Source organism: Girardinichthys multiradiatus, chromosome 8 (genome assembly GCF_021462225.1).
Source record: "Girardinichthys multiradiatus isolate DD_20200921_A chromosome 8, DD_fGirMul_XY1, whole genome shotgun sequence".
Classification (NCBI taxonomy): domain Eukaryota; kingdom Metazoa; phylum Chordata; class Actinopteri; order Cyprinodontiformes; family Goodeidae; genus Girardinichthys; species Girardinichthys multiradiatus.
This window is the reverse complement of record NC_061801.1, coordinates 25741676-25994803: the sequence shown is the minus strand read 5'-3', so window position 1 is coordinate 25994803 and position 253128 is coordinate 25741676. Positions and strand designations below refer to the sequence as shown.

Below are 253128 nucleotides of genomic sequence, written 5' to 3'. Positions count from 1 at the left end.
GGTCAGGTAGGAAGGTAGGTGGAGATAAATACAGGGTAATTTTGGACAAAAAAAACTGTTAGAGACAGCAAAAGACTTGAAACCAGAGCAGTAGTTTACATTAGTTACAATTGAGATTTGAAGTTCAGTGGGAATGGAAACTCTTTGTTGGCACTGAACATAATTTTATTTTTAAGAATTAATCTTAATGTGTCTCCCTTGTATTTGGACCTCCAACACCCCTAAGATCCGCTTCGCTTATCTGCTCAGAAACATATAACTCGGCCTCTGCAGTTTCCAGTATTTCCAGGAAACCCTCTCCCACACAACCACCCCCTCTCCTCATCCCCAGAGCCTCTTCTTCATCAGTGTATTCTTGAAAACCTGGAATCCACATGCATCTCACTGGCAATCTTCTATAAGGTCATAATTAGTGATTTCACAGCGAAGAGGGGGGGAAATGGAGTCTGTGTGGGGATATGTGATATCTTAGTTTCTATTTGTTGGCAGACTGCTGACCCACAGCTCTTTTGCTGATGAAGTGGAGTCATTTGCAAGAGGCAAATCAAATCCCAGCACTGCTGGTATAACTCCAGATGTATAATGCATAGGTTGGGAAACTTTATTTTTCCTTGCTCTTAATTTTACTGTGTGTGGAAAACCAGGAAATTCTTTCTAGCATCTACAACAGACCATGGTCGCTGCTTAACCACAGCAACTTGTTACAAGGATTTCACAGCTTCTCACAACAAAATGTGATTCAAAGACCACGACTTTCAGTCGTATTAAATTATGTTTGCTCACAATATCACCTGAAGGTAACTTCAGCATACTTTATCTTTAAACAAAAGCTAGCTTCTGAGAAACATTATTCGTTATTGATTTTAAATCATGATTTAATTTGGCAGAAGAGAACAGAAAAGGAAAATTTAACCACAAATGTCTCCATTGAGAAAAAGTAAAGCATGCAACAAATTATGTTGGATGTTTATGACAAGGAGTCAGAGAAAGTTAAATATTATAAAGGTGCTGCAAGCTTTTTCTCCCCCCCCCCAAAAATATTAAAAATATTATACACACTTGTTTACGCATACTGCACAGATAAAGGAATGTGCAAATGCCTCTCAGCATCTCAAATTTATTTTTACTTTCTTGGAGTCATAATATCTTAAAGTTGTCTTCATGAACAGCTAAGGCTTTCTGAAAGTCTTTCAAAGTGCTTATTTTGACTTTAGTTACTTCTTTATTCATTTCCAGATCCCAACCTGCCCTTTTTCAGAAAAATATAAATAATTCAACTTATTAGAGAACCAATCATATTGTAAATGGGATCTTTAGGAACTCTACCAGCAGTGGTACATAAGTTTGTTACTGCTTCTATAGTTTAAATAAAGGAGGTTACAAAAGAACACACAGTTCATAAAATTGTGTTTCAGCAACAAGTTAACTCCCAAAGGGCTATTGGCTGAAAAGCTGCAATAAAGTGTGATCAAAAAAGGTGGATGCATCTCAGGTCTTTTCAATTCTTTTTCAATTTTTTAAAGTAGACCCTTTCAGACAGTGCTTATCTGCTCTAGATACTTTTTTTCAGGTCTAACACTTTTTCTTGTTGTCCTGCACTTCTTTACTTTGCTCATTTTTTAAGCAGTCACTGCTGCCATGTCCTGGTACAAAGACTGAAAGAAAAGCTAGCAAAAACACAGCCAAAATCCATCCCACAAAAAAACTTCAAAAAACCTTCAAAAAGTACTGAGCAACCCAAGTCTGGGATGGAAAATGAAAAGTTTGCCATAACTAATCCAGCCTGTTCTCATGTGGTACTTAAACTGTACTTCCAAGATACTAATTCTTACAAAATTACACAGAGGTACAGTCGCATTCAATACATTATAATATGCGTTCCGATGAGGTGTTTTCGTCAGATTAAAAGTTTAAATTAACAACCTGTACACAGGTATACAACATACTTTTCATTGAGCCCACATTTCTGTATTAAAGCAAGTTTTTTTTATTGGTCTCATGTAATATTCTTAAATGTTGTGTTTTTATTAGCTGTACATGGAAAATTGTCATAATTAACAGAAAGAAAGCATTGACAACATCAGTCTGTGTGTAATATGTGTTTTACTTAGTGAGGTAATTTGCTGAAATTAATGAATTTTTCACTAATAATCTAATTTAATGAATGTGACTACATAAATGAAGACCAAACTGTATCGTGTGGTGATGTGTTAACCAACATACAACGTCTGAGGTAGCTACTTACAGGGTACTAATGGGGTACCTAAGGCCCAGGCATATTATTAGGAGTGTCATTCACTTTTTTAATGTTTTTTAAGATTAATACAGGTATTCTACAGCTACCCAGCAAGAATTCTGTAATCAATCTGGCAGGAACCCTCTACGTTTGTAATGTCGGTACTGCCACAGGAACCCTGAATGTACCCCATAGGTACATTTTCTGTATCTTCTAGCTACTCCTAGTACTCCTGTATCCCAGATGATTCCTGAAAATGCCAGACAGTTTAATGTAACGGTCCAAAAATTAGGGTGGTTTCAGACTTTTGCACAAATGTTTGCACAGAACTGCAGGCGTATAATAATTTTTTTCCTGTACATGAGCCTACGTGTTGAAAGTAGAACCAGTTGCTGCATTCCTACCATTTAGATGTTAATGTTCTTTCATTACATAAATATGAAGAAATGATAATAGCAGCAGTTAGGCATTTTTTGTTTATCTCAGACATTCATTGCTAACTTTTACACCTAGAAACTACCTAGCAGTTAAATGAGCATAATACTCTGAGGTTACACTGGAGGTGGTTGGTGTTAAAGGCTTTGCTCAGGGGCGCCTGACTGATAATGAGGGAGGAGCAGTCTCTGCTCTGTTAGTTTTATGCTTCATACTTTCATATCATCAAATGCTTTTAAAAAATTTTTATTTAACCTTTGTTTATATTTCCCATTTTTTTCCTTAATTTTAGTTTTATAGAGTAATGCTGGGAATATATGCCTAGGAGAACCCAAGTCTTCTATGCAGCAGTTAAAAGACAAAAGGCAAGAATAACTACTTTATAATCAGTGCTCTGGTTAGATTTTCTGCCAGAGAAAAGTAATTAAATCATGCTGTAATTTATAGCTAAGGCACTTGTATTGTTCTTGGAGGACAAAACGTCTCCCAGTCACGTCACGTTTCTTCTATGCTCGTGTAAATAATGCGGACAAATCAGAGGCAAGTGGAGCACCAGAACAAATCATCCCTGAGGACTGCTGAGTTGTTCCGGCTGTAAATTTTACATATGGATAATTAAAGATGAGGATAGAATTTCTGCAATCTAATAAAGTTTCATGTTCATTTAGGAAATCAAAAACTTTAAGGATGAAGAAAGAAACAAATAAGTTTAGAAGAATTTGCAGCCCTCGTAAAAATGATCTTTCCAGTGACAGAAACCTCGCAGTAATAAAAAGCTTCTGCTCTTTTGCGAATGTTTCCTGTTTTGTCTCACAGAAGTCTTTCACAGTTTAATATTTTTCCAGCATACTCCAACTACTCAGGATGTGCTTTATTTTGGCTGGCATGCATTTGTACTTCAGCTTTGAGGATGACTAACATAGTTTTATTCTGCATACCAAAGGTCTTCCAGAGAAAAACATTTGCTTCATGACCAAATCTGTGCTCTACCCTAAGACTCCAGACAGTCAGAAGAACCAGCTGCTCTGGGTCATTCATGTGTTTTTCTGGTAATTCATTGAACTTTTTCCATGTCGAGGCCCCTTTTTTAACTCTCTTTATGCCCTGTACTGCTCCTTCTCATGATTCACAGACACATCTGTAAGGGATTAGCCCGATTCTTCAGTCCACGTCACTGCTCCTGACTTTTTGTGCACAGAAATGAGCTTTAAGGAATTTGAATAAATCAGAGATGAAGGGAAAGAAGGAAAAACAGTCACTCTGTTAAAGACGTGAGAAAAGCAGAGAATCTTCCCTATGTCCATGTCAAAACATAAGTGTTTGGAGTCATTACTTAGTCAGCATAAACTTACACTGTCTTGCAAAACTATTCATACTATTACAACTTTTGCACAACTTGAAACTTCAATGTATTTTATTAGGATTTTCTATGTTATTCCAAAGTTATTGAGGATGGAATAGGAATAAATAGGAAACCAGTTTGAGGCTTAAAATGACTTGGGACTGGGGTGGAGGTTTACCTTCCAGCAGGAGAATGACCCTAAACATACAACCAGAGCTACAGTGAAAGAGTTTAAATCATACGTTTCTAGCTCCTGTCCTTGAGGACATCTAAGAGTTGTCCTGAAACTCTTAGATGTGTCTCTGCTTTACCACACCAAAATCAAATAAATAGGCTTTTAGCTGGGCTCTAGAGAGTTTTATTGTATGCTGAGAAGGCAAATGAGCAATTTGATTTAGGTCTGGTGGACCAAACACCTCTAAAGGTTGCAGGACACCAACCCTCGAGGACTGGAGTTTGACACCCCACGCAGATTAAACATATTCCTGTATTAGCATAGCCAAAGCCTAGTCAAAGTCCAGAACTAAATCTAATGGAGAATATATGACATGACAAAAAATCCTTGATTTCCCACCCATTTTACAATTATGACCAACTTTTATCACATGAATCCCAATAAAATACATTCAAGATTGTAGTTTTAACGTAAACACAATATAATTTTTGAATATGTCCTGTGTGGCAGATTAGCACTCAAAGTTGTTGTCTAAGTGCCAAAATGAAGCACAACAGATTTACTTTCACAAGTGGAGCATTACGGCTTTCTCTATAATGCTTCGCTTGATAAACATAAAAAAGACTTTATTAGAAATTGCTCTGGGATTATTTCAAATGCTATGGACATGGAGACTGTAACACAAGGGCAAAAAAAGAAAAAGGAAAGGGAGAGAGGTGGGGCAAATGTAAAAGGGAGAGAAGGAGATAAAAATAGAGGAAAGAAAGATAATACACTAGAAGTCTGCTTGTACTCCTGCAGGAAGAGAGTTAGAAGACAAAAACACACAGGGACAAACACAAAAGGCCCCACATTTGATGGAGGGCCTAAGATGATCCAGGAGACGGGCCAGCCCAAGACCCAATTTGACAGAAAAACAGGCACACACAGCCACAATCACATGTTCCCATCCTAATGCGTACACATTTAAACACTCACACTCACACCCAGCATAAAGACACACAAGAATGGATGTCATACACTCACTCGCACTCCGTATAAATACTCTTTACTCCCAGGTCCAGGTAGAGATACCCCAGAGGGCCAACCAGCCCCCAGACCCAGGAGGTGGTCCCCCTCGGGCAAATCACCCAAGCCATCAATCCAGACAAGGGCCAACACCGTCCAAAGCCAAACGGCCCAGACATCGACCCCCTGACCCTGGCCCCCAATGACCCGTCCCGATCCCGAGGATGTAACAGTCCCAACCCCCACGACCACAGGCACCGAAACCAGGAACCAAAATCAAAAAAATCCGAACGATTCTGAATGAATCGAAACACCAGCCCTTGCATCAATTAACACCTGAGACCCAATGCTCAGCCGAGCACCACCTCCTGGCCTCCAAACCCCTATTGGCCTACATGTGCGTGTCATGAAAATATTTAAGAGTGTTTAAGAGTGTTTAAGATGTACTATAAAATAATTTTTTCAAAGCATTGTACGACAATGATGTGAGGTAATTAGAGTCTCTTTAGGTTGCATTTTAAAAATTAGCCCAAAACAACAAGCTCAAACTTCAGTTGCTCTTTGGGAATAGGTACTTTCTGCAGTGTTTACCATGTTTTATATCTTTCAGCATTTATGGGTTAAAACTCCTTCAAAGTAAAACAGGACAACACACAACCCTGTAAACATACATGGCTAATCCAACTTCCTCTGATCTGCCTCACATGTGTTTTAAACTTTAGTCTCATGACATTCTGCTTCCTCTGTAAATTTATCCAGATTTATGCCCCCACATTACTTCTAGTAGCTAATTTTTCCTCAGTCCTTTCACATAAAAGTTTAAGTACAGCAAATGCTCTTTGACAAAATGGACAATTTAAATACTTTCTCCTGTGGTATGAATAATAAGTATCCATTACTGTTGGAGCACACAGGCTTGGGCTTGAGTAACACATAGAGACTCATATACACACAGTCTGGTGGACTACGTGGCAAACTGCACATGCACTGTGTTTTCTTCAACCAAAAAGCAGTAGGCGGAGCACTTAATGATGGCGCAGCCCAGCAAACTTTACATTGAGGGATTATTCTTCCTCCTGTTGATCCCACATCCACTGAGATGCATGCAGAGGTCTCAGACAATAATATAATAAAAAATAAAACAGTGCTTATAATTAATCATGCAAAAGAAAAAACTCTGGGTTTAGGTTTAGATTTAGATTAACCATAGCTCATATAGTCTGTTGGATTTCTAAAGTTATGTACCTCTTGGAGTAAAAAAAAAACCCCGCTAGAACACACCATCAACATCATCTGCTTTTTTTCTAATAAAAATACATCTGAGAACACTTGCCGTCATATTCATTAGACAGAGAGTGACATTAGAAAATATGTAGATCGCTATTTCTGGCTTGTTAAATACAGATTTTTCCAGCTACTGGTCTCCATAAACTCTTCTCTTTAGGCACCAAAACTCAGATCAGGGACACAGGTATCCCATTTTATTCTGATTTCCATGTCAAAATCAGATTATGTTTTTTCCTTGTTCGCTTTAACCTCCGCAGACCTCTCTTTTGTGCAACATTTGCATGTTTATTCCCATATTGAGCTCTGTTTACACTGAACACACCACTGTCTTCCTCTCTTTGCAAACACACGCAGTCCAGGGGTCTGGAAAGTGAAGGTTCACCCAGCCATCCAGGTGTGAGTCTCAGAGTGTGAGTTGGGCTGGGATAAAACTGTCTTATAAAGAAATTAGAGACAGTTAAAGACAAAAATAAGTATAACATTAGGTAGGTTTTCTTATCCTTATAAATAAAAGTTAGCATTTTGCAACTCTGCAGACATATTTCTTATTTATTAATCTTCCCTTTTCCGTCAAAGAATATAGAAATAGTTTGTGTTGGGTTGAAGGATTCATTGTGTAGCAGAAAGTCTAGGACAGCAGTGAGGACATAAGTGGTATTTGAAAATGTGGGAACATTCAAGTACTTTGTTTAAAGAGGAACACTGGCTCCCTCTGTTGGACACACTCTGTTGCCTTTTTCTTTTATTTAGTATCAATTTCTCAGTGCCAATTAAAGCAGGGATTCCCAAAGTGGGGGTTGCGAGACAAAAAGTGTGGCAAACAGAAATCAGCCTTTGTGCCATATCATATTGATCCTCCAGGGACATGGGAAGTTGTACATTACAAATGTTTGGGGTGCCAATGAGTGTGAAAGTTGAGATTATGTAAAAGGCTATTTTTCTCAACCGTTTTACCCCCAACTGAACAAATGTGCTCAAATTAAAGGGTGGATTTTTCTATAATTTTCAGCGTGAGATTATGCTGCTGCAAAATAAGATGACTTTGTTTTTGAAGTTTTTTTTTCACATAACTTTAAAAGACGTGCTAATAAATGTGGAGGCCACTTGACAATTAACATCTTTGAGTTCTGTTTTTAGACAGTTTGCAGCTCTTTTTACTTTTAAAAAGCATTATTTTTACTTTGCAATGAACCAGTAATAGACAGTCAGAAATAGAGTGATTGCTCAATTGCTTTATTGAATGCAACATTCAATCTAAAACAACAAAGTTGCAGTAAAACAAAAATATTGGCAGACAAAGCATAACACATTTTTAAGGTACAATTTATTAGTGCATAATATATTCATAATTTAATACTGGTTAATTCCATCGAAATCGGCCAAATGCTATTTTTAATTAATGTAAGCTGTAACAGAGTGAAACAGATTTGTTCAATTAAAACCCCTGCTTATTTAGATAAAAATAACAAAAATACCATATTCATACAGTGAAGAGTAAAATGAGGATACAGTTGTATGGTTTGTCTTTATCTGGTCTTCTGCTGCTGAAGTTAACTGATGTAAACAGATTTTAAAGCCCACAGGTCACTGTTTTTTTAAGCTGTCACTTTGGCCTGGAGAAGGTGTATTTGTGCCCTACAGTGAAGAACAAATGTCTTGAGAAAGAGATGCTGATGGCCAGCTTGAACATTTTCATTGTGGTCCCAACTTTGTGCTGCAATGGAAGAAGTGTTGAGCCAACAACTGAGGAACATAAACAGGCTTGTTGGAGTGCTGTGTTGGTTTTGTCTGTTGTTTACAACTGAAACAAATGAATCTCTCCGGGGATGGACTGTGTAAGGGAAAAACCCCCCCAAAAAAACAAAAACAGACTGCAGCTGTATTGCACTGATGTTTGAAGGTTGGTGGGCTTTTTAGGCTGTATGTTCTTATTGGATCTGAGGAGAAACATAAATTGTGTCAGAGAGAATGAAATGAGCAAAGTACTGTTAGCACATAATTATCCAAATTTGAACCCTTCCTGAAGAAAAAACAAATCAAGGCTAGCAAAGAAATTACAAATAAGCTGCTGTCTTAAATTAACAATTTAATGAGAAAATGAGATCAGTTACAAGATCGCATCAAAACAGGGGACTGGAAGGGTTTCTGATTAATACAGTTAACTTTTAAGTTACTCAGAATAAACTACCTCATTGGTCTCGACTTCCATGGAGTCTTGCAGATCCAGAGGGTCCTGGAGGTCCACAGGATCCTGAAGGTCTACAGGGTTCAGAGGGTCTAAGGGGTCCTGGAGATACTGAGGGTCCTGGGGGTCCAGAGGATCCAAATTGTTGAGTTCATCTGTTTGAGTTATGTCCTGTTTATCAAAAGGATATCATACAAAAATCAAACTAAGTCTTTCAGTCTTAAAATATTCCAGCTTTATTTTGACAAAAGAATTACACGATTTTAGTTATAAAGGTGACACTGACCTCTCTGTCACTGGATAGTGCTGTAACATCAAACAAAACAACACATTTTAAACACATGATTACAAACAAACACACCAAACACATCATGTAAAACTGTGCTGAGATAAAATAGATTGCTATCTCACCAAAGCCAGAGGGTGTCTCCCTCCATGCAGACAGATCCAGGCGACGCAGAGTGGAGCACTGTACCAGACGGGTTTTGGTGCTGAAAGCATCAGTGGGCACAGATGTGATGCCAGTGTTGTCACAGATGACTCTGGAGAGTGTAACAGCGGACAAAGCCTGCCTCTGCCTTTGTGTAAACACGCCGGGGCTCTCGTACCAAAGCCTGAAATTTTCCATAATTCGGATTAATGATTAAATTTAGGTAACCTAAACGTGGGTTCTCAATGACTCATACACTGATTTACTGACCTGTCACCCTGACGGATCTTCTGGAACTGAGTTGCAATAAGGCAGGCGAACAGAGGCCCTACACGGCCGCCAGGCACAAATGGCTCTGCGACGCCTCCAAGCCACACATCGATATTTTCGGGTGACCCATAGAGCTCCAGCATCTTACGAGCCAGGTCAGCATTCATCAAAACTTGAGCCAGCTCTGCCTGGTTGCGGGGCTGGGACAGACCACAGAACCTGCGCCATGCATTGTAGCCTGAAGTAGTAGTCAACACGAGGATGAGAAAATTAAGGAATATTAAGAAAAAAGTAACGTTTTTCCAATAAAATTATATATTAATTTATGTTATCGGTGCAATTCAACATAGGTCATTGATGTGCAGTAATATTTATGATGTCAATAATCAGTTCAGTTTAGTACAGACAGTAAATTAATACATAAAAAGTGGACAGCCTTCTCTTTATGACAAATAATCCCATTTGGGACCAGACGTCCCAGACGGTTTGTGTTGCTGAAAGCATCAGCGGGCTCAGATGTGATGCCCATTTAGGATTATTTGGGCACTAGCCGAAGTGTAAAATGTTAACAAAGGCAAATAGAAATGTTCGGTGCTTTTCAGTATGTAATGAAAAAAATATGGCTTTAGTTAGTTAGTTTTGCTGAGTAAGACTAATAAAGTTAATGACTTCAAAAAGGTGACTAAGGTTTTCCCATTTTCAATGAAAACTTGGTGGGTTATGGATAAGGCTGCTGTTCATATGAAATGATCCAAATCCAAATTCAAATCCATTTTATTTATGAATCACATTAAAAAAATACAATTTGTTTAACCAAAATTTAACCATCACTAAATTATATTGTTGAAGACATTTTGATTTGTCTGGTTATTGTTTAAAATAGTGGGCATATACTTAACAAGAAACATTTATTAAATTAAAAGACAGTGAAGAATTAGATCTTTGAGGATTGAGTCAGATTCCAGGTTTAGATTCCCGGCTAGAGGGTAGAATAAGTAAACCACGTACCAGGCAGGCCATGATCACGACCCCTCTGCATGTTCAGAGAACCCAGGTCCAGAGCCAGGTGCTGGACAAACTGGAACAACCTCTCCCTCAGAGCGTCCACCATCATGTGGTCCTGGGTGCCCAGTTTAGCAGGACGGCCTAACAGACCACGCAGCAGAGGGTCAACTCCACCTGGAGAGTGTTAAGAAAACAATTATGGTTTCATCCTAAAACACAATGACAGGATTGCTGACAATATCTCTGTGCTGCACACCCTCAAAGATGATTCTCCAGGGAGTGAAGAAAGCTCTGTACAGGGAGACACTGGGGAACTGAGGGTGCTCTTTGTAGTTTGCATCCAGTCGGAACAAAACTGGCTGGATTGCCAGGTGAGCGAAACGGTAAGCTGCCGTAGCAAAGACATTCGCGATGCTGGGGTCAACATTGCTGTTGTAGCCACGGTAAGGTCCGAGCAGTCTGCTCATCGTATCAGGACCCACAATGTGAGGCAGATAGTCCCTCAATACAAACAGCTGACATAAAAAAAAAAAAAACACAGCATATGAGTAAACAACACAGGGTTTGGGGAAAATGTGAATCCTCATTGACTCTTGGGTTCTATTACCTGGGTGTAAGCACCCATGATCTTACGGGCCTCTTGGTAGAGTGTCTCACTGTCCCATTGTGGGTTCAGCCTCTTCAGCTGACGAGCCAAACGGTTGTGTTCACGCATGAACAGGGTGTGGATGGATGTCAGGGCGATGTTCTCGTCCACGCGGGCATCACCTGCACAGAAATACAGCCACAGTTCATTTTCTGCTGACATTTTTCTTTTGGAAGCACCTTAGGAAGACATCATGAGCTGCAAATGACGCATATCTAGAATTTTTGGATAATGCGTTTAATTAATTTTAAACATTAGAGATGAATGGATCTTGAAATGTGCACTAGTGGGGTTTGCTTTATTCGGCAGTTTTAATTTTCTTGCTGAATGAGAAAAACGTTATAACTGATTTAGTAATATTAGTAAAAGTGCTAATGCTAAAGTCATACATCCTAGCAGGCTGAGCTTCTTAACCCTGAGGTAGTGGTTGCCAATAAACACCACATCAGATGTGGTTATCAGGAGGCATGTTTATTATCCCTTTTTTTTTTATTGGTTGTCAATAACGGTTTAAGTATTACCTCGTTTTTGTTTGTTTCATTAAAGTTTTATGCCTTAATTAATAATAAATTCAAATTTGTTTTCATGCTCCAGATGAGCAAATGATCATTAAAATTTGTTGGAATTTAAATTATTTAGTTGAGTGAGTGGATTTTAAAAATATTTTGAAATGTAACAAATTTTGTCTTTTAGCTGTCAAATTTACTAAATAAACTTACATTTCCTTTTAGAATGTCACAAACCTGCAATAAAACAGGGCACCTCCCTGGCATTGGTATCATTGGTGACTCTTCTGCGGGTGGCACACATTTGCACCTGCAGGGAGTGGAATGGCAACAGTTCACGACCGTTGTCCCTGAATTCAGTGTTGACGCGCAGCAGGCCATCATTGCTTGTGAGGTTGCGAAGGTTCAGAGCAAGCTTCTCATCAGAGCCATACACCTGCCCCAGATCCAGAAAGGCCGTCAGTGAATTGATCTGCTCCCTCTTGCTGGGTTCTCCACCGAAATTAAATGCAGAGTAACCCGTTCCGCAGGCAGGGGCAGATCTAAAGGCAGGGATGCAGGTGTCTGGGCGGGAGGGAATTCGGGGGTCTCCAGGGGGGATCTGATTGTATGAAAAGCATGAGTTTTGAGTAAATGAACAGAAGGGTGAAAGCAAAGTTTTACAATTTGGTTTGAATTTTGATACCAACCGGGATAGGAATGCATGGTTCACTGTGCTCGCAACTCTCATCGCAGTTCAGCCCGCTACTAAAGGAGCGTATGCTGGGCGAGAATGGCGTAAAGGTCAGGTCATGATCGTTCCACTGGCCAAACAAGGTCACCATGTGAGTGTACTCTGTGTCGTTGACAATGCCTGCGTCTGTTGTGCTCAGGATGTTGTTGGACACCTGTCGCACCTGAAAGGGTGGAGCAAGGTATTTAATTTTTAAACCTAAAACAAAGATTTGACTAAATGAATCAAGACTTTGGAAACTTAGGTGGTACCAGAGGGAGCAAGAAGTTGTTGAATTTGCGGTTTCTGTCCCATCCTTTTGGTTGGGAGATGCAGTCGTCGTACTCAGAGGGCAGCCAGCGGGTGAATGGGGTGTTAGAAGCTCCAAGGCGAGGGTTATTTCTACAAAACAGATGTAGAAGGTTCAAGTTTGGAAATGGTGCTTTTGAAATCCCACAGAAGTGAACACATCTTTTGTGGTGCATGGAGAAAGATGTTCATCTGCATTTCACAAGCAGCTCTCTAGAAAGTAAGTTCATCTAATCGGTCCAAAAAGGAACTTCTTAAAATAATGCTTTGCAGAAACAAACTCTACATTTAGTCATAGGAACAAGTTATTAAGATAGCCGATCAATTAGTATGGAAAACTGATGTTTTAAATTAAAGAAAATTTTTATTCCGGGTTAAAACGTACAGGTTGTTGCAGACACTGGTGGCTGTGCGATACTTGTTGATATTTGGTGTGGTGTGACATGATGGATTCCTCATTCGAGCCTCACATCCAGTTATCCTTGCAAGTTCTCTCATATCTTGGTCTGTGAGCAAATCTGAAAGAAACAGATCAAAGATCCATGTTTCCTGATAGATTTTAAATCACATCGGTAAACAGTACATACGAGACTCCTAACCAGAAAATGAAAGACTTAGCTGTGACTGTGTCTGACCTGTTGCGTTCAGGGAGCGCTTGTGCACACGATGTACTTTCTCCTGGACCAAACGGAGAGTCTGTGCCATGTAGTCAGCAGAACGCACAGCTGAACGAGTGTCACCACGGGGCTGCTTGAGAAGACGAAGAGCATCATGCGGCTTCACCTGGTCCCTGCGGACCCTTCTGAGGCTCCTGTAGGACAGAGGATGGCAATGTTTCTGAGTTGAACAAGAAATTCTGAGCTGTGCAGAAAAATACAGCTTCTCATTCTATATAATTAAGCATGATGAACTCACTCCTCTCTGGAGTACTTGTATGCGTCATCTACGATTTTTTTTGCTTCGTCAAAGCATTGCTGGAGAAAAGGACTGCCGAGTCTTTCCCCTGAAAAATAAGTTAAATAATTTCAATGTCATGTATTAAAAGAGCAAACGTGTAAAAAAAGCTGTCTTGTAAGAGATTTACCTGTAGGTTTAGAGTTGCCTGGCACCAGGCTAAGGCCCAGGATAAAAATAACAGAGAGAAGCATCTCTAAAAACAGAACATCCAAATAAAGTTAGTAGGTTAAAGAAATGCATCAAAATTAGAACCATTTTCTCTGTGGATTAAAATAAATCTTTCTACCTGTGTCTGTGATGGCTTCTGTGGCTTGTTAAGATGCTCTTTGAGATCTGGAGGTTGTGATGCTGTGTTTAACACTGTGGCCCTCCTTATATTCAGTGGATTATCCCAAGGCCTTGCCCCTTTTAGGGGATGAGCTGATGAGGCTACTGTCAGGAAATGCATTTCCTTCTTCCGTATCAATGTGTTGCACAAAACGCCGTTTTGAGCTGATCAGTTACAGCTTCTGGTCAACTGATAAGACTAATGATTTTATCTAGAAACCTATAAACAATAGCACAACAGGTGCTATTGTAACAGTAGGTCAGAAAGAGCTACAAACATACTAACACTAAGATCTGGGGATGAACACTTTAGATGATGAGAGATAATAGAGATTTGTTTATTTCAAATTATTTTCTCACAGCATTGATCATATAGCTGCAGTTGTATTATGGCATATTAAATTAGGACATAAATTCCACAAATGCCTGAAGAAATGAGTGGTGCACTAATAAAATAAACAGAATTCAACAAGTAAAAATTGTGTAACAGTTATTTCATTTGGGTAGATTATATTAAATGTTTCTGAGTGGAAATCATAAAAGTTTAACAACTAAAACGGACAAATAGATTTTTTAAAATTCCAGCCACTTTTAAAACTGTACTTATCTCAACTCATGTAAATTTGTTAAATTTTAACAAAGTAGTAAGATCATTTTGCTCGTATGGTTTTAGTTCTAATAAATTTAGACAATCTATTCTAACAAAGTCACAAACACAGCTAAGATGTGCCATTCATTGGCAACGACTGCTATAGGGTTAACAAGCTTTGGTTGCTTGTCAGTTTGAGTTTAGCATTTTTTTAATTCGCTTATCTATAAAACTGTATACTAACTTTTTATATTAATTCAAATGCAAGATAGCCGCAAGCAGCAAGTTTAGCATTAGCACTGTCGCTAAACTAGCTAAAGCAAAAATTCTGCTCGAATACACAGAAACTTCCTCAATCACACCTATTTTTTAGAGTTATTAACTTTGACTTTGTTGATATAGCCATTCATGATGCAACCCTTGTAAACGTATCAGCTTTATTTTTTTTATAACGCAACACACAAAGAATGAGAACAAAAATTGAATGAACCATCTTGAATCAGTTTCTAGCCTAAATGTTCATTTTAACATATTTGAATAATGTTTTAATTATGTTTTAATGCAATATAATTAATAACTTTGAAAATCCATTTTCACTGTGTAATTTGTTTCTGATGACCCTTATCCTACAGCTGCAATCACACCTTATGAACTTATATTACTAGATAAAAACCATAAGGCCCGAGGAAAAGAGGGACATTAGGTTTTGGAAAAAGCCTCTTTTTCTTTGCTTCAGTATAATTTACAAATGTTAGTGCAAAAGGTAGGCCTTCATTAGAACAACACAGAAACTACTAAAATAAACAATAAACAGCATAAACAGTTCAATTTTGATAAAATAAACATAAGAAATCCAAGTAATATTTAAACTCAAAGTATCCAAAATAGAGCTGCCTCGTGTTTTATTTAGCATTTTAACAAAACAAAAATCCTGTGCTGCATACAATAAAATGTGACTCACAGACATGAGTAAATAAAACTGCATTTGTGAGAGTTGTGTAATGAGGAAGACAGAAAATAGACTTACAGTCAAACATAATCTTACCTTGAAAAGCATTGTACGTGTGTTTTTTGGTTCAGGATGCCTTTACTGTGCATACAATAGCTTTCTCATGCTGATGTTGCCATTGCACACTATGACAACGTTTAAAACAAAACAAACCAAAGTCACCCAACCTTGGTTGCCATCGAGTTAAATGAATAATGCGGAAAAACACAGGTAAAATTGGTCTTTTGACTGCAGGTTTTGAATTTTAATATGATAACTTTGAGAAATACAAATCCAGGTGGACTTTTTGTGTAAGACAAAACAATGAGTCCAACAACCTAAAAGCATGATGGCTCTGAGAGCAAATAAAGCTGACTGTAATAATATTGTCAATGGCTCCAACCAGAAAAAAAACACAGTTTGACAAAGAAATTCTGGGCCAGAAGTACACCGATTGGAAAAAACATGGCTAAAGAAAGGACCACTGGGCTAGGAGTACTGTCTATGTAAAAAAAAGGGTACACAAAATGATTTGGCATTCATAACTTTGTCAGTGGATCTATCAAGGAATGAGACATGGTTAAACAAAGAAGCATAGAATCTAGAGTACTTTTTATATAAAAAAGACAGTACACAAAGTGGATGGCAGCAGCATCTCCATCAGAAAATACCTGTCTTGAAAAATAGGACCGCTAATGACATAAATACTGGGCCTGGAGTACAGACCTATTCGGTGAATTAGAATTTTAATTAAAAGTTAATTTATTTTAGTAACTAAATTTACTAATGACTGTACTTTCCACAGAAAAAAAAGAGTACAAAAAGTTATCTGGAAGCATCAGCTTTCTCAGTGGGTGTGAACAGCAGAGACACAGCTAAACATAGAAGCACTGAGCCAGCAGTACTATCTATGGAAAAAAAAGATATTATACAAAGTAGTTGGTGGCCCTAGCTCCAACAATAACGCTGTACAGAAAAATAACACAATTATCACAGTACTTTCTATGGCAAGAGATAAACAGTATACAAAACACAGAAATGAAAAAGTAAAAATAGTAGCCTAACAAATGTCTAAATCTCACTATAGTAACATTTTGGCCAACATGACCCAAATTGGATAAACACAATAAATGTCATCCTGCAACTGGAAATAAATGTTCAGACCAAGAAAAGTCACGTTTTCTGTAGAAAGGGTATATCTCTACGTCCTGACCTCAACCTTTAACACCTTTGGGATGAGTTAGAGCAGAGGCTGCAATTCTGGGTTCCTCATCTAACTATGAACACATTCTAAAACCTTGTGGACGATGTTTACAGAATAGTTAAAGTTGCTATTACTGGCAACGATGGGTCCATCGATGAATTGGACCTCATAGATTAAGAAAAGGATGTCATCAAAGTTCATGAACATGTAAAGGTAAACAGAGAAATGGCAATATAGCAATATAGTGTATGTTTTTCCTTAAAGATAACATTTTTAATCATGGGTTTTTTCTTTGTGCTTCTGTTAAGGAAGTGTAAACTATAGATATATAACAGTTTAACTGTAATAATTTAAAAACCTTTACCAGATAATATGATAGATGTTATTACTGTTAAATATATGGGCTAAACCTACAGCCTTTTACTGTATAGACCCATAAAGCAGGAACACTTGCTGCACGTCTTACAACCAGATGTAATAAAAAATCTCCTTAACTGTTGCAGATAAACTCAGTAAAAGTGACCGTGTGTGACAATATTCTTTTATCTAAGTCTAACATACATACTATCAGCTAACAGCAGGCCCATACTGTCTTCTTGGCAGAAAATGCCAGATATCAGAGACATTTAACGCTTTTGCAACATTCAGTGAAGAGTTGTTCCTGTGTCTTAACCCCTTTTTTTGAAGGAAATTATAAAAACAAAAAAGCAGAAACAGATGAGAGAAGCTGTTAGTCAACACAGTGTGACAAGAAATCACATTACAACACTTCAGGTGTTACAAAAATGGTAGATTTTTGTGTCAGGATGGGTACCAATCAGAAAAGTTCTGCTTTAAAAGTTATGCAACAATACAGCACACTGTAACAGCACAGAAACAAATAAACCCCACATTTCAAACATTACTTCAACAACGGTGCGTACTTTGATAAATGATTTGTGCATTTCCTCTTAACCGGGTAGAAGAGCTGGTTTGGGACAATGCATGACTCTATGCTGACAAGCATTTATTAGACTATGGAGGTGTTGTGCAGACCTCACCTTTTCTATGAAAATAATAAGGAAGCTTTGTCCTCAGCTGGGGAGACAGTAAGTCCACAACCTCTTCCATGAGACTTGTAAAAGGACTTCCCGACATGCAGAATTTCTTATCATTATGCTTCACTAACGGGCATTACATCAGTGTAATGTAAATGTTTAAACCACTTTGATCCTACTTGTGAATGCACATAAAGAAAGCAGGAAACAAATATGGAATTTTATGTCTGTGTCTTGTAAGTAGAAAGTTGTAGCATGATTAACTGCCAAACTGAAATTGGCAAAATGAATCAGCAATGAAAGGCATTATAAGTAACAAACTGTTATGAATAAATCAGACTAGAAAGCAAGCCTGTCTTGACCTTTAAAGAACACCTACACATTGCATGACATCACAGCAAGGGGAAAAATAACTGAGGTTAGACAACATGAGCCAAAGTTGTCAAAGACAAGGTTTCACTGCAAAAACTAGTGCACTGACGTTTCTCTGTAAAGCTGTTCACCTGCATCACAAATGAAGCCTTTTTATGCTGGTAAATTAGCAGAAAAAGAAGTAAGAAAGTTATTTCTGCATTAACTGAGTTGCTGAAGTGTTTAACCCTCTTTCTCCTAGGCATAGCTACTGGCTGAGATTCTACTGTGACTAACTGTATGTGCTCTCTTTCATACTCTAGACTTGAAAACTGGCTTAGAGCTTTTTTGCTTAGCTGTTGTTCTCCTAGATGAAGCCACTGAAGAAGGTACTATTGCCTTTAACGTTTTATTTTTCTCTCACATAGAAAGTATTCCTGAGTCAGTCGGTCCTTGCAGATGGCCGCTCACACTGAGTCTGGTTCTGCAGGAGGTTTTTCCTGTTAAAAGAGAGTTTTCCTCTCCACTGCCGCTACATGCATGCTCAGTATGAGGGATTGCTGCAAAGTCAGGGACACAATGCAAGCGACTGTCCACTGTCTCTACATCCTCATCCAGGAGGAATGAATGCTGCAAGTCACTGACTTGATGCAATCTGCTGGGTTTCCTTAGATAGAAAACTTTTTAACCAATTTGAATACTTGTATTCGTCGGCTTCAGAATTTTAATAATAAACTGAATATGACTGACCTGTTTGATAACTAGGATTAATTGGAATGTACTTGACTTGGAAACTGATTGATTTTAATATGAATGATTTGATTGTATTGACTTTGTAAAGTGCCTTGAGGTGACGTGTTGTGAACTGGCGCTATATAAATAAACAGAATTTAATTGAATTGTGCAAAACTAAGAAGTCAATCTAGGAAAAAATTATAATTTTTCAACACATGAGAAAGCATCAGATATTTAGAAGAATTATGTAAATCTCCCCCCCTCAAAATAAAAGGCTTACATGCCCAGGCAGAATTTCAGATTTTTTGGTCATGTATTCAGAGAATATGAATGATAAAACTAAAACTTATCAAAAGTTTATGACCTATTTCCTAATATTGTGTGCTGTGTAATATGTTAAAGGTGGGGTACCCTTTCACATTGACAACAGCTTGAAGTCTTTTTTTATACTCACGGATGAGGCACTTTATTTTCTCAGTTAGTAAAATGGCCCATTGCTCTTGAGAAAACGCTTCCAGTTCTTTTAAATCTTTAGATGGAGTTACCTATCCTGCATTTTTAAAATCCCCCTAAAGTTTATATTCAGTTCTGGAGACTGACATGAATATATCTGAACCTTCTCTTTTTAGTACTTTAACCAATGACAGGTCAACTTGACCTTGTGTTCTGGATTATTGTCCTACTGGAATGTCCAGGTCATTCCCATGCAAAGCTTGCAGGCTCATGAGTGCAAATTTTCCTCCAGTATTTTCGAATAACTTGCTGAATAGATCTTGTCATACATTTTGACTCCCTTTCCTGCTCCCTTATAGCTCTCACATCCCCAAAATATCATCCTCCATGTTTTAGAGTAAGAATGGTGTACATTTACTCTCAGGCCTTGCTATTTCCTCTTCAAATGAAGCAATGATGGTTGTTGTCATAAAGTTGCATTTTTGTATCATCACTCCTGATTTTGCATCTTGAAAAAGGTAAAAAAAAACTTTTTTTCTAGAGAATCCTTCAGTTAAAAAAATCACCCCCCAAAACCTTTGAAATTCTGCTAGAGTGTGCAAACCAAAGAGTTCAATTGTTTTCTAAGCCCTTACATGTTTGTTGCCACCCTGATGAAGATGTTGAAAAAGCCTCGAAATAATTTTCATACTAAGATTTTTTTTAAATACAAAATTTCATTTCAGCACATTTATTCAGTGGAGAATATAAATATTTTTAACAAAATCATTGGTGCCACAATTAGTGGCACACTTTCCAACTAAAGCAAGTCTTTTTAATTTATATTTACTTTATTAGGCTAATCAGTAAGTTTTGATTTAGGAACTTTGAATTAGTAATGTATGACTTACTTTAATGACAACAAAACATGTCATGCAAGTCAGACAGATGTCTGTTCCAGGAAATCGCTACAAAAAATAGCTACTCTGCTCATCTATATTTATAGACAAAGAAATAATGAGACTAATGAAAACGTTTGAAACAGCTGGATCTGTGACATTTTTCTCACCACCAAGTGGACACTGTCCAATATGATGTCATGTTCAGGTCTAAAGCTGAACTAAAAAAAAAGTAGCAGATCTCCAAAGAATAATCTTACAAGGCCTGAAAGAAAGCCTAAAACATTATTAATTAAGACCAGCCAAGAGATTCCAAGACAGTCTGGCTCCTTGAAGTGAAATATAAAGAAATGTACGCTGGTATCAAGCTTTGGTACAGTACTCTACATACAGTATATTGAATCTTACAATGGGCGAGGCCAATTCAAAGAAACTGAGAAATTACAAAAGAACAAACACAAAGGAGAAAAGACGAGTTGCAATATGCCATGTAATCCATTCTACTGTCTCTATTTTGACACCAGCAGCACTCAGAACAAAAAAGGTTCTGTTACCACCAGTCAACATCAAAAAATGGATTTGTGCTTCCTTCTCTGTCTTTGAGTTTTTTGTTTTCTCTGTGCTCAAAATAATCATTATTTTTATTCTGTGAAGTGATCATTTAAACAATACTTAATTACAGATACAAGAATGACATTTTTTTTTTACTTCTTTATTCTTTTACAGCACTATACACGTACATTTTAAATGACCTCCTGACCTTAATGATGCTGCGACCTTATTTTATTGGAATTCCCATCTTGGTCCGTCATAAAATACAGGTCACAAAGATAAGAGAAGAGATATCCAAACCAAACTAGGCTAGATTTACGGTGCATTGCAAGAGCATTCATATCTCTTGAGCTTCTTCACATTTTGTCACGTTACACCCACAAAAGAAAAATGCTAGATGTGTTTTGCAAATATTTTACAAATAAACGTCTGAAAAGTGCAGCATGCATTTGTATTCTGGACACCTGAGCTTTGAAGAATCATGTTTTTCTGAAATTACAGCTGCAACTCCTTGGGGGTTTGTCTCTACCAGCCTTGCACAAGATCAGTCAGACTGAATGGAGAGCATCTGTGAACAACCATTGATAAGTTTTGAAACAGATTCTCAATGTCATTTGGATCTAGACTTTGACTACACCATTTTAACATACAAACATGCTACGATTTAAACTATTCTCCAGTCCTGGCTACATGTTTAGAGCTGGAAACCTCCTCCCCAGTCTCAAACTTTTTAATGCCTCTATCAGGGTTTCTTCAATTTTCCCTGTATTTAGCATCATCTATGTTCCCATTAACGCTGGTTTGTTTTCATGTCCCTGGGAAAAGCTTCCCCACAGCATGATGCTGCTACTGTGTCATCATGGTGATGTACACTGCTTTATGCCACACAAAGTTTTGTGTGTTGACCAAAAAGTTCACTTATGGTTTCATCTGACAAGAGCAGGCGCTTCCACATGTTCACTGCGGTAAGCCAAAAGTAGTACCTCTGCCTTTCTTACTGCCATTTCCTCCATTAAAGCCAGATTCATAGAGGCCTGAGCTGTGGATCTCTGCAGCTCCTCTCGAGTTAACTGTAACTGCCAGCTTAGGCAGTTTGGTTGATTTGCAGTTGTGTCATACTCCTTCCATTTTGAGATGACTGAGCAGTGCTCTGTCAGATGCTCATGCCTGGTTTGTTCCTTGATCTTCATGGAGCAGTTTGTTCACTAATGTTCTCTAACTTCCGAGGCCTTTGCAGGACAGCTGTGTTTATACTGAGATTACAGTACACACAGGGGGACTATTGACTGAAAGGGGTTAGTTACAAAAGTGACTTATTTTATGAGGGGTTACAGTGGGGAGAACAAGTATTTGATATACTGCCAATTTTGAGGGTTTCCCCACTTGCAAAGCTTGTAGAAGTCTTTAATTTTTATCATAGTAATTTATCAAGTAATTAATTTGCATTTTGTTGTGATTATGAATATATTATTTTATACTTAATATTAATACTTTAATATTTATTAAATAATAATTCAGTCTGTTAAGGGTTGCCCAGTAAGGCGATGGTATTAGGACAAAATTGAAAGGGATGAGCCAAGCTCTGGCATTATTGAACAGCATAAACTCTGCACACACACAGAATGAATTCACACAATTTCTTAAAATACAAGAATTTATTAACAAAAATAAGTCAACTCAAAGTCAAACATATTTCAATCAAACTCTTTGCTACACTAGAACAATCCAACTAAACTACCAAGCAAAATGACAGAATAGGGAAGACTAATGGGCTATGTACAATATAAACAAGTTGATCAAAGATGGTTGAAAACATGACCGAAAGAGTGAAGCAACATTACCATGCAATATTATTTATGTTTGAGAACCAAGGATTATCTTGAAGAATCTGGAAATGAAGTTAAGTTAGTCTTGGAACTAACTTAGGCAATAATTGGTATAATCTTCTAATCTTCTCTGCTCAAACACCACCTCTTACGTGAACCGCTGAGGAGAAATTGTCCTGGGCGTTGTGACTGCTCCCTAAAGGATAGCTTGCAGCTAACCTCCGTAGCTGTGGGGTAGGGCGGCTCGTTCTGCTGGCCCGGCTGAACTGCACGTTACGGAAAACTGCTCCACTCGGCGTTGTAGAGACAGGATCTCTGCCAGGAACTCTCTGTAACACAGTTTGCTTCTGTAGGCCTCAGAAATAAAAGTCAAGCCATGCTTGTACCATAATTATCCCCATTCCCTGTTGGGATTATGATTATTGATTAATTAATATTTATCAATAATTATAATTAAAAATCCTAATTTGAGAAAATTAATTTCTTAACCAAAAATCCTCATTTATGAATCGAGACCAGAGATGTCTTCTGGTGTTAAATACTCAGTAATAATTGATAACTATTACCAGAGATGTCACTGTTTAATCAACCGTTTCTGCCAAAACGTGTGGAACTTTTTAACCTTATTTTGACTGACCAATCACTCTTGCACAAAATAAACGCAAAACGCCTTCTCTTTATCTACGTGAATCTTTGTTGAATCAACCGCCTGATCCACCCCGCTATTCCGATTCAATAATCTTCACCAAATCAAACATGCAAAGTTCTACACAAAAGGGTAAAATATCTAACTAAACGAAATAAAACAAAAACAGCTGTGGGTGTGTATGGGATCAAACCAGCAGTTATGGCAAAAGTGATAATATGACAAAGGGAATATGGTGTTGAACGAAGTTTTGGGAGCACAACCCGCCAGAAAGTGTAGCTCAGTGAGATGCAGGCAGTCATAAAACTTTCCCCCAGCAAGGTTGTAAACCCCGAGGACAAAGGGTAATAAAACTTTTGGCGGCAAGCCAGTAGGCAGTAAAGTTGAAGACAAAGAAAATGGTTGATTTTCACCATAAGATTATTATAGCAGTCCAGTTTCACAGCCCACCTGCGCGCAGGTGTTCGCACAGTAAAAGCACAATCTTGCGAGACTCGGCGGCCTCAGAAAACAACAGTAATCACGTTTCAAAAGAACAATACATGCACATACAATTCAGAACACAATAGACTATAAGTGGCGATTGTACATCGCACTAAATCTCCTCTACCCTGCCCATGCTATTCCTAATAAAGAAATAAAAATAAAAGGTGGATTTTACTTGTTGAAGTCTCCCTTCTGGGGCAGCGAGTGAGAGAGAAAAGGGAGGTGAAGAGTTTCTGCGCGTCCGCAGTTAAACTCCAAGAAAGTGGTCAATCTCCGTCTTTTGGCCTCCTTGACGAAAAGGAAAAAATATGATCTGACCGTCAGCAGTCGACTAGAACAAAACAAGGAGGGAAAGTTGCGTCTCCTTGAAACTCCATGGTTTTTGGTTACGTGTTAAGCTCACGTCTTCGATCGGCAAAGTGAAATTTCTGGCCTTCTTATTCCAGAAACCTCTTTCATGAATTTTTCGTTGGCCAATGAAGGAGAATAAATGAAGAATCCACGTGGGACCTCTTCTTCTCCAGAGAAAGATGCTTCAGATGTTGGTCCGGTATCCAACGTGAAAGCGCTTCTTTCAAACGTTCGCCTTCCTATATTACCTCCTGTGACGTCAGACCTGGGACGGCCCCGTCATATCAGCCGCGGTGGCCGCTGGGTTTTGTAGGACAGACTATCCTGCGGTACAAAATGGCCGATGACGTTGGAAAGACATAGTGGCGTCCAGCAACGTGCAAATGGTCCAATATTCAGCAAACAAGAGGTCCAACATCACAAATGAATACTGTTTACACAAAAGCAATTCATTCGTACTTAACTTAGTCCATATGATCGTGTGATCGTGTGACACTCTTGGATCCAGTTTGAAGAGTTATGTCTGTTTGGCAGCAAAGAGACATTAGTGCCTTTCCTGTCCGGATGGAAAGAGGTTCGTTTGTTGGAACGCGGGGTTTTTATTCAAACAGTGACGTCACAGGAAGTCTACTGTTACTCCTCCTGTTCCTGGCTGAGTTAGGAGTAAGTTACTGTGATTTATTTGGAAAATTCCAGAAAAGATCAAACTGGCCTTTAAATGTTGTAATCCATGGCTGGACCCAACAATTTTATCACATTAAATTACTATTAAATGCCATTGTTTCTAACCTCACAAAATCTGAAAAGGTGTGAATATTTTTGCAGGGCACTGTGTGTTTTGCAGTGTGCAATGACTTTTGAAAGCAGCATCTCATTTAAATTGTGAGGAACTGGCTCTTTATTTCTCTGATTTGTGTTAGCACTGACACTTTGTTAGTAAGTGTAGGGCTTGATAATGCTATGAAGAAAAGGAGGCATGCATCAGGTTTTAAATACTTAAGATTCATAGATTTGTTTTAGAGTTTTCTTGTGAGTTTTAAACAACAGCAGAGCCAGGATTGTACAGGTCCTTCTCAAAATATTAGCATATTGTGATAAAGTTCATTATTTTCCATAATGTCATGATGAAAATTTAACATTCATATATTTTAGATTCATTGCACACTAACTGAAATATTTCAGGTCTTTTATTGTCTTAATATGGATGATTTTGGCATACAGCTCATGAAAACCCAAAATTCCTATCTCACAAAATTAGCATATTTCATCCGACCAATAAAAGAAAAGTGTTTTTAATACAAAAAACATCAACCTTCAAATAATCATGTACAGTTATGCACTCAATACTTGGTCGGGAATCCTTTGGCAGAAATTACTGCTTCAATGCGGCGTGGCATGGAGGCAATCAGCCTGTGGCACTGCTGAGGTCTTATGGAGGCCCAGGATGCTTCGATAGCGGCCTTTAGCTCATCCAGAGTGTTGGGTCTTGAGTCTCTCAACGTTCTCTTCACAATATCCCACAGATTCTCTATGGGGTTCAGGTCAGGAGAGTTGGCAGGCCAATTGAGCACAGTGATACCATGGTCAGTAAACCATTTACCAGTGGTTTTGGCACTGTGAGCAGGTGCCAGGTCGTGCTGAAAAATGAAATCTTCATCTCCATAAAGCTTTTCAGCAGATGGAAGCATGAAGTGCTCCAAAATCTCCTGATAGCTAGCTGCATTGACCCTGCCCTTGATAAAACACAGTGGACCAACACCAGCAGCTGACACGGCACCCCAGCCCATCACTGACTGTGGGTACTTGACACTGGACTTCTGGCATTTTGGCATTTCCTTCTCCCCAGTCTTCCTCCAGACTCTGGCACCTTGATTTCTGAATGACATGCAGAATTTGCTTTCATCCGAAAAAAGTACTTTGGACCACTGAGCAACAGTCCAGTGCTGCTTCTCTGTAGCCCAGGTCAGGCGCTTCTGTCGCTGTTTCTGGTTCAAAAGTGGCTTGACCTGGGGAATGCGGCACCTGTAGCCCATTTCCTGCACACGCCTGTGCACGGTGGCTCTGGATGTTTCTACTCCAGACTCAGTCCACTGCTTCCGCAGGTCCCCCAAGGTCTGGAATCGGCCCTTCTCCACAATCTTCCTCAGGGTCCGGTCACCTCTTCTCATTGTGTAGCGTTTTCTGCCACACTTTTTCCTTCCCACTGAGGTGCCTTGATACAGCACTCTGGGAACAGCCTATTCGTTCAGAAATGTCTTTCTGTGTCTTACCCTCTTGCTTGAGGGTGTCAATAGTGGCCTTCTGGACAGCAGTCAGGTCGGCAGTCTTATCCACGATTGGGCTTTGAGTGATGAACCAGGCTGGGAGTTTTAAAGGCCTCAGGAATCTTTTGCAGGTGTTTAGAGTTAACTCGTTGATTCAGATGATTAGGTTCATAGCTCGTTTAGAGACCCTTTTAATGATATGCTAATTTGTGAGATAGGAATTTTGGGTTTTCATGAGCAGTATGCCAAAATCATCTGTATTAAGACAATAAAAGACCTGAAATATTTCAGTTAGTGTGCAATGAATATAAAATATATGAATGTTACATTTTAATCATGACATTATGGAAAATAATGAACTTTATCACAATATGCTAATATTTTGAGAAGGACCTGTATGAGGCTGTCAGTAGAATTTGTGTCATCCATGTTGGATCATTTTTGTGTTGTTCATTAACCACAACTAGTTTTATAGTTAACTAGGAAGCCAAAGGTTATTTCCTGACAGAATGTGGCTTGTTTGGCCTTGAAATGAGTCTCTTGATATTATTATTTAAATAAATAGACCTTGGGATAAAATATTTTAGGTGAAGGCTGTTAACATATGTGGTTGTTGGGTTGTCCTAGTTTCAGCTGTTTTGCATTTTAACCTTACAAATGGAAGGACTATTTCCATACCTAACAAATACCATGTAGAGTCATTATCAGCTAAAGTATTCCAAATATTTAAGGCTCAAGAGTTTTCTATGGCTAGTATTACTATCAGAGACTATCTAAGCTAATTTAAAAGTAGACTCATCCTTGATAATGTTTTCAGAGCTACAGTCATATTTGATTAATTATGTGTTCCAATGAGGCTCATTTTTTTAAAATAACCTTGGACAGGTATGAAATATACTTTCATTAAGCCCACATTTTTGTATTAAAAGTGTTTTTTTTATGTTAAATGTTGTGTTTCCTTTAGCTGTAAGCAGAAAATCATCATAATTAACAAAAATAAAAGCTTGAAAAAAATGTGTATTTAATTTATATAATGTGTTTCATTTGGTTAATTGAGTTACTGAAATAAATGTCCTTCTAAATAATGTTATAATTTACTAAATGGGTCTATATATTGTGTGTAAGAAGTCAAGGGGTCTTTAGGGCCCCCTGCTGGTCTAGTGACAGCTTGCAGTGTCTGTGATTGGCTCTTAACAGCAGTTTACACATTTTTGTTTACATGTTTAAAAACGTACAGGTGCATCGTGAGTAACAAACAGCTCATTACATCCTATACTTTCACGTTGCATCACATACTTTTATATTATATTATATTATATTGTATTTCTTAAGTGCTTAAGGAGAAGATAACTGGACTCCTTCCGTTGTGTTTTATGTATATTTTCTCATTTTGTCCTAAATTCTTCTCAGTTTAGACACACAATGAAAATTCACAAATCATACAGTAATATCTAATCAGTAACAGTTTGCGAGTAATAATTCAGGACAAAAATCAGCATTTGTCCTTTAAATAGAGAGATAGTTTAATGACAAGCTGATGTGTTTTATATCAGGGTTGTCTAATTAGGTTCTGGCATAATTTAATTTAAAAAGTAACTTATTTAAGAATGTATTAACGTTAGCCAATTTACAGCCTTGTTGAAAACTGTACAACAAGTAAAATGACACAGTTGGACAGGATGTGGAGCTTAGTAACACATGTTGCTCCAAGTTAGAACAAGAAATATGTGAATCTGTATGACCAAGGGACAAAACCAAGGGGTTGACACTCAAGTGAAAAATAATTTATGTGCAAGTAGTAAAAAGGAACTAAACTGCTTCAAATTGTCTAACGATTATAGAAAATTGTGAATTTTAATTTATCCAACAACAGTCATTTGAGGAAAAAAATGCAGGTGCATAAGAAAATCTAAACCCTCCTCATTGATTTAACTGCATGCAGAGGACCTTTTGGCAGCAACATCTTAAAGAAATTATCTTCTGTACAGTTATCAGTCTCCCGTATTGGTGTGAAGGAATTTTGTCCCACTCTTCTTTGCAATCTTCCTTTAAATCGCTTTGATTTGTTGCATTTTTATGTACAGGTCTAAAATTTGTTAAGGATTTGCTTGAAATACAAATTTTGCATGACTCGGTGTTTCTCAGTCTTCAGCTTTAAGACTGATACCACCACATTTGTTTGTAGAATACAAAAACAGAAATACAATAGAGTAACTGGGTTGTTCATTAATGGGTGCTGCGTAAAACATGTGCTGCAACTACAGAAGAGTCCTGCAGGCAGCGCTGGAATCATCACAGTTGGAAAAGATGAAATAAATCTGCAATAAGAGAAACGTGGTTTGGTGTACAGAGAAAATGCAGCAGTAAATGCAGAAAGCGTCTAGCCAAAAACAAACAAAAAAAAAAGAAAAGAGAGAACTGGGCTGTAAACTGAGTAGCTGGTAATATATTTGAACTGTAATTTGGCAGTTAAAGTATCAAAACATTTAATGCAGGAACACTATTTGTAAAATAGTATAATGCACAGCAATAAAATATGAACACAAAAAAACAACAGAAGCAAGAAAGGAAAAAAAAAAACAACTGAGCAGGTTAGGAGTATGCGGTTATCTTCTACGTTTCTACATTTTCAAACTTTACAACACACACCAATGTATTTTATTGGGATTTAATTAGACAGACCAACACCAAGAAGCGCATTATTGTAAAGCACCAAACCAAAACCAGCTGCTATCAAAACCCACCTAAGTCACATATATAATTTACTGTCTAAAAATACTCACACAAGCATAATGTAGCCTGAATGCCTCAGAGGTTTGTTAGAGAACATTAGAGAACAAACAGCTTCATGAAGACCAAGAAACACAGCAGACGGATCAGGGAGAAAGTTGTTGACAAGCTGAAAGCAGGAGTAGCTTATACAGGTCCTTCTCAAAATATTAGCATATTGTGATGAAGTTCATTATTTTCCATAATGTCATGATGAAAATTTAACATTCATATATTTTCGATTCATTGCACACTAACTGAAATATTTCAGGTCTTTTATTGTCTTAATACGGATGATTTTGGCATACAGCTCATGAAAACCCAAAATTCCTATCTCACAAAATTAGCATATTTCATCCGACCAATAAAAGAAAAGTGTTTTTAATACAAAAAACGTCAACCTTCAAATAATCATGTACAGTTATGCACTCAATACTTGGTCGGGAATCCTTTGGCAGAAATGACTGCTTCATTGCGGCGTGGCATGGAGGTAATCAGCCTGTGGCACTGCTGAGGTCTTATGGAGGCCCAGGATGCTTCGATAGCGGCCTTTAGCTCATCCAGAGTGTTGGGTCTTGAGTCTCTCAACGTTCTCTTCACAATATCCCACAGATTCTCTATGGGGTTCACGTCAGGAGAGTTGGCAGGCCAATTGAGCACAGTGATACCATGGTCAGTAAACCATTTACCAGTGGTTTTGGCACTGTGAGCAGGTGCCAGGTCGTGCTGAAAAACGAAATCTTCATCTCCATAAAGCTTTTCAGCAGATGGAAGCATGAAGTGCTCCAAAATCTCCTGATAGCTAGCTGCATTGACCCTGCCCTTGATAAAACACAGTGGACCAACACCAGCAGCTGACACGGCACCCCAGACCATCACTGACTGTGGGTACTTGACACTGGACTTCTGGCATTTTGGCTTTTCCTTCTACCCAGTCTTCCTCCAGACTCTGGCACCTTGATTTTCGAATGACATGCAGAATTTGCTTTCATCCGAAAAAAGTACTTTGGACCACTGAGCAACAGTCCAGTGCTGCTTCTCTGTAGCCCAGGTCAGGCGCTTCTGCCGCTGTTTCTGGTTCAAAAGTGGCTTGACCTGGGGAATGCAGCACCTGTAGCCCATTTCCTGCACACGCCTGTGCACGGTGGCTCTGGATGTTTCTACTCCAGACTCAGTCCACTGCTTCCGCAGGTCCCCCAAGGTCTGGAATCGGCCCTTCTCCACAATCTTCCTCAGGGTCCGGTCACCTCTTCTCGTTGTGCAGCGTTTTCTGCCACACTTCTTCCTTCCCACAGACTTCCCACTTAGGTGCCTTGAGACAGCACTCTGGGAACAGCCTATTCGTACAGAAATTTCTTTCTGTGTCTTACCCTCTTGCTTGAGGGTGTCAATAGTGGCCTTCTGGACAGCAGTCAGGTCGGCAGTCTTACCCATGATTGGGGTTTTGAGTGATGAACCAGGCTGGGAGTTTTAAAGGCCTCAGGAATCTTTTGCAGGTGTTTAGAGTTAACTTGTTGATTCAGATGATTAGGTTCATAGCTCGTTTAGAGACCCTTTTAATGATATGCTAATTTTGTGAGATAGGAATTTTGGCTTTTCATGAGCTGTATGCCAAAATCATCCGTATTAAGACAATAAAAGACCTGAAATATTTCAGTTAGTGTGCAATGAATCTAAAATATATGAATGTTAAATTTTCATCATGACATTATAGAAAATAATGAACTTTATCACAATAAGCTAATTTTTTGAGAAGGACCTGTAAAGCAATATTACAAGATTTGGAGCTTGGGATACAGCTCATCGTTTGAAAATGGAAAGGTAACTCTGGAGGTGCTGCAGAGATCCACAGCTCAGGTGGGAGAATTTGTCCAGAGAATGACTATTAGCTGTGCTCTCCACGAATATGGCCTTTTTAAAAAAGTTGCAAAATTGTTGAATTGCTGAAAGAAAGCAATAAGAAACACTACAGTCAGTCTTGAGCCATGTGGAGGACTAGGCAATCATGTGAAAAAAGGTGATTAGATGAGGCTTCATGCAAAATGCTACATGTGGTGGAAAAGTAACATCATGAACCCATTGTCACCACGATGAACCCATAAAGGGGCTTGGGTCAGTTGAAACCGATGTGGAATTGTGCAAAAGCAACCATGCACATCACCCTAAACAAATAATTCACAAATTAAAACATGGTGGCGGCAGCATCATGCTGTGGGGATTCCTTTACTACTGCAAAGATGCTCAAGCCGATGAGAGATGATGGAGAGGTGGGAGTAGCTAAATACATGAGAGAACTGTCCTTCCACCAGGACAGCAACTCTAAACCTACTTATTTTGATGTATTTGTTTATTAGGTTTATTTGATAGGGACAGACACACAATAACATAGACAAACTGAATAAAACAGCAGTCCCATGCCTGCATCATGGCATGGGACTGCTGTGACTGCTACAACCAGAGCTACCCTGGGATGGTTTAGATTAGATGTGTCAGAATGAACTAAACCTAAATCTAATTTAAGAATCTGTGGTAATACTCGAAAATCAGTTTAAAATACATTGAAAAGAGAATGAGCAAAAATTCCTGTCTCCAGACATAGAAAGCTGGTAAAGACATATACCTTAAAAGACTTGCTGGTGTAATTGCAGAAACGAGACCTTTCAGGTTTTTATTTAGGAAGTTATATATAAAACGTTGCACAATTTATTTGCCACAATCTGTGTTGGTTTATCATATAAAATCTCAATACAATTATAATGGTTTGTGGTTACAATGTGACAAAATGTGAAAAAGGTCAAGGGGGTATGAGTACTTTTGACAGGCATCATATTAACACTCTTTGTGAACAAATCACAAAAGTTGCTTTATAGAAGAAAAATGTCAAACTACGTCTCTAGCTGGTCTCTATTGGAAAAATTTGTTTAAGCTTCAGTCCTTTCACTGAACAGTTAGATAAAAGTTCAAAATTAAATAAATGGCATTTATGCAATCTGCAAATTTTACCTACAGTCACAGAAAATCACAGTTACACAAGTCAGTAACTCCACTAAATACTCTTTAATGCAGAACAGCTTTAAAATCACACTGACGTAGGGTTTATTTTTAGAGGGCTGAACAGTCTATTACTGTTTCGGTATGAAAAACAATGAACAATCTAATTTCCATCCATATAAGATACTAATTAAGACTATAAATCTTTCTAGTTGTGTTCTAAGACAGTAAACACGTTTGTTTTACATACAGTACAGATTCGATAGAGGAGAGGAAACAGAAGGTGAGAGATAAAGTTGCTTGAAAAACATTCAACACTACTACTGGGTGCACATCTATTTCATGTAAAACATGTTGAGCTTTTAGCTGCCTGGTGTGAGGAAGTGAAACCCCCACTTGGCTGTCCTAAAAAGACTTAACGAGTTATTTTTTTTTATCTGTTTCCGTTAGGTGGGAGTCACAGCAAGCAGGTGGATCACGTCAGATATAAAATCCACTCGCAGTTCCCTCAGACATGTGAGAAGGAAATAGCTTGAACAAAAAACCCAGAAGGCAGCCATGGCCACGCTGATATTACCTTTGATTCTCTTAGTTGGTCTCCAAGGCTATGGTAAGATGCTAAAAATAATGTCAATCTTTTTAAACAAATTGTACTTATATCATTCAATACTCAATACTACTCAATATCATTATTTGCAATGCAAAATTTTTTTCCCTGCAGCTCTGACTGCAACTTATGACATCAATGGCCTGGAAAGTCTTCCTGATGAAGTAAGTGATTGCAATTTTTTACAATTATATGAACATGGTTTTACATTTAAAGCCTAAATTAAAAATGCACAATTCAACTAGGATACTATGGCATAGAATAACAGAAATTATTCTGTATTTTATGAGCAGTTTTTACAATTAGTTCACAAATAAAACCTTACTGAACTAAAATGAACAAATACCAAAATTGTTTTGATTTCAAGAAGAGACAAATTCCTACATTAAATAAAAACTGTTTTGACTTTATCAACTTTCTTTTTGTATAAAAATGATCATAAATGGAATTATGACATTTCATCATTATTGTTGCTTTTATTGTATAATTGAAATCTAAAAGCTACTGAAATGCTTCTAAATGTGCTTTAAGAACCATGTCAAACACAAGACATTTCAATAAATCTATTTTTATTACGCAATATTTTATATCCAGACTGGGGACATTTGCCAGGACTGCACCCAAATATTCACACTCCTTGTTGACATGCTGTCCAATGCTGACTTACAGGTAAGGACAATGGCAGATTGTGGAGTAAACACATACCTGAGTATTCATATTGGACCACTGATAACACTATCAGTTCTGTTTAAGTCTACATTAGGAAGTCAGGACTGAAATACACAATGTTCTGCTATCGGCTGCTAACACTTGCGGTTGAACAGCTTGAATAAAAAACCTATTTGAAACACTGGTTTTGTTATCAACGAAAACACATTTTTCATATTCCTTGATGAAAAACGTCTCTGATCAGTCACGCACAAACTTAAACACAAACAATACTGTTCTTATCTGCTCTCATGAAAAGTTCCTTCCCATTTTTTCTAACAAAAGCAAACAAAATTTCTCAGGTCTTGGTCTTTGTTTCCTCATCTTGAACATCCGCTTTTTGTCTTTATTTTTACTGTCGAACCAAATTGCATGTTAGGTTAACTGGAGAATATATTGCCCTTAGTGGGTGCTTGAATAAACGTTGCTTATATCAACAACAAAAACTAAGGGAAATGATTATAGAAAGCAATTATCCCCCCCTACCCTGACAGCAGCCTTAAAGAATGCACCTAGCGTTATGTTTATCAGAGTGGAAAGTGATGCACTCTTTCTAGAGTCAAAAATTTTAATCATTCTATTTCAGAAAAAGATCATGGGAAGGATTGATGCTCTATGTGCGCATCTGCCTGGGCCAGCTGCCAAACTCTGCAAAGAAGAGGTGGACAAGATGCTCCCATTAGCCATCACCTTTGTTACTGGTGTTGTGGTAAGTTGGAGACCTGGGTCAGTCGTGTGTCTTTCAAAAACAAACACCTGACCTATAGATCAAAAATAGGATAAGCTATCCTCCACATTGTGCTCCCTCTGTTCTGCAGAAACCAGCAGAGATCTGCAAGTTGATTGGACTGTGTGGCTCTGGTGAAGAACGTGACAAGATGCTCAGCTACTTTGTTAACGAGGTTATTCAGGCTGCTGTGAGCAGTGGCAATGTCAGTAAACAAGTACTGTAAAAGTTTTGTATGAAAATATACTATCAGTATTTCTTTTACTACGAGGATTTATGTTTGTCTATCAGGGGGACCCTGCAACACACTGTTCCTTCTGTATTTTCCTCTTCAAGACTTTGGAAGAACTGCTGCCTAAAGAAAGGACTGAGGTGAGTCCTGTTTTTGATGGTGGAGAAACTGCAGCAGACACTTTAAAGGCCACTGGTACAGTGGTGACCACCTTCCGAGTCTGTTTTCTTACTCCCTGCTGCTCATCTGCAGGAAGTGGTGATCAAACTGCTGGAAGAGATTTGTCTCATCTTGCCAAGGACTTATCGCGACCAGTGCGAGGGTATTATTGGCAAGTTTAGCAAAACAGTGCTGGATGCAATCTTGGGTTATGCCACTCCTGAGGCCATCTGCGCCCTCATCCACCAGTGTAAAGGGCAGGAAGCAGTTGCAGGTCAGTCTGTTGTTCCGTGTTTTCTAGAAATGTACAGTACTCTGACAATCTACATTGCTGCAGGCTTAAATTGTAACTTGTTTTATTATTAAAAAAGCATTTATATATTCAAACCAAATAAAAATCTATAACAAGCCAGCTAAAAACTGCTCAGTAAGGGGAGATTTGTGAACATAATTTCACTAGAACATGAAGACAGTATGAGTAAGAAATAGAAAATAAGACCAGTAGGTATCCCCAGATGACTTAGTAAATCATATTTGCTGCTTTTTAAATAAAGGGATAAAATATTGAAACACATTTGAGGACAGTGATTTTAATCAACTCTTAACCCGATAAGAAAACTCAGAATTTCAAAAAATGATTAAATGCAAAAGGGGAAAATAAGATAAATACGGGGTTCTTTTTATACTTTTATGGTATATTTTGGGGCTTTGTTAAATCAATGTACAAAGTAAAAAAGATATTTCAGTCACTAAATTTATTAAAAGGCGTGAATCTGCTTTACATTCTGTAAATGTAACTTAACTAAATTCTTTTATAACCCTTATAGTTAGTGATCTTCACTAAGATTTTCCTTTAATTAGAATGAGCCCAATTAGAAAAATAAGATTTTAGAGGCCATTAAGCCAATACCATTTGGCCACAACTTGCAGTTGCATAGAGCAATAATTTTCAAAACTCATAAATATGCTCATGTACATAAAATATACATTCAGCTTGTTTTTTCTTTTGAATTCGCAGACCCATGCACATTGACTACATACAGATGCAGAGACGTCAGCACTGCCCTTAAATGTGGCGTGAGTAAACAATTGAAATGAAAGAACCTGTTTAGCTTATTGGGTGTTAATATATGTTCTGTCCTCTGTATGCAGACTGTGTTCTACTGTCAGAAATTTGCCTGGAAGTCACAGAGCTACAACACAATCTAAAATGTTAAGGTGGGTAAACTGATGACAGTCAGAAAAAGATGCAACAGAAATAAGCAATTAATTTTTTGTTCCTTTAACAGGGTGGGGAAGAACAGGCCATGCTCTGGAGAACAATCCCTCATCAAACTGCAAATATTTTTTCCTTGATAGCATTTTTCTATGATTTTGCATCCTATTGTATGATTTTGCTTGGTGGTTATACTGGCTGGACTGAGAGGAAAGGTAGATGAATTATCTGTGCTGGAAATGCAAAGGAAGGCTGCAAAGATATGAAATCTTCATATTCTAGTTACTCTGTGTACACAAGATAAACCATCATCCAGCTTATCAAGCTTTTAGGCTTCAATAGATTCTATCATGTTTTTGTTTTAATCATTTTTGATTTTACTGGAATAAAATTTTCCCAATGCTATGTAACATGTTCGAAATATTTTGTACTTTTCCCTTTCCCACAGGTTGAAATAATGTTTCTGAAAACAGTTGTAGTTCCAACATTAAGGCTTTTGTACCCGAAAGTAAATATGAATTCAAGTATGATAACTTGGGTGTTTGCTGAGAGAAGTGATAGTTAAACCTAGAATGGAAACTATTTTTGTCGTTATGTTTTGCTAGAGGAAGTGACCACTTTGACAGACTCAGTTCTGCTTTCATGTTCTCGCTGGTCTTTTTTTTATAAACGTTTGGTCACCACTTGAAAGAAGAACCTCAATGCACACTTGGAACAAACAAGTCAGACTCATGAGTTTTTAATTGAGGAAAATTCAGGTGAGAGAAGAAAGAGACAAGAAGGTAACAAATTGAATTTAGGTTCATTTGCAGCAAACGAGAAAAGGCACTTCTCATACATTTAGCAAACAAGGACAGACACTTCAGATGTAACAAAAAGCTGCAGACGATGTAAACGGGCTGGTTTCTCTGTACAACACCAACCAATTATTTGTCTGAGCTTCAGAAAGCAAATCTGCTGTAAAATAAATAATATCTGACCTCAAGCAAATCCATCAAATAACTGGAAAGACTCTAAAAATCCATGTGAGGTTTTCTTAGCACAGGCTTGGACCGTTTATTGTATCGAGGTATATCAGGTTTAAAAACTGCTCAAGATTTTCCCCTCATACAGTTTACAAAACCTTTTAAAGTTCCAGGGGTTTCTTCAGCTGTAAAGAGCAAAAAGTAACACAGCACTGTCCCTCCCAAACCTGTTGCTGTACACTGATGTAGGGTTTATTTTTGCCTTAAAAGGTCAAAAACACATGTCACATTATGCTGAATTATTTTGGCAGCAGTTGGGGTAATTGGGGCAACTGGATAATATTACCCATTTGTTCACTTTTTTGTGTAAATACTGAAACTGGGGTGCATCTATTCAATGTTATACTGTTGAGAATCTCATTATTGGTCCTAACTTCAGTATTTTTACAGTGACAGAGCACCACCTAGATGTATGATATAGACCAACGACAAGGATCTTAGTCACTGGAGATTTTAGGGCAATCAGGTGTTGAGTCGATATCTTTAGAGCATCTGGAACATTTAAACACTTTCCTACCATTAAGAGAAAAGAGGGGTAATCTGTGAAAATCCAGCAATTCCATGCATTCATTGGGGCGGAGAAGATTAGATTTTGTTTAGCAAACGTCCTTTAAAATTAAAGCTGAGAGTTCAGACATTCACCACCAAAGTCTGATCCACTTTTGGTACTTCTTAGCACCACCAACTGTTGAGAACATGGGGAGTAATACATTCAGTACACCAACAGGGTGCTGCTTGGTCCTCTCTGCACCTGATCTTCCTACATACCTGTGCACTCAACAGGACTGAGGGGAGCTCAAAAGCTGCGTCCCTGCTGATAACATTGACCGGTCCCGCAGCATAAATAATCTGTGCATTGAGCTGCTGTGGGACAGAGCCAGTAATTGGATCAGAGGGTGATGGAGGGCTTTTGCCTTCAGAAATACTGTGATCTTTGTGCCTTTATCTTTGTCAACACATTGAATGTAGTTTAGAACATCTTAATGACATTTAAACCTAGAAAATAAATATCTACAAAATACAGAAATCACTCTGCGGTCCAACATAACCATAAGGTGATTAGCAGCTTCTGACTTCTCTATAAAACGTCAGAAAGAATAATGGCATGAAGGAACTGCACACACAACTAAATACAAAACTATGTTGGCTGATTTTCATTTGCAACATTGAGGGTTGGGGAAAAGATAAAAAGGAACGTGACTTTTTACTGTGATAAAAGCAAAACAACATGGAAGAGCATGAAAGGGCTCGCTCCCTAATCTATACTGCAGTGAGATGTTGGATAACTATTAGCATTACCTGAAGTTGAAATCCACCTTTAAAAAAAAATCAATTTTTAATACAAAATGAGTAAAAATTATTTCGTTGCAAGGGAAATAATTGTAACTTTGCAAACAGTTTGACAAAGCCTATATAGTTTGATGGTACGATGCCAAACAAAAGTGAAGAAGAGGAGGAGGGAATGGGAAAAAAGGGACGAACAAAGATGTTTATCTGCAGGATGGGGAAGTGCAACAGAGAACAGGGTGTATCAGTATTTCAGATTCTTGGGCACCTCCCATGAGAACATGTCACGACCAAAGTGACCGTAGGAGGCCGTGCGCTGGTACAAGGGCTTCTTCAGGTCAAGGTCCCTTCGAGACAAACACAAGCAAATTATGAAAAATGAAATCTGCAAGATACAGAACAGCTTGATTGCATGTTTAATATTGAGAATATAGAGCCCATTGAGCTGAAAATTGTCCGATTCTGCTCAATAGTTGATTCTTTAGTGCATGTATGCAGCATTTAAAACCCTATTGAGGGAATAGACAGATTACTGGTATGCTGAGACATTTGCTTGACATTAACTGGAGCCATTATTTTTCTTGCTACTCACTGCGACACAAGGTCAAAGTAGGAACAAGCCACCTCCAACTTATCAGTTTAGGTAGAGCTTTCTTCATTCAATCCAGCATGCTTTTAATTCAAATGTGCTTTCGCTGTACTCACAAAATAACCACAATAATAACAATAAAGACTTCAGCGCATTAAAAAGTCCCCATGAATAATTAAATAAGATCCTGAGGCTGATCAATCAAGCAAGCAGGATTTTGATTTGCTGGTCTGGAAATCTTCCAGTCGGTTATCTTGACAAGACCTCTGTCTTTTCGACCCGATCTTGACCTCTGCAGTTCCTGTTACATGCCGTCTTACTCAATGGTATTGTAGAAATTGGAAACAGTTTCACGAGGTTTGGTGTTCTTCTTTCCTGAAGCATCTTTTAATACTAGAAGCTGCTCAGAGTTGAGCTACAATAATGACAGGGGGAAGATTTGGAGCGCCAAAGCTTAATGAATTGAGTTTTTTGACATTTTCTAGTAAAGCACTAAGAGCCAAAGTTTATATTTGTGGAATTTTTATCTTTTTACATGGAAAATTGCACCAAAAGATTAACTTTAGCTTAAAAAAATGTGAAAAAGGAAATGACCCACAATCTGGTTTTTATAGAGATCATCAACTTCTTGCTTAAAAGCATGAAGCTGATAATTTAACTGACATACAGTACAGACCAAAGGTTTGGACACACCTTCTCATTCAAAGAGTTTTCTTTATTTTCATGACTATGAATATTGTAGCTTCACACTGAAGGTATCAAAACTATGAATTAACACATGTGGAATTATATACTGAACAAAAAAGTGTGAAACAACTGAAAATATATCTTATATTCTAGGTTCTTCAAAGTAGCCACCTTTTGCTTTGATTACTGCTCCACACACTCTTGGCATTCTGTTGATGAGCTTCAAGAGGTAGTCACCTGAAATGGTTTTCACTTCACAGGTGTGCCCTGTCAGGTTTAATAAGTGGGATTTCAAGCCTTATAAATGGGGTTGGGACCATCAGTTGTGTTGTGCAGGAGGTGGATACAGTACACAGCTGATAGTCCTACTGAATAGAATGTTAGAATTTGTATTATGGCAAGAAAAAAGCAGCTAAGTAAAGAAAAACGAGTGGCCATCATTACTTTAAGAAATTAAGTTCAGTCAGTCCGAACAATTGGGAAAACTTTGAAAGTGTCCCCAAGTGCAGTTGCAAAAACCATCAAGTGCTACAAAGAAACTGACTCACATGAGGACCGCCCGAGGAAAGGAAGACCAAGAGTCACCTCTGCTGCAGACGATAAGTTCATCCGAGTCACCAGCCTCAGAAATTGCAGGTTAACAGCAGCTCAGATTAGAGAACAGGTCAATGCCACACAGAGTTCTAGCAGCAGACACATCTCTAGAACAACTGTTAAGAGGAGACTGTGTGAATCAGGCCTTCATGGTAAAATAGCTGCTAGGAAACCACTGCTGAGGACAGGCAACAAGCTGAAGAGACTTGTTTGGGCTAAAGAACACAAGGAATGGACATTAGACCAGTGGAAATCTGTGCTTTGGTCTGATGAGTCCAAGTTTGAGATCTTTGGTTCCAACCACCGTGTCTTTGTGCGGCGCAGAAGAGGTGAACAGATGGACTCTACATGCCTGGTTTCCACCGTGAAGCATGGAGGAGGAGGTGTGATGGTGTGGGGGTGCTTTGCTGGTGACACTGTTAGGGATTTATTCAAAATTGAAGGCATACTGAACCAGCATGGCTACCACAGCATCTTGCAGCGGCATGCTATTCCATCTGGTTTCCGTTAAGTTGGACCATCATTTATTTTTCTTTGGACTATCATTTATTTTTCAACTGGACAATGACCCCAAACACACCTCCAGGCTGTGTTAGGGCTATTTGACCAAGAAGGAGAGTGATGGGGTGCTGCGCCAGATGACCTGGCCTCCACAGTCACCGGACCTGAACCCAATCGAGATGGTTTGAGGTGAGCTGGACTGCAGAGTGAAGGCAAAAGGGCCAACAAGTGCTAAGCATCTCTGGGAACTCCTTCAAGACTGTTGGAAAACCATTTCAGGTGACTACCTCTTGAAGCTCATCAACAGAATGCCAAGAGTGTGTGGAGCAGTAATCAAAGCAAAAGGTGGCTACTTTGAAGAACCTAGAATATAAGACATATTTTCAGTTGTTTCACACTTTTTTGTTCAGTATATTAATTCCACATGTGTTAATTCATAGTTTTGATGCCTTCAGTGTGAAGCTACAATATTCATAGTCATGAAAATAAAGAAAACTCTTTGAATGAGAAGGTGTGTCCAAACCTTTGGTCTGTACTGTATTTTGAGAGGCTAAAGCAGATGTCCCAGTTTACCTCACAATAACTCCTGGACGCAGGTCAAAGTTCTTCGTCACGATGTCCAAGAGCTCTTTCTCACTCTTTTGAGAGGTCCCGTAATGGAAGATGGAAACAGACAGAGGATGGGATACTCCAATAGCATAGGAAACCTAAAACCGCAAATATTTTACAAGTTTATACATTTCTGATTAAATATTATAACTTTTCTGCTTCGTTCGTTCGTTTTTTTTCACTCGTAGCCATGCGAGGTGTTTTCTTACTTGGACCAAGACGCGTCTGCAGAGTCCAGCTTTAACGAGAGATTTGGCCACCCAACGAGCTGCGTATGCTGCAGAGCGATCAACCTTTGTGTAGTCCTTTCCAGAAAAAGCTCCACCTCCATGGGCTCCCCATCCACCATAGGTGTCCACAATGATCTTACGTCCGGTCAAACCAGCATCACTCTGTGGGGGGAAAATAAAATTTACACAACAAACTATTTTTTATTTTCTTTTTACTTGTTATTTGACTGAAGCATTGCAGCAATTGGTCTCTTAAACTGAACTATGTACAATTCACCATGTCACTAATCTGACCCAAGGAGTGCTAGAGCCGTAAACCTGAGATCTGACCTGTGGACCTCCAATGACAAAACGTCCGCTGGGCTGCAAGTGGTAGATGGTGTCGTCGTCGAGGTACCCAGGGGGAACCACGGCTTTCACCACCTGTTCCTTTAGACTGTGACGCATCTCGTCCAAGCTCACACATTCGTCGTGCTGCACAGAGATCACGATGGTGTGGACACGTAATGGCACCACGGCTCCTCGGTCCTGCCTGTACTGAACGGTCACCTGGATGGGAAAAAGACCAGAACTCTTCTGACTTTTGCTTCCGACATTTGCAGAAATAAAAGCTGGACAAAACCTGGTGGTGCGTAAAATGTTCCTGTAATTTATGAAGATAAAGAAGAATTTTAAAGTGTTCTAATGGGTTCAAGCTAAATCCTATTTAGTTAGAGCATCAATAACTTTGATTCAAATACCTAGATCAATACTTAAATAAATCATTGTATTTATTTGCATCGGGAGAATCTTAAAAGTGACAATAATAACAGAGGGACAAAATCTTAGACTGCAAAACATAACTTGTTTATCATGATGTACCTAAATTACAAGAAAAAAGCTTATCCAGAAACATTCAGTGACACTGATTAGTAAGAAACTCAAAATACACTTTTTTACCCAATAACAGATTGTTCAATAATAACATTTTAAATGGAAATCAGTTCTTGTCTCACCAAAAATACCCAAATTAAATTAGTTAACAGTGATCCTGTAATTACACACAAGCTCCTACATAAAATACTGTTTTTAAGACAGGAGAGGAGGCACATTAAATGTTATGAAGATACAAATTCTTTACTTTTAAATTAATAAAAAAGTGAAGGCATTTAGCTAAACTTTTAAAATTTTGTTTGGGATCACATCTTTATATTAAATAGACGTAAATAATGAAATGGTATTAAAAAAATCTCAACAACCTGTGTAATCCTACCTGCAGTTTATACACGGTGGAAAGGAAAAAAAATCTTAAATTCACAATAATTGCAGAAATGTGAACCTGAGCCTAACAGCCCCAAAGTAACCACTAGATGGCATCACAATGTGATGTTTCATGGTTTAATAGTGTAATTATCGTTACCATAAACAGTGTTTCCACTAAGATTTTGGTATTTGGGACTGTGTACCGACCTGCTTTATTTAAAGAGTTTTGGCCCATAAGAACTTCCATACAGGGGCAAAAACCACCATGTTGGATTTCTCTTTTCCTCTCCGCTTTGCGCTCTCAGCGTTAGACATTAAACCTGACAAAATTAACTTGACTGTTGGGTTACAGGTTGCACTGCATTATAAAGAGGTTTATAACAAGTATTTCAGGTTATTTGTTTTTCTTTTACAATAACTGATAAAGACACTGTTTATTATCAGTATGTTTCACAAATCATGAAATACTGCAATTGGATTCTGACTGGGCAACATAATAAGGGCTATCAGAGAGTTTTCTTTATTTGGGCTTTATGACTAATGTACAACACACATTTAAGATGATTGATGACTTGGACAAAAACTCTACTTATAATACCGCGAACCAAAGATAAAGGATGTTATTTATATATAAATCAATGTAAAAATTATTTAATATTCATGTTGTTTTAAGATAATAAAAACAAAGAATAAAGTCTGGATACTTAAACATTTTTAAAATACTCAAATGCTTATTTTTTATTTCCATAATTTCGTACATTTAAAAAATAATAAAGGTAACCAGCCAGTTCTTTACTCTGTAGGGTTGCGGGCTAACCCTGCTTGCCTAACCTGAGTTTTGGAGTCGGGTCGGACCCACGGCAGCGTTCCATCACGACGCAACTCGGCCATCTTCGCGTTGAGCTTGTGAGCCAAGACGATGGTGAGGGGCATGCACTCCTCAGTCTCATCGGTGGCATAGCCAAACATGAGACCCTGTCAGAGAAGCAGACACCAGTCCCAGGATGACTGAGGTCAAAACAAGCTGATGAGATTTGTCAGTCGGAATACAAACCTGATCACCGGCACCAACGTCCTCTTCTTTACGGTCGAGATAAACGCCCTGAGCAATGTCAGGAGACTGCTGCTCCAAAGCCACCAGCACATTGCAGGTCTTATAGTCAAAACCTGTAAAATAAAGTGACAAACTCTCATGAAGGAAGAAACATCTCACCTCTGAGCAGCCTACAAAGAACCTGGTTAAGAACTGTTGATTAAACTCATTTTTCAGGAGAAAGATGGCTGCAGATGGGGACAAAATTATCTTGAGTGGTTTTAGGGAGTTGAAAACAATACTTTGCCAGATAATAAGAAATTGATGTCTCTGTGATGTACATTTTTTTTAAATGTCAACCTTCTATCACATTTTTTATAAAAAAAAAAAGACAGTTTTCCTGACTTTAATTTCTGGATTTTTTGTTAGTGATAACATTACTGTGGACCTTTTTAAATAGTAGTCAGGTCTTGTTAAATGCAGATCCCTTAACAGTAAAACTGCTTCTGTAGCATCTTTACTAGATTAGATCCTTTATTAGACCTCTAAGAGTTCTGAATTTAGAAATAGAGAATCAGACCCAGTTTAAGAAACACAGGTACGGTTCAACCCAAATCAAAGCTGTCTAGAGAGTAAACAGGTTGAAAAATGACTTATTTTCAAGACAAAAGCCACAATACTGATTAAATATAAAAAATATAAATATTAAAATTAAAGTTTGATTTAGAAGATCAAACATAAAGCAAGGCCTGGGAGGAGTTCTGTGAGGCCATGGAGAAGGACTACCGGGTGGCCTCTAAGCGATTCTGGCAAACCGTCCGGCGCCTCAGGAGGGAGAAGCAGTGCTTCGCCAACACTGTTTACAGTGGAGGTGGGAGGCTGCTGACCTCAACTGGGGCATTATCAGGCAGTGGAAGGAGTACTTTGAGGATCTCCTCAATCCTGCCATCACGCATTCCCTGGTGGAAACAGAGGCTGGGGACTCGGGGTTGGACTCTTTCATCACCCAGGCTGAAGTCACCGAGGTGGTTAAAAAGCTCCGCGGTGGCAAGGCTTCGGAGGTGGATGAGATCCGCCCTGAGTACCTCAAGTCTCTGGATGTTGTAGGGCTGTCATGGTTGACTCACCTCTTCAACATTGCGTGGCGGTCGGGGACAGTGCCTCTGGACTGGCAGACTGGGGTGGTGGTCCCCCTTCATAAGAAGTGGACCGGAGGGTGTGTTCCAACTACAGGGGGATCACACTCCTCAGCCTCCCTGGTAAGGCCTACGCCAGGGTATTGGAGAGGAGAGTCCAGCCGATAGTCGAACCTCGGCTTCAGGAGGAGCAGTGTGGTTTTCGTCCCGGCCGTGGAACACTGGACCAGCTCTATACCCTCTACAGGGTGCTCTAGGGTTCATGGGAGTTTGCCCAACCGGTTCACGTGTGTTTTGTGGACCCAGAGAAAGCATTTGACTGTGTCCCTCATGATGCCCTGTGGGGGGTGCTCCAGGAGTATGGAATCGGGGGCCCTTTATTAGGGGCCATCCGGTCCCTGTACGAGCGGAGCAGGAGTTTGGTCCGCATTGCCGGCACTAAGTCGGACCTGTTCCCGGTGCATGTTGGACTCCGGCAGGGCTGCCCTTTGTCACCAGTCCTGTTCATAACTTTTATAGACAGGATTTCTAGGTGCAGCCAAGGGCCGGAGGGGGTCTGGTTTGGGGACCAGTGGATTTCGTCTTTTCTTTTGCAGATGACGTGGTCCTGCTGGCCCCCTCTAGCCAAGACCTACAGCATGCGCTGTGGCGGTTCGCAGCCGAGTGTGAAGCGGCTGGGATGAGGATCAGCTCCTCCAAGTCCGAGGCCATGGTTCTCGACCGGAAAAGGGTGGCTTGTCCTCTTCAGGTTGGAGGGGAGTTCCTGCCTCAAGTGGAGGAGTTTAAGTATCTCGGGGTCTTGTTCACGAGTGAGGGAAGAATGAAGCTGGAGATCGAGAGACGGATCGGTGCGGCTGCCTGTCCGTTGTGGTGAAAAGAGAGCTGAGCCGAAAAGTGAAGCTCTCGATTTACCGGTCGGTCTACGGTCCTACCCTCACCTATGGCCATGAACTTTGGGTCATGACCGAAAGAACGAGATCCCGGATACAAGCGGCTGAAATGAGCTTCCTCCGTAGGGTGGCCGGGCACTCCCTTAGAAATAGGGTGAGGAGCTCCGCCATCCGGGAAGGGCTCGCTGCTCCTCCACATCGAGAGGAACCAGTTGAGGTGGCTCGGGCATCTATATCGGATGCCTCCTGGACGCCTTCCTCGGGAGGTGTTCCAGGCACGTCCCACCGGGAGGAGGCCCAGGACACGCTGGAGGGACTATGTCTCTCGACTGGCCTGGGAACGCCTTGGGCTCCCCCCAGAGGAGCTGGAGGAGGTGTCTGGGGAGAGGGACGTCTGGGTGTCTCTGCTGAGTCTGCTACCCCCGCAACTTGTGAAAAAGTGCTGCATGAGGGACAGCCCTTAGATGCCTGTAGTTCTGTCTTTCATTATGCTGCAGACGATTTTAATTAAAGTCCGACTGTTCAGTGCAATATTGTGCAGAACTGCGCTGAACGAGTTAATGTTGCATTTTTGGGGCTGTAAAGCAGAGCTGGTCAAGGACAAACTCATCTCAATGGATCACTCCACCACAGCCCACCTTTGTTCTGAAGGATCCTACAGTCCAAAAACCTTCCCTCTAGAAATCCGCTTGTACATCTTGGTACAGCTGCATACAGACATGCCTTGGGGAAACAAATCAACTTAACCACTCATGGCAAAAAAAAAGTTAAATGCAGAAAACCAGTGTTTCTGTGAGCAATTAGAGTAGAGATCTGCAGCCACAGACTGTATAAATCTACTTACATGGATGTAAGGAGATTGTCTGGTATTTAATGTTCTACTTAGAGCATCAACAATTATTTTCAGGCATAGTTCAGATTGATATTGTAACATTATTACCATTCATAACATCTATCTTCCTGAGAAATCCTGAGCTCAATCAAAGAGGTCCCATTTAAAAAGCTAAAACTTTTTGTTTTACAGTATTCTCCCTCCAGACAGTGTGATTTTATTATTTTCTGTGGAAGACGGCGGTTAAACTATTTGTGCTGCCTTTAGCATGCTGAGCAATCAGCATCTTAAATTGATGAAGAAAAATCATTAATAAAAACATGTTAAAACGTATCACCTGAAATCTTGCACTACCACACATCACTCTGACACAGTTTGATCTTTGACTTGACAATGGATCAGTCCCATCCAAATCGGACCAAAATTAGCTTAGAAGTTGTCATTTACCATTTGTTGAGCCCATTGCCCACTTTGAGACTTCACTTTAAAGCAGCTGTCTTTGTTTATATTTGGAGAAAAGGACACCCAGTCCTAAATGTATGAAGCAGATTTAGGTCTCTTTTAAAAACAGCAGGCTGTGTAGTTCAGTGAAAGAAAGAGCTCTGCCTGTTTGGCTGGTGAGTAAATAAAAATCAATAAAACAAATCTATATTTGTTCACCAGAACCAGATATTCCAGGTTTAAATTGCCACATTTTAAAAGCTATAATGAAACAATCTCTTTACCACAAGACTCAACTGATTTCGAAATATAAACTAAGTAATTAACAGCATGGGACTTAATCTGAACCAAACAAGCAGCTTTCTTGCTCTATAAGTGTACCTTTGGAGGAGTCGTCATAGCCAATTTCCTTGATTGTCTCCCTGACAACCTTCTGATAGTCAACGCTGGCTCTGGAGGTGATCTCCCCAGCAAGCAGGATCATCCCTGTCTTAGCTACAGTCTCTGGGGACAAACAAAAAACATTTAGTGTAAGAGATAAATCTATTTGTGTGTGTAAACAACACCCTTACTCTACATCAGTAAGATATTGAAGATGTGCAGATATAGTTAGACAAAAAAAAAAAAGTAGGATAACAATGCTGATCAAATATTTCAGTGCTATTCAGATAAAAATGATGAGATGCTCAAAACCACAAACAGTAAACAATATGCACTTTATGCATCGGGCCCATTAAGGACCACCTTACTGAAACCTGAAAGCTTTTACCGCTTTCATCATCTGCATCCCTGGTGAATTCAGCTACAAGGCAAACAGTCATTTCATGGAACCAGAAAACAAACAAAGGGGACCTTCCACCTATAATTAGGTTTAGATATGATGGTTCAATATTTTTTAAGATGAAAATTATTTCTGAGTAATCATCCTAAGAAACATCTGAAAACCTCTCCCTGAATGAGAGCAGCACCAGGTTTGTTCTCAGCTGGTCTAAAAGCATGTTTGCACACTGCGGTTCTTTAAAGAACCACCTCCAAGGATCGATTTGATGTCCAAATACGTACCGCATGCTACTTTGGCATCGGGGTCTTGTCTCAGGTGAGCATCCAACACAGCGTCGCTGATCTGGTCACAAATCTTATCTGTGGAACAAGTGTTTTAGGAAAAATATGAGAAAATCTGTGGGAAACCGAAAGTTCTTGCTTTAATTATGTCGTCTGACAAACTATTACTGAATCAAACAATTTTAATTAAGCAGATCTTTTGAATTCTTTACATATTAAAAACAGATGAGTTTGATGTAAACATGAACCTTTCTCCGTGTGATAGGAGCATGTGCACACAAACCATCTTTGATTAAAAAACGAAACCTCAGCAATAAAAGTGTTGCAGCCATCGCAATTATCACATGTGGTCTTTTGTGACGCAGCAGTTCTTTATCAGAGTGTTTACCTTTAAATTTAGGAGGATGCACAGCTGACAATAGCTGTGTCCTTTCCGGTTTTTGACGATTTAATGCAATTTTCTACAGTCTAGTCATACTGTACAGCAGGGAAATGTAGTTATGTGACTCTGATAAATATCATCTGCCAGTAGAAAAGGTCCCCCAGGGTTATTTTTATTTGATCTGTCATATTTCATAAAAGCCAACTGGCCCAAACAAAGATCAGAACCACGATCAATGGAAATAAGGTTTAATGTAAAACTTTCAGAATATACAATTTAAAGTAAATTAAAAGCGAGAGTTGGGCTTTTATATGGTTATTTATCTCCGAAAGAATTAAACCTATTCGCGGTTGACAAGTACAAGGATACGAAATGGACCTAGGGATTAGTGAGTGGATGAACTGATCCAGAGTTGTTTCTGCTACAGCGTGAATCATCTCATCTCTAGGTCCATTTAGATGTGTGTGACATTAACCAATGCATTGTTAGTGAAACTGCAAACATTGCACCAAGGTCCAGGGTTTGTATTTGGTTGTAAATTTAAACTGACAGCATCCAAACACACCCCGATGTGTTACAGATAATTCTACCCAATATTCGTAAATAAAAAGTCTGCGTTGCAAATAAAAGGCATTGATTTTACTTATTTACACTCACAGATGGGCGAGTAGTCTGTCCAGTACTTAGAAGTAGTGGTAAGCCTATTATCCTTAGCAGCAGAGCTGGTGTATTGTGAAAGCGAGAAGCTGACAGGTGCAACCGACCCACAGCTTGCATTTACAAAATGATTATGTACAAAACTGTATATTTATGAATCTTTTAACGTTGCCTCTTTTTATAAACCTTCGCTGAAAGCCATTTCCTGATCAAACGCAGCAACATCTGTCAAACAGAGTAAAACAGAAAATATAAATTCGCATTCAGTTCCAGAATGGAGTTACTTTACTGCTGTCAGAACTACCTCTGAAAAACTCTAGTTTAAAATCTAAAATACTTGAAGTCAAATTTGAGCTAAATTTCTCAACCTTAAAAATAGATGCTTTAAAAAGCACACGGTGACTTGTGAAATCCTTATTTAGTTACACTTATGGTTTAAAAGCTTCAACGATTTCATGTCATACACTTCCTCCAGTCTGAAGCCTGTTTAGATGTCAAAGAATGGACTTAATCTCTGGCTGTATGGAGAACTGAGTTTAACACCGCTGCCTCTCCCCAACCTGTTGCTGTGCACTGTTGGTCAGATGGCTGAAAAAAGGGATACTGCACTCCACTACATTTAGAAGAAAGACAAACTACTTCTGTGAATACAGTTGGAAGCTAAAAGCAATTAACTAAAAAGCCAGCTAAAAACCTGCCTGCTATACTTACTTTATAAAGAGGGTAAAACTGAATGGTTTTTAATGCAATAAGCCTTAAAAACTACAGCTAAATTTGGTGGGTATTTATTTAAATTTTTTTGCTGTCATGTATGAGAATCAAAATAATAGAAAACGTATATTAATTATAACTGTAATAATCAACATTTTATTTTTTTGAGCAATACTTAGAACAATTCGTTAATACACAGCCAGGTATCTTCAGTCCAGGTACGGTTCTGTCGTAATTTGTGGGCTGCACAATATATCCCAAATTTATCATCATTACAATATTAGTGTGCATGGAATTAAGTACTTTTGGTCAATAATTAATGCTTTGAATAACTATAATAATTCAGCCTGTTGGGTGCATTTTTATGACAAATTAGAAAAATAAGGAAGTGTCATGTTTATCTTTGATATTGTCTTCCAAATATTGCACAATATTATCACAATCAGATGATTTCCAATAACGTTGCACTGTTATAAATGAGTATTTTTATACATATAATGAAAGGCTGAACAAATCAAACTGTACTTTTATGAATCTGTAATTAGGGTAAAAGGATCACTGGGCAACTAAACAATTTCAAACATTTATTGAAAAACATAAGATGTCCATAAAAATGATGAAGGTAGGCTTTAAAATTCAGACAACACGTGTCCAAACAGGAGTCACCAATATAACAGCATTTTCACAAGATGAAGAAGAAATGTCAAACATTATTTTCTGGTTGTATAAACAAAAGACATATTTGCACTTTTAAACAATGCTGCAATTGTGATTTGTACATCAACGTATTGACAGTTGAGAAAGTAATTGAAAATTAGTGTTTAATTTTAACTATTAATGTTTTATTACTTTTCATAATTTGTTGTTTAAATTGGTACTGAAAAAGATACAATCTTGACAGCGTCCCTTACTGCCGGTGTCCACCACTGGGTTCTGGGATTGCCGCCACGACAGGCACCGCAGACCTTACGGCCGCAGCTACGGGCAGCAGCATCGACAATAGATGCAGAGAACATGGTCCACTCGGACTCTATGTCTCCAACATCCCCCGGGATCTGGTCGAAGCTCTCCCGGAGGTGAGACTTGAATACATCCCTAGCCAAGGGGTCCGCCAGACGTTCCCAGCAGACCCTCACTATGCGCTTGGGCCTGCCAAGTCTGTCCGTCTTTCTCCTCTTCCAGCGGATCCAACTCACCACCGGGTGGTGATCAGTGGACAGCTCAGCCCCTCTCTTCACCCGAGTGTCCAAAACATGCGGCTGAAGGTCTGATGATACGACAACAAAGTCGATCATCGACCTCCTGCCTAGGGTGTCCTGGTGCCAAGTGCACTGATGGACACCCTTATGTTTGAACTTGGTTTTCATTATGGACAATCCGTGACTAGCACAGAAGTCCAATAACAAAACACCACTCTGATTCAGATCGGGGAGCCCATTCCTCCCGATCACGCCTCTCCAGGTGTCGCCGTCGTTTCCCACGTGGGCGTTGAAGTCCCCCAGCAGAATAATGGAGTCCCCAGGAGGGGCACTATCCAGCACCCCCGACAGGGACGCCAAGAAGGCCGGGTACTCCGCACTACCACTCGGCTCGTAGGCCGAAATGATAGTTAGAGACCTCTCCCCAACCCGAAGGCGCAGGAATACGACCCTCTCATCCACTGGGGTAAACCCCAACATGAGACAGCTGAGCTGGGGGGCAACAAGCAAACCCACACCAGCCCGCCGCCTCTCCCCGTGGGCCACTCCAGAGTAGAACAGAGTCCTACCCCTCTCAAGGAGATGGGTTCCAGAGCCCACGCTGTGCGTGGAGGCGAGCCCGACTATTTCTAGTCGATATCTCTCGACCTCCCACACAAGCTCAGGCTCCTTCCCCCCCAGCGAGGTGACATTCCACGTCCCTAGAGCCAGCCTAAGCATCCGGGGATCGGGCCGTTGAGGTCTCCACCTTCGTCCGCCACCCAATCCTCTTTGCACCGGTCCCTCACGGTTCCCCCTGCAGGTGGTGGGCCCACTGTTGTTGTAATTAAGCAAAATAACATGAAACACAGCTAGTTACTCTCCATTTGCTTTTAACTGGGGTATTTAGCAGCGAGCAGACAGACATTAAACGTAGCGCTGCTCGTTTTAAAGGCTGGCCGTTCACAAAAACCTCGAGCTCAGGGGGGAGAGAAGCAAAGCAAGAGCATTGAGGCTCCAGCATAGCAGAACAGTTCAGAAACTATTTGGAATGAGGGGCAAAAAGCTATATTTATAAATAGATTAAGTCGTGTTTTAGACTGCCTATTGGTAGCGGATCTGATCTTCTTTGTGTGCTCGTGGTTTATGCAGCCGTAACTGGTTCTGGATGACGGCTTCATAGCAGACAGCCGTTCTACCCTCTTCCCGGTACTGTGTACCGGCACAGGATCTTTTAGTGGTACGCAGTACCGGACCGTACCGGCTCACTTTCACCCCTGGTGATAATTATCAAAGCCATTCAATACAAAATGTGGTGATATATACTTTTCCCCATGTCGTGCAGCTCAAGGCAAAGCTACTGAGTCCTGGTCTGACTAATCTATATTTTATAGATGTTGCACATCATGGGGAAATCAAACCTCATAAAAAGCCATGAAACAACATTTTATTCATGTGCTAAAAACAGACTGTATGAAGAAAACATGATTGACAGGCACCACAAGTCCTGACATGTGTGCTGGCTTCAGCACTTAGCTGCATTCCTGCTACTGCACAATCTGGACTCTCAAATTAGTCTAAAAATACTGTCTCCCGACCGCAAAAATACAACTAATTGCTCTTAAATGAAGATGCATAGTGAGTGAAAACCGCTCCTGGAAGAAGTACAATCAGCTTTTTTTAGCTTAGCTTTTAGCCGGATGAAGGAATAAAGCTATCCACAAAGGCAGTCAGTTTTATCTTCCTAGTTTCCTGCTCCAACACATTTCTCTCACTTTTTTGTTTTATTTGTTAATTCTTGTTTACACTCTATTGCCAATTCAGACTTTTAATACATTTGTTGTGTTTAAAAGACAATTAGAAGTAAATAATAATCATGAGCAGACATGGTGACAACAAGCAGCCACATGACCTTGTTTGAGAAGCTAACGGGATGCTAGGCTAACTATCTGGGTCAGTACAATGGACGGCTCTCTGCACAGACTGGCCGTAGCTTGTTAAAACTTACCGGGGTGACCTTCTCCGACTGACTCGGAGGTGAAGAGGAAGCAATCTTCATCGTGAAGCGAGTCGCTGTAAAAACCGTTCAGATGGCCGTTCATTTTCAAACACAGTTAGCTAACGCGAGCTAGCAGCAGATTCCTGTTGTAGAGCTGGGGAAGCAGACTGTAAAACTAAAAAGCAGCCTCCTCCTGGGTTTTATACCGACACACCAACGCACAGTTACGGCTGCAGGCAGCTGAGTGGACGTTAGTGGAGCAGAGAGCTGTATTTACCGAACTCCCACAGTCCCCTGCTTCCAGCCAACAGAAGCAGAGCCCAGCTGGACCATGTGGTGCTGAGGGGCGTGTTCTGACTCCAGCAAAACAAATACAACCATGAGGAGAGAAGAGGCACTGGCTATGGCTGGCAGGGCGACTGGTTCTGATGATTGAAAAACTGTTTAATTTGTGGATTTTCTGCTGTGAAACAAATTAAAATTTTTAAAGCCACTAGAGGCTTGAGATATATAAAAACAGGCTTTTCTGTAGACAGTGGCGGTTCTAGATCAAATTTACCCGGGGGTCAATGTATTTTCATGAAACGAAAAAAAAAAATAAAATAGGGCAAAATTTCATCGTTTAATATATTAAGTGAGCCACAGAGCCACTTGTGGCTCTGGAGCTGCAGGTTGCAGACCCCTGATCTAGCAGTTGAAAACTGTGATCATATCTCAATATGGCTGAACTAAAAGTGGAACACCTTAAGTTTTATTCAATGTTCAAGTAAAACTGTAAAGGTGAAAAATAAAATTGGTCCAAGGGAGCAATCAGTTACAATTTCTGTGCCAGCACATATCATCATAAGACATTAATTTAGAATTATGTCTTCAGTACAGGGGCTAAGACCAGTTGTCCATGGGCACTGGCCTCTGTCTAGAACCGGCCATGTCTGTAGACATATTTGTTTAGAAGAGAATAAAGCAATGTTGCTCTAATTTAAAGGCACACTAATTATATACATGTAGTTTTAATATGTTTTAGCAACATTTGGCCTTTGTTCAATTTGTCCTCAGGTTTACTTTAAAGTGTACTATATAAGGTTTGGTGGTTTTTCTTATCAGGGAAATATGCACTAAACCTGTTTTAGCCCTCTTTACTCTTCGGTCTACACAGCAAACATGCTCAAAGGTATGTATTACAAAATAAAGAGCAAGGTGGTACACTGGGTTGTAAATACCTCTCCCAGTTTTACACATCTGGAGACTGAATTCATTCTCTAGTTTTTCTGCACAAAACAGCTCAAGATCAGCTAGACTGAATATGGAGCATTCCATTGTGGCTCTGATTGTATGTTTAGGGTTGTTTTCCTCCTGGAAGGGAAACCTCCTCCTCAGTCCCTCGACTTCTGGTGCCTCTAACAGGTTTTCTTCCAGGGTTCTCTTGTATTAGACTCTTTGTCATCTTCCCGTCTTGTGAATATTTTCCCAGTCCTTGTGAAAGAAATCTTACTTACCATCCCCGTGTTTCCCCATAGGTATGGTGTGCCCAGGCTGATATGCAGTGTTAGTTTTAGTCAGCACATAATTATTTGTATAAGTCAAAATGTTTCATTCTATTCTTATTTGACCAGAACACCTTCTACCAGGCATTTGCTGAGCCCCTCACATGGCTTGTGGCGACCTGCTAACAGTGCTAACTAATTATGACTTTCTTTTGGCCACTCCTTCATAAAATCCAGATTTGTGCTTCAACGATTGACAGATTCTCCCACCTGAGCCATGGGTCTGTTAGGAATAACCTTTATTAATATGACTCATAGCTGTTTTTCCCATTTATACCATAGTACTATAAAGTATAAGTTCTAATGTTTCCCTTTTGTTAGAATAGGATAAGAATGCTCATCGACACACATTACAACGATAAATGGCCGCCCACTTCTTTGAAAGTAAACACGCAGGGATATAGATGCGCATACCCGGGTAAGGTTTGTCGGGTCCTGACCATTCCATAAGAACGGTCAAAAGAGACTGCCGGGGGGACTGATACGAGTTTAAAAGGCCTCTCTAACCTTCTTAAAGAAAAAGGTTTAAAATCCGCCTGCTCCTTTTTATTATTTTTGAGTAAACAGCTGTATAAAGATAAAAGTGTAACATCAACTGGCCAGTGTGGATGTGCGAGAGTCGATAAGTGAGCTGACTGAAGTGACAGGGGACACATTAGACTGACAGACTTTGACTGCTACATCCTACATGCTAAGCTAACATGCTAAGCTAACAGACCCTAGCTCACTGAATAAACTCTACTGTGCATAAGCTTTGGTGTCTGAGAGATAACGAAATAAGCTCTCATGTGGACCAGGAAACGGTGCTGTACCACCTGGTTGGCCAGAGTGTGTGAACGTGTGTGAAGTGAGAGAATGACTGAGACATCACTAGAAAATGAGCTCCCTGCTTATTCTGTATGAGCAGACTTGTATGGAGGACCGATCCTGACAAAATTAAAAATAAAAGCAGAAATATATATATATTGGTTTTTCCTTTTCCTTAGACATGCGTTTTCATCAAGAAATTTATATATTTTCTTTTTCCTTTTCCTTACACATGCCTTTGTTCTTTTTACATTTCCTTGTCTCTCTTTTTCCTTTACCGTATTCATTTCTCCTTCATTATGCAAATGAGGAGGGCTGCCTTTTTCTCTCCAGCTCCTCTACTATTGGTCAATAAACAGGAAGGAGGAGGATCCATGGTGGACCACAGTGGCAAAAGCTGTGGGTAAACTGTGAAAAATAACACTTTCTGTGACACAAATGAACTTTTACAATGTTTTTAGTGCGGGAATATAACTGTGTAGACTGGGAGGAGATCCCTCAGGAGACCATCCGCCGTCTCATCTGAGCATGCCCAGGCGTTGTAGGGAGGTCATACAGGCACGTGGAGTCCACACACAATACTGAGCTTGACTTGTTTTAAAGACATTACATCAAAGTTGGATCAGCCTGTAGTGTGTTTTTCCACTTTAATTTTATGTGTGACTCCAAATCCAGGCCTCCATTGGTTAATATATTTGATTTCCATTGATTATTTTTGTGGGATTTTGTTGTCAGCATTTTCAACTTTGTACAGAACAAAGTATTCAATGAGAATATGGTGGCCAGTCTTCATTGATTGCACATTGCACCAGTAAGAGCAGAGTGTGAAGGTTCAATTAGCAGGGTAAGAGCACAGTTTTGCTCAAAATATTGAAATTCACACAACATTATGGGTGACATACCAGAGTTCAAAAGAGGACAAATTGTTGGTGCACGTCTTGCTGGCGCATCTGTGACCAAGACAGCAAGTCTTTGGGATGTATCAAGAGCCACGGTCTCCAGGGTAATGTCAGCATACCACCAAGAAGGATGAACCACATCCAACAGGATTAACTGTGGACGCAAGCGGAAGCTGTCTGAAAGGGATGTTCGGGTGCTAACCCGGATTGTATCCAAAAAACATAAAACCACGGCTGCCCAAATCACGGCAGAATTAAATGTGCACCTCAACTCTCCTGTTTCCACCAGAACTGTCCGTCGGGAGCTCCACAGGGTCAATATACACGGCCGGGCTGCTATAGCCAAACCTTTGGTCACTCATGCCAATGCCAAACGTCGGTTTCAATGGTGCAAGGAGCGCAAATCTTGGGCTGTGGACAATGTGAAACATGTATTGTTCTCTGATGAGTCCAACTTTACTGTTTTCAACAAACATCCGGGAGAGTTACGGTGTGGAGAAGCCCCAAAGAAGCGTACCACCCAGACTGTTGCATGCCCAGAGTGAAGTATGGGGGTGGATCAGTGATGGTTTGGGCTGCCATATCATGGCATTCCCTTGGCCCAATACTTGTGCTAGATGGGCGCGTAACTGCCAAGGACTACCGAACCATTCTTGAGGACCATGTGCATCCAATGGTTCAAACATTGTATCCTGAAGACGGTGCCGTGTATCAGGATGACAATGCACCAATACACACAGCAAGACTGGTGAAAGATTGGTTTGATGAACATGAAAGTGAAGTTGAACATCTCCCATGGCCTGCACAGTCACCAGATCTAAATATTATTGAGCCACTTTGGGGTGTTTTGGAGGAGCGAGTCAGGAAACGTTTTCCTCCACCAGTATCACGTAGTGACCTGGCCACTATCCTGCAAGAAGAATGGCTTAAAATACCTCTGACCACTGTGCAGGACTTGTATATGTCATTCCCAAGACGAATTGACGCTGTATTGGCCGCAAAAAGAGGCCTTACACCATACTAATAAATTATTGTGGTTTAAAACCAGGTGTTTCAATTTCATTGTCCAACCCCTGTATATACAGGTCCTTCTCAAAATATTAGCATATTGTGATAAAGTTCATTATTTTCCATAATGTCATGATGAAAATTTAAAATTCATATATTTTAGATTCATTCCACACTAACTGAAATATTTCAGGTCTTTTATTGTCTTATACGGATGATTGTGGCATACAGCTCATGAAAACCCAAAATTCCTATCTCACAAAATTTGCATATTTCATCCGACCAATAAAAAAAATTATTTTTAATACAAAAAACGTCAACCTTCAAATAATCATGTACAGTTATGCACTCAATACTTGGTCGGGAATCCTTTTGCAGAAATGACTGCTTCATTGCGGCGTGGCACGGAGGCACATCCAGAGTGTTGGGTCTTGAGTCTCTCAACGTTCTCTTCACAATATCCCACAGATTCTCTATGGGGTTCAGGTCAGGAGAGTTGGCAGGCCAATTGAGCACAGTGATACCATGGTCAGTAAACCATTTACCAGTGGTTTTGGCACTGTGAGCAGGTGCCAGGTCGTGCTGAAAAATGAAATCTTCATCTCCATAAAGCTTTTCAGCAGATGGAAGCATGAAGTGCTCCAAAATCTCCTGATAGCTAGCTGCATTGACCCTGCCCTTGATAAAACACAGTGGACCAACACCAGCAGCTGACACGGCACCCCAGACCATCACTGACTGTGGGTACTTGACACTGGACTTCTGGCATTTTGGCATTTCCTTCTCCCCAGTCTTCCTCCAGACTCTGGCACCTTGATTTCCGAATGACATGCAGAATTTGCTTTCATCCGAAAAAAGTACTTTGGACCACTGAGCAACAGTCCAGTGCTGCTTCTCTGTAGCCCAGGTCCGGCGCTTCTGCCGCTGTTTCTGGTTCAAAAGTGGCTTGACCTGGGGAATGCGGCACCTGTAGTCCATTTCCTGCACACGCCTGTGCACGGTGGCTCTGGATGTTTCTACTCCAGACTCAGTCCACTGCTTCCGCAGGTCTCCCAAGGTCTGGAATCGGCCCTTCTCCACAATCTTCCTCAGGGTCCGGTCACCTCTTCTCGTTGTGCAGCGTTTTCTGCCACACTTCTTCCTTCCCACAGACTTCCCACTTAGGTGCCTTGAGACAGCACTCTGGGAACAGCCTATTCGTTCAGAAATTTCTTTCTGTGTCTTACCCTCTTGCTTGAGGGTGTCAATAGTGGCCTTCTGGACAGCAGTCAGGTCGGCAGTCTTACCCATGATTGGGGTTTTGAGTGATGAACCAGGCTGGGAGTTTTAAAGGCCTCAGGAATCTTTTGCAGGTGTTTAGAGTTAACTCGTTGATTCAGATGATTAGGTTCATAGCTTGTTTAGAGACCCTTTTAATGATATGCTAATTTTGTGAGATAGGAATTTTGGGTTTTCATGAGCTGTATGCCAAAATCATCCGTATTAAGACAATAAAAGACCTGAAATATTTCAGTTAGTGTGCAATGAATCTAAAATATATGAATGTTAAATTTTCATCATGACATTATGGAAAATAATGAACTTTATCACAATATGCTCATATTTTGAGAAGGACCTGTAGATTTTTATCTTGTCTAAGTCAATCACTTTTAACACAAAATTTATTGTGTGTGGCAGAAAGTCTATTCACAGCTCGTTTTTTCCTCTGAAACATAATCCAACCATTTTATAACATGTTTGATTTATATATGTGCAGAATTTTATGATTTTAAACTTTATTTAGCAACTTTAGAGAACAGGTTTGCAAATTTGTCATTTGCACAAAGCTAAATGGCTTTAACTGAGTGGAGACATTATAAAAACTAAAAATCCATCCACTATTTGGCTTCTGAACAAGTCAAGTACTTTTTCATCAGGAGGCTGAAGTCCAAATAACATCACCAGATGTTGCTGCTAAAGAGGAGGTTATAGACCATCTTTGTAGTTTTTTTATTCTGGATGCATTGCTGTGCAAACATGCACAGAATTATTACACTATCAAGAGGGAGAATCCAATAAATTGGATTTTATTTGCACAATCAAACAACAGTCAGTCCTTGATGAAAAACAATAAGTGGCTGTCAGCATCCAGCTCTGAAGAGCAGAAGCCGTGTTCACAAAGCTGCTAAGAAGAATAAGAGCATTTCTTTGGGATACTGTTCACGTGTAAATTTAAAACTGAGGTGACACAATGCTCTGTTTGTAGATGTGGACACTGAAACTAAACTTGTGAATACAGACCAAGTCGTACAGTGCTAAAATCATCAGGTTTTGCACAGTAGAATGAATAAGTTAAGTGTACATTACTCAGACTCACACAGATACATCCTGTCTTAGCTGTGAACTATGATACCATCAATGCTGGTTCAGAGTCCTTATTTTGATACAAGACTGCTACCATGGATCCATATTGCTTTTAGTGATAGCTGGTCCTATCTCTCACCAGTTTTCTCAGACTTTGGTTTCACATTCAGCTTGGTTACATGATGCCTTCTGAACTAACACTTGGAAAGTCTGCTCACATTTTTCACTCAAAGATATACATACAGCACAGAGTTGTATGAGATGATGATAGATTCACTAACAGGAAACTGCAACGTGGAATGTTTGGAAACTACATTAGAGTCAATGAATGTGCAACTTCTCTCAGATTGCGTCAGATCAGACAATGATAGAGTGGATGTTTTCCTATTTTACCTCTTTATAGCCTTTCTCGTGTCTGTTTCAACTTGCTTCCCAATCTTTTTCACCCCTGTAGGGCTAACCTGAGCTGGACTGTGTTCACCTAAGATGGCTACAATCAGGGCCTCCGGCACAGTCACCCCACTGCCCGGAGACACTGGGCTGCGAGGGCTGAGGGGACTGATGGTGGGAGATGGCACAGTGTCAGGGGAGACCAGACGTTCCTTCTTAGCAGCAGAGCACGGTGAACGGCTTCGTGATTGGCTCTCTTTGGAGCGAGGGCACAGGCTGAGGCCTTGCAGGGTCGGGAGGGGGTTGGAAGAGAGCGCAGGGACAGCTGGGCTGCGACTACGGCGGTGACGATGATGCCGTTTGCCAGTTTTTGGGCTCGGACTGCGGGAGTTTGGAGCCAGCAGAACCATGGTGCTGTCATCTTCTGAGCTGATGTTGGAACTGTCGGAGCGACACACAGTGGGGCTGTGAACAGGCATCCTGATCTGTTGAGGTTGGGGGATTGAGGAGAAGGTTACTGTTAAAAGAAGGAATAGAGTGCCTTGTAAAGGTATTAATGTCCTTGAAAACTTTCACAATTTGTTACAACCACAAACCTATGGGAAGGTTTTTGGAATGTATGTAATACATTCAAAAAGCAGTGCTTAATTGTGAAGTGAAAGGAAAATGATCCATGCTTTTAAGGAAAACAATAAATTCTTTTTAACATTTTACCAAATAATGACAGTTATGTGTGGTGTTCAGCAACCTCAGGAACCACTATTAGCTACAACCACAAGTTTTTATGAGGTATCTCCAAGCTTTACTCATCTACAGACTAAATGATTTGTCACTTCTTCTTTGCAAAATAGCTCAAGCTCCATAATTTTGGTAGGATACCGTTTGCGAAAACAAACCAAAAACATCTTAAATGTTCTTTGTTCTTCTTCTACCTGCTGAATTTATATATAATTTCTATATATTTTCTCTTTATCTTTTTAACTCTCTCCATGTTTCTTATTTATCCATCTTTTTATCTCTTTACTATGTAGCTAAATTGGGGCCATAAAGTTAGTTCAAAAGAAAAACATTTGAACCTGAAAAATTATTTTGAACATTCCCCCCAAAAATGTGAAAACTGGAACAAACGTTTTGCAACTGAAAAAAAAAAAAAAACTGCTGTGAAACTGGAAAAAATAAATTCAAAACTACTTTTCAGATTCAAGTTTTTTTTTCGAACTTGCAGATTTTTTTTTCGGCTTCAAACTTTTGGCCCTGTTTTGGCGTGGGGGTCGGGGCCTCAGATCACGGGGTGAGGAAGCATGACTGACAGCTCAACACAGAGGCTGAACAACATATTCCCAGCTGTTGCATTAAGGGACCGTGGGAACTGGAATTATCTGTAATACATCATAGATATTCTGTATATATGTGATTGATTTTGAAAGATAACATGCCTCACCAATAGAAGCAAGTTACGTGAATACACGACGCGCATCTCAGAGGAGAAAATATGATCTTGACAGATTTGCACAGCATTTTAAGTCCGTGTTGGAGATTTCCCATGCTCTCAACATCTATAAAAAGAACCACCAGACTAAGCGGAAACCAGATGCAAAACGAGCCGGTATTTTCACAGCCAGGGGCAAACTGGCATACGGGTCAACCGGGGAAATCTCCGGTGGACCGCTGGCTTAGTGGGACGGTGGTTCGCTTCACCACAGTTTTATTTATAAATATATATATATATGTATATATATATATATATATATATATATATATATATATACATACATATATATATAAATCTCCGTTTGTGTCTGGCATCCAGCAGAGAGGTCCGCAGTGCATCTCTCTGCTATATATATATATATATATATGTGTGTGTGTGTGTGTGTGTGTGTGTAGGGACAAGGGTTAGTTTTTAATGGGCCGGTGGTTCACTTCAGCCTGTGAACCACCGGCCCACCGCCCTGCACAGACACAGGGCGAGCGCGACATCAAGTACGCAAGAGGCGACAGTTTGTGGGCGCTGAAATTTCTCTGGACCATTGTGCCCTAAACTATGCCATATCAACCTGTTAGGGATAACCTTTATTTATATGACTCATAGCTGTTTTTCCCATAATGATGTTAAGCATAAATTCTAATGTTTCCTTTTTGTTAGAAAAGAATGCTTATCGACACACATTACAAGGATAAATGGCCCAAGGTTTGTGATGAATGATCTGTGGCTGGGGCACTGGGTTTGATGGTGGAGCAGGCTGTAACTGGTTTGATTAGAATGCGGCAGCACACTTAGATTAAGGATGGACACCAGCTACTACACAACCTACCAGATAGACACCACAATGGTGACACATAGTCTACTGATAAACACTGAGGGAGGGCACATCCATTGCATTGGAGTGCCAGATATAAAACTACATGTGACCTTTTTTCGGTGCTCTTCGTGAGATGGTCCGAGACGGGAGCCTCAGCGCTGGTCTCTGTAATCATTCCTCTGCCTAATTTAGATTAAAGGAGCTGAAAGTTAGAAACTGTTTGAGAGTCGTTCCTTTAAGAGTCAGTGTTAGATAGAGTCTGATTGCCTCTGGGAACCAGGGACTGGAGAGACTCCCGAGAGGTCTGACCGCCAACAGGGTGCGGTAGCTCGGACAAACCTCTCCTCTGCTCCAGTCAGGCAGATCAGCTCTGCTGCACACTGGCGAACAGCTGATCTATAACACATAACATGAACTGCAGGGCGACCAGCTGAGCTGACAATGAAGAGCGGAGATCAGAAAAAAAGCCCAGGCTTAATTATGCAGGGGTATTCAGAAAATACCGGCTCGTTTTGCATCTGGTTTCATTCCCGCCGCTTAGCGATTTGTTTGCTCTATGTTGTGAGCATAGGAAATCTCCAACGTGAACTTAAAATGCTGTGAAAATCTGTCAAGATCATATTTTCTCCTCTGAGATGCACGTCGTGTATTCATGTAAACTGCTTCTATTGGTGAAACATGTTATCTTTCAAAACCAATCACATATATATAGAATATTGATGATGTATTACATATATTTCCAGTTCCCACGGTCCCTGAATGCAACAGCTGGGAATATGTTGTTCAGCCGCTGTGTTGAGCTGTCAGTCATGCTTCCTCACCCCGTGATCTGAGGCCAAAACAGGGCCAAAAGTTTGAAGCCGAAAAAAAAACCTGCAACTTTGAAAAAAAAACTTGAATCTGAAAAGCAGTTTCAAAATAATTTTTTCCAGTTTCACATCTTTGTTTTTTCAGTTGCAAAACTTTTTTTTCCAGTTTTCACATTTTTTGGGGAGATGTTCAGAATAATTTTTCAGGTTCAAATGTTTTTCTTTTGAACAAACTTTTATTTTTCAGGTTCAATTTTGTTTTGGTTTGAACAAACTTTATGGGCCCAATTTAGCTCCATACTTATCTGTATATTTGTACATATGTACCAGGAGTAGTAGAGTACAGTAGCGGAACTGCTGCCATCAAAGCAAAATTCTGCGCTTTTAAAAACCGCAGATATCTTAGATAATGTCTTTCCCAGTATCTTAAATTGCCTTAAGTCTGGTGGGAAATTTGGGTTAATTTCCAGCCTTGTTGGACCAAGTTTATTACATCTTTTTAATTATTGTGTAGATATGTCCAAATTTATCACTTTCTTGCAACCATTTCCTGGCTTATGAAAACCAGCATATATCTGCTTCACTTGAATGGCATGTTCTCTTGTCTGTCCCATTTTGAGGAGGGGCTTACAGAAATGGGCCTCATTTTAACATCATATTTGTACCAAAGGGTAACAGGAGGTTATGTATTACTAATTATAAGTGTTTAAACACTGATGAGCTTAAAAATGTGAAGCCTCAGCTATATTTATTTTAAAGTCATTTTGTGTGACAAGGGACTCTTTTATAGTAATTTAAAGTTGGCTTGCAAACTGCATTTATAGTAACAATATTTTCACATACCTTTATTAAATGTCATGAATTTATAATAATAAATGCAAATATATAATTTGCTTTGTTACCTGAACTGGTGAAGACAAACCAACGATACTGTTCATGATATTACTGAAGTAACCCAGGATGTATTTACAGTCATCTCTGGGCAAATCCTCTTCTGAGAATGTCACCTTTAAAAAGGACACCAGTCAGCTCTGAATTAACTTTGACGTTCATCTTAAATGATCTTTATGAGCTCCAGTCTTGAACAAACCTGTGTAGCATGTTCTCCTTTGGCCCAGACATACGCCTGATAATCCTTGTGATGCCTGAACCCCACCTGTTCAGTGAGAAATGTCTTGACAATGCTGGGAGGAAAGTGTCAGAATTTTATTTATGTATTACTTTATGACCTACTTTGTATATTGCCACCCAGTCCCACGAGCTACGTTGATATGTTGATGCAACAGTGAAACTGACTGTGGCGTCTGATGCTTTGCACCACTCCTTATTTACCTGCAGCTCCACCAAAGGAAGGTCCACCCTGAATGGGAACTATAAGACGGAAGTTAAAATAAATAAACAATAACAGGAAAAAAATGTTGTTCTAAAGGATAAAAATGAGATTTGACCTCACATGGAGTGAGAACAAAGAGGAAACAGGTTTGTGGTCACTGATGGTGAAGCCCATGTGACTTTGATATTTATGCTGTATCACTTTAGTGGCTCCACCCAACCATGAGGTCAGACCCCGCTGCAATGATGCATTGTGAGTAGGAACAGGGGAACCAGTGCGACGAAGGCGCCACAAGATGCGGTCTGTCCAGGCAGGTTTTCTCTTCTTAGTGCTGAAGCATTCAGAGCAGAGAGTGAGCCTACATTTAAAAGGCAGATATCATATTCTAAAGAGAAAACAATTAATATTGTACATAAATCCCAATCAGCCTTTCCTTTGGGTTTCAAAACAGATAGGTAATTTTAAAACACTCTTTTCTGAGGCAGAAAGAGCCACTGAAACAGGAAGAACCCCGGTATATGTAGGGAAATTGTTTTCCTAACAACAAAAAAACCCTTTTAATGGGAATATGTTGTATGGATGTGTAGCGACTTATTGGTGACCACTTTTGTGACAAAGACCTTCTATACAGGAAACAAGGGTGAGTTCTGTGGAAATAAACACAAATAGGAAGGACAGATGTCTAATCAGCCACCAAAAATGTTCTGGATTGGAAACACTTTTTTTGCAACAATTATGAAACAATTTAAATTTCACATTTAAGAAAAGCAACAACCCAATGGAGAGGGATGAGGACACAACATTGTTAATGCCAGTTCAAGTTGGCAGATGAGCATGCAAACCACCAAGGTGATTACAGCTGTTGTTTATATGCATAAAGTTAATCAGATAATTAAATAATTTACTGATAATTAGATGGAGCCACATATTTTTTTTTCTGTGTCTGAGCTAAATAAACGAGAGTACATTACACCCCATATTCCTTCTGACTATTTTAACTTACCTGCCAGCCACTAGATGTGTAGCATTAGCTTGAACAGATCTTTTAAGGTGGTGTAATAAAGAGTGTCCTTGGAAAAAATGTTTTGACAGCTACATTACCGTTGTGAAGTAAAATATGTACTGATTATGTGTAAAAAAGTGAGACTTGCACAATCGCCAAATGGCTCCCCAATATAAAGTTGTCTGGGAATGTTTAGAGAAATGGAACCGCTGACGGACGCCTATTGGCACCAGAGTAACAATGTTGGTCAGAATTGGAGGAAAAATTACAAGATCTACTTGAACGATGCCACAATTTAAGTGTTGAAAATAACAGGTTACGTCAAATGAGAAGTGTTTCGTTCCTCTGCTGAATTACCGGCAGGCTGGGCATAGCTCTTTTAAATCCTTCTGTAGGTTGCCAGTTTGTTAAGTCTCCAAGCTACTGCTCTCAGACATTTCTTCTGACTTCTTCCTCCTCACTGGATACATTTGCTTATATATCATCACATCATAAACTTAAAAGCAAGCAGGAGGCTTTGCCATCTCTGCTTTTGTCATGGATGGATATTCTGTTTTACACTTATGCCAAAGATATAACATCATCAGTCTTTGGCAACTTTTGACCGTGAGCTCGCTTGTTTACTTTCCTGCTTTTTAATATTGTTTTTATATATTTATAAACTATATAAAAAATTATGAAATACAAGCCCAAACACAACTGAAAAGGAAAAAAATTAGAAATGATAATATGTACCATTTTAAAAACTGTTAACAAGGGTTAGTTTGAGATGAAGATACACTATAACAGCAGACCTGGTGTCGTATGTGTGAGTCCCCACATCAAACTTATACGTAGGTGGAAACTTAAGTGGTCCCTCCATGAAGCCCTCCAAGATAGCCTCTGTGTTTTTAGCCATATTGAGCTGGAGATAAAATAAAAAAAGAAAGAACATCTGCATGAGTGAATTTCCTTTATTTAGAGCTATAGCTCCCTCTGCTGGCTGCAATCAAACAACAAACCGTCCAGAAGAATCCATGCTTCTGTTTTTAAATGATGAAGGTACCTCACCTGATCCCGCTCCCACAGAAGAGGCAGCTTGCTGCTTTCAATGGCACATTTCACCACATGGATGTCATAGTCTTCAATACGGAAATTTAGGTCCCCAAACCAAAACACGACGCTGCAAACACAAAAGAGAGGTTGCCATCTAGGTGTTAGTGGGAAATGCTGAAACACATTTATATGGTAGATCATAGTAGTGTATACATATTTACTGATTGCTATACTTTGTCTTTTTATTGTAAGATTTAGCTTTGTATGTTATATTTAGTTTTCTTTTTACTTAAGTGTTAGACATCTTAATTGGGACTTGAGTCTGAATTTCGTACCTTTACATGTAAATGTGAACCGGGTATGACAATAAAAATCCTTGAATCCTTGAATAATTATATATATTATAGTATAATTATGAAAGTCACTCCCAATTTGAAAACCATAAAAATCCATAACCCTGACACATTAGGCCCACTAATCTTAAAAATAAGCACTTTAAGTTGTGCAGGATTCCTGGTATCTTAGAAAGGAAGTTGCCTTTTATCTTTTTATTTGCTCAGTTTTTTTACCCTTTATTTTACCACAAAGTCCCTTAAGAACAAATCTCTTTACTGAGAGAGAAATGCCAAAAGGCACACCATTGTACAGTACACAAAATAAAATAAATAAAAATGTTACATACAATTAAAACGTCTTAAAAGTCATTTAAGTACAAAACCAGAGAAAAACTCACAGGAATAGAGCATACAATTAGCACATCATAAAATAATTGAAGAGATGTTTTAGAATAGCGATAACACTCTCCATTCAAGGGGTTTGTAAGTAGAGCTTTAAATTCATTCAAATATTAATTATTTGTTGTTTTTAGACTGTTATGTTTCACATCCTGAAACTTTGGCTAAATGGCAATTTATCAACTATTGATGGGTAAACTGCAGACAAGGAAAATGTAAGTAAGTTCCCTGAGTGTTACTACAGTATGTACTTGGTTAAATGTGTGTATTGCTCTGGGCAATCAGGCAGGGCCCCGTCATTTCTTTTTTAGGATTCATTACTTATGTTTCCATTATGCCACCCCGAACCTTTACTCCCCAGAGTTTAATTACCCTGAACCCTAAATCTCCCCTAGGCTGTTTGTTATGTGTGTAGCTACAGCTTGGAGGATGTAGGTACAGCTGCAAGATGACTGTGTTTAGGTGAGAGGGGAAAAAACCTGCCCTTGTAATCAAATGATTTTTAAAAATAACACTATAACCAAGGATTTATGGTACCTTCACTCTATAAAAACAGTCTTTTCTACAAAAAGTCAGTCCAAACTCCTTTTAAAGATGTTATTGAGTAGGTTTAAATGCTTTTCATGGGAGTAGACATCTGTGTTAACTGTATTTATGGCAAAAGAGAAAAACTGATCAGGATTAGAAACCGGTGTTACTGAGTAACGTCTAATAACGTCTAATTTTTCATAGCAATTACACTCTGAAACAAAGTTAAAATCCCTCCAAATTCAAAGGAAACATCTACTATCAACATACAGTATGTTTACCAAATTAAGCCAGACATTTTCAAAAAGACGAATACATACAGCAGCAGCCGCCTCATTTCTTTCAATATTAAAATCTCATAATGAGATGCAATACTAGAGGGATTTCTAGTTGTTTTTCGTAGTGTTTTGTAAAAAAAAAAAGCTTAAAAACATTAAAACATAAAGAGATTAAAAGCCTAGAATGTTAAGAATTACCACCCCTGTCTCTATGGATGGCCAAAAGCACAAATCTGTGATTCAAAATCTGTTATAGTTAAAGTTAACAGGAAATATGAGCTGTAGAGGATCTTGAAAATGTGTGGACTGCATTTGAAAGCTAATTTCTTGACAGGAAACTAACCAAATTAAATTAACTATACCAATTCTCCCTTGAAGAGAGGTTAAATATATGTTAAATATATATATTTAAGTCTGGATGCATAATTTTAGTCTATGTAAATTACTAAGAATCCACAATAAATTAATGCTTCTGGACCCAAAACAGTAATATTTTAGTCTCAATGAGCCTGCAAACTTCATCTTTGCATCTAGCATATCATATCATAGGCAAAATCACCCACTCATGGTCCAGTACACCAGTGGCAGTCCCCCCTTCAAACTGCTGCTGCTGAAGGATGCTCTCAAAGTCTTCCATCCGCTGCTCCAAGTTCCTCATATGAGCTGGCAGGTGACAGTTGAGAAAGCATACCGGGTGGCCGAACAACGTCATTCTTGCACTCACGCCACCTTTATTTCCCTTAAACATGACAAGAAAGTATATTTCAACAAATGCATAACTCAAAGCAATGAAGGACAACCATAGTACACCTGCCAGACCTGCGCTTGGGGACAAAGTGTTTTCTTTTTTTCTGACATTAAGCCACAGCATCAGAGAGTCAGACAGCCTGCTGCTGCACTGACCTCAAAGAGAAGGTGAATGCACCAGCAGCAGCAGCCAGTGGGGGATGCTGACATCAACATGCATGGGAAGGTCACACACTGACATATGCACCCACGCATGCATGCAGCTGCCAACAGGAGGAAGCACAGGCCCTACCTCTGTGTGCAACATTTCTGTAATCCAACTCTGACACTAACCCCAAACAAATTTGTGCGGGGTCACCTCAGTGTTCTTACCCAGTATCCCCCGAGTCCTGTCCGTGTACTCTGGGTCTGCACACCTCTGAGGAATGGAAGATGGCAGAATTTAGAAAAAACAAGCAGAAGCACTCCTTGCATCCGCTGGGACGCCACCTGAACAGATGAGAACGATGGAAAAATATTCAGTTAATCAAAATTTTACAATTAGAAAAAGAAGGATATGAAGAATGATAACTTACTAAAACATATCCAAAAGGACTCAGCGTGTCCATACAAAGCTCAATCCACTGGTCTGAAAAAAGAACATCTTTCAGCCTCTTGTTTATCATTGAGTTAACCTCCTGGAGTCTGGATAATGACAGAAGCAAGAAAATGTTACAAACAACCAAAACCAAACTTTAATAAAAAAGGACAGCGACTGTAAGGAGAGAGAACCACAGATGACTGAGTGGGCAACCACTGCTGTCGCTCTGGTGCTGCCAAGTCATCCAGAAATACTCGCTTACCCGATGATAAACATGTCAATGCTCCCATCTGAAACATTTGGTCCAAACAGAGATGTGATGTCATCCGGTGGGACAGCTGATCCCACGTTCCATGTGACGATGCACACCCTGACAAACAGACAAGAGCAGTGGAAACGCTGCATTAGGTTGGAGTTCTTTTGTGTAGGTTACAGTAAAATGGGATATGATCCGCAATGTCATCCTCAGAGGAAAAGCTTCCATCAGGGTTTCTTCATATGAAAAAAAGCATAAATAAGCACCTCAGTGAATCTCATTGATGACTAAGTATTAAAAGTGTATGTGTGTGTGTGAGTATCCACATAGCTGAGTACTAGCAGAGTCAGAAAAAAGGGATGGAGCTGAATATTATATGAAATTGAACAGATGGGTGGCTGAATAAGCTCCCACTTAAATGTCAAATTCAGCAAAAATAATTCTAAAGGTTTTACAAATGGTATTTCAATTGTTTTATCATTGAAACAGTGAAGAAATGATTAAAATCCCCATCAATAAAAACAAAAGTGGAATCATTTTTATTTCCTTCAGAAAAAGAACGACAGCCGATCCTGAGATATAAGCAACTTTTAGTTAGCTTGAAAACTAAATGCAGAAAATTGCTAAAGTAATCCCACCCTTTGTTTTAAAATGTTGTCAAGTGACAACCACTAACGTCAATGTATTGTATTGGGATTTCATGTGAGAGTCCTACACAAAGTAGTGTATAAATGTGAATTGATAGGAAAAAAAGGGTTTTCAAAATCTTTAGCAAATAAAAACCTGAAAAGTGTGCCATGAATTATATTCAGCCCCCTTTACTATTATACCCCTAAATAAAATCCAGCACAAGTTACAAAATGCATTCAGAAGTCACCTAATTAGCAAATAGAGTCTAGCTGTGTGTAATTTAATCTCAGTATAAATCCAGCTGTTCAGTGAAGGCCTCAGAGGTTTGTTAGAAATCATGAGAGCACAAACAGGATAATGAAGACCAAGGAACACAGCAGACAGATCAGGGTCCGGAAAGTTCTGGAGAATTTTAAAACAGGGTTGGGTTATAAAACAAGATCCCAAGCTGTAACTTACAGACCCTTTTCAGCCCATCTGAAAATTGAAAAAGTACTCTATAACTGGTGTTACCAAGACATGGCTGTCCACCTAAAATATGTTTTACACTTAAATAAATTTTGCCTTGACCCAAAAGACCTACATGACTCTTTAAAAAAAGGATAGCTTATGGCATTTTAAAAGTACCTAATGTATAAAATTTTATTTTTTGTTTTATGATTAAATAAATATCATTTTATTTGTATTTTAAGTTTTAGAACAAAGAAACTTCACAAAATGAAAATTAATACGCGTTTTTATAATTATGAAACTAGGGGAAAAGCTGGGTGAGGCTTAATGACCAAACAAATGACTACCATCAGTCTGTTGTGGAAATTATAAGGCAATTTTGCATGAAAATATACAAGAAAATAGTTAAAGGAGCTCTTTCTTTATCTTGTATTTAAAAACAAAAAAACCCTCTATATAATGTAAGTTATTTAAACCCCGGACCTAAACTAACAAGGGCTGGCAAAGGGAGCATAAATAAGATAACCTGCTGAGTCACCCTTGTAGCTCTGGAGGAGCTGCAGAGATCCACAGCACAAGTAGGGAAATCTATCGATAGGACAACTATTAGATGTGCGTGCACTGAGCAAATCTAGCCTTTATGGAAGGGTGGCAAGAAAAAAGACAATGTTGAAAGAAAGCCGTAAGAGGTCTCATTTGCAGTTCGCCACACGTCAAGTAGAAGACAGAGTAAACATGTGAAAGCTGGTGCTCTAATGAAATGAGTCCAAAATTAAAAATTTTAGCGAACATGGTAAAGAAACACTATGTGTGGCATGAAACCAACACAGCCACTCCCAAAGTGACACACAGTAGTGGCAGCATCATGCTCTGAGAATGCTTTTCTTCAGCAGGGAGTGGTCAGAGATGACAGGAAGCTGGATGGGGCTAAATACAGGGCAATCCTGGATGAAAACCTGTTAGTGGCTGCAGGCAACTGGAGGCTGGGGTGGAGGTTCACCTTCCAGCAGGACAACAACCCTGAACATACAGCCAGACCTATAGGGGCACTTCATTTGTTTATGAGCAACAGTTTGGGTGTGACACTGTCAGTTTCCTACGGCTCTCAGAGAAATTTGCAGCTGTGATTCATGTGACACGGAGGGCCACATTTCAGTTTTCTGCCAGCTGCTCTCTGCAGGACTGCACCTGCTGCAACCATCAGGAAGAACAGCAGAAATGACTCAACCTAAAAAGTATAAAAATCTCCACAACATGGTTTAGTTTGTCTCACCTGAAGTCATTATTCTCTCCTCCTGGCCTCTCAGACTGAGTCTGTCTCTTTGTTGAGGTCCCAGGTAAGGGGGTCTTCTGGGGTTGAGGGTTCAGACTGGGTTTGGGACTGAGGCTCGGGGTCAGGTTAGGACTAAGAGTTGGTTTTAGGTAAGGCTGAGGGCTCTGGGGGTATTTCAGAGGGAACGAGGGCTCTGACGAGGAATGCGGTAAGACGTTGGCACTCTGAGGACCCGGAATGCAAACAGGGATCAAATCTATATCCTTAGAGGACTCCAGTGGGACTTTGCTTGTCTTTGAAGCCGTTTTTGTTCCAAGAGCAGTCGGTCTGGGTCGACTTATGCTTGCCAGTTGTTGTGGAGTGGGCCTATCCTCCACTGACTGCATCCGGGCTTTCCCTTTTGTAGGCACCTGCGTGGGACCCAGTCCTGACTGTTTTTTGAGCACCTCTGGTGGAGTGAATAAATGTGGCCCCGGGACTGGAGGCTGTGAAGGTAAAGCTGGACTTGCTCTGATCACTGCACAAGGTCCAGGCAGCATGTTAGGACCACAAGGGTCTGTGCTGAGTTGTTTCTGTGGCAGGTGATCCATCAGCCTGCAAAGGGATGCAACATTCAAAATTCATAAAAGAGAACATCAGTCTTTAAGTCCCTACTGTTTAGTGTCTTGGAAAATTATTATAGTGGAATAAATGTTTTTTTTATAAATTTGTCTAGTTACAACCACAGACCTCATTGTATTTTATTGTGATTTTATATAAAAGACCAAAAGTAAAGCATCATCATCAAGTGGAAGTGGAACTTAAATGATGCATGGTTTTAAAATGTTTTTACAAAACTAAACCAGTGTGTTGTGCAGATGTATTCACTCCCCTTGGGTCAATAGAACCAACATTTGAGATATATTTCTTCCAGCATTATCCATCATAATTTATTCTTTGCAAAATAGCTCAACCTCAGTCAGACTGGATGAAGAGCATTTGAAAATGTTTTTCAAACCTTGGAGCAGATTCTCAACTCATGAATTCACTTTAATAGGCGCCATCCTATTGTAGCTCTGTCTTTTTATTTGGGGCCTAGATCATGAACCTCCACCCAATTCAGAAGTAATTTCCAGCCTCTAACATGTTTTTTTTCCATGACTGTTCTTTATTGAGCTCCAACCATCTTTGTTTCATCTCTGACCAGCTTCAATGTAGCTGCTGATGAAAAGCATCCCCACAGCATGATACTGCCACCACCTTAATGCATCATGGTGATAGTTTGTTCAGGAAGGTACGCAGTGTTCCTTTTCTACAACATAAAGTGTTTTGCTTGTTGGCCAAAAACTTTCATTTTGGTCTCATCTGACCACAGCCCCTTCTTCAAACTGCATTTTATCGCTAATTTTTTCACTTGACACATTGCCCCACCTGAGCGGTCAATCTCTGCAGCTCCTCCAGAGCTACTATGGGCCTATAGACTGCTTCCCTGATCAATGATCTCTTTGCCTATGCTGTCATTTTAGGTAGATGGCCGTGCCTTGGTAGGTTTGCAGTTGTGAGGTGCACTTTCCATTTTCAGATGATAGACTGATAAGAGCTACACGAGAAGCTTGGGATATTGTTTTATTCCTAATCCTGCTTTAAATGTCTCCAAAACTTTATCCCTGACCTGTCTACTGTGCTCCTTGGTCTCATGATGCTGTTTGTTCACGAACGTTCTCTAATGAAACCTCTGAGGCCTTCACAGAGCAGCTGGATTTATATATTAAATTACACACAGGAGGACAATTTGTTGGATGGTTACCATTTAAGGGTGTCAGCATAAAGGAGATTTAAGTAGCCAATGCATGTTTAAAATACATAGCAAGTTGTGACTATAACGTGGCAAAATGTGATGCTCAAGAGTTTAAGCAATTTGAAGAGTTTTGCAAGGAACATGCTTGTGTGGAAGAGAAATTTGATCATTTTATATTTTCATATCAGACCCACAATGGGTTGCTGGTCATATAAGTGCATAACTGTGCTGGGAAACTTAACTTAAGGCTTTCGGATTACGGTTAAATTCCCTGCCGATGTTCATTAACCCCTGACCCTGTTATAGATGGAGAGCATTATATTTCCAATTGCATAAATGCAAGGTGCATTAGTACAAATCTAGGATGCATAAGATGGGACAAACAGCTGTACTGCTGATAATAGTGCACATCAAAGGATGCCAGACAGGCTGCTGCAGGTCACAAGGAAGAGGATGGATTACATTAAAAGGAGGGCAGCAAATCTACCTCCATTTTACTGTCTGTGTGCCCAACACAGAAATCATACACCTCTGCTTTAATTATTTAGGATATGCAAACGTGTCTCTCTGTCTAACAGAAAACTCAGCTCTAACATTGCAGAATAAGTTAATGGTGATCAGACACATCCGAATTTACTTTCAAAGTCAAAACTTTCACAGCCTATTAGGTGGGCCTTATTTAATAATGCAACCCATGAGTCTGCAAGTCTGAAAAGCAGCTTTATGTATACAGATAATGGAAACATAAGAAAACATAAACTGTAACAGTAAACCGTGGCAAAAAATCAAGTCTTACCTCTCGTGTGTTTTTTTTTTTTAAGTCCAAGGTGAACCGCAAGGGTGATATCATAGAAAAACTGAACAGAATAACATTAGTCTCCCTTTTCTCCCATAACACACACCGATCACAGCTACCAGACTGTCACCAACAGCCAGGATCGATTAATGGATAGGAGGCAGCCTGCAGCAGGTCAGACCCGTCGGTTCCGTGGACAGCCGACGTCTCGTCACGGTGCAGTCAGGACAGAGAGCCGTCACGCGTCGTGCGTCCGGACCTTTGCATGTTGATTATTTGTGTTACACTAAAAACCACTGAGTACAGACTGCATCATCCCGATCCTTCATGCTGTCTGAGTGCAGCGCAGTCCTCCACCTCACCGACCCGGCTGCACCTCTCAATCCTCCCTCCCTCCCTCCCTCCACGGCTGCTGGGGGCGGTCAGAACAGAGCAGAGACATTTAAAGCTGCCAAACTAAAGCCGGGCAAAAATAACAGCGCATCTGTCCTGCGGGTGACGCATTTATCCGACAACTGTGCGTCACTGATTGGCAGCATTGGTCAACGTATCAATACGCTATGATAAATTGCTTCGGCTGAAGTGATATAAACTTTTATATACCAGGGTAAGTTAATGCATCTAACCGAACACTTTTGCTAATATTAATCTGCAATTAATATTTTGTTTTTTACCCCTGGTTGTGCTGCTCAGACACCTCACTGTTGGGAAAACCTTCAACTGTACTATAGTTCCTCAGCTTGTTACCAGTCATATTTACTGGAAAACAATAATCCCCAGACTGGAAACATTTTCCGAAATATGATGCGATGCAGCAGTTGTTTGCTAACAGTCATTGCTGATATATTTTCGTCCTGGCATTGTGTTCTCACTAAACTGCTAAAACTTGCTGTTATTGTTACATCCCTAATTAAATTCACTTTAATGTTTACATTTGTGAGGAAACATATATTCACTGCATATTGGCATCATGTTCAAACTACAAAGGCAACAAAACAATGTTATTTATTTTATTTTATTTTTTTACCTCAGCTACTTCTTTTCTTGGTGATAAAAAGTTAATTAATGCATTTTATCAATAGCCACTTCCAGTCTTAAATCTCCTGAGAACGCTTAAGGTTATCTTTCACAAAAAGGTTTTACATTTGGGTAAAGAATCACACAGGGTGTTTGAGTTTCTCTTATTCATGTTTTAAGTCCTTGAATGCAAAATATTTTTATGTCCAGATTCCCACAGCGCAAAGTCTGATTGTCATGACATAGTTATAGCAGGAATAAAAACCTCTTGTAGTTCCAATTTGTGGGGTGACATTATGAAAAGCTTTCATTATAAGTTGAACTACAAGAATATGCAAACATTTGTGATGTTTAATAACGATTCTTTACTCTTTATAACTGTTTAAAAAGTATTTAAATGAAGAACAAAGGGAGCAGAGGCAATGCTTTCATTTACGAGTTAAATTATTGATTAATGGGGAAGCAATTTTTGATTAAGACTTCCTTAATTAAAATTTTAATTTATTTAAATTTCGTTTTATTTTTAAAATAAAAACATCCATACATCACACCTAAAGGAGGCTTTTTAAGCTTGCACACCTCCCCCTTTGTTCTCCAAATATAACGATAGGCATTATGGTGAAATGCCTAATTTTTATTATCTTTAGACCACCCAAACACTTTGCTCTACCTTTAAAACTTTATAATGGCTGGACATGTCTTTCATAATTACATATAAAAACTGAACAGATGCATGTGTGGAAATTGTACCCAAGGATGAACAAGACTTATGGAGGTGCGGGATTCTTTTGCTGATATCTTGGCTGATTCTTTAGATTTTCCCACGATGTCACACAAAGAAACACAGCGTTTGAGGTGTCACCATAAAAATCCATCCAACTGTTGAATTTGAAGATCTGGCATTCAGCAAAAATAAATGATTTCTATAACCTTATTTAATGTAAGACAGTGACAAAAATTATTATGTTCCTTTTGTACAGTTTATGTAAAGGTTTGGTTTCAGCTGTAAAATGAACTGTAGAAAACCTCAGATTTGTTGGAGGTTTTAACATCTTAAACACGTTTTAATCGTCACCCTGAACAGATTCTATGATGCTGGAAGCCCAAAGATGGGGACAGTAGATTTGATAATAGGGACTGTGTTTTATTTCAATACCATAAGTCATTATTAATAGTGGGAAAGTAGATGAAGAACATAACAATTCAAGACATTTTGGGTAAAAAGCACAATTTCTATGTCAATATGTGTTAAATCTACATAAAGAAAATGATTTGGTAAGTATTTTAAACTGTATGCACAAGTCTTTTTAATAACTAACATTTGGACAATGGAGTCTACACATTTCATAACAAAATTCATAATCAAATATGTAATTTTTGTGGATCATTTATGCAGGAAAAAAAACCCACTTTAGATAATGAAATGGGTATTTATTTAACTGACTCACAGACTGCATCAGGTCCTGAACATCATCATCATCACAGAGGTCATGCTCATAGTCACAGTGGAAATAATGCAGATGTGTAATCTCAGAGGAATGAACAGTTCCTAAGCACCAGGTGTCCTCTTAAATCACACAGACAGCAAACTAATACCACCCATTAGTCTCTGTGCATTCACAGTGAAATGGTTCTGATCGAACAGTAAATATTTATCTGAAAACAATCACAAAGTCATCCTTTTCACCTCAGTTTCTGGCGGCGCATTCATCTGTGAAGGTCACAGTGACTCCCGGACTTTCAGAGATTCATGGGCGCTGCTTGGTTTTGACAAGGCCCTTCTCCACCAGACAGCGGTAAAATTCCTGGATGTATGTATACACACACTTCCAGTCGGGCTCCTTCATTCGGACCAAGTCGTCAGCATCCAGCAGAGGGGGACAGCCTGCCAGTCTCCTGAGGACCAGATATCAGAACATATAACTCAGACAATGTGCTCTCAGAAGACTAAATGTATTCTTGTTTCACTTTAAGAAATGAGATCTCACTCTGCGGTGCTGAACGCTAGCTCGAAGTTGTCCCTGGGCTTGTAGGGGTTCAGGGTGGAATATTCAAAGGCATCAGGGAAAAATCTGTGCACCAAGGCGCAGAAGGCTATGCCATCTTTCCAACTGGATGAAAAGTTCTGGATGTCTACCCCCTGTTTTAGTCCCACAAGAGAGAAACCAGTTTTCAGAAGCTGTGGCCAAATGGGCTTTAGGGACAGAGCTGTGCACAGTTAAGATGAGCGACAAATCACAGCAAAAGCTATCTGGTTGGAGATTTACCTCATATGGCTCTGTTTTGGCCCTGCACCAGTCCAGAAGCATTTGTTTGACATTTTTAGCATTGGGTGGTTCAGCAGAGAAACATTTCTGGGTTGAGACAGCAGCAGGACCGGTCCTGCAGAGGAGAGGAGACGAAAAACATGCATAAATTATCTCAGTGTCCAAGAAGTTAAAGAAGAAACGGCATATTTTCAGTTATGTTGCAAAAAAAAGTTCATGATTTAAATTTTTTGAGTTTTTTAACATTTTACTGATTCTATTCCCAAAACATAAAATTCTGATCCAAAAAATGTCACTCACCTGCCTGCTGTCCTGCTCATTGGAGTGGAGGATGATGGCTGACCTGCTGACTCTGAAAACACAACAGACAGATTTTAGTAATTATATAAAGGAGACAACAGGGACATCAAAGAGTCAGACTCACTGTTAGTCGATGGCTGCTGGTTCATGGATGCTCTTCCGATGCTCACAGCTCCACCTGTTCCTCCTTTATTCAAGTCCTGCCGTCTCACCCCACGCTCCTTTTCCCTTTTTTCTGATCAGAACAGTTGAACTTAGACAAGAGTGGTGTGCGTTTGTATTCAGATGCCTTTACTCTGATCATTTTAAATACAATCCTGTCTAACCAACTGCCTTTAAGACCTCAGAGATTTGTTAGAGAACAACAGCATAATCAGACCAAAGAACAAAGCAGACAGGTCCAAGATTAAGTTATGGAAATGTTTAAAGCAGGGTTAGGTTATAAAACAATATCCCATTCTCTTTACATTTGGGAAAGAGTATGGGACAGCTCCAAACCTAGCAAGACATGACCCTTCAACTAAACTAACAGGATGGCCAGAAAGAGCATTAATCAGAGACACAGCTAAGAGGCCCATGGTAACTCTGGAAGAGCTGCAGAGATCCCCAGATTCAGAGATAAATGGTCAGTATTAGTCATTCTCTCCACCAATTTTGGTTGTGCAAGAGTGGCAAGAGAAACACAATGCTGAAAGAAAGTCATAAGAAGTCCCATTTGCAGTTTGCCACAAGCCCAGTTGGGGACACTGCAAATATGTGGAAAAATGTGGTGGCAGCATCATGCTGTGGGCTTGAAAGGAAAGCTCGACAGAGTTAATGGGAATATGGATGGAGCTCTATACAGGACAGCCCTGGAAGAAAACCTGTTCGAGGCTGCAGAAGACTTGAGATTGGGGTGGAAGTTCACCTTCCAGTAGCACGACTCTGAAGCTACAGCCAGAGCTACAATAAAGTGGTTTAGATCAAAGCATTTTCATGTGATAGAATGGTCCAGTTAAAGTCCAGACCTGAATTAAGTTGGGATTCTGTGGCAAGACTTGCTGTTCACAGATACTCATGACACTTAAAGGTCTGTGAAATCAACTATTAACAGACATTCATCGTTCACTGAAGGCCACAAGCTGTTAGTCAAGGTGGTCTCCAAGTTCAACAAATGTCACTGAAGTCTCACCAGATCTTAGTCCCTCTCCATGCATCTCCGAAGTGGGTGAAGTTGTGCCAGAAAACATTTAGATTGCTGTTCATAGACACTCTTCATCCGATCTGACTGAGCTTGAGCTAAGTAAAAAAAATCTGCATCTAGGCTTGCAAAGCCAAAAGACCTGCTGCTGTTAACTGCAGCCAAGGGTGGTCCTACAAAGTACCGCCTCAAGTGGTTTACAAATAAGCACCGCCCTTTCTATCATGGTGGTATGATTTTTACCCCTCTTTTTCTTGAGTAGATCCCTCAGAGCAGCTCGAATCATCCGCCTCTCTTCAAAATCTGCTGCACTGTCCAGCTGCGGGGTAAAAACAGTCGCTAATGAGAATTTTAAGATATGCTTTCTCAAATTAAAACAAAGAAAACCAGGTGTCATCATTAGTTGACAAATAAGATAAAGTTCAAATTGCCTGAACTTGTATAGTGCTATCAAATCCCCAGAGACCCCAGAGCATTTAACACTACAATGCACCACTGAGCCTTCTGACCACCAGAACATGACTGAGATGGACAGAGCAGGGGGGTTTGTACCAACAACCCACTGGTTACAGGACGAACTCCTACCACCTGAGCCACAGCCACCCCTAATTAATCCCCCTTTTATACCAGAAACTCAGTATATGCACAATCACGGTGTCACTTTTTTATTGGCTCACCATCTTGTTGAGAATTTCTTCATCCTCAATAGAGGCCAGTTTTTCATGCGTCAGGGACGCTGATTCTTCATTTTTTGACTCCATGTCTTATAAGTGAATCTGAAAAACAACAGACAAAAAAGAAAACTAACACAAGATTTTTTTTATAGACAAGAATGAAAAACAAAGCTGAAGACATCTTTTTGTCATGTAAAGCAGAACAATCTGAAAGAACCTTATTTGCAAAAATGAAGATTTTTTTTGTTAGAAATGTTGCAGAGAGGGTAGGAAGCCCCGATTCATATTTAAATGAAATATATACAACAACTTCTAACTGGGCAGCTGTGTGACAAATTATTAGTCCAATTGACGTGCCTCTTATTGCATCAGAGCACAAATAAAGAGCCTTAAACATGTACAAATATAGTAAAGTAATAGAAGAAGCTGGTTTCTAAAACAATCTGATAGCAGCACTAAACAATCTGCTGAGATTCTGAGAAAATATCTTGTGCCTGATGTCACAAAAGGAAAAAAACCCAATATGGTAGCATGTGAAAAATGTAAAAATCAAACATGGAACCAGTCGGTTGACATCTGGTGCAACTCACCTGTTATCTAAATGCAAACCTGCCCCTATGGTGAGTTCTGGACCCAACACCTCTGTCTTGTTTTCCTTCTTCTCTGTTGAAGCTTATGTGAAGAGAACTGTAGAATATCACGGATTACATCTCAATGCTTCACAAGGATGCTTGTTCAGAGGGAGAGAGTTCAGATTGCTTATACAAACCTCCCAAAATAGGATGAAGGACTAGGAGGAGGAAACACACCCAATCCATCCATCTTTGTCACCTCCACATCAGTTTTTGCTCATCTTGTCACAGGATCCAGGATGATGTGATTCCAAAATTATGAATCTCTTCAGATCAGTGTTTCAATGTCTTAGCAGAAATGCTTTTTTATTACAATTTACCTTCAGAGTGCAGCAGCCGAATGGGAAATGAAGGGTTAACAGGGACAGAAAGTGAGGAGCACTGCCTTATTCAGGCAAAAGGCTGTACAGGAACTCTGTTTACAAAACTGGAGGAATCTTTAAGAGGACGGACAGAGCCCATATTTAGTGACAAATACAAACATGGTCCTCTGCTGGGAAACAGGCAAAATATTGCTAACATCATCAGAGATTATTTTTTTGTTTTAAATGTTTAGGGACATTAGGGGTTAGCAAATCTGAAAATAGGTAAACTGCTCCATCTAGTTGTAGCTGCTGGGAGATAATTTTTATTGAATGAAAGCATTGTTTTCCTGAAAATTAGAGGTTGGAAACCATGTCCATTTCACCTAGATTTATCAACAGTCCTAACACTGAAGCAGTCACATGGATTTCAGTCTTTATTATTCAAATTACGTGTACTGAGACTACAAAATGTTGTGTTAAAGCAGTTTAGATAATTCATGCGATGGGAAATCTCAACCAAAATATGTCAAATACAGCAATGCAATTCATGATAATCTTAGTATGCACTATATCAAGCAAATAATCTTTAGGCTTAGGTTGTGTGTTAACCAATAGTTACCTACTTGACTTTATATATTAATCAAACATTTCTATGTGTAACTGATACCCTTTTGTAAACCTTTTTCACATTTCTTCACGTTCCAACCACCAAGTCTGAGTATTTTTTAGGATTTTATGAGACATTAACAGAAGGTCGTGTACATCTGTGAGCTGGATGTGCTTGGTTTTCAATTTCTTCACAAATAAAAATCTGAAAAGTGTGGAGTACATTTTCATTCTGTTGTCCCCGAGTCAAACAGACCTCTGAATGTAGTTATAGCTGAGAGTTTTTTTGGGTGTATTTCCCCCAAAAACCGACAGCTATCTAAAGACTGAACTATATGCTTATTGTTCAAGCTCAGTCAGATTGGATGGGGAGCCTTTATGAGCAGCAGTTTTCAAGTCCAGCCACAGATTATTTATTGTATTTAACAGGAGACTTTGACTAGGTCATTCTTGAACATGAATGTACTGTGATCTAAATCTGGCTACGTTTAGGCACTTTGTGGTGATGTAGGGCAGCTTCTTCCCAAAAGTCACATCTTTTGCAGCACCCATGTTTTCTTCCAAAATCACCATGTTTTAGTTTCATCCATCTTGCAACCAACTGAAGAAAACCACCCAGAGTGGATGTTGGTGCCACCACCATGTGTCCCCATCAGTATAAAGGTTTACCATCATAACCAAACCAAAACTTCTGTAACTAAGTGAAAATTGTATTTACGTCAGCTTTGGAAAGAGCAACACCAAATTAGTGATGAGGGACTTGAGTTTCTTTATTCGTTGTTTCAGTCCAAATAATTTAATTCACTCTTCTTCCTCATCTGCAGGATTTCCAAATAAGGCATGAGGCAAAATGGTTCATTCTTGAAGCAGTCGAGTCTAAACCAGCCATAAAGAACTACAAAATACATAAATATAGTAAAATTATTATTTACATCCAACAGCCTTGAACTCAAAAACACATATGTACAAAGAAACCATAAGCTTTAAAGGCAACAACTCTGTACCTTGTCAGTGCAACACAAGCATCCCCCCCAGATCCATTTAACAACATTAATGAGAACATATATTGTCTTTGATATGTAAATTCAATAGATTTTGTGGAGAAAAGCAAAAATCTACCAGTGATATGCAATATTATGTTAAAGTTTTAAATATTATTGAATGAACATTGAGTTCTGCATGTCCTCTTAAACAGCTGAGGTATTCAATGTGAAACCAGTGGAAATGTGTTACATGCACAAAATCATTACATGTTCTGTATATCAAATAAATAAATAAAAGAAAAAACAAAAGCTTTCTTTGAACATTTTAAAGGTTCATAGAAGAAAAACAATGGTCCTACATTAATTTATACTCATTCTTTTTGTGTTTTAAATATGTGTGCAAATGGCACCCTGGCAATATAAAAATGTTTTTTTATTAGGCAAAACCTGATGAAAATCTGATGGCAAATCTTTATAAATATGAGTTATTTCATACGATTTAAAAAACTACGAGAAGTCGCCGACACAGCGTGTAAAACAAGATAAAGTAAATATTTGGCATTCCAAACATGCTGAATTGAAGGTGGGGTTATTATTTAGGATGCTTTTAGGAGCAGCAGCATGCAGTCTGGAAGTTTTTAAAAAAAAGGGGAGCATCCAAAAGAGACAACTGCAAATTAATTTTAACTGTATGTAGCTGTGTGACACTACAAAGCTCTTATGATAAAATCAATATTTTCTCACACAAATATCAAAATGATGTCAAACTCTAAAAAATGTCAGTGAAAAGAACAGAGCTAAAAAGAAGCTTCTTTTTCTTCACCTTTTCCACAGGAGGAGGAAAAAGCCAAAGTTGAGCAACACTCCTTGGAGAACTTGTGACACTAATTATGAAAGTACGCTGCAAGGAAGACAGCGTGCTGCTGGAAAAGATAGAAGTAATTGGACTAACCCAACAGAGACTTCTTGAAAACAGAATGTAGGCCTTCAAGTGGGGGAGTTACAGAAAGGTTTATAGCGGAGAAAAAACACAGAGCTCAGGCCTCTTCTTAAATATGTGCTTCAGTAGAGAAGAGGCGACTCATTGCACCAAAGTTTCAGCTCAACAACATCCGGTTCCTGCTTCACACAACAACAAAAAAGCTGCCATAAAACCCCAGTCCCTGTCAAGGTAAGAGTCAGGTAACAGTACCATAAATATAGCTTCCTAATACAAACTGAGCTTAATAAGATTTAGGGCAAAATGCTTCCAGAGTCCCTGCAAACCTTGATATCAGTGCAGAAGACCAACCGTTACGAAGAACACTGATTAGAGCCCTCTGGTGCTGAGAACGTTTTTCACAGTGGAGTAGTGTGAGAGCCAGAGTCAGTAACTTCAGAGGTATCGAACAGGTTAGTGTGCTCATGCATGCATATAGCCCTATAGGCTGGATGGGAGTGTTTTACAGATAAGGAATTGATTTGAACCTTTTCCATGAAGGATGATAGTATTGTTTCATGTGCAGACTCTAATTTTGTGACAAGAACATGTATGAGTTGGCACAAGGAGGAGGGAAAAAATGATCTACCACCCCATCAGTGGCGGTGACCACCTAAATGACACAATTAACCAGTAACCTTTTTACTTAAGTCTTTTCATACTTTCAGGTCAGTCCATTTTGTCCTCCTCTTTACCGTCCACTCTCTGTGGATGGTTTGCTCGATCCTCTGTAACCAAATCCTCTCCTGGCTCAGACTGAAAATCCAAATTGGTCCCTTCAAGCTTAGCCTTTCGCGAGTCCATGTAGCTGACAATGAACTCAGAGTTCTGATAAATAAGCATGCCGGACAGCGTCAGCACCACTCCAGCGCAGCTGAGTGCAGACATCTCGCTGCCAAACAGCAGCTGAGACAACAGCAGGTTGCCCACCACGTTCAGGTTGCCCAAGATGTGCAGGGTGACGGCAGAGGTGAGCGTGATGACGCAGCAGCTGGCCAGGTTGTACATGACCGAGCCCAGGCAGCTGAGCAGGATGAAGACCCACAAGTAGCGGTCGTAATGCAGCGGCGACTCCATCATTGCCCAGTTTTCTAAAGCCAGAGCAGCCACGGCCAGGATGCAGAAGCTGGGAATGGACATCAAGTAAAGCAGGAACACAGAGTTGATCTTCTCCTCCTGAAGCAAAATGCCTGAGAAAACAAAGAAATAAATCAAAACATTGTTTAATACCCACATATTTAATGGTCAGACATACACTATATTGTTCAAAGTGTCCTATTGTCTGACTTCACACACACACATATGAACTTGGGTGACATCCCCTTTTTAAAAGGGTTTAATATGATATGGGCCAACCCTTTGCAGCTATAACAGCTTAAACTCTTCACAGTGTGTTTATTGATGTTTTTGACGATTACTCTGAAAGTGCATTTCTGGGGTTTGACACCAACCTGGAACGAGAATACCTAGCTCACAGTCCTCTCTAACTAATGCAAAAAGTGTTTTGTATTAGTTAGAGTCAAGCTCCTCCACACCAAACTTGTTCATAAATGTCTGTAGGGAACTTTCTTTGTGAAGTCATGTTGGAACAGGACTGTTCCCACAAAGTCCAAAATGTCTTGTTATTCAAAAGGCATTAGGAGTTCCTTTTACTTTCACTAAGGGGGCTGAGCTCAACTCCTTAGGAAACAGCACCACACCATAATCCCATCTAATCCAAACTATACTGTAATCAAGAGAGTGCCGTTTTCCTGGAAACTGCCAAACCCAGACTGGTCCATTAGATTGCCAGACAAAGAGGGATGATTCCTCACTTGAGAGAAAAAACAACAACACAGCATCAGACTCTTTGGGTGACCTTGGCGATACATGGCTTGGATCCAGCTGCCTGACCATGGAAACTCTCTACATCACATGACGTTTGGAGGTCTGTAGTTATTGACTCTGCAGAAAGCTGAATATCTCTGAGCACTATGAGCCTCAGTATCCACCTACCCCATGCTGCAATTTTATGTGATAGGCCATCAGCCATATAGTGTACGCTGTAGACTTTTGGCAACATAGTGTACTTTGGTCCTTAGCAGGAACCAATGACAAGTTTTAAAACTATCACGGTGTTTTCTTAGCCTAGTCCTCAAGGCACAAAGACATATGCCTGCTTAAACATCTGACATACAAAATGGGATTTAATTGACATTAGCATTTCTGTAACATGCTGATATGTCCTGTTTTCTAGTACATTATGTGAGAGGATCACATTGATAGGGCAGTATCAAACAGAACATTATGATGCCTACACTGTCAGTAGAGAGCAATATGCTCATGACTGAACAATGTTGATGCAGTGAAAAGTTGCCTGATGACTAAAATCAGATGCTTTTCAGCTTGATCAACCTTAACTGGTAACTGACCGGTTAGAAACTCAAAAATCTGATCTTTTACCGTGGAAAGAAAGTGATGACAACCATGTTCCAAGTGGTAGTGTTTACTGCTGGAAAAATACGCAAAGATTTCTATTTTAAGCTTTGGTGAGGTGCCTGGAAAGAAAAAGTCAAGATGTAAAAAGCTACTAAAAAGGAAACTATTATTTTGTACATGTCGGGACATGTCTGCGTCTCATTAAGACAACTAGAGAGTGAGAGAGAGCAACTTTCAGCAGACAAAAGGAAGGTTCAACAGCAAAGGTTACTCTGTTTCATGCTTCTGAGCTTTCAAACTCAGACTGTCGAACACCTTGCTGGATTTGGAAATATTGACAACATTTTCAAAATCTCAGAGTTAAGGGAAAGATTTACCTTCTGTAGGACGTTAATAAAGCCTGCTTCTTCAGTAAAACTAGCTGTGCTAATCCATAATATATGATGCTAAAGGCAATTTAAAATGTCAACTTATCATTTTAATTATGTTTTAGACCAAAACACATGTGATGGCTTCGCATAGGCCCCTAATGTAAATAATTAACACTTAAGACAGTAAGGCCAAGAAAAAGCATTTTATATCAGAACAGGCTAAAATCTGGTCTGGCAGGTCAAAGCTAAAAAAAAAAAACAGATCGAAAAATGGCGACAATGTTCTGATCAGCGCCACCTTAGTTTGTTACGCTGGGCCATCATCATTGACTTATTGCCAAGACGACAAAATGAGCCTTGGTCTCTTCTTTATTCCACTTCCTTTTACTATTTGTTTGAAATTACTGAAAAAATAATAATAAATTAACCCAGAGCGGTTTTCCAGTCTCATTGCTGTTTTTCTGCCACATCTGATGTAAATGGATGAGCTACCTCCTCAAGTCAGGCGACATAATAACCAATCATTTAAACCTAATGCGTTAAAGCAGACAAACATCTAAAACAATGATCAGGATTAGGAAACACTGATCTACAGTTTAAAGTGTAACAAAAACTCTTTTTGTAACTCTAGATGATGAACCACATGTTGAAAAGCATCAAAACACATTTAGACTGTAGTATCAGGAACAAAACTTAATAATGTCCTCAGCACAGAGCAGAATACTATGATCAAGAAGAAGATCGTCAGAAACCAGCGTTGCCATGCCATCAAAGCCTGAAACTGGTCTGTGCACTTTAAAGTTACATAACCAAACAGTACACACAGTTAAAGTCCTGCATAATAATAATATACTTTGGGTCAAAAAGGTCATATACCTGAATGTCCCTGTCAATGTTTAGCAAACTTAAGATCAGCAAATTGTTTATGAAAACAGCCCATAAAAGAAACTCATTCTTGGTTGTGTCACCTACAGGTCTACTCTCATCTTCGTTTAGTTTGCGAGCTGTACGTTATTTACAGCGTTTAAACAGATTTATAAGAGATAACAGTCCTTCATGACATATTTATTCAATTATTACTTTTTTCTTGTCAGAGACTGTAGGTTTACTTCTGGTTCATGAATTAAAACCCTGACTTCCTGTGTCGTTTTGTTTTTCCTTAAAAGAAAAGCAAACTCTATCCAGCAAGTCCAAGTCCTGCAACAACTATTCTGCAACATTAATGATGGCAATGTGTTGTTTAGGTGACATGAATAACTGGTTACTGTGTTTTCATAGACAAATCATGAGGAACGGACTGATGAGTGATTCAAACAGGCAGGTTGATATCAGAAATATTGCAAGACATTATGCAAAGCTCCTCTTTGGAACCTATGTTTCTTACCTCTTAGTGTCATCGGGGACAAAGGCGCTTTTGTGTTCCTCTCCATCAGTGGGAACAACAACAAAAGCAGCGTTGAATCGTTCGGAAATTATTTCTGTTTCTGTCTGATTGTAGAACGATGTTTTTTTGTACATACTTTTCTCCCAACTTTAAATTTTTACTGGTGTGACGCTGTCAAAATTAAGCCAACGTTGCGGATTGCTGACAAGTTACAGCCGGACTGATCTCACTGAAAGCTTGCCTCTGGCTCACGTGCCATCGGAAATAATTTAATGGTTAAACAACAAGACGTACTCGACCTGAAGTGGGACAGAGAGACGGAATGCACCAAGGGGAAAGTGTTAGGCCCAGTGGGAGGATGAAAATAGCTACTCGAAACCTGAGACTCCATGTTAGAACATTTGATTTGCTGGACCGAGTTTATATACGCTGATGATCCAAATACGACAGTGGTACATTCCAGCACACTTACTTAACCTCACCTAATGAAGACAAGTACAGAGAAGCAGGGATATGATGTCCTTTTCCACACCAGGATCAAAACACACAGTGGGTTCCTCAGGTTTTAGTAACTTAAATCTTAAAACTTTTTAAACTGTTTTTCTTTTAGATTATTATTATTTCAGTTTACTAAATAAAAGCAAGGAAAATATTATTAAGTTGTCAAATCAGTAACTTGCATTTTTTTTTAAAATATGCAGTTGTAATCAGATATTACATTTGGATGGAAAAGGAGGAAGCTTGCAAGCCTGAGAATACCGTCCCAACTGTGAAGTACAGGGGTAGAAGGGATAGATAGATTGGTTTATCACAGAATAGATGGGATCATGTGGAAAGAACATTATGTATTATGTGGAAATATTGAAGCAATATGATATTGGTCAGGATGTTAAAGCTGGGTTCTTCTGGCTTCAACAACTTGTAGCCTAAGGACCACAAGGTGAAAAGTCGTGTGCCAGCAAGGCAGCCTCCAAACCTGACCCAGTTACACCAGTTCTGTCAGGATGAACAGAACAAAATTCCAGCAAACTAAAGCTTATTAAAGAAGATCTAAAACATTTGGCTCAAATCATACAACTTAAAAGGCAGTTCTATCAAATACTAAGAAAATGTGAACTTCTGAATCTGAAAAAAGTCATAAAACTATCTTTTTATAATTATTCTAGAATTTAATAAATAGAAATAATTGTAGTAAACCTAACTGACCTAAAACAGGTTTATTCTGATTTGATGTCAGATAGTGGGTTAAAAAAAAAGCTGCTTCCTTTTATATTTATGAATAATCATCTAGTTATAACTTAAGCCTAATCTCACTTTGTTTACCGAAGTCTTGATTTTAGATCCAAAAACAACCAACAATAAGCCAGCTTCAGGAGCAGAACCCTTTCAATGGTTTGAAGGAAGCTGGAATGGAGCAGACGATAAAATCCTAAACAAAAACAGAAAAAGTATAGCAGATAGATGTATTTAAGACCTTTTATGTCAGAAAAATTAGAATATTTAATGTGAGACTTTTGATTTAACAGTCCATTCATTCTAGAAACTAGATGATCTGACTTTGTGTTATGTAACAAAACACTGAGCCTCCATACGTGTTTTTAAACTCATGTCATCTTTGACAAGGACTACGTTACTGAGTGTAATGACATTAGAGCACATTAATCTACTGCAAACAAACATTTATCTGTGGTGTAATAAGGGCCCAGAAACCAGCAGCTTTAAATTAGCTGATGCAAGAAATGATTCAGTAAGCGGTCCGAACTTTGGATTACTGAACAAGAGTTAGTCGACATGAGTACTTTAGTACAAGGTACTTTAGTTCAAGTAATGTTTCTGCAAATAAACTGTTTTCCTCAAGAATTTTTCTTAGTTTGTGGGATTTTCTTGAATGGTGTTTGTCGAGCCGGACAGAAAACACAAAAACAATAAATTCAACTGTTGCCCTCAGATTGTAGAAGGTCACATTATACAAGATCAAAAAGCATTCATATAAACTGTTGGAAACACGAGATCAGGCTGTACGCAGACTCCGCTCACTCGCAGACAATGTTTATTTAATGTTCCCTAAGCAACCAGAAAGCATGCTAGTGTACCGCTCCACCTTAATGTTAGGGTGTGTCTGGACTGTGGAGTGATTCATCAACTTGTAAAAAGTTCCACAACCACAGACTGTTGTGGTTTCTAGAGAGAAGCTCTAAAATGGTCCCTAAAGTTATTGGTATGTCAAATATCAGTTGATAAAATCTAAATACCTTGAATGATTTGATGGGGTCAAAACTGGAATAAAACATGTTTAAACATGGTACTCACTCTGCTGAATAGACTTGACACCCCTCAACATAGTCGCTGCAAACACAAAGAAGCAGCCGGTCTGATCGAACTGGACTTCTCCCATAATGCTGAAGGACGCTCCCAGGCAGATGGGCATCATGGCCGTATATTTAATGATGTGGTGCTGCTTACCCAGGATCAGAGAGGAGATGGCCAGAGTAAAAAGCGGGGTGGTGGTATAGATCATTTGTGCAAACGACAGCTGTACATAGTTGAGACCAATGTTTCCAAAGGCGATGCTGGCACAGAAAGTCAGACTCAACAGGAACACTTTACACTTTGCGCTCGGGGTGAGATCCTGCTCAACGGCCCCTTTATGTCGGAGCACCCGCAGCTTGATCAGCCCATAGTCCACCACTATGGCTGTCAGCATGTGCAGTGCTGAAAGCAGCAGAGGGTACCTGAAGTTGTAAACTACAAAAATCCATTTGTTGAGGCTGGAGATGGTGGTTCCGGTCACCAGCCAAACAATGACGGCTGAGAGCAGGTGGAGCATCTCTGCAGGTGGCCTCCTCCGGCTTCTGTCTCGCAGAGTCGCCTCGCATTTTGAGAAGCCATCGGCGTTGATCATGTTCGTAGCATGGTCCTCTCTGTAAGGCAAACACATATTGAGCTCATTCTTCTCATCTCCAAAAAGAGGTGAATTTTCACACTGGAGATTCTATAAAAAGAACAAACTATTTCCTCTGAGATGCAGCTGGTTTCCCCACAGCAGCTAATCAGTCTTTGTTGTGTGATAGAGATGTGTTTTCAAGCATCTCCGGAGAACACGTGTTCCTGTTTTGCATGACAGCCGGGTTGTGTAACTCACCCTGTGTTTGTATGATGACATATGCTTCAGTGGCCAAACTGTGAAGGGGAAGGAGGAGGAGACAGAACTGTTTGGGAAGGGCTGAAAGCAATATGTACTACGGCAAGGCGGTTTGTCATATAAAGAGTGAGTCAGTCAGGCTCTTCACAGCATATATTCATAATTATGGGAAGAAACGTGTGCCATCAGAAACTGAATTTGAATTTCTCAGACTGAATATGTATTTGTGTCATTTGAAATGAAATGCATTAATTTGAAACTGAATTTATTGGTTTGAAACTGAATTTACTGGTTTGAAAACTGAATTTAATGGTCAGTCAGTCAGTCATTTTCTACCGCTTATTCCATAGTGGGTCGTGGGGGAGCTGGTGCCTATCTCCAGCAGTCTATGGGCAAGAGGCAGGGTACACCCTGGACAGGTCGCCAGTCCATCGCAGGGCAACACACAAACAACCATGCACACTGAATTTAATGGTTTGAAACTGAATTAATTTGCATTGAAAATGTATTTCGTTGTTTTGAAAATTCAGTTTGCCTACTTTCACTTTCAGTTCTAAAATTCAATTTCAGTTCAAAAATTCAGTTTTTGTGTCACACATCCGGGTCCTCGATAGCCACAGATTAATCAACACAGATTCATCGATTTACGTTTCACATCAGGTTAAACTTCCTTTACGGCATGTTGAGCTGGAGCAGTGTAGTGCAGCGGATGTCCATCACCAAGTCAAATGAGCATCTATAAGAAACGTCATGTAAACAAATGATGGTCCAACATTGACACTTATGCTACCTGTAGCTATTAGCTAAACATGCCAGATCAGCATGGTGCGGCCGGTGTTATGTCGGTTTGCGTATCCCTGCCTTTACTTCAGCGTAACTTATGTTGCCTAGCAACATGCGTGAAGCACAGAGCTGTGAAGCCGAACAAATGAAGCCCTGATGGTTTATTTTCTTGTTTTATAATCTTGTTCATTATTCAGCCATTTAAATTGTTAAAGTTTTGTGTTCATAGATAAAACAAAATGTATAAATCTATTTGTAAAAATGTAACAATTTAAACACTAACATGTTAACTTTAGGAACAACGTTTAAATCAGTTTATTTGTAGAGCATAAAAATAAAAACAAACATCAACATTAGATATCATCTGACTGAATTATATCTGTGTTTAACTTCCATCCATTCGGGAAACCCAGCAGGAGTTTGAAAACAACGTGCCGGGAGTCAGCTGTTCTCTCAGGGTTCATCGCACCTCAACCCCCCGGTCAGCTGTGCGCTGGCGAGGCGAGCCGGCTGTGAGTCCGGTGTCAGGGCAGCAGAAGCGGACGTCTCCGAACACGTCGGAGCATGTGTGGAATTAAGCGAAATCTTGATAAACCAAGCAGATATTTCAGGTTTACACAGCTACATTCAAGTCTAAAAACAAGTTCATTTTGTTTCACAGCAAGCGCAATATATCCAACTTTGTTCACAGCTTTTCCCTCTCCACCAGGCTTTGCTACTTCCGTTAGCACAATCTACTTTGACCCGCAATGAATCATGGGATAGGGTGGCCCACGAAGGATACACCGGACCCATCCTTCATATCTGTGGAAAAGAAAGACGCATTTATCGGCCCTATTTGGAGGAGCCTGCGAAGTTGTAGACGTCATTGCCTCACAATGACGTAATCGGCCAACAAATGCGTCCTTCAAAGAATGCTGCCCCTCAAATTGGACGCAGCAATAGTGAATGACATCCGTGAATCGGTGAATCTGTGTTTGATTAATCTGTGGCTTCAAGGACCCGGATGTGTGACACAAAAATCTGAATTTTAGAACTGAAAGTAAACGTAGTGAAACTGAATTTTCAGTTCAACAAAATACATTTCCAGGGCAAATTAATTCAGTTTTAAACCATTAAATTCAGTTTCAATTAAGTGAAATTCATTTTCAAACCAATGCATTTAATTTCAAATTACACAAATACAGATTCAGTCTGAGAAATTCAAATTCAGTTTCTGATGGCACAAGTTTCTTCCCATAATAATTCACTTCTCCCAATTTAAAATGAAAATTTTAGCAAATCAAAAATCACATTCTACACAAAAGTCAACATTTCAGATATCTTAGACTTAAATAAGTTTTAAATAAAAATGTATGATGTAATTGCTGATGTGATCCCGATCATTGTCCTGCTGCATAACCCAAATGTGCTTCAGCTGCAATTATGAACTGATGGCCAGACATTGTATGTCAGGATTTGCTTTTGATAAGACAGCAGGGTTCATGGTTTGACTGTGGTGTGTTAGTTTTACACCGGACGTAACTGGATGCACAGCTTCTACAAATGTTCACGTCAGTTGATTCAATCACTCCACAGAACATCTTAGTCTCAAGGATCAAAAAGATTATTATTATAATTGTTTTATAAATGTGAGACGGGCCTTTGTGTGTGTTTTTTTTTTCTGGATCAGCAATGGTTTTCCGCTTGGAACTCTCCCATGGATGATATTCTTTTGCCAAGTCTCTTTCTTATTGCTAAATAAGGAAAACTGGCCTTAACTGAGGCAAGTTAGGTTGACAGTGCTTTAGATGTTGTGATGGGTTCTTTTAAAACCTCTTGGATAACTTGTTGTTGACCTTTTAGATTAATATTGGTAGACCGGCCACTGTTCGGAAGGTCCTTGTCTTTATTTGAGTATTTGAGTTTAATTCTTTGTGTATCACGGACCATGTGTAGAAAACACTAAGCTCAAGGAGCAAAGATGTACAGTTTTTTTGTACTGTTTGAGTTCTTTCTTATTTTGACATAAGGGCAGGTTTAATCAGAATAGCTTTTTTCCCTTTATGAAACGAAATGCTCATTTAAAAAAAGCATTTCATATTACTCTCATACTGTCTACTACCAGTATGGGAGCTATTACTGATATTTTCACAAAACCTCACTAAAAAAAATTCAAACTATTACCTTAATGCTGTTTTAGTTGAGTCAACTTAAATTTGAGATTTATTGGTCCCTCGTTCTTATATTTATCTTTCTAACCAATACTAAGGTTTATGTGACTAGAAGGAATATTGTTACAGACGCTTGTGATTATATGTCACATCGACCTGCCATACCGATACCTTCTCCAAGAGGGAGACTCGACGTATTGTCTTGTCATGCAGTTATGGAGTGACAGAGACGAAACGCAGTATGATGCACTAAAAATAGTAATGCTGTAAACATTACAACAGATTAGATATTGAATGACTTAGCTGTTTTGAAAACCGCTACCTTGTTTATTGTCCTAAAGTTGAAATGAGCTAAGAGTTATATTTTTAACTACCCATTAGCTTTTAAAAGCAACTTACCTCAGTGTCTGATTCTCTTCCACCCAGTCAGATGATGTACTGGAGCTCGTTTGTTACTCCTGTCGGCGCAGTAGTTAAAAGTTATGTTATGGTTTCATTCACTGCGGCGAAGGCTTCCAGTCTCAACCGTTGCAGTAAAAAATCTGGGGCTACTTCGTCATAAAACATTAAAGCAGTAATGCTAACAGGCTAACTGACCTCTCCCCAGTCAGAACAGAGCTCTGACTTGACAAGTACAAACGTCTTGCGGTCATGTTAGCTAGTAACCCCTCCGGCCCCTGCGTTAGCCAACGGCAGGTGGTTCGCTTCAAAACATTAGCCGTTTCTCCGGCTTCACTTCCCGCGATGTTAACGCGCGTCTCGCGTGAACAGAAAACATTTTAGATCCGAATAAGAGGCTTTCTACCTTGTTCCTGGTTCACCGTCAGCATCTCCAAATCACCGTCATTCGGACACAGCGCTATCAGCCAACAAGCAGAAAGGGGACGCATTTCGGCGTCATCGGACGGTTTGTTTAAAGGGCAATGCTACTCTTTTTAACAGGGATGTGAAGAGCTTGAACAGGGGTCCACAATCTGCGGCTCCGGAGCCCCAAGTGGCTCTTTGGACCTTCCACGATTGCTCTTAAAAGCCTTGGGTAAAAATCATAAAAAAATAATGTGTTTAAGTTTAAATATTACAAATGCAAGTTTTGCATTTGCTAAAAAATGCTTTCTTGACAGTTGGACACTGTGCCTTATTTTTCACAAGTAACACCCCAAAGAAGAAAATGTTTCCATCCTATTTTAAATACAAGTGTAAAATTAAAGTTTTATGTTTTTCTTTTTTTAAACCTAATAATAGAAATCAAATTGTTCTTTAAAAATGACAACAGATTTCCTGTAGTAGATATTTATCAAAAAATAAGTGGTCTTTTTTTAATAGGTTGGGTAACATAAGTAGCTCTAAAGTTTAATTTAGCAGGATTGAGGGCAGAATGGCTCTTTGGATTGTTAAAGGTTGCAGACCCCTGAGCTAGAAACTCAAATCAGTGTGAACTACTGAGCCGTATTACTTTGCAAGTGACTTTCTGTGTGCATGTGAATACCAATGCATACTATTAAATTAATCTTTTTATCTTTCTTTTCTTTCTTGAAATTGTTTAAACAAAGATCATGCATTCACATAACTTCAAAATCCACAGAATAGTCTTTTTCCCTATTTATCACAACATATTTTGAAGCTGCAATGCACTGTGATTTTTACAACTATATCAAGGTGTGATGTAGAACGGAATGGTAAAACCTTGTGTTGTGTTAAAAACTTGTTAGATTCAATTCAGGTCTGTATCAATTTAATACTTTAATACTTAATCAATTTCATACTTAATACTTACCCCCATACAGGGGGTAAGTATTAAGTATTGAACAGATAATCAGTTTTTGAAGTAACTTTATTAGTAAAGGTGCAATTGATATGATATTTTCGCCAGATGTTGGGAACAACCCATCCGAAATGAAACCTTAGATGTTGATTAAAAAAAGGAATGAAAAAGGGAGTACTGAACATGCTTTCTGAAATTTATTTAATACTTTGTTAGTGATGACAGCTTCAAAACGGCTCCAGTATGGAAAACCTGGTATTATGCATTGCTCCTGTGTTATTTTGGTAACTTTTTCTACACAAACGGTCTTAATATCATGAAAGTTTTGTCGGCTTCTTCTATGAACGCTGAGCTTTAGGTCTTTCCAGAGATTTTCTACAACATTCAGGTCAGATGATCGGCGAGGTAATTCTAGCAGCTTTATTTTCTATTTAAAACCAACTGAGACTCTCCTTGGCTGTTCGTTTGGGATCATTCATTGCTGATACGTCCACCCTTGTTTCATCTTCATCATCCTGGTAGATGGTGGCAGGTTATTTTCAAGTCTGTCTCTGTACATTTTTTCATTCATCCTTTGTTCAACTACTGTATATGAAGCCTGCCAGTGTTGTATTTTGGAAAAACAGCCCCACACCATCATGTTCCCACCTCCAAACTTCAGTGATGTTGTTTGTGTGGTGTTATATGCAATGTATGTAATTTTCCAACATGGTGTGTTTTATGGCATCCAAAAAGTTTAATTTCGGGCTCTGTGACCATACTATATTCTTCTACTATTTCACAGTTTGTCTAAATGTTGCTTGGCAACCTTTAACACGCTTCAATATGCTTTTTCTTCAGCACTGGAGTCGTGTAGTGTGCATAAAGTCCGTGTTGGCTGAGTGCTTGACTTATTCTTCTCTATGGAACAGTTGTACCAGCTTTTTCCAGGTCTTTCTGAAGCTCTCCACAAGTGCTCCTCAGCTCTGTGACAACTCTTCTGATAATTCTTATTCCACTGTCTATAATCTTGCAAGAATCACCTGGTCCTGGCCGGTTTATGGTGTAATGATGTTCTTTCCATTTCCAGATAATGGCCTCAATAGTGCTCACTTAGAAATTCTTCTGCCACGAACACCATCAGTTTGTTTTCCACAATAAGGTCGCAAAGGTCAGAAAGCTCACTGGTTTAGCCCATCATGAGGCACCCTATGTGTAATGAGACTCCCTGATACCAGCTGATATTAATTTGCATCAACAGACAGGATTTCTTTCTGATTACTTATAGATTTCAGCTGGTATCATGACATTCTGTGCCTTTTTGCATCTCTTTCTTTATGCGTCTAATAGTTTTCCCTGTTGTCATTCACTTAGGTATATTACATCTAACCTAATGTATGGAGCACTTTGGTTTGATTTCTTTGCATGTGTGGACTAGATGGGTTCCTGCTGACATCTGGTGAAAAACTATTGTCAATTGCACCTTTAAAAAAATATTTTCTTAGAAAATGTACGATGTGTTCCATGTGAATTTCACCCACTGTATAATACATAGTGTAAAATAAGAGATAGAATAATGATTGCCAGTATCACAGGCATGTGCAAAGATAAATATACAATACCTATGGAAAATAAAAGTAATGTAATACTGTATATAAAACAGGGATAAAAATGTTGCCCAAGTATGAGTTTTCAAAAGATACTGGACAAAATTTAAAATGCCTAAAAAAATGCATTAATTATAAAAACTTAAAATAACATATTCCTATTAACAAAAAAAAAATCACATTTTGATGCTGTAAGAAACTGTAAGAAAAACAACAGAAACAACAAGGATTTGACTGAACCATATCACAGTTTCTTTTGTAGTATTTTATTTGATTTCGAAAATTTAAACTTTCTGAGGTAACTGGGCACAAAAGGTGAATTTACATCATCTTTCATTGCCAATCCACAAACATTAGAGAGGTTAGAACACTGCTCACTACAAAAGTGCATTTGCACTTTTAAACCATGCATAGTTACTGTGTGCACTGCAATGGAAACTTCCAGATTTTGCACCATGTTTCTGCAGATAAACAAGACCTTGTGCTTTTTTTTTAATAGGATTTTATATACTATTTAGAATAATATTACATACAGCATCTAATCCTCTTACATTCACAATTTAGCCTCTGCAACACCATTAGATGCATTCGGGTTCAACTACTCAAAACCAGAAGATAAAGAGTGATTGTATAAATATTCAAGTAATGTTAAACATTTTTATTACAGTGATGTAACAGATGAGCTTCTATTTCTACAGTATTGTTGCTAAATACAGGTCGAAACTGACCTGACAGCCACATATGTGAACCATGCCCCATTATGACACACAGTAAGGTCTAAATACACAAGCAAATATTGGCTAAGGAGGATATTTACTAGGGATGCCCATGTGCATGTTAGCAACTAATCCATCACTCATCTAAGGGAAATCTAAACTAGTTTGACCTAAGTGGTGCTTTTTTTGTACGTTAATAGCTGTTCAGATTACATTATTGCTGACATATAGCATCTTAAAGTAACAACAAGAACAGAAAAATAATATTTACATATACACAAATAATGATATACATATCTGTCATGGATATCTTAATTTCTTAAACTTAATATAGGGAAAATAGTTGTTTAACACATTGATGTCTTAAACTGACTTGTATTATCAAAATAAATTACCTGAATGTATTCCTTATAAGTCTGGAGAGAATAAATAACATCTATAATCTGTATAAAAAGTTTTTTGTTTCTATCTCATACTTTGTATTAATACTGGTTTGTTATATACTCTAATTAAGGCTAGAATTACCATTAACCACCAATAGAAGTTCTCATTGTGCACAATCCAGGAGGTTAAACTGATTTATGCATCAGAGAAACTCTTAAAATTGAGTTTTAACACATTTTCAGAAGAAAAGCAGACATGCGCCTTGAGTGTTCTCGAAGCATTTATATTGTTTATATTTTTTATAATCTTTAAAAGGAAATTGAGCATTTTTCATCACGGCTCTGCACATATATCTCCACAAAAGTTTTTTTTTTTACTTTGTTTGATTTAGAGATCGGAAATAACAATAACTTACTTCCAGTAGTTGCTTGCTTTTTGGATTTTCTGTTGCAGCCTGAGAACTTTATAAGTTGTATCATTCAGAAATTATGTTTGTTTATGCATCCATCTTCCTTTTTTTTTTACTGTTGATTGAGGAAAAAAATATGACACAAGAGGCCCATTCAGCCACATTTAATCATTTAAATCAGAACACGGAGATTCCAGCATCAAAGTGCTAGGAATACTAATGGATTTATGATTCAGGCCATGCTGTAAGTTTATCTCTTTTGTAAAATATTTCCGTAAAGAAGAAGAGATATAAAGGGAAAGACATGGACATGAAATGAAAAATCTGGAGAGTTTCTATGTCGATTTACAGTGGAGGAGGCAACAAAGAAGTAAACAATTGAACTAAATAGTTAGAAGGGTATTAAAAATAGTGGTGGATGGTAGGTGGAACATGAGTGCAATTACAGTGCTGAGAAAGAGTATTTGCCCTGTTTTTGCTTTTCTGCTATGCCTAAATATTTCAGATCAAACAAATTTGAAGTACAGAAAATGATGGTTTCACTTTTTAAGGGGAAAAAGCTATCCACACCAACAAAGACAATAATCTGCACCAGCTCTGAATGGTTCAAAAAACAAAATGAAGGTTTTGGAGTGACCTAGTCAAAGTCTGGACTTAAATGTGATTAGGATGCAGTGGCATGACCTTAAATGGGTTGTTGATGGTCAAAAACCGTCCAACGTGACTGAAGTAAAACAATTCAGCAGAGAAATGGGGGCTAAAATCCCTCTGCACCGATGAAAAAGGCTCATTGCCAGTCATTGAAAACGACTGATTGCAGTTGTTGCTGCCAAGGGTGGCGATTATTTTATCCCTCAGCACCAGATTCATTTGGAAAACATTTGCCTTAAGAAATGAAATCATCATTTGAGAACTACCTTTTGCATTTACTCAGATTTCACATCACCGTTTATCAGAAAGAATGACATATTATTCTTGCAGTTATCTGTTTTATGATGAAGTCAACACATCTAAATCCTATAGAGGACTTTAAACTGGATGGGGTGAAATGTGTTATTATCACCTTATGCTTCTAATATTACTTCTCAACAAGCCAAGAAGCAAATCCTACTATTTTCCAACCTGAAATTAGAACACTCTCACCGCGGTTGTGACGTGATTCCCAGCTCTGAGCTTCGACCTCGAAGACAGCTCTTAACACAGCGTATTTAATGAGCCACATTGACACTTTCAATTATTTTATGGTGCATTTTCACAAAGGAACCATTAAATCATTAAATAAATAAATGTATTATGACTTCTCCATTCAATTTTAACTGCTGAATTTCATGTTCAATATATACTTAGTAAATTATTGATGTAATAAAATAATTAGGGATACATTTAATATGATGCTTAAACAATAATTTAACCATTTACCTATTTAATAAATTAGGACCTAATGAAAAATCTTAAAAATGTAAATATAATCCAAACTGCAGAAGTAACCTCTTAAAGGGTCTTCTGGTGAAAAACAATGTCAGTTCCATCCTGCCTTGATTCATACTAGTCTATGAATTGTTGCGTTTGTTCCCACATAATGATGTTGCCACCCCAGTGCTTGAATGCAGAGATGGGATTTGTTAAATGGTGCTCAGTATTTGTTCTGCAAACACATTGTTGGGAATAGTGGCTCTTCACATCCTGTCTTATAAAATCAGACAATTATGCTCCTCTTCATCTTGATGCTTGATGCTTTTTTCAAATCCCCAGCAGACTGTCATGTTTCTTCAAATGTCGTTTTATGTTCAACGAGTCTATCAACTAAACTAATAGAGTGCAGCATTAATAGCAATTTATCTGTATATTATCTCGACAAAACAACTCATTCATAATTATATAGGCTTATTGATTATGGCTGACCTGTTCTCCCTGATTAATCTGTTTAACTGGGCAGCCAAATCTAGAAAGCTTAAACCCAACTGTGCTTTTTAGGACTTTAAATGCAAGATTTTTCTTGTAACTTTCTCCAGACTTCTTTCTTACAAATGTTGCCCTCTGTTAGGCTTGAGCTGTAAGACCTTAAAATGACAGAAGTGTGTCGTCTGTGGACTTACTGAAGACAGTTGCTGAAGTAGCCCAATAATCACTGATTGTGGTATGGATTACCTGAGCTCAGAGTTGTGGCTGTCAAAGGAAATGGTTGGAATATTTATATAAACTGTTTTTTGTCTGTAATTGTGGAGGATTATGTGTAGATTGAATAGGACAATAGTCTTTCCAATCAAATTCTAGTATAGTACAAATTAGGGACATTTCTGAACCACTCATACAGTTTGACTTCTTACTGGAATGATTAATGTATTGAATATTTATTTATTAACTATTAGATTATACCCCTGAATGGGTCAAAAATCATAATAGTCTTACCTAATAATCTTTAAACAACTCAGAAATGTCTGCAGTTAGACATTTCAGGGCTTTTAAATGTACAAAAGACCTGCAGTTTGTAGTGTCCAACATCTAAGATAAAAATACATAAATAGTGTGGCTTGAGTATTTCATGGACTCAGTGAAACTTCTTTAGTGCTAATCCGATCATACATCTGCTCTCTTGGGGTTTGCACTGATCTGTGTTTGGAGTGTGCTGGCTTAAAGTTGTTAAATTGACGGAGTACACCTTTAACAAAACAATGGACACAATTTCTCTCAATCAGCCATCCATGAAACGAGGTCCTTGTTTTTAGAGGCCACCCTTGTGCTGCAGGATACTATTTTTGCGATTCTGAAACATAGTGTGGTACAAATCAACGAAGAATATGAAGGATCAATAACACATGCTCTGCTGAGACAACTTTACAGCAGAGAAGGCTCTGTCCCTCACTTTCAAAGACTGATATCCTTACTACCTATCACTGACTAGAGAAGGACGGTCAGTGAGTAGCAGACACCCAGAGAGCTCTGCACCCAGGCTTGCCCATGAACACCCAGTTAGGTGTGTTTTAGTGCTGAAATTGGTTCTCTGTAAACTAAAGTTCTATCACACTCACAGACAGCCACACGGAACTTGAATTGTTCAGATATATAAGTTCTGCAGACCACTTAAGCATATACCAACTGAAGCCATGCATCCTGGTAGCACATCTGCAACAGAGATTGAACAAATATACACAGGAAGTAGAGGCTAGAGGTTTTGTGCTTTAAAAGCTGAGTGTAAACAGCTGTCTCACTCACTACCACCTCTTCATCTGAGCTCTCACCTCCAACAACTACTAGATTCCTAGAAGATCTCAGGGCAATGACTCCAGTCTTGTCTTTCTTTAGCTTCCCAGTAGCCGCCTCTGTACTTGTAGGACGCTTCTCCTGTGTTTTCATCTGTTCTCTTCTCAAACCACACTGGCTGGTAACCTTCGATGTCTTGCACTGAAAACAAAGAGTTGAACAAGATTAAGAAAAAGAAAATATAATGTTGTTCTTCCAATGTATAAATAACAATATTGGGATTTTTGTGATTGATCAACACAAAGTAATTGTGAAGTGGAAAGAAAATGATACATAGATTTTAAACTTTTTTTTTTAATCACTACAAATCTGTAATAAAAATCTGTAATTTGTAATCAGCCCCGGTGAGTCAATCATTTGTTCATCCACCTTTTGATGCAATTACAGCTGCATGTCTTTTGGGGAATGTCTCTTCCAACTTTGCACATTTAGAGCCCGAAATATTTGTCTATTCTTCTTTGCAAAACCACCCAAGCTCCGTCAGATTGGGTAGAGAGCCTCTCTTTTTGAATAATAAAAGTGCTACAGGCCATGTTCAAAGCTTTGGGATATTGTTTTATAACGTAACTTTAAACTTTCTCATGAAGATGTTTACAATGTTATGGTTTCGGGGGTTCAGGTACTCACCTTCCTCCAGGACCTGATTAGCTTGCACCTCCCTTCTTTTCCTCTCCAGTCTCTGACGTTCCTCAAGCCGCTGCTTCTCGATGTTTGCCTCGTCCCACAAGCCTGCCTCCATCAGCCGCTGGTCCGGTCGCAGACGGCTGTCGGTAGGTGCAACACCCTCCTCCGGCTCGTTTAAGGTCAGCGCCAGGGCGGAGAAATAGTGCATGTTCTCTGCATTGTCTCTGAGAAGAGATGAGAGAACTTTTCTGATGTGTACTTATGCAGTCAAGTAGAGGTGGTTAAGTGTTAGATTTCAGAAACATACGGAAGAGGATATTTTTTCCACAGCAGTTTGGGTTGAAGAGTCTGATAAACAGTTTTTTGTTTGCCTTCAGAGCCTCCACACCCCTGGCTGCTTTCCACTATTTTTGCACTTTCCATTTTGTCATCCCAGGTTCCTGACAGGATGTAATGGGCGGTGCCCTCTCCATCCTCCACTACCCCTGTCACCTAGAGAATGCAACGAAAGGAGCATAAGGTGAAGATTTCAGCTACACGAGGTTCCTAAAAAGTCTTAAACAGCTTGGAAAAAGAATAGAATTAAATAAATGCATTTTCTAGGTTTGGAGAGTTCTGGAATATTATAATTATAAATCATAATTCAGGAAAATAATTTCTTAACCAAAAATCATTACTTACGAATAGAAATCAGAGATGTTCCCCGGCTTTTGTGATTATGGGCTCTAAGCTCTTAATAATTACAGTTAGCAAATTTCTCATTAATAATTGTTAACAATTTAACAAAATGAAGGTGGGGGAACTTCAACCTTGTTTTGACAGATAAATCACTCTTGCACGAGATAAACACAAACGCTTCTCTTCATTATATATATGAAGATTTATTGAAGCCAAATAATTCTGATATACCATTATTCTGGTCCAAAAATCTTCACCTAACTAACAAGCTCTATCCTACGTAAAGGGGATAAAAATGACTAACAATAAAAAAATATATATATGCGCATTGAGTGTCTATGAAGATCAAACCAGCAGTTTAATGGACAAAATGTGCGATTTGGATTAACTTGGAAAGAGAAATCCTCCTTGGGTGCTGATGCATCTCGATTGCAGTGATCAGCTGGTAGACGGTGGGCTGTGCTGTTAGCCACGACCAGCCAAAGAGTCATAAAACTGAGGCGGGAACTTAGTGGAAAAAAAACCTCCAGCAATAAAACTGGAACAAAGGAGTGGTCAGGCGAGGCCCAGACAGCAGTTGCTTTGAATGGAAAAACTTTAAAAGTCCAACTTCTAACTCCTGGCTGATTTGGGATCAGCCGGACAAAAACACGCAGCACTTGCACAGCAAATCAAAACAGCTCACCATAAAACACTTCAATCTGTATTGCATGCAACAAGTTGATACCTTGGATTAACTATTGGTGATTCTGAATCACCTTAACTATGCCTCATCCTGCCCAGACCTCTAAATGGACCTATCCAATTTAATATAAAAAGGACGAAATTACTCTGACATTGATTTCTTCTCTCCACTAGTTGAGGATGGGCCAGGTCTGAAAAAAAAAAAACGAGGGGGGGAACACGCGTCCGTGATCAACTCAAAAAATGGTCAACTTCTCATTCGTCCGAAACAGGAAAAGAAAAAAAATATGAAGAACCGTTTAATGGACTGAATCACAAGGACGAAAACTCATCTCCTTGGAAATAAAACCTCTGTGAGTTTTGCACCTGCGCCGGGTGTCGGCAGGGTCTTCGATCGGTATATGAATCTTCTGACCTTCTTGTATCAGACAGATTTCCAGCTTTCAAGCTCTTCCGGGAATGGTCTTGTGGAGCAAAAAAAGTTTGCCTGCGAGCTTTTGTCTCTCCAGATATGCGCCTCCGTTGCGTCGTCCCGTGACACGCTGGAAATGGCAACGAAAGTTTATTTTCCGCAGGTTTTATAATCCCGGGTGATGTCAGAGCTGCGATGTCTGTTGAGCTGCGTATGTTGAACTGCGCAGCCTATTTGATCTGTCCGACCAAAATGGACAAGAGTAATACAACCTGACTTGAAAAATATGTAACCCTGATTAGATGCCATCTCTGCTCTGTTTCAAAACTGCTGGCTAGCTCAAGTTTAGCAACTGCTTGTCTGTAACTGAGCGGAAACGTGAAACTTACTTTTCGTGGAACTTCCCTGGAGAAGTAGCTGTATGGGGAGAATTTGAGACGGCAGGTGTCCTTTGTGGTGGTGTTCACAATGTCAATGTCCCCAGACTGTCAGCGGTGTCAGACATGAGGACAGTACGAAGAACAGATGGAACAGACATAAGTTGACTGCTCCTATTTTACCTCAGTTGTAGTTGTAGACTATAATTTATAAGGCTAAACCCACCTGATCGATCCAAAGTTTCCCTACAATGATGTTGTGCACTGTTGATGTCACTTTGCTCCACACATAATGGTTTCCACTTGAGTGGAACTGCAGGTGAATGTTACCTGAGGTGAAGACCAAAACACACAAACACCACTTGCCTGGATCATTTGTATTTTATAGATTCAGTTTGGCTAATGTTTATATTAATACAGCACCCTCCACAGTTATTGGTACCCTTGGAAAAGATGTGTAAAAAAAACTTAATATGAATTCAACTTTTATTGCAGTCAGTGAAAAAAGTAGGAAAGTAAATTTATTCATTGGAGAAATAAATTGCACAGAATTCTAAATCTTCTTTGTTTCTTTAAGAAATCTGTGACAGACTGCTGCTGTTAATATTTTGTACTACCCCCTTTGGCCACTAGGATAGCGCTCATTTCACAAGGTTGGGGTATACAGAGAGAGGGATCTTTGACCATTTCTTTTTGCACAACCTCTCTAGATAGTTCTGAGTCCCGTGTCTTCTCTTATGTTCTCGTCCCTTCAACTACGTCCAGGTTTTCCTGAGCATTTAGGTCTGGGGACTTTCTCTCTGGGGGCTAGTTTGGGGACTAAAATGGCCATTATGAAAGGTTGCTTTTATCTCTAAAGAGCAGTTGTTGCTGAAAGTTTCAATCTGGCCAATAAATCTGGAGAGTGCTGTTCTTATTTGCTGCTTACTGCTTCTTACCTAATGGCATTACAGAAATATATTTCCCACGAAACTTGCTATCAATAGTTATGTGCTGCCACAGAGTCCATCCACACTCTGACGCCACATGGTGGGCAGCAGCTGGTGGATGATGGCTGACCTGAGATTGAACGGTATAAGCTAGCATCAGTGAAAGCTATTAACTGCAGACCCATCCCATCATTTGAATGCTTAGATGGGTAAACTGATGTGTTTGTGTGCGGTGACGAAGCAGTACAATGGATGCTTATGTTTGTGTCTCGCCTGTTCAGAGATGGAGCGATAGCCGTACTCCTCCAGTCGGTCCAGCTCGTAAGTCTCCCCCAGCAGAGGGTTGAAGGGCTTGGCGGTTCGATGGACTGTGGTTGAGTAGGATGAGACAGAAAAGGCGGCCACAAGGCCCATCTGCTCCAGGGACGAGTCGCAGCGAGCAGCCCGGTCCAGCAGCTCGCTGTACTCCAAATCCTCCGTCAGACGCTGCAGCATCGACAGCGGCTCGTTGAAGTTTACCTGCAAGAAAACATGTCATTTCTATCTGGAGAGAAGAAATTCACCTCTACAATATTAAATACCAGCCCATTACCAATTCCTATGTGCACAAAATTGTTTTTTTTGATTTACAGGCATGGGAATCCTGGATAGGTCTTTTCCGATGCAGTTTTTCATGATGCTCCACAAGTTAAGGGAGTAGTTTGGTTTGTCAGGGATACGGCTGCGCCTTGTTCTTCGTAGCTGCATCTGATTTGTGCCTGAGGTGTCCTTTAAATAGCAAAAAAGTAAATAAATATTAACTGAGAACTATTCACACCACTTTGAATTCTTCCACATTTTGTCACGTTACAACCACCAACTACAATGTATTTTATTCAGATTTTATGTGACCGACCAACACAAAGTAGTGAATAACTTTGAAGAGCAAGAAGAATGATAGACTCTTTTCAAATTTCGCAAATAAAAATCTGAAAACCTTGTCATACATTTGTATTTAGCCCCCTTTACTGTGATACTCCTGAAAAAAAATATGTGCGGAGCTGCAGAGATCCAGAGCTTAGGAAGCAGAATCTGTTGACAGGACAAAGATTAGTTGTTCACTCTCTTATGGAAGTAGAAAGAAAGAAAAACATTGTCAAAAGAAAGCTATAAGACGTTCGGTTTACACATTGTGACAAGCCACAATGAAGACACATCAAACATGCTGAAGAAGGGGCTGTGGTCAAATTAGATCAATATTTATCTTTTTGGGCTGAATGCAAAATGCTATGTGTGGTGGAAAACTAACTGAGCACATCACCCTGAACACACCATCCCCACTGTAAAACATGGCAGTGGCAGCATCATGCTGTGGAAATGATTTTCTTCAGCTGGTCAGAGTTGATGGGAGGAAGGGCGTTTATGCTCGTAATGAGACAAAATGTGAACAAGTTCCAGGGGTATGAATACTTTTACAAAGCACTGTACACAATAAAATGAAGACAAACATGTTTGACATTCAGTGTTAATACTGTTTTGACTCACACTCTCATTGTGAGTCCAGTGATTAGGCACTCCTCCACTCATCATACTCTGGTTACTGCCCGAGCGCCTAAAACAAAGCAGTGGGTCAGATAATAACAGTTACCAGAGCTAGAGCCCAGCTTTGAGATCACTAAACGTGACGCCCCCTACTTGCGTTGGATATTGCCTGTGGCAGTCACAGTTATGAATGAAGGGCCGTCCTCCATGGCATCAAAGAACTCCGCTTCTTCATTTTCATCACTCGCGTCCCCCTCTTGAGGCCGCTCCACACCTGCAGGAGAAAGCATGGGACAGATTAGCTGAAGGAGTTTCATTTTCTAAGTGTTTTCAATTTATGTTACATAAAGGTTGTTTATTATTGTTACTATAAATGATTTCTTATGTGTTTTTGACTAAAGCAACTCAAAAACCAGAGTTCTAGGTTGTTATTTTTTAATATTGCCATTAAAATGTTAAAACATGAGCAATGTCAGAGTAAAATTACTTTGATATAACTGTTTATTGAATACAATTTGAAGCAATTCCTAGCAGGACTGGGTGTGCAACATTTGAAATATTAAGTAATAATGAGTTATTTAATCAAACAGTTGTGTGTAGCCTGGCAAGGGTCAGGGTCCTTATGTAGTCTGGAAAAGTCTGAAGCTTGATTTAAGTATTTTCCAGATCTGGGACAAAATAGAGTAGGAAAAATATGTATATTTCCAGATTCTATTAAGTGTTTAACTGTCTAAATGCTGAAAGTACCTACTCATCTATCTGTCCAAAGACATAAAAAATGATTTCACTACTTCCCGTTTCATTTGTTTTTGTCACATTTAAATGTCCGACATCATCTAACAACTTTTAATATTAGTCACAGATTTCCAGTTTTGAAATCATGATTTCATTAAGTAAAAACAACTATCCAAACCAATCTGGCACTAAATGGAAACGTTATTGACCACAGAGCATAAAACTGGGAAATATGAACTAAGCTGGGTTTATCTGTAAATTAAATTGTATGTAAATTGTACAGACAGGGAAAGCAATCAGCCAAGAGTAAAATAGTTTTAAGTGTAGCTTTCTTTGTACCAATTTAAACTGAAGTGATGGGTTTTTGCAAATGAAAAAACTCACTTTTTCTTCCAGGTTTTACAACTATGCTTACCTGTTAGGTCAAATACTTGAGCAAATGATTTATACAAACTGACTATAACTGGACAAATACTCCCTTAGGATCAAAGATTTCATGGTTTTTAAGTTAGACCACATTTTAAGTCTTAATTTGCCTGAAATTAGAGAAACATGGTATAATATACTGAAATGAAAGTCAAAAAAACAACATTCCACTTTTATTCTACAGTAACAAAGTATCCCTGTGTGTTTTCACTATTACGTTGCTATAGCTGCGTGTAATACCCCTTGGGTTGGGAGCTCTGGGTAACGTCACTTCCTGTTTTCGCTGTTGCACTGGGTGTGTGAAGCTCTCTCGTTTGATCTGATTTCTCTCTACTGTGATATCTCTTACTTGTTATAATACATAAGCACGTTAAAACACTTACTTTCTGTTGCTACTTTTAACGTTTGGGGACTCTCCGTGTTTACACGGTTTTTCTAGTAGTGGTAAGGGGTCGCTAGCTTAGCGTTAGCTCCACCATGGCTACCCGTTCTACTGTTTCTCTCTCTGAGTCTCCTCCTCTCTCCTGCTCTCTGTGTCAGATGTTCAGTTACTCCTCTGCCTCCTTTAGTGATAATGGGACGTGTAATAAATGTAGCATTTTTGTAGCTTTGGAGGCGATGGTGTCGGAATTGGAGGCCCGGCTCCGCGCTGTTGAAAAACCAGCAGATAGCCGAGGCCCCTTAGCCAGCGCGGAGCCACTGAGGGTAGCTCCCCGTAGCTGTCCTCCAGCAGAGCCCGCGCAGCCGGGGCCTCAGGCTGGCTGGGTGACGGTACATAGAAAGCATAGTCCTAGATCCCAGCCCACAGGTCACCACCAACCCGTCTGCGTTTCTAACAGACTTTCCCCGCTCAGCGACACACCCGCTGAGAAGCAGACTCTGGTAATTGGCAGCTCCATAGTCAGAAACGTGGCACCAGCGACCATAGTCAAATGTCTGCCGGGGGCCAGAACGGGCGACATCAAATCCTACCTGAAACTGCTGGCTATGGATAAGCGTAAATACAGTAAGATTGTTATTCACGCTGGCGGTAATGACACCTGGTTACGTCAATCGGAGGTCACCAAAGTTAGTGTTGCTTCGGTGTGTAAGTTTGCCAAAACAATGTCGGACTCCGTAATTTTCTCTGGTCCCCTCCCCGATCTGACCAGTGACGACATGTTTAGCCGCATGCTGTCATTCAACCGCTGGATGTCTAGGTGGTGTCCAGAAAATAATGTGGGCTACATTGATAACTGGCGAACATTTTGGGGAAAACATGGTCTGATCCGGAGAGACGGTATCCATCCCACTTTGGATGGAGCAGCTCTTCTTTCTAGGAATCTGGCCAAATTTATTAGTTCTCCAAAACTCTGACAACCCAGTGTTCAGACCAGGAAGCAGGGTCGTAGTTTAATACTCCTCTCTGCAGCTTCTGTACTGCTACCCACCCATTACCCTATTAAGACAGTGTCTCGCACACGACCAAAATCGAATAGATGAAAAAATAATCTAAAAGGAGGAAATCAGGAAAATCTAATAAAAATAAACACAACTCAGACCGAAAAGAAAAATAAAACAATTAAATGTGGCTTACTGAACATAAGATCTCTCTTCAAAGACACTGCTAGTTAGTGACCTGATTTGTGACAATCAGATTGATTTATTTTGCCTCACAGAAACCTGGCTGCAGCAAGAGGATTATGTTACTATAAATGAGTCAACTCCTACTAATTATTTTAATTTTCACATTCCTCGAATTACTGGGCGAGGAGGAGGAGTAGCAACCATCTTTCAGTCGGATTTATTGATTAGTCCCAGACCAATCAATAGCTACAACTCTTGAATATTTAATCCTTAGTTTTCCTCATCCAAATTGCTAAGCACTAAAACCACTCCTGTTTGTTGTTTTGTACCGTCCAGCAGGCCCTTACTCTCAATTTTTAGATCAGTTTTCAGACCTTTTATCTGATTCAGTGTTAAATACAGATAAAGTTATTATAGTGGGGGATTTTAACATTCATGTAGACGCTGAAAGTGATAGCCTAAATATAGCGTTTAATGCTATCTTAGACTCAATTGGCTTTGCTCAAAACATTAACAAACCTACCCACCTTTGTCTTCATTCTCTGGACCTTATGTTGACATTTGGCATTAAGTGTAAAGACATAACAATATTTTCTCATAATCCTGTCCTGTCTGACCATTTCTTAATAACCTTTGAGTTTAATTTAACCGAGTACTCCACACCTGAAAGAAAATTTCATTACAGTAGATCATTATCAGGCGATGCTGTAACAACCTTTAAAGAATCTGTTCCACTTTTAATTTCCTCATTATCACTGAAAAGCACAGTGGAGGGCAATAATTCTGTTTCTGCCCCTTCACAAATAGATTATTTTGTTCATAGTGTTTCTTCATCATTGCGTGATGCATTAGACAATGCAGCCCCATTGAAAAAGAAGGTAATCATTCATAGGAGGCTAGCTCCTTGGTTTAATTCCGAGCTGCATACTTTAAAGCACAATGTTAGAAAATTGGAGAGAAAATGGCGCTCTACACACCTAGAGGATTCCTACTTAATCTGGAAAAATAGCCTACTGTTGTATAAAAAGACACTTCACCAAGCTAGAACAGCTTATTTCTCATCATTAATAGAAGAGAACAAGAATAATCTTAGGTTTCTCTTTAGTACAGTTGCTAAACTTACACAGAGTCATAGCTCTGTTGAGCCATCCATTCCCTTAGCTCTTAGCAGTCATGACTTTATGGGATTCTTCTTAAATAAAATTGATTGTATTAAAAAGAAAATCTTTGACATACTCCCGAAGATGATTACTTCATCCTCAACAAGTGAGACAACATTGGAAATAACTGTAGAACCTGATTTGTGTTTGGACTGTTTTGATCCTGTGAAGCTTCCTGAGTTATCAGAAATATTAGCTTCATCTAAACCTTCAACTTGTATGTTAGACCCAATCCCAACCAAATTATTTAAGGAAGTGTTCCCTCTGATTACCAGCCCCATTTTAGATATGATTAATCTATCTTTAGTAAATGGATCAGAACCACAGGCTTTTAAGTTAGCTGTAATTAAATCTTTACTTAAGAAACCTTCGCTTGATCGAGATGACTTGAAAAATTACAGACCTATATCCAATCTTCCATTCTTATCTAAAATTCTTGAGAAAATAGTTGCTAATCAAATGTGTGAGCATTTACACAGCAATGACCTGTTTGAAGAGTTTCAGTCAGGCTTCAGAGCTCATCATAGCACTGAAACAGCTCTGCTGAAAGTCACTAATGATATTCTTATGGCCTCAGATAATGGACTTGTGTCTGTTCTGGTTCTGTTAGATCTCAGTGCTGCATTTGATACAGTCGACCATAATATTCTCTTAAAAAGGCTGGAATATGCTGTAGGGATCAGAGGAACAGTGCTAGGCTGGTTTAAATCTTATCTGTCTGACAGATTTCAGTTTGTTCATGTAAATGATAAATTATCTTTAAACTCCAGGGTTAATTGTGGAGTATCACAGGGTTCAGTACTTGGGCCAATTCTCTTTACTATATACAGGTCCTTCTCAAAAAATTAGCATATTGTGATAAAGTTAATTATTTTCCATAATGTCATGATGAAAATTTAACATTCATATATTTTAGATTTATTGCACACTAACTGAAATATTTCAGGTCTTTTATTGTCTTAATACGGATGATTTTGGCATACAGCTCATGAAAACCCAAAATTCCTATCTCACAAAATTAGCATATCATTAAAAGGGTCTCTAAACGAGCTATGAACCTAATCATCTGAATCAACGAGTTAACTCTAAACACCTGCAAAAGATTCCTGAGGCCTTTAAAACTCCCAGCCTGGTTCATCACTCAAAACCCCAATCATGGGTAAGACTGCGGACCTGACTGCTGTCCAGAAGGCCACTATTGACACCCTCAAGCAAGAGGGTAAGACACAGAAAGAAATTTCTGAACGAATAGGCTGTTCCCAGAGTGCTGTATCAAGGCACCTCAGTGGGAAGTCTGTGGGAAGGAAAAAGTGTGGCAGAAAATGCTGCACAACGAGAAGAGGTGACCGGACCCTGAGGAAGATTGTGGAGAAGGGCCGATTCCAGACCTTGGGGGACCTGCGGAAGCAGTGGACTGAGTCTGGAGTAGAAACATCCAGAGCCACCGTGCACAGGCGTGTGCAGGAAATGGGCTACAGGTGCCGCATTCCCCAGGTCAAGCCACTTTTGAACCAGAAACAGCGGCAGAAGCGCCTGACCTGGGCTACAGAGAAGCAGCACTGGACGGTTGCTCAGTGGTCCAAAGTACTTTTTTTGGATGAAAGCAAATTCTGCATGTCATTCGGAAATCAAGGTGCCAGAGTCTGGAGGAAGACTGGGGAGAAGGAAAAGCCAAAATGCCAGAAGTCCAGTGTCAAGTACCCACAGTCAGTGATGGTCTGGGGTGCCGTGTCAGCTGCTGGTGTTGGTCCACTGTGTTTTATCAAGGGCAGGGTCAATGCAGCTAGCTATCAGGAGATTTTGGAGCACTTTATGCTTCCATCTGCTGAAAAGCTTTATGGAGATGAAGATTTCATTTTTCAGCACAACCTGACACCTGCTCACAGTGCCAAAACCACTGGTAAATGGTTTACTGACCATGGTATCACTGTGCTCAATTGGCCTGCCAACTCTCCTGACCTGAACCTCATAGAGAATCTGTGGGATATTGTGAAGAGAACGTTGAGAGACTCAAGACCCAACACTCTGGATGAGCTAAAGGCTGCTATCGAAGCATCCTGGGCCTCCATAAGACCTCAGCAGTGCCACAGGCTGATTGCCTCCATGCCACGCCGCATTGAAGCAGTCATTTCTGCAAAAGGATTCCCGACCAAGTATTGAGTGCATAACTGTACATGATTATTGGAAGGTTGACGTTTTTTGTATTAAAAACACTTTTCTTTTATTGGTCGGATGAAATATGCTAATTTTGTGAGATAGGAATTTTGGGTTTTCATGAGCTGTATGCCACAATCATCCGTATTAAGACAATAAAAGACCTGAAATATTTCAGTTAGTGTGCAATGAATCTAAAATATATGAATGTTAAATTTTCATCATGACATTATGGAAAATAATGAACTTTATCACAATATGCTAATATTTTGAGAAGGACCTGTATATGCTTCCAATAGGTCAAATTATCAGGCAGCATAGGATACATTTTCACTGTTACACGGATGATACTCAGCTTTACTTATCCATGAATCCTGATGAACCCAACCAGTTAGATAGACTACAAGCATGTCTTGAAGACATAAAAACTTGGATGACTTTAAATTTTCTGCTTCTAAATTTAAACAAGACAGAAGTTATTGTCTTTGGACCGGAGTCTTTAAAAAAGAAACTGCTTAGTCAATCACTTAACCTGGATGGCATTAAATTGACCTCTGATAATAAAGTAAAAAACCTTGGTGTTACTTTTGACCAGGACATGTCATTTAAATCCCATATTAAACAGGTTTCTAGGGTTTCCTTCTTTCATCTCCGGAACATTGCCAACATTAGAAATATCCTATCCAGGAGTGACGCTGAAAAACTAGTCCATGCATTTGTTACTTCAAGGCTGGATTATTGTAATTCGTTACTATCAGGATGTCCACAAAATGCAGTTAAAAGCCTTCAGCTGATTAAAAATGCTGCAGCAAGAGTTCTGATGAAAATTAGAAAGAGATAATATTTCCCCTATTTTAACTTCCCTTCATTGGCTCCCTGTTAAATCCAGAATAGAATTTAAAATTCTCCTCCTCACATATAAAGCCCTTAATGATCTAGCTCCATCATACATCAGAGATCTGATTGTTCCATAGGTTCCTAACAGAGCACTTCGCTCTCAGACTGCAGGTTTCCTGGTGGTTCCTAGTGTCTCTAGAAGTAGAATGGGAGGCAGATCCTTTAGTTATCAGGCTCCTCTCCTGTGGAACCAGCTCCCAGCTTTAGTCCGTGAGGCAGACACCCTGTCTACTTTTAAGGCTAGGCTTAAAACTTTCCTTTTTGATAAAGCTTATAGTTAGAGTGGCTTAGTTTATCAGGGAGGGAGCCTTCCTCCCTCCCTGTTGGATGGAGTAAGGGGGAGTCAGGTTTAGCCTAAACCGGCTCAGTTATGGTTGAGGTGCAAACACATCCTCCATTTCTGCTACCTGTATGACCCCCTCTCTTTTCCAATGGTTTTAATCAGTCTGACAGAGAGAGGTATCCCAATCATTGTGGTTTTTAGTGTAACAATGACCATCAGTGGGACCCTTTGTGAGGTGCCTTGAGACGATATTGTTGTAAATAAGCGCCGTTTAACTAAATAATCTGAACTGAAACTATTTGTGTAGTTATGCTGCTATAGGCTTAGGCTGCTGGAGGACATAACGACCACTTTCACCCTCTTCACTACATTCTCACACTACTCTCCAATTTTGCATTATTTGCTGTTATTTCAGCTTTTAACTTTGTTCTCTCTTTTCTCTTCCTAGAAGCTACACCTGGCCTGTCTCTGTGTCTGCCTGTGACACCTTTCTGGAGAGGGGAATCGTCCGAGCTTCTGCTGGCAACAACTTAATGCTCACCCTCTACCGATGATCGACATAGCCCTGTCTATTTGTGTTTAACCCTTTCTCTCTCCTAGACATGGCAATTGACTGAGCTTAACTGTATCTAACTGTATGTGCTCTCTTTCAGACTCCAGCCTTGAAAACTGGCTCAGAGTTTATCTGTTCTTTCTTTCTAGATGAAACGACTAAAGGAGCTACATCCATTAACATTTACTTTTCCTTCCCATAGAAAGTACTCCTGGATCAGTGCTTCTTTGTTCTCTTTGTGTCTCTGTTCTTTCTCTCAAACCCCCAGTCGGTTGTGGCAGATGGCCGCTCACACTGAGCCTGGTTCTGCTGGAGGTTTCTTCCTGTTAAAAGGGAGTTTTTCCTCTCCACTGTCGCTACATGCATGCTCAGTATGAGGGATTGCTGCAAAGTCAACGCCAGTGACTGTCCACTGTCTCTACATGCTCATCTGGGAGGAGTGAATGCTACAAGTCACTGACTGGATGCAATCTGCTGGGTTTCCTTAGACAGAAAAACTTTTTATCCAATTTGAATAAATAACTGAATCTAACTGCACTGTTCAATGATTAGGATTAATTGGAATGTACAGGGGTTGGACAATGTAACTGAAACACCTGTCATTTTAATGTGGGAGGTTTCATGGCTAAATTGGACCAGCCTGGTAGCCAGTCTTCATTGATTGCACATTGCACCAGTAAGAGCAGAGTCTGAAGGTTCAATTAGCAGGTTAAGAGCACAGTTTTGCTCAAAATATTGAAATGCACACAACATTATGGGTGACATCCCAGAGTTCAAAAGAGGACAAATTGTTGGTGCACGTCTTGCTGATGCATCTGTGACCAAGACAGCAAGTCTTTGTGATGTATCAAGAGCCACGGTATCCAGGGTAATGTCAGCATACCACCAAGAAGGACGAACCACATCCAACAGGATTAACTGTGGACGCAAGAGGAAGCTGTCTGAAAGGGATGTTCGGGTGCTAACCCGGATTGTATCCAAAAAACATAAAACCACGGCTGCCCAAATCACGGCAGAATTAAATGTGCACCTCAACTCTCCTGTTTCCACCAGAACTGTCCGTCGGGAGCTCCACAGGGTCAATATACACGGCCGGGCTGCTATAGCCAAACCTTTGGTCACTCATGCCAATGCCAAACGTCGGTTTCAGTGGTGCAAGGAGCGCAAATCTTGGGCTGTGGACGATGTGAAACATGTATTGTTCTCTGATGAGTCCACCTTTACTGTTTTCCCCACATCCGGGAGAGTTACGGTGTGGAGAAGCCCCAAAGAAGCGTACCACCCAGACTGTGGCATGCCCAGAGTGAAGCATGGGGGTGGATCAGTGATGGTTTGGGCTGCCATATCATGGCATTCCCTTGGCCCAATACTTGTGCTAGATGGGCGCGTCACTGCCAAGGACTACCGAACCATTCTTGAGGACCATGTGCATCCAATGGTTCAAACATTGTATCCTGAAGGTGGTGCCGTGTATCAGGATGACAATGCACCAATACACAGAGCAAGACTGGTGAAAGATTGGTTTGATGAACATGAAAGTGAAGTTGAACATTTCCCATGTCCTGCACAGTCACCAGATCTAAATATTATTGAGCCACTTTGGGGTGTTTTGGAGGAGCGAGTCAGGAAACGTTTTCCTCCACCAGTATCACGTAGTGACCTGGCCACTATCCTGCAAGAAGAATGGCTTAAAATCCCTCTGACCACTGTGCAGGACTTGTATATGTCATTCCCAAGACGAATTGACGCTGTATTGGCCGCAAAAGGATGCCCTACACCATACTAATAAATTATTGTGGTCTCAAACCAGGTGTTTCAGTTTCATTGTCCAACCCCTGTATGTACCTGACTGTTGTGAAGTGCCTTGAGACAACATGTGTTGTGAATTGGCGCTATATAAATAAAACTGAATTAAATTGAATTAATAATGTTGATATAGTAAGAAAATAATGTAACATGTGTAATGAATTAGGACTCAGCATGTCCAGCTAGAATTGGCCAATTTCTTGTTCATTATTTACTCAGTCAATCTGGAAACTCCAAGAAATTATTTTTTGCCAACGAAAGACAAATTCACTGCATTTAGTTTGTCCTGATCTAAAACTGAACAAAAGTAATAACGAAATATATCAGAATCAGTCTGCTGCAATTATAACAAAACCAGGTATTGTATAGAAGATTGTGTTTTTTTACACTGATATAGTATTTCTTACGGTTCAACATTAAGTGTGCCAAAATCAACTTCTAAAAATCTATATTAATACCTTAAACCATCAAGTAAGGCAAAAAGGGTGTCCAGAGTTGTTAAATAAGAAGGAACGTAAGTTTTGTGTTTGCTGCTGCAAATTATAAGATATAATAGCTTTTTTTTAACAATTTGTCAAAAATAATGCCTATAATTTACTAGATATGATTGAATAAAGGAGATTAAATTCCCACACAGTTGATAATCCAGGTTTATATTATTAAGCTTCAGCTACAACACCTCCTCACACCTGTGAGATAATGTTTTTTAATCCATGCTGTTGCTGCAAACCTCTTGATTCATATTCTTGTAAAAAATATTATGTTGGATTAAATATTCGTTTACAAAAGTCCAATTTAATTCTTGGTTTTAACTACTGGATTTTGTTTGTTCTTCCATTTTAAATGAAGTATTAATTAATCTTTTAATTGGTTTTTAACAAATTTTTATTTTCTCAGATTTTAATTGTTTTATAATATTAGACTAGTTAAATGTAGATTAACTCTGCTACAACAAGCAAGAAAGTTAATTAATTCAAGATGACTTGAGTCATACAAATGCGTGAAAACTAGCAGCCATAACAGTGCCATCACAGATACTAGATTTGTCTGTATGTGGCACTGAGAGTTATGTCTCACCTGTATATGAGGTGGGATTCTCCCTCCAGGCTCTCTCCAGGCTGTTGTGCTGTTTGGCTAACTGTTCAATGGTCTCCTCCAGATGGTGGCGCTGTTCTCTCTCATAGTGCAGAGCCTTCTGCCACCGCCGGCTGTGAGATTCTGCCACATCCAAAAAGTCACGACAAACCTGAGGTGTGAACATAACATATCAAAGCACACTACAGGCACCGAGGCCTCACTACATTCCCTCATTAAGGGCAGTAATCGGTTTAGCCTTTACGCTGGCTTTATACCAGCAGAGATATGAGCTGAGTGAACTCACATTGATCATAGCATTGGAGGTGATGCGGAAGAGAGTGGCTCGCTCATTAACAGCTTTCACTTTGTCCGTGCCTTCCGTGGACCCACGCAGGTCTTCGAGCTCACTGAGGGAGCGCTGGAGGGCGGCGCCGTGCTTTCCGATCAGCTCATTACAGGTGCTCAGATCCTCCAACTTGGTGGCCAGAGACTTCAGTGCTCCTTGGGTGAGGGCACGGTCCTCCTGAGGCACAGGGGTTTCATCACCTGAGTCATCTTCACACAAAGAAACCAAGGTATCGGTTTAAAAACTGAGCAATTAGAAATATGTCTGAACAATCTGTGTGTTAATGATGATGAGATTCTACACTGGAGTAGACGGCACTGTCTACTCCAGTCAGAAAGATGTTTAAATTTAGAGTTAATGGGTAGCGGATGGGAAGGAATAATAACACTTCGCACCCTGATCTCTAAACAACCCATCTTCCACAAAATCAGAAAGCTGTGAATGAACACTGTTGCCTTGGAAACGTGGGCCTATGCAATCAGGAGGAAAGGCTATTTTTAGATGAAGAGGGAGAAAAAAGTATGACGCATCTACCCCTTTTCCTCCTCTCTTTCTGTCTCTCTTCCTCTAGCTGGCACGAGCCGAGCTGCGAGTCTTTAGTCCTTTCAGAGCGTTTCAAGGAGACGGGACTGATTACTAAGCATCACAAAGCATATTTACAATAAACAGTGCTTTCCTTGAACTTTTGAACATTTTGTCATGTTACAACCACAAACCTATTCTATTCGGATTATATCTGATAGATCAACATAAACACATCATTTTGAAGTAGAAGGAACGTTATGGTTTTCATGATTATTTACTAATAAAAATCTGATTAACTAACTAAAATCTAGTGAAACCAACTGGCTTTGGAAGTTACCTAATTAGTACACAAGACTCCACTTGTATTTTAATCCCAGTTTTAACTACAGCTCTCCAGGAAAAGCCTCGGAGGTGGGAAAAACAAGTTTACCAGTAAGCTAGTAAATGGCACTATGAAAGCCATTGTAACTCTGGAGGAGGTGCAGAGATCTACAGCTCAGGTGAGAGGATATGTCGACAAGAAAGCTATTAGTCTTGCCTCCACGAGTCTGGCCTTTATCGAAAAGTGCCAAGAAGAAAACCATTGAAGTCCCATATACTACTTGCCAAAAGCCATGTAGGGACAACAAATGTGGAAGAAGGTGCTGTGGTCAGATCACGGTAAAATTATCCTTCCTGGCCTTCATGCAAACTGCAATGTGTGGAGGAAAAGTAACGACATACATCACCAAAGCACACCGTCTCCACGGTGAAAAAAAAACGCTGGTGGCACCACCATGCTGTGGGGATGCTTTTCTTCGGCAGGGACGGGGATGGGAAGATGGCTGGAGCTAAATACAGTCCTGGAAGAAAACCTGTTAGAGGCTGCAAAAGACTTGAGACTGGGGTGGAGGTTTGCCTTCCAACAGGACACGAAACAAAAACGCACAGCTGGAGCTACAATAGGGTGGTTTAGATTAAAGCAGATTCATGTGCTACAATGGTCTAGTCAAACTCCAGATGAAAATCTAAAGGAGAATCTTTTGCAAAACTTGATGTTTACAGAGCCTCTTCATACAATCTGACTGACCTTGAGCTATTTTGCAGTGAATACAAATGCAGGCCATTGCTTTTAGATGATTTTATCTATAAAATTGTTGAAAAACCTTGATCCTTTCCCTTCCACTTTCCATTTATGCTAATTTGGGTTAGTCTGTCATATAAAATCCCAGTAAAATACGCTACATTTTGTGGTTGTTCAGTGGCAAAATGCTGAAAAGTTCAAAAGGTGCAAATACGTCTGCAAGGAATAACAGCTTGTCTTTGAAGTATACCTATAGCTGCTATAGTCAACTTAGTGCCGCTCCTGTTACTTAAAAATACAGAAATTTGGGCTTTCTCCAAAGTCAGTCAATCATTTTCTACCGCTTATTCCATAGTGGGTCGCAGGGGAGCTGGTGCCTATCTCCAGCAGTCTATGGGCGAAAGGCAGGGTACACCCTGGACAGGTCGCCAGTCCATCGCAGGGCAACACACAAACAACCATACACACACTCATTCATACACTTAAGGTCAATTTAGAGTGACCAATTAACCTAACTGGCATGTCTTTGGACTGTGGGAGGAAGCCGGAGTACCTGGTGAGAACCCACACATGCACGGGGAGAACATGCAAACTCCATGCAGAAAGACCCCCGGCCGGGAATCGAACCCAGGACCTTCTTGCTGCAAGGCAACAGTGCTACCAACTGCACCACCGTACTTTTCTTTGTTTCTGTAAAATATATATATTTTTTATTTTTTAGGATTCATTTAGCCTTGATATATTAACTGAATGCTGAAGCCTAAAATTGTGCATGTAATAACAGAATAAAAATGATACTAAAGACACCAGTGTATGATAGGTCCTGCATTTTAAATAATCCAGCTTGAAAACAGACACATCTGCCTCTGTAGGACGTGATGAAATGTTCCTAGGTTAAAACTTTCTCTGCTAAATGAAATAAATTCCAGAACCCACGAGCATGTAGCTTGGATGTAGGCCAGTATAGTATGGTCTATGAGTTCAAAAGCATGAAGACAAACTATTAATGGGTAAAGAAAATTAAAAAAAACAATCAGGGCAAACTGGATTGGTTAAAGTCCCTGGAGAAAAAGATTAAAAATGAGAGGCTGAAGTATACTTCAGGCTGTAATGGTTCCATGACCCACATATAGCAGATTTCTGCTGCTCAAGGTGGTACAAATTCAAGTTCTCCGAGGCTATCTGCCATCCAACATGTTCATATGGAGATGCAAAGCCATTAAGCCCATCCTGGAACGGTGATGGATGTGTAGGGGAATGACACAGAGGGCTGGTGAGTGCAGAAATTGGTTGTTTTTTCCACACTGGAGAGTCACAGGAGAGTCAGAGAGCAAATGGTGACTCATAGTCAAACCACAGAGTGGGAAGGGAGTCAGTCTGTGCATTTAAAGAGCACATAACAGCTACAACACACCTGTTTTTACAGATTCAAGAATGCAAAGCTCACGTGTGCATATCATGTGACAGATATCACACAGTTGGTGCCTCAGTGCTTCTGCAAACTCCACTTAATTACTGCTGTTCTGATCTGTTCAGCCAATTAATCTGCTCTGGGACAGAGCCTGGTGGCTGCTTATGAAAGGGTAATCTGTAATCACCTAACCAAAATGCACCGGGATTTGTGTCACTGCTTGCTGTACAGTTAAACTAAAGAGCAACGACTAAGCTTTTCACAATTGAAAACAGAGAAAACCAAAGCATATGGTGATTTCTGAACTCTCTATGACCTCCGGTATGACGCAAAACTGGGTTTGATCCTTTTAAATTCTTCTCACAAATTAGAGTCCAATCACTAATGCAAAAACAAAATCAGCAAGTGAAACATCGATTTGCATCTTGCAGGCACAACCCTCCTCTACAGCACTGAAGAGTGCTTACAGGCACCTCTTCAGGCATTGATTTGTATAACTGCTGCATTTAACACCCTACTTCTTTAACTAACTGTGTCATTTTGACACCTTTAAAGCTGGCTCTACATTTCAGTTGAACACACAATAGTAAAACTAAATAAACTCCACTATGAGACACTCTTGGGGAGATAACAGATACGCAAATTGATCCAGAAAAAGAAACATGCAAACCACAAATGATCTACCTGAAATCTTATTGTGCTGTAAATATTAGAGAAAAAAAACAGCTTACTTACAAGTCGACACTTATTGAAAAGGCTGCACTTGTGTCTGCCTATTGTCCTTAAGTGGAAAATATTTTAAATGAAAGCCTATCACACACGCCTATGTCTCTCCCTCTCGCTTTTTCCCTTTACCCCTCCTGCTACCAGAATGGGAGGAGGAGGAGGAGTCAGGAGAGGAAGGTCATTTCATTCAGCACTGACTGCCATCACACTGAAGGAGACAGGGAGGGAGGTGGTGGATGCAAATTTCTGCATGCTTTTATATTTATTTGTATTTCAAATAAAGAAAGGGGTGTTCAAGATTTACTGATTCTAATCCTATCCCCTCCATTCTCATATAACATATAATCATGTTTGTAGCAAAAAGTAATGTAGGAATTCTAATTTTATAGGAAATATCCTTTTTGCCTTTAAATAGCCTTGTCCCAACAGACAGCTTGGTAGCACTGCCCTCTGGTGACCTGTTCTTTAAATGACACTTCAAATTACAACATTTTTGCTTCGCTTCCTTAAGAGCCTGTTTTCTAGATCAGACAGTCTGCTTTAATACATGATTAAAAATAATAAATAAACATACATTTTTGAAATGACACTACTTTCATCACAATGTGTTGGTCTGATTTTATGGATAAGAAAAAGGAGAAAATATTAATCTTACCTGAGTGATGCATCAGAAGCGTGGCATTGGCCTTTGCTTGTTGCAGGGCCGACACCCATCTCTGACATTCCCCCTCAGATGTGGCCTTCAGGTGGTAGCTTCGGCCTTCACTGGTTAACACAAAGTGACAGGTGTCACCCACCTCGATGTGAGCTTTCGCCAGGGGAATAGTGCCCCGGCAAGTGTGCGCCATCTCTGCCTGAGTCCTGAAGCAAAACAAAACAAAAAAAAACCCAGACCCCGATATTAATAGAACTTGTGTCAAACAAGAACAAAAATCTGTGCTACTACTGCAAAACAAGCATGTTTTAAGACAATATGCCTATCTTTTTCACACCATTGATAGTACTACTAGCTCAGCAACTCTCTTTTAGCTGTGTTTCTCCCCTAAAGGGAACCACAAATGGAGCTATTGCTTCTATTAGCTCTGTTAACTCCGTTTTTTTGCCAATAAAAGAGACCCTTGTGGGTCATAGCAAATGTACAGTGGTTCTGCTGGAGTATTCTTCTTGTTAAAGGGAGCCATTCCTTCCCGCTGTCACCACACGCTTCCTTAGATGGATAACCTGTTACCAGCTGGCATTATATATCCAACTGACTTTGACAGTATTGTATTGCAAATACGATCAAAGAGGACCATATATATATATATATATATAATTGAATCTGAATATGTCAGTATGACTGGACAGTACTGGTATTAATTATAGATTAACCATATATTACATTAGAACTGTATATTAGTTGACATGCTTTGTCTTGTACAGTGCTTTGAGAAGTGATGCAATATAAACAAACTGAGCTGAATGTTTAAAAGCAACTGGATTCCAAAACTGATTTTTTTTATTTTTATATATAATTCAAAAAATACAGCAGCATTGCAGAGATGAAAGGTCAGTCATCCACTCAGCATGGAGAAACACTGGGTGGCAGAAACCGAACTTAAAGAAACATAAATCAGAATTTTGTTAAAAGAGGAAGATTGTGCTGTTTAAAAGTGAGCGCAATGGTTTTGTTTATTAACCATCAAAGCATTAAAATTTTAACAAGAGCCGCTGTTTTGGGAATTTAGATGTTACAATATACAGTTTAGGTCTAAAAAAAAACAAAACAGGAGAGAATAAAATGGATGGTAAGCAATAGCATAATCAATAAGCTATTTTGTGACATACACACAGCAATATATAGGGATGAACAATATTCACAAATTCATAATTAGCACAATATCACTGCACATAATATGCATATCGCAAAGACCTGCTTGGACCGCAATAAGTGCTGGCAAATTATTTAAGTATCATGCATTCACACACATGTTTATAATATATTTGATTAAATTTGTTGTTTAATGTAGCATTAAAAAGGTTTTTTAGAAGGTAGGGAGGAGGTAAAGAAACCAAAGCTAAGTTGTTTCAATTCCAAAGCAGCAGATTATACAATAAAACAATGTTTTTCAAATGGAAGTAATACATTATGTTTTATTTTTCAGTACCTGGATAGACTACTCAACGGAAAAAAATATGTGTTTATTTATAATATAAGTATGTATATCAGGCTTGATGATGGACAAGCAGACTTGACTAGACTAGATGTGTTTTTGAAACATGGGAACCCAATGGTGGCAGCCCCCTTTAAGTGACAATCTGGGACTCTAATTCCACCAGAAAGCAAAAAGTTTGATTTCACATTCTTTAAAAAAAAACGAATCACATCATCTTTACAAACATGATGCAAAGAAATCCATCTTCTGTTAGCTTTAAACTAACTGAATAAACCCCGCGTCGGGTGGAGCCCCAGCCGTTAAGACACCGTTACCTGTAGTAGGACAGCAGGCCGTTGCTGAGGACGAACCACCGCCGCTGGTAGCCCTTCAGGTAGTTGGTCCATTTGAAGAGCCAGCCCTTGTGGGTGTCCAGACACGGCAGGTGGAGCCCGGGGAGAGTCGGGGAGGGTAAGCTCTTCACCAGCTCGTTCATCTGTCCCCTCTCGGCTGTCCGCGTCCCTCCAGCGGGATGGACGGAGCAGTTACCGTGGAGTTGTAAACAGCTGTACCGTTAGCTAGCAGCGCACAGACAGACTGGACTCTGCTCTGTTAGCCTGCAGTTGTTTCTGTGTCCCTGAGAAGTGAAGCGGACTTTAAAAATGATCACGCAAGTATTTTTAGATATGAAGACATACGAAACCAGAAATACTGCACTGTAATGTAGTGATGGTAAAGCTTGTGAGCCTGAGAGAAAGGAGAACAGGATGACGTCCTTATTACAGGATTGTAGATTATGGATGCACATTTCCCCCTCTTTCTCTCCCTCTTTGTACGCGCGTTGGACATATTGCATTTTCTATCTACAAAATAGATGTACATCACATCTTTTTATTATTATTATTATTATTATTATTTTACAATTTAACATGTTAAAACAACAATTTTCCGTTTGTTAAATTGGAATTTTATGTGATAGACCTGCAAAAATTAGTGCGAGTGAAGAAGAAAAATGACATTCAGCTCTGATTGCTCTGATACGCCTAATTTAAATCCAGTGGAGCTAATTTCACAGATTTAGAAGTACTCGTACTCGTCGTCTTCCGCTTATCCGGGACCGGGTCGCGGGGGCAGCAGACTCAGCAGAGACGCTCAGACGTCCCTCTCTCCAGACACTTCCTCCAGTTCCTCCAAGGGGAGCCCAAGGCGTTCCCAGGCCAGCCGAGAGACATAGTCCCTCCAGCGTGTCCTGGGCCGTCCCCCGGGCCTCCTCCCGGTGGGATAATGTCCTCAGTCGAGGTCAGCAGTCTCCCGCCCCCACTATAAACAGTGTTGGCGAAGCACTGCTTCCCCCTCCTGAGGCGCCGGACGGTTTGCCAGAATCGCTTCGAGGCCAACCGGTAGTCCTTCTCCATGGCCTCACCGAACTCCTCCCAGGCCCGAGTTTTTGCCTCTGCCACAGCCCGGGCCGCAGCACGCTTGGCCTCACGGTACCCGTCAGCCGCCTCAGGAGTCCCACAAGCCAACCACAGCCGATAGGACTCCTTCTTCAGCTTGACAGCATCCCTTACTGCCGGTGTCCACCACCGGGTTCTGGGATTGCCGCCGCGACTGGCACCGCAGACCTTATGGCCGCAGCTACGGGCAGCAGCATCGACAATAGATGCGGAGAACATGGTCCACTCGGACTCTATATCTCCAACATCCCCCGGGATCTGGTCGAAGCTCTCCCAGAGGTGGGAGTTGAATACATCCCTGGCCGAGGGCTCCGCCAGGCGTTCCCAGCAGACCCTCACTATGCGCTTGGGCCTGCCGAGTCTGTCCGGCTTTCTCCTCCTCCAGCAGATCCAACTCATCACCAGATGGTGATCAGTGGACAGCTCAGCCCCTCTCTTCACCCGAGTGTCCAAAACATGCGGCCGAAGGTCTGATGATACGACAACAAAGTCGATCATCGACCTCCTGCCTAGGGTTTGAACATGGTGTTCGTTATGGACAATCCGTGACTAGCACAGAAGTCCAATAACAAAACACCACTCGGACTCAGATCGGGGAGGCCATTCCTCCCGATCACGCCTCTCCAGGTGTCACTGTCGTTCCCCACGTGGGCGTTGAAGTCTCCCAGCAGAATAATGGAGTCCCCGGGAGGGGCACTATCCAGCACCCCCGACAGGGACGCCAAGAAGGCCGGGTACTCTGCACTACCACTCGGCTCGTAGGCTGAAATGATAGTCAGAGACCTCTCCCCAACCCGAAGGCGTAGGGATACGACCCTCTCATCCACTGGGGTAAACCCCAACACGAGACGGCTGAGCTGGGGGGCAACAAGCAAACCCACACCAGACCGCCACCTCTCCCCGTTGGCCACTCCAGAGTAGAAATAGTCCAACCCCTCTCAAGGAGATGGGTTCCAGAGCCCGCGCTGTGCGTGGAGGCTAGCCCGACTATTTCTAGTCAATATCTCTCGACCTCCCGCACAAGCTCAGGCTCCTTCCCCCCCAGCGAGGTGACATTCCACGTCCCTAGAGCCAGCCTAAGCATCTGGGGATCGGGCCGCTGAGATCTCCACCTTCGTCCGCCACCCAATCCTCTTTGCACCGGTCCCTCACAGTTCCCCCTGCAGGTGGTGGGCCCACTGGGGGATGGCCTCGCGTCTCTTGTTCTGGCTTGGCCCGGCCATGTCCCGCAAGGAGCAACCCGGCCACCAGGCGCTCTCCGACGAGTCCCGACCCCAGGCCTGGCTCCAGGTTGGGACCCTGGCTCCGCCGTACCGGGCGACGTCACATGCCTCGATATTTTGTTCTTCATGAGGGATTCTTGAACCACTCTTTGTCTGACCCATCACCTAGAGCCTGTTTGCCATGGGAGACCCTACCAGGGGCATTTAGGCTCCAGACAACATAGCCTCTAGGATCATTTGAGCACTCAAACCCCTCCACCACGTTAAGGTGGCGGTTCAAGGAGGGGAGATTTAGAAGTGATGTGTCTAATTTACAGCTGTTGTGTGAAGGCCGCAGCATCATGAAGACAAGCATACATACCAGCTACTACAAACATACGAAAACATGGCTGTCCACGGTCCACCTTAACTGAGCAGCCAAGAGGCTGCTCATTTAAGGTGGACCATGCTAAGGTGGACCATGCTAAGTTTCATTCGCAGCTTGCTACAAGCCATGCATGGGAAACAACAAAGATGTTGAATAAGGTGCACTGCATGGCATGGTCAGATGGAACTGAAATTGTCATTTATGACCTACATCCCGGATACAAGCGGCAGAAATGAGCTTCCTCCGATGACCACTCCCTTAGCAACAGGGTGAGGAGTTTGTAGTAGAGCCGCTGCTCCTCCACATCGAGAGGAGCCAGTTGAGGTGGCTCGAGCATTTTTCACTTGGCAATAATGTTTTTTCTGATTCTGAGATAATGTGTAACATTTCAGTTTCTTTGCAAGGCACTGTAAAGGTCCTTTTTGTATGTCGACATCCCTTTCTACCATTCTTTTTTGACAGGATCAGTGCTGTTAAGATTAGTTCTCTGGGATGGTTGTTCTGTTCTGTTATCTTCCTTCAAGTGTTTTCCTGCTGCTATGTGCATAAATAAGAAAAAATTGTTTTCTCCGTTTATAATTCAATCTCTGAACACTGAATAAAATGCAACCCCAGATCATGACAAAGCCGCCACCATGTTTTACATATGGCACTTCTAGTATTTAAAGTATTAGTATTAGAAGCTTTTTGCAGTTATGTTTTAATTATTGTCTTACAATCAGCTCTAAAGGAGTCTGTTCTTTCTAAAAACAGTAAATGGTTCTCATTGGTTATGTGCAGTTTTATTCTTTATTAATTAGTAAGTCGCTGTCGAGTGTGTCAACAAACAAACATTCCCCTGAAATCGCCAGGTACATGATTGCGCTGGAATGGACTAACAATAATTTGAAAAATGCCGCTATCCAAAGAAAAGAATGAAAAGACAAAACAAATATTAGTCAAGACTAGTATGAGACATTGCATAAAGATTCTGTCTTATTTTAAGCTGAATATGTAGCCAGGTATTAGTTAATAAATTACTTATAGCAAACGCTGTAGCTCATATTGAATTGCACGTTGCGATTAGAACCACTAGAGGACAATGTTGCCAATGTAGAGGTTATTAGCCTACAGAAATGTGGCATCTTGGTCCTAAAGATCTATTGCCAGGAATGGACATAAAGGGCAGCGAAAATACTATCGACATAGTCAACCAAATATTGTGTCCTTGGCAAATGAGATATTGCTCACACTAAATCTATGATTATGGTTTGAATACTGTTCAGCTCTAACATATAATATACAAACACTCTACGTGGGTCTGGTGTGAAACAGGATCAATATATGGAAAAGCCTCATATACCCCGTGTTAAGTACGTTAGAGGATCTGTGAAGCTAAGGGCCTATATCCCTGTACAAAGTAATAACAGCAGAATTGGCAATATATGTAGCCCCAATAATTATTAAAAAAAAACTATTTTCTCCTAAATTAAATGCTGGATGAGAGATTTTGTGTAAGATAATGCTGCTGCTACCATGTGATGGATTGGCGACCTGTCAAGGGTATACTCCGCCTCTCATTCAAGAGATATGCACCAGCCTCTCACTTCTATGAAAACCAACATCTCTGTGTCAATAAAATCAAAATAAATGTTTTTTCACTTGCCTTTGTCAAAACCTTTATTTGACACATCAGAATGGTAAAATATTACTCTTATACAGACAGTAAGTTAGATAAATATCATGAATTATTATCATTAACAAATGCAATAAGCTTTAGAATCAAAGAAAGACCTAACTGTGTTTTTAGTAGTTTTTTTTTTTTTTTTATCATTTAATGTTTGCCTTTATTAATAACAATGGAGCACAAGTGTAAATAAATGCATTTTAAGTAAATAGGCAAACAGCAACAAGTGACTATTTTCATTTGGCATCATCACAGTCAGTAGTGAGAAATTTACATTGTACAATCATTTCTGCAAAGTGCTTTATGGTAAAATAAATCTCAGTAAAGGGTTGAAATGTTTGTGTCTTTGATTTTGGATGCCTGCAGCTTTACCTTTATTACACAAAGAAGATAAAATGGCATCCCTTTACCAAATCTCTATGGCACTGCTTATGGTTTTTCACTTGAGCGGTTTAAATACCAAGCATACAAAACCATTTTACACAGCACGATGCAAACAAAATACGTTTAAAAATCACTCAGCTGGTGACAGGTTGTGCTGAGCAGTATCTCATCCAGAAAGTCACACGATCAACAAAACAAAACATTGTGTTGTACCTCCGTCTCTTCAGAGGTGTGCTGGGTACAGTAGTAAGGCAGTCAGCACGGGCAGATAGCATTTAAAAAACCCATCAAGGTGATAAACGTTTGCTACAGGAATGAGTTTCAGTTCAGAGTCTTGAGGGTTTGTTGTTGTCACAGATAGGATCGTTCCAGCGCTCACAAAACCTTCACAGTTGTAAAGTCTGCTTAAGCACACACCCACCGTCTCAGGGGAGTTAAAGCAAGCCATCGTGCTCAAAAACCGAGGGCAGCTGGGAGAAGTCGAAGGGCAGGAATTTGACGCCGGTCCCATGGTAGAATTTGTTCTGAAACTCCACCCTGCGATCAAAACGAAAAGCAATCAAGAACACTTTAATGCATGCAGAATAAACATTGAAAGGCTCGTTAATGAAATAAGAAAAAGAAAAATTTAAATAATGGTTTCTGCATATTTACGATGTCCGATTTTTTTCGGGATTTAACCCTCCATAATTCTCAGTCCTTTTAAAGCACTAACGTATAAATCCAAAAGTTCACTTTGATTTCCCTGACTTTCCCAGACTGCATAGAAACCCTAATTTTCATAAAATAAAGTCCTTCAAATACAACACTATTTTTGTGTATTATTTAAACGACTAATTAACAATGTCTTTCTCCAAAAGAATCAGTGTCACTTAGCTTTTATCAGTTTAAAGAGTGGTAATAAAGAGTTTACAGTACAGCTGCATTACAAGGACAGATAATGAAGAAAAATAATTTGTATGGATATCACGTAATGTTGCTTTAAGGCCCAGATTCTGTTGAAGATTTTTGCATTCATTTAAAGCCATTCTGCATCTCTACTTGATCATCTACCATCTCTGTACTTCTTGGTACATCTGTTCCTCATTTTTGTGATTTGGAGTCTCATGTTGTTTATTCTGTATCTAAATATACGTTTTCCTGAAAGTCACCTTTACCACTTTCCTCCTGCAACATAAAGGAATATATTTTTCTCAACATGTGGTTACATGTCCTATTTATAACCTTATATCCTACCCTAAATGGGATTACTCTCCTTTCTTGTTATGTGGATCATTATTTAGTAGAGACACACAGATCACAATTATGAGGACAATTTCTAGTCTCCCTGTTTTGTAAAGATTTCAGATACTGATACAGATTTTAGACAATTACAGTTTTGCTTGAAGAACTGCTATATTGGCTATAAGAACAGAATTCAAAATATATATTTTCTTTTCTGGGCTTTCTACCATGAATTGTCATTATGTTAGGAGCAGAGGTGACATCATACCGTGTGTGAAAAAGGAGCTGTAAAACAAATCTTCAATATTATATCAAAATAAAATTTTTTAGTCTCCATTCAGTCTTTGTTAGAGCTCCAAAAGATAAATCAGAATTTTACTGTACTCCATTCAGCCTTTGTGTTTTCTGTTGAAAGTCTTGGTCTCTCGTCTCTCAGATATGTCAGGATAAGTTGCATTTTGAATAGCTTCTTACATCTCTGTTTTTCCCTGATTTTATTTATTCTTAAACACCTCACCATTCCTGAAAATAGCTAACTTTGAGGCTTGTTAATGACATCTTGCCCAATAAATAGTGTGTTTTTGTTTCGGCGTAGACCTTGTGGCGCTTAAATATGATGCATTCACTGACTTTTTTTGACACTTTTTCTAAAGTGAGTTGACAGGAAATAGGTTGAAGAAATGAGGAAGACATGCGGCAAACGTCAGTGGGCCGGGACTCGAACCCGCGACAGCTGCAGCAAGGACGAAGGCCACATAGATCGTACATGGGTCGTGCGTTTAACTTCTGTGCCACTGACACATTTAAGAGATTGGATTTTTGATTTTCCAACCAGCTGGTCGAGGGTCGACCAAGATGAAAATGAGCTGATTCGGGTCACCTGCCAATTTCTCTGTAAATCTTTGTTTTTTTTAGTTTTGTGTGTCTGACTGGAATCCATGTTCTATAGCAGCAAATTATCAATGCTACTTGGTTATTAAATAGTTCCAAGAAAAGTGTCATATTTTATTAAAATCAACCAGCACAGACTCACCAGTGAAGTCGTAGAGCATGGAGGAATGCTGATAAGCCTTCCATGACCAGCAGGATCGACACAGTGAGCGTGGCAAAAAGGCCAAACACAGGTACCAGAAACACAACCCCGACTTTTGTGGTGATCCTGAAACCTAGGCGCATCACCATGCCCCACAGCACCTCTGACAGCTCTATGGAAAATAATTGATTTATAATAGACAAAAATTAAGAGCCAGTAGAAGGAAAAAGGCAAAGGGGGCATTTTATTTCCTGGCTGCACTTACGGGCGTGAGCCAAGCTGAGCGCCCAGAGACGGAGGTAAGACGCAGTGTTGGAAATGCAGCCCAGGCAGTACTCTATGGTGTGGATGGCCTGATGCAGGAGCACATCTGCAAAGTCAAACTACAAAACGGTACATACGATATTAACTTAATTCTTACAATAAAAATCAAATTAAGATAATGCAAGTCTCCCGTTCTCAGTTTTTCATATCAATTTATACATGTTCAGATTTTATTAAATGTCCTCCACAGCTGATTCTTGTTTTGCTGCCATACTTTCTCCTTCTTAATGTGGAAACAGGATTAACTTGTTGAAGCGGATGGCAAAAACAGACATAAATAACAGGGTCACTGTTCTCTAACCTGCTTAGGAAGAGCTTCTCTGCTGGTCAGTTCATCAAATCCCTCCTCTTCATCCTCCTCATGAATGGACGTTATGGAACCGTCATCCTCACTCACACGCCTCACCCTCTCATAACCCTGAGGTGAGCCAAAAAAAACTACAATGAAGCCCTGTGAGCTGAATTAAGAGAATTCAGTCTTTGACCGGACTTACTCTGCGTCTGCGCAGGCCTTTGCCACCGCGATGCTGCCAGTACAAATAAAGAGGTTTTCCTAGCAGCAATATGGGAACGGACAGCATAGCAATCAGAAGAAGGAAGATCTGCAACCCAGTCTGTAAAATATGACCAACAGGATCAAACTTGAGCTTCAATAAAAGATCGCAAATACACTCTGAGCCGATACTGCCATCACATACCTGTCCTGGGTACAAAGGAGTTAAATCCTTCCCCTGCATGACAAACATGTTAATGAAGTGGATGAGGATGCTGGGAGCCTGGCTGGAGTTGCGTGCACTGAAGGCCAACCACTTGTAGAGAATCATGAAGACCAGGTAGCCAAAGAGACAGAGCAGAAAGAGCAGCTCGGGAAGAAACAGCAGATAAATGCTGAATTTTTGTCGGAAATGCCTGAACAAAAGGAAAAGGGACAAAAATTGAGGTATTGACTGGATTGGCAAAGAGTTACAAAATCAATATATTTTCAATCAATATATATTTTCTAGGGAATAAATAAGGAGAGGAGGGTGATGTAAATCGTTTTGCTCTGGTAGAGGGCCACAGCCTTGTGTTAAAGTGTACAGTAGTGGAGAGATGCCAATATTCCCCTGTATAATCTTTCAACCTACCATGCAACAATGGATTATTATTTGTTTCTGTATGTTTCCTGCTCTTCACAACGATGTTTGTAAACCAATTTTCTCTAAGAAACCATCAAGACTTTCACAGAACAGCTGCATTTACACTAAATAAATTACACACAGATGCTCCCATACATCCTTTTTCTGTATTCGCTTCTTCTCTACGGGACCAACTCCAGCTACAGGGGAGAGGCAGGGTACACCCTGGACAGGTCACCAGTCCATCGCAGGGCAACACAGAGACACACAGGACAAACAACCATGCACACACCCATTGGCACCTAAGGGCAATTTAAAGAGACCAATTAACCTAATAGTCATGTTTTTGGACTGTGGGAGGAAGCCGGAGTACCCGGAGAGAACCCACGCATGCAAGGGGAGAACATGCAAACTCCATGTAGAAAGACCCTCGGCCAGAAGATGAACAGAGGACCTTCTTGCTGCAAGGCAAAAGTGCTACCAACTATGCCACCGTGCAGCCCCAAATGCTCCCTATTAACAAGTTAAGTGACTTCTGAAACCAATGGGGCTGCACTGTATTTTATTTAGGGGTATCAGAGTAAAGGAGACTGAACATAGTATTTATAAATTAATATTTGTAGAAAACCTTGAACTGTGTTCCTCATTGGGTTCTAGAAGATCATCGGTAGCTCATTTTTGCAGGACTTTAGTAAACAATATACAGTAACTTCTGAAGAAAATTTACAACTAAATGTGAAAGAAAATGAAGGAATCTTACTCTTAAATGGAGATGAAAATGAAATTTATCATATTATTCGGACACTAATGTAAAATTTGAATGCGACGTTTTTAAAGCTAAGAGCTTCCAAAGACAGAGCTATGGGAGTATTTTCTGTAGGGAATGAATATGGACAAATACAAAAGCTCTTATAGTGGTAGAACCATGCAGGTATCTCAAATATTTGGACAGATCGTACTCTGGCCAAGACTTGGTAAAATGGCCTTCATCATCACATTACATTGACCTGAACGTTGAGTTAGACACAGCTTCCAGACAGTGATATTCTTATCTGGGCTTCATTTTAAAACTGTCTCTATGAAAAAAGGCAACAATGAGGTTTGAAAGGATAATAAATTATCTTCAGTCTCGGTAATGATAGCATGCCACAAATGTATGTATGCTAAACTACTCCATGATCAGCACCATGGTAGGGCGACATCTGCATGTTGGCTAATGGTGACTCAGGAGGAAGAAGTCAGGCCAGCGTACTGATGGACTGAAAAACAGGTCAATGAATCAGCACCAAGCGAGAGTTTAATTAATCAAGCCTGGATCAACTTGGTTAAAATTTTCCTGCATGATTGTTTTTATTCATTAACATTTTTGTTCACCGTCTAGTGTTTAATTTCCAGTTAGCCTTGTTTGTTTTGATTACTTCTTTAAACAATTATGGATTCAGGTCTAAAAGGCCAAGAGCAGAACCACGCCAATTTGAGCCTGTGCCAGATGAAAAGAGACGGTGCCTCCCTGGTGAATCGACCTGAAGGCCGGTTCAAATAGATGTTTCCCCCTGTCCACTGAGTTAAGGAAGGGGGCGTTTAGAACCGCAGGTACAGGGACCCAGTCCAATCCATTCAGAGGTGTCTCATCAGTTTATCTAAGGCTGTAATATACATAATCCAGCACTTAGGAGGCCATGATCCACTTTCTACACTCTGAAGCACAAACGTTAAAAGACAAAAAGTGAGGAGTATTGTCCTTGTTGCTGCAAAACATTTCAACAACAAAATGTACACACCCTCAAGGGCTGCAGCTCCTTTTTCTCTTTATGCAGACATGTTCATGCACAGCACATCACAACTTGTAATGGCTGTTACAATTTCATTGTTCTACATTGCTGTCAGCGTGTTTTAAATTCCTGTTTCTCTTTGCTTTATATTCTTGACCCGAGATGATCTGCTGCTGTTTTATGAGTTTTAAACCGTTTCTCTTGAAACTCATCTCTTTTTGCACAGCTTTCTTGAACTTTTTGGCTTTTAAAACTTGTTTTTTGCTCTGCTTTAACAGCATCATGAGCATACCAGGTGCTGAACAACCATTAGATAGGTTATAGATAGTTTCATGTGTAAAAGTGATGTTTAAAGCCTCTTACAAGTGGTTGAAGACACTTAGCACCACCCCGAAGCTCATGTGAATGACGCCGATGATGACCGACATCTTCATCTTGTACGAGTTGAGGAAGGACAGCCGATTCACAGCCAGGTTCCATATCTGATTGAGCAATAAAAAGCCCCTCAATACACATGACATGCAGCTCTGTGCACCGACTGTAGCCTTTGAGTGCATTTACTCACAGGATCAATGCCGAATGGGTACGGTCCGCTGAATACACCACTGACATTAGGGTCTAATGTGAGCAAAGCATTTGTTTGGACTGTTTTGTTCCTGCAATGTAAAAGAAAAATGAAAACATTATGAGGGATCTGTTAAAACACTAAATCACTGTTCACCGATTTTTGTGGAAAGGTTTTATGTCATATTTACGTCCACTGTTGATTGGTGAACATAGCCTTGACACTCCATCCAGAGCCAAATATGTTTAGAGACTTGGAGAAACAATCATTATAAATGAGTCCAGTGTAGATGGAGAAAAGACCCATCATCAGGATGATGTAACGCCCATGGAAGAATGTCATCCATATCTGGGATCAACAGATAAATTTCAACTTGATTAGAAACAAAAGACAATAATCCTACTCCACATTCTGGTTAAAAGTGAGCATTTATTCCCACCTCGTTACTAGGATGCTTCTTCTTTTGATTTTTCTCCGTCAGCACCATCCACAGGGCGAAGAGACTCATTATCACCCCATGACCAAGGTCCCCGAACATCACGGCAAACAGGAAGGGGAATGTGATGATGGTGTAAGGAGCTGCCAAAAACAGAAACATGATGAATATTTTTATTGGGCGAAAAAAAAAAAAAAAGTTAACTTCAATGTCCCTCAAGAAGACAAGGACTTACCTGGGCTTACCTCACGATAGTCCCCCACCCCATAGGCCTCCACAATGCTCTGAAATCCAGTGGTCAACTTGTTGGATCTTAAAAGGGTTGGTGGCGTATCGCTGCTTGGGATGCGGTTTACAAAGGAGGGTACAGTGGCATCACCTTTTCTCTGATTAAAATACATTAATGGGTAAAGTCAGGGATTTGTAATGACATGAAGTATTTATTCCTGCTAACATTAATTCAATTGAATTTTTATTGCAGTGTTTTTGATGGTAGATTTTATCAGAAAACATCTTGCAGAACTGCTGCCACATGCCACATGAGAGGAAAAAATGCGTGGCTATGGCTGGTGTTAATAAACAGAAACGCTACAAATTTGGTATTTTGCAAAAGCCCCGAGTCAGTTCTCATTTAAATATATTTTACTTTTAAGCAGACAGATCGGATTTTCTTGTAATCTTTTCAAATGGTTGCTATCAACAGTTCTCCAGCCTATCTTTAAAAGTATGTTAGACTGTGGCTACTTTTCCTTTCATTTTCTGTCCACTATTTGGTCATTTAAAAGAAATTATTTTGTTCTTATCTCAAATGTATTAATAATTCTCATATTAATTTAAGTTTCGTAAAGAACCAAATTTTAAAATGAATTTTTAGGCACTTGTCACAAAGACAGAAGTTGTTCCCATTTATTTGGCTTTAAATGAAAAAAGTATCAAAGATACCAATGTTTAATATCAATGTTTCTTCCATCTGGTACAAGATGTACGCTAAGTTCCTTCTTCAAGGCTCATATGATAACCTTTACCCAATAGCTGTGGCACTCATTAACAGCAGTAGATGCGCTGCACCTTAAACAACAACACAACTAAACTCACTCAGCACATGGTTCCTTAGCTGTATGTTGCAGATTAACTATTTAAGACACCAATGTGTTTTCTTTAATTCACGTTTTATCTCTAGTGGCTCTAAAAAATGCTTGAAAGTACAGCCAAGTTACTTAAAGTAGTAAACTCAAATAACTGAAACAAAGCTGGTATCAAAATGGTTTTCCACTGCACAAAGCATCCACCTATTTAAATACATTTTCTGTCTCAATTATTGCAAAGGCTTACTGGAGACTTATTTTTAAACAGTCAACTAATAAACTTCCAGTTCTGAGAAAATGGAAATCATACTGCTGTCCCTAAACTGCAATTGGACCACAAATGGGAGTTACTGATCTGTTCTTATATGGATTTGTTTGTCTTTTTACAGAACAAGCAGCTTAACATCTAAACACCAAAGTGAAGCAGAGGTAAAACAGCCAAATCCTTTGAGTGTTCTTTTGCTACCAGTAATTGCATTTTGTGTCTCATCCTGTTCTAAGTAGTGCCTTTGTTAGGTCTCCTGTCATACCTCTGTATACAAGGCAGTGTGCTTCTTTGTGACAGTGCAGGTATCATAATTGAACACTATCACTAACCGCCCACTAACATGAATGTTAGTGGGTCGTTGCAGTGGCAGTGATGTAGAGTTTTTTGTTGCTGAGGGGGCGTGGTGGGGTCACTGGCCCTGGGTGCCTGCCGCTGGCCGGGGACCTCTTGGTGGATGAGTTTGTCCCGTCATGGTGTGGGGTCGGGGGTCCGGTTGTGGGTGCGGTGCTGGGTGGGGTCTGCCCTGTTGCGCCAGTGGGCAGGGGTGGCGTTGCGGCGCGCTGTGTGGTGGGGGAGCGGGGTGCGGCGGGGGTTCTTAGAGCGGGGCTGTGTGTGGAGCTTGCGCTGTGTGGGTGTGTTCATCGGCTTCTCGGCCACGGAGTTCACCTGTGGGGGTGTGCCTCTGTGGGGGTGGGGATTCGTGGCATTTGGGTTCGAGGGGATGTGTTCGATATCGGTGTCCTTGTTGGGGGTGGCCCTGTGGGGAGGTTCTTGTTGGGGTTCATTGGGGGTGGGAGACTCATGGGGTTGGGATCAGAGCTCGTTGGGGGGTCGGGATCTGCCTGCCTCTGCCCCAGGAGGAAAGGGGACCACCTCCTGGGTCCGGGGGCTGGTTGCCCCTAGGGTTACCGCCACCTGGACCTGGGAGTATAGAGTATACATGGGGTGTGTGAGTGAGTGTATGACGTCCATTGCTGTTTATCCTTACGTTGGGTGTGAGTGATTTTATGTGTATGCATGAGGGTGGGAGTGGGTGATTGTGACTGTGTGTGCCTGTTTTGTTTTTTTTTTGTTTTTTTTTGCGACAGGTTGGGTCTTGGACTGCTCCCTCTCCTGGATCAGCTTCCTCCCTGCCACACCGCCTGCCGGTGGTTGGAGTCTCTGCCTGCTGGTGTACTTGTGGTTTTCGGTGTCCGCGGCCGGGTGCTTTGGTGTGGGCTGGCTCACTCCCAGTGGCTGCTTGCCGGGGCCTGGCCCCCTGGGCTTTGTTGGGCCTCTGCTTGGGGGGTGGTGTGTCCCGGAGTCTTGGGCCTCTGGGTCCGTGGACGCCTGCTGGCGGGGCCTGTGGGCTCATTGCTGCGGCTCCCTGGGGCTTCTGCAATGTCGCTGCTGGGTGGTTCCCCTGGGACTCTCCACTGCTCTTCTCTGGGGGGGTTGCGGTAGTCCCGGCGGTGGTTCTCCTGGGGTTCCTGTGCTTTGGGGGGCCTTTAGATGTCTGTGGCTCGGATCTCCTCAGTGTCTGTCCAGGGACCATGGGGCAGGCCTGTGGGTCCTCACACTCGCTATTGCATATTTTTGTGGAGAAACCTTGTATACAAAAGTACATCCACACCCATACTCACAGGTGTTAAGCTTCAGGTGTTGACAGATACACAGATCTTCTATATTGGGCTGCACCTCTCACTACGTACATTTTATATTCAGAATTACCATGTAAAAAAAAAAAAAAACAGCTGCAGCTGTATAAGCAAGCAGAGTGTAATCTTGAATTCTCTTAATCCTTCTTTCTCTCCTCCCCTCTTTCCTCCTTTTCCCCCCCATATCTCTCTTTTTTGAGCTTTTTTTTCCCTTTTCATTTCAGTCTCCGTGTCTGTAACAATTGAAATATTCCCAAAGAAGTTTATAATAAAGTTTCTTTTATAAATATCAAGCAGAGCTTTAAAGCATTAGCTGTGATGCTCAACTTGTGAAAGTAAATCTGTCAGGCAATTTCTTGGCACTCAGACAACAATTCTGAGCGCTACTCTGCCGGACAGTTTTTTGAAATAATTGAACATCAAATCAACTAACACCATACATAATATTGAGACAGCAATTATTCAAAACCTCTAACTGATTAGTCTGAAAAAAAAAATAATAATAAAGTTAATAAAAATATATCAAATAAATGGAATAAGTTAAACTCTTGTCAGCAGTTCCAGATTTCAACAGGTTAAGGCAAAAAGCTCCGTAGCAGTCTGGTAAAAATGGTAAATGGACTGAAATTATGTAGCGCTTTTCCAGTCACACAGACCACTCAAAGCGCTTTACACTAGAGCCACATTTACCCAATCGCACTCACATTCATACACCGATACGCAGATCGGTAGGCAACTTGCGGTTAAGTGCCTTGCCCAGGGGCACATCGACATATGGCAGGAGGAAGCTGGAATCAAACCCACAACCTTCTGATTGCAGGACGACTACTCTTCCTACTGAGCCACAGTCGCCTCTGGTGGTTCTGCTTTCGATGCTGTTTGGCATTTGCCTGAAAACCATTGCTCTGACAATCTTCAAAGAGCCCTGTTCTTGCAGCAGTCTCACACCTCAGACACCGTTGCACTAGTGTCCCTATCCTCTGTCCAATAAACCTTTCTGCTCCACTCACTATCTGTGCAGGGCAACATCCAATATAACCAAAATTTAAAAAGACAATTCACCATTCTCTATGAAGGTGGATTTTATTCATTGTTTCACCACATCAAGTCAGATTCTACTTATCTAAAATGTGGGGTACCCCAAGGCTCTGTTTGGGGACATATGTAGGACCAGATTATTAGATTTCATAAATAATCAGCTCTAGGTTATACTCACCGAACCCTTTTCTAGCGCCCCTCTCAGATTTGCCAAGTCACTGACGGGACACCATACCTCAGCAATCAGACACTTGTTCGTAACATCAAAGCTGCACAGGTTGAGGATGTGATAGATAGCCTTCATCTTTTTCACCTGCACAACCCAGGTGTAGGCTGACTCAGCAGCCTTCTGCAGAACTTGCCTCAAGTAGTCATCAGTGCGATGAAGGACCTGCAGGGGACAACAGTTATTAGGAACCCCCCCAATGAGATTCAACATGCTTATTGCCCTCTCCTGAGACATTCGATCCTACGTTGTTGAGGTCCTGGATCCGTGTTCTTAAGCTGTCCAACACGTCTGCACGTTCCTCGTCATTCTCAGGATGTGGATATAAGTGGCAGTGGTAACTAAGAGCGACAAGGACAGATGTTGATGACAAAAAAGAATGCATGGGGCACTAAAAGATACAAAAAAGTCAGCCAATGAAGGTTTTTCATACCAGTCACAGATTTTTTGAACTTTGTGTCCGATCTGATCTCCCCAAAAGGAGATGAGAAACACAACACTTTTGCTTATTTCCCCCTGAAATCACATCATTCAGCAGCCTTAAAATAACAGCCCGGAAAGCTGACAAAGTGTAAAACATGACATTTTAAAAACTCGTCTTACAGTGTCCAGATCGGTGAGGCTCTCGTCCACTTCTGCATAGCTCAGGATTGTGTAGCCTTTACACACTCTCCACAGCATGCGCTCAAAGGCTTCCACCTTCACCCGCTGGATGAGTCCTGAAATAAAACTGCACCCAGGAGAGACCAGATTAGGTCGACGACGTGTTTTCCAAACAAATAATGTCACGAGGTGCTGTGGCTAGGCATGGGCCAGATACAGTTATCAAGGTCAAGGTGTCAAAACTGCAACAAAAGATTTTGTCAACATGTTCTACAGTTTAAAGACCTTTAATGAGATGCCAGAGAAAGCGCTGGAGAGACCAGAGTTTTCTCCTGCTCTATTAAAGAATTGGTAGCAAAGTGCTGCCCCTTCCCCACCCGATGCAGTACACTGCCAGTCAGCTGGCTGAAGAATGGCTACTGAACTTTTTCCTTGCTTACAAGAAAGTCAATTTTTTTGCTGCTTGAAAATATTTCCAGGTTGTATTTTAAATTACAGCTACCAAGCTATACTTGTCATTTACTGTCAAGCAGCTGACTTCAAGCTAGCTACCTGAGCAGACAGCTTGACTAATTTACCAGCAAGTCTCACACTGTTGTGTTGTGCCAAAAAAGCAAAGCGGCTAAAACATATAATATTGTGCACAATAAGTTCCTAACCACCAATACTATCTTTAGCTTGTTTTTGCTTGAGTCTAGGCATCTAAATCGAAGAGCAATAAATAAATGTTTACAACTAAATTACTTATTAGAACTATAATAATAAATATATTATGCTATTTTTCAGCAGTCGGAATAGTCAGAAAAATCAGTTAGATAATGTTATATTTTAGTCAAGGTTATCTTACAGTTAGAATCTCATACCAGCCCATTCCTGACTGTGAAGTAAACAACTGATGCTGCAGCTCACCCCAGCTTCGCTCCAAGTCTCTGCATACCGGTGCTTCCTGTGACCGAGTCCGTCTCCATAGTGGGGAACTCTTCATACTGGGGACCAAGAGCCTCATGCTAGTTTTAAAAAAAGAACATGTTGACATTAGGAGGCTATTGCATTGGTCTCCTATTCCTAAAAGCCCCTGTCTTACACATTGATCACAGCTTAAATGAATCATCCAATGCTTGTAATGTCAGTATTGTGACAGTTTTGCAGCATCAGTCCCAGTGAAGGAACAGAACATGCCAGAGACATGTTATTAGTCAGGGAAGGAGAAACAAGCAGTTGATCGAGGAAAATGCTCACTCTGGAGCGGCTGTGTATGAAGGTCCGTGTGATCTTCAGCATGTGTGTGTATTCTGTGAGTTCCAGGTGGTTCCTCTGAAGCTTTTCTTTGTTGTTCGCCACCTCACTGAGCTCCATCTCCAGCCTCTGAAGCTGCTCCTGGATGTCAGAGAGAGAACACTGCTTTAACATAACATTTAGCAGCAGAAAAACCTGTTCAAATTATGACATGAGTGTATTCAGCCCAAAACATCTGTGACTATAAAGAGGTGTGTAAATGATATCTAAATCTCCAAAAGTGGCAGAAATCCATATCTTAAGCAACGTTAAAATAATTTTATTATCTAATGTGGATAAAAAAAACAAGTCCACTAGCTAAATTTCCCAGAATTCTTTTAGAATTTAGGTCAGAATCAAATAAGACCACGTGTCTGTCTCATTACCACTAATCCCGTCATGACAACTATCTGCCGTCCTGCTGACAAAAGGAGGTTATACAGAAGATTAACTGTAAAGGTGCTAATAGATAATAACTGGGACGTGTTGTTAAAACCCATTATTTATTAATGTGTGATTTTTGTTTTCCCATTGACTCATATGAAAGATTGTATTTTACAAAGATTTTAAAAAAAGAGAGTATGCTGCTACCTGCGTTACAAGCTGAGTTTATTTTTAGGCTTTTTACACTTTAAAAAATAGCCCCAGGCTTTCAAAGCAGCTAGCTTTCCCTCCTAAAAATGAAAATAGGCACAAAAATGGCAGAAAACTGTAAGATTGAGTTAATTTTTCACTGCTGGCATGGAAACAGTGAGCAGCTTCAAGAAAAAAGGGAATAATTGGTAACAAACTTAAATGTTGAAAGGCTAAACAACAACTTCCAGTGGATATTTCCTGGTTACTGACAGTAACAAGTATCTGTTTATGTGTAGGGGAATTTTAAAGTGAATGTCAGACTAAATCTGAGACTGTAGCCATAAAAATCTTTATTTTCTGTCAAACCAGGAAACTAAATGTAATTACCAAACTTCAGAAGTCCAATGTTTAAACAAGAAGACAAAAACAAGCACTTCTATGGACTTGCCATGATCTCCAGGACCTGTCTGGGTGGAGGAGCAAGCGGGCTCTCGTCTTCTTGTGGAACAGCGATTTTAGCCTTCTGAATCTCCCTCAAAAGGAAGCCTGCGCATTTCATGGTAATTATTGTTTAGGAAGGAATACGCACATCAGCATAGCACAACCATGAAGTAACTGGTATACAAAAAACAATAGGCCAGTGATTCACTGCTTAAACAGATGATTATTTTTTAAGCATGTAGGCCCAGGCTGCTTCCACATCCCAGGTGCCTCACAGAGACTTACCCAGGATTCTCTCCATTTCCTCACATCTCTTGATTTCGCTGACGAAGCGCCGCTGGAATGAGCTGACGCTGGGGTTGAGCTGAAATCAGAGGAGCACCATTAGTCAGGTGAGGTGACAGTACAGCATATGTATGTAAATATAATTACTGGCATCTTAGTGGTTCAGAGATTGGTGACTGACAACAAATTTTAAGATTAAGGTATAAAAAGTACTTTTCCAAAGCCACGTTTTTAAGAGTTCTCACTACTTTTTTCTCTATCTTTGAAATGTAAATACCATTCACATCAGTTATTTCTACAATGGCCAATTTTAAATATAGAACCTATAAAAACCTAGGGTGGGTGGATGGATGGATGGATGGATGGATGGATGGATAGATAGATAGATAGATAGATAGATAGATAGATAGATAGATAGATAGATAGATAGATAGATAGATAGATAGATAGATAGATAGATAGATAGATAGATAGATAGATAGATAGATAGATCTGTATTTACTTACATCTCTGAACTCGACAAGCCCCAGCTCTCCCAGCTCACTGATGCAGTCATATTCAGAACCGGACTGCAGGAACAATTGTGCCAAGCACATTTCCTCACTCCGAAACACCATCTTTATTGTATCTGCCACAGACAGACAGTCGGACAGGTCTCCACCGCTGATAATCTTCCTGTGGCCGAATGATCTTACCGAGCTGTCCGCTACAAACCACCGCAGAACATTACAGAATTCAGCCAAAGCAACGCCCTTCAAATAATTCACTTACACTGAATAATAACTGTATATTAATGACGACGTGTGTAAAAACGGAATTATCTTCATACCGGCTCTGGTTTGTTTACCGCTTTCTAAAATTAATATATACTAAGAAAACGACCTGCGAACAAAGACAGAAGCCTTTCTAAAGCGTGTTAATTTCGCATCGAGCGATAAAAGAGAAAGGCGTCATCCTGAAGCTTCTTCACCTTATTCACCTGCCGCTACAGCGCCGAAGAAAAAACGGTAACCAAGCAACGCTGACCGGAAAGAACAAAGACGGGCAACAAGCTAACTGAAAAAAACAACAAAAACAAATGATCAACCCGCCTTGTAGACGAGCTAAAGGCAGCCTCGCATGTTAAACTGCAATAAACCCCAGTCAGAAATAGGCTACGGCCTTTATTCGCTCCACGGCAATTGACACAGATTGCGTCTCCGGGTTGCCAGGTACTGGGATTTTCAGCGCCGCGGTGCTAGCTAGATTAAATTTTTCTGAAAATTTGGCCTGTACACAAATAAATTTGCCGGCCACCTCTTTGAAACGTAATACCCCGACTAAGAAGGTAAGCGAGTACATTTGTGAACTTAACTTACATAAGCACAACCCTAAATCCTAAACTCAAACAAAAGACATTGACTCAAATATAACAAACATACAAGTCCGGCTGGTTGACAATAAAAACATTATTAAACGGTAGCCTTTAGGTTTAAGTTTATGTTGTTTCATATTAGCGTTAATCCGCTTTTTGAGTAAAAGTTGCAATGTGTTGATGGAGTTAAGGCAGTAGATTCCTTTGTCTTTTATAAATCATGCGGGACTAGCCATACCCTTTAAAGGGGGATTTAATTCCCAAACCTGGCAACAATCGTATTTTCCTACTCAGTTCCACCACAGTAAACTGGCCGACTACATGCTCCGTTTACGTGTAAAACATTTTTTTAATGTATTTTTTAATTTTTTAATTATGTAATACAGATCCACTTAAGTTTATGGACGTTATTTAATTGAAAACAACACTATTTCAGAGAAACTCAGAACCCTGTACTACAAAATATTTTCAGCATATTCAAGGTTTCTTGGATACATCTGTCTTGCACCGCACTTATACTATGAAGCTGATGAATCAACTATGGGTTAACCCAGATGTTCAGACGCTAGATGTATGGACATTTATGGAAAATTGTATAGTTGCAAATGGAGGACAAATCACAATTATGCGTAAAGCTGGAAAAGTGGCTCAACAAAATCAAAGGATGTGAAGAAATACATTTATAAATATATTACAGCTACATTATTAAAGTACAAATGCAGAGACCAGCAGAAGCTTACCTACACTCCTCATTAATGTCATGTTTATTTTGAGGTGATGATGCATTTAAACCGTTCTTTTTTTCAGGTTGGGATGATTATACAACAAACCAAGCCATTCATAAAACTTAATGGAAGGTTGGTTTATCTACTCAAATACCAGTTTTGATGCATGTTTGGGATCAATGTGCTTTTGGAATAGCAACAATGTTCAATTTTCAACCATCTAACTGTTGATGTGAAGGATTTAAGGATTTGGAGGTCATCCTCCGTCTTCAGTATTCCATCCACTTTGTGCAATCTACCAGTACCACTGGCAGTGATACAGACCCTCAGCATGATGCTACCACCACCATGCTTGACAGTTGGTACAGTGTTTTTAGCTGTGAATACCTCAAATGGACTCCTACAAACTAGAAGAATGTGAGCCTCGTCCAAGTTGATGTAGGGCTTACTGAATGAACTTTCTCAAGTCCTGACCTCAACTCTGATGAGAAATTATTGGCTACATTTACAAGTTGGATCCCATTTCAAAAACCAACCTCTTTAAAATTCCTCTACAAGTTCCCAGAGTAAAGGTAGAGAGATATCCTGCCAGAATTATGCTAGGAGCTTGTTCATGTTAACTAAAAGTGTCTGGCTTATCTGCAACTTGTAAAAGTAAAACCACCAGGTGTCTATTTGGTGAGAATCTAAGTAAATATTTGAGTCTGTATGTATAATTCTGAACCTGTGTAGATTAAAGAAAACAAGCCTTAAATGCAACTTTCTGATTCCTGATTCTTGTTTTTAAAATTCATAGACGTTTTATGTGGTGTTAACATTGCATCCTAAAACATAACTGTTTAAATGCATCATTTTAAGCCCAAAATCTCAATCTGTTTAATCTGCCTATAACCTGTGTATGAGTGTTTTTTCTTTCAAGAAATCCCTTGTATTGCACCAATGATTTATCTATGAATTTGAACTGAAGAAACTGTAAGGACTATGTTGCCAATAAACAGGGTGCAAATGCTGGGTTTTTGAAGTTCTCCACGGCACTTGTTCAGTTCATTTGTTTATTTCTAAGTCTTCAGACTCTGAGCCAGGCTGTTGAGTTCCTGTGATAGAGACGTCACTGTGTCCAGAATCCGCTTTTTGTCCTTCTCCTCCAGCCGAGCTTCACACCGTTGGGCAAACTTATCAGGATGCCACAGCGCCTGCTGCTTCCGGAGCGCCTTACGAAACGCCACCTCGTCCTTTCGGTCCACGCCATGCAGCATCACGTCCAACATTTCCTGGACGGTGCCCCTAGGAGATGGCCAGGGGATGTCACCGTAGCTCAGCTTCATGCTGGCTGATGCTGAGGCAGCTGCACTGAACGTGGCGGCACACTTCTCATCGTACTGCCGTTTCTTTCCCCGCCGAGTCTCTTCCTCTTTGCGTGCTGCCCGAGCAAGATACTCCTCATGTTCTCTCTGCAGTCTTTCATGCAGCTCCCTATTGCTTTCTTCCTTTTGTCGGCCGTTTTCTTTTTTACACTTAAAGGACGTACTTGCCAGTCTTTGAGCTTTAGCATGTTTCTTGTTAAAATACTCTCTTCTGATACGATCCGCCCAGTCCCCAAAGTCTTCCTCTTCTTCATCAACAGGTAGATTATCATCAGCTGCCAAAGAAAAACAGCACAGTTAAGAGCAAGAAAACATCCAAACTTAAATTTATTAATTAGCATTTACCATCATATGCTGCAAAACTTTCAAAAAATTCCTCCTCGCATTCACCAAGCAGCTTCTCCAGCCACTCCTTCTCAAGGTTTGACTCAGGTGGACAACTCATGCTTTCTGCACCCTGAAAAAAAAAGGAAAACAGATGTAGATATCACAGAGCAGGTATGAAAACCAACTTAGTGGCTTATTGTATTTCACCAGAATAAAAAGACTGGGAATCAGAACCCCAGTCAGAGGAAATATAAGGTAACAAACTGATGGTGGCTCTGGTAGACAGCAGAATCTATGGTTCCAGAAGCAGCAAAGAAGCCCCAAACCATCACAGTACACCACCATGTTAGACTCCCTGTCCTCTTCCTGAAACGCTACTTGATGTAACTTTTTTTTCCACTTTTGTCTTGTCAGTCCACAGAATATTTTCCCGGAGGTCTATTTGATCATCAAGATATTTTCTGGCAATTATGAAACCAGCCTTTGTGTTGTTTTTGGTCAGCAGTGCTTTTACCATGGAACTCTCCCATGGAGGATATGATTGGTCTGTCTCTTTCTTATTGTTGAATCATGGACACTAGCCTGAGGCAGGTGATGTGAATCCTATTTAGACCAACCCATTAGGATGGATTAAACTTGTAGACCCTGTACAGTGTTTTAAAATGACATTGTCTTCAATGAATTAGAAAACTAAATTCAATCACCTGAGATTTGCTCCTATATGTTGCTATAGGCAACAAATAATAAACCAAACCACATGCAATCTGAATCAGGAAACCAGGTATTCAATGTAGCTGTTGAGTATTTCATCCATGTCTGTGCATATATTCATCATCAATAATAAAGTTAGATGTTAGATAAGTACTACACAGAGATTTGATGGGTTGTTTACCTGTGAAGGTTTCATCCAGTTCAGCAGGTCTTGCGGTGTGACTCCAGCTCTGTTTGGAGCATTCAAAGCGTCTGGACATTTCTTCTTGAGCGGCACAACGAAGTCATCATAAACTGCGGGAAATACATAAACACAAGCTGAACTAAAACCAAAACAAAACCAGAAGCAAGTATTAGTATTAACCCAGCGCAAGCCTTCAGTTCCTCACCCGTTTTCCCGTGTTTCAGCGCCCTGTTGGCGGCAATGTGCAGCGCCGTGTCTCCCCGCCGGTCCCTCTGGAGAACATCGGCTCCGTGTTTGAGCAGAAGCCGCAGCACACCATCGTCTTCCAACGAGCAGGCCAGCTGCAGCGGGCTCCTCTGCCTCTTTCCCCGGGAGAAGTTCACATCCATGTCTCGGTGCTTTCGGAGGTACGACTTCAGCTTCAAAAGACTGCCTTCTTCGACATACCTCCACACCCGGGCCTGTCTGCGGGACCCCATGCTGCCAACAAACACCTGTAGTTATTTATATCTAAACCTATATCTCTATATTCAGAGAGACTAATCAAAAACATCCGTTCGGCCTCTGTTTATTGTTCCGTCTGCAAAATAACTCCGACTTTTTTAAAGGCTACCACATCAAAGTTCCGGGGATATGTTTTATTTTCTAGAACACCACTAGGTGTCACTGTTGTCCTCGTTTTATGAGGTAGACCCCTGCTTTACAGCATGTCGTTTGTTATATAATAGTCAGGTTCTTGAAAGCAGGTCCTTCATTTCTTTCTGATCAAAATAAACGTTTTAGCGATCCCAAATATTATTATTCATGTTATAATGTTCCCATTCATATGTTCGTCCACACTTAAAAAAACATTACTCTCTGAATAAAACAACATGGTTATCCGAACAAGAATTCTTCCAAACAGAAATTTAAAACTACGGTTCCTGCAATCCTTTTGACAGTAGTGATGCATTTATTTGAGATTAATTTAATATATTACAAACATCCAGACCTCTTATCCCTGACTAATTTTGCACATGCAAGAAATTATGTTAACTACTTAAATTGTTTGCCTGGCTTGCCTGGCCTTATGTAAACAGGCTGTTGCCCCATTGTTAAATCATGAATTGACTATAAATTAAATTTCCAGGATAGCTGAGTTTAATTTCTCAAGCCACACCCAAGCCTGATAACTGCCTGACCTGAAAAATTAAGAAATTGCTTAAATATAGTCTGACAACATGAAGTTGGCTAAATGATCACAAAAAGCAACACATCATGCCTTAGTCGAAATAAAAGATAAACAGATGAAAAACTACTCCAAGATTGCATCAATGACACATCAAGGAGGTCACAAAAGAACCCTGAACAATATCTACAATATCCGGCCATAAGCTGGCAACCTTAAGCTAAAGCACATTTGGGTTATGCAGCAGAACAATGATTTGAAGCCACCTCTAAACTGCATACAAAAACAGTTCCGAGAGTGGTCTAATAAAAATTCTGGACTTAAATATAAATGAGATGCTGTGGAAGGATCTTAAACAGGGCATTGATGCTCAAAACCCACCATTGTAGCTGAATTTAAACAATTCTGCATAGAAGAGTGGGCCAAAATTCTTCCACAGAAATGTAGAAGATTGAAAATAGTCGCCAGAGCTTGATGGCAGGCGCTGCTGCCAGGTGTGCAACAACCAGTTTTTAAGGTTTAGAGGGGAAACAAGCTTTTTACCCTTGGAAAATGAAGTGATTATTTAAAAACTGCATTTTATATGTACTTTGGTTATCTAGTTAAAGGGGACAAAAAGCAAAAGTGGGGAAATACTTCTTTACTGACCTGTATATACAGTAAATTCTTTTATAGCCTTTAAATGTTAAAAATGATGTTTTAACTTTCATTTTTTTTTTTTATCAATGTTTGACTATCCCAACCCGATTTATTTCTGACACACTGTCAGTTGCAAAATCTTGAAATATAATTTTTACCAGTAGGACCATACCCACTTGATTCGGTCAACGGATTACCATTCTCTTACCAGGCAAGTGAAGGAGTACAGACAGATCACCAATCTATCACAGGGTCAAGAATGTTTACTTAGATTCGTCTTTTATTATTTAGACTGGTTAGAAAGGAATTTCACTGCTATAACTGATATCTGACAAAGTGTGATAAACAGGAGTTTGATTATATGTTACAATGCTATTGTGGTTCCCAAATTTTCTGTTTCTATCCCACATAATTACTGCGGCAGATACTTCTGACCCCAGCTGTTGCTTTTTGAACTGTGCAAACATTGCTATCAAGCCAATTATATGCAAATATAATAACAGGACAAACTAAATTTATACAAAATGTACTCTAATTTGATCCATTTATGACTACTGTTATTATCTTTAGTATGTTAAAATGCAGCCTACCATAAACATTCATCCTGAAATTTCATTTTTCTTTTGCAGATCATCTCATGACTTTCCACTTTTGGGTAAAAAAACTGGTGTTTCATGATCCAACAGTGGTAAACCTTGATTATTAAACATTAATCACTCAGATTTTTACCTCTAAATTTAATTGGTTTGGAAATAAATTTGTATTCTTCTTTAAAGAATCAGACTCATCTACTAAAATCATCTAATTTGGATGTGATAGCTCCTATGTGATGAGGCACACGCTTTCAGGATGCAGTTGGTATCTCAAATAAACACCAGTACCCTATACTACCTTAGGGAACCAGACCTCTATAAAAAAATATCATAACCACCTGGCCAGGAGATGTAAAAAAACTGTACTTTGTGTATGTATATAAGATATAAACACACAAAAGTTTAATTGGCCACCAAAGCACTTTGTAAATCCATGTTACATGATCCCATAGCATGTTTAAGTTTTATTTAGTGACCATGAACTGCATAATGATGACTAAATGTGGTGCAGAGAAACAGCTGTAACAGCTGCCCAGCAGCTGACTGACTTCTTACTGTATCCTTGAGGATTGAACAAAGAGCCTTTATCCTAAAAGAAGCAGGGACTTTATTTTTACATGTGGATTCGATGTCACCCAAAGAACCAATTAAATTCCTGCAGATGGGTACAGAAATAGACGTCTTTAACATGTTTAATAAAAATGTAATGAAAAAGGCATTTTTTTCAGTCACCATTACTTTGCTCTTTAAATGTAATGTCAAAGACACAAGAGCAGACACTTTAGCTGAAAATGTTTGTGCCTGAAAAGTAAATCTCCTTTTAATTTTTGTTTCACATGATTCAAATGGAAAACAATGGAGATGAGGACTGTGTAGAAGTCTGAGCAAAAAATTTTTATTGTTTGGATGTGTTTGACAAAATTTGCAGTCTTTTTTATCTATTTATACTTTATTATTGTATTGCGGTTTAAGCTGTTTATAATTATGGTGAATAATGCCATATTTTGTGTTTTATGAATGTTGTTATTTACTATTCTAGATGCTATTCCTATTTATGTTTACTGTGCATTGTCTTAACTTTAGTGTTTTTATACATTTTATTTGACAATTTTATCTTTCTCCTTACACATATATTGCTAGTGTTTTCTCATAAATGTAATTTACACATTTTCCACAGTTCCTCGTTCTCTATAACTGATTGATTTCTCTCATTTTTAATTCCTAGTTGATTTTTAGCAATAATTTAAATTATTTTTGTCTTTTCACTTGATTTAATCAGTTTCATCATTTCTTTGTGTGTGTCTTGTTTTTGATTATCCGTCTTTCTGTTTTTAACCTCTGTAAAGTGCTTTCTGTTACATTTGACTGTATGAAAAGGGCTCTATAAATGAAGTTTGAATGATTGTTTTGGCATTTTAGAGATGCTCATCAGCAAAAGCTGGGAGCTCAGCCAGGTAAAATGCATAATAATTCACCATAACTCTTCAAATCCTGTCCCAATCATCATCAGCAAGGAGTTCTGCAAAGCTGCTGCCAAGATAACTTTTCAACAAAACACAAACAAGTCTTGAAGTCTTGAAAACTTGAAAGAAGGATTTTTGCATTGGAAAAAGTTAGGTAAAAACTTCTGTTGGAGTAAATGTGTTGTGTACGGAAGAGAAATTAATTTGGGTTCCAACAGAATATTCTAAAGCTGCTCTTCTTTCCAGCGGGGAGGGCATGTACTGACTAGGGGACGCAGAGCTATTGCTGAATAATGCTGAATAACACTGATCTTGAACTCTACATTTTTCAATCTTCAGAACAGACATGCAGGCACGTCTTTTTATTTATTTTAATGATTCCTGGTTGATATATCTATCTGTCTCTATGAGACTAAGCTTGCAAGATCTGCCATCAAATGACAACATTTGGAAAAATGTGGATGGAGGAAAGTGTGTCTGTTTGCACCTGGGATCTTCCTTTATAAGATGGATGGATGCTCAGAACTATGAGCTACATGAGGAGCACAAACAAACTGAAATTTGTGCCACACTGTTCACCAAACAGCCACACAACTACCATCAAAATAACTTTCTTATTCTTAAATCTGTTTAGTTGTAAGGTTTGGATAATTCTCCCATTGGAGGACCCATGGCCTGTTAAATGTTTTACTCCAGGATGCCTTATTACCATTGAGACTTCATCAAGCCCTGCACAGAAAACAAAAATGAGCCTGCTCCATGTTATATGGTAGATCTGGTGTTCTTTTATTTAAAAAGTTTCATGTTTCTTCCTTTAAATTAGAGCTGATCTGGCCAGCCAAAAAACAGTGATCCTAATTTCCAACAAATTAGTGGCTAATCTTATTATAAAGGCAATATATTTGACATGAAAAATTATGCAATGCAGACAGTTATGATTCCCAAGAAGCTATTTCTACACTCTGCATTTAAAGGTACAATTGAAAGGCTGTATAGAATCCCACTGATACTCCAAAAGAAAAACCGGTTTGACCAATGTTTTCTTTCTCAGTGGGATTATACTGTCTGCTCTGGTCGCTCCTCTTCTTGATCTGTTCACAGCTAATTTGAAATGAACAAAGTCCCACTGTTAAGGAGGAGCAAGGCCATGTGGGATCCTGTAGATTAGGCAAACGTTCCCATGCCTACAGCGTATTATTATAAAGTAAATACTGAAGGAACGTTGACCATGTACAAAGCCATTTACAATTGTAAATCCAGTTCCTTATCTTTGTTAATATACATACTGATGAATACTAAACCCACTATAGAGCCCTGGCGTACACCTGTTGATAAACAGGGACCTGGAGTTCAAATTTTCAACTGTAACAGCTTTAAATAGGCTGAATGGCTGATGAAAAGCTTGAAGGCACCCATTCATTCAGCCATAAATTACATATCTTGTGCTAGCATGTAATATTTGACCATCCATCCATTCATTTTCTATACCATGGAGCTGGTGCCTATAGCGGTCTACAGGCGAGAGGCAAGGTGCACCCTGGACAGGTAACCAGTCCATCGCAGGGCAACACAAGAGACACACAGGACAAACAACCACACACACGCATTCACACCTGAGGGCAATGTAGAGAGAGCAATCGACCTAATAGTCATGTTTTTGGACTGTGGGAGTACCCAGAGAGAACCCATGCATGCACGTGGGAGATTATCTTGCTGCAAGGCGACAGTTCTACCAACTGTGCCACTGTGCAGCCTCAATATTTAACCAAACATCTGTTAATTTGCCTGCACCTTTTTCTGCAGTTTTGTCATGAGTAAAAATAACAATAACATCAGCATACAATGAATCACATTATCTCTACACACACAAAGTAAGTATTTACATATAATATTGAAGAGAATTAAACCCAGTATAGACCCCTGTAGGACCCTTGTTCAAACCATTAGGGATTTAGAATTTTTTAGTGTAAATCCACTTTGCTATGTTTTATCAAATACATATTAAAATATTTGGACCCATTAAGAGCCCCGTGGAACACAAATTGTTAAACATAGGGAAATTCATTTACTTATTCCAATGTAAACAGCTTTAAAAAATCTTAATGGCTGAAACAAAAATGCACCAGTGATATTAGTTTGCGCACAAAGATTTAAGCCCCTGCGACATGAGTTAAACAAGCAATGTATCACATAGTGGCACACAAAGAAAGTGATTGGCAGCAGAATCTTCTCACCAAGTTAGAATAAATGTGAATGTAAGATCAGAGTAAAGCTGCCACATTTACATCACATATTGAGACCTTGTAAGAGTAAAGCTGTGCACGTGTCGTCTGAGCCTCAACTAATAATCAGCTGAGCACACTGTTTCTTTGGATGAGGCCCTAATGGAGTTTCTTTGTGGCGTATTACCTGTAAGGCAGACATCGATGCAGCTGAGGCTCTGAACTGGTTCAGGCCTGTTGGATATGACAGGGCCTCCATTTAGACCTGAGAGAGGGAAGGAGGCACAAAGGAGAGGAAAGATGAGAGAATGAAGGGACTCTCTGTTTCCATTGAAGAGGATGATCCTCTCTAACCTAGGATCCGGAGACTCCCAAAGCTTGGACTCTTCCGCTCCATCGGAAACTACGTGTCTTTACTAACGATTGCTATCATGTATGAGTGTCTTTGAAAAGGTCTGCAATCTATAGAGGCAGACAAGGAGATGGAGAAGAAGAGAGAGATGCCTCTAACTTTCCTTTTAGGGCTTGAGTCAGACGTTTGTTATTGATTATGTTATTACCGGCATACTTACCCTCATAGAGAAGATCATGATTAATATAAAGCATCTATCCCCATAGTCATTGCAGATAAGTTTGTGACGTTAGCATCTTGCCTCTGAAAGACAGGATACCCAGATCAGGAAACACTACCCTGACCACCCTCCATCTACTCTTCCTGGTTGGCCTGCTGGATCCTTTCCAGGCCGTCAGGCCAGCCGTCCTTTGGGGAGGTTGTTCTGGAAGGGCCGTGTGGCAGGAAGCTGAGGGTCCTCCAAGACTCTTCAGGGGTCAGCTTCTCATCCTTCCCCACCACTGCCGGACTGGGCCTCAGGTCCGGTCTGCATGCCAAGTTGTTCTGCCTCTATTGTTAGGACAGGGGACAAATATGTGCTTGCTTCCTTTGTCTATTTTCTGCTTAAGCTGGTTTATTGGGTTCTGATTTATGACAGAAGGGACATATGTTTTTGACATAAAGTGAGCCTGGCTGCAAAACTGCTCTTTTTGCCCCCCATTGATATGATAATGAATGATTTAAGGTGGGATATAGAAACTACTTTAGTCTCGGCCACATTGCCCAGAAAGTATCCAGTCTGACAAAGAGGGGACTTTTTCCTTACAATTTACTGAGTTACTCTTGCAGAAAATGCCAAAAACATATTCATTTCTTATTCAGGTCCATACAGAGCCCTCCACATATTTTGCCAGCTCTGTTAAATATTTGTCAAAAGCCTCAACTATTGTTAAAATCTGAGAAATATGAAACATTTGATTTAACTACATTTATTTTGTGGGGAAAAAAATACCAAAATCATTGCTGGCTTCTTCACTTACTTCTATAACATTTTCCTAAGTTGGAGCATAAGGAGTCTAGGATTTCTGTCCATTTATCTTTGCACAATCTCTCTAAAGTAGAGCTCTACCACCTGCAGCTCTAAAACCACATGTGGCTCTGTTGGCCCTCTTCATTGCTTCTTAATAACCTAAATTATACAATTATACACATTTTTAAACATAAATGTAATTAAAAAGGCTAGTTTGGTCATTTTTTAAATGTTTTCATGCAAATCTCCAAACAATTTCCACAATAGAATGATAAATGGTACAAAGAATCACTTTTTTGTTTGGTAGTTTTTTTGTTGTTGTTGTTTTAAGCCACATTTTTTCCCCTTTATTTTCCACAAATATGAAACTTTCCAATCAAGAAAATGTATTAATCTCCTTTTTGTAAGAAAAAGATTGGGCTTTTCCCAAAACCTGAAAATAAAAAAAATAAAAAAATAAACAATTAACTATAAAACAAATTTTAATAGTAGATATTTATAAAGTTTGACAATCTGGCTTTTATTTCAAATGGTCAGGTAGGTTCTATGGCTTAAGACAAAAATTAATTATTAGAAGAGACAAAAAAAGGCTCTTTGGATTATAAAGGTTGTTGACCTCTGCTTTATATTATCCAGCTCCTATATCTCCTATTCACTCGTCAGCTTACCTCACAGGTTTTGGATGTACTGTAGGTTAGAGGATTGAGATGACCATAAAACAAGGTTGAGTTAGCGTCTGGTGAACCATTTTTATGTCCATAACTCTTACATCATTATCCACCTGAAAGACCCAAATTTGACCCGTTTTCAGTTTCATGCAGAGGAGTGCAAAATTTTATGTTAAATAGTCCTTGATTACAAGCACTCTAAACCAGGGTCCTATGGCCTTTGCAACAGGAACAGGCCCACTGCATCACAGATCCCATTGCTAATTTGCTGCAAGCCAGAATCAACTGGAGAGTTTGTTTCCAAAATGTTCAATCTTAGTTTGGTCTGACCAAATCTCCCTGTAAATTTGAGCAGACTGCATACAGTGATGCTTGTGATGTTTGGAGAGAACAGGCTTTTTCCTGGCATTACTCCCAATCAACTAGTTGGTATGTAGATAGCATTTAATATTTGTTATGGAGACTTGTCGAACCCAAGATGCTAAACCTACCTAATCCCACTGGTTTAAACAATGTAATCGTTGACAGCAGATAGGGGCAAAATTATTCTAATAGCTACATTCTTGTTTTCATTTAACAATTTATGAAGACCAACACGCATCAACCTCATTTAAATTGACATTTTTGATGTAGGCTTCTGTGGAGTTTATTTTTCCTCATTCCGAGGTCATTAGAAGTTATCAGCTGCAGGTTAGATACTAACTACTCCTACTCTCTCCAAAAACCCTGCTTCCAAAAATTTTAACAAATCCTTTAATGCTTGCTAAATAATAACAAAATAACTAATATGAAACTCCCATGACAGAATAACTTTTCGAAGGCTTCGGAACATGAAATACCTTATTTTTTTGTTTTAATACAACATTTAAAAAAACAGTGTTTTATTTTTTTTTACCATTATTAATCCCTCTTCTTAAGCCTTAACTTTTTTTAAGTATGAAAAACATGGTTTTAAACATTTATTTGAAATATCTTTTGTTTTATGGTTTTCCTTCTCTGTTTCTTAATGTTAGAAACAAATAAACATTTAGAACAAGTAACAAATAAATCCCTAAACTGAATTTTGAATTTGAATTTTTCTATTTTAAAGAGAGATGATAAGTAACTGTTAAAGTGGTTTTTAGTAGAAAACATAAATGAGAAAGTGTTCTTTCACTGAGCTAAGTTAATTATACATGCAATTAGCTTAATGATTTACAGAGAGAAAGAGTGCCACATTCAGCACAGCATGCTTTCAGACCACACTGCTCCTCGTCTTTGCACAGTGTTGGTTTTGTGGCCTCCATACAAAAATAGCAGTTCCAGTAAAATAATGTTTTCCTCTAAAAATACCATTCTGAAATTTTACCATCATGGATGAGAAACAAGTGAAAACACAATTTATGTTCATGGGTGTTTTTTACCCAAGAGGCTTACCTGTGATCTGTATGACCCCTCTTAATGTTCCATTGTCAGTTATACCAGAGGAAACAGAAAACAGTTTGTGTGATGCTTTTCTAAACTGTCAGCTTAAAAAAACACCCAGGTCGTGTTTGATCAAAGGGCATAAATCACTTCTGTTGAGTTGGAGTTTGTGCACTTCATGCCATGCAATCTGCGTAAAATGATCACATGTGCCTCATAAAACCCGGAAAATGGTGAAAATAAGCTGGCCAGATTATCTTTCACAGCAGGGCTTTGTCTTTGATACTAGCAGGTGGAGGATAATGTGACAAGTCATCCAGTAAAAAATGTCTGCTGCATGGAATCGTGAAACACACAGCTAGCTACTTCTTCGAAAACTGCAAGTTTCAATATTTTTTTTACGAATCAAAATGTGAAAAGTGTGACCTACATTTGTATTTAGCCGCCCTATGTCCACACTTTGTAGAAGCATCTTTTTTTAGCAATTCCAGCTGCAAGTCTTTTGGGGCATACTTCTATAGTTCTGTCTGAGTCAGGCTGGAAGAAGAGATTCTGTGAACATTGATATGTAATTCTTGCCACAGATTCTCAGTTGGATATCAGGACTTTGGCTAGAACATTTTAACTTATGCATATGTTTCAATCTAAACCAATATGTTGTAGCTTTGTCTACATGTTTAAGGTTGTTGTTCTATTGGACGTTAAACCTCCATCCCAGTCCAAAGCCCTTTGCAGCGTCTAACAGGTTTTTACCCAGATTGCACTGCACCCCTATGTGTCCATCAACTCTGGCCGCCCCCACAATGTTTCACCGGTATTGTCCTGTCAACAGATTCTCCACACCTGAGCTGTAGACCTTTGCAGCTCCTCCAACTCCTCTGATTCCTATTCTATTTGTCTAGCCTTTCTTTTTAGGTGAGTTCCTTTGTCTTTATGATGTTTTTTTTCACAAAAGCTCATTAATGAATTTATACAGTGAGTCAGTTACACACAAGGGCACTCAATTTGCTAATAACAGGACTTCTAAAGGCAAATGGTTACACTGGATTCTATTTAAAGATAGCTGATAAAAAGGGTAAGTATACATACCACACTTTCAGATTTTTATTTTTTATTTTGAAAACCATATTCTCATTTCCACCTCACAAATGAACTACTTTGTGTTGATCTAACACATACATTGCCAATACAATCCACTTAAGTTTGTGTTTGTGAACTGTGATAATCTGAAAAAAGCCCTGTAAAATCAGATTTTATTTCAGCAAATGCAACAAAGTAGGATCGTAGATATATTATCAATTTAGAATAGTTTATATTCTACCAATTATGTTTGAAAATTACTTGTTCATATGTGATTATTCCAACCAAAACAGAAATGAAAAGGACAGAACAACTCTGGATGAAGCTGTCGAATTTCTTTCTTTCCAGAAAACAAAGATGCTTGTTGAAATTGAAAGCCACAGCAAAGCTTCCTTATTCCATATTTACTCAAATGGAGCAAGACCATCAATTTTAATTATTCAGATGAAGCCACCATCAATTTTAATTATTCAGATGAAGCCATACTGTAACAGGTATTACCAAGAGGACAAAAAACATAAACACCAACTTCAAATCACTAATTAAGGATTAGTCCAATCCCTCTGTCTCCCTGCTGTTGCTGATTATATCCTGTAAAAAGCTTATTACTGTCAAAATTGTTTAGTCTTGAAAAGTGCTTTAAAGCTAAACAACTACTGTAGTTATAGCTTAGTGAAACAATTTGATTAAATGACGTGCTATTGATTGAGGACAGTGTAAAAATTATTTAAAGTGAGGTTCTGGCAAAAGGTTACAAGGCAGTTAATTCAAAAGTTAGAATTAGTATAAGTTTGTTTAAATCTTAAACAAATGGCTTGTCTGAAAGGGTCCAAAATTAAAAATGATTTTTAAGGTCCGAAACAACTCAACTCTCAAAAATATCATATTGGTTTAAAGAAATATGGTTGTATGTGCCCTTAAACAGCTGTCATATTTGTGTTGGATGGGTAGCTGCTCAGAAACCGCTAACTATTTACATTGGAAATGGTGGTTGGAGACTGTGCATCACCAATGATGTTCCTGCGTGGAACATGTGCTAAAAATGGAACATGTAAAGCATTTCTGGTGAGAGAAACTAGCTAATAGGAAAGTAAGGCAGTGTAAAAAGCACAAATATTATCTTCACAGTGCCTTACTTTTCTATTACTAAAACTAGAAACACTTCACATGTTTTGTTCTAAGCATTTTTTTACTCAGGAAGATCATTGGTGACACACTGCCTCCCAACCCCATTACCCATGTAAATAATCCCTGTTTTCTGAGTAAATAACCATCCAATGTAAATGTGGTGACGGTTTAAAGGTTCTTAAAATACTGCTCACATAAACCGCTATGACTGCAATAGTGTGAAGCCTCTAAAAGACTTTTTACCCTCTCCTTCCTGCATTTAGCTTCAATCTCCAGGAGCAACTAAACTGGATTCACACTAAAAGCTAAAGACTATTTTAGTTGTTATTTGAGGAATGCATTTTGGTAATTAACACCTAGGATTTTTACATTGTTTAGGAGTCTGCCAAATACCCCTGTGGTCGATCCAGTTTAGAAACATTTGTCCTCACTGGATTGTTTGTGCGGGTGAGTTGTTAGAGGAGAGGGAAACAGAAGTAGAGCGTGCATTTCCTGCAGACATGTGCTTTGATTTCAGCCCTTCCAAAAACAATAGGAGGAGAGACGGCCTCCTCTCAGCAATGCCCCAACAGGAAGAAGCATATTCACCGGACAGGAGAAAATACATTCTAGTAAGACTTAACAAGCCATTGGAGGGAGCAGAGTCACACCAGAGAAAGCGTTTGTTTCTTCAGAGCACCTTTTTTAATACAAATCAAAAATAATGTATTTACAAATTTCTTTCATGTTGCTGTCAGGAGGATAATCAATGACATTCATTGTCCACACACAGAAGCAAACAACTCATACCTTCATACTCACATGCCTGTCAAACCAGTCACCTTTTAATTGGACCTTTCAGCAACCTGAAACCATTTGTCAGCTGCCATCTGTTTGTCTGTCTGGTCTGTCTGCCGTCCCCCCAACCCTCCCCAGTCTACCCCCTCCCCTCCCCTCCCTCACACACACACACACACACACACACACACACACACACACACACACACACACACCCACACACACACACGCACAAATTTACAATTTACAACATCTTATCTGACTCCAACACCTTCTTTGCCGACTGGCACATCCTTCCTACAGAAGGAGACGTAGCGCTGCCATCCGTGGGGAAGATACTGTAGCACCGGCTGATCACTCCTCAAGTGTTCACTAATGACAAGAAGAACATCAGCGGTGAATGCATAGCTTGTCCAGTTCAAAAAGTCCACACAAGAACCATGAGGATTTCATGAGCATCCAGTCAATATTTCTTCAACAGAGTTTCAGGCATTTTCCATTATTGTTTTGTTTCACTGCCACTTAAAGAGTCTGGAGTTTCAGTGTGATTCAACACCCCCCACCCCACCCCCCACCCCCAACCCCCCCACACACACATCAACAACATTCAGTCCTCGTCAGTCCACACAGTCAGAGGCCAAGGGGTGGGGGGGGGAGATTGGGGCAGCCGGGCAAAGGTGACACCCTGAAACTTATTGCAGATGATGCTGCAAAGTTTTGTCTTTCAACCTGCCCTTTTCTGCATTGTTTGCCTCTTCCCCCACTGTGGTCACACCTTTGTGGCCAGAGACTGAGCCTCTGTCTTCTGTGAGGAAAGGGAGCTGTTTGGACTGGCATGCAGGAATTTCTTCAGGTTGAGGAGGCACAGGCACTGAGATCTGAAACGCAGGTCAAAAAAGGCATAAAGGAAGGGGTTAAGACAACTGTTCAGGTAAGCCAGGCAGGTAGCGTAGGGGTGAGCCAGCAACAGGAAGCGCAGGAAGTCGCAGGTGGTGGGGAACAGGTCCACGTACGACAGGGCATCAGCAGTCTTCACGAGGTGGAATGGCAGCCAGCAGACAGCAAACACCACCACCAGGGTGGTGATGATCTTCAGCAGCCTTCTTTTACGCTGATCCTCCTTGCGCAAGGTGTTGAAGTGGCGTGTGACTGTGTAGCCGATGAAGCAGTAGCAGACCATCATTGCAAGGAATGGAAGGAGAAAACCCAGAGCCGATGAGGAGATGCTGAGACCGGCGATCCACAGGTTCTCCTCCTCCTTATGGGTCAAAACCAGGCTGAAGTCCATAGCACAAGATGTTCGGTTGCTTTGCTGGTCATACCTGATTGTGCGAAAGAGAAGAGTAGGGGCAGCCAAGAGACCAGACAGTGCCCAGATGACTGCAAGAGACGCTCGAATGTGTCCACGGGTGCGCAGCTGGGAGCTGGACAGGGAGTGGACGATGGCCAGGTACCGGTCAAAACTCATGCAGGTGAGGCAGAAGACGCTGGCATACATGTTGAGAAGCACCACGTAGCTGCTGATCTTACATAGGGCCACTCCGAAGGGCCAGTGGTAGCCCATGGCAGTATAAACAGCCCAGAGGGGCAGAGTGACTACGAAGGTGAGGTCAGCCAGGGCCAGGTTGCCGATGTAGATGTCAGCGGCTCGACGCTTGCCTTGAGCCCTCCACACAGTGAAGATGACGATTCCGTTTCCTGAGAGGCCTAGGATGAAAATGAGCATGTAGAGCACCGGGATGACAGAGTATGATGGCGCCCACTCTGAATAGTCACACATAGTGGAGTTCTCTGTCTCCTCGTATTCATAGTAGTCATAAGGAGCTGTAGTCAAATCCATCTTCTTCTTTGCTTTGACGTAATCTAAATAAAAATAAAAATATTTGTATAAGGCAGATAGATCCACTGGAGCTGAAACACTGTAAAGTCTGTGGCTGCGTGTGAAATCAGCATGCCCTTATATACACCCACCATCTGGCTCGCACCCTCCCATGACAACTCCTCCCCTCACACTGATCTTCTCCTCCCAGCACTGCATACCCCCATGCACTTTCCTCCTCATTCATTTCATTAGTAACTTAGCAAGAAAATACTCTGGTAAGTCACTTTAATACTTTAAAAGTACATTTGGTTTTCAGTTTACATTTGTAAAAAATGTGTTCCATCTCTATGCTTGCATAGGAATTGAAAATGTAAAATAAAAGTTTCACGGTCACAAATCTTTGGTCATTTGCTTGCAAGGATGAAAGCTCATCGGACATGTTTGGACAGCACACTGACAGCAGTAAAGCCTGGACAGGTTTCATGATGAACAGACATTTTAATATCAATGGAGGGGTGTTTTGTTACTGGAGCACCCTCATTAACCACAAGAAAAAGTAAACTATTGACATGTCTTTGTCTGTCCTGTTTCCCCTGTACATGTTTAAACATGCCTGAGCACAAAAATGGGAAAGAAAATGTGACTTTAATAGATTTTTGGTTTCCTCCCTGATTAACTCCCAAAGAAAGTACTATATACTCAGTCTAACTATAACATTGATCATAGACAGAAACATGGGTCCTTAATGTGCATTTACTTTTAATTTAAACTGTTTAGGATAATTTTTCTGTGGTTCCCATGAAATAGTATTTTAAAATAACTTAAATGTTAATAAATGTATACATTTAAATCTATTGCCTTCTATTATAGAAAGAACCATCATACAAGTAAAACTAAAATGATCTAGTTTTAAAACAACAAACGTCTGATAAACATCAAGCTAAGACATTAAAGACAATATGACTGAAATATACTGCAGGTATGGTTCACAATGCACAAAAAGTATTAAGAAATATTCTAAAATAATGTTTGTCTTGTCTTGTCATGTTTTGTTTAGAATCCTTGAAGTTGATGCATTTTAGTTTTTTTTTTTTTTTACCTAAAACAGTGGATCTAATCTATGTAAAAAAAACAACCTGTAAAACCAATTATAATGTATCTAAAACACTTTTGATGTAGATTAAATTGACCCATTTGCCCAACGTTTAAACTTTGTTTTACCCCTGAATAAAGTGGTCTCTCCCAAGATGATTTTGGATTCTTGTGCGTGCACAACAAAAGATCACCCTATGAATTTTTAAGCAGTCATCGTCCAGCCTCTTGTAAACAAAGGTCACAAGGATTGAAAATTCATAAAAATTCACAAGACAAGCTGACAGCAACTCAGAGCAGGGTTAGTTCAGGAGCAGATTTCCACCATCTAAAGTAATTCAAATTTTATTTGTCTAAGAAGCTCTGATCTGGGATTCTAATGCATTCTAATTAATTGCAGTTGTTGTGGTTATTGACCAGGCTAGCTACTACTAGTATTACATTATAGTATAGTTACACCACAAGCCTGTAACAACATATTTCTTCCTGTTGTATGCATTCAAACAGTACGTGTTTACTAATGGGGATAGTACAGTAGTCCTATTATGTGTGGTACTGGTTTAGACTGATATGAACCATCATAAGTGCAAGCAAACATTTTATTCCTGCAACTTTGACTATGTTTTACAGTCTGTGTATTTTCTGGTGAATGGACGTTCTCATCACAAACCAGTAATGAAACATAGAGTTGTAATTTACTATTATTTTATTAAAATTTGCTTTAAATATTTTATCACTTTTAAAATATCTAATAATTTTATATACATAGACTGGAACCTAATCCTGTGACAATCATACAGTGTGAATGCAGAAGAGACTGTTTCATCTGTACTCCTTAAAGGTTTTGTGCCACTTACCTTTTCACAACTAAAAATTATAAATAAACAAAAACATGTAAGATGAACACCATCCCATCTCAAGAATTAGCCTGTAAAAAACCCATTTTGTTAAATTTTTGTAATCATGTGAGCTCAAACCAGTCTTTGCTAGTGCAAATGAAAGTGTGAAATGTGTCAGAGTATGACAGAGTATATTTCTTTTTGCTGTTATATTAAAAGGAAATCAAACCAAATTTAAGGTTGAGCTCATCTGTTTGCAACCACAAAAAACAAAAAAAATGCTCTGTGTTACAGTCGAATATTTTGTATAATAAAAAGACATTCAAATAACAAACTTTTATTTTTTTTAGTTTCTGGTTTCTGATGTAATCTAAATACCAAAACAAGCATAAATCCACAGGGACCATACATTTTTTCAAGCTGAAATCTGGAGTTCAGCATCCTTGACCTGACACAGAAATTTTTGTTTTTATTGCTTAAGGAAACCTATAAAAACCTATAAAAACCTCCTAAAATATCTTGGAACCAGGCAACAAGACTTTTTGCCACCAATGTAAAACCAAAAATACAGTGACTCAAATAATTGAATGTCCACGATTCAACTAGAATTTTATATGCTTTCTTTAATTAGTAACACTTTTGCAGGGGTCAGTAACAGCTTAAATTCGGCAACACGTAATAATTTCAATAATAAAAATAAATCAATCAACTCAACCTGTCTTTCCCTGATGCTGAAACTAGTGAGTTTGGAGAGGCTTTGAAGACGGAGGCTCATCCATGCACCTGATGGAGAAGATTCTTCTGGTAACAACGAGTGGTTTCTTGAAGGGAATACGACTTAATCTTCAGTTTTCTTCCTTTAAGTGGCAGGCACTGATGCTCCAGGCTTCGATGGTTAAACAGGATCTTTGTTGTTATATGTCTCCGAAGACAGTAGTTTCCAGAGGCTGAAGAGTTGAAGGAAACCCCGAAGACATAAATAAGGTTGATTCAGGACTTCCAGAGGCCTGAAACATAGAGCAATCAGTTGTTCACCGATCAAGTTCACTTCTGTTGTCTGGATAAAAAGGCTTTAGATGAAATCAGATTCTTAATTTTGAGGCACAGTCCTTTCTGGGCCCACGGGTTGATCCTCTTTTTAAAGCAGTCAATCAGCTGGGCTGTGTCTCTGGTCCTTTTTCATCTGAGCTTCTTTTCCATCTTGTTCGCTGGTCTCCTGCGAGGAAACAACCGCAGTTCCCTCCTTCAGCATTGCCTTTATAGTGCAGATGCTTTCACCTGTCAGCTCCTCTAAGCAATTGCTGTAAATTTACAGCCAATTTTCTACAGTAAAATGCTATTTTCATGTTTAACAGTTTAGTACTGCAGTTAGCAATGCATTGTGGGCTCCTTAATTTGGAGCAACTGGATAGAAGCTGTAAACAGTATGCAACTGTTTTAAAATACTGGACACTAAAGTATTTTTGAAAATTTACCAGAAGAAACACAACACGACGCAAAATCTTATTTTCTTTCTTTTATTTATAATTTGTATGTGTTGACTTTTAATGAAGTGTGTTTTACAATGAGTTTACAGAATTAATCTAGTTCGGTAAAAGAGACACTCGAATCCTCAAGGCTTAGCTATAGGGTTTTACTTTTCCATTTGAAACTTTTCCATTCCCTACTCTGTATATGATTTGATAAACCATTTTGCATCAGCTGTGGTTTTTCTTTCCTAATCTTAATATTGCAACTAACTAGTCGCTAGCACCGTTTTTCATAGCCTAATTAGCATAATTAATTAAGCAAAAACAGCGTGAACGACCTGTAGATTACTGTCAGATCCTCTGACTGTTTTACTTTCTCACAGAAAAGAGAAACGTGTATTAAAGAAGACAAGGGCACACAACATTATGGGTGACATACCAGAGTTCACAAGAGGACAAATTGTTGGTTCACGTCTTGCTGGCTCATCTGTGACCAAGACAGCAAGTCTTTGTGATGTATCAAGAGCCACGGTATCCAGGGTAATGTCAGCATACCACCAAGAAGGACGAACCACATCCAACAGGATTAACTGTGGACGCAAGAGGAAGCTGTCTGAAAGGGATGTTCGGGTGCTAACCCGGATTGCATCCAAAAACATAAAACCACGGCTGCCCAAATCACGGCAGAATTAAATGTGCACCTCAACTCTCCTGTTTCCACCAGAACTGTCCGTCGGGAGCTCCACAGGGTCAATATACACGGCCGGGCTGCTATAGCCAAACCTTTGGTCACTCATGCCAATGCCAAACGTCAGTTTCAATGGTGCAAGGAGCGCAAATCTTGGGCTGTGGACAATGTGAAACATGTATTGTTCTCTGATGAATCCACCTTTACTGTTTTCCCCACATCCGGGAGAGTTACGGTGTGGAGAAGCCCCAAAGAAGCGTAGCACCCAGACTGTTGCATGCCCAGAGTGAAGCATGGGGGTGGATCAGTGATGGTTTGGGCTGCCATATCATGGCATTCCCTTGGCCCAATACTTGTGCTAGATGGGCGCATCACTGCCAAGGACTACCGAACCATTCTTGAGGACCATGTACATCCAATGGTTCAAACATTGTATCCTGAAGGCGGTGCCGTGTATCAGGATGACAATGCACCAATACACACAGCAAGACTGGTGAAAGATTGGTTTGATGAACATGAAAGTGAAGTTGAACATCTCCCATGGCCTGCACAGTCACCAGATCTAAATATTATTGAGCCACTTTGGGGTGTTTTGGAGGAGCGAGTCAGGAAACGTTTTCCTGCACCAGTATTACGTAGTGACCTGGCCACTATCCAAGAAGAATGGCTTAAAATCTCTCTGACCACTGTGCAGGACTTCCATATGTCATTCCCAAGACGCTGTATTGGCCGCAAAAGGAGGCCCTACACCATACTAATAAACGATTGTGGTCTAAAACCAGGTATTTCAGTTTCATTGTCCAACCCCTGTATTTCACTGTGATCAAGATGTGAGACTTTGAAAGCCTTTTACTCTCACTTGAAAACACACATTAAAGAGGGGAAACAGTTACTTGTCCTTATAGACACTGTAGCAAAAGCTTTACAATCTTATTGACATTCACATCACACATGAGTCGGAAACATAAAAATGGTACTGAGGAAAATCTGTTTGAGTCCATTGTGAATCCTGGTGTTTCCTATGAGAGTGAACAATATCAGTCTGATATGCAGATTGATCCTTCTGTCAAGGATGTCATCTCTGAAGGTGAAGATAATGAGGTGGCACTTCGTGTTCAGCTGGTCATGGCACACTTTGGAGAGGACCTAAGCGGGCTGATCCTTTTTGCAGATGTAGGTTTTCTTTTTTCTTTCACTGTTTACTGTTTACCTGTTTATAACTTTTCATCTTAAAAATGTTGCATGTATGTATTTATTCCCTACAGGTGTATGCCACAGCAGCTGACATTGAGGCAACTCTTAGCCTTCCTGCAAGTCCTCGGCTGATACTTAATGGTATACATTTCATTTAGATCCTTTGATAGACACATTATATAGCATATTGGTCTTTCATCTTGAGTTAACAGATGTTTAGATAAGGTGAGATACATTCTCATGTTTCTATGACTTGAAGTTCCAGGTGGAACAGGGCAAGTCACAGTTGGAGATTGGAGGATTATTTCATTGGCCTAAGGCTTTATTATAATTCCTTTTTGATGTCACTTTATTGTCATTCAGGTCCACTCCATTTGTGCAATGAAGAAGACAAAAAAAACAATTGATTAAATTTAATTGAATGTAAACAAAAGAGCATGTCGTTGTAACCTCACTCTGATGTTACACTATTTTGATTTCAGGTGCTTCATTGGCATAAATCCAGAGAGAGGGACAAAGGCCAAAAGAGGCAAGATTGTCTCCAAGAAGAAAGGTGTGATCATTCAGAAGACGTCTTCTGCAGTCAACACACACGTGTCCATGCTACTGAAGAACCTCCTTGACTTTGAATGGGACTTCATATAGATCAGTGAGTTCTCCTTAAATTGCTCTCTGTCAATGTGTTGTTTTGACAGTCTGGCATTGTCACATTAAACAAGAGAACTGCTATTATTAGCTTTATTAGTTTGAAGAGTATGTTGTTCATTCCTGATTGTATAATATTTGTTTGTTATTGTTTGACAGTGGCAACACTATAATAATGCTAGAGAGGAACTAACAAACTGATGTTCGTCCCTCCTGGATCCACAAGACTTGAATCAGGGCCGTTCACATCCACCCAGACTCCCACAGGAACTAAGAAGTAAAAACACAAACCTACCTCACAGGACTATTTTAAGACGTAAAAACATAAAACTTCAGTACCTCACAAGGCTATTTTAGGAGTAAACTGCAAGTTGCAAGCTTACACTGGCACATGTTCCTATAACAGTTTCTTCCCTAAATGTTGTTTTTGATTCATATTATAGACGCATAGTCAAAATGTTCTAACTGTACTGTAATAGTTTCAAAATGGCATGAATGCACTTTTTCAAAATGTTGTTTGTTTTCCAAATGTTCTCAATTCTGAATAATCTGCATTTTCACAAACAGCAGAAAAAACATAATATATATAAATCTTGTTGAGTTTTGAGTAATTCACTGGACTATTTTAAAATATGCTTGCTTGTTGAATGTTCTTGTGTAATTCAGTTCAGTTCATGGTGATATTTCCTTTTGAAATAAATCTTTGTGATTCTCTAATATTTTTATTGCTTATTTTGCACATTATTCACCATAATGCAATTGCCTATAGCCCCGAGAATAATGAAGACCTAATATTGATTGTATTCATGACTGATATTTTAGGAAACTGCTAAATTCAGCTATTGTATTATCTACTGTGCCTGTCTACAGTAAAATGTGAAAAGTTAAAGTAAGAACGTAAACATAATATTATTGTAATTCCAAAATAATCTATAATATATATATCTATAAATATATTTTTCTGTAATATATAAAAAATATTTTACAGATGAATACAGTAAAAATTACAGTATATTACAGGCGTCTCTGCTGCCAGCTCTTTACTGTTATTTTACAGGAAAATTATTTACAGTAGGCTTCTCAGATATTGCGCAAACTACTCTGCTCAGCTTCTTAGTTATTGCTCAATACTTAGTCATGGTCATCGTGACTTTCTGGTTCTTGCTTTTTTGGCCTTGGAGATGCCGGTAATAGCCACACAGCTGGATGTAGACTCATCCTTCCTTCTTTGCGCTGGTCTTCAAAAGATTCGCTGTCAGCATGCAGCTGGCTCTTGTCACTCTTTGTCATCCTACAGTTCTCTCCCTAATCTGCTCAGTTTTAAACTTTACAGAGTATTACACATTCCATTCTCAGCTTTCTGCATTTACTTTAAAACACAGTTAGAAAACCATCACTTCATTCTTTTTATTCATGCTTCACAAATGATTAACGTTATATCTCATTCATATATAGCTGATTGAGAATGTCAAACCTTAATGTTTTTTACTTTTAATTCTCAGTTCTTAACCACATTTCAATCATACATCTTTTAACTTGATAATCAAAGATTTCTAATTTCATTTAATACATGTGAAAGAATGTAAAATAATCATACATCATTTCTTTGGATACACTTGTTTATATTTTCGCAAAAGATAAGACAGATAATATGTGGCTCCACACAGGCCTCTCCAGTCTCTTAGTTCAATAATATGAGAACATGGAAAGATCTCACCTTGTTTTGACACCCCCTTCTTGAGATCAGACTGTATCCATGCCTAAAGTACCAAAAGTCAGAGAAAATCAAGGTCTGTTTCATAAACACACAAGGAGAGGACCTCATCTTCCAAGAATTCTGAGTAATATGGTGATCGGCGGACGTGCAGCGGGGACCAGACGTCGAGAATCTCAAACTCGTCGACGAAGTCAGGATGTATCAAAAGGGGAGATGACACAAGCTCCCTCTGGAGGACAGGTGGTGAGGGAGACCCATCAGTGTATAGAACCAACTCTGGCGGCCTTTCTTTCACAGACGGCTCTAAGGGAGTTTTCTTGTTGGCTGGTTGTGCTGGGCCAATCTCAAGGTCGGGGTCCAGCAGGATGTCTTCCCATCTTCCCCACCTTGTACTGGTTGCTTTTGTGCTTTCCACCGTTCCTTTTCTGAGATACTTGTGGACTTGGCTCTGAGTGATGACTTTAATCTGCTGTCCTTGTGCTAGGTCTTTTAAGGTGCTCCAGTATCTAGCAAGCACTGCTAACTCTTTTTCTTCTTGGGGGAATTTCTTCTCTACAGATGACAAAGTGTAACTCCACAACGTTACTAACCCCCCATTTTCATTGCTCACTTTCAGCATGGAGTCCTCATCTTCACAGCTGATCTCGGCCACCAACCTTTCAGTCAAGCTCCTCGGCTCCAACTTCATGGCTTCTTGGATTGCTCTTTTGAGCTTATCCAGGTCGTTCTGGTTTGATGCAGTCCATGTCCAGATTTTCTTTGTCATTTTTTCTTCTCCTCACTTCTTTAGGCAGGCGTATAATGGCTTAGCATATCTTTGATAATTAGGAACATGATTTCTCACATAGTTACAGAGTCCCAAAATCTTTTGTAGATCATTTTCAGATTCAGGTGGATTGATTTGTGCCAGCTTTTCTCAATACCCTTCTGAGAGTCCCAAATCTGTTGTCACTTGGAATCCTAGGTAGTTCACCTGAAACTGTCCAAACTGGCATTTCTTGAGATTCAGCTTCAGTCCTGCTGCTGTGATTCTTTCCACCACTGTTTGCAGTTTCTCTAGGTGCTCTTCTTCTGTGTCGTCTGCAATGAACACATCATCTATGTGCACTGTTGCTCCTAGGTCACCCAAAACTTCCATTACAGCTGACTGGAACACATTAGGGGAGTTCTTGTACCCCTCAGGTAAACTTTGCCACACATAGCTCTTGCCTTTGTGTGTAAATGTGAGTCTGAGGGAAAAAAATCCATTTGCTAAGTCAATGCAGGATTTATATTTCTTGACTCTTAATGTCTTCAGTGCTCCTTGGGGATTGATTAGGCTGGCTCGGTTTGCTATGGTCCTTCGATTGAGGGCCTTGAAGTTGATTACTGGCCTCCAACCTCCTGCTGACTCTGGTTTCTTTACCGCTTGAATGGGACTGTTAGTGATAGGATTTAGTTCTTCTTTGATGATTCCTAGAGCGCTTAATTATTTTACTATTTTATCCATTTCTTCAACGGCACCCAGGTTCAGGGGGTACTGTCGAACAGGTGGATGGACTTCCCCTTCTATGAGGTGCACATACTTCGGTCCCAGGTCCCCACAGTCAATCTTGAAGCGGGCCACGTTAGCTGAGGTGATGATCTTCCGTAACTTCTCTTTCCCAGTCAGGGAGAAGTCGCTTTCCTTCAGCTTCTGTTCAGTTACGTCTGGCACATGTACTGCTTAGTACCACTCTTGAGCCCCCGTCCCACTCTGAGTCGATCCTACTTTTACTAACCTTGACCGTATTTGGCTCAGCCTTTGAGATAGAGAGCGGCGCTTTCCCCATGGTTTGTTGAGTTCTTTCAAGTCTGTGACGGTGATGAGGTTGTATGGACCCTTCACCCAAATGATTCCTTGCCAAGTTCCATACGGCATCTCTTCTACGGTCCCGTTGGCAAATTGGACCGTAAGGTATCCTGTCGTCTTTAGGCCTCTGCAAGTTATGGATACCTCAGCCCCGGTGTCCACTAGATAGGGTTCTCCTTCCACCTTCGTGTAGATTTCGTCTCCCCTCCAGTAGGCATTTTCCGGGGTGATTCGCAGCCCTTTCATCATTAATTGGCTGGCCACCCGGTCCCTGATCTGCGGGACTTGAAGAGGGCCTTCTTTTCTTCAGAGGACAGTTTGTCGTACTCTTCTCTAGGGAGAAAGGTGCTTTTCTTTTGTGGGCCTTGCGATGCTGGTGGTCTGTAAAATCTTCTTTGCGGTTCTTCTCTTCTCTGAAGCGGCAGTCTGTTAGGGGGGTTGGCTGGAGCTTTCACACTGGCCTTAGTTGGTGGTTTGGCCCCTTGTCCTGTCTCTTTCTTTCTTCTTTCTTCATAAAACTGCTGGTCCAGATCATAAGAAATCACTGCTTGGTCCATCTGTGGAACTGTCGTACACTGCATCGGCATTTTGGCAAAAGCGATCTCTCCTCTCCTCCCTTTGGTTATTTCTCGGAGGGCCTTCATATGTCTAGCTGGTGAGATTGCTTGCTTAAGCAAATGCCACACCGGTGCAAGGCGCTGACCTCCATCCATGCACAGTCTAGCTCTTCTGATCTGAGACTCTTCATCATCCATGTCTTCCAACACAAACCTCTCATAATGACTTTGAGCTGTTCCTTGTTTGTCTAAGGGATGTGCTGTTACATGGCTCAGCCACAATTTTTTACCTAAATCACTTTCAGTAGCATTGGTGATCATCGGCCACACATCTTTGATGTAATCTTCACTACTTTCTTCTGATCTTTTCTCTCTAACTAAGGTCTTGATCTTTTTGTACTCACGAAAAACATCAGCTTCAGGGCTGGATGCCATGGTTTGTTCAGACATTTTCCCTATGGGCTTGCTTGTGGAACATCACATCATGCACAACTCCAACATAAGCAGATCTTAACTTGCTGGTCAGGGGCTGATAATTTGCTAGGGTGTGGTAGGATGGCATCATTAGGATGTTGGCCCATTCCCCAACTGTTGCTTTTACCCTGAGTTCGACTTTGTCTTCCAGGCGGTCAGCCCATACAGCTGGGATGTGATAGTCTCTCTGTCCATCTTCTGGTATGTACGCTCGACGCCCATCATTCGCTTGAACCGGCCCCCATGTTTTCTGAGACCCGGTAGATGTCAAACACTTCCACTGCATTCTTTTCTCCTTCTCTCTGTCCTACTTTGAGTGGCTTGTGAGGGGTTGCCGGCTGCACTGGGATTGAAAACAGGCTTTCACTGTCATCACTCTCTGCCCCAGAGGTCTCATGTTCTGATGGTTCTTCTTCTTCCGAGCCACTGACTTCACTATCTTCTCTTTCTGGGTTCAAGGGCTCCATTTTAAATGGACTCAGGAGCTCCTCTTGGGCTGGACTTTGTTTTGTCTTCTTTGCTTTTGAATCTTTTGTTGGAACCAGCTCTGTTTTATCTAGATCTTCCAGGCTGCAATTAGCTAGGCTACGTTCCACAGACTACACGGAGGTTGAAGGGGCAGCTGCCTCTTTCTTTGCTGACTTTGGTCTTTTCTCCAGGCGGGACACTTGGTTGGTCTCACTCTTGTGCAGGTAGTGTTTTTCATCAGGGTGTGGTTTGATTTCGTTCCCTTGTTGGATTCTTGGTATCTCTAAGTGAGGGGGATCTTTTGGCTTCTTCTCATCCATCCTTTCTACTAACGCCAGCTCTCTCTTCCTCCAACTCTCATGCTGGCTAAGGGAAGTGACGATGACTATTTTGGTCAGTGAGGCATCTGTCAGCAGATTCTTGACTACATGGTGTGCTGTTGCAACGGCTACTTTTTCTGCCGACTCCCATGGCAGGTCATGTGATCTCAGTCCGTCTAGTCTGTCTGACTTCTGACTAACCTTTCTTGGCTCTTTTCCTTTGAAATCCGTCTTTCCTGTCATTCTGAGTTGGTTACTGGCACTGTTTTCTTTGGCTTCTTGTTCAAATTGGAAGGTAAGGTCTCTTACTTTACTTTGTGTGGGGTCATGCTCCCTGTGGCTTGGGGTGTTGGCCATACATTGGAGGTTTCCCTTATGGCACTCGAGGGCTGCTGATAAGAGGGCTCCCTGAAGAACATTTTCTTTACTGATGAAGCCCATGTTGAATATCTGTCCCCACCTAACAGCAACTCGGTAGGTAAGTGGTGTAGCTCTAAATGTGTTGATGTCGGTTGTTCTGTTGACGGGAGTGGTCCCTCAGCTCCCCGCTCCGTCCATTCCTGCACTTCAATCTCTTCGTCCATCACTATGTCTTTGTCGTCTCGAGTTGTCCGTCTCCAAAGCCTCTCGAGGATCCTTCGAGTAGGGATGGATTAAGACTATTTGGCTACTAGCTTTACTGTCTGGGTCTGGTCAGTCTACCCTCAATAAAGCCCTATCCTCACCTGCATGCTATGCAGTTACTGCGAGGGTTGTGATCAACGGACGTATCAGTCACAGACAACCTTACTCCCTTTTAGACTGTCGGTCCGGGGTGCTCAGGCAGAGACGTCCTTCTGCTGAGCATCCTTCTTCTGGGGCCCCTTTATCTCTGTCAGGGTCCCTGTTCGGGCACCACCTTTTGTTGTCCGATGAGCTAACCCATCTTAGTTCCAGAATATGAGAACATGCTTGTTTCACTCTCTACTGCTTCAACTGTGCGCAGTTACTAAATGTTGCATGGATTACATGGAAAGATCTCACCTTATTTTGACAGTATGTGTGTGTGTGTGTGTGTGTGTGTGTGTGTGTGTGTGTGTGTGTGTGTGTGTGTGTGTGTGTGTGTGCGTGTGTGTGTGTGTGCGTGTTTGTGTTGTAGAAGACAGATGGATATTTGTGTCCTGTGGAAGAAAATGATTAGGGAGACAGAACCACTCTTGTTTGCCCCATCTAACCTCTAATCAACAGCAGGAAATTAGAGCTCCACAGTGCAGACAGTTAGCATAGGAAAAAAATATGCCATTAATGTGGGCTGCACGGTGGCACAGTTGGTAGCACTGTTGCCTTGCAGCAAGAAGGTCCTACATTCAACTCCAGCCAAGGGTTATTCTGCATGGAGTTTGCATGTTCTCCCCATGCTAGCGTGGTTTCTCTCTGGGTACTCTGGCTTTCTCCCACAGTCCAAAAACATGACTGTTAGCTCAACTGGTCTTTCTACATTGCCCTTAGGTGCGAATGAGTGTGTGTCTGTGTTGCCCTGCAATGGACAACTGGGTGTCAATTGGGTGTACACATGAAAATCGGCTTTAGACTGGACAAAGATGGTTAACCTGCGATGGACTGGCAACCTGTCAAGCGTGTACCCCGCCTTCCACCCATAGACTACTGGAGATGGGCACCAGCTTCCCCGCGACCCACTATGGAAGAAGCGGTATAGAAAATGACTGACTGACCATTCAATGTTTGAGTTTTATTAGATAGAGGCAATCAGCCTTTGAATTTTGTTAGTAAGCTAACAAACTGTTAGCTTGACTCCCCTGTAAACCTGATTGTCCAAACTTTTTACCACTGCATTTAAGATACTAATGGCTTAATTTATTGTGGAAGTGTGGGCGTGGATCTGGGAACAAAGTAATAATAAACTAAAATCTTTTTAGGTGTATACTGGTAAAAAAGTGGGGTTCGTTTTTGAGTTTAGTTACAAAGCTAACTGCTGTTAACAAGAGAAGATGATGAATTTTTTTCTCTAGATTTTAGGTATCCGATTACCGAAAACAAAGGTTGTACAGGGGCATTTGTACTAAAAGAAGGTGTCAGAAGTGCAAATAAATAGTTTAGCACCATAATGCCAATACATACTGCAAGAACAAAACAACATCATTCTGTTCTTGCAGCCTTAGTTTGGGAGTTCTTGCAGCTTGTCCTGGAAACATTATTCTAATGTGGGCTCTGACAACAATTGAGTAATTGGTCAGAAATTTGTAATGGATGAGGCTGCCACTTTGAAGTATCTTGCTGTGTGAGAAACCAATGAGGACTTCCCAGGAGTTCTGCACTTGGGTTATTGTGAAGTATGACAATTCTGGACTGGAAATAACTTTGTTATGCCACCTCGAATAAAGTTGCAGAGCATGTACAGGCCTTTATTCTTTCATCGTGTGATACATTGCGTTAATACTGTTTTCCAATTCCATTGTGGTGTTTTTGAATGCTATAAAGGTCTCTTGTGGAGCATATATGGGTAAAAATGGATCTTAAATGGGATTATACTGTCATACAAGACCCTTCCTCTTTCACTGAATGAGGGATGACCTGAAGAACTGGACTCATATTATCTGCATCAGAGACGAGTCAGCAACTTCTGTTGCTGACTCGTCATAATGTTTCAAAACGGCTCCACATCACCCCACTTCATCAAAACCAAACTATCATTGTTCAATTCATGTGTCAAATTATGTGCATCATATGCTGCAGCCTTCATAGACAGATGTTGAACCAGCTGAACCATTTTCAACTCTGATTAGAATCAAAATGGGTTTCAGAGGCCTTTAAAGCCAGCACACCGATGCACTAAGACTGTTTAATGAAACATAGTGGCTCTGCCAGGCTTTACGTTTACCACTAACCATCCATGCACACTTGAAATTTACTTTTCATTTCATATCATATATTCTTTTTCCACCAATAGGCCTGTTCCAGGATATTTTAAAATTAATTATGGCATTTTTTAGTTTGCAATTTAAATGCAAACTAAATAATCTTTTTTTTTGTTCATTGAACAGTAGACAAATTTAAGTTTTCTAAATGTATTGCCACTTAATACATAAAAATAAAAGCCCCTTTTCTCTCTGTTAACAGCGGCTACTTGGCTGTATTTTCTGGTCCAGGTGTGAAGTCTCAGTCTTCGCCATGCCACATCTCTCAGAGGAGCGGCAGCAGTGGCGCCGGGGCATCGACCTTTAGACACAACTACTGTATCACTCAACAATCTTCCTTCAAACGATCCCCTGCCACCCCACCCCTCCGTCTTCCTCCTCCTGCCCTTCTTTAGTCATCCTCCTTCTTCCTCCGATTATTAAGATGAGGATTTATTTGTGTCGCCTATGCTTTCACCAACGTTACTTACCCTCAGACAGCTGTTGTTGTTGCCGGTTACTGGGATTTGGGCTATCTGAAATCAGATGGACATGATTATTTTTTTAATGGCTCCACCCAGACTCTATCCTCTGTTGATTGGTTATAAATTGTCCGTTGCTGTGACAAAAGGTTTTGCAGGATGCTTTGGCAGAACCGGACAAAAGCAAAGTAAAACAAATCACAGCAGGCTTCCTATCTGTTGTCTGGTGGGACAGAGGTCTGCCTTTAGTTCTGTTCATTGGTGGGGAATGGGAATAGACAACACAAGGGCCTTGATGATTAATCCATCTATAAACTTTTTTTTCTCCACAGTCTGCTCATTAGAGCTGCTGTGCATAAATGCATTAAGGTTTTAGTGATGCTGAAAGGTTGCTTGTGCAAATAGAAGAACATCTTTGGTGTTTAAGAGTGACAGGTTCCATTTGGACAGAGCTGGAGGCGTTTTGCAGAGCATCCATCTTACCCAGCATACCACATACTGCTCCCACAGCATTCTGCTCATGTTTTCTCTCCTAATTACCCACCTGTGTGTCATATTAATTGCTGTTGATGTTTTCCTCTCATGTGTGGCCTCATGTTGTAAGCCACACACCATGCACACAGAGATGACCCTTACATTTATGTTTTGCTGGTTGTTTTTTTTTTTGTATTTCCCTCTTTTCAGTTAAAGGCCAGCCTTCAGTGATAATTCAGTTACTGTGTTGAGGGGAAGGACTTTGCACAAGGACAGAAATGAGCAGCAGCAATGTGTGTTGCAGGGCTTTGATCTTTAATTGTGACGGAGTGCTTGATTGTCTTTTTAAGTGATGCTTGTCTCACTTGGGGAGTGTGAGGTGTGTATTCTTGTTGTTTAGGTGTTTGTAGGGGTCCGACAGTTGTTTGATGTGTGTGTTAAGCTGTCAGACCACATGTCCTGTTCAGAGACAGCTGGCTCTTCTGAGTGCTTTACTTGTGATCTGAAGAAATCTGCCTTGAATTTATCCTAAAATACATGATGTGAAACAGCTTATGTAAACACCTGAGCCAACATTGACAGCTCTGATGTTAATCAGCCCCCTGGGCAAACAATAAGCAATCCAGACCAGTTAGAATACTAATCATATCAAGGCTAATACTCACTTTTAATTATCAGCTCCTGTTAAAGCTAACACCTCCAACAGGTCCTAAATGTTCTGCCATTTGGGCTTCATTAGCCTATTCAGTACTTTTCCTTTAGCTGATAAGGTAAATGACACCAAGTTGTTAAAAATAAAGCCCCCCAGGCTCAGGGAGTTTCATGTGTTTTTACCTCTATTTTAAATGAGACCCTACCTTATGAGGAATTGTGGGCAATATAGGAAACAAATATTTCTGAGACAACTTTGCAGCAAAGGACAAGGAACCTGGTCAGAGTCACTGGGAAGATGGATGGAGGAAAAAAGGGCAAACATGGAACAAAACTTGAGACAGTGCAACAACTGAATAAATAGTTTAGATCAAAGCATACCCATATGTTAGAAAAGCCCAGTCAATGCCTAGACCTGAATTAATCTGACAATTGGTGGCAATAATTTAAAATTCCTGTTCACAAGGGCTCTCCATCCAATCTGACTAAGCTTGAGCTATTTTGCAAACAAGAATGTGTGTAAATGTCAGTCTCTAGATGTGCAAAGTTGGTAGAAACATCCTTTCAGAAGCCTTGCAATTGTAACTGCAGAAGAAAAGGTGGTTCTAAAAAGTTTTGACTCAGGATAGCTGTATACAAATGCTTGATATTCTTTCCAGATTGATATTTGTAAAAAATAAAAATAAAAAACTATGTATGATTTTGCTGTCACTCTACAATGATGTGCAGCTGTGTTGGTTTATCTTGTAAAATTCTAATTAAATACAGTGAAGATTTGGTTATGAAGTGACAAAGTGTAAAACCTTTTGCAAAGCATTGCATGCTAAAAGCAAGCCTCCTTACAGATTCTCCTCTAAATAAAGTTCAAACATTTATTTAGTCTTCTTTTTGACTCATTCAACTCTAAAGTCAGAATGGTTCCAAAAAGCAGGGCCACACAGGTAAATATATTTGGACTGCACACTGGGGGGCCTGCCAACAGCTGCAGAGCAGAAAATGTATGCCACATAGTCCCCTGTGCACAAGTGGAAGTGGAAACCATAAATTGAAATTCACGGCTCAGCTAGGGAGCGTGCCATTGTGTTTGTGTTTTGCTGTAAACATTCAGTCGTAAGAATAAGCGTAGTGTTCACTGTGGGGTCACACCGCTCAGTGAAATCAGGAGAAAATAGTTCCTGCTTTAAAACATGTTGGTGTTCAGATCTGATTATATTTAGAGGAGTTAGACATTTCTTCTTGCAATTGTCCATAAACTTGGCAGCTGAATCAAGTAGTTCTGCAATGGAGAAGAAAATCCATATTTTGGCATTTTCTGTCGTTAATCTTCATTATCAGAATTGACCTTATCTCTGTTACTGAACATCATGTCTGTGTTCAGCACAAGGTCACCAGATGCTGTTGTAGTCTTCTCACTCTTCCGACCCCTCCACACGGCAGCAGCAGCTTCCCTTCACAACCCGCTAACCTTCTGCCCTGCTGACTGTTTGTGGCTCAGTTGACCGGGGGAGTCTGTTGATAGAAACCTTCCTGATTTCAAAATGTTGCTGCCGTCTTACCCAAGTGAAAAATATTTACCGTGAATGAAAGCAAGGAAAGGAGGAGGAAAAGCAGGTTTTGCAAAAAGGTAAAAATAGCTGACACTCTCCATCTCCGCCAGTAGATATCTAACTTTTACATCATGGCGGGGCCCCTCTTCGTCTCCTAAGAGGCGCCCCACCGGGACGAGTTTAAACTGGAGAGGCTCAGTTATCAGATGAAGAAGCAGACTAGGAACACAAATCATGTCAGATACACTTTGTATGCATTCAGAGTAGGTGCCATCAGTGTTTGTGTTAGCTCACTGTCTGACACAAGATAATTGATAAGTTAGGAGGTGTGTTTGTTTAATGATGAGTGCCGCTTTGTGTGATTAGAGAACAAATACTGACAAAAGTTTAGAGAGGAAGAAAAAAGCTAGCAACAAAATGATATGACTTGCAAGTTTAAAACAAGGCCTGATATGGAGGTAGAGTACTCTGAAAAAATGTTTCAGACCCCTTATGGATTTCTTATGTTTTTGCTTTTTTGTCACGTTTCAATATTTTAGATTATCAAACAAATTTTAGTATTGGACAAATATAACCCCAAAAAGCAGTTTTATTTAAATATGGAAACAGGCTATCCAAACTTTATGGAGCCCGCGAGGGGACATGGGGGATTTTTTTTCTTTTGCATCCCCACGCAATACTTTTTGTGTTCCCTTCGCAAACGTTGTTAATCACCTTGAGAAACTGTGCATTTTGGAAGAGCAGCACACATGACAAACTGCTCACAAAACAAACAGCATTGATATAGCTTTGCTATGGTTTATTTGTCATATGCAGGTTAACACACAGTCAACAATGAAATGAAATGCTTGGGATAAAAGATCCGTTCAACTCACTATAAAAAAAAAAGGACTAATGGCATGCAGTAAAAAACGTATACATCGTGCGGCAGCAATAAGCTAATAAAGTGTCATAAATGTGGTTTAGTGCAGTATTATTGTGCAGAGTTCAGTAGTCTGACAACTTGTGGATAATAACTGTCTTTAAGTCTGACTGAGTATCCTTTTAATTAAGGCTGATTTTAAATTAAAACTCAATAAATCTCAAAAACGGGTGCAATGTTTGTTCCGTTTTTGCAGTTGTCTGGTTTGGAAACTATCCCACAAAGTATTGCGAGATAACGCATACTATTGCGTGAGAATGCAAAAAGTATTGTGAGCGAACGCAAAAGTAAAAAATCCCCCCCATGTCCCCTAATTGGCTGTATCTGAAAATATTTGTGTCCCCTCTGTTTAAGTATGAATGAACTGTGAGTAACCATGTTTTTTGGTTCCTGTCAGAGCTGAAGAATGAAGAAATCTCTTGAAAAGAACCTGACCATACGAAGAGGGAAAAATAAATCTTAAAAAGCACCACTTCGTACCCCAATCTAAAGTACAGATGAGAAACAAAATAATTGAAAGGCTTACAAAACCATTCTAAGGCTTTTGGAGTCCAGCAGACCACAGTGAGAGCCATTATCCACAAATGGAGAAGACCTGGAAGAGAGGTGAACTTTCCCATGAGTGGCCAGCCTAACACAATTATGCTGTGTTCCATTTGTACTCGGAAGTCAGGATTTCCATCCTCTAAATTTTAACTAAGTCGGGATTACAAGTCGGAAAGTCGGGGCGACGCAACCATACCCGACTTGATTATTTATGTGACATTTAGTCCGTTGTACACATACTACGTTTCAGTGTTTAAAAGACTAGATGTTTCAGCGTTGTTTAAGCGCACAAAATACTATGTAGAACAACGTTATTGTCATTGTTATTGTTGTAAAACTGCTGTTACAACTGCTAGCAATACAGACAAAAACAAGCAGGAAACTGGAACGCTACAAATTGGAGATGACATCACAGTTTGGACTTCCGAGGTTAATGGAACGCAACATTACTCCAAGAGAGCTGCAACGACTCATCCAAGAGGTCCTAAAAGAACCAAGAACAACAGCTGATGCATCTCACTTCCCTCAGTTAAGATGAGTATTTATAATTCAACAGTAAGAAAGGGACCAGGTAAAAACAGCATCTATGGGAGAGTTCCAAGGCAAAGTCAGTCCTGATCCAAAACAACACAATATAATTTCCCAGAAAACGTTTTAAGCGTTTTTTTTCCCGGCCGAGACCCTCGAGAAAATATTTTGTGGACGACTGGGACAAAACATCTTGTGTAAAACTAACTTAGCCTTTCAGAAAAAGAACATGACAACAACACTGTAACATGGTGGGGATAGTGTGATATTCTGGGACTGCTTAGCTGGATCAGGACCTGGATGACTTGTTATAATCAGTAGAACCAGTTTGCTATAGGTTTTTCCCTTAATAAATTAAATCATCATTTGAAAACTAGTTGATTGTATTCACTCAGGTTATATTTGTCTCATGCTAAAATGTGTTTGATCACCTGAAACAACTGAGGTGACAAAAAAACAAACTGAAGAAATCTGAAAGGGGTCAAATACTTTTCAGTTATGATAGTGTTATCAAGCACTTCTCTAACAGTTCTGATAGGAATTAAATTCGTTGTTTCTGTACCCTGAATGCAACACTGGTGTTTTCCACACAACTGAAAGGAGGGGGAGGGGGCTGTTGAGATTTATCCCACACATGTAACTTGAACTGTTTTGTATAGATTACTGTGTTTCTCTGAACTTCACATGGCTTTTGAAAGATTAGACGTCAGCATAGTTTAAAGGTTGAGAGACACACACATAAAGAATCCTTCATGTTCATGCATAACGTAAAGGCCATGACTGCAGTGGGTGCAACACAATAAGCTATTGTAATTTCAAACCAAAGGTCCTGCTGCACATATGCTTTTGTCATTAGTTTCAGTTATAATAGGCTATGAGGTCAGCTGCTAATGTGAATTTAAAAACATCTTAGTGTCTCCTGCAAACACATACTGTTCAGAGAGTAAAGCAAGGCAATTCCAACCCAGTCTATTTTCTTATAGTGTCAATAAGTCTTAACCTTAAAAAATATATGTATATTATGATGCCTTAGCTGACTCGGCTCTGGCATGGTATAAAAATGATTTAGTAAAAAAGCCACTAAAATTTAAAGAAACCTTCAGAAAAAAGAAAGTCTGGCAGCTTGGAAGCAAAATATAAAGATGCAGAAAAAGATTTAATATGTTTGTTTAGTATCAGTTACATATAGCAAGTGGACAATGAGTTCGCCAGTGTTCAGATTTTAACCATAACTCCTATTACACCCACTTTGTATAATACACAAATACCTCAGGAAAACAGACCCTCAGCATAATGCTGCCATCTCCATGCATGACAGCTGATGCTGTGTTGTTGGGTTTAAAAGGTCACTTTGACATTGACCAATCATACTACTTGATGTTGCAAAAAAGCTCTACATTTCTAGTCTGAACATAAGTCTTTCTCCAGAAGACGTTTTGCTTGTTCAACTGCAAATTTCAGGCCTTTTTTGCAGTTTATAAAACTAGGTCAAACTCTAACTATTTTGTTTTTCTTAAATAAATCGCAAGAGGAGGCTTTAATCTTCAAAAAACAATACCCCACATGAGTTTTGCACAAGTACCTTTAATTTTACAGCAACTTAAACAAAGGCAATGACATTTTAAGGTCCCTCAGACATTGCTGACTCTGTTATCAAAACGGTACAAAAAGCACCTTTCTCTTTGCAGCACCCCCACGTCTCATATCATAACAGACTAGAGACACCATTCTAACAAGACATAACTTGTCTTTCTAGCAGCTTCTCTGGTGATGTAATTTGCTTGCACATTACAGTCTGCTGGTTGCTGTCCGGCAGCTGCTAGCGTGCGCGCTACTCCGATAGCTTCCAGTTATGTTTGAAACTGTATGGAAATCAAAATGGAAATCAGGACTTTTATTTGACCAAATTGCCTTTTATTTCTTTTTTATGAGGTGAAAAACACATTTGGGAAATGTTTGGCACCCTTTGCCTTGCTCCCATTTTGCCTGGCACATTGCCCTCTAAAACCTTAGTAGAACATATATGCTTCAACTTATTCAGTCCAAATTTGCTGCAGTTATAGTGAAGATGTGGATGAATGCAACCTGGGGGTTCCAAAGGATTTCCATAGTGTTTTGCAATGTTCATTTAGAAAAAACCTTTGGCGAGGCTCAAAAATGTTTATTTTTTCTTTGTTTAATCACAATTAAATCAGACATAATAACAGTTACAAAAGTGGTTCCCCTGGAAAAAATATTCTTTTATGTGTTATCTTTACACAGGTACCAAACGTTTGCATGTAGGCCTTATAACTGAGGAGCTATCCTTGATTTAACCAATTATTGAGGGGATGAATGTATATATACAAATCTGCATGAATAATTTATAAGTTATGTGGAAAAGAGACAATCCACACTAACTTCAAACCTGCACATCCAATTCTTGTTTTTTTTTTGAAGTCATAATGATAATTAAACTCTCAAATAAGTCTGCAAAAGCCCAAAATTACCATGGCATTCATGCTCATAATAAGTATATGTAAACATCTGACTTGAACTGCTTAGTTTCAGCAGGTGTCCTTCATCCTTATGCTATCTGGATCCTGGTTTCTGTTTCAATTAATAGCATTAGTGAGGAAAATAAAACTGTAAAATATTATCTAAGTTTTGATGGTTTAACCACTTTAAACAGGAGATTCTTATTTGCAGCTTGACTAAAGTTATCTCAAACCTTGCAGGAGCCTTTAAACAATTTTACAGTGTGTGACCTAATTTCAGTTTTCCAAGATTGGGCTGATGCTTATTTTGGTGCTTTCATAACCTGCTGATGCTCCTTCTGTACATCATCAATTTCTTATCAGGGCACCAGCAGCTCTCTCTCTGTCTCCCAAACACACACAACCATGCTTGGACACAAACTTATACAACTGCAGCACTACTCCTTGTCCCCCCTTCTCCTCCTCTCCCAGTGTGTATCCTCTTCAAGCTCCCAGTTTCCTTGCTGGGGAAAAAAAGGACTAGATTGACAGGAAGAAAGGAGACAGTGGGGATGTGACACAACAATGGCAGGAAGTAACTTCAGATTGATGCAGATAAATGAAAAACACCCTTGACACGGCAGAAACAACTCAACAAACATCCCCGGTAAAGAGATAAACATGTAACATAAACATTGCCAGGAGACTTTTTGAAGACACATGTCTCATTATGGACTAAAATAACAAAACATTTGGCAACCTAACCTACCAAACAGGGAGAATCCAGTCTCAGACAACAGGGTTAGTCAGTTTACTTTGCCCACCTTCAACCTTCCCTGTGCAACGATGTACCTTTACATCTCATGGCAGTAAGTTTATTATTAATTCTTCTTAAAGATATGAAGATTTCTTTAACACAAAATGACTCCAGATTCCTACGTATGTTCTTAACCTTAAAACATCTGTAGTCCAGAAGCGTCATGGGTGTGGCTCATTTAAAATTAGTTGGTTTCTTTCTATAAACCTTATTTTTAGGAATACTCCACAAATTCATGATAAGGTTGAGATTGGGGATTTGGGGAGGCCATTCCTGAAGCTTATTGTCAGCCATCTTGGTTCATTCCAAACCTAGTTCTGATGCATATTTAGGACCATAGTCCTATTTGAACATCTAATTGTGTCCAGGTTTCAGCCAAGTTTCCATTTTCTATATTACACACCATTTGGAAAAACTACACCTGGCAGTGAAACAGACCCACAGCATGATGCTGCCACCACCTACAACACCCTTCCAGCTTAACAGCTGGTAGAGTGTTTTTAGGGCTGAATGCCTCACTTTGATTCCTCCAAACATATTTCTTGTCATTGACGCCATCACAAAGTGCCTTCTTCATGTCACTTAACCATAAGCTTTTAGAAGGTGTTTGGCTTGGAAATGCAAGCAGATGTGCCAATTTTAGATCAGGGGCTCTATGCCCTCTTAACCTTAAAAATATGTGTTGTCCAAAGGTGTTTGGTAAATTTTATTTAAATGTGCTGGTTTCCTTGGATGGACCCTAATTTTAAGGATAGTCCACAAACTTTCAATGCAGTTGAGGTCAGAGTTTGGGTAAGATCAATCCTGAAGCTCAGTGTTAACCATCTTTGTCAGTCAGTCATTTTCTACCGCTTCTTCCATAGTGGGTCGCGGGGAAACTGGTGCCTATCTCCAGCAGTCTATGGGCGGGAGGCGGATACACCCTGGACAGGTCGCCAGTCCATCGCAGGTTAACCATCTTTGTCCAGTCTAAAACCAGTTTTCATGTGTACATGGGATTTTTGTCCTGTTGGAACACCCAGTTGTGTTTAAGATTGCATAATTGCTTTTCCTTCATTTTTCTTACATTCACTTTGCACAATGCAGAACCTCAACATGATGCTGCCACCCCTATGCTTGACAGTTAGTAGTGTTCCTATAGTTCAGATTGACTCACCTTGACTTCTTCAAACATGCTTCTTGTCATTGTTGCCAAATAGATCAGATTTAGTGTCATCTAAAAAAATTTCCAACAGGCTTTTGGTTTGTCCATGTGGGCAACAGCAAATTTCAACTGAGTTTAAATGTGTGGACTTTTAATCAGGGACTACTCTCTTGGTTAGCACCCTAAGCACTCTTAACCAAAAGAAAACATCTGTAGTCCAAACGTGTCTAATGTGAAAAAATATGCTAACTTTTTCTATGATCAAGAGCATATATTTGGGTCTTTATTACTAGGTCCGAAACTCCAAAATCCAAAACCCTGGTATATTTTTGAGGAACTTAAAATGGGGAAAGGTATCATTCTAATCTAGTTAAAGAAAATACATGATAAAATTGTCTTGAGTAGCAGATTTTTATTGAGGCCGCATTTTAGTTTCCAGGACGCAGATATCTAATTTTATTGCAGGATAAGGGTGGATGTGGTTAAAGTAAGCAAATTCCTAAATGTCTGAGACAAAGTTTGCATAAATGATCAGATCACAGGGGATTAGGTTGGATTTTGTGCTTTGGTACATGCGTCACATTACATATCCTGAAGAGAACAGAACACAGGCACTGAAAGGGGCGTTAAAGCAAAGAGAGGAAGAAGTGAAATGTAAACAAAAAGCTCTATCTATGTAGGTTTCCTCTTGATAATATGGTCAGACACTTGGAATAACAAGCAGAGTTCATTCTCTGCAACCCAAGCCCTTTCATTTGGCTGAGCTTTATTCCTTCACAACACTATATGGCAGCAACAACTAAGCTTTGCATCTCATGTTCATCAGTTTTAACTGTGATTTTCTCACAGACAAACATAAACCGCTATAGTTTCATCTGCCTTTATTTTTGCTCTTGTGGTTTCTGGGTAAATGCGATTAAGATGTTATTTTTAGATCCTCGCACAGTTTTACACTTCTGAACAAGCTGTATTGGAAGAATACTTCTGGACATATGATTCATGAGAAAACTGAGCAGGTTTTACTCGTATAAGAAACCCCAGCAGCAATTTTGAAAATTATTAACTCCAGCTTTGATTTGCATTCATAGAGACACAACAACCTGGTTTTCTGTCTAATGAGCTTAGGGCTGCAAGAGTGGGCACAGCTTATGTTTTCTTTACAGAATTGAATGTTTAACAGCTGCAACACCTCGCTTTATGATTCCCATAAAGTTTAGCTTTGGTTGAGTTCTTTCTCGGACTAGTCATCAGTTTCAGCCTTTGAGTCCATCTAGTCGGGATTTCAACAAAATGAAGACAAAGAAAGAGTTATCTACTGCAGGTAAGATATTTACAAGATATAACATTTTAACCAAGGCTCACCTGAGAGATTCTGGACTCTCCGTTCGGTGCCTGAAAGTCAAGTTTGGCTGATCTCAATCAGCTGACATCTCCATACAAAGCAGCAGTCGACAGGGTTGCAGAGTTAAGATACGTTCCTTAGTATTGATTTCCAGAACAGAGGAAAGATATTTTTTTAAACTTTATTGCATTGCTTCCTCAATTATGTTTCAGTGACCTCAGTTTTTATGTACCTCTGCCAGCAGTTTGGATCATAACTAAAATAAATCACACTCTGCACAAGATGTCCAGTTGGGAGTATGCTGCAAAAAGATATCAGGGGGGATCCCCAGCTGGAACCAAACCAGCGTTCGCTACTATTTCCTGTTACAATTTATACCCAAGTGCTAAAAAACAAAATGGATCTGAGATCATTAGGACTGCAGCTACCGTTAACCCGAGGAGAGCCATGAAAGGACACACAAACTTCCTGTCCACTGTCCACAGAGAAAGCATCTGTCTGACCCCTGACAACTTCCACTCCGCTTCCTGTCCCACACGTGCAGTCGATGCTACTTCAAACTTTTCACCGCAGATTCTGACCTCAAACACGTGGAAGGTCACAAACAGGAATGCCCACAAGATCTGTACTCTGAGTAAATGTCTGTCAGGACTTAAGAAAGTTTTTTTCCTGCATAAAAAAGGGGAAATCATTCAACTGATAAGGATTACAGACTTAAGTAGTTGTGGTAAAAATCATTATTTTCTAGAGTAAACTTATGAGAAGAACAACACATCAACTTGCTGTTTTCAGGCTCATTCTGTCTAAATTATGACCTCTAAGTTATACTACATGTTTACACCTTTTGTAAAATCTTTTGTAAATTGTAAATGATCACTCTTCCATCTAAAAGCAGGATCAATAAATAACAAATTGGATTTTAGCAATCCCACTTTTATGCTTTACTTTTATTTTCCCCCAAAATTTCAACAGCTTCAATTCCTCTTTGTAACCATGTAACCTTAATTGTTCAAAAGAAAATCCTATAAAGTTTATTTACCGTGGGTTTTTGGTTTCAAACCCCTGACCTTTAACCCCTCTAATCGGGCTGAGGGCATGATTGGGGGTAGCAGGTGGAGATAAAGCTGCAGACCCTCAGTGCTTGTTACCAAAAGGCTTTAAAGGAGCTTTACTGCTTGCGATGCCAGACTTTAATCTCCCAGACGCTTCACACATATGGCATCGTGAGATCATCCACCTTGATGTACTCACCAACCCCTGAAAACAGTGGATAGACGGAGCTCCTACTTATAGTTTACTTGCGTATTACGTGATAATTATGAAACTAAACTAATAGACGACTACTTTTTAAAGTCTGATGGCAACAGCGTTAACATTATGTAATTCAATAGAGGGAAGTTTTTCTATGTAATTCTGTTCTTGAAAAGAATTGAATCACCAAGCTTTATTTATAGAGAGCACAATGCTGTCATTATAATTCGAAATAGGTTTGAATTAGGCTTTGCTTCTGGTAAAATCCAGATATGATGCGCACCACCCTCCGCACCACTGGTAATATTGTGTTATAAAGCCTTATAATAAATTAATTGCAGTAGCTTAAACTGACATTTTTACAAAAATCCTAAATTCCTTTACTGTGGGGAAAAAAACCCAGATAATAATTTAAAGAAAATCACTGTTGCCTCAGTTATTGGCAGCCCCTGACGACACCTTTCCCCACTTTTCAAAATGGGAAATACAAGAGAAAATGCCATTTAAGTGAGGAAATGGCTACAAAATAATAAATAAATAAAAATAGCTGACGTAAAACTTGTCTATAGCTACAGTCAGAGCCATAGTTCAAAAGTTAAAGGAACCAAAGCTAGGACAAACAAGGCTGAGAGATTTAAGATGTTATTTCTATTTGGGTTAAAATAAGTCCACGTTTATCTTGCCACCACACAAAATGAGGAGGGTTGTAAGGGAAGTAAAAAGCAACAGATGTAAAGAGGGTTGAACTGTATATGTTTGGGAACCATCTAGTTGAGAAATTTAAGAGATGATTAAAAAGTGTCAAAAATGTACAAATTATGGCTGGAAAACTTTTTAAACTTTATACTTTATAGGAAACTTTTCATAGGGTCAAAATAGAGATATCATCTAAACATTAGGTAACATTTAAATTTATACAACCCCATTTCCAATTCCAGTGAAGTTGGGACATTGTGTAAAACATAAATAAAAACAGAATACAATGATTTGCAAATTCTGTTTAACCTATACACAACTGGATACACTACAAACACAAGATATGTAGTGTTCAAACTGATAAACATTCATTTAATTTGCAAGTATTTACTCATTTTGAATTTCATGCTTGCAATATGTTCTAAAAGAGTGAGGAAAGGTGCAACATAAGACTGGGAAAGTTGAGGAATGCCCAAATAACACACCTGCATGAGCAAAAACAGTTTAAGAAAAACCCTTTTCAATGTAAAACTGCAAGGAATTTAGAGATTTAATCATCTACAATCCCTTATATCATCAAAAGATTCAGAGAATCTGGATAAATCTCTGCACGTAAGCAGCAAGGCAGAAATCCAATGCCCATGACCTTCGATTCCTCAGGAGGCCCTGCATTAAAAACCAACATCATTCTGTAACAGATATTACTACTTAGGCTCAGAAATACTTCAGAAAACCATTATCAGTAAACAGTTTGTCGCTACATTGACAAGTGCGAGTTAAAACTACCATGCAAAGCAAAAGCCATGTATCAACAACACCCAGAAACACTGCCGGCTTCTCTGGGCCCGAGCTCATCTGAGATGGACTGACGCAAAGTGGAAAGGTGTGCTGTGGTCTGACAAGACCACATTTCAAATTGTTTTTGGAAATCATGGACGTTGTGTCCCCCGGGCCAAAGACAAATCCGGATTGTTGTCAAAGCAAAGTTCAAAAGCCAGCATCTGTGATGGTGTGGGGGTGTGTTAATGCCCATGGCATCATGGGTAACTGGCACATCTGTGAAGGCACCATTAATGCTGAAAGGAACATACAGGTTTTAGAGCAACATAAGCTGCCTTCCAAGCAGCGTCTTTTCAGGGACATCACTGCTTATTATCTGCATATGTTACAACAGCATAGCTTCATGGTAAAAAAGTGCAGGTACTAGACTGGTCTGCCTGCAGTCCAGACCTGTCTACTATTAAAAATGCGTGGAGCATCATGAAGCGTAAAATAGGACAACGGAGACCCTGGACTGTTTGAGGAACTGAAGTTGTACATCAAGCAAGAATGAAAAAGAATTTCACCTACAAATCTTCAGGAAAGGTGATGTAACACAGTGGTAAACACGCCCCTTTCCAGCTTTTTTAGAACGTGTTGCAAGCATCCAATTCAAAATGAGCGAACATTTGCAAAACAATAAGGTTTATCAGTTAGAACAATAAATATATTGTATTTGTAGTGTATTCAATTGGGGTTGTAGTTGTCTATGTGTCCTTTTTTACATTTTCCTCTCCCTCATATAACGTGACATTCATTCTTCATAATTCAACTTAAAAAGACGCTAATTATGGGAAGAAATTTAAAACAATAAAAATGTGAAATAACCAGGTTGCATAACTGTGCACAACCTTAAACTAATATGTTCTAATTCTGTTTTAGCATTCAGTCTTCTTGAGTTCACACCTGCTGTCAACATTGTACAATGGGATTCAACTGTCAGGATTTTCCTGACTTTTCAACTTTTGCATCTTAGCTATTGCTGCGGTTTGCAGTAAAGTTCCAAAGGATCAGAATAATCTCACTGTACAAAGGCCTCAGTCTTCACAGTATTATGTTTACAGTGGCACAATGAAAACAGTCATCAATCATACAGTATATGCAATGGGTTATTGCACCTTTTTGTTCATTTTTCAGTTTAATTGCACTGGATAGTATTATTGGTGGAAGAAGTTTGAAAATGATTGATCACGGTCTCATTTTTTTACACCACAATAACCTGGCATTTTTACAAGGTGTAAAAATGTACCTGTGCTAGGCAAGACTGGAAGGTATTTATTATTATTATTTCATAATATATTAAATGTAACATAAAATGTTCTTGCTTCTGTTTCAGTTGAATTACACAGCTTATCTTAGTCATTTTGACTGTCTTGGCTGCCGTTCTGCCTCATATACGTCCAACGGTGCATACCTTCAGGGTGGTTTTGAATTTCTAACCCTTGTGAAATGTTTCTGTGTTCCCGGCTTCAAAGTTTTATTCATGACTTGTATCTCTGTAACTGGACATTGTGGATGCAACTCTTTGTGTTATTAATACAACACATACTCGTGTGTAAATCATTTTCTTAATGATGTCTTCACAGATTTAGCATCAATTTAGCAGAATTGGGTTCAGCAATGTCTTGCTTAAATAAGCAATTTATTCCCCGAAAAGGAGAAAACTTTTTCCTTTATAAGACTTTAGTGCACTTGAAAAGGTTTTGTATAATAAAATGTCATTTTCACCGTATTTAAACTTGAACTTGTGAAACTATAAACTCCAGCGTTGTTCTACACTTCTCTGTTCAGCTTGCTTCTCAATGTGGTTCTGAGGGTATGTCTCTGTCACGTCTCCTCCCCCCTCTGCAGATTAGCCATAAAGACAGTGTCCCATAGCCAGCAACATCGAATGCTGGACAAGTTCAAAACCGACAGGTGGGGGGAAGGGTGTGGTTGAGGCAAGAAAGACAACTTGCATTGGCAGCACATCAAAAGGCAAAGAAGAGATGATGATGATGATGAGAGGAGACAAACAAGGATGTCACAACGACAAGCATCCTCTGACAATATGTGCATGAAATTCTTCACAGGAATAAAAAAGGCAACAATGAAGTTTCAGAGGAGTAGTGTCTCAGAAGAAAGCATGAAAGACACTAACAATCACTGCTGATTGTATGGTGCTGCAAAATAAAATCTTGAACTGACCTGTAAGAATTCAAATTAAAGGAGTAATCCAATAAATCAAAATAAGCTCCGTAGTGCAGGAATGTCAATGACAGGGAAACTTAAAATGCTGGATGTAATGCTGTTGGACCACAGCTGAGGTTTGTTGGTGAACGAGGCAGAATAAGAAGGCCTGTATGTATGCAGGACTCTATTCAGAGACCAAAGGTTGATGGCTGCGTGAGGAGCTTCAGACGGTGCTGTGGGAATTTAGCCTATTTGAGATGCAAATTCCTCAAAGAGCTGAAAGAGATGGAGGAACAGGTGTCCGAGGAAGTGTGCTGCAGCATGGGTGAAGAAGGGTGGGTGTTTGTGAGGGCGCTGAATGATAACACAGGGGCCATTCAACTGCTGCCTGCTAACTCCTGTCTTTACTTGACTTTTCCTCTCATCTTAATTTCTTTAACTTAGCAATAAACAGAAAAAGATCTTTTGTGAAACAACAAAAAATTGAGTGGCTTCTATGTGTAAAGTTGCAGACGGTGACAATGTGACTAATTTTGGGCTTGTGGAATAACCTGAAAGTAGAAAACAGTATTTTATATGTCTCTTAGTGGCTAAAGTGTAACAATGGCAGCAGATATCCCTGCACTCGCCAGGTTTTAAATATAATATCTGTGAACTTCTTGAAAATCTAAATTTTTTAAATGAGTAATCAAATAAGTCTCAAATAATAGAAATTTTCTACTGTTTTCTAAGGCTCACTTCACACAGAAGTACTGCCTCATTAAAAACCAGAATGTGCATTCTTTCTGCATGCTCTTGGAGGTAGTAAGCAATATTCTCTCTAGTAGCAAGCTGGAGAATCTCTGAACTGTTTGGGAATTACACAATATTTCCAAGTTGAGGTCCTAGTGACATCATATCCGAGTTGGGAATGCACCAGCCTTCCCGTGGATTAGACAGGAGCGCCCACACCTCCAAATCGCCCATATAGGTTGGCTGTTTGGAGACCGGAGGAAGTTACTAAAGTGAGTTTTTATGCATTTGTGATCAGAAAACTACCCTGGCATTGTACTTAATAATGGGGAAGAAGAAAAACGTGAGCAGCAACAGAAAGACAACTATGCCTAAAATATTAAAGTCAAGAAATGATGTTGTACACAAAGAAACTAACAAAGTAGCCATGTCTGGGGTGGAACTAAACTAGTGTAAAAAACTCTAAATTAACAAACTCATTTTTTGAAATTCATATTTTAATTAAAACAGAAGAAGGTCTGCAAATATCAGATTTAAAGATAAAAGATTTTGTTCCATACTCTTATTTTCTTTTCGTGTACTTATCAAGCCCAGGCAAAATGTTATAATCAAATAAACTTCTCTAGACTCTTTAGGACAGTGTAGGAGCCCTGTGGACTTTAAAAAATACAGTTTTAAAAATAAATACCTAAAAGCATTTCACTGACAGAAATTATACTTTTTAAGTAATGCTGCTGGCGGTCCAATGGAAGTCTTTGAAAATTTCTTGATAGGAAACCACACCATGTAGATTTGAGACATATTTTTTAAATAAATAATTTATTTCTAGAATGATGACGTTTAATGATATAATGTAAGCTTTATGCTGGAATCCAGCAGAGAAACAAAACCAGCAATGTTAGCTCTGTTCTGGATAGGAATAAGGACACAAAATCTGATAAATTTATACAAAAAGCTTAACTTTTTCTTGAAAAAATTAGCCTTAAAAAAAAACTGAAAATAAAACACTCAGTATTAACTTTTCATATATGTTTAAAATCAATACATACCCTTAGCCACTTTTATAATATAATTTCAGCCATTAAAAAGCAGATCAAAGAAAGCAGCTTCTTGGACTGCGAAATGTTGATTGTACAAAACCTCATTCCAATTAATTTCCTTCACAGACATCACATTAATATTCCATAATGATGATAATAAGAAACAACACTTTCATGTAGCTGATTATCAAAGTTGTATGGCTCCCAAGTTTAATTATGAAATTACTGCTGTAGATTACATTTAACAGTTCATTTTGAAAACAGTTTCTAATTTCTAGTTTTAAAGTAAAAAGTATGATTTTAAATTGTAGAAATGACACACCTTAAGAAGCTCAACTCTCTCATACATTTATCTCTTTTTAACACATAAATATTAACTCATTGGAAACACCCAAACCCTCTTCTCAAATATCTGACATTACATATTTTAAAAATATGAACAATAAATCTTTGGCATATCAACCAAGATGCCCCCTTGTTCCAAAAGTAGCGTCAGGACGCCCCCGTGTGGACAAGGAGAGCAATGACAGATTTATAGAACCAACACATGGGTCAGTAAAATGTGTCAAGCAGACAATCAGGAAACTGTTTGTCCGTTAGTGTGAATAGCTTAGACATTGGTAATGTAGTGACTAATCTGGGCAAAACAGAATAATAAAAAAGCGTAGTTGTTCTAGAAAATATCCTGCAATCAATCTAGAATTTAATCTAGAATGAAATAATAGCTATTATTATGAATTGCCCATTACTTACACCGATTTCAAAATTATTGCCCATATAGACTAAGACCTTGTTTCCAATGCTGACATGGACAGCAATATTTAGATTCAGAAGAAAATACTGGTGTATTTAAATCCGCTGATGTTCCTGCAAAATCCCAGGAAACTACGTGTCTGAGATTTTGGTGATTTAAGGAGTTTCCTGTTTGGTCAGGTGAAACAGTCCAAATAGGAGTCTAACACCTAAGAAGTGGCTTCGTGGCAAAAAAAAAAAAGGTAGAAAACATCTTCTGCTGCTGTACAGATTCCCTAAAAACTGTGACAGAAGTCTGAGTATTGATGCTAAAAACAGAGCAATGTGATGTGATTCATGTTCTAAACTGGGGCAAACTTGCCTTGTTAAAGGTATGTGTCCTGCTCAGCACTGCTCAGACTCTCTTTGGACCCCTGGATGGTCGTGTGTTCAAGGGCTGGGGATGGATCACTGGGATTAACGATCTCCTCTGTAGGGAAGACGGTTGTTTGCCCGTTTTCCTTTGTAGTTTTTATCCGTCCCTTTTCTTTGTCTTCTGGCATCACATCTGTTTTTGATGCCAAAGGAGACTCAACAATGATGGTAGGTCTCTGTCTCAGCTCCTGTCGACTCGGCGGCTCGGCAGTCATTATGGCTTTCGCGCCATGCATCCTGGGAGGGGACTTGCAGTTTAGATCTCCGCGATTCTCCTTCCAGCGCCGCAGCTGAGCTTGGTGTTCCTTCTCAATGTCCTTCTCAGACACTGGTAGCTCTATGATCTGACACACATGAAGGCGGAGTTCCAGATTCAGATATACGGCAATCTAACAAGTAAAGATTACAGCAGAACCACCCTACCTCCTGCACCAGGAAGCCTTCACGCATGTACTGTGGATTAATCTTTTTCAACAGCTCCATTGTCTCATATAAACCTTGGCAGGACTTCACTTTTTCTTGTGTTCCTAACATGCATTTCAGCACAACCAGGCCCACTCTGAAGAGGATCTTCACTCCTTTGAGCAGAAACACAAATCAGAGCATGCTGTTGACACATCAGTATGGGTCAAAATCAAGTCAATTACCACTGTATATGTAGATATAAATGATAAAAAAAAATTACGGTCACAAAAATACAGATTTGGCAATAAAATGATAAAGTGTGTTACAATATTTCAGTTCAGTTTAGTTTTAAACTAGAGCAAGAAGGAGACTTTTTTGGAGGAATTTTGCATAAAAAACAAAGATCACTTGTTTGTTGTGTTGTCTTATTAACAGGCCACTAAAATTATTACAGAGAAATTTGCTACCACTATTTGGAGATTTACAACTTCGTTGACCCTGGCCAGTGATTGGCTGGCCCGCATCTCAAATATCCAATCTTTTTCTGATATGTAATTGCAACACACAAAGTGCTGTGAAGTCACTCTAGCAACAATGCTTTGGTGAGGAACTTTTTACTGCAGAAGGAAGATTCAGTGTTAGCTATTTTCAGATTGAGCAAGGTGTTTAAAGCGAAAACAGAGGAAACTGATGATCTAAACGGAAACTGTATTTTTTATTACATGTGATTTTCATTCAAGCTGCGAGAGAGCGAGAGAGAACAACACTTTAAGCAGATAACAGGGAGGATGAACCCAGAGAAGAAGAACCAGTTGTCCTGTAACCAGTGGGTTGGCACCGATTCTTTGGCAGCCCCACTATTGTCAGTCTGCCCCAGGGTAGCTGTGGCTACAATGTAGCTTACCGCTGTCAGGGTGTGAATGGGAGGATGACTGGATGTAGTGTAAAGCACTTAGGAGTACTCGGACCAGATAAAGCGCTATACAAGTACAAAGCTACAAGATGTAAAATGCTCTTTTTCTGGGTTTTCTCAAATTTAAAGAATATTTGTTCAGTGTAGAATATTCCTGTCCAGGTTTGACCACAGCTTAAAATGTTTTCAACACAAGGGGGCGCCCTCTTTTAACATACTGGACATGGAAGTAGGCATTGAGATGAACTTTTTATTATTAAGGACTTGTGCCAACCCCTGAGAAAATGGTGCCCATGGTCATATCACCAATACACAAAAGGATCTCTATTGTACTCATAGAACTGGAGTTACATGAGTGAGTAATGCCTCAGTTGTCCTGGCTCATGGGCTTGCATTTAAAAATCTGAGTGCAGAATTCTTGGTGGATTTCACTCAGCTAAATTTATATAAATGTATATATAAATCTAAATCTGCAGTTGTGAATGGACGTTTACCACAGAAGTTTACTTCTGCAACATCTTCTAATCTTTCAAACCCTAATCTGAGATTATCCATCTGCAAAAGTATCCTTTTAACAAAATCAGACTACATTAACCTCGCTAGTAAAGGTTTTTGGGCTGATACAAATCATTGATTTGGGCATTTATTATTAATAATGTATTCAATCGTTTAAATCCCTAATTCTTTCAGGTTCAACTGCAGCAAAAAAGGTAGTTTTTCTATTAAAAAATGTAAAAGAGAAATTTTTCTTTCTGTATGTGTTTTTGTTTATGCCAAAAGAGAGGCTGGGATGATTAACACCAGGCAGAAACAATTACACACTGCTTTAGAATATTTCTGAACGTTAGAAACACAAGATAACAATATTGCAGTCAAAGTAGACATATAATAAAAAAAAAATACTATATTAAAGTAAAAATAACCTTAAATTGACCAAACTATGAATATTATTGTTAAACATTACTTCAATCAGTTTTTGATTTGTTTACTTACTTGACTTTTATTCCTAAGACACTAAATAATACTGAGAGTATGTCTATTTGTGCAACATAATTACTACTAATACTTAAGGGAAAACAGTGCATTAAATTACATTCGTTTTAACCAAAAGGGATCATTTCCTGCAGGGCCTCACCCTCACAGAGGAACATGTCCCAGACCCGCAGCACAGAGGACCAGGGTAGAGTCCGGGAAAAGGCACACATGAACCACTCAGTCATATACAGGATCGGCTCCAGTTTGTGCTTCTTTAAGTGGCGGTGAGCCACAACAGACACCCGCCGCAGCAGAGCATACAGGATCTCCCCATCGAGCTGGATCGCCTCCTGTGGAGAAGATGGGTAACAGCAGTGAGTGGGTGGAGACAACAGATTCCTCTGTTTTGCCTAATCTGATTGTCTGCTTATCTCGTCCTTGGCCCAGTCACCACCTTGTGTTATTAGGTTGTTAGCTTATCGGTATCCAGTGAGAGACACACTCGCCTGACAAGTCTGACACCACTTCCCGCTGCACATACCAGCCAGCAGCACAGCAGAGTCATTCTGAATCTAAAATCTTTTGTTTCGGCTGAGAAACTCTGGCTACACCTTCAACACATTTAGATACACAGCCTCTATTGACTTTAGATTTTTGTGGAATACATATTGATTTTAGTACAATATCTAAGTATTTCTGCTAATAAGTGACAAGATTCCAGGTGGATAATGATTGACAAGCTGAACATGGAACACTGAGGTGACACCCTGCTGTTCCCCAAGAGGTTTTATGACATACCAGCCCTGTGCTGTAGTATCCAGGAAGATATTTCTCACAGATCTGGACAAGAACCCAAAAGGCATCCTAAAACAAATAGAATTGAGAGATATGTGTTAATTGTGGAACCAAATATGGAAAAAAAAAAAAAAAATCAAGTTAAATAGACTGATGCTTGTAGATAATATACAGATATATTTACGAAAAATGATATCTTTAGGAGAAATTAAACATTAGGACATACTCACCTCAGCTGGCATATGCATCAAAAGGACTGCAGCAACAGGAGCCTGAGCCTGGCAGTAACCTTCTTCAGGTCGGTGAAGAGTGTAAGCTTTCAGCACGCGGAACAAATCCTGCTGTCTACATGACAAACAGAGGAGTTGTTTGCGAGCTATGCTCACCCTTCAGTGCTTTACAGGACTAATTTGCCATAACTCAGCTTCTCATCCTACATGTGGTGGAAAACTAACACTTTACTTCACCCTAAACACACCACCTGCACAGTGAAACATGGTGGTGGCAGCATCATGTTATGGGAAGGCTTTTATACAGCCGGGACAGGGACGCTGGTCAAAGCTGCTGGGAAGATGGACGAAGCTAAACCCAACTTCTAACAGTATGGCAACCCTGAACAAACACCCACAGCTACAATGGAAATGGCCCAATCAAAGTCCAAACCTAAATCCTAGACTTGAAAACTGCTGTTCACAGATGCTGCTCATCCTGCCGGACTGAGCCTGATCTTCTTTTTAAGGAATATTCAAAGCTGGTGGAGACACACCCCCAAATGTCCTGCAGCTGTAACTGAAGCACAAGGTGGCTCTGCAAAGTATTGGCCCAGGAAGGCTGAGCATAAATGTACGTCAGCAAATTTTACACACCCCGTATTTCTTCCCTTCCACAAATATGGCCTACCTTATGCTGGTCAGTCATGTGAAACATCAAAATAAAAACATGGGGCATGAATACTTCTGTATGACACAGTATTAACAGAAATTAAGAGGCTCATCCACTAGAACAGACCGCTTACCCATGACCTCCCCTGGCTGCGAACATTTCATGGAAAGGAAACTGTCGATGCAGGTCCCTCTCAATGACATCAACCCATTTAGGATCTCCTGGCTGGTTGTCCAGTTCCTAAAACACACCAATTCGCTAAGCTGTTGAAACATTTGACGTGTTACATTTGTAAACAATTCTGAAAGTTCTTGTAGTTTGAAACAAAAAAGGGGAAATGAGGGAAGTTTTGTAATGATAACTGCAGCAAATCTAGTCAAATACACACATTAAGCTTATACATGGGTTACTGCCACAGTTTCTCATCATAATGTTGACTTTTCCAGTAAAGGCTGATATGGCAAGCACTATAATGATACTGTATGATGTACAATGATGTGCTTACTGCCCAGCTGACTAATAAATGTTGTAAAAGGGGGCCATAAATCTAGAACTGACCTCAAACCGACCCTTGTTTTGCTCCCTTTTCACTTTAGCCCCAGTAAGATAGAGCCAGGCTCGGCCCCGTAAGGATGGAGGGATCCCCTTCTGACAGCGCTCTTTTACCTTTTATTCAACAAAAACACAGTTATTCATTCCCAACTTATGCAAGAAATTACATCAAGCAACCTTTTTCTAAATAAACAGAGCTAGACTTTCTTGTAGTCTCTTAAGGAGGTAAGTATGGTTTACGCTGCAGACCTTATTGTGTTTTTTGGACATCCACTTGTCCCAGCTGTTCAGCATCTCCAGCCATTTAGCTTCTCGTTGCCTCAACACCCCAATGGGAACTTCTTCCGCACTGACAAGACAGAATCCATACAGTGTTCAGACAAACTGGCAATAGCTTCACTGTCCTCTGCTGGTGACATGACAGGAGAATCCAGCCAGCGGAGCGGGCGGTCTTCCTAGTACATTCAGGAAACTTGCTGCAGGCAAAGCCATTGGAGTGAAGGGAAAACAGGAAACTTGAGGGGAACCTTTCCCCCAATTCAGCTCAGCACGGTCTCATACACAAAGAAATGAGAATCAGAGTCCTCATTCTGATACACACTTACAGTTCTAAACTCATGATGAGCATGAATGCCACGTGAATTTTTTTTTCCAGGGTGGAAAGATTTTCCTGTAAAAATACTTTCATTTGGAGCACTACTTGACTTTATCGTGGATTTCCTGTAAACAATACATATGTTTGTAGAGGGGAAGGCAGGGTGTTCAAATACAAGAAGACTGAACTACTGCCAAGCATGGTGGCAGTAGCATCATGCTGTGGGGTTGTTTCGTTGCTAGTGCACTGCACAAAGTGGATGGAAAGATGCAGAACAAGAACTACCTCCAAAGCTTCTGGAATGGCCTTTCTGAACCCCTGACCTCAACCCTATTTAGAATTGTTGGACTAAGATTAAGATAAGCCGGATTCTCGTATGGAAACCAACCAGTTGAAATATACTCCAGATATTCTGGCAGTATGATGCTCAAACTCAGTCAGAAATACACCAGAACCTTGCTGGCTACAAAAACCACATGATCGGGATAAAACATCTACCCAAATATTAGTAGGGATGTATTCATTAATGATAGGCTTTATATTGAATTAGGCCCTGTTTGGATCCACAGTGAATTAAAATTTGTTTTTTTTATTTGTTGCACAATCCATGGTTAAACATTATGGGTGTTGGTAAAGTCCCAGTCAGGACCCTAAAACCATCTACAAGGTTAGTTTTTAATATTATCAATTTAAAAAGAAAAACGTATCTTCAAAACAGATTTTAAAACTGTGTTGATCATGAAAGCCCAGACTGCCAAAGTTGATTTATTGTTAATAATTTTTACATTCAGGTCAATATTTAGTTTAAAACACACATTTTCAGAGATGCCTGAAACTAGTTTTGACAGAACGCAAGGTAGATACATTACAGACACGGGAATGTTATGCAGCTTTAGATGTGAAAGTCACGTTTCCAGAGAGGACTCCGTTTTATCTGAAACTGAAATGCTTCGCATAAATACTGTGACTCTAGGGAGAGGAATGTCTTAAATGAAGCTGTCAAAAGGTTCTTCCAGGACACCAGAAACACATTTCTGAAAGCTTTACAGCACTCACACTAGTTGGCCTGCACACTGAGGGAGAGAGCCTGAGTGATGCATAGATGAACAATAACCAAATTAAAGGGAAACACACCGCCCTGAGCGACTACAATTATAATCTATTGTTTGCATGAACATGGAGAGGGAGGATCTTCCACAATGTTCAGTCTAAAGATTTAATCTGATTTCCTGTACTTCCTTAGGGTAATATGGTACAGATTCATGCTTTTTGCCTTTTCTACCCGTTGACACAGGATTATTATGATGAAAAAAACTCAAATATGAAAAATATTAAACTTTCTCCTTCTATTTATTACATTTTTTTACATTTCTTTAAAAAAACAAAACGTGTCCGGTTGGAGTGTTTGAAGCAAACATTGGAAGATCACAAATTTGAAAAAATCAATTAAGTATCCTAATAAATGCCAGCATGCAGACTGCTCCTACAAACATATGTGAAAGAAATGGGTCGCTCTTAGAAGCTAAGCGATCTTCACTGTTGAACCGTGACAGGATGCAACCTGTGCAGGAAGTCCATTTAGAAAATTTTCTTGATACCAAGTATTTCACAGTCAACTGTTAGAGGTGTTATAACAAAGCAGAGGTGATTGGGACTCCACTGTAAGTCAGCGAAGAACTGGAAAACCACGTAAAATCCCAGAGCAGTCAAGTAATATGCAGATTAGCTACCAAACTTCATGTGGCTTTTGGATGAGCTCCAGAACAGTGTGGGGCGAGTTTAATAGAATGGGTTATCATGGCTTACACGACCAACTCCAATGCAAAGTGTCTGCAGGCTGTAAAGCAGACTGCCACTGGACTCTGGAACAGTGGAGATGTGTTCTCTGGAGGGACACGTCATGCCTCTTTTTCTTTCTGCTTTTCCCTTGTAAGGGTCGCCACGAGTCATCTGGCTTCATCTAACCCTATCTTCTGCATCTTCTTCTCTCATATCCACTACCTTCATGTCCTCTTTCACTCCATCTCTAAATCTCCTCCTTGGTCTTCAAAGAGACCAAAGAGGAGGTGGCTCTCTGCTTGGAATTTAAATGGACGAGTTTGGAAGTTGCCAGCAAAATGGGACATGTCTGTCTGCACTGTGTCAACTAGAAAGTCGATGCAAAGGGTATAATGGGTTGAGATTGTTTCTCAGGGTTGGGCTTGGCCCCTGAGTTCCAGCTAAATGAAATCCTAATGCTTCAGCATACCAAGACATTTTGGACAATCTCATGCTTCCAATTTTGTGAGGACAAAGTGTTTGGTGATGTGCACTACCTGTTCCAACATGTCTGTGCACCACTGCACAATGAAAGGTCCATAAAGACTTGGATGAGTGAGTTTGGTGGGGAAGACCCTGACTGAGTCCAGACCTCAACCCCAAAAAACACCTTGGGGATGAATTCGAATCTGGCCTTCTCGTCCAGCATTAAACAGGGTCCTAAACTATGTGGAAATCCTTTATAACTGCTGGGCGTGTAGGGCAGGTATCATAGTAAACCCTATGGATTAAAAATGGGATATCAATCAAGTTTCTTTGTGTGTGATGGCAATATACATTGCTCAAAAAAATAAAGGGAACACTCAAATAACACATCCTAGATCTGAATGAATGAAATATTCTCATTGAATATTTCACACACAATACTGAGGCTTAGTATTGTGTGTGGCCTCCATGTCCCTGTATGACCTCCCTACAACGCCTGGGCATGCTCCTGATGAGACGGTGGATTGTCTCCTGAGGGATCTCCTCCCAGACCTGGACTAAAGCATCCACCAACTCCTGGACAGTCTGTGGTGCAACGTGACGTTGGTGGATGGAGCGAGACATGATGTCCCAGATGTGCTCAATCGGATTCAGGTCTGGGGAACGGGCGGGCCAGTCCATAGCTTCAATGTCTTCATCTTGCAGGAACTGCTGACACACTCCAGCCACATGAGGTCTAGCATTGTCCTGCATTAGGAAGAACCCAGGGCCAACCGCACCAGCATATGGTCTCACAAGGGGTCTGAGGATCTCATCTCGGTACCTAATGGCAGTCAGGCTACCTCTGGCGAGCACATGGAGGGCCATGCTGCCCTCCAAAGAAATGCCACCCCACACCATTACTGACCCACTGCCAAACTGGTCATCCTGAAGGATGTTGCAGGCAGCAGATCGCTCTCCATGGTGTCTCCAGACTCTGTCACGTCTGTCACGTGTGCTCAGTGTGAACCTGCTTTCATCTGTGAAGAGCACAGGGCACCAGTGGCAAATTTGCCAATCCTGGGGTTCTCTAACAAATGCGAAGCGTCCTGCATGGTGTTGGACTGTGAGCACAACCCCCATTTGTGGACGTCGGGCCCTCATACCATCCTCATGGAGTTGGTTTCTAAATGTTTGTGCAGACATATGCACATTTGTGGCCTGCTGGAGGTCATTTTGCAGGGCTCTGGCAGTGCTCCTCCTGTTCCTCCTTGCACAAAGGCGGAGGTAGCGGTCCTGCTGCTGGGTTGTTGCCCTCCTACGGCCTCCTCCACGTCTCCTGGTGTACTGGCCTGTCTCCTGATAGCACCTCCAGGCTCTGGACACTACGCTGACAGACACAGCAAACCTTCTTGCCACAGCTCGCATTGATGTGCCATCCTGGATGAGCTGCACTACCTGAGCCACTTGTGTGGGTTGTAGAGTCCGTCTCATGCTACCACGAGTGTGAAAGCACCACCAACATTCAAAAGTGACCAAAACATCATCCAGAAAGCATAGATACTGAGAAGTGGTCTGTGGTCCCCACCTGCAGAACCACTCCTTTATTGAGTGTGTCTTGATAATTTTCTAATTTTCTATTTGTACAACATCATGTGAAATTGATTGTCAATCAGTGTTGCTTCCTAAGTGGACAGTTTGATTTCACAGAAGTTTGATTTACTTGGAGTTATATTGTGTTGTTTAAGTGTTTCCTTTATTTTTTTGAGCAGTGTAGTTTCTGTAGCCAAAGGAAATTATCCATTTTTAAAATATGTAAAATATTCCGTTCATTATACGCTTATTAAACCAAAGTGAAGAAAATATTCCTGCAGCAGCAAGGGGACTCAATGTTTTTGTTGACATTAGTCTTTCTAATTCAAGAATAAAAGTGAAACTAGCTGTCAATCCTACTGAAACGTTACTCACAGTTGTCCGGCAGACTGCTGGGCTCCTCCAGTGAACCCATACTTGTCCACCTGGCTCTCCTCGGGGATGGAGCCGTTTACCCCTGGGTCCAGTCCATTCGAACTGCCCTTCCCATTACTGTCCGTCAGCTTCTCTGTGTTGTCATGAAGTTCCAGTCCATTTCCCTGCTCCGTTGTTGCCATTTAGACGGCATTTACCTCAGTAAAAGCAGCCGGTCCAGAGAGCGATCACGAAACTTAAGCATGTAAGTTTGAAGCTCTCCATTCAGACGCCCACTGGTTTAGCTACAGGACAAAGCTAGCTCGAAGACTAGCCGGTCAACACCTAAACAAACTCTTGAGGGATTACTTTCTTTGTCAAATCTCCGCCAGTTGGTCCCAAAATGAACGTTACACGTACACAAACCTATTTCCACCATGTGGTTAACCCCTAAGTCTCGAATCTAGGAATCGCGAAAAGGATTAAATAAGCTCGGTTATTTGTATGCTAACTCCGAAGTTAACATACATAGTGCTGTCAGCTGACACTTTCTACTATCACCGCTGTCAGCAAGAATGAAGGTTAGCTCTAGGCTACAAGGAAGAGAACCTGGCTGCCAGGAGCAAGTTAGTAAACAAAACCTCCACGGCATCCCACTGCTCCCGCCTGCCACCTACTGGTGAAGCATATATATGCATTAGTATACGGTAGTTCACTACCTCTATGGAGAGCCGTTTCATTCAAATAAATAAATACTGCGATTGATAAATTATTAATAAATATTCCATGAAATAAATAAATATCCACATGAAATAAAAACAAAATAATGATTTTAAAAGGCATTTTTATCTTGTTTTATTTAATTAATTTCAAAATACAGGTCCTTCTCAAAATATTAGCATATTGTGATAAAGTTCATTATTTTCCATAATGTCATGATGAAAATTTAACATTCATATATTTTAGATTCATTGCACACTAACTGAAATATTTCAGGTCTTTTATTGTCTTAATACGGATGATTTTGGCATACAGCTCATGAAAACCCAAAATTCCTATCTCACAAAATTAGCATATCATTAAAAGGGTCTCTAAACGAGCTATGAACCTAATCATCTGAATCTACGAGTTAACTCTAAACACCTGCAAAAGATTCCTGAGGCCTTTAAAACTCCCAGCCTGGTTCATCACTCAAAACCCCAATCATGGGTAAGACTGCCGACCTGACTGCTGTCCAGAAGGCCACTATTGACACCCTCAAGCAAGAGGGTAAGACACAGAAAGACATTTCTGAACAAATAGGCTGTTCCCAGAGTGCTGTATCAAGGCACCTCAGTGGGAAGTCTGTGGGAAGGAAAAAGTGTGGCAGAAAACGCTGCACAACGAGAAGAGGTGACCGGACCCTGAGGAAGATTGTGGAGAAGGGCCGATTCCAGACCTTGGGGGACCTGCGGAAGCAGTGGACTAAGTCTGGAGTAGAAACATCCAGAGCCACCGTGCACAGGCGTGTGCAGGAAATGGGCTACAGGTGCCGCATTCCCCAGGTCAAGCCACTTTTGAACCAGAAACAGCGGCAGAAGCGCCTGACCTGGGCTACAGAGAAGCAGCACTGGACTGTTGCTCAGTGGTCCAAAGTACTTTTTTCGGATGAAAGCAAATTCTGCATGTCATTCGGAAATCAAGGTGCCAGAGTCTGGAGGAAGACTGGGGAGAAGGAAATGCCAAAATGCTAGAAGTCCAGTGTCAAGTACCCACAGTCAGTGATGGTCTGGGGTGCCGTGTCAGCTGCTGGTGTTGGTCCACTGTGTTTTATCAAGGGCAGGGTCAATGCAACTAGCTATCAGGAGATTTTGGAGCACTTCATGCTTCCATCTGCTGAAAAGCTTTATGGAGATGAAGATTTCATTTTTCAGCATGACCTGGCACCTGCTCACAGTGCCAAAACCACTGGTAAATGGTTTACTGACTATGGTATCTCTGTGCTCAATTGGCCTGCCAACTCTCCTGACCTGAACCCCATAGAGAATCTGTGGGATATTGTGAAGAGAACGTTGAGAGACTCAAGACCCAACACTCTGGATGAGCTAAAGGCCGCTATCGAAGCATCCTGGGCCTCCATAAGACCTCAACAGTGCCACAGGCTGATTGCCTCCATGCCACGCCGCATTGAAGCAGTCATTTCTGCAAAAGGATTCCCGACCAAGTATTGAGTGCATAACTGTACATGATTATTTGAAGGTTGACGTTTTTTGTATTAAAAACACTTTTCTTTTTTTGGTCGGATGAAATATGCTAATTTTGTGAGATAGGAATATTTCAGTTAATGAATCTAAAATATATGAATGTTAAATTTTCATCATTACATTATGGAAAATAATGAACTTTATCACAATATGCTAATTTTTTGAGAAGAACTTGTAACTTTAAGGTTACCTTTTCTACTTTCTGGAAAACAACCTATACGTTCTGGAAAAGTACCATTTAAGATTCATAACAAGTGAACTTTAAAATCAAGAAATAGCTTAATTGTTAACTGAATGTAACCCACAAATCCTTGGAAGGTAACCTGTAAGTCTCAAGTCAGTATCTTGTAAATTACATTAACTTCCTAGAAAGTAACATGAAAACATGGAAAGCTCACGGGGTTAGCAGTAAAATACCCTAATCCTAAAAGTACTTACAAGTAATGCCTTGGCAAATACTAAAATATTACATATACAAAATACAAACTATGAATATGAATGTTACTATAATTAAAAAACTGTACAAATTTGATAATAAACTTGTGTGCATATTTACAACTGTGTGGAATACATGCATCTTTACATCTTTCAGATACAGTTGAAACCAAATATTTACAGACAGGATGAAAAGATGCACGTCCTCTTTTCCCCTCAACATCTAACATTAAACCAGACTAAACTTTTTCTGATTTAGGTCAGTTAGGATGAACAACATTTCTTTCTATTTGCTAAATGCCAAAATAATGAAAGTAATAAATTTAGATGATCACTTGCTTCAAATTTTTGAAGTTCACATCCACTAAGAGCGTTATTCCTTAAAACAGTTTGGCTAAACCCAAATAATGATGTCAAGTCTTTATAAGCTTCTGAGGATTTGAGTTTGGATTGGAGGGATGTATTATAATGTAACACTTAAAACACACTGCTTCCTTGTGTGTCAGAATGGAAAAAGAAATCCACGAAGATATCAGGAGCAGGAGTCTGGTTCACCCTTGGGAACAGCTTCCAGATGCCATAATGTGCCTCGTTCATCTGTTCAAACAATTACATGAAAGCATAAACACCTTAGGAATGTTCATCCATTATATTGTTCAGGAAGGAAATGGGATCTGTATGGCAGCGATTATTTTTTTAGGTGTGAATTGTGCAAATCAATTTTGGAATAAAAATAAAAGACCTTGAGAAGATGCTGCCGGAAGATGAGTCCTGTATCAACAATGGCTGTTCTGCTCAGCCAGGAAGAAGACATTAATTCAAAAGCAACATAAAAAATAAGTTTATAGTTTGCAAATGCACTCAGGAATTAAAACCTATATTTTTGGAAAGACAAAAAAATCTTTAGTAGCATCATGATGTGTTTTTTTTTTTTTTTGCTGCAGAAGGGATGGTTGCACTTTACAAAATACGATGGCATCGTTAGGAAAGAACGTTATGTGGAAATGCTTAGGCAATATCTCAAGACAAAGATTGATCACAACTGGTTCTTCCAAACAAAGAGTGATTATCAGCATGCTGCCACAGTAGTTACAATGTGGCTTCAAAACAAGTCATTGTTTTAAAGTGACCATCAGAAAGCCCTCTGTAGCATAGCACATTTGTGGACAGAGCTACAAAGGTGTGTTGGCAACCTAAAACCCTGACTCAGTTACAGCAGTTCTGTCAGAAGAAACTGGCAAATGTTTTTGCAGATTACTGTGATCAGCTTGTGGAAGGATACCCAAACATTTGATTCAAGTCCCGAAATTGAAATAGTAATTCTACCCAATATTAAGGGAATGTAAATAAACTATAAACCTGCTCATTATTCTGGCATACAACTAACTACATACAACTCATTGTAAGTGAGAGAAAATGGCTGAGTCTACATAGCGTATGCAAATAATTGATTTAAACTGCCTGCTGTAGTTTGTTCTGGTTAAAAAAAGCCAAAAGATTTTACATTTAGCTAATATTCATGTTTTACTCACACCAGGGGTCCTGAATTTGTTCAGTATCTAAAATAAAGCTAAAAAAGCAATCCAACACAATTTTAGTATAAATACTAGATTCTTTATTTAAATATTGTATATATTTTAAAACATACCAGTATTTACATAAATTAGACCTGCATTATAACACTGTCGACCTCTAGGCGTATCGTTCACACTCTGGCTAGAAAGAAGACAATCATACCATCAGACTGCAGAAGCACCTTTGAGAACGGCTTAACATGAGATAAAGACAAGAGGCAGAAGGTGGGGACACTTCATTTACAACAAACACTGGGAAAGAGCAGACACAAGACAAGCTCGCAATGACAGGAAAGGCCTCTTGATTTACAGGTCTCGCTTTTAAGGCTGAAACTGTGCTCACCCTTCATTATGAGAAACGAGTAAAATGGTCCTGGCAGCATAGGAAAAACAGAAAGAACCAGGCAGGCAGCAGGAAAGTAATATTCAAATAACCGCTTCTGTTTTGTCATGAGAAAAGAGGACTGAGTAGACCCAAACAATGAAATCTGATCATGCATAACACAAACTTTTGATTGTTCTACTGCTCCCTCAAACATTAACATGTGAACTGATTAATCTCTAATGCCTAACACACAAAGCATCAGCTGTAACTGTACCAACAGTGTACTAATATTATGAGCCCTGTCTCCTTACAGTGTGTCCTACCGGGCTATATGGCTTTCCTTTTTTGGTTGCTTGTGTCACCCTTACAACTATCCAGCAACATTAAACACTCAAACCTAAGCCTACATTGGATATGAGACAACTTTCACTTGCTTCCACTCCTTTAAGCACACTAAACCTTCCTACCAATGCTGCAGATCGCTGCATACTTCTGAGCACAAGTAACTTACAGTATTGCTGTATGAACAAAGCAATGACGACATACGCAAAGAGAGAGGTTCTTTGGTGCACATGCTTTAAAACTGACCACTAAAGATTTTCTTCAAGGCGTTTGGATGAGGCTTCAGACAAAAGGAGAAATTATAATGAACCATAATCTGTGTTTTTTGATAAGTCCAGTGTATGCATTTTTCCCATGCATGTGCATTAATTTGATGGCTGCAGAAGGAGTTGGTGTTATGAGTAAAATGCCCTACAGGTTTTCAAAGTGTCTTTTGAGAGAAATTCTTAATGGTTGGACTTATAACATGTGCAAATCATTTTCAACACAGCATATGGGGAAGCTGGTGTCATTTTACCAGAAATACCCACAGAGAAGCCATTGGTGAGTTTGTTGCAAGATCAATTTCCTAGCTTTAAATTACTTAATGTTATTCCACGAAAACAAAATATAGACGGTTTTGAAAGTTTTGGGAGGTGCAGCTTCTCATCAAACCTACAGCAGTGACTTAACAGAACGATAAAGCCAATGGTGCTGTGTTTGAAATGAGAAAAGGTCTTATTTATAACACAAATTATATTAAAAAAAAGACAACTAGGTACATAAAAATCAAAAAAGTAAAAATGAAATGTCAAAACATACATATGTATGTTTTTAAAACACATTTCAGACAAAATAATGTTAAAAAAATATTTATTCCTTTTAATTTACTCCTGACTCGTCATCGCATCTACAAGCATTCCCAGCTGCTAGCTTTAGCATTATGAGACAACAAATATCACCATTCAGGACTTCTCACACATACAACACTCACATTTTAACATCACTTCAACCATTCAGTGGACAAAAAGATATATGGCAAGCTGTTTCTGTATACATACAAATATCCTTGATGTCAGCCATCATTTTCCAGTTTAGTTAGCTAGTTTGCGACTACACTGAAGTCAGCTGAAGTAGACCAAAAAGTCCCAACTAGTAGGCTTTTTATGAGGACTACACCAAACGACCCGTCATAATAGTGGACCTGTTGGTGTTAACATGTAAACAAGTTGACACAAACTCTGCTGCCTACTTCTTCACAAGTGACCCTTCTATGTGCTCACTAGTCTGTTTAAACAGGTCACAATGCGAATAACTTGCAGAAATAAAGGTTATGAATGAACGAGTCAACTAATGGGCCCTAGTATTACCCAGTTTAAGTTGCACTGGCAAACTAGTGCAAATTTATCTACATGTTGACTTGGTAAAGTTGTAGTTTAGGATTGTGCACAATTCATGGTAATTTGCAGATTAGAGGTCAGAGCATGTGCCAACTAGTGAAGATGTCAGGATTTTTTTATGCCAACTAGTAAACTAGCATATCTAGTCATCTATTAATGAGGCAAAAACCTTTTAGCTGGAACTTCTGTACTACTAGATCAGTATTTTGGCTGACTAATAAGACTTTGTGTCTGATTAGTTGTACAACTGTCAACTAGTTAAAACTTTAGGCATTTTTTTTATCAGCTAGTTAACTACTATGGCACTATGGACTTTTGCACTACTAGTGCAGCACTGTGGCCGACTAGTAGAATTCATGTCAACTAGTTAACATGTAAGGGTTTTTGATGACTAGTTAATTAGTTAGGCAGATACAGGTTTGGTCTAGTAATTGATGAGTGCAGCAAAAAGCCCACCAGTTGGGACTTTTGGGTTAGTAGTCCAGCACTTTGGCTGATTTTTCAAATTTCTTTTCCTACTAGTCAAACAAAAGAGCCACTAGTTGGCAAAAAGAGTTACTAGTACGAGTGTTTTTCTGAACTAATGCAGTAAAATATTAACCTGGAGTGAGCAAATGTAGAAGCGAAGTGTAGCTGTGAACAGGTTGGCGGAAAGTATGACCAATCTCAAAGATTTTGAACAAAATACACAAACCACTTGCCATACTGATAATCCCTGCACATATTTTGTTCATTTCACCAAGTGTGGAGGTTATTAAAGATTATCATCTAGGCAAAGAAATGTGTTCATGAATGCGTTTATCTCCCACATGAATAACTCTTTGCTTCATCTGTTAAATGACATCAAAAACACAATCCTAAAAAACAAAACAAAATTATATTTACAACCTTACAGAATGTGTGCATCAACAGCTCCCTCAGCTAAGTGACAACACTTGATTAACCTTCCTACATTTTAACTAGTGTCACACTTTTGCTTTACAGGTTTTTTGACATTCCCAACCCCGAAGCATGAAAACCCAAACTTCCACATCCTGCTCCTTGATAACACCTACGATTCCCCACATAAGCATCTTCAGGCTAATATATGCTTGCTTTAAACCACTCGGGAGCAAATAATGTAATAAAAGATAGGTAGCGAGGTTCAATAACCCGCTCTATCGCTACTCTCACAATATATCCAAATACATGGCTTACTCCTTAATAATGTCACATTTTTGAAGCGTAAGGGCTACTCTCAAGTAGAAAACCCCTCTGTCTGTTCGCTTCCACCCCCTACAGCTTGTCAGATGACACGGTGTGAGACACGGGGAGTGATCTCAGCTCCTGCTGCATCATGATCAACATGAACACACCCTAGCTGCCTACCGCCCATATGCTGCTCAAGCACCAAATTAAAACAGCGGAAGGAACAAAAAGAAGCGATCGTGGAATTCAGCCACGCCTTTAGGAGTGCGAGTCATGTAGGTGGGCCTCCCCCTTTCAGCCTGCAGTGCATGTTGGGTGTGGTGCAGGTGGAAGACTCAGGCAGGCAGCAAAGAAGTATCAGTCCCAGAGCAGAATGCAAACCTTTAGTCTGCATACTCAGCCACTATAGACAACAGCACTGTTATATCATCTGGTTTTCCTCCTACAAAGACAAAAAAAAAAAACAAAAAAAAAACAAAAAGGTAAACTTTTCTGTTTAGAGTCCATTAAAATACTCTTAAGTTTGATTCATTAACATGCGAGTTACATTTAGTATTCTCACCTCTTACATTCAGACCATTGTCACAGGCAAACTGTGCAAAAGGGGACATATAATTTGGATCGTAGGCAAGGTTGTGAGCTTGCTTTGCGATACTTTGTGCAGTCTGCAGTACGCTGTCGTAGTTTGAAGTCTGACGACAAAAAAAGTAGGGTCATTAAAATGTGCATGGGATTTATCATGAATAAAAAATAAGATGCTTTCCAGAAGTGATACCTTCAGTTTTTTGAGCTCCTGAAGAATCATGTAGTCTGGCATGTTGTCAAAAAGGCCGTCTGTTGCCGTCAAGATGATGTCACCGAGTTGTACGTCGAAGGACGAGCTGTCAGCCGCTTCAGGGCTGGAACCAAACAAAAAAAAAAGGGAAAAATGCGTGAAAAGAGAAACCTGATAATAGAGCACTTCGAGTTATTCTCGTCACTTTCCACAATGGAATTAAACAGGGAAGAAGCCACTCTGGGAAGTCGTAAAAAAGCCTGTAGTTTAATCAGCCTGCCCCGAGTGTCTTTGCAAGATATAGGGGGCTCCTGCTTCATGACGCCAGCAGCTTATGTCAAGTTTTATTTCCCAGTAACCCAGTGTGCCTTGAGTTACAGCAAAAAACAGGCTTGGCTGTCAAAGGGAAAATACCCCCCCTGGCTGTACAAGACCGATTTTCATAAGTATATAAATACATACACTCAACGGACACTTTATTAGGTACAACTTGCTAGTACCGGGTTGGGCCCCCTTTTACCTTCAGAACTGCCTTAATCCTTAATCCATAAAGGGATGGACATGGTCAGCAACAATAAACAGGTAGGCTGTGGCGTTGACACGATGCTCAATTGTTACTAAGCGGCCCAAAGTGTGCCAAGAAAATATCCCTCACACCATTACACCACCAACCTGAACCATTGATAGAAGGCAGGATAGATCCTTGCTTTCATGTTGTTGACACCAAATTCTGACCCTACCATCTGAATGTCGCAGCAGAAATCGAGACTCATGGCAACGTTTTTACAATCTTCTTTTGTCCAATTTTGGTGAGCCTGTGGGAATTGCAGCCTCGACGTGTTGTGCGTTCAGAGATGCTCTTCTACATGCCTTGGTTGTAACGAGTGGTTATTTGAGTTACTGTTGCCTTTCTATCAGCTCGAACTAGTCTGGCCATTCTCCTCTGACCTCTGACATCAACAAGGCATTTGCGCCCACAGAACTGCTGCTCACTGGATATTTTCTCTTTTTCAGACCATTCTCTGTAAACCCTAAAGATGGTAGTGTTTGAAAATCCCAGTAGATCAGCAGTTTGTGAAATACTCAGACCAGCCCATCTGGCACCAACAACCATGCCACCATCAAAGTCACTTAAATCACCTTTCTTCCCCATTCTGATGCTCGGTTTGAACTGCAGCAGATCATCTTGACCATGTCTACATGCCTAAATGCATTGAGTTGCTGCCATGTGATTGGCTGATTAGAAATTTGCGTTAACGAGCAGTTGGACAGGTATAGCTAATAAAGTGGTTGGTGAGTGTACAATAGATAAGGATAGAGATGGAGAGCCATTATTAAAAGAAATGGATAAAAATCCTGTCTCCTTTAAGTGTTTGTGGTGGCTGGGCTGGAAAGACAAAGGTAGACTGAAAGATGTTTGTATGACGCTTTTAATATAACCACAAGCATTAAACGGCGATCTACTAACCTGTCACTGAGCACAACTCCCTCAGCTCCTGGAGGAGCAATGGAAAGCTGGAAAGGTGTGTTAAAATAGTGCTGCTGCTCATCAGAGCGATGGACCACCTCTCCTCCTCGCACCACAAGGAAGCCCGAGTCTCCAAGGTTACACGTGTGTAGCTGGTGACTCCTTCGATCCAGAACAACAATGCAGGCTGTACTGCTTCCTATAAACACAGGAAAAACTCAATCATGAGGGTTAAAGTGTGTAAATAAGGCAAGCTTTTATAAAAGGACAAAATATGAATGGTTGGGAGTCCTTTTGAAATAGATTCTTCTATTAAGTAATGTAAATGTGCTGAATATTATTATTATTTTTGGGTAGAACGGAAAGAAAAACAAGGTCACATGCTGTGCTTTCCTGTCCTAGATTCCAGATCCTACTAACCTTGAGCACAGAGGGTCGAGTACTAACCTTGTCACAGGTTCCTAAAATATAATTAGAGCCTTCGACAAATGTCACAGCAGCAGTTGGATGCCCACACCGGCCCCTGGCCAGAGATACTGCGCCTCAGAAGAAATGTGACCTTTTACCTGACTCTGCATTTAAAATCTTTACCACCACTCAGTCTTATCAGTTACAGATGGATTCCTGACCTATTCAGAGATTGGCTAGTGGAAAAATATATGAAGCTTGTAAACTTTAATGCCCTACAAGCCTCACCAAGGGTCAACATAACAAAAAAGCCTTTTAAATTACTTTAATTTAGACATAAATCAACAATAAACAAAATACTAACTGTTAAGAAATACACAAGCAAAACCTGAAATCCCGCTACAAAACATCAGCAAAATCATTAAAGAACTAATATAACACTTATAATGTGGTCAATTTTGTTGGTCTTTCTATATTCCGTGTAGTCTAGATAAAAACAAAAATGCTGATAAATTCAGTTGTGTTTAATGTTCAGTATTCTGCATCCCTCTTGACAGCACTGTTACGGTCTGACTCATACTGCAGCTATTTAAGTATAGCTTCAGCACAGCTCACTCCACAGATTACTGCACAACTATCCCTGGTGTAAAGACTGTTCTGATGATTCCGTCTGTGTGCACTCACCTAGGAGTGGCACCTTGTTCTGTAGAAGCTCATAATAGCCAGAGGTGAGAATCCCCACTGGATTAGTGGGAGTAAAACGTCCCTCCTTGACCAATCGCTCACAGGTTCTCATCAAGGTGGCAGAGAATTGAGATGGGTCAACACCGTAGTCCCGCCAACCGCCCACACCATCCGCTACACCTATAAGAGAGAAAAAAGGGTAATTAAAAAGCCCAGATACAGGCTGAGGGCTATCGTTAGGAAACAAAAAATGTGATTCTTTTGTTTTATAAAACTACAAAAAAAATATATAAGCTGGCCTGAGAAGAAATATTTTATACAGAATATTAAGCCAGAAGATATCCCTTTACAAGGATTCTCTAGTCAAAAACCTTTAAAAACAGCACTACCCATTTACAGTTCCTTGTATTCATACACCTTAAATTGTTTCACACTTTTTAAAACCATTTTACAACCACAAACCGTTTATTGGGATTTTATGTGATAGACCAACAGAGCTTGTGTAAGACTGTGAAGTTGAAAAAATGGTATATAGTTTTCAAAAATCAACATAAGACAACAAAACGAATAAGAATTTGAGAAGTGTGGCATGCATCTAGAAGTTTCACCTTTTGCCCATTTCGCTCTGCAAAATAGCTCAAGCACATACGATTATGTGGGGAGTGTACCTAAGACTTGCTTCTGATTCTCTGTTGGACTACGATCAACAACTTGACTGGTCTGATCTAACACAAAAACCATTCCATTGTAGCTACGGCAGAAAAAATACCTTTGCTGCTAAAAAGTGAACCTCCACCCCAGACGCAAGTCGTTTCAGCCTCTAAAAGGGTTTTCTTATATAGTGTTATTATATTTAGCTCCATCCGTCTACAAATCAACTCTGACCAGCTTCCCTGTCTCGGCTATCGAAATCGAATCCCACAGCGTGATGCAGCCACCACCATGTACTTGAGATAAAAACACACAAGTCAGCTCTAATTACTAATTAGGTTATTTCAGAAAGCAATTACTTGTAATGGGTTTTATTTAGGGGTGTCATAGTAAAAGCAGCAGAACAGAAATGCACATCACACACTTTTGTGCCCTACTTTGCGTTGGTCTATCACAATGAAACACCAATAAAATACATTAATGTTTGTGGTTGTAACATTGCAGAATCTGGGAAATTTAAAAAGTTAGTAGAGAAGAAAGTATTTTCAATGCATTGAAACGACAAAAAATGAACTGAAACAAAACAACGAAACTAGTAAATACCTAAAACAGTTACAGGTAAGAATGATGATTATGGTTGGGGACACATTATAATTTCATTATTACTATTTAATTGGATACAACAGATGAATTGGCATTCTTGTACTTGCTTTAATTATGAAAGCAAAACTAGTAAAACTTCGGATTCCCTTGAAATGCACTCATTGTTAGCTAGAATAAAGAACAAAAAAACATTATTGGTCTCCACTACTAGTTTCTCACATGATCTAACTTGCTATTTTACAGCACCACAGTGATCCACAACTACATGACTGCACATTGCTTTAAAGCGTTAAAAGACGTGTTTTAAAGTGTCCAATCAAACCACGTGGTCTGCGCAGTATTTGGCGTGTTTACCGTCCTGCCGGTGAGGACAAAAGCCATGGAGCAGAAGCAGCAAACTACTGCTGGCAATATGGCCGCCTCCACGCTCAACCATTCTGACCTCTGCAAGGCATTGTAGTATTAAGTCCGATACTTTTTAATAGAGCACTTTGGAGTCATATTTAAGCGTAATGCAGTTTATGTAAATATCCTGATATTATATATTCAATTTTCTGCTCTATTGGTGTGTAACCATGTTGGGAGCTAATCTAGGTGAAAGGTCATTTGGGTTTTTAAAGAACAGATGCACACACCCAGAACTGGGTTCTATTTTATTTTATTTTAATTATAAGACACGAGGTGCTAACTGAATGCTAAAATGCTACATGGTGCTAGACAGATACACGATCATTTTGTCAGACTCCTATAAAAGCTGCAGAGGGCAGATAGAGTGAGGGTTGTTTTGTTTTCATCCGAGTGGTCCGCACACGTGCGGGCTGGATCACTGAAGGTCACCCGAGCTTAGATGTGGGCTAATTCAAATTTGGCAGAGCTTTCCATCCTAGTGACCTTACCTAAAACATCGGCGGCCTTGTGGCGCGCTATGAAGCAGGCATCATCACCGTAGCACATCCCTTTCTTCAGGATCCCTTTACTAAAGTCTTTTCCATAGCCATAACTGGCGGTAATCAGGCTGTAGTCCCGACCGTCGGTCTGAGAGAGTCCGCCCAGGACAGCCCTGGCTACCAGTCTGCCATAAGACAATACAGATAACATCCCCCAGCAAGGAGAATCGTTGTCCTGATTAGAGCCCGAACACGCTGCTCCTTTCTTTCTCTCCAACCAGCCCGACCACCTTCCTGCGAGTCCTCGGATTACCGGCTGTTTGTTCTTATCCGTCCATTAGCCACCGACAGGCCCCACCGCCACGAAAATAAAGAAGCCCCGGCTGGTTCTCTGAACTTTCACCGTTTGTCCTGACTGTCCGACGTGCTATTTATGTCTCCGGTGTGACGGTTCCTCCGCTGGGTTCTCTTCTCACCGACATGTTGGCTACCGGACAGGACACTAACCTACGAGAACATACGGGTGTCTGACCGTTTACTACGGTAGCGTGCGTAAGGTTGGCTCCTCCCAATACGCATGCGCACCAGAGGAGAGGTAAAACCAAGAGATCAAGGACGAAGAAGACATTTATTTTTCTTTCAAGATTTGCAAGAAATTATATTTGGTGGAATACAATTGATATATATATATATAAAAAACTTAATTAGCTCCAAAATTATACATAAAGCTGGTAGATTTGGATTACATTTATTTTAATTAAGTCAAGAAGTTTATTTCTGATAGGAAATGAGAAAGGCATTAAAATATTAAAACGATGTACCAGAGTATCAGTGTTAAAAGGAAAGTAATTTATTATTTTTTATAATTTACGTGGCATAATTCTTTATTGGCAGTACAGCAATCAAACCCTTCCTCTGATTGCTGACCAGATTTTTCCCTTTCCATTGTTATTTTATTGCTTAACTTCAAATCTTCGAGTTTGGAATGCCTCTTTGTCATTTCCTTAATCTTCAGCTCCTTCGATTTTCTTACCGATTTAACTTGGGACTCTGGATAGGTCACTAAATGTTAAAATAACTTCCTGTTAGAAGCTTAGACATGTTAGGTATTTGTATATTCACTTTAACATAAAGGATGCACATATTTAAAATAAAGCATGCCATTCAAAAATTCAATTGAAAGGTGCATTTGTTTAACTGATTATTATAGTTTTTTTTTTTTTTTATAGATTTAGACTTATCGAGACATAAAATTTCTACGGATAGAAATGTAATACAGATAGTTATATCTTATAGAATAGAGATTAGCATACATATTTTCAACTGATGCTCCTAACTTATTTGAAATGACCCCTTATTCGTAATATCTTTATCAATTCATTTTATGTTTTGTCATGTATTTTTCATTTTTTTTTTATCCTGTGGATACTGTGCTCAAAGTGTCCAAAAAGTAAATTTTCCTTTGTTGAATCCAACATTTTATTTATGTTCAATTTTAAGAAACCAAAAAAGAAAACTGTTTATTTCTACATACATTGTCGACCCCTAGTTGTCTATGGCCAGAGGTTTACTGCTGATTATCATATTCCAGCTAGATGCCCCAGTTTAAACTAATTTTGTTTAGTCTTGAGTAACCTTGTTGCAAGCTGTTTATAACCTCTTCTCATTCGGATTCTCACTAGCATAATTTTGGATTCTGTGGAGGTGTCATGGTGTGGGATTAAAAAGCACCTAAATAATGGTAGCCTACGCACTTGAGGCAGCAGGTTGGCACGTTGGGCAGAACAAAACACCAAAGGATGCAGAACAAAAGCTCTAAACCACTGAATAACCACAAGGCCAGATGATTCAATTGATATCAAAAGTGCACACACTCCTAAATGGCAGCTTTCTGTGATGTGAAAAAAAATGAGACCGTGTTAAATAGTTTCAAAACGTTTTCCACATATTAAAATAACAAGCATTCTGTAGAATTTATCAGGGAAAACAAACAAATCAGTTTGAAAGAAAATGTAAAATATAACAATAATAATAAAAATCTGCTCTAACCTGGTTGCATAAGTGTACACACCCACAAACTAATAGTTTAATGATGCCCTTTTTGGTTTAATTTCAACACTGAGATAGCTATGATAGGAGTCTATCAGCAAACCACATCTTGACTGGTCAATATTTGTTCACTCTACCATGTAAGAGTTCCCCACAATCTGAGGAATGTGGGGACATTTCTTGTCCAAAGTCTTCTTTAGATTTTTTTGTCAGTTATGAAGAGATATCAAAATTAATCAAAATACCTTGGGTAACAAGCAAAAAATATAAAATTTGGACTGCTGATAAATAAAAGATTTTTCATGGATAATGTGAAGAGTAAATTATATTTGACATGCCATTTTGTGTTGTTATTTGTGAATTCTAGGGAAATATAAAATGAACCTAAATCATAGAAAGTTAGGAAAGTTAATTGGTCCAAATAGAGAAATAAACAGTTAAATTACATCACTGGTGTTTTTTTATGCTGGCAATAGAGTAAATTATGGGAGAATGGGGCAGTAACCGGAAATACTTTCGCAGGTGCGCTTGTTCTGAGCAACGGAACATAATGGTTGTCAGGACGATCAAGTTCTAATACAAGTTTCTTCAATGGGAGCGCCTCCAGACTGTCCTCTACAACGTCTCACGTCAGTGTTTCATATTTTCTTGTGATTTAGCTACGTAGAAATGAATATGTGTATTTTTGGTGGCTTTAATTCTTGAAAGTTACAACAACGCGTTCCTGCGTCCTCCCTATTTGTCCAAATGATGCTCACTGTCGCAGAAAACAAGCGCACCCAGAGCTCTCAAACCCACCCTGAGATCAGACGCAGCGGCGACAGGCGGACAACAAACACAGTGTGACCGAATTACAGACGAAGCGCAGGCCATCAAATAACTGTAAGTAAGAGCCATTAAATACAAAATATTTTACCCTAATGATGTTATCTTTGTTTTCATGATTTGTCCTGAGGAAATAAAGCGGCACTCGCGTCTGGTTATGATAAGGATCGAGTAATAAATGATTCGGTGACGTTTACTCAGTGACGACAGGTCTGTGGCGGTTATGGATGGTTTATTTAAGTAACATCAATTATTCGGTTTTAAATCAACAAAATAATAAGATCAACGAGGTTGATCTGCTTTGAGATGATTAAAGCCTAGATATCACATCAAGGCCGTATCCCACCAGGCCTAGCTACAGTTAAAATAGTACATAATTATCCATCATGGCCTAAATGTAAAAAATAAGATTAGCCTATTTAGCCATTTGCCTTGTAGAAAACATTACAAAAAATAGGGCAAACAATGTTTTCTAATTTCTAACAGTTTTGTTATACTTCTCTCCTTTAGGCTATGATGGGGCAGTTGTTAGAAGTTGGACTTCTGTCCTTAATTGTTATGTCGCTCCTAAACCCTGAATCAACTTGGGCTAAAAAGAGCAGTATCAGTGGAAAGAAACCCTCATCGTCCAGCCGAGGGAGTGGGACTCAATCAAAGCCATCAAACTCTCAGCCCGGAAACTATCCTCGACAGCCGCAGAGTCCCAATCGTGACACTAATCCATATCCTGCTGGAGGGAGTTACCCATACCCTGGAAATAAGAATACCAATCCAGGTGGTTCTCCGAGGCAAAATCCACCAAGTTATCCAGGAGCAGGGGGCAACCAAAATCAGTATCCTGGAGGTAATCCCGCTGGTGGATACCCTGCAGGAGGATATCCTAATCAACCAGGAAGAGGGAATTATCCAAATCAAAATCCACCAGCAGGGGGATACCCCAACCAATATCCAGGCAGAGGAGGGAATCCCAATCAGTACCCTGCTGGAGGTAATTATCCTAATCAGTATCCAGGAGCTGGGGGATATCCAGCAGCTGGTGGCTATCCTAACCAATACCCAGCAAGAGCAGGTGGTTACCCCTATCAGTACCCTGGAGCAGGTGGTTACCCAGTCAGAACGGGAAATACAGGACAAGGTTGGGGTGCTGGAGTGCCAGGTGCAAATCCAGGTGGTTACCCAGGTGGTTATGGTGGTGGAACGATTGGCGGTTACCCTAACTGGAACCCAAATAATAAAGTTCTCAGCCCAAGGTTTGGTGGAGGAGGTTATGGATATGGTGGCAATGGCATGGGAGGATCTCCTTTTTCTCGTTCTGTGCAGGGGATGGGACTTAAGCCCCAGTCGACAGGTTTTGCCAAAAAAGCCATGGTGGCAGCAGGTGTTGGTGCCATAGCTGGCATGGCTGTTGGTTATGGGCTAGGGCGTTTCCCTCGACCACATTTTAACTTCCGCAACCCTGAAGAAGAATACTATTACAACAACTACATGTACAAACATTATGGCACTAAGTCAACAGATGAAAAAGACTATGGTCGTGATTACGTCTACAAGCCTCCTCCACGGGCTGAGACCTACGAAAACTTCATGAATCACTGCATGAATGGCACTGACCGCCTCAAAGACCAAGGCTCATCCAAAAGTGGAGCAAATGATGAGGATGACGACACTGTCCGCATTGAGGAAATTGGGTACCCAGCTCTGATCAACCAAGTGAAGTCCCGACGCTGCGTGGAGAAGTACATGGAGTACTCTGCAAAGTTCATGACGGAACGAAAGGCTGAACCGCAGTTTCAGCCAAATTGTTGCAGTCCTATGAGCTATTGGCTGATGCAGCTTTTCACTTCCAGCCTCATGCTTCTCTCCAGCATGCTGCTGCTGCAGTGAGGCAGAAGAGAATTATTCCTTTTAGCCACATCCCAAATAGACTTCCCCTTCTTCCATTATAGCTGTAACGGTAACAGCCTGTGTTTCTAGTCTTTTAAGTTGCATCCATAGCTGTACATTCTTACATGCTATTTAATCAACTAATCAATAGTTCTGCAAAAAAAATATAATCTAGACTAATTTCCTGTTGCACAAAATGCACTGATTTTCAGATTATATTTCTTAATTTATTGCACTTTTCATCTGCTGATTTTTTTATTAATCCTTAATGCGTAGTAAAAAGGAAAGCCACAGACTGAATTGAGGGAATGAATTATTAACAGTGAAGGCAGATGTTCTGTATGGTTTGTCAAGATCTATTTGGGCAAATTGATTTCTGACAACTTGGGATGATGTCTAAATTGTGTAATTAGCATGCTATTATGTGATCCTCAAAAGGGAATCATCCTCTTAGACTCAATATGTTCACATTTCAGCTGTTGACACGTCCCTCATTGTTTCCCGTGCAAGACTTGGCTCTTACATAAACGTGTGTATGGAAAAAAAAAGAAGGTCACAGCTGTGGGAACAGGGTCCAAATACAGCCAATCTTTGGGCTGGAAACACTTGCCTCTTGACCCTACTATTTCTTTTCTCTAAAACCAAATAAGCATTCAAAGGAGTGTTGTTTTAAGCCATTTCTATATAGGCAGAATAAATTGGCATTTTAGCTGAGAAGATTGTTATAAACAAATAGCTCCTTTTCATGCATTGAAGATGACAATGCAGCTGTCTAATTAGTAGACATGCATTCACCTTTGGTACCTATTTTGTTTTTGTTCTGGGAAAAGGAGCCATCTAAAAGACAGGAACGTCAATTCTTACTTGACTTTCGTCAAATGAAATGGGCGAGTTGACTTGAAACCCACTTCAGTAGGTACCTGGATTGGAAGGATGGATCGTATTACCACAAAGTGTCTACGTTTTATCCTGTTTTAACTTTCAAATTCTGTCTGTCTTGAACCATACTGGATGTGGAAATGTTGGCAGCCTTTTGGCAATTTCCAAATTAAGGTATGAGTTTACATTCTCAAGAGAATAATCCCTGAAACGGCGGTCTGTTGTCTTTTTGTCTTTGTTTTAAAATAGTAAAATCCTGATTTAACGCGTGAAGTTGATTCTGTTACTTATATAAATAATTAGCGGCTGCTAATTATTTGAATGCTGTTGATTTAATTTGAATCATCTTAATTGGTATCGGTTGGTCAACGCTTTACTAAAATTCAAAATCAGCCACAAATTTCTGATCAGTTCATCTTTTGTTATTAGCTACAAAATCCGAATATATGGACCAGCAAAGAATTATGAGTTTTTTTCCAAGATAAAGGTAATGTGGCTATAATATGAAAATCATTTGTCAACTCTCAATACAAGTTTAAAGTTGACCACCATATTTGGTTAAATGTCCTGTACTTATTTAAACTTCACTCCCAGCATATTAGACTATAGAGGAAATTACAAAAATCAAAAAAAGTCAGAAGGCTTTGTGCAAAAAGTCAGCTTCTTTTTAAGATTTATCTGTATCAAACATCTTGTATGGTTTCCTATAACTTCCTGTTCACCATCTTCAAGCTCTTGATAAAAGAGGAGACATCAGTGTGTGATGTTGCAATGCTTCCTGCAGCTTTTGTGAACACTTTGTCCGTTGTTTGCTAATGATGTTGGATACAGTTAATCCGCACATTGAGAAATTTTCTAACTTTACAATAATTGCTACATGTAGTCCCTGAATATTGTGTATCTTCACAGTAGAAGTGGAGGCGATGATGCTGAGAAAGTCATACAATATACCAAGCATGATTCGTTAGTTTTCCAGCAATCAGTGTGCCTGTGCACAAACTAACTGTAGTTTAATTCTCATGTATTCCTGCATACCTAATTGTAGTGCAATTAAGTATCTTTGGCTGCATGGTCATGATTTCTGAATGCATCTGTATTTTTCAGCACCGTGACATAGTCATTGGTCAGGCCTTGTTAGCTAGTCATTGGAAGATATCTCGGTAAGCTTTTCTGTTCTCAAGATGAGTTGAAAAAGGCTGTTAAATGATTTTTAACTTTCTAAAAACCATTTGTTCTCAGTTTCCAAGTCATTGTATGTATCCCTGTATGTACATATTAAATGCCCGTTTGTTTTGTTTCTATCCATCGTGTCTTTTCACATTTATTTCATAAATTCTCAGCATAAAATTAAAATAATAAATAATAAAACATCTTGGATTTTAACTGTTTATTGGTTTGCAGAGCATGTAGACGTCTGTAGAATATCTGTAAAGTGCACTTATTTCCCTTCAGAACTGGAAATTCTTTAATTAGGTTATTAAATGTAAATATTTGGCTTTTTTTCTTTCATTGATCAATTGTGATCGCTATTATGGTTTGATGTGAATGTTTATATGTAAAATAAATTAAATTCGAAAATAATTTCTCTGTCTTACGCTGAAAACAAAGTTGACTCAGTATCTTTTATTTTCTCATTACTTCAGCTAATTTAATACTAAAACACTAACATATGAGCACTGAAAGTCATCCCTGTTGATAGGAGACATAGTTACAAGTGTCCATTTAACTAAAATGTGATTTATTTCTAAATCTATTGATCTATAGCACTGACTGGCTTATTTTTGTTAGTTTTGTTGTTTACAGACTAGTCATTATAGAATCAATATTTACTGTAGGACAATTCATAATTCAGTCCAGATTTGAAAAATCAAAGTAACATTTTTAAACCAAAGCAAATCCATGTCTGTTTAAGAACATTGTGAAATAGCCCTTTACCATTCTGGTGAACCAGAAGCTAACTTCAGCTTTGTGTTGTTTCATTATTTGAAGAACACAAAAAAATAACTTTAAATACAAAATGTTAATGTTCAGAGTGCTGTGAAAACCACAGGACACAGGACGTCTGGAAACCTTTTAAGAGATTATACAGTGTCTAAGGCCAACCTTATATTAATGGGACTGCAGAAGATTGTCCCTCTCACAGGATCTGTTGACTGAAGAATTAGTCCTTATCAGCTGTAGTTAATAAGCTTAGCAGGGAGGATTTATTTGAAGATTTTGAAGTATGAAACATTAAATGATAGCTTCGATGTACCTGCTGTCATTGTCCAGAAAACCATTTATTTTATGAAGTTGTTTTAAAAGTAACCACTGAAATACTAGGGGACTGGTGCCTGTTGAGCATTACCAAGAAGATGAAATGATCATAAAAACCTGACTGCAATAGCAACCCTGAAATATTTAATTTATGCAACCATTTTCTCATTAGATAAAAGAAAATATTGAGACTGTACAAAGCAAGAAACGTCAGCAAGGATTGTTGATTTTGAACTTTAATTGCTTTTTCCCTTCAGCTCACAGCTCACAATAAGTAGTGATGAAATTAAACATCTCTGATCCAGGCTGTTGTAAGAAAAGGCACCCCATGTCCCAGTGTGAGGAGGAAGTTGCTCCCTGTAGCAGGAGCAGATCCTCTAACAAGGGCTCTCCAGAGAGACTGGTTGTTGTATCTTTGGGTTTCCTGGTAAGCAGGCTGTTGATGTTGTTCTGTCTTGTGGCTGTGATGGTTCCCAGTCCCGTGCTTTGGCTTGCCGATGAACCCCAGCCTGTACCCCGATCCTCCTAGCATGCCGGCTGCTGCTGCTCCTGCCCCCTTTAGGCCCTTCTTGGAGAGGCCTCGGCTCTGGGAGGAAGATGCTTGATCGCCATCACTTTTACCACGACCTTTGACGCTGCCTCCTCGCTTGCTGAGCGAACCTGGGCACAAAGCCGTGATGAGCAGCATCAAAACCCAGAATGAGAGAAGCCTCTGCTGAGCTGCCATTGCTGGAAAGGTGCAAATTTCACATAAAACTGTTACAGCATGAACAATAAAGAAGGAGGTATTTTTAAAATGTAAAACTTTTTTAGTTATGGGGGTGCACTGTTGGTAGCACTGTTGCCTTGCAGCAAGAAGGTCCTGGGTTCGATTCCCGGCCGAGGGTCTTTCTGGAGTTTGCATGTTCTCCCCGTGCACGCGTGGGTTCTCACCGGATACTCCGGCTTCCTCCCACAGTCTGTTAGGTTAATTGGCCACTCTAAATTTCCCTTAGGTGTGTGCATGGTTGTTTGGGTGTTGCCCTGTGGTGGACTGGTGACTTGTCCAGGGTGTACCCCGCCTCTCGCCCGTAGACTGCTGGAGATGGGCACCAGCTTCCCTGCGACCCACTATGGTCAGAAAATGACTGACTGACCTTTTTAGTTAAAATGATATTGAACACTTGTTAGGGTTACTACTATAACTATTTGTTATTGTGGATGACAGAGGGGTGCAAGTCTGTTGGCAGGGGTTCAAACTGGCTTTTGATTTATTGTTACTGGACAAACAAAGTCCTACACTCCCCTCTGTTAACACAACAGAGATCCAGAACCATCCACCACATGCTCTGTCAACACAGGGATTAGCTGAGGATTCTGTGATGCAGATTTTTCCCTTTCCTCTGGTCAGCAATAATATTTTATCACATATATGGTGCATGTAACCCTTTATACATTACTTCAAATATTGTGAAAAGGTTAGAACCAAATGTGAAAAAGAGAATAGAAGTACAATAACAATACGTTTATTTCTAATTTAAAAAAATTTGAATAGAAATGTTTACAGCAAACTCCATTCAGACATTGTGTTGCTTTAAACTTGAAAGCTTTCTGGAAAAAAATTAAAGAAATAAAACCTAAAATGGAAACAGTTTGACAAATTAAAAGTGTTTTTATTTTCCTTATTTGTAAATTAGACTGTATTGGATTTAGATTTGTCATGTATTGAAGATGATGAAGGGACATGTCATATCAAATAATATTGCATCGGGTAATGGAGAAAAAGAAACCTTACCTTTCTGACTAGTCCCACAGATTGGTTCTGATGCTGAAGCTGTGGTCTCTCATCAAACAACACTTACAGTGCAGTAGAACAGCATGTTAGCTTTCATCACTACTTCCATACCATCACCTAGCATCCAGCTTAGCTCCTCCCCAAAACAAACTCCCTGCTGTTGGTTTCCAATATTTAATAGGTCTACTGGACAGCTTCATTGCTCCTGCTGATGTTGATGTTTTCTCACCTTGCCTGAAAGAAAAACTGCTCTATGATCTGGGTTTAATTATGTCAAACCATTTATTAATAAGCTAATCTTGTTTAAAGTGATTTGAGAAGTGATTGAAACATAACCTTTGTCAACTTACTTCATTCCCCCTGAAAGCCTGTAAATTAGACAGAAAACTGGACTTCAGACTCAACTTTAGGAAACAGTCAATCAGTTTCAAACACTAGACAATCATTTCAAAGTCCTGGTCTGAAAGGTTTTCTTTTTGAGTTGGGAAATATTTCAGAAAAAGACTCCCCATATCCATGGTCCTGTCTTCACATCACAAAGTGAAGTGATGTGGACATTGGAATGATGGAGCAGTTTCAAATATCCTGCCAAAAACACAGTTTAGACATAGAAACAGGCGGATTAGGTACCCAGTTTAAAAATGAAAAAATCCAGGACACCAGCAAAGTTTAATCACCACAGTATTATTTAGAAATAAAGTATTCTGACGCACTTACATTACCAAGAACATAGAAAAAACAACAAACCCTTTGTTTGCATACAAATAGTTTTTTCATCACATGCTTTTTAATTCCAGAGGGAAACATTCATGCACATCTTGCAATGAGGATGCTTTTCACATAAAAAAAAAAACCTTATCATGCACAAAAACAACTTTTAATAAGATTTGTTGGATGCAACACATTTCTTTGCATATTCAAATTTTACAGATAATATAATTGTGTAACCAAGTTTTTATGAATGTGTGTTCTGTGTGTTTTATTGCATAAAATCTTCTTTAGGAGATAATTGCCATTATTTAGGCTTAGAGGCTTGACAAAAGCATCAAAAGGTCCAATTTTCTCTTCAGAAACTAAATGACGTTCTCAAAGAGCTGCATGGAAGCCATTATATTTTCATCCTGTTGATGGGAAAAATAAAGACTTTAGAAAAACACAATGGATGTAAGTGATTACTATCTTGTTAATGTCAGTTTGATGATAATTTTACCTTTTGGCAGGTTTCTATGAATTCATCTATTGTCACGACTCCGTCCCTGTTTCGATCCATTTTCTAACATGTAAAAAGAGAGGGATTTGCTCACATAAGAAGTAGAACTGTGAATTAGTAAAGCTAATGTAACATCAAGATGTTATTAGATTAGACAAAATTATCAGATGGCCAGTGAATGAAGCATATTTTTATGATTTTATTTAGAAGTTTTAGTAGAAATGTTAAGTGATACAGTACAGATTAGATTATAATTATAATTATGAGTAAAACTGCTTTTGCCAACAGTTTTATATTTTGACTTTTAAGTTTCAGTTCATTTTTGGGAAATTAAAAACTTAAAACTACTCTGACCAGCTATATGATAACTGGCAATCTGGATGTAATGATAAAAACTGTGTTGTTTTAGTGCACCTGGAAGAACTTCTCCACATGCTCAAAGGGAGAATCATCTCGTACGCTGGGTAAGGTATACCTGCCCATCATGTCGTATATGGAGGTCATTATCGCTAACATTTCCTGCAGGACAAAGAAATGACAAGAGAGATAAACAATGAACAACAATGTATTTAGTTTGAGAGTTTTTTTTCCCAATAGATCAGTTACCTCTTTTGTAATGTAACCGTCCTTGTTGATATCATAAAGATTAAAAGCCCAGCGAAGTTTCTCTGTAACAGAGCCTCGAAGCAGAACAGACAGTCCTAACACAAAGTCCTATAAATGAGATTTAAATGTTTTACTTGGTTTTCTGTAAGCAGCCGCAGGGGCTTACAAAAGTATTCATATCCCCTTGACTTTTCCACCTTTTGTCAAACTATAACCACATGCTTTGATATATTGTGGTGGGATTTTTTATCCAGAGGTGTCCAAAGTTGGCCCTCGAGGGCCGGTATGCTGCATGTTTTAGACGTTTCTGTGATTTAACACACCTGATTTAGGTAATTGCAGTTCAGCAAAAACATGTTAATCAGCCATCAGTGGAAATCAGGTGTGCTGAAGCAGGATACTGGCCCTCGAGGACCGCCTTTGGACACCCCTGTAGACCAACACAAAGCAGGTCATAACTGAATGAGAAGGCAATTCAAAATCAAGTGTGGCGTGCCTAATGTATGTGTGCAGACCCCTTCACTCTGATACCCCTAAACATAATTGGGAGCAGCCAAATGCCTTTAGAAATAAACAAATTAGTTAACAGAGTTAATTTGTGTGAGATTTAATGTAAGTATTAATCCAAATGTTCTATAAAGGCCTTGGAGGATTGTTAGAGAACACTAGTAAATAAACAGCATCATGAAGATCAAGGAACAAATCAGACAGGTCAGAGGTGAAGAAGAAGCTTTCAACATCTCACAAGACACGACTCAAAGATGGCTCAAATGCAAACATACCAAGACATCCGTTTTGACTAAATTGACAGGGCGAGCAACAAGTTCATTAATCAGAGAGGCAGCCAAGAGGTCCATTGCTAACTAGAGGGCCTGCAGATATCTGCAGCTCAGGTGGTTCACCTGCCAGCAGGACATAGACCCTAAACATATGCCAAGAGCTACAATGCTAGGGTTTAGATCAGAGGTCTCCAACTCCTTACCCAAGGGTTGGTGCCCTGCAACTATTAGCTGCATCCCTTCCTTCAACAACGCTGCATATAATGGCTGAATCACCACCTCATATTGCAATAGATCTACGGAGTCCTGCTTGTGACTTTACTACTTAATTAAAGTGTTTTGAAGCAGATCCATCTTTAAAGGCTACAGAACACCAGCATTTGAGACTTGTGGTTTGGCTCAGTGCATAATCATGTGTAGGAATTGCCTAGTCAAAGCCCAGACCTTAATCCAATTGATAAACTGTGGAAAGAATTGAAAGTTGCTGTTCACAGATATTCTCGCAAATCTTGGGCTGTGGACAATGTGAAACATGTATTGTTCTCTGATGAGTCCACCTTTACTGTTTTCCCCACATCCGGGAGAGTTACGGTGTGGAGAAGCCCCAAAGAAGCGTACCACCCAGACTGTTGCATGCCCAGAGTGAAGCATGGGGGTGGATCAGTGATGGTTTGGGCTGCCATATCATGGCATTCCCTTGGCCCAATACTTGTGCTAGATGGGCGCGTCACTACCAAGGACTACCGAACCATTCTTGAGGACCATGTGCATCCAATGGTTCAAACATTGTATCCTGAAGACGGTGCCGTGTATCAGGATGACAATGCACCAATACACACAGCAAGACTGGTGAAAGTGAAGTTGAACATCTCCCACAGTCACCAGATCTAAATATTATTGAGCCACTTTGGGGCATTTTGGAGGAGCGAGTCAGGAAACGTTTTCCTCCACCAGTATCATGTAGTAAGCTGGCCACTATCCTGCAAGAAGAATGGCTTAAAATCCCTCTGACTACTGTGCAGGACTTGTATATGTCATTCCCAAGACAAATTGACGCTGTATTGGCCGCAAAAGGAGGCCCTACACCATACTAATAAATTATTGTGGTCTGAAACTAGGTGTTCCAGTTTCATTGTCCAACCCCTGTAGCTCATAAGACCCTCAGCAATAACTAGTAAAAAGTAAAAGGTGATTCTACGAAGAATTGACTCGGGTGGTAGGCACAATTCACAGTTATTACCTGCTTTGTGTTTGTCAAGCACATAAAATCTCTTAACACGAAGTAAACAAAAAAAAAGTTTAAGCGCTTTAAATACTTTTTCAAGACCTTGGATCACTGCTCTTATAGCTGCTAGATTTAATCAAACCTGCAGGCACCGACATACTCACCTCAAATCGGATGGAACCATTTCTGTCCGTGTCGAATGCATTAAACAAAAAATGAGCATATGTGGTTGCATCTGAAAGAAAACATTGGATTAAAACCTAGAAATCCATGCTCAAATTGGGCAAAAAGTAGTTTTTCCTTGAAACAGTATATTCTGATGGAATGGAAAACAATACTATCATGCCAAACTAGTGGGATGACAAACAAAAAGTTCCTTACAAATTCAGTGTATAAAATGCACCTTTAAAATAGTCATATATGTGCTTAGAGTTTGCATAATAAGACTCAGATTATATATAGGTTACCTCCTTGAGGGAAGAATTGAGAGTAGATAGTTTTGAATGTTTCTTCATCTACTAACCCACTGGGGCATTCCTGTGGACAGGGGAACAAGTTTCCATCATTTCTTTATTCCTTAAAAACAGATTAAACCAAACACGAAAACACAACCTAAGATTTTAAAGACAAAACTCGGGACTGCACAGCTACAAATAGTTTTGATTTAGTCAGTTTCTACCGCTTATTCCATAGTGGGTCGCAGGGGAGCTGGTGCCTATCTCCAGCAGTCTATGGGCTGGAGGCAGGGTACACCCTGGAGAGGTCGCCAGTCCATCACAGGGCAACACACAAACAACCATGCACACACTCATTCATACACCTAAGGGCAATTTAGAGTGACCAATTAACCTAACAGGCATGTCTTTGGACTGTGGGAGGAAGCCAGAGTACCCAGTGAGAACCCACGCATGCACAGGGAGAACATGCAAACTCCATGCAGAAAGACCCCAGGCTGGGAATCAAACCCAGGACCTTCTTGCTATAAGGCAACAGTGCTACCAACTGCGCCACCGTGCAGCCCTAGTTTTAATTTATTCATATAAAATTTGTTTATAAGCAGGGTCGTAGGTTAATACTCCTCTCTGCAGCTTCTGTATTGCTACCCACCCATTACCCTATTAAGACAGTGTCTCGCCCACGGCCAAAATTGAATAGATTAAAAAATAATCTAAAAGGAGGAAAACAGGAAAATCTCATAAAAATAAACACAACTCAGACCGAAAAGTAAAATAAAACAATTAAATGTGGCTTACTGAACATAAGATCTCTCTTCAAAGACATTGCTAGTTAGTGACCTGATTTGTGACAATCAGATTGATTTATTTTGCCTCACAGAAACCTGACTGCAGCAAGAGGATTATGTTACTATAAATGAGTCAACTCCTACTAATTATTAAAATTTTTACATTCCTCAAAATACTGGGCGAGGAGGAGGAGTAGCAACCATCTTTCAGTCCGTTTTATTGATTAGTCCCAGACCAATCAATAGCTACAACTCTTTTGAATATTTAATCCTTAGTTTTCCTCATCCAAATTGCAAAGCACTAAAACCACTTCTGTTTGTTTTGTACCGTCCAGCAGGCCCTTACTCTCAATTTTTAGATCAGTTTTCCGACCTTTCATCTGATTCAGTGTTAAATACAGATAAAGTTATTATAGTGAGGGATTTTAACATTCATGTCGACACTGAAAGTGATAGCCTAAATATAGCGTTTAATGCTATCTTAGACTCAATTGGCTTTGCTCAAAACATTAACAAACCTACCCACCTTTGTTTTAATTCTTTGGACCTTGTGCTGACATTTGGCATTGAGTGTAAAGACATAACAATATTTTCTCATAATCCTGTCCTGTCTGACCATTTCTTAATAACCTTTGAGTTTAATTTAACCGAGTACTCCACACCTGAAAGAAAATTTCATTACAGTAGATCATTATCAGGCGATGCTGTAACAACCTTTAAAGAATCTGTTCCACTTTTAATTTCCTCATTATCACTGAAAAGCACAGTGGAGGCCAATAATTCTGTTTCTGCCCCTCCACAAATAGATTCTTTTGTTCATAGTGTTTCTTCATCATTGCGTGATGCATTAGACAATGCAGCCCCATTGAAAAAGAAGGTAATCATTCATAGGAGGCTGGCTCCCTGGTTTAATTCAGAGCTGCATACTTTAAAGCACAATGTTAGAAAATTGGAGAGAAAATGGCGCTCTACACACCTAGAGGATTCCTACTTAATCTGGAAAAATAGCCTACTGTTGTATAAAAAGACACTTTGCCAAGCCAGAACAGCTTATTTCTCATCATTAATAGAAGAGAACAAGAATAATCCTAGGTTTCTCTTTAGTACAGTTGCTAAACTTACAGAGTCATAGCTCTGTTGAGCCATCCATTCCCTTAGCTCTTAGCAGTCATGACTTCATGGGATTCTTCTTAAATAAAATTGATTGTATTAAAAAGAAAATCTTTGACATACTCCTGAAGATGATTACTTCATCCTCAACAAGTGAGACAACATTGGAAATAACTGCAGAACCTGATTTGTGTTTGGACTGTTTTGATCCTGTGAAGCTTCCTGAGTTATCAGAAATATTAGCTTCATCTAAACCTTCAACTTGTATATTAGACCCAATCCCAACCAAATTATTTAAGGAAGTGTTCCCTCTGATTACCAGCCCCATTTTAGATATGATTAATCTATCTGTAGTAAATGGATATGTACCAAAGGCTTTTAAGTTAGCTGTAATTAAACCTTTACTTAAAAAAACCTTCGCTTGATCGAGATGACTTGAAAAATTACAGACCTATATCCAATCTTCCATTCTTATCTAAAATTCTTGAGAAAATAGTTGCTAATCAAATGTGTGAGCATTTACACAGCAATGACCTGTTTGAAGAGTTTCAATCAGGCTTCAGAGCTCATCATAGCACTGAAACAGCTCTGCTGAAAGTCACTAATGATATTCTTATGGCCTCAGATAATGGACTTGTGTCTGTACTGGTTCTGTTAGATCTCAGTGCTGCATTTGATACAGTCGACCATAATATTCTCTTAAAAAGGCTGGAATATGCTGTAGGGATCAGGGGAACAGCGCTAGGCTGGTTTAAATCTTATCTGTCTGACAGATTCCAGTTTGTTCATGTAAATGATAAATTATCTTTAAACTTCAGGGTTAATTGTGGAGTACCATAGGGTTCAGTACTTGGGCCAATTCTCTTTACTATATACATGTCCTTCTCAAAATATTAGCATATTGTGATAAAGTTCATTATTTTCCATAATGTCATGATGAAAATTTAACATTCATATATTTTAGATTCATTGCACACTAAATGAAATATTTCAGGTCTTTTATTGTTTTAATACGAATGATTGTGGCATACAGCTCATGAAAACCCAAAATTCCTATCTCACAAAATTAGCATATTTCATCCGACCAATAAAAGAAAAGTGTTTTTAATACAAAAAACGTCAACCTTCAAATAATCATGTACAGTTATGCACTCAATACTTGGTCGGGAATCCTTTTGCAGAAAGGACTGCTTCAATGCGGCGTGGCATGGAGGCAATCAGCCTGTGGCACTGCTGAGGTCTTATGGAGGCCCAGGATGCTTCGATAGCGGCCTTTAGCTCATCCAGAGTGTTGGGTCTTGAGTCTCTCAACGTTCTCTTCACAATATCCCACAGATTCTCTATGGGGTTCAGGTCAGGAGAGTTGGCAGGCCAATTGAGCACAGTGATACCATGGTCAGTAAACCATTTACCAGTGGTTTTGGCACTGTGAGCAGGTGCCAGGTCGTGCTGAAAAATGAAATCTTCATCTCCATAAAGCTTTTCAGCAGATGGAAGCATGAAGTGCTCCAAAATCTCCTGATAGCTTGCTGCATTGACCCTGCCCTTGATAAAACACAGTGGACCAACACCAGCAGCTGACACGGCACCCCAGACCATCACTGACTGTGGGTACTTGACACTGGACTTCTGGCATTTTGGCATTTCCTTCTCCCCAGTCTTCCTCCAGACTCTGGCACCTTGATTTCCGAATAACATGCAGAATTTGCTTTCATCTGAAAAAAGTACTTTGGACCACTGAGCAACAGTCCAGTGCTGCTTCTCTGTAGCCCAGGTCAGGCGCTTCTGCCGCTGTTTCTGGTTCAAATGTGGCTTGACCTGGGGAATGCGGCACCTGTAGCCCATTTCCTGCACACCCCTGTGCACGGTGGCTCTGGATGTTTCTACTCCAGACTCAGTCCACTGCTTCCGCAGGTCCCCCAAGGTCTGGAATCGGCCCTTCTCCACAATCTTCCTCAGGGTCCGGTCACCTCTTCTCGTTGTGCAGCGTTTTTTGCCACACTTTTTCCTTCCCACAGACTTCCCACTGAGGTGCCTTGATACAGCACTCTGGGAACAGCCTATTCGTTCAGAAATTTGTTTCTGTGTCTTACCCTCTTGCTTGAGGGTGTCAATAGTGGCCTTCTGGACAGCAGTCAGGTCGGCAGTCTTACCCATGATTGGGGTTTTGAGTGATGAACCAGGCTGGGAGTTTTAAAGGCCTCAGGAATCTTTTGCAGGTGTTTAGAGTTAACTCGTTGATTCAGATGATTAGGTTCATAGCTCGTTTAGAGACCCTTTTAATGATATGCTAATTTTGTGAGATAGGAATTTTGGGTTTTCATGAGCTGTATGCCAAAATCATCCGTATTAAGACAATAAAAGACCTGAAATATTTCAGTTAGTGTGCAATGAATCTAAAATATATGAATGTTAAATTTTCATCATTACATTATGGAAAATAATGAACTTTATCACAATATGCTCATATTTTGAGAAGGACCGGTATATGCTTCCAATAGGTAAAATTATCAGGCAGCATAGGATAAATTTTCACTGTTACGCTGATGATACTCAGCTTTACTTATCCATAAATCCTGATGAACCCAACCAGTTAGATAGACTACAAGCATGTCTTGAAGATATAAAAACTTGGATGACTTTAAATGTTTTGCTTCTAAATTCAGACAAGACAGAAGTTGTCGTCTTTGGACCGGAGTCTTTAAAAAAGAAACTGCTTAGTCAATCACTTAACCTGGATGGCATTAAATTGGCCTCCGGTCATAAAGTAAAAAACCTCTGTGTTATTTTTGACCAGGACATGTCATTTAAATCCCATATTAAACAGGTTTCTAGGGTTTCCTTCTTTCATCTCCGGAACATTGCCAACATTAGAAATATCCTATCCAGGAGTGACACTGAAAAACTAGTCCATGCATTTGTTACTTCAAGGCTGGACTATTGTAATTCTTTACTATCAGGATGTCCACAAAATGCAGTTAAAAGCCTTCAGTTGATTCAAAATGCTGCAGCAAGAGTTCTGATAAAAATTAAAAAGAGAGATCATATTTCTCCTACTTTAGCTTCCCTTCATTGGCTCCTTGTTAAATCCAGAATAGAATTTAAAATTATCCTCCTCACATCTAAAGCCCTTAATGATCTAGCTCCATCATACATCAGAGATCTGATTGTTCCATAGGTTCCTAACAGAGCACTTCGTTCTCAGACTGCAGGTTTACTGGTGGTTCCTAGAGTTTCTAGAAGTAGAATGGGAGGCAGATCCTTTAGTTATCAGGCTCTTCTCCTGTGGAACCAGCTCCCGGTTTTGGTCCGTGAGGCAGACACCCCGTCTACTTTTAGGGCTAGGGCTTAGGTTATCCTGAGCTATCTTCCTTATTTTTTACCTCCGTCTTCTTCCCTCCCTGTTGGATGGAGTAAGGGGGATTCAGGTTTAGCCTAAACCGGCTCAGTTATAGTTGAGGTGCAAACACACCCTCCATTTCTGCTACCTGTATGACCCCTTCTCTTTTCCAATGGTTATAATCAGTCTGACAGAGAGAGGTATCCCAATCATTGTGGTTTTTAGTATAACAATGACCATCAGTGGGACCCTTTGTGGGGTGCCTTGAGACGACATTGTTGTAAATAAGCGCCGTTTAACTAAATAATTTGAACTGAAACTATCTGTGTAGTTATGCTGCTATAGGTTTAGGCTGCTGGAGGACATAATGACCACTTTCACTCTCTTCGCTACATTCTCACACTACTCTCCAATTTTGCATTATTCGTTGTTATTTCAGCTTTTAACCTTGTTCTCTCTTTTCTCTTCCTAGAAGCTACACCTGGCCTGGCTCTGTGTCTACCTGTGACACCTTTCTGGAGAGGGGAATTGTCCGAGCTTCTGCTGGCAACAACTTAATGCTCACCTTCTACCGATGATCGACATAGCCCTGTCTTTTAGTGTTTAACCCTTTCTCTCTCCTAGACATGGCGATTGACTGAGCTTAACTGTGACTAACTCTATGTGCTCTCTTTCAGACTCTAACCTTGAAAACTGGCTCAGAGTTTATCTGTTCTTTCTTTCTAGATGAAACGACTAAAGGAGCTACATCCATTAACATTTACTTTTCCTTCCCATAGAAAGTACTCCTGGATCAGTGCTTCTTTGTTCTCTTTGTGTCTCTGCTCTGTTCTCTCAAACCCTAGTCGGTCGTGGCAGATGGCCGCACACACAGCCTGGTTCTGTTGGAGGTTTCTTCCTGTTAAAAGGGAGTTTTTCCTCTCCACTGTTGCTACATGCATGCTCAGTATGAGGAATTGCTGCAAAGTCAAGTGACTGTCCACTGTCTCTACATGCTCATCCGGGAGGAGGGAATGCTGCAAGTCACTGACTGGATGCAATCTGCTGGGTTTCCTTAGATAGAAAAACTTTTTATCCAATTTGAATAAATAACTAACTATGACTGCACTGTTCAATGGTTAGGATTAATTGGAATGTATGTACCTGACTTTTGTGAAGTGCCTTGAGACAACATGTGTTGTGAATTGGCGCTATATAAATAAAACTGATTTGAATGGAATTATTTGATTAATCACCACCAAAATATTCTGACTTTTGGACAAATTAACACAACGCTGACCTCCAAAAGTTATTAGTACATCTGGTAGAAATGTATAAAAAGCTTTAAATTACATTGTTCTGGTATTGCAGTGGCACAGTCACACTAGGAAAAAACAAAAACAAAAACTATAACATTCAATTTGAGCACCAAAATTCAAACTTGAATAAATTATAACTAGAAGCACAATTGGTGTCACCTAAGACAATTTATACACAACAGATGTATCTGAAACGTTTTGGTAAAATTTTAACTTTACTTCTTCAAATTAAGTGTCTAACACTAATATTAGTAATCCACAACTTTATGTTGCCCTTGGGCATAAATATAAGCAAACAGTGTGGCCAAATTCTCTTAGTGACTGTTCAAAATGGGTAAGACAGGAGAACATGCCAATCACGTTGGGCACATGTTTATTTTCACATGTCAGGAAATCATAAGAAAGCAAAAACAAAACCCCTAACTTTAAAGCTGTTAGAAATGATATCTTTGGATTACCAAGACAAAATAATGTTTTAATTGAAGGACAGTAGTTAAATATTTGTATCTTTACCGGAGGTGCCAAAAATTGTGTGGCACCCTGTATGCAACAATGCACCTCCTCAAAATAAACCCCAAAAACTCTGCATTGTAATTAGAAACAAATATCTTAAAATCATTTAAAACACACCAGCTACCCCTGATGGTGCTGACTTTTTCCCTACATTTTTGAAGCCTCTGTAAAGCGACTGGAGCTCCTTCCTGGTGAACTGGGTCTGGGCTTGGAGCTGGTCCAGGCCTTCGGGCTGGTGCCGCAACGTAGAGAGCTCGAGGTCACCATCATTGGTGTCTGCCAGACAGAATCAGACAAAACAGGGGGAAGACAGGAGAAAGAAAAGAGGGAGGAAACAGCAGTAAGACCAGAAAGAAAGAAAAAAGGAAAATAAAATAAAACCAAAACAACAAGAAGCACCCACCATCTTTAAGAAAACATAACAAAAAATTGAAAACAATGGTGGAGAGATAAGAAAGAAAGGATGAGGAAATGGGTGAAAGGTAGAGTGGCATAGGAACAGTTTAAAACAAGAACATGACATCAATAAAATGAGGTGGAAAGACTCATTGAGTTTGAAAGAGGAACCAAATTAAGGAAACATGTAGGTATATTAAAAAGAAAGAAGGCTGATATGAATGAAAATAAATTATTAGTGCATAAACATTAACCTCTTCATTGTGGACACCTGCCAGTCACACAGTTAGTAATACTTATCTACTCATGTTCTACTCTTGTCATGGTCCTTGTTCTGGATTTAGACTTTGTGTAGTTGCTTTCTACTCCAAATCAGCATTACTGTATGTTTGCTCTTTGCATTTTGCTTTTCTCATAAATTTCTTTCAGGATTCCTGACCAGTTCGACCATTTCGTCCTGACCTATTTCTGTTTGATACCATAAACTATTTATCCTTGTACTTAATCATATGTATAAGTTTATTTCTTTTGTTGGTCAGGTGTGACAGCATGATAAATAAACATAAACATGTTAAAATATTAGGTATCATTTCATTGGTGGTATTTTCTGAAGACATTATACTGCCTTCTCTTTCCATTGACGCGATTATAATCTCTGATTAAACCAAACAACTATGAGTGACCTCCTACTGAAAGATGATGGTCATCAGACTCACATAGCCAATTTCTGTAATAAACTATAAGTACAGTTGACATGAGATATTTTTGTACACTATAAAAATACATATAACTTTTTTTTTCTCGCTGTCTGACATTAAATCAAACTAAACGTTTCCTGTTTTGGTTCAGTTAGAATTACTAAAATTGAATGCCAGAAAAATGAGAGAGAACGAGCCAATTTGTAACTAATATGGTGGTATGCTTACGTAAAGAGTTGAGATGGTTGAGAGGTTGGCCATCTAGTTTATGAGGAGCACCAGTCCATCCCACAACATGATGTTGCCACCCCTGTACTTCACAGTTGGGATGGTGTTCTTAGTCCTTGAAACTTCTAACTTTTTCCTCCAAATCTAACAATGGTCATTACGGCCAAACACATTATGTGTGGAAACTGTAATCTGGCATTTTACTTTGCTTTTGGAGCAATGGCGTCTTCCTTGCTGAGTGGTCTTTGGCACAGGACTTGTTTTGCTGTGGATAATGAAACTCTCTCATCGGAAGCTCACAAAGCCATGACATTATCATCCGGACTTTTTCAAACCATTTAATTGCATAGTAATCCAAGGGCATGCAAACATGTTAATTTAAAGAAAGCAATAAAAAAATATCTCATCATTCTGACTTTTAGCAAACTAAAATGATACTGGTAACCCTAACTGACCTATAACAGGAAAAGATCAGTCTGATTTTATGTCAGACATTGAGGAAAAAACATTTATTTTTACAAGATGTATGTTAATGTCTGATTTCAACTGTAAGTAAAACACAAAGAAAGACATCATCAAGAGCTTTCTTCATTTTGTCTCACTAATGAAGAGTTGGGACAGATAAACACAGCAACATATTTCCCAAGAGTAACTATCATGTGTCATTTGTTTGAACAATGATCATTTGAAATGCTTGGACCTGCATAATATGGTGTTCTTCCATATTATGTAGCCTTTCAGCCTAAGGCTTAGAAAGGTCATGTTTAGGAATAAATTAATAGAAATGAACAATGCAATGATTCTTTTCTTTCCTCATTTTTAGATCAGTATTACTCATGGCTGAATAAATAATAAAACAATAATTTATTAAAAGTTTTGAACAAAAACAACGATATGCATTGCAAATTACAGGTGTGCCATTTTTTGTCTCTGGATGTCAAAAAGTGTCACAATTAAGTAATTTAATCGTTATTATAAAAATCATATGTAATTATTATTTCAACAGGTATTTGTGTATTTATGGTTACATTCGGCAACACATCATGAATTTGTCTGTCAGCCTTTCGGAGTCAATATGATTACTCCTAGTTTGACCTGTAGAGCAATTCAGCCAGTCATTGGGTTTACTTCATAAGCTGCAGTGACAGTTCAAATGATTTCCCAGTGCACTTCAACACAGCAAATATTTAGTGCCAAATGTATCGCAATAAAATAAATAAGTCATAAAAAAATATTTACACGTGAGATATTTTCAATGAAACTGGAAATACATAAATAAATAAATAAATAATGTATCTACACTTATTAAAATATTTCGGTAATTAATAATGTGCAAGATAACCACTCAAATGCTGTGGCCCATTTGATGAGCGATATTGACACTGGAAAATATGAAATAATAAAATAAATACAAAAGTAAATGCTTATGATTTATTTTCAAATGTTGATTTATTTTGCACATTTTTTATTTAATTGGGTATTTAATTACCTGTAGACCCATTTATAAATGTTAAAAGATTTTTTTATTTATTAAATGAATTCATGTTTTACATAGTTTTATATAAAGATTTACATATATAAATATTTTTTTGACAAATTATTTATTTGTTTGCAAATGACAATTTTAGCCTTTATGCAACTATTATGAAATGATAAATGCTGAAATAATTATATGTAGTGTTGGCATATGTGATTTGCATTTCATCCCTGTAATGGATGGATGAATGTATATACTCTACTATATATGTACTTGAAATTTTAATGAATGATTTTCACATTAAAATATTTTAACATTTATTATTGGTACATAAAAAAAATCGGACTTTATATACTTATTCATTTATTCAATTTATTTATGTCCTGTTTTAATTATAGCATATCTATAAATATTTAATGATTTATTCATTGTTTCACTTTTGGCAGATGATGTCAGATTATGCATTTAGTTATGATGTTGGTTATCAGCTGCACCTGCATGACAAGTAGATGTCCACAATGTAAAAAAAGTTTCAGTCTGCTACTCTTAAACCACAAATCTTTATAAACTAAATTAAATAGCGGTTTAGGAGGAATACATTCCAGGGATCACTGGGAAGACATTAATCTGATGAGGATGGAGCTACTCACCATCTTTACAATGATTTCACACATGAATAGATTTGAAAACAGAAAACAAAGGAGAGGTTAGGAAGATGATGAAGGAATGAGAGGGAAAGAAAAGAAATGTGAATTAAAAATCTCAGTTTTTATACAGGAAGTCCATTAAATGTATATATACAAACACTTCAATCAGTAGGAAATCATTTTTAATTAAAAATAGATCAACAAAAACATTACAAATGTAGAAATGTAATGATAGGAATCATTTGTGGATTCATATCCTGCAAGGGACTCAAGTTGAAATGTTTCATTAACAAACGTTTTGCTTTAAATCAGAAAAAAGTCTCAATAAACCTAAGGATTGCATTGCTACAGTTAGGAAACACTCAAAATTGCCCTCTTACCTTCCAGTGACAAAGGCTCCCAAATCCCAAACTGTTTGAGAACAACAATAAAAAGTCCAACAACAACAGCAATGGCAATTATTTCCATTCCCTCCAAACCCATTATTAAATAGATATCAGCTCTAAAAACGTTGCCTGAATAAAAAATGTAAATGTAAAAACTCTAAATTTCTTCTCTTTTTTCGACAAATCTGACGGACCAGCTTTTGCTCAAAAAACTCACCTACTACCCATCAACTCCTTCATTCATCAACATCCTTCATTTCATCAGAGGCATCATACCAGCATCAGCTGTTATAAGCTTATTTAAACCACTGACCAGCCAAGAAAAAATATAATGCATAGCCGCAGAACATCATACTGTCCAAGTCTGACAGGTTTGACATGCGCACCTCAGTAAAATAACAACAAGTTAGAAATTCAAAACTCCTCCAAGATAATCCAAAGTGCTCTTCATTTGCAAAAGCATCCATCCCAGTCCCATTTCCAGGTTCGTTTCAGATTATTTCAAAGCTCCAATTATCTGCTGTGAAGCGAAGCAGGTGTGTACTTACATGTGTGTTTGAGGGTGGTGCCAGTGATTCAAGGAAGTTGTTGGTGAAGGAATTTCTTTACTAATGGTCTGTGATTGACAGTAAGGTCTCTGTTTATGAGCCCCATAATTTCAGTGATGCAAAACTGTAAAACCAAGCATTGATCCACATCTGCTGATGGCTGCGATGTGGGTAGCACTTAGTGCAAATGACCCTACCTGGGCCTGTGTAACGCTGCCTGTATCTCCAGACATCGTCAGTGGTGCACTCAGTAAGTAAAGTGGTTTTAATCAGACGCAAGCAACTGTGAGATGTCTGTGACTGGGTATTTTTTTATGTAATAAAATTTGGGTGTGTGACCTGTACTTCAGAAAGGAAAATCTAGTTATTAGCAGATGTTGAGCAGTAGTGTAAAAAGTATTTTACACAATTCCTTGCTTCTGTTGTGATTAAGTAGATTTACAACACAGTAAAAGTGAAAAAGAATGTGAGCATAGTTAACAACTGATGAGTCTGCAAAACTTAATGGACTCAGTTTATCGGGGAGTGCTAATCAATCATTGAGAGTTAAAATAGGGGCCAGGGAACAGGCAGAGAAAATGTGGATTTTGGTGCAGGATTTATGCAAGTTAGAAATTTCAGTTGTTTCAGCCATTCAAAAGTATGACAACCTGATATAATCCCCAGACAGTACCCCAGAAAAATATCGTTAGTATAAATGCAAAACAATGCTGTTTTTGTACAGTTACATTTAAATTTTGAGGGTCTAACATCTAACCCGCTTCTAATATACAGTATCTCACACCAACATATAAAACCATGTCATTACAGCATATTACTGCATACAAGAAAAAACATAAAAATATGACATAAGAATAATAAAAGATTAAACACCATAAAACCAATTTAAACCAACAAGACTAAGCTAAGTCTTGCTGAGGGTGAAAGCAAAAGAGTAAAAAAAGGGCTTTAAGATGAGTTTTAAAAGTAGTGAAGGATCCTATCAGATGTGCAAGTAGGTAGGTAGGTTATTCCACAGTTGAGGAGCAGCAATAGAGAAGGCTCCACCCCCTCTGAGCTTCCTCCTAGACGTTAATACCTGCAGGAGCTGCTGTTCGGCTGAACTGAGGGACCGAGAAGGTAAGTAGGGATGAAGAAGCTCAGAGAGGTACGGCGGGTCAAAATCATTTAAACATTTAAAAACAAAAATAAGAATTTTAAAATAAACTTTAAAATGCACAGGCAGCCAGTGGAGTGAGGCCAGAACAGGGGTGATGCGTTCAGTTTTATGAGTACCAGATAAAAGATATGTACTCACCCAAAGCTCACCCAAAATAAAGTCCATTACAGTAATCTAAGAGGGACCAAATAAAAGCATGGACCACTGTTCCAAAGGGCTGCCTGGACAGAAGAAAATCACTTTTTCCAACCACCTTAAATGACAAAGGCAGGACATTACAACTGCTCTAATTTGATTGTCTATTTTTAAGTCACCGTCTAACTTAAAACCCAAACAGTTGGTTGAAAATATGCTGTCAGGGGTCTCAAATCGACAGTGATGAACTCACAGGGGCCACTTGGTCCAAACACTATCACCTTTGTTTTCTTTTAATCAGAATTTAAAATGTTTAGGACCACCCAAGCTTTAATATCCTTTAAGAAAACACAGAAACAGAAATATTGAAAATTACTACAAACACTTACTTTAGTAACTATGTAGCAAAATAGTTGCATCTTATGGTAAAAAGTAGTTCAAAACTAGAGCTTTTCTGACTTCCTGTGGCAACTTGCTATACTGCAAGGCTAACACTAGCTTGTATGTAAGTAGGAACTGGCAGTGGAGATTCAGTTTTAGCGATGTTATTTTTTTATAAAAGTCCAAAAGCACTGTGATGGCTGTTAGCATATTAGCTTATGAATAAATAAGTTGTATTTTGCAGCTGCTGGAGTACGATAGCGTTGAGTTTAGCTGCTTTTTCCTTCAGCCACCGCCAGGAAAACTTCAGCCTGATCAAGTCCTCTGCACACCATGCTAGAAAGGTCAGCTGTATTACTGAACCATTAAATCAGCTTTGTTTGGTTATAGAGCCTATAAAACTACAGCATCTAGAAGTTACATGCATTTCTTAAGTTTCGTTATTCAAGACAGAGACAATCTAGCTGTTAAATATGCAGGATCTTAATTTATATATAATTTGCAACCTATAAAAATAATGCAACAAGGTGTTGTTTAATGCACCTTAAGTGCTGATCCATAACTTTTCTTCCATTAAATACAGATGGGGAGTAGTGAATTAAGCACGCAGAAATGCAGGCGGAGCAGTCTGCAGCCTCATCATCAGGTTTTAATGACTGCAGAGAAAGCAGCATTAAAACTAAGAGGCTAACCTGACTCATCTATCACAAGCGGCCCCTTCTCATCTCATATTTACCTTTCTTGTTGTTGAATTTTGAGTTTCTGGTTTTATATTATTTCCTACCATGAGCAGCCTTGTGCTCATTCCTTGAAAGTGTTCAAGGACATAACATTTGATTTTAATCAACTTTCATTCAGCCTCAGTCTGAAAAAGACAGAAAGCAAAAGGATACATGGAAGCAAAAGATGCCTTGAGTTTTACAAACCACTAGATGGCGATAAGGTTGTTTTAAGGTGGAGAAAATGTGGTCAAGTAATAATACAATTTAATAAATCTGCTGCCGATTTATTTGTGAATAAAACATCACATTGTATCTTTTTTCTATATCTGGTCTGCAGGGTTTGTACAGTTTTCAGTTTTTAGCAGTGTAACTATAAATTTGAGTTCAAAGTATGCATTTGTATTCATTGTTAGTTTACTGCCATACATAGCATTTTGCATTCTAACCAAAAAGTTCAGTTTTGGTCCCATCTGATCAGAGCTCTATCTTCTACATGTTTGCTACATGGCTTGTGGCAAATTGCAAACAGGACTTCTTATGGCTTTCTTTCAACAATACCTTCACGATGCTGTTTGTTTACTAATCTTCTCTAACAAATCTCTGAGCTCTTCACAGGATGGCCGGCTTTTTACTGGGATTAAATTACACACAGATGGACTGAATGACTTCCAAAGATAATTGGCTACACTGGACCGAATTGAGGTGTATGGAAGTGAACTAGACTGAATACATGTGCATGTCAGACTTTTCAAAGTTTCAATCGTAAAAATCTTTGGCAATATCATTTTTCTTCGACTTCAGTTACCAGCAATTTTGTGCTGTTCTGTCTCATGAAATCCCAAAGTTTCTAGTTATAAAGTGACCCAGTGTGAAAAAGTTCAAGGGGTAGGAGCACTTATGCAGTGTGCTGTAAGCGTTAAAGATGCCTATTCGTTAAAATTACATGTGAAGAGTAAACCAAGGCAAAATGTTATAGTGGTGAGACAAGCTCAGATAAGTCTGTGTCTGCAGCAAAGTATGGTGTCAATAATTTAAATAAACCAAATAGGAGCAGCTAGGGGAAGATACTTTCAGTGTGTGTCAGTATGCTGTCTAATATTAGTGTATATTTAAATAAAAATGGGAATGAGCATTATCTTTTTGTGTGTATCAAGAAAGAATTAAAAAGGGACAACAAGCAGTGAGCAAATGTAAAGGGAAGTCTTTGTGCTTTTAAATCACAGATTCTGTGATCCGTTTCCTGACAGAATAATTTAGAATAAATGGTATTAGATGTCGGCAAACAGATTTTAATGCTCTCAATACTGTAAGTAAAAAAGGATGGTGAACAATGCAGAATTTTAAATATGCAAACATGAAGCAGATGCTGTACAACTGATGCATTATGTAGCACGTGAGACTGAAGGCATACACCCCTACTGTAATATTCCTTCTCTACACTCTGGCTTAGGATGTTTTATTATTCAGGCCGTCAGTCTGCTCTAATGTCCAGTCCTGTGTCTCTACCTGGCCCTTGCTGTGTGGTGCTAGCGATTATCCACTTGACGAGGCAGCACTTCATCAGCGATTTGCGTGAAAGCCGGGGTCTCTGCCACTTTGAGCCCTCCGTCTGTCCGCCAGGGTTGGGATCTTTGCCGTTGGCATCGGGGAGCACATCGCCGTCCACGGCCTTCTTCTCTGCCTAAAGAAGAGAGAAAGATGACGCATTTTGTCAAAAAGAGAAGAGACTCAGGAGACACACGGTAGGTCTAAGGGTGCTTTAGCCACACCTCATTGAAGCAGAAGAAGGAAACCAATCTCCTCATGTCACGATCAGTTTATTCAGTTATCTACATTTTGTGATTCTACATTAACACAATAATTAGGTAATATTTAATTCAAGGTTGCTTGATTTTGCAATGATTTTACAGAAAGAGGGAAAGAAGCCCCCTGTGATAAATAAAAAACTGCTCCTTAACAGGTCTGTCATTGTTGATTTCCAACACCAACTGCTCCAACTTTCACAGTGATGCTGAAATCTTTGTAAGCAGCACACAATTATTCTGATACCAAGGCCCTGACTCTGAAATGTGGGTACCAATGCTACAGTCAATAAATCAGGTAACAGAATAAATTTGCTGTCCAATTATTTAAAAATGATTTTGAAGAGACTGAAACAACTGAGCTGAACTCAATTTCATTAGATGGTACCAATTGACAACAAATGTAATCACAAAGCACTTTAGGAGATTAGCAGGTCCAACTCATTAAATCATATAGAATACAATTTAGTCCAAATTCGGTTCAGTCCAGTCCAGTTTGCTTTGTTTTGTGTTTGCAAAGATACTCACCATTTTACTGAGATGCTATGATGCTAAAAGAAAAGAAAATATCTCTGGTTTGCAATCGCCTGCTGGATAAAACTAGGGTTGACAAAGCAATATATGCAACTAAAACTATTAGTGTTGCAATGGAATTTGATCTGTTTGCAAGTATTTATTTTGGAAAACACAAACAGAAGTGAGTGAATTCATTCACATTCAGATACAGAGCAAAAATAATTGATGGAACAACACTGGAAAAGTCAAAACTTTCACACACATACGTTCCAGACATTATTACAAACGTCTTTCACCTTTTTCACCAATTTCAGATTTTACTTTTTGCAATCAAAGTGGATGGTTTCAAAAATAATAGCTAACAGCTGTCACCAGCTTGTTATGGTAAATTTGTTTAGAGCAAAGACAGGACTGCAATTTAGAGAGCATCTTTTTCATCCTATTTGAATATAGAGACAGTGCAGCAGCCAGAGTGTCGCTCAATAATTTACACTCCTTTAAACTGCATTAATAGAAGATCAAAGTTACAGCTGCCATGCTGAGGTGTATAATGACTCCGACTTTGTGAACGACGACTAAAAGCAATACTTGATGAACCCTCCAAATCCATGAAAGGTAACAGGCATGCACCTGTGCAAATGTGCATTCATGCCAGTCACACGATTGCTCTTAAAAATGCATGAGGTGCAAAGTGAAGTCTTGTACATTTATGCAGCACAGATCCATGTGAACTGTCTGAAAAGCATCTTTCGCTACCAAAATTCGATTTCATGTCAGCAACATGTTTTAATGCCACGGTAATGTCAGTGTTTAAATGTAAGAAGTCATCCTCTATGTTCTTTAGAAGAAATTTGCATTTTTCTGCAGCTGCTTTCCTTGAACCTTTGGTTAAAAATAGAAAAAGGTTCATAATTAAGAGATGTGAAGGCAGGTTGCATGGTGAGATCCTTCATGCAATCACCTAAAGGATTATGAAAGTGGGAAAACCTACCACTGATGATTTTCACATATGTACAGTATGCTTTTGCCCACAGAGAGCTTCTTTTATGATCTCTGTCCCCATATGCAGACTTTCAGATTCTTATTTAACACGTGTATTTAGCTCTGCATCCTGTATGACTGTATGTTTTACATCTCTCATTCATTTACCCAATCACTAATTGACATTCTTTGAAAACATTTTAGTCTTGTTTACAGATACTTTTTGCACCAAAACATCAGTCATCTGCCTCTGGATGAAATTTCAAATGCAAGACTTTTCTTGCACCTGTAATGGTTTTATCATAAGAAAATTACCACTTTAAACTTTATGCATGTATTTTTGTCTCTAAAATTAATTAAACGTACTTTAAATCACAAACTGACACAGAGCTCTCATGAATAACTAATACATCCATCCCCATGTTGGTTGGATCTTATTCAGTAATGCATAAAAAAGTGATAAAAGCCCTCTATACCTGCATTGCGTCTGGATTTCAGATGCTCCTTTGAAGAAAAGTTGCTTGCAGTAGCCCTCCTACTCCTGACGACCCTCACTGAACTGCAGCAGCAGCTTCCCTCAAACAGACAAATATTTAAAGGAGGAGCAGAGCTGCTCACATGCAGAGTTGAGGATCAGCACCTCCAAGCTGTGACAGTCATATGGTGAAGTGCCAGCCTGAACACAGATGTTTCTGCTGGTGTTCTGCACAGAGAGATTGGCTCTTTCAACAAGAAAAGGGCAGCCGAGGAAGGAAAGCGTGGATCAGGTGTTAACATTGTGATAGCTGTTGTTATTAAGAGTCACATTATAACCTGTGTGAGAGATGTGGGTCTAGACTCAGACAGTGTGACTCTCTGAGGAAATTAAAACAGATGGTTGTTGTCTGTGAAATCCTGTCAACATTAAATAACACATTTCTCTTGGCTCCAAGAGTTTGCTAAGAATGACAACTTTTCCTTTTTTTGTTTTATTTTGTTTTGTTTTGCAAAAGCAAAATGACAAAAAAAGTTGTGGTAGGTTTTTCTTTTTTAAAATATGTTCATGTTTTTTTTTATTTACATTGAAGTCAAGAATAATAAAACACGAATATTGGGACACTTTAACGTGTTCTAGACTGAAAAATCAACACTGATTCCTGTTTTTTGTCTTGTTTATTGTGGTGTGAAATCTCTAATGTGAGAGGGAGAGTGCTGGTTATTGGTTGTTCTTGCCAAACTTCCTTAAATCACAAAACACATATAATCTACATTTCATAGTACACCTAATCAGATCTTGTTTTATTCCATGCTAATCTGCTTTGCTACATTTACTTGACTGTGTTTTTTAATTTCAGCTTCCCTTAAAGGGCACATACAGCATCATTTTTTAAATTTGTTTCCTTTACAATGGTGTTTGACCTTTTACCTTACAATAATTAGATTTTTTACAAATCCATAAATTTAAAAAAGAGCATAAAATAAATAAAGCGGGATAAATGGAAACAAGGATGCAGCTGAGAGTTGCCGAAGATTAATTAACCTGGGCTCCAATGCACAAAATGCCCACCTGAGACTGAAGAACTGATAGGCCTCCAGCTTGATTTTGAGTTATTCAAGTGGAGATTTATATAACCATATTTCCTGTGACAAGGAGGAAGTTTCTATAATTTCAGCTCTGTTCTGACCAGCACTGTGACTCTGATATGCTCTTGTGTCACCAGAATACTTTATAATTGAGAGTCATGCATTGGTTCTAAAATTCTCATTTTTCTCTACATAATTAGTGCATGTCTGTCTCATCAAGCTAATGCTACACATGCGTTGGATGGAAGAAGGTGCCAAAATACTCAAACGGCGCCTGCCCCAAACTACGCATAAACCCCCCTTGAAAACTGTCTTTATATGTTAAGAAAAAAACAGTCCATTCTGTAAGATATTTACAGAATGTGGTGTTACAGCTACTATATCATCATCCATTTATGGCACTGCTTTCTTTAGTGGGCATTACTGTGATTTATTTATGTTTCATACTTCATAAGATTTATTTTATTTTTTTCTGCTTTAAAATATGATGGTATACACTCCACAAAATGCTGGTGTAAATTGGGCCAACTTGGCTTATTTAGCTAATTTAGTCCTGTGTCAGACTAATCCAAATCAGGGTTAGGGTTTTTGGTTTAACTGTGTCTGCTGGATTAGGTTTTTAACTCTGAAAATGGGTTAAAGTGACTATTGTCTAACATAATAACCAGTGATATATAACCTGGATAACTAAACTGGTAATAATTGAGTTAAAATGAATCCTTCCAGAAGGGCAGGTTCTTGGAAGGGTCCTTGGCTTAGTTTATGCCGTCCCAAAAGCATAAACTCGGTATTTTGGTTAAAGAATTAACAAAGCAGTTTTACTGTTTGTTTTTCAGAGTTTCTGGAGAACTGATGTCAAGTAAAACTTCTTGAGTGTTTCTATTCTAAGGTTTCTATTATGTGGATTTCCAGTATTTTCCCTCTTCCCTTCATTTCAATTTAACACATTCTTTAATGTTTTTGTGGTAATTTCTTAATTACTGTTACTGTTTGCATTTATTGTCGCGTTGTTAGGCACTGGCCAGTGTTTTTGTTGTTTTATTATACCTTCAGGCAACCTCATATAACCCAGACAACAAAACATTAAAACAGAACCTTCACGTAACTTTTGACTTTGAAGGGAGAAATTACATCTGAATCCAGGAACATTCCGTGCATCCAGCCGAGGTTTCATGTTATCTGGAAAAGTAAATGAATCTGAGTACAGGAAGCTTCTAAAAATACACTCTGAAATTTTATATTTTACTGTCAAAGTGGAGGTTGTTTCTATCAATTCTACAACAAGATTTGGAATATATGCTTCGGTAACAAGCTGTAGGATGAGCTATAGTTCAGCACATTTTGACTATCTGTGAGCATTAATAAAAATAGTTTAATAAGGGATTGTGGCTTTTTGAAGACGTTCTTTTAACTTCAGGACATCTACTGCTGTCTAGGTGTAGATGTCCTGTTCAATATTAAATACTGAAAAAACAAATAAGGTGGCTTTTTTTATTTTATTTACTTTTTTGCAATCACACAAGCACCCAGCCCCGGACACCGAAAACCACCAGTACACCAGCGGACAGAGACACCAGCAACGGCAGGGAGTGTGGCGGGAAGGAAATAAGCCCCACTCTTGATGGGAGGGCCTAAGCCCCCAGGAGCAGCCCAAGATCCAACCTGATACAAATACAGGCACACACAGTCACAATCACACATTCCCACTCTCATGCATACACATAAAAACACTCACACACCCAATGTAAAGACACACAACAATGGACGTCATACACTCACTCACACTCCCAGGTCCAAGTACTGATACCCCAGAGGGGCAACCAGCCCTCAGACCCAGGAGGTGGTCTCCTTCATTCCAGGGTGGAGACAGGCAAGCCACACCAGGACCAGCTGAGGCTGTGCTGGCCAAACCTGAACAACCCCTCCACCCCGACCCCAGCCCCCAACAACCTCCGTCCCCATCTGGAGAGGGGGTCATGAGCAAAAGAGGGGGCTACCTGGTCCAAACAAGCCCGCCGACCAGAGCCGCCCCAGAACGTAACAGTCCCAACCCCCCCCCCCCCCCCCATTAGCCCCCCCCAAAAAACCCTAACGTGAATTTCTCCACAGGGCCATCCCCAACCAGGACACAAATATCAAACAAAGGCCCCCGAACCCAAACACCATGAATGTGTTGGGGACCGTTGTCTCAATAAAAATGACCTTTTTAATGAGAATATGTTGAATGAATGGATGGCCACTTTACATGGAAAAAAGGATGCAGTAAGCCCTTTTGCTATGACGTTCATGCATTATTGGAACATGGATGAGCTCTGTGGAAGACATTTTTGCCCCTGGATACTGAAATAACTGTAATCTTAGGTTTAAGGTAACCTACAGCTGAGAGATGTGGACAAAACAACGTTTATGCCAAACGTTTATGAACAACCAGATGACCAAGGCAACTGCAACTGTTGTTTGTGAGCATAAAGCTTATCATTTAAGAAAATTATTGTTTCTATTGCAAAAACCTGAACTCTCTAAATGATGTTCCTGGTGCATGTTTACCCACAGTAATTAGCTTCAGCGGATAGCGTTTGAGTGGCATACAAAAACGCTTTGAAAGTTAAATTTCTGTAGTGCAATTTAACCCTCATAAGACCAGCAGGACTGATTATGTGGAGAAACGTAAGACTTGCACAACCACAGCATGTCACAGATTGCATGTGCCTTTACACATTGGAGTAAGAACACTGGTCCGGACTGGAGAAATTATTGCAAGGTCCGTCTGAACTGCAGTTTTTGTCACAAGCTGCCTTTCTCTACTTTGGTAAATCACAGACACACCGGGATCCATAAATCCCTCCATAGGGTGCCAGTTTGTTAGGTCTTCAAGCTACATTTAAATCTTCAGCTTATTAATTCTAAGTTGAGCCGGTATGGGGTAAGAACAATGATGTACAGTAGGTGGCGGTATGCACCTCTGAATTTGTTGCGTACCGCCAACAGAAGAAGAAGAAGCAACAGCACTAGCGCCAAGATGACGGACCAAGATACTACGGTACAAAGCCAGGTAATGTTAAAAAGTTAATGTATGTCTTAATGTCCTCAATATATGCTCTAGGTCCGTCATCTTGGCACTAGTGTTGCTGCTTCTTCTTCTGCTGGCGGTACGCAACAAATTCAGAGATGCATACTGCCACCTACTGTACATCATTGTATAACTCCACCCACTATATTCTATGTTTCAGTTTTGTATTTCATAAAAATAAGAACAATGCTTTATTTATTATGTTCTTGATTTCCCCCTATCTCCCCTCTGTTCCTAATATTCCTTTTAGACTGAATTATCACCCATTACCTTTTTCCGTCATCCAATCCCACTACGTTTACTGGCGGTGAGGAGTGTGACAGCGCATGCGCAACGCGAATCGACTAACTGTGCTCCACTAACCAGCCTGAGATCACGTGACGCCAAGTCGCTGTTGTAAATTCGTATTCTTATAGAGAAAATATACAATACCTCTTTTGGATTTTACTTATGCTCAACTATTGACTAATTTGCACACATTTCCGTCTTTACATACACATTGTTGTTGACAGCGTTCTTACCCCAGAGACTTTGCTATGAATACCCCTGTCTTGAGTTGACATTGGGGCATTAATGCCAGATCGCTGCCTTCCAGCTTCACTCCA

The 253128-nt window shown here is 39.6% G+C and overlaps 14 protein-coding genes and 1 long non-coding RNA gene across 27 annotated transcripts; 3 read left to right on the top strand and 12 right to left on the bottom strand.

The window, feature by feature from the left end:
* Positions 1-7695: 7695 nt before the first annotated feature.
* mpx (myeloid-specific peroxidase) lies at positions 7696-13885 on the bottom strand. The gene is made up of 16 exons (XM_047371745.1): positions 13790-13885; positions 13631-13696; positions 13462-13549; positions 13182-13357; positions 12932-13064; positions 12510-12639; positions 12215-12421; positions 11763-12126; positions 10981-11141; positions 10630-10888; positions 10377-10547; positions 9369-9606; positions 9080-9282; positions 8955-8974; positions 8672-8839; positions 7696-8420 (listed from the first exon to the last, which is right to left on the bottom strand). Exons 2-16 carry the CDS (start codon positions 13692-13694, stop codon positions 8412-8414), a joined length of 2391 nt encoding a protein of 796 aa, XP_047227701.1. The 5' UTR covers positions 13695-13696; positions 13790-13885; the 3' UTR covers positions 7696-8411.
* An 18516-nt stretch (positions 13886-32401) lies between these two features.
* LOC124872678 (prosaposin) lies at positions 32402-36004 on the top strand. Its single transcript, XM_047372935.1, has 10 exons — positions 32402-32560; positions 32672-32721; positions 33152-33226; positions 33852-33974; positions 34084-34197; positions 34284-34364; positions 34477-34657; positions 35402-35460; positions 35536-35601; positions 35673-36004. Exons 1-9 carry the CDS (start codon positions 32509-32511, stop codon positions 35590-35592), a joined length of 792 nt encoding a protein of 263 aa, XP_047228891.1. The 5' UTR covers positions 32402-32508; the 3' UTR covers positions 35593-35601; positions 35673-36004.
* Positions 36005-36322: 318 nt separating this feature from the next.
* mat2aa (methionine adenosyltransferase II, alpha a) lies at positions 36323-53008 on the bottom strand. Its single transcript, XM_047372933.1, has 9 exons — positions 52694-53008; positions 47758-47835; positions 47077-47199; positions 43418-43530; positions 43195-43338; positions 41452-41670; positions 41101-41283; positions 40856-40989; positions 36323-38258 (listed from the first exon to the last, which is right to left on the bottom strand). Exons 1-9 carry the CDS (start codon positions 52785-52787, stop codon positions 38156-38158), a joined length of 1191 nt encoding a protein of 396 aa, XP_047228889.1. The 5' UTR covers positions 52788-53008; the 3' UTR covers positions 36323-38155.
* Positions 53009-58914: 5906 nt separating this feature from the next.
* LOC124872178 (inositol polyphosphate 5-phosphatase K) lies at positions 58915-74585 on the bottom strand. 2 transcript variants are annotated; one of them, XM_047371918.1, is made up of 14 exons: positions 74208-74585; positions 72194-72228; positions 71635-72142; positions 69288-69395; positions 69021-69129; positions 68818-68934; positions 68262-68437; positions 66174-66285; positions 65918-66027; positions 64241-64451; positions 64021-64158; positions 63878-63943; positions 63690-63794; positions 58915-60160 (listed from the first exon to the last, which is right to left on the bottom strand). In XM_047371918.1, exons 2-14 carry the CDS (start codon positions 72222-72224, stop codon positions 59675-59677), a joined length of 2277 nt encoding a protein of 758 aa, XP_047227874.1. In that variant the 5' UTR covers positions 72225-72228; positions 74208-74585; the 3' UTR covers positions 58915-59674. The 2 variants fall into 2 exon arrangements, with proteins under 2 accessions (XP_047227874.1, XP_047227873.1); XM_047371917.1 differs by having other exon boundaries at positions 71635-72228.
* Positions 74586-76347: 1762 nt separating this feature from the next.
* Positions 76348-80547, bottom strand: smtna (smoothelin a). Its single transcript, XM_047372371.1, has 9 exons — positions 80415-80547; positions 80236-80332; positions 79649-79747; positions 79215-79290; positions 77916-78026; positions 77792-77843; positions 77492-77606; positions 77213-77364; positions 76348-77120 (listed from the first exon to the last, which is right to left on the bottom strand). The coding sequence occupies exons 3-9, from the start codon at positions 79730-79732 to the stop codon at positions 76973-76975; spliced, it is 738 nt and encodes a 245-aa protein (XP_047228327.1). The 5' UTR covers positions 79733-79747; positions 80236-80332; positions 80415-80547; the 3' UTR covers positions 76348-76972.
* Positions 80548-81933: 1386 nt separating this feature from the next.
* Positions 81934-90261, bottom strand: slc35e4 (solute carrier family 35 member E4). Of its 3 annotated transcripts, none has more exons than XM_047372368.1 (3): positions 89634-90261; positions 83813-84340; positions 81934-82083 (listed from the first exon to the last, which is right to left on the bottom strand). In XM_047372368.1, exons 1-2 carry the CDS (start codon positions 90259-90261, stop codon positions 83820-83822), a joined length of 1149 nt encoding a protein of 382 aa, XP_047228324.1. In that variant the 3' UTR covers positions 81934-82083; positions 83813-83819. The 3 variants fall into 3 exon arrangements, with proteins under 3 accessions (XP_047228324.1, XP_047228323.1, XP_047228325.1); XM_047372369.1 differs by lacking the exon at positions 81934-82083 and adding an exon at positions 88647-88752 and having other exon boundaries at positions 83834-84340; positions 89634-90225; XM_047372367.1 differs by having other exon boundaries at positions 81934-84340.
* A 6717-nt stretch (positions 90262-96978) lies between these two features.
* On the bottom strand, positions 96979-124401 carry LOC124872410 (oxysterol-binding protein 2-like). 3 transcript variants are annotated; one of them, XM_047372365.1, is made up of 15 exons: positions 123943-124401; positions 122128-122333; positions 117706-117956; positions 117402-117570; positions 106898-107018; positions 106748-106814; positions 105854-105991; positions 105497-105742; positions 105233-105353; positions 104521-104624; positions 104307-104402; positions 102451-102635; positions 102147-102367; positions 101498-101660; positions 96979-101381 (listed from the first exon to the last, which is right to left on the bottom strand). In XM_047372365.1, the coding sequence occupies exons 1-14, from the start codon at positions 124101-124103 to the stop codon at positions 101518-101520; spliced, it is 2229 nt and encodes a 742-aa protein (XP_047228321.1). In that variant the 5' UTR covers positions 124104-124401; the 3' UTR covers positions 96979-101381; positions 101498-101517. The 3 variants fall into 3 exon arrangements, with proteins under 3 accessions (XP_047228321.1, XP_047228320.1, XP_047228322.1); XM_047372364.1 differs by having other exon boundaries at positions 96979-101660; XM_047372366.1 differs by lacking the exons at positions 122128-122333; positions 123943-124401 and adding an exon at positions 121482-121593 and having other exon boundaries at positions 96979-101660.
* Positions 124402-128295: 3894 nt separating this feature from the next.
* Positions 128296-143725, bottom strand: atp6v0a2a (ATPase H+ transporting V0 subunit a2a). Of its 2 annotated transcripts, none has more exons than XM_047372362.1 (21): positions 143581-143725; positions 143117-143316; positions 142611-142689; positions 142333-142430; positions 141273-141410; positions 140943-141040; positions 140034-140160; positions 139864-139946; positions 139678-139771; positions 139383-139595; positions 135412-135562; positions 135180-135319; positions 134931-135088; positions 134741-134831; positions 134539-134657; positions 131984-132194; positions 131780-131899; positions 131587-131703; positions 131227-131344; positions 130962-131133; positions 128296-129241 (listed from the first exon to the last, which is right to left on the bottom strand). In XM_047372362.1, exons 2-21 carry the CDS (start codon positions 143225-143227, stop codon positions 129139-129141), a joined length of 2541 nt encoding a protein of 846 aa, XP_047228318.1. In that variant the 5' UTR covers positions 143228-143316; positions 143581-143725; the 3' UTR covers positions 128296-129138. The 2 variants fall into 2 exon arrangements, with proteins under 2 accessions (XP_047228318.1, XP_047228317.1); XM_047372361.1 differs by having other exon boundaries at positions 143440-143719.
* A 906-nt stretch (positions 143726-144631) lies between these two features.
* Positions 144632-147887, bottom strand: nfkbil1 (nuclear factor of kappa light polypeptide gene enhancer in B-cells inhibitor-like 1). Its single transcript, XM_047372370.1, has 4 exons — positions 147481-147887; positions 147273-147385; positions 146399-146510; positions 144632-146328 (listed from the first exon to the last, which is right to left on the bottom strand). Exons 1-4 carry the CDS (start codon positions 147752-147754, stop codon positions 145748-145750), a joined length of 1080 nt encoding a protein of 359 aa, XP_047228326.1. The 5' UTR covers positions 147755-147887; the 3' UTR covers positions 144632-145747.
* A 12051-nt stretch (positions 147888-159938) lies between these two features.
* On the bottom strand, positions 159939-161721 carry aplnrb (apelin receptor b). Its single transcript, XM_047371712.1, has one exon. It carries the CDS (start codon positions 161616-161618, stop codon positions 160548-160550), a length of 1071 nt encoding a protein of 356 aa, XP_047227668.1. The 5' UTR covers positions 161619-161721; the 3' UTR covers positions 159939-160547.
* Positions 161722-166422: 4701 nt separating this feature from the next.
* LOC124872979 lies at positions 166423-178090 on the top strand. Its single transcript, XR_007039408.1, has 5 exons — positions 166423-166861; positions 166954-167023; positions 167365-167531; positions 167687-167804; positions 176012-178090. It is a non-coding gene; the product is annotated as an uncharacterized LOC124872979 (long non-coding RNA).
* Positions 178091-193167: 15077 nt separating this feature from the next.
* Positions 193168-204520, bottom strand: LOC124873105 (TBC1 domain family member 10A-like). Its single transcript, XM_047373625.1, has 9 exons — positions 203883-204520; positions 199346-199445; positions 199103-199210; positions 198678-198784; positions 197893-198007; positions 197666-197731; positions 197028-197217; positions 194998-195152; positions 193168-194918 (listed from the first exon to the last, which is right to left on the bottom strand). The coding sequence occupies exons 1-9, from the start codon at positions 204062-204064 to the stop codon at positions 194526-194528; spliced, it is 1416 nt and encodes a 471-aa protein (XP_047229581.1). The 5' UTR covers positions 204065-204520; the 3' UTR covers positions 193168-194525.
* A 3611-nt stretch (positions 204521-208131) lies between these two features.
* LOC124872724 (protein phosphatase PTC7 homolog) lies at positions 208132-217395 on the bottom strand. The gene is made up of 6 exons (XM_047373016.1): positions 216833-217395; positions 214683-214862; positions 213591-213789; positions 212123-212246; positions 211910-212039; positions 208132-211789 (listed from the first exon to the last, which is right to left on the bottom strand). Exons 1-6 carry the CDS (start codon positions 217032-217034, stop codon positions 211731-211733), a joined length of 894 nt encoding a protein of 297 aa, XP_047228972.1. The 5' UTR covers positions 217035-217395; the 3' UTR covers positions 208132-211730.
* Positions 217396-219493: 2098 nt separating this feature from the next.
* On the top strand, positions 219494-224041 carry prnpb (prion protein b). The gene is made up of 2 exons (XM_047373491.1): positions 219494-219754; positions 220208-224041. Exon 2 carries the CDS (start codon positions 220211-220213, stop codon positions 221579-221581), a length of 1371 nt encoding a protein of 456 aa, XP_047229447.1. The 5' UTR covers positions 219494-219754; positions 220208-220210; the 3' UTR covers positions 221582-224041.
* Positions 224042-227154: 3113 nt separating this feature from the next.
* LOC124873019 (calsenilin-like) lies at positions 227155-252847 on the bottom strand. 7 transcript variants are annotated; one of them, XM_047373494.1, is made up of 12 exons: positions 252794-252821; positions 250585-250632; positions 248367-248612; positions 246098-246272; positions 241264-241266; positions 237966-238090; positions 230778-230847; positions 230475-230545; positions 228307-228414; positions 228115-228219; positions 227701-227763; positions 227155-227611 (listed from the first exon to the last, which is right to left on the bottom strand). In XM_047373494.1, exons 3-12 carry the CDS (start codon positions 248370-248372, stop codon positions 227564-227566), a joined length of 774 nt encoding a protein of 257 aa, XP_047229450.1. In that variant the 5' UTR covers positions 248373-248612; positions 250585-250632; positions 252794-252821; the 3' UTR covers positions 227155-227563. The 7 variants fall into 7 exon arrangements, with proteins under 7 accessions (XP_047229450.1, XP_047229454.1, XP_047229453.1 ...); XM_047373498.1 differs by having other exon boundaries at positions 248367-248593; positions 252794-252810; XM_047373497.1 differs by lacking the exon at positions 250585-250632 and having other exon boundaries at positions 248367-248593; positions 252794-252847.
* Positions 252848-253128: the final 281 nt, after the last annotated feature.

What these genes read in the sequence shown, in the direction of transcription:
- mpx (XM_047371745.1), bottom strand. Translation starts at nt 13,694, where the DNA reads ATGCTTCTCTCTGTTATTTTTATCCTGGGCCTTAGCCTGGTGCCAGGC. An exon ending in TCATGGGTGCTTACACCCAG is followed by an intron (nt 10,889 to 10,980) that starts GTAATAGAACCC and finishes TTTTTATGTCAG; the next exon opens with CTGTTTGTATTGAGGGACTA. An exon ending in CTGGAGAATCATCTTTGAGG is followed by an intron (nt 10,548 to 10,629) that starts GTGTGCAGCACA and finishes AACACTCTCCAG; the next exon opens with GTGGAGTTGACCCTCTGCTG.
- LOC124872678 (XM_047372935.1), top strand. Translation starts at nt 32,509, where the DNA reads ATGGCCACGCTGATATTACCTTTGATTCTCTTAGTTGGTCTCCAAGGC. An exon ending in TGGAAAGTCTTCCTGATGAA is followed by an intron (nt 32,722 to 33,151) that starts GTAAGTGATTGC and finishes TTTTATATCCAG; the next exon opens with ACTGGGGACATTTGCCAGGA. An exon ending in GCACTGCCCTTAAATGTGGC is followed by an intron (nt 35,461 to 35,535) that starts GTGAGTAAACAA and finishes CTCTGTATGCAG; the next exon opens with ACTGTGTTCTACTGTCAGAA.
- mat2aa (XM_047372933.1), bottom strand. Translation starts at nt 52,787, where the DNA reads ATGAACGGCCATCTGAACGGTTTTTACAGCGACTCGCTTCACGATGAA. An exon ending in CTATGACGACTCCTCCAAAG is followed by an intron (nt 43,531 to 47,076) that starts GTACACTTATAG and finishes TTTATTTTACAG; the next exon opens with GTTTTGACTATAAGACCTGC. An exon ending in GCAGACGCGTCTTGGTCCAA is followed by an intron (nt 40,990 to 41,100) that starts GTAAGAAAACAC and finishes TTGCGGTTTTAG; the next exon opens with GTTTCCTATGCTATTGGAGT.
- LOC124872178 (XM_047371917.1), bottom strand. Translation starts at nt 72,224, where the DNA reads ATGGATCACCTGCCACAGAAACAACTCAGCACAGACCCTTGTGGTCCT. An exon ending in ATTGACATGTTTATCATCGG is followed by an intron (nt 69,130 to 69,287) that starts GTAAGCGAGTAT and finishes GTCATTATCCAG; the next exon opens with ACTCCAGGAGGTTAACTCAA. An exon ending in GTTTGTCTTCACCAGTTCAG is followed by an intron (nt 60,161 to 63,689) that starts GTAACAAAGCAA and finishes CAACCTCAACAG; the next exon opens with ATCAGGATGCCTGTTCACAG.
- smtna (XM_047372371.1), bottom strand. Translation starts at nt 79,732, where the DNA reads ATGGAGTCAAAAAATGAAGAATCAGCGTCCCTGACGCATGAAAAACTG. An exon ending in CCAGCAGCCATCGACTAACA is followed by an intron (nt 77,844 to 77,915) that starts GTGAGTCTGACT and finishes TTGTGTTTTCAG; the next exon opens with AGTCAGCAGGTCAGCCATCA. An exon ending in CTAGCGTTCAGCACCGCAGA is followed by an intron (nt 77,121 to 77,212) that starts GTGAGATCTCAT and finishes TCTGGTCCTCAG; the next exon opens with GAGACTGGCAGGCTGTCCCC.
- slc35e4 (XM_047372367.1), bottom strand. Translation starts at nt 90,261, where the DNA reads ATGTGTTTGCCTTACAGAGAGGACCATGCTACGAACATGATCAACGCC. An exon ending in TGTCAAGTCTATTCAGCAGA is followed by an intron (nt 84,341 to 89,633) that starts GTGAGTACCATG and finishes TTGTTTTCTCAG; the next exon opens with GCATTTTGCTTCAGGAGGAG.
- LOC124872410 (XM_047372364.1), bottom strand. Translation starts at nt 124,103, where the DNA reads ATGAACGAGCTGGTGAAGAGCTTACCCTCCCCGACTCTCCCCGGGCTC. An exon ending in GGCCTGCTGTCCTACTACAG is followed by an intron (nt 122,334 to 123,942) that starts GTAACGGTGTCT and finishes GTTTTGCTTCAG; the next exon opens with GACTCAGGCAGAGATGGCGC. An exon ending in TATTTCTGTAATGCCATTAG is followed by an intron (nt 104,625 to 105,232) that starts GTAAGAAGCAGT and finishes TCTTCACCTCAG; the next exon opens with GTAACATTCACCTGCAGTTC.
- atp6v0a2a (XM_047372362.1), bottom strand. Translation starts at nt 143,227, where the DNA reads ATGGTGTTTCGGAGTGAGGAAATGTGCTTGGCACAATTGTTCCTGCAG. An exon ending in GGAAATGGAGAGAATCCTGG is followed by an intron (nt 142,431 to 142,610) that starts GTAAGTCTCTGT and finishes TGAAATGCGCAG; the next exon opens with GCTTCCTTTTGAGGGAGATT. An exon ending in GCTCAGCTTGGCTCACGCCC is followed by an intron (nt 131,134 to 131,226) that starts GTAAGTGCAGCC and finishes TATTTTCCATAG; the next exon opens with AGCTGTCAGAGGTGCTGTGG.
- nfkbil1 (XM_047372370.1), bottom strand. Translation starts at nt 147,754, where the DNA reads ATGGGGTCCCGCAGACAGGCCCGGGTGTGGAGGTATGTCGAAGAAGGC. An exon ending in GCTGAAACACGGGAAAACGG is followed by an intron (nt 147,386 to 147,480) that starts GTGAGGAACTGA and finishes TATTTCCCGCAG; the next exon opens with TTTATGATGACTTCGTTGTG. An exon ending in AAGTTTTGCAGCATATGATG is followed by an intron (nt 146,329 to 146,398) that starts GTAAATGCTAAT and finishes TTTCTTTGGCAG; the next exon opens with CTGATGATAATCTACCTGTT.
- aplnrb (XM_047371712.1), bottom strand. Translation starts at nt 161,618, where the DNA reads ATGGATTTGACTACAGCTCCTTATGACTACTATGAATACGAGGAGACA.
- LOC124873105 (XM_047373625.1), bottom strand. Translation starts at nt 204,064, where the DNA reads ATGGCAACAACGGAGCAGGGAAATGGACTGGAACTTCATGACAACACA. An exon ending in GCAGCCAGGGGAGGTCATGG is followed by an intron (nt 198,008 to 198,677) that starts GTAAGCGGTCTG and finishes TTTGTCATGTAG; the next exon opens with ACAGCAGGATTTGTTCCGCG. An exon ending in TGATGCATATGCCAGCTGAG is followed by an intron (nt 197,732 to 197,892) that starts GTGAGTATGTCC and finishes TATTTGTTTTAG; the next exon opens with GATGCCTTTTGGGTTCTTGT.
- LOC124872724 (XM_047373016.1), bottom strand. Translation starts at nt 217,034, where the DNA reads ATGTTATCTGTATTGTCTTATGGCAGACTGGTAGCCAGGGCTGTCCTG. An exon ending in GAACAAGGTGCCACTCCTAG is followed by an intron (nt 213,790 to 214,682) that starts GTGAGTGCACAC and finishes CTGTGTTTATAG; the next exon opens with GAAGCAGTACAGCCTGCATT. An exon ending in AGGAGCTCAAAAAACTGAAG is followed by an intron (nt 212,040 to 212,122) that starts GTATCACTTCTG and finishes TTTTGTCGTCAG; the next exon opens with ACTTCAAACTACGACAGCGT.
- prnpb (XM_047373491.1), top strand. Translation starts at nt 220,211, where the DNA reads ATGATGGGGCAGTTGTTAGAAGTTGGACTTCTGTCCTTAATTGTTATG.
- LOC124873019 (XM_047373497.1), bottom strand. An exon ending in TTTACAGAGGCTTCAAAAAT is followed by an intron (nt 230,848 to 237,965) that starts GTAGGGAAAAAG and finishes CCCTGTCCACAG; the next exon opens with GAATGCCCCAGTGGGTTAGT. An exon ending in TCATAGAAACCTGCCAAAAG is followed by an intron (nt 227,612 to 227,700) that starts GTAAAATTATCA and finishes TCCCATCAACAG; the next exon opens with GATGAAAATATAATGGCTTC.